The following is a 288,358-nucleotide window of genomic DNA, read 5'->3' on the forward strand; positions in this document are numbered from 1 at the left end:
TCTAGTTCTGTGAAAAATGCCATTGGTAGTTTGATAGGCATTGCATTGAATCTGTAGATTGCTTTGGGTAGTATAGTCATTTTCACAATGTTGATTCCTTCAATCCAAGAACATGGTATATCTCTCCATCTGTTTGTATCATCTTTAATTTCTTTCGTCAGTGTCTTATAGTTTTCTGCATACAGGTCTTTTGTCTCCTTAGGTAGGTTTATTCCTAGGTATTTTATTCTTTTTGTTGCAGTGGTAAATGGGAGTGTTTCCTTAATTTCTCTTTCAGATTTTTCATCATTAGTGTATAGGAATGCAAGAGATTACTGTGCATAAGTTTTGTATCCTGCTATTTTACCAAATTCATTGATTAGCTCTAGTGGTTTTCTGGTAGAGTCTTTAAGATTCTCTATGTATAGTATCATGTCATCTGCAAAGAGTGACAGCTTTACTTCTTCTTTTCTGATTTGGATTCCTTTTATTTCTTTTTCTTCTCTGATTGCTGTGGCTAAAACTTCCAAAACTATGTTGAATAATAGTGGTGAGAGTGGACAACCTTGTCTTGTTCCTGATCTTAGAGGAAATGTTTTCAGTTTTTCACCATTGAGAACCATGTTAGCTGTGGGTTTGTCATATATGGCCTTTATTATGTTGAGGTAAGTTCCCTCTATGCCTACTTTCTGGAGGGTTTTTATCATAAATGGGTGTTGAATTTTATCAAAAGCTTTCTCTGCATCTATTGAGATGATCATATGGTTTTTCTCCTTCAATTTGTTAAATATGGTTTATCACATTGCTTGATTTGTGATTACTGAAGAAACCTTGCCTTCCTGGGATAAACCCCACTTGATCATCCACCTTTTAACTTTGGTTTGATTTATCAACTCTGGAAGACTTCCGGAAACTTAAAATGAATTCTGAGTACGTATCATCTAGCCAGCTGTTTTTATTATGGGAAAGTAAGAAGCACAGTTTCTTCATCTATAACTAGATTAATGCCCAGGATTCAATGTCAGTAGAATGTGTGTGTGAAGAGATTTTCTAGTAAAGGAAATAGATTTGTTGGGCTACCATTCTTCCCTGATCCATTTGTAGTCAGTGGCATGTTTTTAAATGATGGCTGAGTGAACCAGCCAAAGGACACACACACACAAATACTTTTTTCCCCCTCTAAGTTCATTTGTCATTATGTAGGTCGTAAGCTTGACTACTCTAATAAATTAATTTTTTTTCTATAGAAATTATAAACTTCTTTAGGATGGGAAGCAATTCTTACCTTTTGAATTATTCCTAAATACCTAAGGTCTAAAACAGTGCACACAGAAGGTGCTCAGTAAATGTTTGTGGACTTGAACAAAGAAAATAGAAACGAAATTGAGAACAGTCTGTTTGTGACAAGTATTTGCTGAGTCTATAGATGTTCTTCTCTTCTTTTTTTCTTGATGAGTTATACCAAATATTTAATATTGTTTGTATCACAGGGTTAAAATGTGATCACTCATCTTTTGTGACAAGGGCCTAAAGTCCCTGACATTCATCTAGTCCTTCAATTCTTTTTACTGATAGAATAAAAATAATAACTGCTGTTACTTCTACTTCCTGTTCTGATACCTGTACTAGATTTCTCCAAACATTCTTCTCACTCTGTAGAACTTCCTTTGTTTTCTGTCGTACTTCCACCTTTGCTCACAGGAGACACTAATGATGCTATGTTGGCTCTTTTCCCCAACCATGGTGCTTTCATTAAGCTCCTTGTCCTCTGGGTCCCATTGCCCTCTAATTAAATACATGGAGCCTGGTACTCACTGAAAATACACAGCAACGGCTAAAGTTTTGCCTCTTAAGAAAACCTCTGCCTTGTTCTCTGCCCTGCCGCATAGTTTCTAAGATCTCGACCGCTTCCTTGTGCTCAGAAACAAGATTCTTCGGTTTGTCTTGGTTCAGTCAGACAGATGCTTTATAAAAATAAATTAAAAAAAAAAAAAACCTTATATTTGTCAGTCTGTGGGGAGGAAAAGAAAAGAAATTGAGAAAGTGACCAAGGAGAGGAGTAAGGTTGCTATCTTTGATTCAATTTAGTCGGACTGATTTATTTATGCCTTGATCTTTTCCTTTACAAAAACGATGGCATTTTTGATACTCTCCTCCAGGCAGCCTCCCCAGGGCAAGTGCAGATGTGCTGAGCCATTTGGCTGCAGCTTGGACCGACTCAGAGAGCCTCCCTTCTCCCTAATGAAGTCATCTCCTCTCGGCATCCCAGCCTTTCCCATCACTCCATGTTGGAACTTGGCTTTGGCTTGCATAGTTCTGTCATGATGTAGATGGTCTTCCAGTTAAGTTCTGGAGAAATCTACCCAACCATGAACAGGACATTTACAGCAAAAAAAAAAAAAAAAAAAAAAAGAAGAACTCTTTCATTGAAAGAAACATTTTACTGTAACATTTTGATTTGGAGGTTGGGGAGCAAAGGCTTGGTATCTGATTTCTGGGGAAAAAAATCACATTCTTCATGGCTTTCTAAGGATATTTGTCTGTATTTAATTTATCTGAGTAATTTATATACTTCAGGCTAAAGTGTAATGAGCTTGTCACCATCACTTTGCCTTTTGTAGGTTTTCTTTTATTTTTTTAAAGAAAGCAACAAAGACCTTATATTATTGAATAGTTCTGCATTTCCTGGAAACGAAAGAAGATTTGAAGTGTTGGGTAAAATGTCTTTCCTTAATCTGTAAATTTTTTTTTTAAAGCAATCTTAGAGGGTTGACTTCCTTCTTCTAGGGTCTTTGGAATTCATTAAAGGTGCATTTTTAATCTTTCACATTCTTTCACCATCCAGAGAGGATATTTGCTTCATTGTGCCTAGGATCAGCCAGATCAGGGACTTGAAATGTGAACTCTGTTTTCGGAGTGTGGATGGGACTGGAACCTTGTCATTCCTAGTGCAGCAACAGATAATACTATGTCTAAGAACACTTCACCTGATCAATAAAAAAGGAGAAGACTGAAATGTGATCCTAAAGGACCTCAGAAGGAGGTTTAGATAAAGATAATGAAATTCTCTGGAGACCCACCTGACATCTACACCATTCTTCTCTAAGTCTTTGGCTGGCTGCCCTCTGACCTCAGCCAAGTTCCTAAAGACAAGATCAAGGCAGTGAAGCAAGGCACGTAGCTTCTGGCTTCTGGTTTCTTGTAGACACCAGCACTGGGAATGAAGAGCTTGTTTTATCTACACCTGGGACCATGGAGTTTACAAACAGAACATCCCCAGTACAAGGACATGATTTAAAGGGGGATGCACAGAATGATATTTTAATTACTGTTTAATTCAGACAAGTGTATTGGGCAAGTATAGTTTTAGTTATAAAAGCTGCAAATATATATTTTCTCATTCAAGAACTTTTGATGATTTTTCAGACATAGGAGAATAAGAAATAACTTTCTCCCATTCTCTTTTTCTTGATTAAAGAAAGAGAGAAAGGAAGGAAAGAAGGAAGGAAAGAAGGAAGGAAGGAAAAGGAGAAGAGAGGAAAGGAAAGGAAAGAAAGGGAAGGGAAGGAAAGAAAAAACAAAGAAAGAGAGAGAAAGATGTCCTCAAGGAGAGTTACATAGAAATAATACAGCTGTAGACTCTATCCTGGATGTACCAGGTATGCTTTCCTTTTTATTCTTTCTCTATCATAAATAGCTAGAGGGCGAAATCTGCCTTAGAGAAAGAAAGCAGATATTCAGGGGTGTCATTTCATTCTGGTTATTTGACAGCTTGAAGAAGTATTTAATTTTCTAAATAATAGTGTTACAAGCCAAAGTAAAGAAAAGGCATGCAGTATAAAGCTTTTCAACTTTGTCCAAGTTCTGACTAGTTATGTCTGCCTGAGAAAGTGCCTTTGCCGCGTAGAACTACTCAATCAAGAGTTGTAATGTCTATGGACATTACAAGGAACCAAAATGTTGGAGGGCTGGAGAAACACATTTGGCAAGGTAAAGGAAAATATCTCAGTATGTAAGGAGTTGCTGACCCATAATTTTAATCATGTTCCATTATGTACAGATGGTATTATTTGTAGTGAATGTTAACCGTTAACATTTGCTTGAAGACGGATATTAATCTGCTATTAGTTTCTTGTTTCTGCTCTAGGTCTCCTTTGTAGAAAAGTTTTACTTAACTGTATTATGAAGGGAGAACAGGGTAATGGAGAGATAATAAGCTTTTCAGATTGGCAGATCTACCACTTAAAAAGTGGCCGTGGGCAGGACACTTAAACTCTTTGCAACTCAACTAGGTTCACTCACATTTAAAAATGAGAACAATAATATATACCTTGAAGTGTTTCAGAGAAAGATCTAACCTAATGCCTGGGTATAAACTTCAGTAAAGACTCTTTTATTTCATTTTTCTCCCTTTCTGAGTGAGCTCATCTTGGTCATAGAGATACTATGAGGAGCACTGAAAAGACCACTGGACCAGGAGTCAAGAGTTGTGTGCTGGTAACAGCTTTGCTATTAATCGTGTGATTTTAGGAAAGTCACTTTCTGGGCCTTAGTTTGCTTATCTGTTAAATATAAATGTTGAACTCCAATTCTGTTCTATGACTCTGTTATTCTAAATATATTTTAATGGACTAGAATCTCAATGTTGGAAATGGTTGTATAATAACTGTACTAAGAATAAATAAATCATTGTGAAAACAAATAGGTTGATTTCCAAATCCTAGAGTTAATAGTTACATCGTTCACTGTAGTGAGCTCATAGATAGATAGATAGATAGATAGACAGATAGACAGATAAATAAATAATGCACATTTTGAGGACTGAAGTTCTGCTAACAAATCTTCTACCTGTTTATTAATTAAAATCTATGATCCTGCAGAACACATACAACTTTCAAAAGAAACATTACAACAAGAGTCTAGGCTGCTACAGGTTTTAAAGTATGAGCTTAAGCCAACCTACTCAAAGAAATTCAGAGCGAAAATGGACTTTCTCCTTTAATCATCACTCTGTGAGGTGTTGTGTTTGATATAATTTTATAAGTAGGGACTTCAGAGTGAAGAATTATCTCATTTTCCATATTTGGAATACTTCCATATTTGTGTAGAAAGAAAAGTTTGCTCTCCACTCCAGTATCCCCAGTGTTAAACTGATGTGCACCTTGGATTTATTTTGTTTCCATTGTATAAACTCAATACTTGACTTCAAAGAAAAGTAAGATACAAAGTCCCTCTTTTCTAAGGGGCAGAAATCCTTTGTGTCAACTGGTTGACCCTTGCTCTGTCAGGTCCCATTGGAAGTCTTCTGTAACACAATGCAGGGGACTCTTCCATGCGTTGATGTTGTTTACATAGTCGGGTGGACCTGGCTAGATATAAAAATCACATAAACTCATGAAAGATTATGGTCCCGTTTCCTGACCACAAGGATGGTGATTGATATATCCAAGGAACCTCTGTTACTCAGAAAAATTGTTAAATGTTCTACCATGAGGGGCACTTTGAAACGCTGAGGGAAAGAAAGAAAGAAGAAAGCCGAATCTAGACTTCTGTAGGTTTGTGGCAGGGGAAGAGGATCTGTTTGAATCCGACAAGGGATTTGCTTCGGGGAATTTCCTGTCCAGCCCATTATTACCGGGGTCTTTGTAGATTGCGCAATGACGTTGGGTTCCCCATTGGGCAGCTCCCGGGGAAAGCAGTGGGGAATTCTTACACTCTCCCTCTAGGTCTCAGAAGGATCTCGTTTTCTCAGTGTCTCTTTCAGGTTGGCAGAAGCCAGGAGCCTGACACTTCCCTCAGATGGGACAGGCAGGCTCGCTGGCCGCGTGAACACGCTGTAACCAAGTTCTTTGCTGATTTTACAGAGTTTCATTTGCTCCCAAGAAGAACTGACGGTACTCAATTGTCTAGTGCTGGCCTGCCCCGCAGGAGCCTGGGGGCTCCTTTCCCCTAACCCAGAACTAGCAGCACGGGGGGCGGGGAAGCGGGGGTGGGGAGGGGTGGGAAGGCAGTGGTTTCCTTGCGCACAGCGCGATGTTACTTAGTGAGTCGCTGAATGGGGAGCGCTGCTGTCCCCAAGCCGATTGGTACTTCTTGTCAGGAAGAAACGCCGAGAGGTGGGAGTGCCTGGGGAGGGAGGCAGGCGGTCCCTACCGCAAGCGCGGGGAGCTGCCTTTCCGCTCCTTTGCCTGCTTTCCAAGCCTGGGCTGTTAGGAGGGGCTGCAGCTGCGGAGCGCTCGAGGAGCCTGTGAATGAACCCTCCTCCTCTTCCTCCTCCTCCTCCTCGCTGAGTCTCCTCCTCGGTGCTGACGGTACTGTGATATAATGATGATGGGTGTCACAACCCGCATTTGAACTTGCAGGCGAGCTGCCCCGAGCCTTTCTGGGGAGGAACTCCAGGCGGGCGGGCGCAACAGCCGCGAACATTAGGTGCTGTGGACAGGCGCTGGGACCGGGCTCTGCGGTCAGCCCCGCATCCTCCCGCATCCTCCAGCACCACCCCGCACCCTTCCCCAGGCCACCGCGCTTCCTATGTGACCCGCCCCGGCAACGCCGAGCCCATTCGCGCAGCGCTGAGGTCAATTTTTCCCCTCAACTGCAGTAAAGCCGCCTTTCAAGGTAATCACGTTTCTTTTGTTCCCCCTTAAAAAAAAGAAAAGAAAAGAAAAAGAAAAACTTATAGGAAAAAAAAAATCGAGTTTAGAAAAAAAAGAAGTACGTTGTAATTGGTAGAAGGCTTTAATTAAGGCTAAGAGAACTAGCTCTGAGAAATTAAGAAAATATGTGCACTGTAAAAAATGCAGGTAACTTTCAGAAGGATGTTTGGAGAGAAGAATACAGAGGGACCTTGGTGCTGAAAAAGATCCAGACAAAAGAAGCCCGGGGTGGGGTGGGAGTAGAAGGACAAATGGAATTGGGGGAAGGGAGGGAAGGGAATGCAGAGAACCCCTAGAAACGTCGTGGGGTCTTGAGCTGGAGAGGAGGGACCCGTGGCACCTTGATCCTTTTTTTTTTTTTTTTTTTAACGTGCTCGAGGCAAAAGTTTGAATGGGGACCACCGAGACTTGCCCACATACAAGTCCCCGAAGCCGCCCTGGTGCAGGCCACCTGGTTCCCGGCCCGTGATGTGTGGTCAGTGCCCGGCGTTCCTGGAAAGCTGCTCCCAAGCAGCTTCTGACAGGGCGATCCGGGACCTGCGCGGACGTGACCCCCTCAGCCCGCGGGCGCTCTGGGAGGAGGTCCGGTCGGGGAGGTGCGGGGTCCCCGGTCCGCGTCTCTTCGGCGACGCGGGGGCTGTCAAGGCTCTCTCCGGTGCCCCTGGGTTCTTTTGTCCTACGCGCGGTGCGCCGGAGCCGGCCGGGAGGGGGCAGGGGATGGGGGTGGGGTGCTTGGAGCGCCGCGGAGGTCTGCGAGGCGCCAGGGCGGGAAAAGCTTGCCCCGAACCAGTAGGGATGTGCAAGAATTTTATCTCGCCCTGCGGAGCGAAGTGGAGGCTTTTGCTCTCAACGAGCAAACCAGCGCTCAGATCTCTCTTCAGACAAAGGTGGCGCGGGGACCCGAATCTGGGGCCTCTAGGACCAGCCCTCTCGCCCGGACTACTGCAGTCCTCCTTTTCCTTCCATTTCCCCACCCCCTCCCAGCCCGCGGCCCTAGTTGAGCAACTTTACTGGCGGGTCGTGCGGCGGCGGAGAGCGAGTGGCGGCAGCTCCGGGGGACGCCCTCGGCTGGAGCGCCCCACCGCCCTGCGGAGGCGTGGGCGCCGCCGGTCTACATCCCTGGTGCGTGAGGGCTGGGGGGCATCAGGGTTGTCCAGGCTCACTGTCTGTGTCACTGGGCGTGGAGCAGTCAGTGGGTTAGGCAGCGGAGAGCGAGGTAGAAAACTTGTGTCATAGCTTAAACTATTTGCTCTCGGATCCAGCGGCGCCGTAGCAAGTCCTGCAAGTCCCCGGGAGATGCTACGGGAGGGAGGAGAAATCTACGCGGCGCCTGGAGAGCTGTCCCGCGGTGCGCACACCCACAGGCGGAAAGACAGTCTCGCTATCTGTGTCCCGTTTCTCATCTTTGTCTCTCCCTCTCTGTCTCCATCTTCTCTGCCTCTCTTCCCCTCTTCCAGCCTCTGCTCGGTCTCTTTCGCTCCTGCGTCCCCTCCCCCCACGGCTGACAAATGAATGGCTAGTGTGAAATCCCTGCCTCCCCTGTCCGCGGAGGCTGGCAAGGAGGGAGGAGCGAGGGAGGCGATGCGCTCCTTCGGATCTACCCCCACTTGCAGTGCTTCGAGCTTGCAGAACCCAGATGTCTAGGAATAGGGAGTTTCTTGGTGGGTGTGGGCGCCCCCTGATGGAGAAATGCAGCACACGTGGAGGACAACGAGCCCCCCGCCACCCCAAACCAAATGAGCCGCTTTCACAGCCATGTATTCAAGGATGGAGCACCCTAGCTTCCTCTTTAGCTGTTAGTTTTCTACTTCGGAATCTGCGACGTAAATCTAGGGGGTTGGAGGGCCCAGGAAGGAGACTTGTCTTTAAGGGCCGAAGCGCCTTCTCCCCAGTCAGCTGAGACATGCGCGGCACTCCGGGCCAAGCCTGCAGTTTGGTGGACTAACGCACGTGGCCAAGGGAGGATCCAGGTTTCGGGGGGCTTGGCGCTCAATCTTTCTTGGGCGTCACTTTAAGAAAGATCATGCAGAATGCCGTACTTTTGGAAATTTTATTATGGCCCACGACCACTCGAACCCAAAGCTAGGGCCCCGCCCCAGACCATTGCCTAATAAGGGACCCTAATCCAGCGTTTAAATTTTCTCAATTTCACAACACTCGCCGAACGTGGAAATTTGGGAGGAGGGCGCCGGGAGGAAAAAGGAGAGAAGGGAAGGAAAGGGACGGTGGGGAGAAAGGGAAGAAGAAAGGAACAGAGACGGGGCACATGCACGCAAACAGCCGGGAGCGGACCGGCCGGGTTCCTTTCAAGGTTTTGGACTAGCTTTCGCGTCTCCTTTTAAGCCATTGTTTAAATCCCCAAAGCGATAACAAACCCTACTGAAGCGGCGTGCTGGGAGGGATGGCGGAGGAACTAGCCCCTTAGAGAGGCTGGGGCTGGGGGCATCTCTCCACTCCCCAGCCCGCGCGAAGGGAAGAACCGCACCGGGCGCTTCCCGCAGCGCCGGGGCTAACCAGCCGCCGCCACGTGGGGTGGGGCTTCAGCTCCCGGCCCGAGACGGGTGTGACTTCTTGGGCTCGGAGACAGCTGCACTGCGGGACCGGCAGTCGCTCAGCGCAGAGGCTGGCGGGGCGCCGCCTGGGTCCCCGCCCAGAGGCCAGTGGGGGCGTGGCTTTAGTCCTTCCGCGGGACAGGGGCGGGGCGGGGAGAGCTGAGCCGCTGGGCGGGGAGAGCGCAGCGGCGGCGCACCCAGCGCTTAGGCTCCGGGAGGGTGCTGGAGCCGACCAGACTTCTATCCTGACGGCGCTAAACACTCTTATTCAATAAAAAACCATTTGAATTTTTTTTTTTTTTTTTTTTTTGCCTTGCTTCTTGGGAGTGGTAGGAGGAGTTTTCCCCTTGCGACAGAAAAGAAGGAAAGATCTACTCCAAACAAACATTTTTGGCAGAAATATGAGACGAGTTTATTCTGTGATCCATATATTGACTTTAAAGATCACTTTTAGTCAGTTACAGGATAATCACATCCCATACGTCCTAAAGAGTTCGTCGAGCATGGCAAACAACTGCCATTGACAGGACTGATAGATTCCATGAGCGCAAACCTTAGGGGCTGTGAGGGTAACCCTGGTCCCTTCGCATCAGGAGCTTTAGCTCGGGCCCGGCCCATAGTGGGAGCTCAGCTCCTAGTTAGGAAATCACTGAGCGAGTGACTAGGGGGAATGCGGCTCAGAGTTGATGCTGCCACTTAGTGCTACATTTTAGACTCTCCTACTTCTTCGCTTTATCTCGGAAGAACAGAGCTTTAATGATCTAGTCCATCTCCAATTCTGACATCTAATTGATCCCCTTTCCCTTCCTTTTTGACTCCTAAAAGCTGTGACCTAAATTCTTTTAAACACTGCTTGGCAATTGTGCCAACCCTAGAGTGAAAATATTCCTCTAAAGACCTAAAATGGGATGTTTTGAGTCTAATATAAAAATAGGAAGGCGTCGGGGCTTCCCTGGTGGCGCAGTGGTTGAGAATCTGCCTGCCAAGGCGGGGGACACGGGTTCGAGCCCTGGTCTGGGAAGATCCCACATGCCGCGGGGCAGCTGGGCCCGTGAGCCACAGCTACTGAGCCTGCGCGTCTGGAGCCTGTGCCCCGCAACGAGAGAGGCCGCGACGGTGAGAGGCCCGCGCACCGCGAGGAAGAGTGGCCCCCGCTTGCCGCAACTAGAGAAAGCCCTGGCACAGAAACGAAGACTCAACACAGTCATAAATAAATAAATAAATAAATAAATAAATAAAAGAACGTGAATTTCTTTAAAAAAAAAAAAAAAAAATAGGAAGGCGTCAGTGGAAGCAACAACTAGTTTTCTGAGATAAAATCTGTTCCAGTTTGGGGAATATGTAACTTGGGATGTGAGGGCATATCAAGCAGAAGGTCTCGGAGGCTGACTTCTGGTTCTGAGTTCTATGTAAAAAAAAGGAAGATTTTACAATTGTATGTGCCTGTCCCAACTAAACTGCAAAAGGCATGGATTCCAAAGTGGCTGAACAATTACTTGCTCCAGCAGGAAGTCCACGGTCCTTCGTCTTGTGGGTGGTGGGAAGAAGGAGGAGATTCAAGACAGTCGCTAAAGATTTGTGTAAGAATTCAAAGTTTCGCTTTGTTTTCCTTAGTAGATAAAAAAAAAAAAGAAATATAAAGTTAGCCCTAAATTGTATTTCCTGCTTTTAATTTAAAGTTTAAAAAGAATTTAAATTTAATTTTAACTTTAATTCAAATTTAAAGTTTGAAAAGAATCCCCCTAGATTTGTATATGTTTACAGACATAGGTTTCTTCTTTTTCTCTGTGCCTACAAACTGGAAGGAAATACCTGTGCTATCCTAAGATACCTATGTCTGCACCCTTGTGAATTGTTTGGAAAGGCCCTAAAAAGTTAATTTAAGGCTGAATATGATTAATGTTAAAGATATGGTCATTGTTCTTTCTTTCCTCACATTATTACTCTTAAATACTTTGTGGTTAATGATTGGTCAGTAATTGAACATCAGAGCCTTTGAGAGCACAAAGATCAACCAACACTGTCACCCAACAGCCATATAAATAAGCTCTTTTTGCCTAGTGGGATTCAAACATTTTTGTTGACTTTATTCATGGACAAACATCACTAGATACTGTATTTAAAATGAGATATTGCCCTGTGACTGAACAGAACTTCTCCAGACCCATAGTTCTTTTGAGGAAGAGAATGAATGACTGTAGTAGGCTATTATTCCACCACCCACCTAGAGAAACCAGTTAGGACTCACAAATACTCATTGTTGGGGGTTACTGGCTCTGGTATGAGAAAACATGCTGATTGTTGCATAGGTCTGTACTTTACCAGAAAACACAAGGCCCGTACTCTCTCTGATTTGGAATCAGAACAAGGAGAAGTAGAGATAAATGTCTTGGCCAAGCTCCACTTCAGTTAGTGAACTTTTGCCAGTTTCCTCTGGTAGCCTAAATGTGGTTAATTACATACATATACATTTATATGTTTATACTATGTATATGTTCTCCAGGGTATTTGACTGCCGTGTTCTTATCACTGAATGTGCCAGGGGTGGTTCTATTTCAGTGGTCAGTGCAAAGCATCCTTATGTAATGTGTTTGTTTGTTGTGTTTCCCTGAAATGCCTCTGGATAGATCTATCATCTTTAAAAGGGTGTAAATGCAGATCTACACTTAAATTTACCTTTTTCTCTGTATACATCCTTCTTTTTTCTGTGTACATCCTACTTCATTCTTCTTAAGAATTTTAAGAGGTGTTTATGTCTATAAACATGAGATTACATAGTTTATGATAAACACATATATAATATGTAGGTTATAATGTTTTTATTATTAAATTACTGAGTTGGTATTACCTGTGGTGTAGTGGAGGGAGCATTAGGCTTAGAATCAGAAAGCTTGAGCTGCATTTCCTAGTTGAGAAAACCAGGTTAGACACAACTTTTAGACATTTGGTGTCAAAAATCTATTAAATGGATATGCAGTTATAAACATCAAAAGGGTGAATACCTGTGAAAGGGCTTTGATAAATGAGAACTCCACGAATAAATGGTGTTAAGATATATCCCTGGGGCTCATATTGATCTAATTCTATGATCTTAATAATAACAGCATTGCCCAAATCATGTATTTCCTACTAAACCTACAAAATGTATTAGAGAGGTACATACTGTTTTAAGAATTGTCTAGTTTCACACTTGTATGTGGAATCTAAAAAAAACAATACAAATGAACTTATTTACAAAACAGAAATAGACTCACAGACATAGAAAACAAATTTAGGGTCACCAGAGGGGAAAAGGGGAAAGGGATAAATTAAGAGTTTGGGATTAACAGATACACACAACAGTATATAAACTAGATGAACAACAAGGACCTACTGTATAGCACAGGGAACTGTATTCAATATCTTGTAATACCTGTAATGGAAAAGAATCTGAAGGAAGAATATATATATGTGTATATCTATATCTATATATCTGAATCACTGCTGTGCACCTGAAACTAACACAACATTTTAAATCCACTATACTTCAATTTAAATAGAAAAAGAATTGTCTAGTTTCATTGAACAGAAGACAGAGTCCAGAAATAGGCTCAAACGAACACGGAAATTCAGTGGAAATGAAGAATTATTCAATAAATGGATTGGGCACAGTGGATTGGTTCACTCAAAATACAAGTCAATCTTTACCTCATTTCTTATCCCAAAATAAAGTTAAGACGGATCTAATATGAAATGTAGGGAATGACATTTAAAAAAACAACTAGAGGAAATTATAAGATTTTTAAAATAATAATCTAGGAGTAAGGAAACCCGGGCTAAGGAAAAGGTGAAACGAAAACCGTGCTGAGGAAAAGGTGAAACCCGTGCTAAGGAAAAGGTGAAACCCGTGCTAAGGAAAATGTAAAACCCAGAAGCCATACTAGAAAAGATTAATAAATCTGACTAATAACAATTAAATTAGTTACATGAAAACAAATAACACATCTGGAAAATATTAGCAAAATATGAGAGACAAAGAGCTAACAACTATTTTGATATGCCAGGACCTTTTACGAAAACTAAACCACAATCTATCCAAAAGAAAAATTGGCAAATGTTTTATGCAGGCTGCTGGCAGAAAGAGAAAAATAAATGTTTTAAAATCATCTGAAAAATTGCTCAGTTTCATTCATAGTTAAAGAAATAGTAATCAAAACAACAATGATATTCTGTACCATATTTTCATCAATCAGAGCCGTAAAGATAAAAAAGGTTCAATGAAAGTTTGTGTTGGTCAAGTTGTGGGGAAACTGGATCTCTCATATATGTAAATAGGTTCATCTTTTTTAGAAAGTGATTTGGTAATAGCTATCAAAAATTTTTTTAAATGCATATACCTTTTGACCCAGCAATTCCTCTTCTAGGTATTGTCATATAGACATTGGTATGAATGTCACCCAAAACAAATGGCCAAGGATGCCCTTTGCAGCATTATTTCATAGCAAAAATTTGGAAACACCTTAAAGGCTCATCACAGGAACTGGTAAAATAAAAGATGCTACATTTATCTAGGGGAAAACTATGCAGCTGTTAAAAATGACACAGACACACTGTATTAGCTGATTCAGAATATTCTCTGAGATAAACTGTGTTTTAAGTGAAGAAAGTAATGTACCAAATAGTGTAAAATATGCACCCAATTATGTACAAAATGGGCATATTCATTCATTCAACAAATATTTACTGCGTGTCCTAGGCATTGTGGATACAGCAGTGAACAAAACATCAAAGGCTACGTTCCTGGAGCTTATATCATGGAGGGTAGAGAAAAGCAATTCCCAAATATTCATATACGATGGGGAGATGTGCTATGATGTAAATAGAGCATGAGAATGGGAATGGAGAGTGCAGTGTGTTTTAGATCAAGGAGGAACAGGTTCACCAGGCAGAGAACAGAGCAATACTAAGGAGCAATGACATGAAAAAGCTTAGCCAAGTCCAGGTGCAGGAATCCAGTCACATGTTAGTGGTATATTCACATGGTGCCATTATTCCTGTGAAGCAGATTCATGACACTTCATGTTTAAACCATGATATCTCTCTCTGCATTACAGCGTTTCCTCCTTTGAGAAAGCACTCCGTAGCAACATGATAGACAATGCTCTTTACATCTACTTTGTGGCTGAGGTATCCTGGACAATTGGTTGTCTAGGGTAACTAATTCAAAAACTAGAACACAAACCACTGTGTCTGCATCCTTAAGTCACCCTTTGCTCAGTGGAGCTTCCCCAAGATCAAGGGAGAATACTAAATATCTGTTTACTAGAACCTTGGATCTCTCTTTCTCTGAGGCAGCCCATCACCGGCCTGACCGTTATCCCCTCTGCAGACATCTCTTACGGATAGGAATCCTGTTGACCTTGTCTCTTGTGTCTCCCAGGCAATTAAACAGCTTCAGTCAGCTGTGACTTGATTGTTCAATGACTTTTTCCTCTTCTCATTGACTTCACTGGAATAGAAGACTAAATATAGGCACTGGCTGTCATATCTCCCAGGTCTTTCTGTGCAGACAGACTCGTTATCACTAACAAATAATGCTTACAAGACCCGCACAGAAGAGCAGAAGAATAGAGATGGGGGTCGGAGTCGTGCTAAAAACAAAGAAGCTCCAGAAAGTTTCTCATTTAGTAAAATCAAAGAAGGCAAACGGTGTGCTTTAACAACCATGACCATGAACACAGTCTTATAAAAATTAGAGAAATGGAATGACATCCCTGGACTCTAAGGAAGAGACAATGGAAATATAGTTCTGAGGTCAGAACTGTGGGCATTTGAGTTGCAAACTCTGGTGACTACAGGGAACAGGCATGGAGTGGAAATGGATGAGAGGCCGAGTGGGGCCAGTGATAAGCTTGGATGCACGGAGCCAAGGCCAGAGGCTGCTGCTTGCTTAGTGCTAATGATTGGCCAGCTAGAATATGGACCTTGAGCTGCTAGGTCTGATTTTCCAAAAGAAGGCAGAGATCTGGGACTTAGTGTGAACTCTCCAATTTTTAAATGTTGGCAACTTACTTAAACATAGTTTTGCAAATGTATTTAAAACATGACTGGGCTTCCCTGGTGACGCAGTGGTTGAGAATCTGCCTGCCAATGCAGGGGACACGGGTTCGAGCCCTGGTCTGGGAAGATCCCACATGCTGTGGGAGCAACTGGGCCCGTGAGCCACAACTACTGAGCCTGTGTGTCTGGAGCCTGTGCTGCGCAACAAGAGAGGCCGCAACAGTGAGAGGCCTGCGCACCGCGATGAAGAGTGGCCCCCGCTCGCCGCAACTAGAGGAAGCCCTTGCACAGAAACGAAGACCCAACACAGCCAAAAAAATAAAAAAAAATTAAATTAAAAAAAAATAAAAGTGCAGTTCCATCACATTTAAAAAAAAAAAAAAAAAGAGTTAAAAACATGACTGATCTCTCCCTTGCACTTTTAATGCACTGGCTCCTTCCCTAGCCTTGTCTTAGTGACAGTCTTACTTGAGCAAATGATGAGTATACTTGTTATATAGATGAAGAACTGTTTCCTCCCCTCCCTCAAAAAAAAGCCACTTTTATAAGGATGAAGTATGGCACAAAGAGTTAGACTTTTGAGTATCTGCCTTGGACAGGAGATCAGGATGCAGAAGACCCATTCCTGGTCAGGATTACATCTTCCCCTCTGGTTTTGTTATAAGGTCCAACACTCTAGATATTGACAAACATCACATATTATTGAGTCACAGTAAATATTAAATGTATTTCGGGTGTTAATTGGCCCACTCACCCACGTTTAAAGAGAGTGCTGACACTTCTCTTCAAAGTGTATTTCTGAATAGGAAATAGGGGCATTGGTCACACATTTGGTCAACAAACCTACCTCAAGGGTCTACTCTGAAGCTGGCACTGTGGGTGAAATGTTGTGGGAATTAGTAAGCTGAATCTGATACTGGCTCTGCCTTCCAGAAGCCTACTGTTCTACATAGGAGATAAAACATGTTTCTAAATAATGATTCAGAACACATAGAAATAAGTTACAGGACAATTTACTGTGAGCATGAAGTTGTACACAGCTATAGTAGTAACCCAGGTTATAATTTTCAAATCTAAGAGCTTTAAATACTTTTCTTTTTACTACTAGTGATATGAAACCAGGAAGAGAACACTGGTAGAAAGCTTGAATTAGAAATTTTAATAATAAATATTGAGTACTGAATATGCTGTGTATCACTGAGCTATATTTTATATGCATTCTTTTATCAATTCTCATTGTACTGCTTTTCACTATTAAATAGCTACTGGAAATGAGAGAGTTAGTAACTTACCCAAAACCACAGAGTATAAGCAGAAGATTTGGAACTTGAATTCAGGGCTATTTGACAATGGAAATAGACTTTTAACATTAAGCTTATAAAAGTTTCCTGAAAACAAAACAAAAAAAAAAAATTAAGAAAAAGTTTTCTTGAAGGACAATAGGAGATTATTGTTTGTAAGCACAATTAAAGAAAAGTTTCTTATTTGGATTCAGTTAGTACTCATGGAATACACTGTCTTTAATAGCATTGTATGATACAATCTAAAATTTCATTTTGTTGAAAACTGTAGGGTATGTGAAATTGATATCTTAATTTTTCCCTGAAATATTGTTATAGTATTGAGATACAGGTATATACTTCCTGCTTGCTGTGGTATCTTATTAAAAAAAAAGAAATGTAGAAACCTAATTTCCCAGTTAGTGTGTAACAACATCTATTAGCATATCTCAGTAATTATATGATAAATAAACTTAATTATCAAGGTTACTTTAGGATTATCAACTGTATACTTTTCATTGTAAGTTGTCAAATGGCCTATTGATGGAAAATATGAGACATATAATGTATTAGGTAAAAAAGTGGTCTTCAGGACATATCTAGAATTTTATAATTTTTTTTAGAAAGGTTCTAACACTTATTTCAATATATATAAAATAAAGCAATCAGGTAGAGAAGAATATCAAGAGTAAAGGTATAGCTGTCATAAATTATGAAATTGAATTTGAGCCCAAATTGGACTTGGATTCATTCTTATAGCACTTACTTCTTTTTAATCTAGGTTTTCTAAATCATACACAATTTAGATATTTTCTAAGGCAGTTATGCAGGGCACCAACTCAAATATGTGTCGGTTAGGATGCCTTCAGCAACAAGCAACAAAAATCCTTGATTTTATTGGTTTAAATAATAAAGGAATTTATTATCTACTATAAAGAAAGTTCAAGGTTATGGTTGGCTATAGGTCTAATGCCTGAGCACTTCAGCCCTGCCTCTCCTGATTCTTTCTCAGCTTCATCCGAGAGGGTATCTTATATACCCATGGGTGCAAGATAGATACAACAGTTTCACGAGGTATATCCTATCCTGATAATGTCCAGTGAAGAAAAGCAACTATCGCTTCCTTTTTTCTCTTCTTAAAATGAATATACCTTTCCCAGGAGCAACCCCTCCACGCAAGATCCTCTCACATCTCATTGGCCAAAATTGCATCATATACTCATTCCAAAACCAGTCATTGGCAAAAGAAATGGGACCAATGTAATTGACATAGAATAATCAGGATCATCCCCTTGGGCTGGGGTTTGACCCAGGTTCCACTAAAGTATATGGCTGTGTGAAGGAGGGTAGATACTAGAGTGGAATTAGAGTTTTGTTAGAAAAGAGAAAGAGGAATGGCTACAGGATAGCCAACCAACAATGGCTGTTATAGAACAGTCCTAAATGTAACTGAGAAGGGAATAACTGTGGAGATCAAATAGCCTTCTGCAGTTCTTCTGAGCTTAGCTCTTTGATTTCTAGATGGTCCCCAACAATGGTACTTATCCTCCTCATAATGATAGCTTCATAGATATTTGAGCTGGAAGGGAACCATGCTGAGACCCAGATTTGTTAAATGTCTTCACACAATAAATTAATGGCAAAGCCAGGGCAGGGTTTCTTGACTCTCAGTACAGGGTGCTTTCTTTCATTCTTTACCCTTCAGACAGTTGGAACTGCTTTAAAACTCATGGCAAGCACTGGCTTTTTCTGTAATTAACAGCTTCTTATAATATATTTATTTTGTTTGTTCAGCCTCCTAGAAACTAAATTGAGTTTGTGCTTTAAAAAGCCTGCTGAGATCCTTGTTCTCTGTTCTGATACCATGTGCATGAACCACCAACGGGTTTCCTCCTATCTCACATTTGATGTGAATCCCTTTCTTTCAACATCTCTCTCAATTGCTTCCCCATCTTCTCTTGCTCCATCTATGACCAACTTCCTGTTTCTAAATAGATTTTGTGGTCGCCCCTCCCTCCTTGTGCCAGCTCCTAGCCACTAGTTACTTGGGCTGTGGTCTATATTGTCCTTCCAACAGCCTACCCTGTTGTGGTTGCCCCACACATCCACATTGTTATGTGTCCCCAGTTTGGGTTCTGGGATTATTTTGGTAACTACCACATTGGGTGAGAGTCAAACTAATAATTTAAGTGTTGGGACAACTTCTCCTATTGCAAGTCTCCTCCTGTTTTTACAATCCAAGAGAAGCTGCTTCTTGTACTCTTATTACCTATAATGCACAAATAGAATGTGATGTATGGCCCCCCACAAACCTGAATGCTTATGGTTTACTTTGTGTTTTTCTTCATTTCTAGGACAAGATGTTGATAAATATAAAGAGCATCTTATGGATGTGCTCTACCTTAATAGCAGCCCATGCACTACAGAAAGGTGAGTGTGGTAACAATTTTTTTAGGACTAATTGAAATAAAAATTGAAGTACTGGGGCATGGAATGGGATTATGGAATCATTAAAATAAAGGATGAATTTTTGATCTATTCATTGCTGAACACTTTTAGCTAAAATATTATTAGGTTGAAAACAGTGGTTTTAAATAAATCAATCATAACAAAATAATGAACCAGGTGCTAAAGAAGCAAGTGGGCTTTCAGTAACTTCCCAGGTTACTTTCAGACTGTGCAAAAAGGCTCACATGTGGGCCTGGGCATATTTTTAAGTTCTGCTTTCTTCAACACTGCTCAAAAATTTTCTATATTAAAAAAAAAGACTATTAAACATTCAGAAGGATAGAGTTTGAAAAAAGTAAAGAAGATAGAGAGAGGGCTGATAGCCAAGTTTTTCCCCCACCTCCATTTCTTTTTTCCTTCCCTCCCTTCCCCTTCCCTTCCCTTCCCTTCCCTTCCCTTCCCTTCCCTTCCCTTCTCTTCTCCCCACCCCCTTTCTAGTAACTGGATAAGTACACATCCACTGTTTTTGTTAGCTGTAAATTATATATCCATCTAATGAGGGTTCTGTGATTCCAAATTTGTGGACTCTGGTCTATGAAAAAAGATACTGTGCTGAGTTTCAGTGATCTGCTCCCATCAAGGGTCTCTCCAGACTCAGCTTCCACTTCTTTCTCATACTCATTCTATGCTTCTGAGTCTCTGCAAGAATTTACAATTCCATTCATAGACCTTCTTATTCCCTTTTTTTTACATGCAGTTCCTTCTGCTTGGCAGTCCCTTCTCTTGTTCTCTACAGTTCCACTTCAGTTCATTCTTAAGACTCAGAATTTAAGTATCATTCCATCTATTCATCCATCCATCCTTCCACCTATCCGTTCATTTTTCCATCCATTGACAGTATTGTTTGAATACATTCTATGTGCTACATGTTAGTCTGGGTCTCCAGGGATATATCAGTGGATGAGTCATACATTGTCTTGGATTTCTTTAAACCTAATCTCCTTAGTTACATGAGGTAAGCGATAAACAAGTAAACAAACAATCCAAGTACTTCCGAATAGATGAATATAAAGCAGAATGACATCATAGGAAATGGCATAGGGTGGGGGGCAGGGGGGTGATAAAGCGTCTTTGAGAAAGTCATACTTAAACTGATGTGGGAATGACGAGGAAAAGCCAGCCAGCTAAGACCTGGCCCAAGTTAGGTAGTGTTTTTGAGCAACAGAAAGTTCACTGTAGTTGGAGAGCAGTGATCAAGAAGAAAGTAGGAGATACAGACAGAGAGATAGTCAGAGGTCAGTTCATATAAGTAGTAACAATATCTAATACTTAGAAAAGAGCTTCCTATGAGCCAAGAACAGTTTTAATGCGTAACATTAACTTATTGAAACATTCATTATCTATAGAGGAAACTGAGAACCTAAGAGACTTGCTCAAAGCCACACAACCAGTAAGTAGCAGAACTGGGAGATAAACCAAGGCTGTCCCAGGAGTGTGTGAGCTCTACCTCTGTTACATTTCTCATCTATATAGGGCATTGTAGCTTTAGAAATGACTAGATTTTATTTCCAGGAAGCACTGAAGGAAGCGCTGAAGGGTTTCAGCAAGTGAAAGACATGAGTTGATGAATGTTTTCAAAGTTCCATGTTTGCTATTCTATGTAGATTTGATTGTAGGAGAGCAAGAGTGGCAGCAGGGAGATCATTTAGGAGGTTATTGTGGTCACCTGTGTGTGAAATGGGGCGTGGCAGAAGAGCTGGAGAGAAGTGAATTTGATACATGGAGATGGAGGATTCAGACCAACAAATGGATTGGATGTGGTGTGGTGAGGGCAACAGAGGAATCAAGGATGAGCTGACTTCTGAGATGGTTCCCACCTCTCATTCCCCTTTCCAGCCAATTTAAAAGCCTTTTCTCTATGTTCCCATTGTCCCCTGTGCTGTGACATCTATTATAGCCCATAATAGATGGGCTATAATAGCTATGATAAGTTATTCTTCATTTTTCTTCCCAAGGGGAGCGTAGTTTCAAGAGAGCTGTTTTTTATTTTCTAGCAGAGCTCCTGACACACTGCTAGCACTTAATCAATTTATGTGTTGAGTGAATAAGTGAATGAATAAATAAACAATGTGTGAATACCACAGTGAGTGACCTGGCTGGCCATCAGAGTCTAGGCTCCACCACTCCAAGAGCCCAGGAGCTGTCCTCTTCAGCATTTTCAGGAAGTAAACGTTGAAGGTCACAGAGAGGAAAGGACAACGGCATCCAGTGAAGAGGGAAGACAGAAAGGAGATAGAGAAAAGGAGTTGGTTTGGGTGGGAAGTAATAGGAGGGAATTATAGAGAAAGTAGTGGGAGAACCTTGAGGAACAGGGCAACTATCCCTCCCCTTAAAACAAAGAAAGAACTCATACAAACAGTAGGGAAACAAACACTTATGGTATAGCTCCTTGATGGTATTTTAAAATAGTAATAATAGCTAACAGTATTGAGTGATTTCTACGTTAGGCCTCGTTCTAAGTATTTTACTTTGTTAACCTTTTTTAATCTTAGCTCTCCGATGAGACAGATGCTTTTATTCTCCCCATTTGGCAAATGAGGAAACTGCAATACCAAAAGATTTAGAGACATAGCTAATGTAGAAGATCATACATCAATTTAGTGATTGAACCTGGAGGTGAACCCAGGCAGTCTGGCTCCACAGTCCATGCTCTCAACCACTGTATTGTACTTTACCCCAAGCATCAAGTTCTTTGCAAATCTGTAATCATTGTTAAGATATGTCATTAGTTTGGGGCTAATTTCAGAAGAATTTTTACTTTTTCATGTGAGGGGTAAAAATTGAAAATGTAAGATCCATATGAAACAGATTTGCCAAGTTCATAGTGAATCACAGAGCAGTAACTAGTTGAGTCAACACAAGTACTCTTATCTTAAGGTTTTCTCTGTTTATGTCTAGGCACGCAAAAGGTCAATAACTAATGAACACTCTGTCTATTGGTTTCTGGATTTATTTTAATGCATGAAGAGCTCTTTGCTTTAAAAATACCCTTTATATTGATTATCTAGCATTGACCCAGTTATTTGGATATTCCTCTAATATTAATAAATGGAGCCATGCACAGTTATTAGTGAATGAACAAGAGAGTGACATTAATACGTGAGAGGGTGATAAATTCCCCTATACTCACTCTGACATTTATTTGGCCAAGGTCTGTGTGTGTGTTTGATCAAATTGTGTAGATAGAATTTGCATCATCCTTGCTCTGCAGAATTTATTGGCAGAGAATGAAACATAACTGATCATTCATTGTTCAGAGATTTCTCCCTTACTGTATTCATTTAGACCACAAACTATCTGGTGGGAATAGTGAAATTTTTCTTTTAAAGCAATTATTATATTTTTTTTGAATTTTATTTTATTTATTTTTTTATACAGCAGGTTCTTATTAGTCATCAATTTTATACACATCAGTGTATACATGTCAATCCCAATCTCCCAATTAATCACACCACCACCCCCACCCACTGCTGCTTTCCCCCCTTGGTGTCCATATGTCTGTTCTCTACATCTGTGTCTCTATTTCTGCCCTGCAAACCGGTTTATCTGTACCATTTTTCTAGGTTCCACATATATGCATTAATGTACGGTATTTGTTTTTCTCTTTCTGACTTACTTCACTCTGTATGACAGTCTCTAGATTCAGCCATGTCTCTACAAATGACCCAATTTCGTTCCTTTTTATGGCTGAGTAATATTCCACTGCATATATGTAACACATTTTCTTTATCCATTCGTCCATCGATGGGCATTTAGGTGGCTTCCATGACCTGGCTATTGTAAATAGAGCAGCAATGAACATTGGGGTGCATGTGTCTTTTTGAATTATGGTTTTCTCTGGGTATATGCCCAGTAGTGGGATTGCTGGGTCATATGGTAATTCTATTTTTAGTTTTTTAAGGAACCTTCATACTGTTCTCCATAGTGGCTCTATCAATTTACATTCCCACCAACAGTGCAAGAGGGTTCCCTTTTCTCCACACCCTCTCCAGCATTTGTTGGTTGCAGATATTCTGATGATGCCCATTCTAACCAGTGTGAGGTGATACCTCAATGTAGTTTTGATTTGCATTTCTCTAATAATTAGTGATGTTGAGCAGCTTTTCATGTGCCTCTTGGCCATCTGTATGTCCTATTTGGAGAAATGTCTATTTAGGTCTTCTGCCCATTTTTTGATTGGGTTGTTTGTCTTTTTAATATTGAGCTGCATGAGCTGTTTATATATTTTGGAGATTAATCCTTTGTCTGTTGATTCATTTGCAAATATTTTCTCCCATTCTGAGGGTTGTCTTTTTGTCTTGTTTGTAGTTTCCTTTGCTTTGCAAAAGCTTTGAAGTTTCATTAGGTCCCATTTGTTTATTTTTGTTTTTATTTCCATTACTCTAGGAGGTGGATCAAAAAAGATCTTGCTGAGATTTATGTCAGAGTGTTCTTCCTATGTTTTCCTCTAAGAGTTTTAAAGTGTCCGGTCTTACATTAAGGTCCTTAATCCATTTTGTGTTTATTTTTGTGTATGGTGTTAGGGAGTGTTCTAATTTCATTCTTTTACATGTTGCTGTCCAGTTTTCCCAGCACCACTTATTGAAGAGACTGTCTATTCTCCATTGTATATCCCTACCTCCTTTTTCATAGATTAGTTGACCATAGGTGCATGGGTTTCTCTCTGGGCTTTCTATCCTGTTCCATTGATCTATATTTCTGTTGTTGTGCCAGTACCATACTGTCTTGATTACTGTAGCTTTGTAGTATAGTCGGAAGCCAGGGAGCCTGATTCCTCCAGCTCCATTTTTCTTTCTCAAGATTGCTTTGGCTATTCAGGGTCTTTTGTGTTTCCATGCAAATTGTGAAATTTTTTGTTCTAGTTCTGTGAAAAATGCCAGTGGTAGTTTGATAGGGATTGCATTGAATCTGTAGATTGCTTTGGGTAGTAGAGTCATTTTCACAATGTTGATTCTTCCAATCCAAGAACATGGTATATCTCTCCATCTGTTTGTATCATCTTTAATTTCTTTCATCAGTGTCTTATAATTTTCTTCATATAGATCTTTTGTCTCCTTAGGTAGGTTTATTCCTAGATATTTTATTCTTTTTGTTGCAATGGTAAATGGGAGTGTTTTCTTAATTTCTCTTTCAGATTTTTCATCATTCGTGTATAGGAATGCAAGAGATTTCTGTGCATTAATTTTGTATCCTGCTACTTTACCAAATTCATTGATTAGCTCTAGTAGTTTTCTGGTAGCATCTTTAGGATTCTCTATGTATAGTATCATGTCATCTGCAAACAGTGACAGCTTTACTTCTTCTTTTCCGATTTGGATTCCTTTTATTTCTATTTCTTCTCTGATTGCTGTGGCTAAAACTTCCAAAACTATGTTGAATAATAGTGGTGAGAATAGTCAACCTTGTCTTCTTCCTGATCTTAGTGGAAATGGTTTCAGTTTTTCACCATTGAGGACGATGTTGGCTGTGGGTTTGTCATATATGGCCTTTATTATGTTGAGGAAAGTTCCCTCTATGCCTACTTTCTTCAGGGCTTTTATCATAAATGGGTGTTGAATTTTGTCGAAAGCTTTCTCTGCATCTATTGAGATGATCATATGGTTTTTCTCCTTCCATTTGTTAATATGGTGTATCACGTTGATTGATTTGCATATATTGAAGAATCCTTGCATTCCTGGACTAAACCCCACTTGATCATGGTGTATGATCCTTTTAATGTGCTGTTGGATTCTGTTTGCTAGTATTTTGTTGAGGATTTTTGCATCTCTGTTCATCAGTGATATTGGCCTGTAGTTTTCTTTCTTTGTGACGTCTTTGTCTGGTTTTGGTATCAGGGTGATGGTGGCCTCATAGAATGAGTTGTGGAGTGTTCCTCCCTCTGCAATATTTTGGAAGAGTTTGAGAAGGATAGGTGTTAGCTCTTCTCTAAATGTTTGATAGAATTTGCCTGTGAAGCCATCTGGTCCTGGGCTTTTGTTTGTTGGAAGGTTTTTAATCACAGTTTCAATTTCAGTGCTTGTGATTGGTCTGTTCATATTTTCTATTTCTTCCTGGTTCAGTCTCAGCAGGTTGTGAATTTCTAAGAATTTGTCCATTTCTTCCAGGTTGTCCATTTTATTGGCATAGAGTTGCTTGTAGTAATCTCTCATGATCCTTTATATTTCTGCAGTGTCAGTTGTTACTTCTCCTTTTTCATTTCTAATTCTATTGATTTGAATCTTCTCCCTTTTTTTCTTGATGAGTCTGGCTAATGGTTTGTCAATTTTGTTTGTCTTCTCAAAGAATCAGCTTTTAGTTTTATTGATCTTTGCTATTGTTTCCTTCATTTCTTTTTCATTTATTTCTAATCTGATCTTTATGATTTCTTTCCTTCTGCTAACTTTGGGGTTTTTTTGTTCTTCTTTCTCTAAGATTTCCTCTTTTAGAGCTGTTAGCAGTTGCCATATGTATTGAGGTGCTCCTATGTTGTGTGCATGTATATTTATAATTGTTATAGCTTTTCTTGGCTTGATCCCTTGGTCATTATGTAGTGTCCTTCCTTGTCTCTTGTAACATTCTTTATTTTAAAGTCTATTTTATCTGATATGAGTATTGCTACTCCAGCTTTCTTTGGATTTCCATTTGCATGGAATATCTTTTTCCATTCCCTCACTTTCAGTCTGAATGTGTCCCTAGGTCTGTAGTGGGTCTCTTGTAGACAGCATATATATGGGTCTTGTTTTTGTATCCATTCGGCAAGCCTGTGTCTTTTGGTTGGAGCATTTAATCCATTCACGTTTAAGGTAATTATCGATATGTATGTTCTTATTACCATTTTCTTAATTGTTTTGGGTTTGTTTTTGTAGGTCCCTTTCTTCTCTTGTGTTTCCCACTTAGAGAAGTTCCTTTAGCATTTGTTGTAGAGCTGGTTTGCTGGTGCTGAATTCTCTTAGCTTTTGCTTGTCGGTAAAACTTTTGATTTCTCCATTGAATCTGAATGAGATCCTTGCTGGGTAGAGTAATCTTGGTTGTAGGTGCTTCCCTTTCATTACTTTAAGTATATCATGCCACTCCCTCCTGGCTTGTAGAGTTTCTGCTGAGAAATCGACTGTTAACCTTATGGGAGTTCCCTTGTATGTTGTCATTTTTCCCTTGCTGCTTTCAATAATTTTTCTTTGTCTTTAATTTTTGCCACTTTGATTACTATGTGTCTCGGCGTGTTTCTCCTTGGGTTTATCCTGTATGGGACTCTGCACTTCCTGGACTTGGGTGGCTATTTCCTTTTCCATGTTAGGGAAGTTTTCGACTATAATCTCTTCAGATATTTTCTCAGGTCATTTCTCTCTTCTCCTTCTGGGACCCCTATAATGAGAATGTTATTGCGTTTAATGTTGGCCCAGAGGTCTCTTAGGCTGTCTTCATTTCTTTTCATTCTTTATTCTTTAATCTGTTCCGCGGCAGTGAATTCCACCATTCTGTCTTCCAGGTCACTTATCCGTTCTTCTGCCTCAGTTATTCTGCTATTGATTCCTTGTAGTGTATTTTTCATTTCAGTTGTGTTGTTCATCTCTGTTCATTTCTTCTTTAATTCTTCAGATCTTTGTTAAACATTTCTTGCATCTTCTCGATCTTTGCCTCCATTCTTTTTCCGAGGTCCTGGATCATCCTCACTATCATTATTCTGAATTCCTTTTCTGGAAGGTCGCCTATCTCCACTTCATTTAGTTGTTTTTCTTGAGTTTTATCTTTTTCCTTCATCCGGTACATAGCCCTCTGCCTTTGCATCTTGTCTATCTTTCTGTGAATGTGGTTTTTGTTCCACAGGCTGCAGGATTGTAGTTCTTCTTGCTTCTGCTGTCTGCCCTCTGGTGGATGAAGCTATCTAAGAGGCTTGTGCAAGTTTCCTGATGGGAGGGACTGGTGGTGGGTAGAGCTGGCTGTTGCTTTGGTGGGCAGAGCTCAGTAAAACTTTAATCCACTCGTCTGCTGATGGGTAGGGCTGGGTTCCCTGCCTGTTGGTTGTTTGGCCTACGGCAACCCAACACTGTATCCTACCCAGGCTCTTTGGTGGGGCTAATGGCAGACTCTGGGAGGGCTCACGCCAAGGAGTATTTCCCAGAACTTCTGCTGCCAGTGTCCTTGTCCTCACGGTAAGACACAGCCACCCCCCGCCTCTGCAGAAGACCCTCCAACACTAGCAGGTAGGTCTGGTTCAGTCTCCTGTGGGGTCACTGCTCCTTCCCCTGGGTCCCGATGAGCACACTACTTTGTGTGTGCCCTCCAAGAGTGGAGTCTCTGTTCCCCCCAGTCCTGTCAAAGTCCTGCAATCAAATCCCACTAGGTTTCAAAGTCAGATTCTCTAGGAATTCCTCCTCCCGTTGCCGGATCCCCAGATTGGGAAGCCTGACGTGGGGCTCAGAACCTTCACTCCAGTGGGTGGACTTCTGTGGTATAAGTATTCTCCAGTTTGTGAGTCACCCACCCAGCAGTTATGGGATTTGATTTTATCGTGATTGCTCCCCTCCTACCATCTCATTGTGTCTTCTCCTTTGTCTTTGGAGTGGGGTATATTTTTTGGTGAGTTCCAGTGTCTTCCTGTTGATGATTGTTCAGCAGTTAGTTGTGATTCTGGTGTTCTTGTAAGAGGGAGTGAGAGCACGTCCTTCTACTCCGCCATCTTGAACCAATCTCTCCGGGAATAGTGAATTTTTGTTAGCATTCATTTTTATTTCTTGCATTGTCAGAGTTTCAGACAAGTTCTTGCAGGTAGCAGGTTTTTTTTTTGTTTTTGTTTTTTTTTTTTTTAGCTTGCATAGTTGGTAAACATTATCCTGTGAACTAAATTTCTAAATTTCTACTAAATTTCTCTCTTAAAATATTTAGATTTGGTAAACTTAGTTCTTGTTACCCAGTGCATTATGACCCAAGATTTCATACACAAAAGTCTTGGCCACACAGCTTTTTGTTAATCCTGTTGTTAAGATGGGATTCTACATGAACATTTATTTACATCCAACTGAAGCTTTTAATTTTCTTGTATCTGTAAACATCCAGAACAATAAATAACCCTTGGGAAATTGCCTGCTGATGTAAGTTTGTTCTAATATATTTTTTCCTTACAGCACAGTTATTGAGTAATGCTCTAAGTGTCAGAAACCTCCCAATCAGATAGATAGAGGTGGATCTCATATCTGCCCCTATACCTCTAAAATTGTGAAAAGAACTGTAATTTAGTAATAAATATTAAGGAATTGAAAGTCACTTATCTTAAACTCATTTTAAAAGAAATCATAAAGGGTCTTATAATTTATATCATAATTGATGTTGATGGTAAAGATGTTTATTCTCCATTTAAAAAGCAATCTTTTATTTGTGAAGTTAATATTCTATAATTCTTCAGGAAGGAAGATGGGATTTCCTAGAATATATGATGAATATAAATTAGGAGATTTTTAGTTCATAAAATTTTCACCCCTTCATTTCTCAGGACCCCTTTTCTTGGCAAAAAAGTACAAAATATCTTTTTGTTGTCTTCATCTCCCTAATGGGATCTAATCTTTTTGAAGTTAAATTTCATTCCTTAGCATCTGTATCATTTCTAATGCATGTCCATTTTGAGATGTGTGTTACTAATGCCTTTAAGCACTAATACACCAAGTGTTAGATACATATCATTTTGTTGATTAACATTATTTCACTCCACCTAGAGGCTACTATTACTATTCATCATATTTGCATGAACTGGGAGTTCCTTGTGCACTAATGATAATTTCTATTCTTATTACCAACACATTGTCTACCCAACTAGTAGAGACTGGAAGATGGGGGAAAAAGGGAGAGGAGAGGTATAGATTCCTATAAGAGTGAAAGAATGTGGGTTTTTTTGCATGTAATGGTATTAAATTGTAGTCAATGTGTTCTTTCTCATTAAAAGTTTAAGGGCTTAAACAGAAAGGCATTCTGTAGATGGATACTTTAGAAGGTTAGGTGAACAGACACTAACTCCCCACCCCCCCCCACCCCCCCCCCCCGCCTAGGCCAGGATATAATCTAGAGGTAATGTTTCACTGCAAAGTGATTGCAGCTGGATTTCTCATTACAATGAAAGTCTTTGGTTCAAACACTGAACCAAAGAGCGTTCTTCAAGTGCTGGACTTCCCCCTGTTTTACTGAAGTATGTTTTAAAATTTTAAAGTCTACTGAAGTATGTTTTAAAATTTTCACTTCCCCTTTGAGTTGTTTTCATTTCCTCTAAGGTAATGTGGCAGTTAACTTAATCATTTTTCTTCTTCTGACCTGTAGACTTAAATTTGTTTTTTAACTGTTCTTCCTAACATTGGTCCAGTCTTTTAAATCTGCATTGCTTAAGTCTGGTCTTCTCTTGCCCTTGATTCCTTGTCTTCCTACACTTGCCTTATTTTATCACTTATTTTGTTCATGTTAAACAATAAGTTACAAATACTTTAAAATGAATACCATATTTTTAGCACATAAAAAAATAAGCATTATTAATCCCTGTCTTTGTTATAAAACATTACTGAAATTGTGTACTATTCTCTGTATATAAAATCATTCTAATTATTTCACATATTGAGGATGTAACCAACCCCCTGTAATGGTTCTTATCCATTCACATATTTAATAGACTCAGTGTGTTAATTTAGTATTTTCTCTTTCCTCTAGTCAAAGTGGAAAAAAGCCCACCTGTTAAGGGCTCCCTCTCTGGAAAAGTCAACCTACCTTGTCATTTTTCAACCATGCCTACCTTACCACCCAGTTACAACACCACCAGCGAATTTCTCCGAATCAAATGGTCTAAGATTGAATTGGACAAGAGTGGAAAAGATTTAAAGGAGACTACTGTTCTAGTGGCCCAAAATGGGAATATCAAGATTGGTCAGGGCTACAAAGGGAGAGTGTCGGTGCCTACACATCCCGAGGATGTGGGCGATGCCTCACTCACCATGGTCAAACTGCTGGCCAGTGATGCAGGCCTCTACCGCTGCGACGTCATGTATGGGATTGAAGACACACAGGACACGGTGTCATTGGCTGTAGAGGGTAAGGCTTTGGGAATCTAGAAGAAGGTAGTATAACATGATACCTGGTTCAGAAGTGTGGTGAAACAATATTCAAAAGTAGCCATTGCTCAGGGTTTGGACAAGGGGAAAAACATCAATCAACCCAAAAGTCCATGTCTTTCACCAAAAATGAACTGTTATTTGTTCAGGAATCAAGGAAGGTGACTTTATACTAGATATAATGAATACCTCAAGACATGGTTTATAGCTCAAGAATCATTACTTCATTATTGAGACCTATCAGTGGTTATTTTTTAAGACTGTACAGACTGTTCTACATTTTGTTTTAATTTTTACTTATGTGTATATGTGCATATACATGCATACACATACACACATACAGATATATACATACACACACACAGGAAAAAACCCCTTTCCTCCTTTTTCTCACTCTCCTAGGATGATTAGTAAAATCTTTGAATTTGCTTTTAAGAAATATAAATAATATCTTAACTTACATTGAAGAAATAAGGCACCTAATAAGTACCATGGTCTATATCATAGTGCTTTGAAAAGGCTAGGACTCAATAAACAGTTGAATTGGATCAAAACAAGAACTCAGTGAATTTTTTTTAAGGTCAGTGCACTGGTTGTTATCCACTGTCTTGCAATGAGACATTTTAGTTTTAGCCCATGTTCAGTGGTGGTTTGTATGTCATTTGAATTTAAGTTAGGAGACAAAGCAAAGAAAAATTGCTTTAATTGGGTACACACATAATGCCATAGCTCTTGGAAGAAAAATATTTTGGCAAGTTATTAAGCAAAATTCTAATACCCAGACATGATGGAACAGATTTTTCTTCCAACCCTCCACTTCCCTATAAAATATTTACCTTTCAGAAATATATACAAAGGGTTTTATTAAAACTCTTTCTTGTGTAGCCAAAAGGAAATATTTTGAATTTCAGATGTGACAGATTAATTTTCTGAACATCCTTTTCCATTCAGAGTCTATCGCTCCCTTCTATAAATCTATTTTTATGTTTTCCAGGCATCCACTAAACACCCTGGGCTCTTTGCTCTTTTAACCTTTTTATCATTTACTTTGGTTTGTCTAGTATTGTTTTTTCTACTGATCTCTCTCTTCCTCTTTTTGTATAATGTAACATACACTATATATATATATATATATATATATATATATTATATATATATATATATATAATATATATATATATATATATATATATGGTGTTAGATACACATTGCATATAAATTTATATATACATATATGTTTTTAAAATCCCACAAGAAGTTTACAACTTCTTACAATTTTCATCATTAAAGAATTAGCAGTGGATTTGCCCCTTGCCCCCTTTGAAACAATGAAAATCCTCCACTTAATCTCCTTAGCCCCATGAGGTCTTCAAATTATCCCAGCAATTGCAGATAGTTATACAGCCTGGTATTCCCTGCCTTGGTCATGGAGGCCCCTTTGTGCCCCCTTACTGCCAATCTTCAGTGCACATGGAAGATTTTTAATTACCAAGAAGGCTATTTGAAGCTTTGATCAACATAAGACTAATTTAAAACCATTCAAAGTCTGGCTTAAACCTTAGAGATCATTATAAACTATCTTTCATACTTACTAGATAGTACCATATATACTTCCTGGCAATTTTAGAGTCATTCTACAAAGCTACAGATTTTATGAAAGGCATTTGATCAGTTTTTTCTTAGCAATATCAGAAATGGGAAAATGAATGTTAGTTGTCAGTGCATCTACTTGGTGCCTCTGCAGGTCTTTCTGTATTGACACTGATCAAAGGTGCTTATCTATGACATGGCTAGTCTGTTCCCCGTAGATACTTTATTGGCACATACCTGTTTTGGAAGAGAGAGACAATCTAAGGATAGGCATGTGGGAGACAGTCTTATAGCTAGAAGTCAGGCTGTAAGAGAGAGAGAAAGAGAGAGAGAGAGAGAGAGAGACTTGTTGTCTACTCCAGGAAATTACTAGGAATAAAAGGAGAGTGGAAGATACCTTGGAAACCAAAATTAATTCCGCCTAACAAAAAAGTGGTCTTAAATGATATGACTTAATAAAATCTCATCCATAAGACCCAGTTACCCCAATTTCTATTTTACAGTGACTTCCTAGGCACATTAGCTTGACTCACTTTGCTCTTTTATGAAAATGAGTCACCATATTTACTCCAGTTAAAAATGGAGATGCTCTTGCTAAAGTAGGAGAAGAGGACCAAAGCTCCACCCCTTCAGCTGCTCTTTCCTCAGGGCTTTGACAATTCTTTGAGCCCTGAAACACAGTTCAAGAACCACTAGTTTATGTAACTCCTAAAATACAACAAAGTGGAATTTGAGGCACATATCTGGATGCCTGGCTTCTGCCCATGGGAGTCTGGAGAATTTTATTTCAGGCCTCCTTTGGGATAAAAATCATACATCTTACCTGTCAAAGTGGAGACCCTAAATTATAAATATGATAAACATTTATCACAGCAGCCTATCTGACATTTTAAAATTCTTTATCTAATTTGACCTTCCTATCAATCAAATAACCTAAGCAATACTAGTTATACTTTATGAAGGGGGAAATTAAGACTTATATATGATTAAGGAGCAAATTAGGGATTGGAACAGGCCTTCTCACTCATACCTAGTCCAGCGTCTTTTCCATTTTAGTATATTGTCTCTGGAAGTAAATATTACAATGTTTCATGTTTGTAGGAAGTGGTGCTGGTGAAGGCTCCATGTGCTTCTATTGAGTTGGCCCTGAGTAAAAACATGAAGTAGGAGAAGTTGATCTTGTGGCCCCCTTAACTCTGTATCTCTTGCAGCACCTACTCCATTTAATTGTCCAAGGTTCCCATAATAGCCTGAATACTACCTGCAATTAGGACAACTAGTCACCATTTGGGATTTAGTGGCTTAAATCTTTTTTTTTTTTAGATTGTTTACATGGGAACAGAAAATTCTTGAAACTCTAATGGAGCAGAATAGGACACCTAAGGGAACAACATTTCTGGGGCTCCTCAGATCACCATAATTTTGCATAATGCTACATAAAATAAAGTAAAAATAAAGAAGTATCATGATGTTATTACCGAGTTAGCAAATAATTTGACGTATTACTCCAATGAGAAACTGCACAGTATGGTGGGAGACTTGAACTTGCCCTTAATTGTTTGCTGCTCTCTTTGCAGGGGTTGTGTTTCACTACAGGGCAGCGACCAGCAGGTACAGTCTGAATTTTGAGATGGCACGGAAGGCTTGTTTGGATGTTGGGGCTGTCATAGCAACCCCAGAGCAGCTATATGCCGCCTATGAAGATGGATTTGAGCAATGTGACGCAGGCTGGCTGTCTGATCAGAGTGTTAGGTGAGCGATCTGGGGGCCACCAGCTTTAATTCATCTATTTGGAGCGAGAATAAAGTGCTACCTACTAGTCCTTTATTTCCCCAGGTATCCCATCCGGACTCCCCGAGAAGGCTGTTATGGAGATATGATGGGGAAGGAAGGAGTCAGGACCTACGGACTCCGTGCTACTCATGAAACTTATGATGTGTATTGTTACGTGGACCATCTGGATGGTAAGATGTTCAAAGTTCTATAGCTTCATTTGACCTAAGAAAATTGAGGAAAGACTGGGAGCACTTGTGGATAGAGCAAGTCTTCATGCTTGTTTGGATTCCAAACAGCAACATTTAGTTTAAATAACCATATGATTCTGTGGTGAAATAAGCTTAAATTAAAGTGGAAAGAGGACGAGGGCTGTGTAAATGGTTATGTAGGTTTGAAATGTCTTTAGTTAATGGCAGGTTTGCTTTCAGTCATGCTGCCATTGGCCTGTTTCCAATACACTTTTAGAGCATTAAGAATAGAAACCTGTAAGGGTGGTACCTATTCTTGTAAGAACTTCAGGTAAAATCCTGTGATGACAAACCACTGTGAATCCAAGTGCTGATAAACACCCCGAAGTGCAGCTGAGTAAGGCAAACTAGCCCAGGAAGGATTTTCATGGTTTGCTTTTCCTTGTGTTCACTTTGCTACATTAATATTTAGAGCAATCATTCATTCATTCAACCAATGAACACATTAAAAGAAAACACCTACTGTGTGATAGTTACTCTGCTCGTGGTTAGGACTATGAAGCCAAGTAAGATATAAGCCTCGCTTTAGAGATGCTTAGAGTTTGATTGATTCTGGCACTACCATTTCTCACTTAGCATGAGTTAGATTCTTAGAGACAAGTTTGAGTTCTCTTGTGGCGATGTTATCTAAGGACACAGTGCAGTTTTATTATAAGAATAGAAATTTCTGTGACTTTTGAAATGGAATTTCATTTGTAGCAACAGGTATCTTAGAAGCCTAAATATATAAATAGAAGTATTGCATTGAGTTATACTTTTAATTTTGGCTGGCTCCACAAGAAGAGAATGATCTCAATTTTCTTATGTGTAAGATAAGGAAATAGGACTAGATAATTTCCATAGTCCCTTCCAACATTAAAATTCTATGATGCTATGAATTGAAAAAACAACCTCAGAGCCTGAAAGCTAGAAAATAAGCAGCTTATATTTGCCTAATGCCCTAAATTTGAATAGGATGGCCTGCTTCCAAGAAAGCTGCTAAGTGTGGTTCTCTAGCATCTTAACATTCTTATTATAACTATTATTTAAGACTGATAAATGTGTTTTCTAAACCATAACTTTGATTCTAACAATTTCCATTTTTTACAAGGACAAAGGGAAAAGATATGTAAAATCCATGCTATGAGATATAGATAGATATAGCTTAGCTCCTCCCTTTAAATTTAATTTTATTTTAAATTTAGTTAACTTTTTTCATAGAATAGGAGCTGGTCGGTAGGGGATTCTGGTTCTAGGAAATAAATTTGGTTATTGCTATCTCAGTAAGATGGAAATTTGTATTCAAATTCACTAAGATGGAATATGTTTTATCACTGTGGTTCTCCTTTGGAATAATATCTATTAGAGTGATAGTTTTAAAAAATTCTGGAACACTGGTAATGCTGGAACTAAACCAGAGATAGTTTTTGAAAAAGTATACATAGCTTCTAATTACCTAAAAGATCTTAATCAAATATAATTGAAATGCGGTTTTCAAGTATAAATCCGTGGCCAATTTGATCCCAGTATGAATAAGCATCACAAGCCAGACTCCTTGATGGAAAGACAGGCTTAAGTATTTACAATGCTACCGGAAGGAGCACCGAGGGGCCCCTCTGCATGTCTCTTCTTCAGTCTTATCCTGATGGAGCTACTGAAACCCCAGTCTCTAAGGCTGCAGAATCCCTAACTTCTTTGAAGGCCAGAGGACTTTCTGCTTCTGCGGAAGTTCCAGAAATTCCACGCCCTGTACAAATTCTGTGTGAGATAATTTTGACAGGTCTTGGTGGTAAAAGCCCTACCAAGGATTCCTAGCCACATTGTACCCATTGAGAGCTGGCTTCCCAAAATCTCTTCAGAGGATCATAACTAGTGTTCAGGGAAAATTGAACTCTGTCAGAAGAGTCATTCTGAGGATGTATGCATACACCACAATGAGAAGGATTTATTAGTCATACAGGAATTCTTCTCCACCTCCATAAACATCGCCGCTTCTAGGGCAACTGGTATTGTTCAAACCAGTCTCTCCTCCAGTGTAACCCAACTGTATTTCATACAGTTGTATATTTACTTGGGATAAATGTTCCACATATTTGATAACTGAAAACTTATAATGTGTAATATAGCATAACTTTAGTTGGATTATTTATACCAAAACAACAGAATTTGAACTTTTTTGTCTTATCACATAACAGCTGGAAGAAAAAGATAAAAGAATAAGTATAAATAGGAATTCAAGCACTGGCTGAAATTTGTGTCAGCAGAGTAACAAGACGCCCTGACATGGGCAACCTTGGTAACCTATCGCCTCTCCTTCTCTGGCCTATATTTTCCACGTTAGCCCTACCCTTTGGCTTTTCTTTCACCTGGAACAACTACCACCCTACTATTCCAATTCCCTGACCTTCACACAAGCTTCCCAGCACTTGGATGTGTCTGTACTATGGGCTCTCACACTGATCCCATATCCCCTTCCTAAGTCCTAGTTGGTCTCTCTCACCTTTACCATCTCCAATCTTTGAATGTGTGACTATAGTCACTCTCCTGCAAATGTTTGCTTATTCCTCCATCTCTCCTGCTAGACCATGGATTCTGGGAGGGAAGGAATCATGTGTATCCCCACTATGTCCTTGGCACATAGTAGGTGCTCCATAGATTGAGTTGAATAAAATGAGTGAATTAATAAATTAACCTCCAAACTAAGTGCCCACTCTACTCACATCGCTTTACACTTGCCCTTTGGATAACTTCACACATGTCCGGGCTTCATCACAATTCTACTTCCCAGTTTTTCATTGCTCCAATGTCCTTACTGGTTCATTTAATTTCACTTTTGCTCTTTTGTATGTAAATAAGTCAAATGCCTTGTGGGATGAACAGGGCACAAAGAGACACCAAGCAAACAAAAAAAATGAAAAATGATAATTTTTAGTTTTGCGTGTCTAGCCCTGAACTCTCTTCTGAATTCCATACCCACAGTTCTAGTTTGTGAATCATTTTTTTTTAATAAATTTATTTATTTATTATTACTATTATTTTTTGGCTGCACTGGGTCTTCGTTGCTGCACAAGGGCTTTTCTCTAGTTGGGGCAAGTGGGGCTACTCTTCATTGCGGTGCGCGGGCTTCTCATCGCAGTGGCCTCTCTTGTTGCAGAGCACGGGCTCTAGGCGCACGGGCTTCAGTAGTTGTGGCATGCGGGCTCAGTGGTTGTGGCTCTGGGGCTCTAGAGCACAGGCTCAGTAGTTGTGGCGCACGGGCTTAGTTGCTCCGCGGCATGTGGGATCTTCCCAGACCAGGGCTCGAACCTGTGTCCCCTGCATTGGCAGGAGGATTCTTAACCACTGCGCCACCAGGGACGTCCCTGTGAATCATTTGTGTGTCTCGTCTCTGGTTTTCTGTTTTATCTCGCAAATAATCCCCAAGCCTTTAACAGTTCTTCAGGGGACCTGTTTTATGACCATCAAAGCACGTAAACACCATGGCCATATCATTTCCCTACTCAGCGTTGTGTAGTGTGAATTTCCTGTTGCCTTCCTCCTCAGACAAACTCTGCCTGACTTGCAAAGCCCCTCCGTCCCTGGCTTGGGAGTAACCTATTCAACTGTGTTTCCCTCTCTTCAATATGATGCTACACATGCACATCAGTCATCCACAGACCCTCTGCTACCTCCTGCCAGCATTTCTGCTTTGATCCTCTCTGAAAACACAAGCCTCTCACCTTTCCAGCATTTTACTCTTCCCTCTGCCCATGAACAGACTGCCTCCAAGAGCCCATCTTTACCTCTTCCAGCTCACACTGACATTTCCTGATTCTGAACTCCCACTTTTCTTAGAGTTAGTTCCACATATCTGGTGTTTAATTCTTCTCTGGTTGCTTTATATTCATCAGACACAAACTATTACTTGTTATTTTTGTTTCGAAAAACTTCTGTAAGCTCCTGATAGAGATAAGGCCATAGTCATCTTCTGTAACTCTCCCAACCACAATGAAGAACCTATTCCAGTAATAGACACATAATAGTTACTCAAGAACTACTTGGTGGTAATTGCAGTATTTCTCCAGACTTTGTCTCTTTCAGAGGCTGTCTCCACCATGCTACCATTTCTACAGTACTTGAAAAAAATGCCAAGCTTCGTCCACCAAACTTACTAAAGATTTTTTTTTTTAATTGGATCACCATGATACTAGTTTTTTTCTCTTTGAATTTCTCCTCTCACTCTTTTCTGTGGTGTCTCTTAGAAATAATTCCTTCCTAGAGACACTCTTTTCTCCTTTCCAGCCTCTCACAGTCATTGCCTTTTCTTGCCTTCCCTGCCAATTGTCCTCTCTGGCACTGGTTCCTTTGTCCCTATTCATAAATTACAGGTTTATTTTTCTACTGCTTCCTCATGTCAAAACCCATGATAGCTCTATCACCTCTATGACTTGTCTAATGCCTCCATGTCATGCTTGTGTCTGACCTAGAACCAAAAACAACCTTTCCTTTTTCTCTTAATGAGCTCCTTTAGATATGAAAAGCTAAAAATTTAGGTAAAAGCCTGAATGCCGTTAAACATGTCCTAGAGCGAGGCTTAGTTCCAGCTTCTTTAGAGTCTTTGATAGGATCAAAATCAGATATATCAAATCTGGAAACTGTGTGATTTCCTGCCTGTGGATGCTCAGATTGACTTAATTTTAATGGACTTTACAGCATGTAATCTACAGAGTGCTTCACCAATGGGAGTTATTTAAGAATTAGTGATAACTGGGTTTATTCAGTTAAAAAGCCCCATGTCAGCTAGAATAGCTTCCTGTACACTCTGGTTCAGCACATGGGTTCAAATATTGATTTTGGATTATAGAACCTCTCCACATTGGTTGAGGGTGGTGCTAGAAGATGCTGAAACTTTTTAGTTATTCTCTGTAGAACTCACAGAATCATAGATCACAGTTATGGCTGTGGGTTCCCAAATAGACTTTAGATATTAACGCACCTTGCTAAGGATTTGAAACTGAACTTGGAGTTGTTTTTGTTTAAGTGTTTGAATGGTCTAGCTAAGAGCCACTGAGGAAGGTGACCAGGCATGGCACCCTGCAGCACCTATGGAAAATGCGTCCTCATTCAGTATGGTGACTTGAATAGATTAACTGTGAGGTAGCTTCATAGGTAGGGTAAGGAAAGAAACTATTTATTGTATGGTTGCATTGCCATTTAACTTAATTCTCACAAAAACCTTGACAGGCATTTATTTAAAACCTTTATTTTTACACATAAGGAAACTAAGGCACAGAGGTTAAGTGACTGGATATACCCTTTTTCCTGTTCTACTGTAGTAACTTTTCAGGACCACCAAAGATTCCCCAGTAGAGCAACAGGCAGTCTTACAAACCAAGAGGATGTAAAGTGCTCTTAAATCTCCCCCAAATCTCTGATTTCTCACGTAAAAATATCCTAATTCTTATTTGAGTAATGATTGCATTCCTGTTTGGATTGCAGTGATTGGAATTGCTGGGTTAAATGATAACTCTATTTTTAACTTTTTGAGGAACTGTTTTAAAATTCTTACCAGCAGTACATTAGGGTCCTGATTCTTTCATTCTTGCCAACATTTGTTTTCACCTGACTTTTTGATTATAACCATCCTAATGTGTGTACAATGCTATCTCATTCTGGTTTTGATTTGTATTTCCCTGATAGCTAATTATGTTGAGCAACTTTTCCTTTATGACTATTGGCCGTTTACATATTTTCTTGGAGAAATACCTATTCAGAACCTTTGCCCATTTTAAACTGGGTATTTGTCTTTGTGTTATTGGGTTGTAAGAGTTCTTTGTATACTCTAGATTCAAGAGAGTCTGTTCAGATACATGATTTGTAAATATTTTCTCCCATTCACCGATCTGCATTTTTACTTTTTCAATGGGATCCTTTGACACACAAAGTTTTTAATTTTGATGAAGTCCAATATCTACTTTTTCTTTGATAGTTTGTGCCTTTGGTGCCATATCTAAGAACATATTACCAAATCCCGAGTCATGAAGACTTACTTCTGTGTTTGCTTCTAAGAATTGTAGAAGTTTTAAGTTTTACTTTTATTTTTATCTATTTTGAGTTATTTTTTGTATATGGCATAAGGTAAGAGTCCAAATCCATTCTTTGGTATGTGGATATTCAGTTATTCCAGAACTATTTGCTAAAAAGACTATTCTTTCCTCATTTAAGGGCCTTGGCACCCTGTTTAAAATCAGTTGATCATAGATATATGGTTTAATTTCTGGACTCTCATTGATCTATATGTCTATACTTATGTCAGTGCCACATTGTGTTGAATACTATTGCTTTGTAGTAAATTTTGAAATTGGAAAATATGAGACCTCCAACTGTGTTCTTGTTTTTCAAAATTGTTTTACCTCTTCTGGGCCCCTTGAGTTCCCATATGATTTTTAAGATCAGCTTGTCAATTTCTACAAAGAAGCCAGGTGAGAGTGAACTGAATCTCCAGATCAATTTGAGGTGTATTGTCATCTTAACAATATTAAGTCTTCTGATCCATAAACACGTGATTTTTTTTTCCATCTTTTTTTTAGATTCTCTTTACTTTCAACAATGTTGTATAGATTTTATAGCTTTCAGAGTATAAGTTTTGCTGTACTTTTGTTAAATTTAATCCTAAATATTTTATTCTTTTTGATGCAAATGCAAATGGAATTTTCTTTATTTCTTTTTCTGATTGTTCATTGGAAGTGTATAGAAATACAATTGATTTTTGTATATTGGTCTTATATATTGTATCCTACAACCTTGCTGAAATTGCTTATTAGTTCTAATAGTTTTTTTAATGGAATCCTTAGGATTTTCTATATACAGTCCCTTTTATTTTATAATGTTACCTTAAATAAGCAGAAAGTAGAAATGTCTTGACATAAAACCCTTGAAACATGTGACAGTCATTTGCTTTAAGGTTTTGATATCAATTTCTGGAATTCTAAGTTGGAAGAGCTTCTTTGGAAATACAGTGGTCATTTAACTCTCAGCTGTGAAAAGTAAAAAAAAACTAGGCTGATTCTCCTGTGTTGACCTGCAGCCATACTGAGCCTGTCAAACCAAATAACACATTCAGTCTCATATATTTTGAAGACTCAGACGTCCAGAAATGTTTTAGAACCTCCTTCTCACTCTAATTAAAATCTTACTGCTCTGTCATTGGGAAAGAATGAGATCCGACATCCTGCAAACCATAAAAATATGTTTAAATTTTAGTGGGATTTCCTGTGTCTTTAAACCTTTCAAATGACATATATAAGATCTTGTGTAATAACACATTGACAAATATGTGGATTCCCTTTCCCATGAATATGATCTGATTTAGAGAATGTTAACTGACTATCACAGCTGACTGATGACAATTCTCTAAAATTAATTAGAGGTTAAAATTTTCAAAACCCAGTGTCTATGCTTTAAGCCACATTATGCGTCTACTTCAGCCTAAAACAAGTGAGAAATCTGAAAGGTGCTGACCTGGCTTTCCAGTCTCATTACCCCTCAAATGAGAAACATTGCCAGCCTAACACTAGAATTGGATGAAGTTACCTTGGCAGCCCCAGAAGTTTTCTTGTCACTGTTAACAGAAGGTTTGTTTCTGTACAGGTTAAAGGATCAGATCTCAGGGGGAATTGAGATGCTGTTGAATTACCTACAAATATGGGCTGTCAAGAGATTATATAGTAGTGTAGGTTAGCTGTTAACCAGTCATGTACAGCTGATGGATTTCGTGATCCAGGATAATGAGTATTAGTCTTTATTGCTTTGATCTTGTATATATAGACATGGGCAAAAAAGAGAGAGAAAGGCAGAAAGAAAAGAGAAAAAGAAGCTTCCTTTGAAAAAAAATAAAAGTCCAAAACTTTAAACCTAGTAATAATTATGTTGAATTGTCTTTATCACCATAATACTTGCCATATACTCTAAGTGGTTTTATCCTATGGGCATTTCATGGGACTGTTTCCAGTTCACACACCATATCTACTTTTGCACACGTTTATTACTCATATACCATTTTGATCCAAATAGGAACGAAATGTAGTAACAATCACAAATCTTGAACTTCCTTACAGTGAGCAAAAAATCAAGAAGTTCTGTTCTCAAATGGGCAAAGGGACTCATGATTAGTTTATAAGAATTGATTTTCAGACCAGACAGTTCAGGATAGAAAGGTTATGAGCACAAATAAACAGAATAAACATAAACATTGATCACACTACCCAGAAAATAGACGCATCTAGATAATTGTGGTGATATATCAGCTTTGACTATCACAGACAGCGGCCCATCAGCTGCAGTCCAGGAAAGAATTGAATAATTATCTGTGATCTGCTGATGCCAATTCCCCGTTTCACCTTGGTGATCTCAGGGAATTTTCAGTGGAAGAAAAATATCCTATCTTATCTTTGCTCTGGACCCAGGCTCTTTCATAATTTTTCTGAGATACTCCTGAGTGTAAAGTCTAGCTTTTGAACAGTGTAGGTCATCTTAATGTTTTGATTTGTTTTCATCATTGCTTGCCATTTTAGTATGTGTCATTTTAAAGTCTGCTAAGAAATAGCTTTTCCATTTAGCAATCAGAAGTGTGGAAAAATAACATGCATGGTCCACTTTCCAGGGAGTCTTTTAGCAGTTACTTGTCAAATTTAAGTATTTTTTTCTTAATATTTCTGATGATGTTAATTCCTATGATTAAGACGAGTTTAGTTTGTAGAATGTCACCACATATTAAAGTCTCACCAGCAATGTCTTCCAGTTTCTTCTAGGAGATCCCTGGAAAGTTGGAATAACAGGAATAATTCAAAGCCAGATCATTTAACTTGAAATTTTGGAAAATTAGAGGTTATATATGTTTTCCACATGAACGTGCAAATTATCCTGTGTGTGAAATCCTCTGTTCTGCATTATAGTTTATGTGTGTACTAATGCAAATATATATGTATACATGTCAGTAAATTCTTACTTACAACAACTTAAGTTAACTTGGCATTTTACCTTAAGTCATGCATCGTTTTGTGTATAAAGGATATTTTGTGTATTTCTTTCCTGACATTTTATTTGCTCTCCTTAATCAGAGAAAAATTGATAGATAATTTTTATTATTTAATTATATTATATCATAGATAATTATTTATTATCTATAATAATCTATGAGAGATACAATTATCTCATAGATAGATAACATTTAGAAACATGTTTCAAATCTGTATTCTTGTTACAAATTTGATAATAAATGTCCTACAGATGTACCTGCTTTGATGAGGCAACTTCTGGAACTGAATAGTAGACTCCTTGTTAACTTACAAAAGTGATGCTTGTCTTCCAGGAAGGCATATATCCAGTAAAGCTAAAATACATTCAATTGTTCCATCACAGTATTCAAGAGTAGAGCTAGAACACAGCCTTGTCCGACGCTAATAACAGGCGTTTTCTCCCTCAAGGAAGGCTTTGCTCTCTCCTCTCACTCTTAAGGTGATACTGTGATAAAATTCAGAAGGAACTTTTATTACTTACATCAGAGGCCAAAAGGTGCCTTTAAGATACCCTCAGGGTAGGAACTTATACAACCTGACCAGTGAAGTCCTGTTGGAGAGAGAGAGAAGCTAAGCAAATGCACTGAGTTGCTTTGCTTGATTTCCCATGTTTGCTTTCTCTTTCTCTGTTCCTTTGGTTCCTGGTTTGGCTTTGCCTCTGGACTTTAGATTTTATCTCTAATCTTTTGCCTCTTATCTCTTGGTATATCCTCATATGGTCATTCATTTTGGACCAAGCCTAGGTTTACATTCCTGTTACTAGCCCGAACTTAATTTCTGTCTAATGTCATTAATGCTATGAATGACTGATGTTAGAGTTTTGAACATATAATTTGACCTATAAATAATTCCTGACTATAGATTTTTAAACTGAGAGTAGATCAATAAAATCTTTGAAAATCTTAACATCTTGACTGCTTTTCTCAGTGTAAAAGTAGACAGTGTTTAGCCTAAAGCCTGCATTTTTCTATGGGATATGGGATTGAAAGACTTGCGCCTACAGTTAGTGACTAAGAAGAAAGACTGCTACTTTTGTCTGCTCTACCTTGCTTGACTTTTTGCAAAAGCTTCTTTTTAAGAAATGAGACACTTCTGTGTTCAGCTTAAATATGGTCTTGGACACTTTATCAGGGTCCCTGCTCTGCGCCAGATTCCTTTGCTCCCTTGCAGTCTCTGATACACCCCTGGGAGACAATGGACTTCATATGCCCTTTGCTTTGTTTTTTGGCTCCTGCTTTGACTCTGTCTGATTACCTGGTCTACGCAGTCTGCTTCTATCTCGAGCAGGTTAACTCATAGGCTACCAGAAACTTAATACTAAGTTATCTTTGTTATGGCTCAATTGAGATTCCTTTTCCTGATTGAAACATACATGTCTCTAGAGCAGTGTTTTCCAAACTATCCCATGAAACAGATCCATGGACTGTTAATTAGTCTTCTATGAGAAAAGGAGATTACTCTGGTCAAATGGCTTAAAAATCCTAACTTCTTTGTGGGGACTCCCAAATAAATACTATAATATTAACTACTCTGAGAAGTCTTACAGAAACGAAGACCTGTCAGATGACTTGTATTTGTTTCCTAAATGCCAATGTCCACGAAACCTCTTTTCTTCGGAATACCTACTCATGTCTCAGGGATCACCAGTTTTCTGTAGAAGACATTTTTGGAAATTATATTCTTAAGACTTGGACCATAAGTTAATAACCTTCCCAATCCACATCTTCAACAATAAGCTTTTAACAGGTTAATTCTGACTTAAACAGCAGATCTCCTTACATTTGTATTATGTTAGATAAAAAATATATAATGTCAAAGGATTATCTATTTAAAACCAGGCAACTAATGAATCAAAAAGTACTTGACAGGTGGTTATTTTAGTTTTGTCAATAAAATGTAAAAATAGATGTCTTAGAAATCAAGGACACAGTAATATGAAATAGTTCAGTTATTGCTATCTGTTTATTACCTATTAATTCACTTTTTATTTTTTCTTTCTGGTTTTGGTTTTAGTATGAAACTGATGCCAGGATATTCTGGCATATTTGAGAAAAGTAGGAGATGTCTGGCCTTAATAATTTGAGGTTGAAACATAGGAAGGGCAAAGTTTAGACATTCAACGTATTGCTTTTGGTAGAGATTGAGTGTCAATTCTAAAAGCTTTAAGACTCAGTAAGAGAATTCCATAGTATGGATGCTTCACTATATCATTAGATTTTTGAAGTGGACAAGGTAATGTTTATGTTAAACAGTTATGACTTAGGAGGGCTTAGACTTTTTTGGGGGGGGAACAGAGTTAAAGTAAATGTTTTTCTTTTCCTTTTCTCATTATTTTGAAATGAAACAGCAATTATGACATATATGATGACAGGCCACACATTCTCTTTAGAGATGAATTGGTTTGATTCTCACCTTAGGGTAAACTCAATTAATGCCAGTTAAATCTTCCTTTTTTCATCTGAGTTACATGAAACCCAATGGTGATAACTCTTTCAATAAGCTTTTAAAATTTTATTTGCAATGTTTGATAAAATTTTACATATAAGTGAAAAGGAAAATAGGTGGCCTTGGGGATGACAGAATTTAGTTAAACAAGTAAAATCATTATTTTTTGGTGATTGGATAGATGGAAATTGTATCCTCCAAACAAGTGAATTAAATCACTGTTTTGATATAAAGTCAGATTTAACAAGAGTTTTTATATGAAAAGTTCTATAAGTAGTTCTTTATTGATTTAATAATAATAAGGGTACTCTCTTTTTAACCTGCCAGCACCTACTGAAGCCTTTCTTTCCTTTAATACCCCAAACATGTTTGCTATTTAAAACAGGGAAACCAGTTACCCAGAAAATCATGCCGTCATTTTTCTTCGTTAGCCCTTTGGTATGGCTGTGTTTGGAGAAGTTGATTTCTTCCATCATATGGACTAAAATTGCTGTTCGGAGAAGCAGAGTTTTACTCAGTTAATTATATTTATTTCTCTGCCCTGCTCTGGTTGGCTGATCACTCTTGTTACTGAAAAGGAACAGTACTCTTGCCTCATTGTAGAAGTACCTCACAATGCAGAAAACGAAGGCAACAAAACTGATATTGCAGCTGTAATAACAAATCCAAGTGTTCCACCTTGGAAGGAAGCGTGCTGGTCTGCTGCCCTCTTTCACACTTACATTCCTTTCAGGCCAAATGCAAGTGTAATGTTGAGGTGAACGGGGCTGCTGAGGCTGCTTGGGGTGACGCAGTCTCTCTGTCTGCCTTTCCCCAGGTTGCTTTGAGCCAAATCCATAGGTGAGTGAATCGCCTGTCTCAGACAGCAGCTACCCAAAGCTCTGCAGCAGAGTTAGTCCTCTTTAATGTGCTGCTTGGGAAGGATGGAAGAAAAAGGGCCTCTTGTTTCTGAACAAGAACTTGAAATGCCATTCATTTAACAAATTATTAAGTACATACTATGCAACTGGTCCTGTGACCCTTAAGCTTTTAAAACTTAGCGGGAAGGGAGACATTCTAGGAATGGGGAGGGGGAATCTTTGTTCTTATAGTATATTTTTGGATTTGAGATTACTGTCCTTTGCCAGCCTAGATAATTAAGGACAAAAACCCATTCTCACCTCTACCTTGCTTTTTTCAGTCAGGTGAAAGTCATTTTTCTTTCTCTTCTTCAAATAGCTCTTATTGGGATTTGGCCTAGTTTCGTTGGTAGCATTTTTAGATTTGCAGTGAGAAGAGCTGATATGGGTGGTTTGGCCTTTTTCCCCTGACTGATTTTTCTTGTGTTACAAAGCTAGGACACACGCACAGAGAGTAATGGCTCTACTCATTTTAAACAATCCCTTGTTACATATGGATTTAGTTAGGTGAAGATACAAATCATGAGAGCTCTGCATCCCAGCTGTCTAATGTCTCATAGAATCAGACAGTGGCCTCAGTGAGATAGAAACAGGACCCACAGCTGCTGTAATAATGGGCTATCAATATTTTAGCTTCATCTCTACCTCATTTTATACTCCTCCTCCCGCCTGCTATATTTGCTTAGGTATTCTCTAATTCTGTCTCCTTTAGCCACTTATGTGCTCATGTGTAAAAAGCATCATTTAATTCACATTGCATTTATTTCAGCAAGTTGTTATGTTAGTTACCCAAGTAAAATTCCAATTTAACAAACTCTCTGGCATTTCCAGAATACTTTATTGTGACATGTTAAGTGATAATGAACATACGAATTGGGTCTAATTGAGCCTGGCGATGAACAAAGTAAATGTTCTGCCTTTCTTTGTTCATCAATAAGCAAATGTAAGAGTCTCTCCAACCTAGTTAGAGCCCCTGCTAGCACATACAGTAACTTTGTGAGAACCGCAAAGGGCGCCCCTTCTGGGCAGACAGATTGCAAAAGGTATCCACCCTGGGCAGAGCAAGCAGAAAAAGGGTGCCCCTTCCTCCAGGGAGGCTTTGGTACCTTTGGCTGGTTGAATGGGATACTGGCCCCCATACACTCTCAGCCCTGCCCAAGTGCAGGCCATGACCTGCATAACTATCAAGGCAGCCCTGTGCCTAGGACAGGAAGGCAGGAAACAGCATTCCATTCTGCCTCTTTCCCTTCCCCCCTCTTCAAACCCTGGAGGTCTTCTTGTTTTGTTGTTTGCTTTGATGGGAGTTAATCCATTTTGATGGTAGAGATAGATGAGAGAGTCAGATAATTACTATTTGATTTTAGGGTAGACGAAGAAAAATAACCTCAGTGACATTTCAACGCAACTTCCTCTTTCCAGCATGCAATGTTAATAAGTACATCACAACCTTTTTCATTCAAGAGAAAACCCGTTTCCTGGCTGGTAAACCAAAGAAACAGTTGGAAAAGTTTGTTCATTTTTAAGAATTGATTGTAACTTTATTATCAAATGACTGCTTCTACGGCCTATGGGAATATATATAAAACGAAACTTTTCTGGCGTGTGTTCTCTTTTTTTATTGTGTTATTTCTTATCATACACTAATAATAACAAAATGAGGTAACACTGAGTTTTCTGCTTTAAAGTATAGAAGCTGCTACCTTGCCATGAAAAAAAGAATTACGTGCTTTTCCCCATCTCCCATAAACAGAAAGGGACTGAATAGTAAAATTTAGACCCTTTTTCCTCTTCTTATTGCAGGTGATGTGTTCCACATCACTGCTCCCAATAAATTCACCTTTGAGGAAGCTGGAGAAGAGTGTGAAAACCGAGATGCCCGCCTGGCGACAGTGGGGGAGATCCAAGCGGCGTGGAGGAGCGGCTTTGACCAGTGTGATTACGGGTGGCTGTCGGACGCCAGCGTTCGCCACCCTGTGACTGTGGCCAGGGCGCAGTGTGGAGGTGGTTTGCTTGGGGTGAGAACCCTGTATCGTTTTGAGAACCAGACAGGCTTCCCTCTCCCTGATAGCAGATTTGATGCCTACTGCTTTAAACGTAAGTGTTTGGTACCTTTTTAAACATTACAGATTTTTAAAAAAATACTTCGAAGCCATGCAATTGATGTTCAACGAGCCATTGGAATGATTCCATGTCTTGCAGTGTGTGCACGGAATGCAAACAGTTCAGTGACTTTCAAAAACAAGGAAATGCAACAGCAGTGATACGGTTAAAACAAGAAGTTTGACAAATGGTGTTTTTAGAGAGGATGAGGAAATGTCAGGTGAAGGCCTTAACCGTGATGCATTGCACTTAGAACCATAGAACATGTTTCTGCGTACTTATTTTACATTAATTGCAGTCCTTCAATGCAATTAGATTGTTGACGCTATAATGCTGGGACCAGCTGTGGCCGAGTTGAATCCTTGAATTCTGTTTATTTCGTCTTTGTTTGCTGTCACCCTTTCTTTTAAATGGCGGAGGATTTAAATTTCAGTTATTGCAGGTGAGTACTTGGAGCTGACGTGGATAATACCTAAAAATGAACCATGCTATAAATAAAAATCATATTTTATCTCATTTTATTTCAAATAATGGAAATATGTGCCTTCAAATGCTTAATTCTCTAGTATCACGTTGAAGTACAGTATATGTTTTTTGCAAGCTCTAACATAAACAGGCTATCTTCAGTCAGGCTTACTACTTAAAATGGATTTTAAGTAAGGTTTCTCAACATTCATGATATAATTATTTTAATTCTTCAGATGTCCTTAAATTATTTTAGCACTAGTAGTCACATGCTATAGTGCTTGTAGAATGCTTAATTAAACAAGCAAGTAATCCAGAGTCTCACTGTGATATTTAGTAGGATCTATATTGTGCCAGCAAAACAAATATCTCCTAGAATTTTTGGTGACCTTGAGTATGTTCAAGATAGAGCCACGTTATATTGAAATACAGTGAGAACTTTTTACTAAGTTTCCAATATATATTGTAATAGCGATACATACAGTCATCCCTTGGTATCCATGGGAGATTGGTTCCAGGACCTTGGGAATACCAAAATCCGCAGATGCTCAAGTCCCTTATATACAGTAATAATTGCATATAACCTACACACACCCTCCTGTATACTTTAAATCATCTCTAGATTACTTATAATACCTATACTATGTAATAGTATATAATACCAACTATGTAAATAGTTGCTGGCACATAACAATTTCATGTCTTGCTTTTTGGAACTTTCTGGAGTTTTTGGAACTTTTTATTTTTTTTAATCAGAAGTTGGTTGAATCCTCGGATGTGGAACCCATGGATATGGAGGGTCAACTGTAACTGAAATGAGTAGAAAATACACTAACTTATTTTGTAATTGGTTTCTGAAGTGAAATATACAGACATTCTTCATCAACCAAAAAGACACAGAACTGGGATGTCTGAGTAGTCAGGAGAATAGATGTTTGTGCAACAGAAAGGTATGATTTCACATACTGCTATTTCCCAGCTAAGATACTTCTGTTTGGATCTCTTCCTGTAAACTCAACTTTCTGAGTGTTAAAGCCACGTGTTGTGTATCAGTGTGATACATGCTGGCCATGAAAAGCCATTGAAGATATTAGTTTTTGTTCCTAGGCCCTGAAACTACAGAAAAATTCTTAATCATTTTTAGGAAAACAAACAAACATCAACAATAATGACAAAACCTTATCCCTAGAAGTAGAAAGAAGTAGAAAGATATCATTCCTTTAAGCCATATACCCATAATGGGTTATAGGTATATTTTCAAGTAGTTCAAGCTTTAAAATCAATTTTTCACTAAGTGACTGATGTGATTAAGGAAGAAAATCAAATCTGTGTGTGTGTGTTGGAGAGGGGATGGGGACACGTGGGTTAGAGAGGTTAAATTAAGGAAGGAGTTGAATTATCCAGCATGACTACCTTGTTTGATTTTATTTTCTTGTGCTTTACAAACCTGGCACTAGAAAACTTTTAAACATTTTTGTTCTCCTTGAGAACAAATTTAAACCAAAGCCTGTCTGTAGCCGCAAAGAATTCATCCTGATGGGTTTTAAATGATTTATTTAAATAAGGAATTCACATGAATGTACAAAATAACAATGTAGTTAGATTCAAATAAAATAACCACCTACTAAAAATCTATATAAAATATGAATAAAATTTGAAAGTTTAGGTCCATTTTTTTTCTCCCTAATTCATTTGAATCTATATAACTTAGAAATACATAACTGGCAAATATAATGGATTCAAATTTTCATTTTTCTCCCCACCTAAGCTAAAGGCTAGATTCTTATTTAGTTCTTCTGTAAGACTCTACCATACTCAAAATTTATTCAGCATATAAAAGTTTAAGAAAGTTTAGTCATACATAAAAGCCTTCCTTAAACCACACACAATGCCAACAGCCTCCCCAAATTTCCAATTCATTTTTCAAAGATTCTTTTAAAATATACACTTTTTTACTTTGAAAAATATTCTCAAAATGACTTGCCTGCTGTCCAGTTGCCCACATAGCTGAGTAGTGACTAAATTTATGGAGTTTAAGTTGGTAAGAGTTATGGCCTTAAGGACAATTCCAAAAGTGATTTCAGAGATGTACCGCTGGCTGGTTAAGTAGAAGAATTTAGAAATATAACCATATTTTTCTTGTTTGCTTTTACCGAATGTAGAAAGTGTTTTTAAGGCCACTTCATGGTGAATAAACAATACCAAATCTCACTTTGCTATATAATTCCCTTTTCCTTCTAAAATCACTGAATAGAACATTAACAATGGCTGATGATAAATATAATTAGAATCTGTTCTTGTCAAATAGATTTGAAAAACAAGTAAATTAATATCCTTGTGAAATAAAGTTTTCCTGTACCTTTCCCTTTGATGATTAAATTGTGCACTTTTCATTTTTCTTTGACCTCAGGGTTAAGCAAGTTCTATGAAATAGAGTTATGCAGGGCTTTGAAGGATCATCCATACTTCCCAAATTTAAGTGAATCAAAACTATTGAAGACCCATAATAACCTCTCATTTAATATTATTAAAGATCTCCAGGAGAAGGAGATAGGGAATGTTTCCTAGAAAACCCATTCCAATATCCTATTTTTCCAATTATCTAAATCCTTCGCATTAGAATTTGAGTCCATCTTTCCTTCTTAAGTTGGAGACCAAAATCTAAATAACAGCCTTTCTACTATTGAAAACAACTGTTCGGTTGTCCCTCAGTGTCTCTCTCAGTTGAAACAATTTCCTTGTTCTGAAATTTTAATTTCGAGGCCTCTAATCACCTATGCCATCTTGCTTTGAACCCTCATTGTTTTTCACATCCCTCTGTTGGATTAAACTTGGAGCTAGAGATAGTGGTATAGAGAAGGCTAAATAAGTACCCACCACTTCCTATGCTATCTTTCTTATATATTTGTTCATTTTTACAATTGACCTGCCCTTCTAACCTATGGTCAATATGTTATATTTTTTGTGCCCTAGATCATAATCTGACCATAGGTGTCAAAACTTATCCTTCCCAAATTGGTATTTTTTAAATGTCTCTGTTTATTGAATTTGAATTGGTTAGCATTCAATCACTCGTAAAACTTTAAAAATTAATTTGAATTCTAATCTCATTGTTCCAAACTTTACTCTTTCCGCAACCATGAACCTGGAATCAACTTATTGAATATCCAGTGATTTCCCTATAATGTAGGCAGTATGGGTATAAGTTAAATCGACCATCATGCTGCTAATAGGGTTTTTATCTTTTATTAGGAAAATCTGCCTCATGTCTCACAACAGAAGCACTGGAGAAGATAGTCCATAGGATATAAAATACCATAAAGTACAGTGATGTGAAACATCTGTGTGGCAGACAGCTGCAAATGTTGGAAGGGAGCTGTTGTGGGAAAAGAATCCTGCTGCTTTCTGTTGGCTTCCTCGATAATGAAGTTGAAGGGACACTGGTAGTTTTCCAGGGCAAAAATTTCTCCATGTGAATCCTCCTTCTGGAGAGACACTTTTAGAATAATCTGGAGTTGTGCTTTCACCTTTGTAATAGTCATCATTAATACACTGGCATTTATTCTTAAGATATTTCTTTGTAGATATTTGTGTTTTTTAAAGTTAGTTCCTTTGTTTTGGAATGGTTGAAGCAAATGGCGCAGATGCTCAGATATACTGAGTTGTGATGGAAATCAGCTGTTAAGTTGATGAAAAAGCAACCCAACCCCAAAAGGAAGTCTGAGGTTTTCCATTCCAAATACTAGAATTAATCAACTTAATTATAAGCAGACTTTTAAACAGGGCTCCCAAATTATTGAAAACCCTTGTTTTTGAAAACAAAGTCACATAGATCCTAGCTTTGTAAAGGAGATTCTCTGAGACATACTACTGTCATATTACTGTGTTCCAGGCCTAGAGGAAGGCAACACCAAACAGTTCAGTAATAATTGATAATGACAGACAGTTACGTAGTTTTTGAAATCTGAGTCCTTCATCTTTAAAACGCTATAAAAGTATTTTCATAGCACTGTGGAAAGTTGCTAACGTAGAACTTGGGTTGGAGCATAGGAAGACCTGATTCACAGGCCCTCTTTTGGCCCTATCACAGTTATCACCTCCTTTTAAGTGAATTTCATCAGCTATGGAACTACTCAGAGGGAAAAAGCAAAATTAGCTTTTTTGTTGCTGCTAATAATAATATGATTAAATTTTCTCTAATGTGCAGTGTGCTAAGTGTTTATATTATGTTTCCATGGGAACTTTCTCTGTATGTACATTTTACTGTTTCCCCAAAGAATGCAGTTATAAAACAAACATGATATTTGGCAGTTAAATGAGGTAACAGTTATGGAATTTCAGAGGATAGAGAATTGAATGAAAAGAAAAATAGTCAACCTCACTTAGGTTCCTTAAGTTGTTCATGTCAATCAAAATAACAAAAGCTTCTTCCAGGAAATGAATGCAGAAAAAGCTTTCTTTAAAAAAAGGGAAAAAAAAGTTATTTAACATGTTTTTGAAGAGTCCGATTCTTTTTTGTTCTGTTGTTTAGTTTTGTTTTAATACAAAGGGATAAAAAGTGGCAGACTAAAGAATTTTTAACTACATCATAATGAAATGGCCACCAAGTTTTTGTTATAAAATTGATGAATCTGGGCTTTAAAATGGTCTGGGGAATGACCACAGCTAATAACAGCTCATACCAGACAAAAAATAGGAATCTGTTACAGCTCAAGTCTGATTTACAGCAAAATCACATCATTTTATCATTAAATTTTTAAAATAGACTTTATTTATTAGAGCAGTTTTAGGTTCACAGTAAAATTGAGGAGAAGATGCAGAGATTTCCCATATATTCCCTGCCCCCATTCACGCGCAGCCACCCCCATTATCAACATCCCGCATCAGAGTGGTATGTTTGTTACAACTGAGGAACCCACGTGGACACAACATAATCACTCGAAGTCCATAGTTTACACTAGGGTTCACTCTTCGTGTTGTACATTCTGAGTTCGGACAAATATATAATGACATGTATTTGCCATTCTAGTATCATACAGAGCAGTTTCAGTGCCCTAATATCATTAAGTTTTGATGGAGTAGCTGGAGCTCAAAAGTATCCAGTTTTGTTTTCCAACGACTCTGGTTTGGGGATTATTAAGAGTAAGCCACAAGATATTACAGATACTACAGATATTACAACTTTTATCAGGGGAACAGACATTACCCATACAACTAGTTTTAAATCATACAGGATGTAGCAAAACAATGACTACAGATTTCCTCAGATCAGTTCCTTCTAAGTCTAGTGGCAATCAGTTTTTGATTTTTGAAAATCTGAATTTAAAAAAAAAATAACAAAATCTTTATGTGCTAAGCTGCTGCATTTTCTTTATGTTGAGATGGAATCTTATCTACAACACTGTCACTTTTATACACAACTTAAATTTCTTTAAACAGGCCAGGCCATTCTCTGTAAATCTGGAGGCATTATAATGTAGCATTTTATGATGACATGTTACTTTTTATTGCCTGAGCCCATTCTTTCTGATGCTCAGGGTTGTTTCCAGTGATTTGTAATTACAGAGCTAAAATATATCATGTGGGTACTTTACTTCCTGTTCTATGTTTGCATTTCCTGCTAAAAGTAAGGCTGGAACCAAGACCCTTAAGAGTTACAAACATAATAGGTAGAACATAGAACAAGAGGTAGAACTACAACAAATGCCAAGCAGCCTCGGCCAGAGGCATTTTATTATTTATTATAAACAAGGCTACTCTGCAGACTTGAAAGGAATATGAAGACAAATGTCCAACACCTGGGATCAAGTGAATAGTGGTGTTAATATCCTGTTTTTATGAAAGCCTCCACATTATGGACAATGTAATCACTGATATGTAACTCGGGTACATTTGATGTGGCTTTTTTGTTGTTCTGCAATCTGAGGCACTCCCTCTCCCCAGAGACATCATGTAGCTAGAGACAGAAGCCTCCAGAATAGTAGCACTAAGTCCTCCTACTAGACTTCAAGTTGCTGCGGTAGTTTCTGATAAATAACATACCTACTGTTTCCAAACTCTGCATTTATTTATTTATTTATGTTTAACTTCTCCTTATCTTAAAACTACATAGTATTCACTTCCCTTAGCCAAGAACAGTCATTCATACCTATGGGTAAAAGCAGTGTTAACCCTTTCAGTATAAAACAAGTGATCAATTTGTGATGATTAAATGTTCAATTGTCTGTCTTCGGATTAATTTAAGTATAGTTTTTAGACTCCTCTCCATCAGAAAACACTTTGGGGTCACCCCAAAGTACACAACAGCACTTAACAAACACACTGGATGTACAAGTTTTTATTAGTGACTTGTCTAATCAACTCTTTGAAATTATTTTTCTAGCTAAACAGAATATATCAGAGGCTACAACCATCGAACTGAATATGCTTGCAGAAACTGCCTCACTCACTTTATCGGAAGAACTACAAACGGGACCCGACAGAACTACACCAATCGTCCCTTTAATCACCGAATTACCTGTCATTACAACAAAGTTCCCTCCTGTGGGAAATATAGCCAATTTTGAACAGAAAGCCACAGTTCAACCTCTAACTATCACACACAGAATAGCCACGGAATCACCCGCGCCTGACGGGAGTACTAAGAAGCCTTGGGATATGGACTATTACTCACCTTCTGCTTCAGGACCTCTTGGAAAGCCAGACATATCTGAAATTAAGGAGGAAATGCCCCAAAGTACAACTGTCATCTTCCATCATGCTACTGATTCATGGGATGGTGTCAAGGAAGATATACAAATACGAGAGTCAGTTACACAAGTTGAACAAATAGAAGTGGGTCCCTTGGTAACATCAATGGAAATCTCAAAGCACATTCCTTCCAAGGAATTCACTGTACCTGAAATGCCATTTGTATCTACAACAATGACCCCGGAATCCAAAACTAAAAAGAGAGCAGTAAGCACAGTCTCTGAATCAGTGACCACAAGCCACTATGGGTTCACCTTGGGAGAAAATGATGGTGAAGACAGAACATCTACAGTTAGATCTGGTCAGAGTACCTCGGTCTTTAGCCAAATACCTGAGGTCATAACAGTGTCAAAGACTTCAGAAGACACCACCCGCACTCAACTAGAGGAGGTGGAGTCAGTCTCAGCACCGACGATTTTTTCACCTGTAACTATGCCCGACAGTGATGGGTCATCCATGGACCACTGGGAAGAGAAACAAACTAATGGTAGGATAACTGAAGATTTTCTTGACCAGTATATGTCCACCACACCTTTCCCATCACAGCATCATACTGAAGTAGAATTGTTTCCTTATTCTGGTGATAAAAGATTAGTTGAGGGAACATCCACAGTTATTTATCCCTCTCCACAAACAGGAAGAGAAAGAACAGAAACACTAAGACCAGAGATGAGAACAGTTACTTATACAGATGATGAAATACAGGAAAAGATCACCGAAGATTCATTTATAGGAAAAATAGAGGAAGAAGGCTTCTCTGGAATGAAGTTCCCTACAGCTTCTTCAGAGCAAATTCATCATACAGAGTATTCAGTGGGAATGACCAAATCTTTTGATTCCCCAGCACTGACAACAACAAAGCTAAGTGTGGCACCGGCAGAGGCAACAGATGTGGAGAAAGACTTTACGACAACTCCAAATGGATTAGAAACAGATGGCTATCAAGATACCACAAAGTATGATGAGGGTATTACAAGAGTGCATTTGACCCAAAGCACTTTAAATGTGGAGGTGATTACTGTATCAAAATGGTCATTGGATGAAGATAATACAGCATCAAAGCCTTTAGGGTCCACAGAACATGCAGGCTCTCCAAAATTGCCCCCTGCCTTACTCACCACTACGGGAGTGAGTGGAAAGGGTAAAGAAATCCCAGGTTTTACTGAAGATGGAAGAGATGAATTCGCTCGTATCCCAGATAGTACTCAAAAGCCATTAGAGGAGTTTACTGAGGAAGACACAACAGACCACAAAAAATTCACAGTTAGATTTCGGCCAACTACATCAATTGGCATCACAGAAAAGTCAACTTTGAGAGATTCTACGACTGAAGAAAGAGTTTCTCCTATCACAAGCACGGAAGGCCGAGTTGTTCATGCAACCATAGAGGGAAGTGCTTTGGATGAAGGAGAAGATATGGATGTCTCTAAGCCTGTATTTACTGTGCCCCAGTTTACACACACTTCAGATGTGGAAGGATCGGCATTTTTTAATTATAGTAGCACCCAGGAACCTACTACTTATGTAGACACTTCCCATACCATTCCTCTTTCTGTAATTCCCAAGGCAGAATGGGGAGTGTTGGTACCTTCCATTCCGTCAGAAGGTGAAGTTCTAGGTGAACCCTCTCAAGACATACATGTCATTGATCAGGCTCACTTTGAGGCTACTATTTATCCTGAAACTATAAGAACAACAACAGAAATTACACAGGAAACAACTCAGGAAGAGTTTCCATGGAAAGAAGAGACTCCGGAGAAACCAGTTCCTCCTCCCAGTTCTACAGCTGACACAGCCAAGGAGACAACAACACCCTTGGATGAACAAGAGGGTGATGGGTCAGCATACACAGTCTTTGAAGACAGATTTGTGATAGGTTCTGAGAGAGTCCCAGTTTTAGAAACAACTCCAACTGGAAAAATTGAGCAGAGTATGTCTTATCCACCTGGTGCTGTCACTGAGCCCAAAGCAAAAACAGATGGAGTGGTAACACTAATACCAAGCATGGGGCCAAAAGTATCTTTAAGCCCAGGGCCTGAACAAAAATATGAAACAGAAGGTACCAGTCCAAGGGGATTTGTATCACCTTTTAGCACCGGTGTTACCCAGCTTATAGAAGAAACCACTACTGAGAAAAGAGAGAAAACATCCCTAGATTTTATTGATTTAGGCTCAGGATTATTCGAAAAGCCCAAGGCCACAGAACTCCCAGAATTTTCAACAATTAAAGCCACGGTTCCAAGTGATATCACTACTGCTTTCAGTTCAGTAGACAGACTTCACACATCTTCAGCATCTACTGAGAAGCTGCCTCTCATTGACAGAGAACCTGATGAAGAAACAACCAGTGACATGGTAATCATTGGAGAATCAACATCTCGTGTTCCTCCCACTACCCTTGAGGATATTGTAGCCAAGGAAACAGAAACAGATATTGATAGAGAATATTTCACAACTTCAAGTACTCCTTCCGCCACACAGCCAACAAGACCACCCACTGTGGAAGGCAAAGAAGCCTTCAGACCACAGGCACTTTCCACTCCAGAACCCTCAGCAGGGACAAAATTCCACCCTGACATAAATGTTTATATTATAGAGGTCAGAGAAAACAAGACAGGTAAGTCTTTGCTTTCTAGACATACCAGTCAAAGCAACCAGCATTTTATCTTGAAAATTACTTTTGGAAAAAAAATATCAACATGCCAAATGCTGCCATTAGAAGATAACTGGAATGTGAAAAAAATTCTGTTTTAGCTTCATGTATTTGTACAAGAATTGGAAGAATATGTTAAACAATTTGGAAGAATGTTAGATATTATTTTATTTAAAAAGTCATAAGAAGCCCTGCTTTGTCATCTAATATAACCAAATCATCACTGTTACATCACTTCAGAACATGCAGAACAAAATGTTTTAATTTCAGTGTCTTGCCATGTGTTACTACTCAAGTGTAGTACTAGACTGTGTTAACATTCCATTGGTCTTTAACTATTAACCTTCAGTACTTACACTGTGGACAGCTAAAACCGTATTGCATATCCCTAGGGCTGATAAAAAGACATCTAAAGGTTTGTTTTGGGTTTTCTCTTCCATGATTTGCAGGTTTATTATACAACGTTTAGGGTGGGTAATGTGGGTCTGTAGTTTAAATGTTATTTTAAAGAAAGTTCAACATACTTTCAAGCCGTTGTCCTTGGGTATTTTAATGAGGCTTTACATATTTAGAACAAATACAGTCTAGCTCAGTTCTAGGAAATGGTGTCATCTATTGTGTCAAATATAATTTCAGAAAGTGGATATGTCAGCATTACCTCTGTTCCCTAAAAACCAGGCTGTAATTTTATTTATTTTATGATTTAGTTATTTTATCCCTAGGAATATTCACAGTGCCTTCTCTTCTGTTCAAATATTTTATATATCTCTCTGGCAAAATTCTTAAAAGCTGTTTCTTTACGTTGACTAATACTTGCAATTTTTATCGTCAAACATAACTTATTCCTTCCTAAAGGTCAGTCCCCTGTATCTTCTAAATTCGGTAAGCTGAATTGCGAATACATAGTGTATGCAATTCAATAGATCTATTCAGCTTTGTTTGTCTTTTTTTAATTTAGAAGTTAAGATCATTGATTTTAGTTAAGTTGCTGTGTTTTAGTTTTAATATGTGGATTAAAGGAATAAATACTCATTTTTTCCTTGACCTGGCTCTGAGAAGTCAGGCTAGAAGAATGATCTTGAGCAGGTTTTCTCTCTTAATGTTGGGCTATACCCCTCAAGGTGTCGTTTTTCTTAAGAGGGATGCCACCCTCATTAGCCCGCTCAGGGGTGCACCTGTTGGGAACACAGGTGGCTCTAATGTCAAGTCAGCTGGCTTCCAGTGCTGTTAGATGGTAACTTGGCTTCTATCATCCAGAACTTTCTCAGTGTAAAAGTTCGTGTGGGGCAGTGAACGGTAGAGAAGAGAATACACTCCCAGAATATTGACGTTAATCTCCACTTCCCAATACCGTTGAACGAGACCAGGATTGGAGCATTATTTTCCTGCTAATAATGCTGTTTCTTGGAAACCATAACATATTTCTTCTCTCTTACATTCCTCTTCCGCCTCTTGGAGCTGGAGTTGGAGAGAGAAGGCGAGCTGCCAAGTAGTGGGAATGAGGATTCCTGTTAGTAGGGTTGGAAAAGTGACAAGAAGATATTACTGTGAAAAAGAAAGAATTGAAGAGAAGCATAGGGATTACTGTGAACGCTTAATTTGAGAATTAAAAAGAAATACTTGAATGACTAACTATACAGAAGTTTTTCCCAATTTAGATTACTCTCTTGTTAGTGTAGATACTATATTGAATCAAATGATATAGAAAACTGTAAAAAAATGTTCTGCATTTAAAAATTCTTCTAAATGGGAAACTGTGCGTTCAGGTGAGGGTGATCAAATTACAAAATGGAAAAAGTGAAAGTCAATCTCCGTGGAAGAATTGGCAGTCATCAGGGAAAAAAAAATCTAAGTTTATAAATGGTTACTTGAAATGGAGGGTCTGAGTAACCTAACTCAGAACCCATTTATACAAAGCGTGTATTTTTATCTGAATTGTCAACTTAATTCAGCTGGGTCTGGGAAACACAACTAGGTGTTTCCTCCTCTTTCTTCCACTTTGAAAACATGTGACCATGATTTCCCTTCAAACTAATTTTTGTTCAGCATTTATAACAATGGGTCAGAAAACTCTGTGGAAAGGGAATACTTGGTTATCTCCTTCGGCACCGGTTTCCAGTGAGTGGGGCGGGGTCTCGGGTGAGGATAGGACACGTCTCTATCTAGTTCCCTCCCTCCATCTCTCTCTCCTTCCCACCACCCCGGCCCCCTCATCTATCTGGCTTTTTTGTGTGCTTTATATATGCCATTCTCCTTAAGAATAAAAACACTGTTTATTGTCTTGATAAGACAATGAGGTTGACTCAGATCCAACTGCTTTACTTATACTCATTTGTTTCCTATGAGAAGCTTAATTTTTCAAGGATTTTTCATTTTGACAAGGGCAAACCCTTAAGCAGATGTTAAATTAATGAGTTTTAGGACAGGTGTACATTAATAAGGAAAAATACATATATGCCTGGAAAACCAACCTTTTTATGTATTAAGGCACATTTTTCCAAACTGGAAAATCCTTGGTGCATGTACAAATTTATATAAATCTATTCATAAACATAAAATTGAACTCTACACATACTGTATATTCAAGTAAGCAAAAATACCACACATGCTACACTAAACCAAGGCATTCATAATTTTTTTGCTGCACTCAGCAAGTCATATAAATCTTGATTTTTTAGAAAAAAGTTTTACTATTATGAAACAAAACATGCTATGCAGGACATGTTTATGTTATATTTGTTCCAATGGATCTTAATAGCAACTTAGGGTGCTATTGCTAGAGGGCAACTGTAGTTAGCAGTTAAACAAAATCTGAAGGAACTTTCCAGCTCATAAAACTTTTATGAGCTGAAAAGTGCTATAGGGTGGGTTTAACAGTGGTTCAGGGGATACTGAAAATATGACTCCTGTCTATTTCAGGAGTAATTTGCACACCTGCGTTTGAAAAATTATTGAAAGGTTTTCTTTGTGAACATGTATGAAGTCTATAGAGTTTAAAGGCATAGGAAGAGTTTTATCAATTCTGGACTTTTTTTCCTTTTTTTTAAGGAATGTTCCTCGAAATCATCTGAAATGTCACAAGTTAGTGTAACAGGATTCTGAATGTTTTTAAAAACTGATATACTGTACCTTTAACTCAGAGAATAATGTGGAAGTGTACAGATATTAAATTTAACATTATTATGCAAATGTTCAGGGTTATAACCTTAAAATAGGTGGCTAATTAGTTTTTTTAAACAAGTTCGTGTTTACTACATACTATTTGTCAGGCCTGCTTGTTATTATTTTCTTGCCAGGTGTTCCTTTTTGCTAGTTTTATAATTTATATCTATCCAAATCTAAGTGTAAGACAGGTATTAAGCCAATATTAAACTAAAATGATATATATATATTACATATTGATAAAATTATTAATGAAATGGCATTAAAGATTAATGAGGTTTTGAGAAGAATAATTTTGGCCTCTAAATTAGAGTTCATTTGGCTCTGTTTCCTTATTGAGAATTATGGTACTTTATTGCTGACATCATTCAGAAATAATTCCCATATGAGTAATCCCATCTGCATTTTTGTTTTATACATTCGAGAAATGTATATAGAGATAAAGATTTCTTTTCTGAATATGATGCCATTGAGGAGAGGGGAAAGAATAAGGGACGTTAGTTCTGAGAACAGGATGTCTGGGTAAACACCAATATTTATACCATTGATTGCACAGTCATCATTTTTTGAAAGGTAATATTAGCCCAAGATAGCCTCATATAATTTTTTAAAATCACATTTTTCATTTTTATAGAATTTATTATGTAGGAAAATTATTTTCAGAGTTTTAATTCTAGGATCAGATTCCTTTCTTCAAATAAAATGTTATTCAGGGCCTCTATATTTTGAGTAGATAAAAAGAGTGGCTGCTCTGGTTAGTGTTTGAGGGGGGTATCAGGAGGCCCGCTTTCTTGGGACCTCTCCCTCACCCCCAGTGACAGTTTCTAAAGTAACATGTGCCTCAGAACACAGCTAGAAAGAGAATGATAACATGTAGGTAATTCAAAATAAGCAGCAACATTTAATTCCTGAATGAATTGATTTTTTTAAGTAAAAACATTTTCTAAATTGGCCTAATTATCTATCTATCTATCACTATAATGATACACATTTATTAACTTTGACCTTTGAATAACTCTGTATGATCCCGAATAAAACAAATTAAGCAAATCTAGCTTCAGTCTTATTGATACCTATGTGTAATCAAAGTCATAGATAATTACATTTCAGAGTATGTGCAGAGCAAAGTCATCAAGCACACACTTAGAGTCTGATACTTTCAGACCACTTTTTACATATTTTATCATGTTTAAACCTCAGAGATAATTTGTGAGGCAAGTAGGGAAAGTATCGCAGATGGGCGAACGGAGGCACACTGGGTCTGACACTTTGGCACTGGTCTATGTCTTGGCGCTCCTTGGAGCATTTTTGCAGTGAGGCAATTCTCTCCCCTGATGAACTCAGAGGAATAATGACTCTCTATTGGCTCAGGTGCCCCCCTGTCCATCAATTTCTGAAAGAACATAGACTCTGGAAAGACTGGCTTCTCGTTGGCATTCTATTGGTTTAAAAGCAGATGGCTTATATTTAGTTTGCTGCTAATATGGGACACTGTGTATGCTATTCAGATACCTGCTATGGCAAAAGAACAGCATGCTGAAATCAGTAGCTCTGATTCTGGGCTGTTTCTCTCCTGCAGAATTTTGGAGCATTTCCCTGAAAGTGGATGGGGCGGGTGCCTGCACATTTGAGTGGTTCCCTTTGCTGGGCTCCAGCTGTGGCTCCCTTCCAGAGAAGCACATTTTTTTCTGCAGGGAATTAGGATGGCTTCCCCCATTTCTTCTTGGCTGTCTAGAAAAGGATTGAGTTCTTCTATTAGTCAAATAGTGAAAAAAGAAGAGACTGTCTATCTTCCTTTCGCTTCTATAGTAGGAAAAACAGAATTGACCTTAATGTTTCTAAATTATTAATGAGCTTAACACTGCACTACAGACCAAAAGTTACCTTTTTACAAAGTCCTCCTAAGTGAAATATTTTGTATGTATAACACATACGGTCCCATAGAGACACACATACAAACATACATAGAGTCTCAATTTTTTAAAGCTTTGTTTTTTTTCTAATTTACTTTATTTAATTTATTTTTGGCTGTGTTGGGTCTTTGTTGCTGCACCCGGGCTTTTCTCTAGTTGCCGCGAGCAGGGGCTACTCTTTGTTGCAGTGCGCAGGTGGCTTCTCTTGTTGCGGAGCACGGGCTCTAGGTGTGCAAGCTTCAGTAGTTATGGCACGTGGGCTCAGTAGTTGTGGCTCTCGAGCTCTAGAGTGCAGGCTCAGTAGTTGTGGTGCACGGGCTTAGTTGCTCCGCAGCATGTGGGATCTTCCCAGACCAGGGCTCGAACCCATGTCCCCTGCATTGGCAGGCGGATTCTTAACCACTGAACCACCAGGGAAGCCTTACTCTCAAATTTTTAAATGCTCTATAAATATTTTATTAACCCACTAATCTCAAGGAAAAATTTAAGAAATTGAAATTGTATTTCTCACAGGTTGAGTTTTACTAATAAAAGAGATGTTCCGTAGATAGCTAAAAGGAACTTGTTGTCTTCTTCCTAACATGAACCAATGCCTATTCTTTCTGAAAATGGCATTTGCAATTACAAGTTGCTATTATCAAAACTACTACTGAGGTGGTGCGTTAACCAAAGGCAGATACCACTGAGTTCTTATTGGCAGTGACATCTAGAGAAAGGCATACACTGTCTTCCAACAGAGTACAGTCAATCAAGGGTTCTCTTCAGGTAAAGCTACAACATGCCTTGTTCTTTAACAGAATTAAAAGGGGCAAAAAATAAACATAAACCATAGGCCCTGCTCCCCAGGATTTGAAATGTATTTTGGGGAGCCAATATTAACACAATCAAATATAATTGCAGTACAGAAACACATAATTACACACTTGGTATGAGGTACTAATTGTGAATGACAGATGAGGTCAGCAAAGAAGGGATCAATGAATGCAGGGGATTCAGAGAATAGTTCATGAGGAGGAAGATATATAAGTTAGTCCTTGTTGGAGGGGTAGATCAAAAAGAAATTACCAGAAACTAGTTATTAGCCAATTGCTTCCCAACAGAGGCTCACCAGTGGGGCTAAGGAGCCCCAAGTACAATCAGGCATTTTTCCAGATAGGGCTGGGATGACAGAGCGGGCATCCCTCCTTCAGAAGATGAATGCCTTCTTAGGATTCACCTAGAAACCTATACAGATTCATGGATACCAGAGATATTCAGGCAACTTCCTCAGGAGGGATTGTTCTCACATTTTTCTGTTTTTTAATTACTGATACTTTTTGATAAAGATAGTATCTTCTGTAAGTTAAATACGTTGAACTTTTCAAAATACATCCCTATGAAGTATCATGGTTCAGAGTTACACATTTGAAAAGTTAAATGACAGAAAACTACTTTTTAAAGAGTGGGCTGCATGTTCTAAATGGTGATCTATAGGTTTATGACATCTTAATTCAAGTGAAATTTGAATCACTAATATTACAGAAGCAAGTGCTGGGGAATCTAGAGTCAGTCTCTCCTTTGATTCTCGGCAATGTGGGCCCAGGAATTTCTTAAATTTTCTGTCAGAATTTTTTGCCAGTAAAATGGATGTAGTGGTGATTATTGTATAAAAAGAATAATATTTCCTAAATTCTGACCCATATTCTTTTTTCCAAACCACAGGGATTATGAAATAAAAAGATGATTATCTATATATAAACACATATATGTATCCAAACATATATATAATATACACGTATTCAACAAATAGTCAAATAATTGCCATGCACTAAGTACTACACTAGAACTGGATTTTTGAAGCACACACTGTCTGATATTCTGAACGACCATGGATAAATAGTTGGTTTGCTCCATGGGATACATGGAAGAGGCAGTTGATGTAGTGGAAAGAACCTTTGGAAACAGACCTGGGTTCATGGTCAACATTGTTATTTGTGATCTGTTTGGTCTTGAGTAAATTGCTTGATCTCCATAGACCTCAGTTGTTATACCATTAAAAATACACGCTAATACTACAAACTCACCAGATTGCTTAAAGGAGAAAGGATCTCTTCCAGGGCTTGCCAGTCATGGTGGCAGACACATCGCACATTTAACACTCCTTAAGTGACTAGAAAGCACCAAGCACAGTGCCTGGCACATGGCAATGACTTAGTACAAATTAATTCCGTCTCAGCTTTAGCACTTATTTCATTCTGAACTTCTAAATGTAGGAAGATTTAGACTGGTTTGTATTAAATAGGTTAAAAATGGAATTATCTTAAAATTCGAGATGATTTATACCAGGGAGCCAAATATAATTATACTATAGTATCTGCTTAACTGCAAGAGCTTGTTAAAATTTTAGTCTTCTATGGATCGTGTTTGTCTAGGGTGATGCCATTTTGGGTGCAAATCAGAAGCAGCTGCAGCCCTTATTTAAAATTTAAATATAGTTATAGTATTGATTCTATAGTATCTACATGTAGAATTCATTAGCTTTCTGCTCTTTTTCATGTGTGAAAATTGGGCTTGTGATTTTTGATAACTACCAATTTAATTTTGTTTCAAAGAAAAGATCTTTTTACGAATTCTTTATAAATTTTTCCAGGTGCTGGGCCAGGCCTGTTCTTGCATATTCATAGAAAACATGGGCATTCCCTGCTGTCTTTTTGTTGTTGTCAAGGAAACCCCCCAGTTCTCTACACAGGGATTACATTCTTCTTTCTTAATAGCTCTTAGATCATTCATTTGTGCAATGAATAAAAAATGTATTCACGGGCCCAGACAGTGTTCAGAACTTTTTGGGGGGGAGGGGGAGGGGCGTAGCCAAGGGGAGAGACGTGTGGTGAGAGGAGCAATAGGGATAAAAGAAATGGAAAAAGAAATGCTTTGTGAGGTTCCATTTTAATGAGGTAAAGTGAACATTTTATTTTGAAAAAGGCATTACCTATTTTTGTCAGTTTACAAAATTTATAACATTGCACCTCAGTGAAGCCAGTTTGTCACGTACAAATAGAAAAGCTGGTTAATAAGTGGCTTTATTGATAGAAGGATTCCAAGAATGGGGCCCTGGTTGAGGGCGTGGGGATGTGTTTTAGTGAAAACTGTTGTATATTTTTTTTCATTTGTATGGAAGTACTTTGATTTTTTTTTTTTAGTAACACAATTGAGGCAATAGAAAAGGTAGGCTATTCTTTCAACCTAGGGCATCATGTGGACAATTGAGAACCTATTTTATTGCATTAGAAACTGTGCTCCTTAGAGAGATATGCCAGTGTTTAGACTTTGAGTATGGATCAGGAGGGAAACATTGATCTATTGGCATGAAGGCTACAATTATTCTTAAAAAGAGTGGTTTGATTTGGGGGAGGAACATAAATTATGGTGAACCTTCTAAATACTTGCTAGAATTATTGTGATAATATATAAAGCATTTTTCCATAAATAATTTGAAGTCTAAGTAGGAGATCTGAAACTGGAAAGAAAGAATCTGTGGAGTGAGAGGAAAAGTTTAGTTGTATATCAGCATCCGTGTCTATGAAAATTTGACGTATTGTGTCACAGTACTATACCCGGACTTGCTTGCACCCAGTATATAATCAGCACACACTACCTTGACTGGCTTCTAGTGACTTTATCTTTTCATTTTAAAACCACAGTATTCCTGGCGTCTCACAGGGTGAGTTAGTTTCTTCGGCCGTATGCTGCGCATAGTAGGTTTTGGTTTTTCTAAGTTGAGAAAGGGAAAAGAAAATATACTAATGTATGCTTTTGTAGAGTACAATGGAATCTACTAAAATTATCATTTTTTATTGTGTTGCAATCTTATCTTGCTCTGCTCTGCTCTATAGGGGAACCATTTTACTCTCTGCAGATAAAACATTCTCTGCCCATCTCTTCACACTCACCTCCAGGAAATATTTTAAAGGCTTGTTGAAATAAAGTCATTCAATCAAGCTACTCTGCGGCTGGGGGAAAGAAAATAATGTCATCCATAGCTTAGTTGGGAAGGCAACTTGAAATAATTAGTAAGCAACAAGAGTATGCAATAAAGGCTAGTTGGTTGCTTTAATAAAAGGAAAAATAGAGGTAATATGAAGTAAGTTAATATAAGCGGCACCTTTTAGCAGGCAAAGTCTCAGAATTGAGCTCACAGGGAACTCTGGGCGTTTATCCCCTCACTGAGCAGCTGTCCAGTTTACTCAGGAGGACCCAGAGTAGCACCGATCACGTGTCAGCCAGCTGACCAACAATGATGCCATTCTGTACAGGGGCTTGAGGAGCACCAAGAAATCCCCCAGGGCATAAATACTGCTCACACTGCTTCTCAACCTTGGATCCATATCAGAATCACCAGGGAGCCTCCAGATAAAAATATCCACTACCCCATCCTCCACCAGATAATTTGAATCTGAATTTCTAGTGATAAGGCTCAGGCCTTTGTACTTTTTTTGTTTGTTTGTTTCTTTTCTTAAATTTGCTTTATTTAATTTTTTTTAATATTAGGTGTCTGTATTGTTAAATGCATGTGATTTTGATGCCTAGAGAATGTTGAACTCTACTGGTAAAGTAAAGGCTTTCTGACCTCAGACAGAGGCTGAACTATAGACATTCCTGGGGAAGGGGCTGCTTTAAGCCTCTGCAAGTTTAAGTTGTATTTTACCATTTTTAAAGAGGAAAAATAATATGCTTAATTTAGTCTCCCCTGAGTGAAACTGTGGTCTTTGATCATGTTTTGGGAAGTGTAGCTTTTCTCACAAATGTTAAATGAACCTTGGCATCTGTAAGTAAGGAAGAAAGTAGAATTAACTATCATTGAAATATATGTTTTTTAAAGTCTCAGAACAATTGTAATTGAATCAAAAGTGATAGTGAAGAGTGGAGAATACATCTGGAATTACCCGGAACTGCATACCTCACTTTGCTGTACCCATATTACCTTCTCTCTATCAACATGGAAATTAAAAGGAAATAAATATGCTTATAGCTTAAGGACTCTTTTGGCTATACTGCCAAAGTGAATTTGTTCATTATATATTTACATTTGAGAAAAACAGTGTGATAAGCCTATACAGCCTCTAGATTTGGAAAGAAAAAGAATGATAAAAAGAATATTGAGACTGTGCCTGCATATTTACATTATCTGATTTTTATAACCATAAAAGTCTTTAGTATTTGAGTTATCTGTATGCTCTTTTAGTTGTATCTCAGAATTTGAGCTATTATTGCAGCCAAAAAACAACAATTTTTCAGTCCAAAAAAAAAGACAAGTCTTTCAAAGGAAGTATCAAAGTAGTAAATGTAAACTTTTCCATTCTTTTTTTAAAATTAATTTATTTATTTTTGGCTGCGTTGGGTCTTCGTTGCTGCACAGGGGCTTTCTCTAGCTGCGGTGAGCAGGGGCCACTCTTTCTTGTGGTGCGCAGGCTTCTCATTGCAGAGCACGGGCTCTAGGCATGCAGGCTTCAGCAGTTGTGGCGCATGGGCTTCAGTAGTTGTGGTGCGCAGGCTTCAGTAGTTGTGGTGCGAGGGCTTCAGTAGTTGTGGCTCATGGGCTCTAGAGTGTAGGCTCAGTAGTTGTGGCGCACGGGCTTAGTTGCTCTGCAGCATGTGGGATCTTCCCGGCCCAGGGCTCGAACCTGTGTCCCCTGCATTGGCAGGCGGATTCTTAACCACTGCACCACCAGGGAAGCCCCAACTCTTCCATTCTTGATGATAAGTAAATGTGTAGGCATTCATCCAACTAAATTCCCTAAAGAAGGGCTAAGTGGCTAGTGTACATCCAACTAAATTCCCTAAAGAAGGGCTAAGTGGCTAGTGTAAGGAGAGCATTACATGTTTAAAGGATCCCTTCACTTTAATTATGGAATATAGAAGTTAGTAAGGAAGGTGAAACAAGCATATAATAACAACTAGGGAAGTTATAAATAAGAATAATATGACATAAGTCCTATGGCATACAAATTAAAGATACAGCCAGTTTGGGCTGATGAGTTTTAGTGAAGAGGTATCTAGGGGCTTCAGCTGGATCATTCATAAATACAGGGATAAAGTTCAAAGGAGGGTTTATGAAGATTCCAAGTTGGGGGCAGGAGTGTTCTTGTTGAACAGAAGTGTGAGTTGGGAATGAGGAGGACCTTGAGATGGGGGCTTGGATTCTCTGCATCCAACTTAGAGATGCAGAGAATGAGAACAGAGAATAAAAGGCAGAGGATAAATGTGGGTACAGTGATGGAGCTGTTTGAACACCCTACTGAAGAGGTCAGGTAGCAGAGATGACTTTTGAAGAAGGGGTGGTGTAATTAAAATAAAATGGTGTTTGGTAAGTTTAGTTTAGTAACTATAATTTGGAGGCTTAGAAGGAAGTATATATATATACACACACACACACACACACACATATATATATGTATATATGTATGTATGTATGTATTTATGAGAGGCATTTGTTTTACTTTAGTCAAAGCTTTTTTACTCAAATTTTAAATCCTTGATTTTGACCAAAGTACTTTTCTGGTGTTAGGACATCTGGTAATTATTTGTCTATTATCTATCTCTCTAGCATCTATTTATCTATGAAAAGCTTTGACAATCTTAGAGAACTAACATGAAAAAGATGAGAAAAGTACTGCGGTATGGTTGGTTTTTGTTTATTTGTTCTGCTTTCAAAGAAACACTTAGAAACCAAAATAACCTGGATTTTCTTTCATATAGCTCTTTATCTTATTGTTCAAAAATGCTTGAAGGGCCCAAAATTCCTTGATTAAGCTCTCCAGGAAAGCCCTTACTCTTTAAAAATTGGAAGTTAGGAAGTCCCTTGAGCCTCTTCTATAAGCAAGAAAAGCCCACACTCAGTGATAACTCCTTAAGCGCACTTAGACCAGAAGACTGTATCTAAACACATTCTTTCCACTTGAAAGAACAGCATTATTAGAGGAATTATCTGAATTTGGGAAAAGAGATGATTCCCATTTATCATCCCCATATCATGTCTGCCTCAAAAGTGAGGCCATCAGAAACACTTATCTTGTTTATTACCCTTTCTGGGTGTAAAATTCATGAATTGAAAAATATGGAGCTCCTTGCTCAGCAAGAGGGAGCTGTCAGTAAGATAGCATGCTTGGGTGGCCCACCAAATGAACCTCAGCTAGCAGAGCTAATAGGGAGATGCAGGTCACAGAATCCAATTTTCATCTCCCAGCCTCTAGCGTAATCTCTCACCTCTGGAGGAATTGGGTATTGATATAAATATCGCGTGATTTTCAATTATTAATGTAATTAAGTACGCAAAAACAACTGACAAGATTTGGGGAGGATGTTTATATCTTGATCATTAATGTCAATTCTTTTTTCAACATCCTGAGTTGGCACCATTTTTAGTGCCTCAGATTTTGAAAATGATGGGGAATTTAGGATGTCTGAGACAATCTAGTTGAAATGCACATTAGGTGGTTTTCTTTGCTTTATAAGGTGCCAGTTAGCATTTTACTTTAATTAAGAACATATCAAAGGTGAATGAAATTGAAGCATTTGCTTATGCCTGGTTATTAGATTCATAGGTATGTGTCAGAAAGCTTAAACATCTTAGAGAACTTCAAGTTTTCTCTATTTTAGTTCTATAAGTGTTTCTTAAGTACTTCGGTATGGCTGTCTATTGTACTTTTTAAATAAAGAACGAAAATCTTTTTTGATGCACATTAAGATGAAATCTATTTTAATAAAGAAATGTGATCCTAATATCTCTCTGCTGAGTAGATTTGTATATAATTACATTTAATTAAAAGTTCTTAAATTGTAAAATTCCCTATAGAGAACATGAACTTTAGCCAGCTGCCTCTGCATCTCAGCAACTATGTTTTGTGTCTGCTAACAGTTAAGACTGGAAGACTTGTGCTATGTCTACAAAACTCTGCCATGAAGTACTTAAAAATACTTGGTGAATAATTTGAGGTCAGCTAGCAGTAAAGCTTTGTGTGAAATGCCATTAAAAAAAAAATCTATTAACCGTGGTACCAGTATATTCAAGTCAAGCTGTTAAAATACATTCATGTAAACATAGAAAAGATTATACATACACCTTGTGGAGTTTTGTGGTTTGACTCTTGCAATCCAAATAAAAGTTATATCACCCTTAGAATAAAATTCTAAAATAGAGCCGTCTTTTATAAGGACTTGTTCATCTAAGAGCTGGGAATATTAATTACTCCCTGAGGTTGCACTGTTGGCACAAAGTAGAGCAGATCACAACTTTGTAATGAAATACCTGCTTTCACAATAGCACAGGTGTCCCCCTGCCACACCCTACAAAGAAACTTTTCTGGTTTGCAATAATTATAGCTCTTGCAACTCTCTCATAGCATGCGTGGTGGGTGATGGTGGTGACAAGAAAGGGGGATGAAGAAGTAATTTCAGAAAATAAATAAACAAAGAGGAGCAAATAGGAACATGGGTGAGATGTAGGTGGCAGCAGTAGGAAAGAATTCACCTATCTATACTAGGTAGGTTTCATGAAATTTTTAAAATATGGAAACAAACTAGCCACGCTGAGAATGAAATGTAGATTTATCTGTAGAGAATCTGTTGGCAGAAAAAAATTATCTTCAAAGCCCTGGGCAATGAATATTTTTGTCACCCTCAAACCAATACTAAGAAAATGGAAGAAACCATTTGGAACACAACTTATTTTAATAATAAATACTAGTAACTTAATTGTGAGAAGATTCCTTGGGAATCTTCCTTCAGAAAAAGGAAACAAAATAATTCCAACTCACATTTCATATCTTCATTTTATTTAAGAATTCTCATTTAGTGAAATATTTTTACAGTACATATCCAGTGAGCACTTTTTTTTTTTTTTTCCAATGAGCACTTTTAAAATCACTGTTTATTACGATGTGCTGATAGTTCTTTGGTCAGTGCCAGCTTCAAGGTACCATGAGAAGTATAAGATGAAACAGCTTAAAGTATTTCTGTGTTTTCTACCATTCTGAGGCAAGTCAGATCAGATGCTTATAAGGCAAGTGGAAAAAGGAATCCTAATTTAAATTTAATGATTGGTACATTCGCAATATGTACACTGAAAAAGTGTCCTTTTTTAAAAAAAATAGGGAGAAAAGAGTTATAGTAAGGTCATTTCTCTAAACTATTGGCAAGAGCATTTGTTTCAGAGAGAGAGAGATTTGGAAGATACCCTTGGAGGTCTTAGGTCTCTGTAAAGTTGGTAAGCATGTGTCTGCCATATAGTCTCATAGATAATAGGTACTCAGTAAATTTTGTGCAATCAGTTGGTCCTGGGGAGATAACATGTTTGGGTGCCATGCATGTTTGTGGTGGTACGTTTAATATTGCGTGCAAAAACCAGTATGATGCCGAGCTGTGTTGTGAAGTATATGCAAAGACCACTCTCTGCTGTGTTTGTATGGCTGTGATTGAAATATTGTGATATTTATTTAGGTTAGAAAATATATTCCATCTAATATTTGAGTCTTTTGGTGAAATTTTCTAATACAATGGTCTAAAATACTAAGAAGGCCTCATAGATTTATGAGCAATAAGAAATGTCAGAGTTCCTTACCCAAGTGGAAAATGGACTAAAAGAATATTATCCTTTGTTCATTGAACTAAAACTAGAGAATATAAGGTGAATGTCAGGGACACTAACTAATTGAATTAAGTGGACAATAAGAGTTGATAGTCAATGAAATTACTATATAAATTGTTGATTTACAATGACTTCTTTGTTTTCTTTGCTAGAAAAACATTTTATTTTAAATTATTCATTCCTTTGTGAAACATGTAAGTGAGCATCAGGGTGTCAGTTCCTTTGACATGCTGACATTTGACACACTGACATGCCTCTGTGTCTTTTCTCTTTCTGCTTTATTCCACCCCACTTATTTTTAGAGCTACCAACATGATACTTAATGAAACCTCTATCTATAATTATTCACTAAGAAGATCGTGGGATATGTTTATATCAGTTTTGTTTTCTAAAAAAGTAAGGAATTTATTTAGAAATCCATACAAATCTATAATAACATTGAGTATTTTTACCCTATTCCTAGCCTAGGAGTTTATAAATAAAGAATACCAAGCAGTTATTTCCTTATTTATCCTTGTGTTTGGCTGGAGAAGCTTGGCTGAATGGTTAGTTTAATCTCAACTACTTGTAAAAAGGTACAAAATGTGGTGGGGATTTTTTTATATGCTTGACACAGACCCATGCTTCTTATTGAAATTCTATCTGTATTTAAATATAAGATGCTGTGGGAATTTAGCAACTGTATGTGTGATAATTCTTAATAGTGAATTCTCATTTACACCCAGTGAAACCTAATGAAAAGGGTTGGATGTAAAATGACACTATAAGCAATATAAGATAGGCGTATTTTTGAAGTTCCTGTTAAACCCTACAGAGTTGAACAGAATAGTTTAACTGAGTGTGGCTTAATTCTACTATGTTCAAATAGTATTAACAATGAGAGACTACTTGATTTGGTGATTAGATAAGATTCTCAATGTGACATTTCAAGAGATTCATTTGTACAGAAGGCATTTAAAGATGTATTCTCTCATATACCTATATATGCACATGCATGTAGAGTCTCTCACATTCTTTTTTCTTAGTGAAAGGTAGCCTTCAACACAAGCCATATTAAAAGGTGTTTATCATCTGAAGATGTTTTCTTTTAAAATATATACACCATGAGGCAATATAAGATCACAGTATCAACTTCAGTGATCTAATATTGAACGAACTTATTCTTTTTGGGAAAAAAAGGTAAGGCATTTAGCCATTTCCTTAAGTTTGGCAGTTAGGAGTAGTTGTAACATCTGTGGCAGAAATCATCTGTATTAATTTTATATTTTTATAATGTACTGGAGTTATGTATTGACCTCATTTCTCTTTATGGTAGAAATATTTTTCATTCATTTGAATACCTATGCTCCTTTGTTTACATAGTTGAAAGGCTGAACGTATGGGGTGGAGATATAAGGAATGATTTGTAGTGTGTGAAAGTTAAATAGGATGGACATATATATGTATATATATATATATTTAGGGAAGAGTATCCCACTCCAACACAAATAGTGTTTTATGGAGACAATACAGTGAAAATGGGATACAGAAAAAAAAAGAGTTTTCTTTTTTGTTTTTATTAGAGTGAAAGGGATAAATGTAAATATGGTATATGTTCCAGTTACATAAAAAGTCTTATGGTCTTTGGGGGTTTTTTTAGCAAACCATAGTTAAAAACAGAAGGAGCTGCGTAAAGTTTCTGTTTTTTTTTTTTTTTTTTTTTAGTTACCTTTTTTTTTGGCTGTGTTGCGTCTTCGTTGCTGTGTGCGGGCTTTCTCTAGTTGTGGTGAGCGGGGGCTACTCTTCCTTGCGGTGCGTGGGCTTCTTATTGCAGTGGCTTCTCTTGTTGTGGAGCACGGGTTCTAGGCACGTGGGCTCAGTAGTTGTGGCACACGGGCTCTAGATCTCAGGATCAGTAGCTGTGGTGCACAGGCTTAGTTGCTCCGCGGCATGTGGGATCTTCCCGGACCAGGGATCGAACCTGTGTCCCCTGCATTGGCAGGCGAATTCTTAACCACTGCGCCACCAGGGAAGCCCCGTAAAGTTTTTATTGGTAGTTCATATACTTCTTATGTATTTATGTTGACATAAAGAATATAAACAATATTGCTACCTTCTCAATAGAGTATTTTTCTTTTTTGACATCGGTAAATGCTAGATACTGATCCTTTCATGCGTGGAAGGGTGCGGCTTTTTAATTAATTAATTAATTAATTTGTCTGCCCCCAGTCTTCGTTGCGGCGGCATGCCCCATCTTTCGTTGTGGCATGTGGGCTCTAGTTCCCTGACCAGGGATGGAACCCAGGCCCCTGCCTTGGGAGCGCCAAGTCTTGACTTCTGGCCCACCAGGAGCATCCTGGGAGCAGCTACTTACAACAGGAGCCATCTGCCTACCGATGGGGGGCAGGGGTGACTCCGTCGTATTTATTCCCCCTCTAAGTTCTCAGGTTCAGCCTAAGTGTGTGTGGCATGGATCAGGGCTAGGCTGAAAGTTAACTCTGCGACAGTGTTCCTGGGGCCAGAGGAGGAGACACGGGGCCATCCCCCGTGCTTCTCTTTGTCTTCTTCCTGGGTTAGCACACCCGCAGGTACCTTTTTGCACTGCCGTGACACTGAGACTAGGACAGCTGCAGTGACAGGACCCTCTCCTAGGATGACTGAATTCCTCTCTGATGAAAGTGAGGGTGCAGAATGGCCTCCCTCCTGGCATTTGGACAAGGAGCTTTGCTGGTGGATATCTGGAGACAGAAAAGGCAGTTGGGCTTAGTGGTTGGTACCCTGTGGCAATCTACAATCTAGGAAATGTTCTGAGGATAAGTGTTATTTAAAGTATGCTAGTTCTAATGTTTGGCTGTGACTCCTGAACTTCCTTTGGAGAAAAGGTTAATAAAAAGAAGGATAACTGACTGAATCCAGGTCACCTCTCATGAAGGATAAAGGTGTAAAGGTGTGGAGGGCTCTTCTTTCCTGGTGCTTTCAGCGAGCCATCCCTGCATGGAGACCCCCCTCTCCCTCCAGGGCTTCCTGCCCTCGTGTATGGGATGTGCCTGCAGCCTACGCAGCTAAGTCTTGTCTCACTGTTGCATTGGGGTGGGGTTGTCATCACACTGTGAAAGGGCTATAAAGACATCTCTCTTTTGCTTTTCTAGGACAAATTATGACAAAAGGCCAGAAGGACTCGCTTCTCATTTCCTTATTGAATACAGGGCGTCTAAGCGTCCTCCTACATTAAGGACAGCAGTCAGTTACTTATTCTGTATGATCTGGTGAAGTGGTCTTAACTTTTAAATTTTTTTCAGGTCACACAAAGATCAATTCCTATATTTCATGATTACAATGTGTGTATGTGATTCCTTGTTCCATTTTAAGGACGTTGCTGTGTTAAACATGTTGAAGGCTTTTCATAACCCGTTGCTACAATCTTAAATTGGATTTATTTTTCCCATTGTTAATATCAAAGAGCAAATTCGAAGACTGAGAACCATGTATAGAAGGGTGATTGCTCTTAATGTGAAAAGATTTGAATCCTTCTTTGTGTGTGAGAGTGTGATCAGCCAGCCTTGCTATCGATTTCTTCTGTCGTACACTGCCAAATCTTCTATTTAAGTATTGTGAAAACTCTTTGTTTTTTTCAGGTCGAATGAGTGATTTGAGTGTAATTGGTCATCCAATAGATTCAGAATCTAAAGAAGATGAGCCTTGTAGTGAAGAAACAGATCCAGAGCATGATCTAATTGCTGAAATATTACCTGAGCTAATTGAAATTGATCTATACCACAGTGAAGAGGATGAAGGGGAAGACGAGGAGTGTGCCAATGCCACTGACGTCACGACCACCCCATCTGTGCAGTACATAAATGGAAAGCATCTGGTTACCACTGTGCCCAAGGACCCAGAAGCGGCAGAAGCTAGGCGTGGCCAGTTCGAAAGTGTTGCACCTTCTCAAAATTTTTCAGACAGCAGTGAAAGTGATAGTCATCAGTTTGTAATCACCAAAACTGGAATGCCTACTGCCACGCAACCTAACGAGTCTAAAGAAACAACTGAATCCCTTGAAATTACATGGAGACCTGAGATTTACCCTGAAGCACCAGAGCATTTTTCAAGTGGCGAGCCTGATATTTTCCCCACAGCCCCAGGCCATGAGGGAGAAGCCACAGAGGGGCCAGAATCAGTCACAGAGAAAAGTCCTGACCTTGATAATCTGGTACATGAACATACTGAATCGGTACCTCTGTTTCCTGAAGAGTCTTCAGGAGATGCTGCCATTGACCAAGAATCTCAAAAAATGGTCTTTTCAAGGGCTACAGAAGGAACATTTGCTGCAGAGGCAGAAAAAAGTACTTCTACCACCTATACTCCAAGTATAGTTGCAAGTTCTGTATCAGCGCATGTTTCAGAGGATGTATCATTTACCTTAACAGGGACTCCACGGCCTGATGAGCCATTGTCCACAGTAGAAAGCTGGGTGGAAATAACCCCTAGACAAATTGTAGAGTTCTCAGGAAGTCCTTCAATTCCAATTCCAGAAGGCTCTGGGGAAGCAGAAGAAGATAAAGATCAGATGTTTGCCATGGTAACTGATTTATCACGGAAAAATACTACAGATTATCTCGTTACTTTAGACACTAGCAAGATAATGATCACAGAGAGCCTTTTGGATGTTCCTGCAACCACCGTATATTCGGTTTCTGAACAATCTTCTGCAGTAGTGCCTACCAAATTTGCAGGGGAGACAGACACTTCTGAGTGGCCTTTCAGTACACCTCTTGAGGGAAAGACAAGGAAAGATGAGGAGAAGGGAACTACAGGTACGGCTTCTACAGCTGAGGTACATGCGCCCACACAGAGATCAGATCAATTAACTTTACCCTCTGAATTAGAAAGCTCAAATGAAGCTACATCTAGTGATTCAGTATCTGCTACCAGGAAGAGTTTTATGTCCTGGATGACACCCACAGAGTCTGAAATGGAAACAGCAAATTCTACTCTTGCCTTTACAGAAACTAATGTTTTAGACCATCTGGGGGCACAGACTGCTGAACCCAGCCTTAGCAGTCAACCTGGGGTTCGGGAAGTGCCGCCCACTGTCCCAGGTAGCCCCGTCTCTGTCTTTGTGGAGCAGGGTTCTGGAGAAGCTGCTGCTGACCCAGAAACCACCACTGTTTCTTCATTTGCATTAAATTTAGAGCCTGAAATTCAAGCCAGAAAGGAAGCATCTGGCACTTTGTCTCCACACGTGGAAATTGTATTCCCTTTTGAGCCAACTGGACTAGTTTTGAGTACTGTAATGGACAGAGAGGTTGCTGAAATTAAAAGCCAAACATCCAAGGAAAACATGATTTCAGAGATCCCAGGAGAGCCAACTCCTGGGGCAGAAATAAAAGGCTTTTCTACAGATTTTCCTTTGGGGGAAGATTTCAGTGGTGACTTCAGAGAATACTCAACAGTATCTCATCCCATAACAAAAGAAGAAATGGTAATGACGGAAGGCTCTGGGGATGCAGCATTTAAGGATACCCAGAGGTCACCATCTGTAATACCTACTTCAGACCACAGTAATCACGCAGCTGACTCAGAAGAGCCTGGTAGCACCTTGGTCAGCACTTCAGCCTTCCCTTGGGAAGAGTTCACAGCCTCAGCTGAGGGCTCAGGTGAGCAATTGGTCTCAGTAAGCAGCTCTGTTGACCAAGTGTTTCCCAGGGCTGTGGGAAATGTCTCTGGGACAGATTCCCCATGTATTGACCAAAGATTGGGTGAAGAAGGTGCTATCAATGAAACTGATAAAAGATCCACCATCGTGCCAACAGCAGAAGCTGAAAGTACTAAAGCTTCAAAGGGAAAGGAGGAAGTGAAGGTCAATGGCACAGTTTCAATGGACTTTCCTCCAACTATGGAGCCGGACAAATTATGGCCCAGGAAAGAAGTCAACCCTGTAAGGCAAGGAATTGAAAGTGAAATAGTGTCACAGGAAAAGATTCAAGAACAAAAATCTTCTGAACCCCCTCAAAGCTCTGTTGCACCAGAACAAACAACTTTCGATTCCCAAACATTTCCTGAAACTGGACTCCGAACCACAGATTATTCTACACTAACAACAAAGAAAACTTACAGTAACAATAAGAACATGGAGGGGGAAGGCATTTCCTCAGTTGACGTGTCTACTCCAAACCTAGATTCAGAGAGCTTAGAGTCGTATACTACTCTCCCTGAAGTTACTGAAAAATCCCATATTTTCTTAGCTACTGCCTCAGTGACTGAATCAATACCAGCTGAAAGTGTGATTACAGGTTCAACAATCGAAGAGAAAGAAAGTATAAAACCCTTTCCCAAAGTTATGAGACCAACAATTGAAGAGTCAGATATGGATCTTTTATTCTCTGGACTGGGATCAGGAGAAGTTCCGCCCACTACAGGATCCGTGAACTTTACTGAAATAGAACAAGTCATTAGCACATTATATCCCCAGACTTCTCAAGTGCAAAGTTCAGCAACCAGCATCTTAAGTGACACAACTGGAGACGATGAGGGAATGGGAAATGTGGCAAATGAAATCAGACCACTCATTGCCAAAGTAGACAGCATCTTCGAAGCCAGTGAGACAGCACCCAGCACAGCCTTACTAGAAATTTTAAGTGACACCACAACAGAAGGACCCTTCACGGCAACTCTCACTTCCTCTACAGACACGGAACATCCTCAAAATCAGACACACAGTTGGGCAGAAGAAATCCAGACTAGGAGACCACAGACTATGACTGATCAAGTCTCTAACGAGAGCACTTCAACAGCAGAAACTAAAGAAACAGCAACCCCTTCCACTGATTTTCTGACTAGAACTTATGGTCCTGAAACAGCCAAAGGATTTGTTACATCAACACCAAAACCATCTGACTGGTTTTATGAACATTCTGGAGAAGGATCTGGGGAATTGGATGTGGTTGATTTAGTCCACACTTCTGGAACTACTCAGGCAACTAGGCAAGGCAGCACCACATTTGTTCCTGATAGATCCCTGGAAAAACATCCTGAGGCTCCAAGTGCTGAAGCTGTTACTCTTGATGGATTCCCAACAGTTTCAGTGGCGCTGCCTCTTGATTCAGAGCAGAATGAAAGCTCCCCTCGTCCAACTAGCACACTGTCAAGTACAGTGTCATATGAAACGTCCACAGAAGGTGCTGCAGACAGTTTCCAAGACCACTTTGGGGGATTCGAGGATTCCACGTTAAAACCTGACAGAAGAAAAGCCACTGAAAATATTATTATAGATCTGGATAAAGAGGACAAGGATTTAATATTGACAATTACAGAGAGTACCATCCTTGAAATTCTACCTGAGCTGACATCAGATAAAAATACTATCATAGATATTGATCACACTAAACCTATATATGAAGACATCCTTGGAATGCAAACGGACTTAGATACAGAGGTACCCTCAGGACCACCTGGCAGCAATGAAGACAGCACTCAAGTTCTAGAGAAGTATGAGGCAGCTGTTAACCTCTCTTCAACCGAGGAAAACTTTGAGGCCTCTGGTGATACTCTTCTGGCTAATGATACTCAGGCAACACATAACGAATCGATGCCTCCTGAAAACAGAAGTCAGTTAGATCACACGGGCTTTATCTTCACACCTGGGATACCCATCCCTAGCCCAGAAACAGAATTAGATGTTTTGCTTCCCACAGCAACATCCCTGCCCATTCCTAGTAAGTCTGCCACAGTTAATCCAGAGATTGAAGAACCAAAAATTGAAGCAAAAACCCTGGATGACATCTTTGAATCAAGCACCTTGTCTGACAGTCAAGCTATTGCAGACCAAAGTGAAATAATATCAACATTGGGCCATTTGGAAAGGACACAGAATGAGGATGAAGAAAAGAAACATGTAGGTCCCTCTCTTCAACCAGAATTCTCTTCCGGGGCTGAGGAGGCACTGATAGATCCTACCCCCTATGTAAGTATTGGTACTACCTACCTTACGGCTCAGAGTTTAACAGAGGCACCTGATGTGATGGAAGGATCCAATCCCCCAGCTTCCATGGATACATCAACAGTTTTAGCTGTTGCAAAGCTGTTCTCTCAGACACCATCACCTCCTCCACTCAGTGTCCACTTAGGCAGCGGGGCCTCTGAGCACTCAGAGGACCCCCAGCCAAGAGCTCTGCCAAGTACAGATGCCAGCACATCCCCAATACCCCCAGGAAAACTTGCAAATATTGAAGTGACTTTCAAACCCTCAAGTGAAGAGGACTTTCACATAACTGAGCCTCCATCCATATCTCCTGACACAGAGCCTTCAGAAGATGGAAGTAAACCTAAATTATTAGAACAAATGGAGGCTTCTGCCACAGAACTAATTGCTCAAGAAGAAACTGAGATTTTCCAAGACTCTCAAAACAAAACCAGTGTTCAACTTTCTGGAGACACAGTCAAGGTATTTCCCAGTATTGAAACACCTGAGGCTGGGACTGTTGTCACAGCTGCAAGTGAAATGAAGTTAGAAGGTGCTACACTGTGGCCACATTCTACTTCTGCTTCTGTGATTTATGGGGTCGAGGCAGGTGTGGTGCCTCAGGCCAGCCCACAGACTTCTGAGAGGCCCACCGTCCCTTCTCCTCTGGAAATAAACCCTGAAACACAAGCAGCTTTGATCAGAGGGGAGGATGCCACAGTAGCAGCACCAGAACAGCAAGTATCGGTGAGGATTCTTGATTCTAATAATCAGGCAACACTAAGCACCGCAGAGTTAAATACTGAGCTTGCAACACCATCATTTTCCCTTCTGGAAACTTCTAATGAAACCAGTTTCCTGATTGGCATTAATGAAGAGTCAGTGGAAGGCACAGCAATCTATTTACCAGGTAAGGGCACAACACTGATAAATCTGTTTCCAAGCTTGGAAACAGTCCTTTGGTCCTAACATAGATGTGTATATAATTTTTGTTGTGATGTTAAAATCAGTGAAGGTTTTTGTATTGTTCATATAACAGCAGGACAGGCCATAGTATTGATTCCATAATGAGATACAAAGAAAGTAAGTATAGACTATTTGGGGGCTTTAAAGATATGCTTTGTATTTTTCTGGGTGTAAGAAACAACACACAATTGCAACATGGAAAAATTGAAATTGTTAATGGTATAAAAATTCAATTTGGTTTTACCCACAACTAAAGTATTGCTTTGTCTTATGTCCCATAGTTATACATCTTAGTTTGAAAAACAGGAAAAACATCTTATTTTTAAAATATCTCTCATGAATGGGTGCAATTATGGCAATATCAAGATCTGTCAGGTCTTTAAAAATGAGAATAGTAAATAACTTTAATAAACACTTCACATAGTTCATGCAATATTGGTTATCAGTTCATACTTTTGTGTAATTCCCTTACTCCAGATAGTCTACATAATGCTTTTAACACAATGCCTAGCCATAAGGAGAATTCATCCAGTATATATTCAAGCTCTGCCTGTTGAGAGAAGATTTCTGATTTTTTACTGAATGGACAGAAAGCACGAATTTGATGCTGGTTCATATAGACTGTGTCATTTAAGCTTCACAAAAAGGCTACAATGCACACGTTATTATCCCCATTTAAAAGGGTAGGACGTGGAGGTTCAGAGAAGTTCTGTAATTTGCCCGGGGTTGTAGCCGCACACATCATGGCAAAAGTGGGATTTGAACCCAAATCAGCCCCACTCCAAAGTAGGTGGTTTTTTCTACTGGTCTTTGGTGGTTTCCTATTAATATAGTATAAAAATGAATAATTGATATTTAATGATATGTAAGTCAGAAATCTTGGACTGCTTACTGTGTAGAATTTACTTTCCTTTTAATCTAGCTTGATAATGTTGAAAAGTTCACTTTAATGGTGTTTTCCAAGAACAATGGAAATAACAATGTCAGTGGAAACCACAAGTAGCTATCACCACCTAGTTGCTACCTAGAAAAAGAAAAAGAAATCAGTACTTCTAGGACTGTGTTGGTTGAAAATATGATATTTTGATATCATATTTATATGATATCAAATATATGAAAATATTTTCATGAATATGTTTTACAGCATGGCTGTACTTAGAATTATTCTTCTGATCGTTTCAAACTTATCTTTTGCGCTACCAATGCTTCAGTTTGTTGTGCTTCAGATAGAGTGAAATAGTCATAAAGTGTAACTTTCATAAATGACTTGAAGTATTTCGTGAATAAAATTGATCAAAGGTGGCTGATGGATTTTTTTGTTGTCACTCTTTACTTAATCTGTAAATGATAACCTAGTAATCTGGCCAATATTTATTCTTTTGTAATTTAGTTGAAATATACTTCAGGTTAGAGAAAATATGATATAGAAATCACTGGTAATAACTATATATAGAGAGAGAGTTGGATTTGACAAACGAATGAGAAATGTGTACCAGTTATCCAGTCCACAATGTTTACCTAGAATCAGAGCTTGCGTCTTCATTGCAAAACACATTGTCACTTTAGGCTAATTCAGTAAACAGTAGCTCCTGTTGGATTGCCTGGTCTATCTGTTGCAGTTTCAGCTTTCAGAGATGACTACAAAGTGTTTAGGGGAGAATAAAATGCACAAAAACAAAACTATTCTAATCTAAACTACTTTAAGTTCACAGCCCCCTTCCTTGTCAAGTCCTTGTCCCATACTCTCGCATGGTTTCTCGTGTCTGTGGTGGGAATAATGCTGTACTTCACATTTGTGTGGCACGCCGCACTTTACCAAGCCCTTTCACTTAAATGTCATTTTGATTTTGCACTAAGAGCAGCATGTAGATGTGCTGTTGACCATAGCCTTGTCATCTAGGCAGTGTGCTTTCAAAAGCAGAAGGCTAAAATGGCTAGGGTGATTTTAAATATCTTTAGAACTATAGGAGAGTCTTAGCAAAATTGGGGTCGCTTTTGAAGAAATAGTTGCAACCATCTGAGTTAACCTAATTATCACGTTGAACCCACACACGCGAATGTGTATCTATCAAGTCTTTCTAGTAGTCCAGAATTTTCTTAACACTCAGAAAGTGTGAGTTTGACTTTCCTGGGTGGGAAAGGCTCAGTTATCTTCTATAGCAGTACCTGTTTATCCAAATATTCATGTTTCATAAGTAGACATCTTTTCTTCGCGTACATTATTTCAGACTTTCAGGACTTCAATTTTTGACAATATGGTTTTTATTCCATATATGACCTATTTATTTCAATTCTTTTGTAAAACATTTAACTCTCATTTGGATTCTTAAACATTTGAAACAAGCAATTCTGGAAAAGTATTCAAATAATATATATAAGCTATTAATGTAAATAAAGTTATCCATGCAATATTACAGAATAATATAATATATATATTACAGAATAACATATGTAATAATATATATATTACAGAATAATAATAATATATTACAGAATAATACATAGTGTAAAAGTACTTGCATTTAGAAAATACGTATTAAACTGTTTTCTCCTCATAAATTTGTATCTCTGGCCTTTATACTGATCCGCTAGGAGTGTCAATTTTGTGTTTTAATAAGAAAATTGTAATAAACATTTGGGGTTTCATTTAAGGTGAGGTTTTTGTATTTGGGTTTGTTTTTATACAGTAGAGTTTAATCCATGTGTTGCTTTTCTTCAAGTATAGTTTAAAGGAGTACATTTGGAACGTGTTTTTGGAAAAAGCATATTAATGTAGCAGAAGAGACTTCAGTGCACACTTTCGAAGAAAAAGTTTCTGAGCATTAAGTGGTAAAAGGCAATAATAATTCAAATGATGGTAACAAGCCAATGCTAAAAAGAATGCATGTTCTGTGTATCCAGCCATTTCACATGAACTAACCTCGTTTAAAAGAATACATTTTCCATTCACTGTGCACATACGTGTAATCATTTTGACTAAAATCAATTGCCATTATCATGCCAACTAAATCTGCAGTAGAATGTATTAGTTGCCAGATACCATACAAAATATTGTTTAAAATAATGATGATTGAATCCCAGAAATGAATAGATGCAATTTGTAATAATTAGTTATAATGCCAAGAAACACTCCAGAGAGAAAAGTTAATGTTAATTTTTAATGTGTAGTATCTCTAAATTGCTATGGTAAAGCTTATGTTATGATAGCAAGAAGTGGCATTTTATGCTAAAATATGTTGAAACTTAGTGATGAGCCTAATTGCTTTTCTTTCTTTCCTGAACATGGTAGGACCTGATCGTTGCAAAACAAACCCGTGCCTTAACGGGGGCACCTGTTATCCTACTGAAACTTCCTATGTGTGCACCTGTGTGCCAGGATACAGTGGAGACCAGTGTGAGCTTGGTAAGATGTTCTCACGTGAAAGACCGTAGTGCTTTTCCAGAAGATGTACTGGGGGGGAATTTATATTGCTTGAATCAATCAGAGGATTTTGGAGAAACCTATGTGTAGATGAATTACATGTTAAGTGAAATTAAAATCATAGAGTAAGTTAAGTAGGGTGTGGGAAAGAGGGATAGATATTTACTGAATTTTGTTGATATACCCAAGACTCAGTGAAGCTTACTGGGATCAGCTGTGTGTCTTTGTGTGTTTTTTACACAGAGGCTTTACAAATGTAAAGTTGCGTAAGTATTGACAAAAAATTTTAATCTGTCCCCACATCTGCACATCAATAAATTATCAATTTCAATACAAATTTTTTAAGAAAGCTCTTTTAAAAAATAGGGAGTTTTTATGTTTTGAGATAACTTGTTGCTCTGATGTGGAATGGGAAAGCTCCTTCTCTGGCTGTCCCTAGAGTCCAGCCTCAAGGGCTTGTGACATTGGTGTCTTCCTCCTCTCTTTTGGGTTCCAAAGAATATCACTGTCTCTTTACTAAATCAGTTCCTTTTACTCCCATTCTTATTTAAGTTTCCTTTTCCTTAAAAAAATTTTTAAAAAGGACCCCAGTTTTGATTTGGCTGAATATAGATGTTGACTCTAGGAGAGAAATGATGGGATCTACTGACTAGGTGCTCCTTTTAGCAGCACCATAATGGTTTACTCATAATGATCGAGTAAGGAAGGCCCATGGATTACACTTTAGATTACCCGGCAATATTGAGATAAAACCCCCAGCATTCATGTTAAAAGAATACTTATCTTTAAAAAAAAAAGTCAACAGAGCTAGTAAGCTCTATTTATGTGCTAATCAGTGAGGCTATAGAGATCGCAATAGATAACATTTAAGAAGTAATTATATTTTAAATATCAAATTTACATATATATGTATAAAAACATTTCTGTGGCCCCCATTCTTTTTCACATTACAATCAGTTAAAAATAATGAGTTATTATATGTGAAGCTGTTAGATCAGTGGCGGGCACTTAGCGAACACTATAAAAGTATTTGCCATCATTATTATATAATATTTTCCCTAAGGCCATTTCTTTAGGGAAGAATACAGTATATACCTCTTAGAAATTTAATTTACTTTGAATATTCATTTTTAATACTTAATATAAACATGAATTAAATTTTTAGTGGAATTACAAAATGCTATGGAATAAAGGCATTCATTTCATCACAAGAGATCATAGAGGTCTATGTTAGAAAGGTTGCATTTGATATAGATAAAAGTTGGGGAAGATTTTGATAAGTGGGAGAGGGAGACTCAACACAGCAAACAAAAGCACAGAGACCACAAACTGCAGAATGCATCCTAGGGGCTACGAGTATTCAGGATGCCTACTTAGGGGTTTGTGAGAGGGAAACATTGGGAAAGAATATTGGAAAACTGGTTGGATCTAGATAGGTCTAAGAAGGTCCTGGGTCCAACGTACTGAAGAGGTTTACTTCATACTCTAGTCGAGTGATTCTGAGACTTTAGCATGCGTGAGAATCCCTTATAGGGCTTGGTAAACTACAGTTTGTTGTTCCCATCCTCCACAATATCGGATTCAGTAGGTCTGGGGTGGGCCTGGGAACATGCATTTCTAATCTCAGGTGATGCCAATACTGCTGGTCCAGGGACCACACTTTGAGGACCACTGCCCTGGATAATTGGGGCCCTTGGAATGTTTAGAAGCCAATGAGTAAAATTATCTTGATTGTGTCTAAAGAAGATGACAATCAGCAGAGTGAAGGATATATTGGAGAGGGAAGAGCCCAGAGGCTATGCTCAGTTAAGTATTTTCAGTGTTTCACATGTGAGGTCATCAGAGTGTGAGCTGGGATAGGGGGTGGGAAGGCTAGGGGGTTTCTTTATTGGTTTTAGGACTCATGTGACTCATCTAAAAGCAATGGAGATAATGACCCTACTCTGAATATATTTGAAATTTTCTTTGGGTTGCCAGATTTAGCAAATAAAAATATTAGAAGATCAGTTAAATTTGAATTACGGATAAAAAAAGATAATTTTTTTTAGTATAAGTATGCCCTAAATATAGCATGTGACATACTCAAGTTTCTCCTTTTTTTAATCTGAAATTAAAATTTAACTGGCTATCCTGTATTTCACCTGGCAATCTTACACTAAATAAGATCCTTTGACCTGTTTTGAAAGTACTTTTGTGGCCTTTTACGATTTTATTTCAGATTTTGATGAATGTCACTCTAATCCTTGTCGCAATGGAGCCACGTGTGTCGATGGGTTTAATACCTTCAGGTGTCTCTGCCTTCCAAGCTATGTTGGTGCACTTTGCGAGCAAGGTAAGAGCTCTTGCAACATTTGTATGATGAACAGGTTGATACTTCAACTGTTAGTTCTAGACAGCCCCCTTTTTTTTTTTGAGCCAGTTTGGCCATGCTGCAAATTCTTTTTTGCAGAGGAAATTCAGAGGTTGCCTAAATACATTAGGTTTCCTGATGTGTTCGTAGCTCACAACATCTGAACAACAGTGTTGATTTGATCATTGTTGTTTTACTGATAGAATGGAATTGCAGACAGGCACACTGAGCTGAATTTAAGGACATCTGTCCACCTAAAAGAATGTTGCTGTATGTATTCTTCCTGGGGACAAACTAGGCGTTGATCTTAATCCATGTGTGTGGCTTGTACCAAGCAGTATTGAATTCAGTGTTAGTTGCCTTTATTTTCTCCCCCTAAGCACGTGAGACTCAATGGACTTATTGTTCATAGTCAATCATCTCTGGAGAATGAGTTAATACAGTTGTGCGAATACGTTCGCCTTGGCTTGGCAAATACTACAGAAAAGATATTGTGAACCAGGTTTCTTTCTCACTGAAGAAACATCTACTTTTTCTGAATGAAAGAAAGGCTTAAATTCATGATGGCTTGAATCGCGTGATCCCTGTCATTTGCATTTTATGGCCAACATGAGAGTGTATTTTGGGTGGTTAATGGTAACATTTCTGAACCCATCAATCAGAAACAGATTGCATACTCAGCACACTCAGTTTTGGACCATCGATTTCCTCTACTTAAAGTCATACGGTGGTTTGGCTTTGACAAAAGCGCTTAATGCCAAACTTCCATTCCACCAGACAAAATGAAAATGAGTGTCTGATAACTCAGGCACATTGGGTCTGGCCTCACATTCAGCTTTTCAGAATTAATCTGGATGGCACCACAATTAAAGCAAAACTAAAAGGAGCATGCATTGAATTGCCAGTGGAAGGGGATGGGTGATACTTGGGTTTTTTAGGGTTTTTTTTTTCTTTTTCTTTATTGCATAGGATGGGTCTGTTTCAGAATTTTAAAAGGTAAATATGATAACTGACCAGCCAAGATCCTCTTCTTTAAGAAAAACAGTAAGAAAGATGCTATTTGTTGAAGAAAACAAAAGGGTGAGATACGTGAGACATTCACATATCTTATTGATAAAAACGATTCTGGCTTCGCTTAGTTCCAAGTACAAGGAGTGATTCAAAAAATCATTTGTTCAACAAGTGTTTATTGAGAACCTACTGTCTTCCAGGCACTGTTCTGGACACTGGAGATAGAGCTCTGAATAAAACAATGTCTCTGATCTTCCTAACCCAGCATAATTCTTGGCAGGGAATAAAAAGAGATAGTATTTGTTGGATACTTTTTAATTTACCATATGCCTCCAGGGTACACCATTTCCTTTGGTTGACAGCAGTATTTCTGTGGGTTAAGTGGGCCAGAAATTGAGGCTCAGGAAGGAAAAGTGATGTGTTCAAGGTCACAAAGCTAGTAAATTAGACAGTGGGCAAAATGAACCTAAGTGGCCTTGGAAAGCCCAGGTTTTTCTCAGTATCTTCACTCTTCTAAAGTAACTTTTAAATATAAGCATTTTATTTCTATGTGCATCTGATAGATTCAGCAGTAACATCCTTGGAAGGGAGTTTGGGACCAATTACCTTTTTCTTCTCTTTAAAAGAATATTAAAAAGGAAAAGTTTTAATTTTTTTCCCATTTCTGGTACCACCTAACTGTCAGGTATATTCTATTTTATCTTAAAGCAAGTTTAACTTTCATCCACATTATTTGCTGAGAAACAGCTATCCCAGTCTGTTTACCAGATGCAGCTGTGCTCTTGTGATTTCCTGCCAGGACACTGAAAGGTTTTTTTTTCCTCTTTTCAGGTTGCCTAAGAACAAATGTTTTCTTCATTCACAGCACCATTGTTGTCTAAACAGTTTTCTATCCAAATTTCGGAGATGACCGTGTGGTTGTTTCTTCAGCTGACCTATTCTGTTCTCTGCTTTAGAAACTTCACAACTCCCAATACCTCTGAAATAGGGGACACATTTGGTGGAATGATAACAGATCTTAAAATCTAGAAGAAGGTCTTAGAACATTGGTGAGACAGTTCTGTACACACAGTTTGCCCCCAAAGTCAAGATACAGCTTGCCAGCCAGAAGTGCTGAAATGTTGACAGTTTCTTAAGGCTTGAGGGCTATATGTCAGAAGTGTTGAAAACATTACCTATATAGCATAAAGAGAAGAGATTTTTAGGGAGATTGTTTAAGAGTGACAGTTTCAGCTTCTGTGGTCATGAACAAGCGTTGTCGTACCCTTCCCGCCTCCCCCGAAACACACAGGCAAAACTAAATCTGGGACTTTGTAATGTAACCTATGCACTATGGGAGTTTTAAAGTATAAGAGATATTTCCCAGTGTAGGATAATGCTTAAGAAAACATCAGTCCAAAAGAGTTGCCTTTTAATAGATGATATGTATGTCACATTATTTTTAGGTAAGATTGAAAAAAACAGACTGCTTCTGAAATTCTCCTTTCAGAATAGCCTCCTAGAAGATGCTGCTTTACACATAGTCCTTAATTACATATGTGATGAATTCATGAGTAGTAAAAATTAGGTGAATCAGTGTGGATATTTGGCTTTTTAGAAAATAAAAACTCGTCTGTTAAGTGTGATTTGCACATTATTTACAATCATTGGGAAGTTATGAGAGTACAGATAAATAATCTGTCCCTATTTGGTTTTAGCAGAACCACTGCCTCTATGTTTTGGACCCATGTCCTGATAGGAATATACACACCTGCTAATTGAGGAAGGCGTTATAACAATGTCGTTGTCATGCATCTAAATTTTAGGATCCTTTGGGTTTTTTGTGTGTAAGAGGAAAAATACTTAATTTATCTTAGTGATCAAAGACAAAGAAAGAAAACCAGACTAAAACCATTTGGGTTAATAGAGGATAAGAGTGTATAGAATAATTTTTTTTCTGATATATTATTCAGTAAGTTATGGCTCCTCTAGAATTTTAAACTGCGTGTCTTCAAACAAATGATAATTTCCAAGGTTAAGGGAAGCTATGCTATTACAATATCATATCATTGACTTTGTCAGTAAGGGTAGTCTAAAAAAATTTCCAACTCTCCTCCCCTATAAACTAACCCCTTCATATGTGAAGATCTGTTTCCTCCCCACCCTTCCTACCTCACTTCTGAAATCTTCCATGTGAACTTCCCCCCCAAAAAATCACTACATCCAAGTAGCCAAAATATGCTTCACTCTTGAGTGCCAAGTGCTACTGTTATACCAAACCACCTAACTGTGTCTTGAGTCCTTTCCTGTGAAATTTGGTGGTGTCCAAACAACTCTGTAATGTAACTCAAAACTTCCGGTGCACATTGTTTAAATCAATTAGTCAGCTGGCTCTAACTAAGCAACAGGCCTGATAGACTAAACTGAAATAAAGACTGTTCTCAGAGATAAGCTGCATCTGTTGTATGATTATGGTCTAAATCACTGAAGCCAGGAAAAAATTAACTCTGTCACCATGCAAGCTTTCCCAGAATTACAGGACGAGGAGGAAATGCAGTGAGAATCAGGAGACAATCTGACTTTCAACTTGACCACCAAGTCAGACATATAAAACGAGCATTCATTTCATCTAGTAGAGTTTTATCTTCATCAATCAGTAAAATTAGGGGAGGGGAGGATGATCATTAGATAATCTGGAGTTTTCACAGTGTCTCCAATTTCATAAACTTTGCAGTTTTGTTAGTTTTTACACGTAACTAGTTCAGTATCTTTGTGAGATGTTTTGTGAAAGTTAAAATTATTTCTATTGATTGATCAATACATACAGTTTAATCTCACCTGTGAGTGGGCAAGTCTGAGGGAAGATTGCCAATGAGAATGCAGTTCTAGGGACTTCCCTGGCGGTCCAGTGGTTAAGACTCCACGCTTCAGGGAACTAAGATCCTGCGTGCCGTGTGGCACGGCAAAAAAAAAAAAAAAAAAAGAGAGAGAATGCCGTTTTATAAGCAAGACTGCTTTCCTATGAAATACTTAAAAACTGGCAATCTAGAAAGTATAGCTGAAGCTTACTGCCAGTGTAAAATTTAGACATATTTGCAAAGTGTTTTCATCTCACCAGGATACTGGTTACAGTGTGCTTGTTGCAAAAGAGAAAAAAATATATGCATATACACATACACATATGCATATGTGTATGTGGCGTGATGGAATGAGGGGTACTAAATTAAAGTCATTCTTGATAAACTTCAAATCCCGATGCTTTGGCACTGGGAGTTACCTATATTCCCTCTCATTTTGGGAAAAAGTCTCACAGTCCTTAGCTATAGCCCAGAAGCTGCCGACTGATGAAGAATTTTTTTCTCTTAGTAAATCTTACAAGAGCCTGTGGCCATCCAGCTCTCTCTTCGGGAAGTGGGAAAGGGCTATTTCCAGAGCCTTTGAAGTCCTTAAGCAAATAGAGCATTCATAATCCTTTTAACCAGAATTCTTATCTTATCACTTGAATGATGCTCTTTAGAAAAGTTGTGTTGGTAAGGAATTAGCCCCAATTGCTTCACAAGTGAGTCAGTAGACACTGCAGTCTAAGGAGGTTTTGAATGGCCCCTTTTCCAGTTTTTCTCCTGCTGAAACTGACTTTCATCAAGGAAAGAGCAGTTCGATAGTGCTTTTCCAGTCCTAAGATGTATTGCCACCCACTTGGCAGGAATCGTTAGGGCTCTGTTTATCATAATTTTTTTGTCATCATGACCAAAATTTGTGAATCCCTTGCTTCGAGGACATTGCGTTGATATTGGCTTGGGTCTTGTATGAACTTTTGGATGGGTGAACCAAGTCTGAATGACATAGATGAGTTTAATAAGCCCCTGCCTTGTTTCTTCCCAGACACGGAGACATGTGACTATGGCTGGCACAAATTTCAAGGGCAGTGCTACAAGTACTTTGCCCATCGACGTACGTGGGATGCAGCTGAACGGGAATGCCGTCTGCAGGGCGCCCATCTCACAAGCATTCTGTCTCATGAAGAACAAATGTTTGTGAATCGTATGTACCAAATATACATGGGTTTTCTGAAGCTTCATTCATTCTTACCACATTCTTAGTTTTTCCTGTATCTAACTGAAAACAAATAGCTTTCTCAGTTGTGACTCAACTTATTCAATCCGTCATCTGTGAACTAAAATCATCTCTACTACATGAGCCCCCTACTTTGAAAAACATTCAACTGTAACATAGGAAGGCATTCCATGGTTTGCCAGCAGTAATAGTTGAAACAGCATGCTATAGGTCAAATCATATGAAATTACTATTTGATCATATTTTGACTTACAGAAATGACCACCTCTTATGTTTCCAATCTAATTCTTCCCAGGCTTTTGGTCTCTATTTTGAATATGTACATATGCTGTCTAAAGTAAAAGAGAAAATTGCTTTCAGTTATTTTTATCCCACTAATTAAAATTGAATTATAAATAGCACCCTAATCTTATCCTCTGTGCATAATTGGTTCTCATCCAAGTTTCTAATTATTTTAGACCATAGAAAGTGGACGTCATATTAAGAACATGAATTGACGGAGACTGAAAGCTAATGAAACTTATTACCAGAGCTGTTTAATAACTCCTTAGACTACAGCAAAGAGGAAGACAGCTAGCTTTTATGTAGAAAATATGTAGAAATTTTTTGCTCATGAAGCATTTTTTGATGCTCTATTAAATATGTTCTCGTGATTCCTGCTATCTCTTAGAAGTTTGTTAATTTGCAATCTGAGTAGAGGTTCATTTAACTTTTTTTCATGGTGTCTTTGCCTGTGACTCATTTCATGGTGAAAGTAATTATTTTTGAGGAAGTTTTGCAGATCTGTCCAGTCTAGGTGTTCACTATTAAAAATGCTTTGAGAAGAAACATGTGGCTTCCAAAATGAGGCTAGCATGGGTGAGATCTGTCACATTTTATTGGTTCACTGAATTTTTGCCAATTGCACAGTTTAATAAAAAAGTAAGTGGAAAGTTTGTATCATGAGTAAAGATGGAAAAAAATACTTAATTGTAGTGCACTGCTAGGGAAATAATTGTCCATGTCTGATATTTTAATGTTTCACGATATTCGCAAACTAGCTTTTTGGTTTAAAACACATTGGGCAGAAGAACAAAAGATAGTTAGACCACGGAAGGTTTTTATGAGCAACTAAACAGAAATCCAGCCAGAAAAGAGGATGCATGATTCATGCCAAAAATAGTTTGCTTTGATACATTTTGTCCATATGTGGGAAAGATAATAAAATGTCTGTGTTGTTCCCCTTCCCAGGTGTGGGCCATGATTATCAGTGGATAGGCCTCAATGACAAGATGTTTGAACATGACTTCCGTTGGACCGATGGCAGCACACTGGTAAGTTACTGATGAAAATGATACTGATTCTAGAACTTGGTACTGTGGGTTGATTGCAGAGGCACATTAGACTGGAGACCAGTTAAACATCTTGCTCAGGGTCACTTGGTGAACTAGACGGGGGTTAAAAATAGAGGTAGTTCCCTGAGAAATGATCCATCTACCAGTACTCCAATCAAGGTGGTTCTTTTAAAAGAAGAGTGTATCCGATTTCCATTGAACCCGTAAACCGCAGGCTCAGCAGAATTGCCTCAGGTCTGTATTTCAGATGGTTATCTTTGTTTTTTATAGCTTCAAAGCAAAAAGGAAAATAATACACATAAGAGAAAAGGTCCTTTAAAAAATATCTTTTCTTCTTACATAATTGCACTGGAAATCTGCTATAAGGCATGGCTCATTTTTATCCAAGCAAACATGCTCATTTTTTACATCTTAAAAAAGATTGTTGAATTATGATCTTGTAAATTTCTTTCCATTCACTCTGCTGACTAATTATATGGTTTTTTAGCTTTTTCTACTTCTTGAAGAAAGGAGTGATTTGATACCCACATCCTTGAGTAAGCTGCAATAAGGTTCTTAAGTCAGGATGGGTGAAGCTGTTTTGAGTCACTACTAGTAAATACACAAGTCTAATTCTTTATAACTAGTTCAAGTGTGGTTACCTATAGTGGTGGTTCTGTGCTCTGGCTGTTCATTAGAATCACCTGGGGAGCATAATTAAAAAACTGGTGTCTAGGCCTCAGCTCAAATTCATTAAAGCAAAACCTCTGGCAGCTATATTTTCTAAGTGTTCCCTGGGTGACTCTAAAATGCAGACAGAGTTGGGATCCACTGGGCTAGACAGTTCAGTGTAAATTCAATTCTAACTTAGATAAACAAGAGGAAGACTTGAAAATTAAGCACACACAAAAAGAGTTTAAAAATTAAGTTTCATTCATTACTGCCATTCATCTGGATTTAATGAGTTTGGCAAAACGTAAAGTTCATTCTAGAACAGAGGCCAAACGAATAATTGTTTTCAGAAGTTCTGCTCTGCCTGTTCAGGAAAGCTTCTCTGTGCTCTCCTGGACGTGCCCCTCAGTTTATGTCTGTGTCACTCATTGTACTCAGTGCTTTGCACTCATTTATTCTCCACAGTAACCTATAAGAGAGGCATTAAGTGTTTTATAGGTAAGGCAAGGGACGGTCAGTTAGGCTAAGCTATTTGCCCACAGTCACAATGCTATTAAGTGGTGAAGCCATAGGCTTTCTCCTAGCTGGCACCTCCTTGACTTTAAAAAGGGTATCCCTTATCACATGTTGCCTTTAGGAACCCTAAAATAAAGCCTGGCTTGCCATCTCTCTGTCATCACTCCTTATGTTTAATCAGCACTGTTTGTCATTTGTGTGCATAAGTAGATTCTTTGGCAAGATGCAGAAAAAGTAGGGAAAGTAGATTGTTCATAAAATATGTTCCCCGTAAGGTATAGGATTACATCTTCTACATCAATAGTCTCATTTTCTTCTAATTGTCCTAGGTGGATGGTATATCTGCAATTGTTGTATCTGTATGTTTTCATTTTGCTGAAATGAATAATAATTTCAGGGAGATAATTTTGGTCAGATTAATAGTGGTTGGTATAGCATGACTTCTTATGTATTCATTTTAATTGAAGATAGACTATTTTGTTTTTACTAATTTAATTTATAAGTGAACGTAAAAGTTAGAAGGATTTTTTCCTTTATATTACAGATAGTTAAGACTTTTTATAATTTTGTTAATGTATATTATAAAGTATAGGCATTTAGTAAGTTTTCCCTTGTTGAACGTAGGCTTCATTCCTGTGGGAGAAATTAGGTCTAGGATACCCACTATTAAGTCTTCCTCCCAAAGACTTTCCCTTATAAGTGGTCCAGTAAAAGTACAGGTTCTTGTGAGCTGTAGTGCAGAAGCTAGAATGCCAAGGACTCAGGTGGCCAACTGCGGTTGCTACTTCCTTGTGCCTTGCAGACCTGGACCACGACTTATCTCAAAGTGTAACTGTTGGCTGGGTGCCTGTATGGTCCTGCCCTGAGCCTAAAATAGTTGCATTTGCCGCAGTGAAGTGAATGTAAAGTCTGTCATTTGCAACATACTGACCTGATAGGCCAAGCCCCTGACTGTTTCCAGTCTGTCGTTGGTTATATAGAATTGATTTGTATATTTTCATTCTCAGCATTTTTCTGTTTTACTAGATGTTTATTCTGGTCTCTCCATTAGCAATTCAGCTCTTTAAAGAAGTGGTTCTCTTGCCTGCTTTTTATTTCTGAAGGTGTGTAGGATAAGGCCCTATGCTCCCTGTGAGCTTGGTTAATGGGACTGAATATTGGCTTATAGCTGGCAGATGAGTGAGGTCTGTAAATTATCTTAGGGAATTTATCTTGCCTGGCAGGTGCCATCCAGGTGTGCTTGATTTAATCAGATGTCATTATTCCACTATGCTGAAGCAAGCCAACTCGACTCATTTTTTTGTCTGTGTCCATTAATTTTTAATGGACCGTGCTGTGAAACATACTGTGAAAAAAATAACTTAATTACAATTTCCATAGTCTAGACTGGTCCTAAATTTGGTAAATAAGTGGGCATTGCACTTTGTCGAAGGAGAAATATTGATCTTCCTATGAAATTTTCAGAGGAAGATAACATAACCTAAGATAGATAACTATACAACATAAACAAGAAACTTACCCTTAATTAATTCACATTTTCTAATTGGAACCTAAGGGTTATGGAGAGAGCACCAAGGAAGGGCCTCAATTTGAAGAGGGTAGCAAATGAATTACATACACAAGGCAAAGTTTATCAAAGAAAGGACACAAGTAAATCCAGGAAAAACTCTGACAGACCCTTGGTTTCTTCTTAATTCACTCTTTGTGTAAAATAAAAGTGTGCTAAGGAGTGTCCTTAACTTTGAATATTTTGGAACAGAAGAGACCATCTGCCCAACAGCCTGTCTCCCTCCCATTTGACTGATCTCTGGCCCACTTTCTGCTTTTCTAACCACCCTTGCCTCCATCCCTTCCTTTCAGAGGCAGTCTAGGTGTCTCTTAAACTTGTTTGTAGTTCTCTCTACAGCCACCATCCCCTTAACAGGTTCCATATGTGCTCAGGCCTTTGAATAAAATAGTTCTCCTTTGTTTCGCTGTTTACTCCAAGTGTCTTGCTTTTGAAAATATCCCTAATAGTAAACTCTTCATCGGGAAAAGCAGTATCTGCTTACAGTTGGGAATGGTGTTAACTTGACTGTGTGCAATTTCAAGAACTTTGTTTATGTTTTCGAGTGATTTCTCCCCTCTCCCCTCCACCCCCAGTTTTTGTTTGAAAGGTTTATTAGAGCTTATCCTTCTTGGGAGGTAGAGCAGTATTAATACAAAAAGAACCTTTGATATTTACCATATATTATCTTTTGTTATTCAGTCTTAGAGTAAAAACAAATAAGTTTATATTAGGTCTCAATTTCAATCATTTCTTTTCTTGAAATAATTAAACTTTGCTTCCAATAAACTTGTAGTGTATCGTATTTAATATGATTATCCTTTATAGCTAGACTAATTCAATTTATATGCTTTTACTAAATTAATAATTTTATTTGGCCAAGTTATCTACTTTGCCCTTATTCTTCAGATTCTGATGGATTCATCCCACATTATTGGTTTCTATAATAGGATGTTGATATCACTAATAAAATGCCGAATTCTTGATTTTATTGGATCTTTAAAATCTTTTTTATTATTTATTTGGGGTGTTTACCCAGTAAATTTCACAAAAGTGTACTCATGAACAAAATTGGTTCTAGCCTTACCCTTGTGATTTCTATTAAGGTTATTTTCTCTTAACACATTTCAGTTTTCACTTTGTCACTTGGTTTCCTACTAAGCAGTCACATTTCAGTTTGTCCTTTGGTTTTCTACTCACTTTAACTTGACTATAGATTTCTAACAGCAAAATGCCCCAAGTGCTTATTAGAAACCCTGACAAATAACTTCAATAATGAATTACTTTACTTGTCACCCAAGTAATGTCTTCAAAGACACTAAGTTAAACCATCCAAGTTAAATACACATTAAAGCTGGCGAACTTAAACAAACATTTCTTATCTAGCTTCTGTACTATTAGCTGACTTTTAAGTTCTTTCTTTAACCTATTGTTAAATGAATGACTAGTCTGAAGTGTTTTCCCCTAGATCTGTTTTCCAGTGCCTGTGACCTTCCTCTGCCCTTGCTCTGAACTCTTGTTACTCCCTTTTTAATTCTGCAAATGTCTTCCTCTTGACTTCAGTATAAAATTCCGTAATTATTATCAAGGCATACCAAGCCCACTTACTCCATCTGCTACTTCCTAAGCTGTCTCATCTCAAAATACCCACAGTTCCAGGAATAAGCCATGACATCTCACTTCTGCTGGTCCTTGCGTCCACTTGCCCTCGTGCTTAGAATGTCCTCACCTCTTGCCCTAATTTCATTTGATAAATGTTTTAATACATTGCTTAGCCAAGAGTCACCTTCTTCCAGGAAGCCTTTCTAGCTGGGTGTGACTAAGAGCTCCTCCTCTGTGTTCTAGAAGCCCTTTGTACCCTCTTCCCATCCTACCACTGGCCTCTGTGGTGTTAATTTCCTGACACTGAGCTTTCTGAGGCAGGGATTAACTGTCATCTCTATTTTTTCTGCACCTAGCAGAGTGGTTGACAAAAATAGATATTTGAATGTTAATCAATATCCATAATTGCTCAACCAATTCACTTTGTTATCTTTTCAGTCCTGAAAGGACCAATTAAGTCTTTTGGCTGAATCTCTATATGACAATTCTTGTTTATCTAAATTAAATATTTTATTTAAAGTTGTATCAGTATGAAAAACATTAAAACATAATAGGTGGTACTTCAGATATGACGAAAAGAAAACAAATGTTTCTCAGAAACAGAAGTATGTAGCTGGGCATAATGCATCTTACAAAAGTTATTAACCCAAAGGAAAACAGATGTTCCTACTGGAAATGATGATGATTTTGTCCATGGTTGTCCCAAGAATACATAAGCTTTGGGAAGAGGAGATGGAAAGCAAACTTTTCGAAGGTTTAAGTTATATCAGGGCAGGTTTTCCATGAAGTTTTAGGAAACTGACAATTACTCAAAACTTTGACTTTAAAAAACCTTATTATCCAAATCCAAAATGTAGTGAAACAAGCAAAAGGAAATCTCACTCCTAAGTGTTATCAGCTCATTTCATTTTTTATAGGTTGCTTGACCAAGGATGACTTGGTTGCCTAAGGTTGGACAGGGCTTTCTTTATTTATCCACTATCTGAGTCTGTTCTTTCAAGCACAGAGGGAGCCAGACATCAGGGAACACTATGGAATCATTTATGTTTCTCCACCTATATACATCCTGGCAAAATCATTTTTACAACTTGCTTTTCAACTACAGACTGTAGTGTGTCCATGGACAGCACAGTTAGGGAGATACTGGAAACCGGTAGATGCCTTAATCACACTACTTTTTATAACATGACTCCCTAGCCAATGGTTTAAAATCAAGCTGTGGACCTCAGAGATTTAAAGCTGTTACCGTCTTGCCCCCTCCTCTCTCCCTGAGCCCCAGGAATAAGATTCTCGCAGGGGCAATTCTCCCGAGGTCTGTATTGCTCCCTTCTGTCTTCTCTTTAGTGAGCTCCTGCAGCACCTCAAAGCTCAGCCCTCACCACTGGGGATCGGATGCTTCAGTGGATCAGATGCAGTTACTGCAAAGGAAAATGTCACCTTAGGTTGCGTTGTCCAGAGGTTGAGGATTGAGTAGAACTGACAATCCAGTTCTCTTTTAAAAATGTTGAGGAGCTTTAGGAAAGTTTGATTTGTAAGGAAAAAAAAAACCAAAAAAACCTCTGACTTTATCCTTATACATTAAGAAGAACATTTTCTACATCTCTTTTACATTTTCCATCTGTCAGCTCTATTTTGTCAGCACTCAGTGTCAACCCATGCAAGGCTGCTGGCTTGTCAGCTTCCTGGGAAGTAGTCACGGCCTCCTTCTCACTCTCCAGTATCCTGTTTGGAGAAAACAGAGACCTCCTTTCCTCTGCACTTTCTGGATCTAGTCAGAAAGTTCTCAAACAAGTTACTAGTTCACAGATCCATAAATGTCTTATTTTCTAGCTCTAACCAACTTATCTTGCCCCTTGTTAGTTATGATATAGATTCCAAAAGGCTAATTGATAGCCTTTTGTGCTTAAAAAATGTTACTTGAAAAAAATATTTCTGGAAGATAACTGAATTTGGCTTTTTTTTTTTTTTCATTTTGATAAACATGGTCCAGCATTGGCAAACTGGCACACCTAGAATTTGGGACACCCACTTGCCCTCCTGGTTATGCTGCAGAGTTAGTGAAGGAAAATAGCCAAATTGGATGTGAAATTGACTTTAAATCCAGAGACCCCTTTTCTTCTTTCATAAATAAACATGTCAGTCTGTCAAGCAAAGTATGGTGAGAAAAAAAACAGCTTTTAAAAAGGTAGAAACAATAAAGAAATAGCCCTTAACCCAGGAAGAGACACCTAAAAAGGAGTAACTCGCAGGCCATAAACCATTATTCTTTTTTCTGCAGGAATGTATTATTATTACCCTTTTATAGACACAAAGGTTCATATCCTCCTCCCTCGCCCAGATGTCTTGGACATTGAAAAGAGAACCAAGAGTATTAACTAATTCCTTGTGTTTTCTAAGCTGGTTTGTAGGTTTGAAGGATTGCGAATGATTTGGCAGAAAACAATGATGCAAAACAAAACCCCCAAACCAAAACCTTAAGTTTTACTTTTTCTACCTGAAAATCTTAGAAGACTTCCTGTAAAATGTTTGCAGATGGGTGTGTGTTGGCTGTGCTGTGGTTTTAGCTCCAAGTCAAATGCCACTTCTCTGTGAGCAAGTCACACCGCATATCAACATTAATTTAATTATGTTAAATCTCACAGGCTTCATTAATCTAAAAGGCAAGGAAAACATATGCTGTTTCTTCATCCTTTAACACATTACTCACCAGTAGAAGAATTTTCAGTTTCTTTTCTGAAAGGCCATTGAGGTCTTAGTGAAAATTTTTACTTGTGTTGCAGTTCAGTTTGATTTGAAACCAAGAACTGGTTCTTCTGATTCTTCACATAAAATATATCGAGCCACAGAGCAGTTCTAGAACACAAAACCCTCATCTCCGCCTTTCCCTTCCTTGAGTGCAGATGGCTCTTGACGGGCAAACAGCTGGAAGAACAGTATTTACCCACCACTGGAAAATCATTTCATATTTGACAAGATTCTCCTTGAAAAAAAGAAGAATTTATCAACATGGTAGTTCCTTTTCGCAGATGCTTTTCCAACAGTGTTCTGTGAAACCTTAAAAATCACACACGGTTATTTAAATTTAATTGCTAATTAGTTTAAGGCAACGCATAACCATGGAAAAGGCCAAGAAAATGTTGAATGGGTTTGGCAGTTTCAAGTTGCATTTGGATCGTGAGCACTTCCTGACTGAAGACCTGTACAAACAAACTTGGGGCGAAGGAACCCGCTGGCACCATTCACGGTGGAGATTAAATGCAAGTGGCTTAGTGGGGCTGTGCCTGGGACCCCGTCTCGAGGGGTCTCACAGTGGGAGGAACTCACATCCTTTGGAAACTGCTGTGGATAATTACTACTTTGTAGGGCAGTGAGCTCACGCTATTACACAAGATTAGTGCTGTGCTCCAGAGCTGGCAGATTGTCTCTCCCGCACAGAGATTTGCCAGCTAGGAAAATAGTGGGCATATTGCCACTTTAACGACTATCAGGAGACCCCGAGTTAGTTTTTTTCCCTTCGACATATTCATGTTTGTAGGATCCCACTCCAGGATGCCAGCCTTGGGCAGTGACACCAAAACAAACGTCTCTTTCTCCTTTAAAACAAAGCTGCTCTTTTCCTTTTGGTTGTTCAACTAAAAGACAACAGCCAAACCATAACCTCCTTTAAAACATAAATAAACAAGGACCCAGACCAGAGTAACCCACAGCAAGTACGCGGAGCAGAGGAGGGTATATTTCTACCTTGCAGTGAGGTCATTTGCCCCAACAATTTAAAGAAAAAAAATTAAATATAATCCCCCACAGACTGCAAACAAATGCCTCTTGTGACCACAGCCATCTAGGGAAAAAAGACATTTTAAAGTTAACACATGTTTTGATTTCTCTAATAAGCAGTCCTTCTAAGCTCCCGGCAGATAACTGTTTGACCTGTGTTCTGAAAGGTGAGGGCCAGGGGATAAACCCAGAGTGGTTATTCTGAGTTCTTTATTTAGTGCAAAGGTGGTTTCTTATCAGCATATGTTTCAAAAGGGTAAGCCGTCCTCTAGGGGCTGTGTTTTCTATTTGGAGTTTGCTTTTATCCTTTGGTGGTTATCTGCTTACCCCTGGCATCGACTGCATTTGGATGTTATTTGTGGCCATGTGAGTACAGCAGTGGCGCTACCAGTTCCAGGTGATAAAAGGAGTTTGAACACAGAGAAGTCAGCTTTTAGCACAGGTGTCATGTTTTTATAGCTAATCTACATAAGGTTTTACCTAAAAACAGACTAAATCACATGCAGACATTAATTGTGTGCATTGGTGTTTATTTGTGATCTGCCCTGTCCTAAGGATTTTAGGTGTCTATTACAGATTTGGCTTTGCTTCTGATGCAGCTTCACTGTTGATGTAAATCATCTGATAATTTTAAAAGGACAAATAGAAAAAAATAAATATTGTAGTTGAACGTTTTAGTCAACTAGAAAATTCAGATTATAGCTACATTGGCCTGTAGCTAAATGGAATGGGATTGGTAAATACTGTTTAGCTGAGGTCTATCTTTTAGCAAAGTGTTCTCTTCTTACTTTTCCTCACAAAACTGAGGGGACGTATCACAGATAATCCTTTAATCTTTTTTTCCATATGGAGGAAATAATCATGGTTTGGGGCGGGGCGGGGGTGGGGGGACATCTACATTGCTTTGTTAACAGTGACTTAGTTGGTAATTCAAAATCTAATGATGGATGGATATCGCCGCCTAGTGGCCATATAGTATTTTGCGTTTCAAAACTTCACATTCCCAGAACTCCACTTAGGTCTCTGCGGGAATAATGTTCTCTGTGAATGAAGTCCCTATAGCTTTGGGTTTTAAAATTCTAGTATGAATTGCCTTATATCATGAACCAGAAAGTTACATGTGAAATGAGATGATTTTTCAAATGCAGCGTAAAGCTAATACATGGAGTCACATGCTTAGTAAAATCCTAGCAACTGAGGCAAGTATTAGGACCAATCTTTCCCGTATCTTCACTTTATACACAGTAATAGCAGTGGAAAGTTTTCCTTGGCTGGTTCCCTTGGCATGTGAACCTAGAGGACATTTTTGGTTTTCTTATGAAAATTTTTTTACAGTGAATTAAATCAGCAGTGTTTGGGGGAATAGAGAGTAGGTAGAAAGCAGAGACTGGACTGTTCATGGGAAAAAACTCCAAATTATAGCTTGAAGCCTTAAATTCTCCCAACAATTACCATAATATATTATGTCAGAGCATGGCTTTACTGGACAAATGTCAAGAGCGGTTTTTATCAATGGAATGTGTGTGGCTAATTGTTTAAACATACTTGGCAAAACTCATAATAGTTCTAAAACATAAAGCCTTTAATTGGCCGTTTAAGATAATCTAAATTACAGTGAATTTTAAAGAATAAAAGGTGATTCAATCTAAGCTGAAAAACTATAGGTAAATATGTGGGTAGGTAACAAGGTCGATGATAGAGTAGGCCCTTGGCAGATGCAGATTCAAGATTTGTAGTTTCAAATATACATGAGAGACCCTGAAGATCCACAATATGAAATAATTCATACTTTTTGCTCAGGCACAAATTTGAACTGTACCCAATGGCTGGCTAGTATGTAAAAATCGTTCAATTAGCTAGCAAGTTTGTCCAATGGACAGCTCAGTTTTCCCATCTCTAAGGGTCTGTTGATGTTTATTCTACTAACTATTTAACCATTTTGGACCTTCTCTATTGTGTTTATGGTGGGGACCTCTCTGCTACACAGGTCTGTGTGAACAGGGGCATTCCCAAAGGTCTATCCTAGATATATCCTTCCCTGCTGCCAAGAAATACTGTATTTGTAGGGGTGTGTGTATGTGTGTGTGATGGTAGTAAATCTCAGATTTGTGTCCCACAAAAAGATGAACTTTAATTTTATCTAGTGTGTGAAAATTCCATTTTCTTGTTATTAGAGAGGAAAAGAAACCAAGAGATTCTAAACAGAGTGTCTAACTGTTTAGGAGAACTAGTTAGTGGCCATCAATTATCCTTTATAGCTATTTGACCAAATTAAATCGTAAAATCTCAATGAAAAGAATTTGAAATGGGTCAAATATTATGGAGAAGGGCTAGTTATCAACTAAGTTTTGATAAGCCCAGTTGCTTTGAAAACTTCTTAATTTTAAATTCTGACAAAAGGGATTTAAAAACAAAACTCTTTCATGTTCCGGGAATTCTTTCTCTACTAGAGGTTGAAGCATGACCTTATTGTCTTCAGGGTTTTGAATTTTGAATTGACATTATCTTTTAAAGGCAAAAAAAATCTTGATGTGGAAAAACAAATACTATTTTGGAATGTTGCATGAAGGGTAAGTCATTCTACGGTTCAAGAGCCTTCCCTGATCCAGCCCTTTCTTTTCACCATCCAGCTGCTTGCATATTTCCTCATAAATCGATTTGCTTATATATGTATCATATAAAGGACCAGCTGGGACGTGACTGTCACAGCGGTTAACTGACTAATACTGGATGGTCTTGTTTCCTTTCTTGAACTGAAAGCAGTGCTCAAAGCTGAACCAAGCAAACTCCTTTTGTAAAGCAAAGCAAAGTACCTGATTTATTTTTCAATCTTGTTTATTTCTGAAATAATGCTTTTTTAAAAACTGAAGTATAGTTGATTTACAATGTTGTGTTACTTTCAAGCGTACAGCAAAGTAACTCAGTTATATGTGTGTGTGTGTGTGTGTGTGTGTGTGTGTGTGTGTGTATGTGTGTGTATTCTTTTTCAGATTCTTTTCCATTATAGGTTATTACAAGATAGTGAACATAGTACCCTGTGCTATACAGTAGGTCCTTGCTGTTTATTTTATATACAGTAGTGTATATCTCTTAATCCCAAACTCCTAATTTATCCCTCCCCGCCCTTTCCCCTTTGGTAACCACAAGTTTCTTTTGTATGTCTGTGAGTCTATGAAATAACACTTTTTTAACCTTAGAAAAAGAGACAGTGGTCCATCTCTAGTTCAATTACATTACAGTTTTATCTTCCATTTATTTTGTACATGCTTGTGATACTAGTTATCTGCTGAGATTTCAGGGCCATTGATCATGGTGGTGTGTATTTTAAAGATAAAAGATCATCTGGTATCTCTGAATGACAGTTGGGACTCCTAGATACTATATAATCAGAGAGTCACCTTGAAAGGATATAAACCCTGTCTGACTTTAGTAGACTGCTGGTAACTCAAAAGCAGAGACCCTACCCCCATCCCCAAACACAACACACACCTTTTCCCTCCCCACATGTTGATTGAATTAAGTTGGAGACTTTGCAAAGAGCTGGGAAGGAGAGAATAACTCTTCAGCCATTCTGCTTGAGAAACCTAAGTCAAGTTTGTCTTAGATCTGTGGAATTGAGGTCACTCTCCGAGAGTGGAGAATATTGGCAGGCAGGGGAGTCCCGTATGCTCCAGAAGACCTACAGGATAATTCTCCACTTTTACGTTAATATAAGACAGAAGTAAATTTTTGACAATAAAATACAGATTATTTGGAATAAAATAATCTAAGCATTTGTAAAGTTTGATAGATTGTAATGAATAACTTCAGTCTGCTCTGACTTTGTCCTCTCAATATTAGGATTGGTTCAAAATGAATTCTCTGGTTTGTGGAGACAATTGTCATTCAAGAGAATGGTACTTAGCTGTTAGATTTTGGCCAGGATTTTTAGAATCATTTTATGCCTTTGGCAGCTAACTTGCTTGAATCTGATTGGGGGGAAAGGAAAGAGAAAACAATAATTGAAAAGTTAATAAATCCAGTTTAGTTGAAATGGTTGTCTTTTGGGGCACTTTTTATTTTTTTTTTTTTACACATACAGAGAGGTAATCATTTAATTGGAACACTACAAGTAACTTTTTCATATACTGTACAGCATTAAGCAGTTCATACTAGGTATAAAAAATTAGCTCTTAATAAAATGCATGTTTGTTATAGAACATGTAGAAAAGTTTACATCTGAGCTGGCTTTCCTTTACATCAACTATGTGACTTTTATGTCATAATTTTCTCTGCCATCAGAAGAGAACAAAAATGCACAGTAATTTAGGGGTTTCTTTTCAGACATGGGATTGATCTAATTCTGGTCTCTGGGGAAAACAACGAGAGTTCAAGGTTTGGAATGGAGAACATGAGTCTCTGAGACAAAAACAGGCTGAGGTCTGATCAGCATTTATTTTTGTCAACAGTGTTAAAATGAATTCTCCCCAAGCCATGCTGGCTTTTTGGAATAATTTTAGTTTGCCCATCCAGCCCTAGAAGAGGGTCGACCTGGGCTAGATCACCCAGGATGTTTGCTTATAATCCCAGCGAGGAGAAAAAAATCCAGATGGGAGCAGAGAATTTTTCTCTGCTCATTCCAAGAGTCTACATTTCTGTATGTATGAGACACCGTCTATGTGAGAGAGGCTCGATTACATTCTTATAGCTCAGAATTGATTTCCTGAGGAGAGATCTCTTCCTAACATTTGGCTTTAGTGAAAAAAATACATTATTGAACCTAAAATCAATGATTTATTTTTTCTACTCTTTTTCTCTGCAAGTAATATTAAATAAGGCTATAAGAATTCAGGAGGAAACAAAGAAAGTTGTTCAGAAAACTGGAGTTTCCTTTGCTAAGTCAGTTTGGCAGTAACATGGGGCAAAATCAAAGCATCCTAGCCAAAATAAATCTGCACAATGGAGCAATCAGATATGAGGTAATAGTGTGACATGCCTGTGGGTATCAAACATTCTTGTAAAAACCACAGACTTAAAATTTGGTCCTGCACCATTAAGCCACAGTTCTGCCAAGCAACAACACAGAACACGGGTTTTAAATCACTGCGGCGAGCCAAATGCAATTCCCACCCAAAACAATTAAATCTTTTACCAGAGGTCTGAGCCTGGGAAGCTTAAGGCCTGAGAATTACTTTGGTGGCATGGAATCAGAATCTCATTTCAGTGTGAAAATGAGATGGTTATTGTTCAGATCAGGAGGAAATGTCAGCTGCAAAATACATGGCAGTCGAGGGACTTGGATGGCTTGAAGTGATGTTTGTTGAGGTTAGATTAAAAAAGGTTAGCTGAGAAATCGGTAAGTTCTTTCTGATCACTGCATAGCTCATGTTATAATGTTCATTTTTACTGATTAGAAAAATAATTCATGCTCATTCAAGGGAAGTTGGAAAATCTGTAAGAATATATAGAATAAAATATTACCTTAGTCTCATATCACTAGATATAAACTTTATAACATTTTACTGCATTTTCTTTTGGTCTTTTGCATACACACACACACACACACACACACACACACACAGCTGCATCTTGAGAGTATGCGTAAAATTTGGATTATTGTACATTTTTAGGACTTTACTTTTTATTTAACTTAACACTTCCTTTAGTATCTTCCATCTCCTTGTATAGTGCTCAAAGACAAGATATTTGATGGTTATATACTGTCCCATTTGTCTGGCTATACCATGATTTATTGAACATATATTTGCTCTATAGATTTTTCCCACTTACTGCTAGTATAATATTTTAGATAAAATGTTGTTCACACCTCTGATTATTTTTTAGGATAGCATTTTAGAAGTAGAATTATGAGGTCCAAGGGTAGGAACTTTTTAAGGCTCTTGGTATGTATTGCCAACTGTTTTCCAGACCGGTTATTTACTTCTGCTGACTTTGCGATAGTCTTGCTTGCTGTTTGCCAGCAGCAAACAACATCTTCGATCAGGGGCAGGTATGAATAGGGAGGAACGCAGCACACTCTGTGGTTCATTATTTCTAAATATGAAATTATTTATTAAACAACACCAGTATGTGCCAGGCATAGCTCCTGGCACTGAGGATACAGGAGTAAACAAAAGAAGCCAAAATCCCTGTCCTCAATGAGCTTACACTCTACTAAGGAGAAAAAATATAATAAGTAAGTAAAATGCATAGGATATTAGAAGGTAATAAGTGTTATGAAGAAAAATAAAGCAAAGAAGGGAGATGAATAGTGCGGTAAGGACAAGGAAAGGGGAGCACTGCACAGTTTACACGTGGTATTGGGATGCTGGAAAATTTTCCACCTTTGAGGACATTCACTGGTTTCCTGAAAGAGGTTAGTTAGAAAGTAAACTAGAAACTATTGAGCTCCAAAATCCAAATTAAGTATATGAGGAACTCTGGGATCTTTCACCATAAAAAGTATTAAATGTAGATCTTTGTTAGTTTTAAGGAATTCTTATTCTTTTATTAATTTAATTTTTAATTTTATCCTGCTTTAATTCATCTGTTAAAGACAGCTTAGTTATACAGCAGCAGCAGGCTGAATGTGACGTTTATATCTGCATTGTTACTCCATTTCCTTTTCTGTTATCTATTAAAGGAGGGTAGCCGGAAAGAAAAAAAAAAAGGCAAAAAATAAGGCGTGGTGGGTGGAGGGTAAGAGATGATAAGAAAAGGGAAATAGGCAAAGAAAAGGAAAATAAAGAAATAATTAGAAACCCAGGTCAGATCAAATGTCAGTTCCTGGTCGCAGGAAGACCTGCCAGACAGAGTGCTTTGGTGAGTATGGTCCTCTCAGCATCTTTCCCAGGGCCACCTAGGGGGTAACTCAGTGGTACCATTCAGGCTACTAGAGTTGAATTTAAATCCATATAATTTCTGGATTTCCACCAGAGAAATAAAAACACCCTTAATTCTGTGTTTTGAAAAAAAAGTCTTTATTAATCTTCCCTTGGTTCTTTGAAGTCTTATCACTTTTCAGAGACTCTTCTTTACATAGCAGAGGTCTCTTGTCTCCTATCTTAATTTTGGCATGATTGAGGTGTATTTCAAAGCAAAGCTAAGCAAAGAGATTGAAGGAAAAGTAGAAGGTCTCTTAATCCTGAGGTTTTCAAACTTTAGGTCTTCTTCTCACAAATTATTTTATCAAAGATCTAGGTTTTTACCATATTTTAAAGCTTTAAAAACCACATTATTTTCTGAGAAGAAAGAAAAATTAGAGCCATTCTGTAGTATATTTATTATACCTTTTTAAAAGACATAAAGATAGCCATGGTGCTTTTGGGAGTAACTAGGAGGACCGTTTTTTGGCATGCTCTGAATTGGAAACAATTACCTTATCTCATATACAGTTCTTTCTTCTCTGACTTTGTCTGTTTCAAATAAAATCTCTTAACTCACTGTTTCAGCCACAGACTTATTTTTTTTCCCCCCTTTGTTTTTTTTTTTTTTTTTTTTAATTTTTATTGGAGTATAGTTGATTTACAATGTTGTGTTAGTTTCAGGTGTACAGCAAAGTGAATCAGTTATACATACACATATATCCACTCTTTTAGATTCTTTTCCCATATAGGTCATTACAGAGTATTGAGTAGGGTTCCCTGTGCTATACAGTAGGTCCTTATTAGTTATCTATTTTATATATAGTGTGTATATGTCCATCCCAACCTCCCAATTTATCCCTCCTCCCCCTTTCCCCCTTGGTAACCGTAAGTTTGTTTTCTACACACAGACTTATTTTAAATTTAATTCAAGGAAAGACTAATAGATCTGTAGGCCCAGAAGAAACAGTCACATTTGCCATTGTCACATAAATCTGAATACGTATTTCTTTCATATGAAGGAAATTTGTCTCCACCAGTCTGGTCAGCATTAGATGTGATTTAAATGTGACAGTAGGCAAAGCATATTGGGAAAGCGATACCCAAGTTGAGCCAGAGAGACAATGAACAAACATGTCCCATATCACATTCTAGTTAAGAGACCGGAGGCTAGAAAGCTTCTCTCTCATTTATGGTCCAATATTATTTTCATCTCACTAAAGTTTGTTAGTTTTGAATAGGCATAAGGACTGTGTTTTTCATATAATTATTGGTTGATATGGAGGTCACATTTTAAGGTAACAAAAAATTGAATGTAAACCTAAAAGTCCTGGGTGTTTAACATTGCTAAGTTTCAAGTTATTCCCAGTCTTGCTGGATTACTGTAAGAGATAATGCATACCAAGTACCAGAAGAAGGCTTCATTCATTACTGGTGCTGAATAAAAGACATGTATTACTGTGATGGAAGGCAAAAGATATTTCTGGTTATATGTCATTGCTCAAACTAGGGAATCAAAAGGTATCATCTAAAGATGTAGATATAAAGGTAACCAGTAGAAAAATGTCAGGTCGATAAAATTCCTTTTAATTATCTGAACACACATTAAAGAAAAGCAAACATATATTTATGGTAAGACATATTTTTTAAAACATTATCTTGTATATTAATATGCATAAATGTGATAAATGTTCCTATTAAAACAACTTCCAGATTAGATCATAAAGCAAAACACAACTGGATGGTGCACATAAGAATCATATCTAAAACAGAATTACTCAGAAAGGTTGAATATAAAATGACGGGCATAGGTATATCGGGTAAACAAAAAAATAAATATAGCAAATATATCAATTTATATGTATATCGACATAGCAAAGAATTTGGATGAAAACAATTACATTCAATAAGACAAAGGTACTTTATAGTGGTAAAAATATAAAAGAAGGAATGACCATTTTATTGCACTATAATCACCTCTACATAAAATTATATGTGCACATAGGGTTTGGAAGAAAACATGACAGATTAGAGTGACGAGATTATGAATTTTTTTCTCTAGTTGTTCCACTTCCATTAATGCTGTTACAATTAATAATAATGACGTGGTTAAAATTCTTAAATTGAGCATTGATTCCTTAGATGTATCTCATCGCCAAAGGAAAAAATATATGTATTTGTTGAAGAGAGACTTTGAGATATATACATTTTCCACTCAGAGTGTAAAAATCTTTTTCTTTACCACCAGAATTATTTCAGCTAGATGGTTCAACAGAAATTGTTGAGTCCATTCTAATTTAATCGTGCAGTAATGGCACTGTCGCTTTTATAATATGCTTCTCTTTGACTGTCAATAGTTATCTTCTCCCTCCATTTTTACAGCAATATGAGAACTGGAGGCCCAATCAGCCAGATAGTTTCTTTTCTGCTGGAGAAGATTGTGTTGTAATTATATGGCATGAGAATGGCCAGTGGAATGATGTTCCCTGCAATTACCATCTCACCTATACCTGCAAGAAAGGAACAGGTAATGATTACCCCATTAATAATGTATACTTAATCTGCATTTCAATTATCAAGTAAATTCAGGAAGAATAAATGTCATTCTTTAAGACATAAGCTGGATGTCACATATGGCATCTCTTATTGCTCTGGAATGTTTTACTTTTTCAATATAATTGAAAAGTTTGTTTTCAGTAATGTGTTCACCTTAGATTTCAAGTGCTTAAGATAACAATGTAGCATTTATGTAGAAAAACTACCTGGCAGTATTTTTAAGAAAAACAATTGCCAGCCCGAGGGCCTATAAACCTATTTATTTTGATGAGGAGAGCATTAAAAAAAAAAAAAAAAAAAATTAGTTGTAGAATAAATAAATAAATAAAAATGTTAAAGAAACAAAAAAATTTTTAATTAGTTGGCAACAATAAAAAACTGGTATGTATCATAAAATAATGTGAAGTTTTTACTTAAAAAAAAAAAAGAACACCTGGTGCCATCTGGCCCATGTTCAAATTTATCAGTGGTTTAAATACTGCAGCTGAAAACTACCGCCCTCCCTTGGTGGGACTGTGGTCTCCAATTCATTGCAGTCCTCATTCAGACCTTTCCTCTTTTTTGGTTAAGTTCCTGGTCTTTATAGACATTTGAGTTTTTCACTCATTCCCTTAGAAGCTCCATCTGTACACATAAACCATAGAACAAAAATGCCATCCCTATATCTATTGTTGAATACCTTCAAAATACGATACAATAAAAACATTTATAATATGTTTATAAGTTAATAATGTAATGAGAATTGCTTAGTTGATATTAAACAGATAAAATTAAGAAAGCTGATTTTTGGAAGTGTTTATCATTGACCAATATGTTTGAATTCTAAGGCACACTGTATAGACTTCTTCCTTAAAAAATAGGAATGCCATAAAAATTTATAAACCTATTTGCAATTGATAATAGTGTTAGAACATGAGTATTTAATCTCTATACCCAGATTTTACCCACCTCAATTAAACATACGAAGTACAAACGCAAAATACAGAATCCATCTGACTTATTTTTGAATATAAAAATAATAAAACTAATAATACACTCTATAGATATTTTAGGAAAGACAAACACCACTAGAGAAATTCTATCAAAAGAAAGAGAACAGTAAGATACACAAAGCTGAGATGAAACTCAGCTGTTATCCATGACTACTATACTCTGCCATTCTCTTGTCTAAAGCAGAATTCATTCTGAATATCTTTTATGTGTGAGCAGCTTTCCTGACTATGTACGTTACTTCCGCACTTATGCGACGGAACTTGTGAAAACAGCAAATCAAGTTATTTGCTCTTTTCCCTGTTTCTAGTGTAAGAAGTCTCTAAAGAACTGTTTGTCTTTATCCAAATGTCATGTTTGCCCTCTTAGATCTCCAAATGTTCCCTGGAGTCATGCTTTTCATTTTGTGATCCAAACATTCTTTCATTTCCGGTGTTATTTTTTCCTATGCCAGGGTTTATTAGCAGCAGCACTATTAACATTTTGGGCCAGACAGTTCTTACTTGTGGGAGCTGCCCTGTGCGTTGCAGAATGTTTAGCGTCATCTCTGCCCTCTATGAACTGAATGCCAGTAACATTCTCCTCCGCTCCACATCCTCCTTTGCTTTGTGACAACCATCCATGTCTCTAGCCATCGCCAACTATCCCTGGGAAAGGAGGGAGAGGAGGAAAACTGCCCCAGGTTGAGAACCACTGCCTTATCTAAAAAGGATTCACAAAAGTAACATCATGGTAGACATTTCCCAATGGGGAAAGATTTACAAAACATTAGGTCTACCTCATTAAAGGAGAAAAATAAAACAAAACAAAATGATTCATATATTTTATCTCCCTACTGTCTGATTTTTATTTGTGTAGACTTAATTCTTTGTTAATCAGTACTCTGGGGAATGTTACGAATTTTATAAATGTCTGTAAACTTTTATAAATGACACTTATTTTTCCTTTCAGATATTTTAGACATCTTTAAACATACAGACCTAGGTCGTTTTAATTAAATACTTGCAAAGAAGGATTATATTATATATAAAAGACTTTTTAAAAAAAAAAAAAACACCACCTCGTTGCATACTATCTACACATCTTTGGGGCATCCTGCAGGTTCCTTCCAATCCCATCCATTTACTTCCCAAATCCAGCCATAGATAATGACTTAATACCCTTTCTTTTCTCGTTAGAATTATCACATATGCTTGTATCTGTAAACAAATTGTTTAGTTTTGCACATTTTTGAACTTTAAGTAGAATCATACTGTTTGTATTTTGTGCATTGCTTTTTTTGTTCAGCATTATGTTTGTGAGATTTATCCATGTTGATGCATGTAGCTGTATTTCTTCATTTTGGCTGCTGTGTAGTATTACAGTATATGACTATATAACATCTTATTTATCAGTTCTCCTGCCAGTGGACATTTGGGTTACATTCAGTGTTTTCACTATTATAAACAATGTTTCTACAAATATTCTTGAACTTGTTTGTGGTAGATCTCTGCAAGTTTCCATAGGGTGTTTTTCCAGGAGTGAAGTGCAGAGTCATAGGATAAATGCACCATCAAATTCACTAGAAAATGCCAAATTATTTTCCAAAGTGGTTGTACCAATTGTCACTCCCACCAGCAATGTGTGAAAGGTCCCGTTACTCCACATCTTCTCCAACATTTGATATTAATGGACTTTGAAATTTTTGCCAATCTGGTGGGTATAAAATGTTATCTCTTGTGATTTAATTTGCGTTGTCTTGGATACTTCTCCCTGGATATCTTTTCATGTACTTTTATTTATAGCTCTTCTTTTTGTAAGGTTTCTGTTCGTGTCTATTGTGTATTTTTAAAAATTGATTGCTTCTCTTTTATATATTGATTTGTGAGAGTTTTTTAAAATGTCCTGTTTATTAATCCCTTGAAAATTATATGTTGCAAATATCTACTCCCAGTTTGTAGCTCGTCTTTCCCCATGGCATTTTTTAATGAACAGAGTTCTTCATTTTGTTGAATTTTCCTTTATGGTTTAAACCTTTTTGTGTCTTAAGAAATCTTTACCTATCCTAAAGTCAGAAAGCTATCCTATGTTGTTTTTAAATGTTTTATAGTTTGTCTTTTACATTTATATATTTAAACCATCTAGAATTGATCTGCCATGGATTCTCTGAGGTAGGGAACCAAATACATATTTTTTTCCATATGAATACCCAATTGTCCAAGTGAAAAAACTACCTTTTCCCCACTGCTCTGCCATGTTGCTTCTGTCAAATATCAAGCATATATATGTGGATCTATTTCTGGTCTGTTTGCCTGCCCTTGCCAGTACCACACTCCCTGAATTATTTTAACTTTATAATAAGTCTTCATTTATAGTTTTGGAAGAAATCTGTATATTGCTTTCCTCTCAAATTTGAAGACAACTTTTAATTTGTCAGAATCAAGTATAATGAGTTATCTGATAATTTTTAACCTTCCGTATCACTTCCGTCTCATTCTGTCTGATACTTCCTAGTATCTGGACCCTAGTATAGACTTTCCATATTACAATAAAAGAAGTGTAGATACCCAGATGGGGGTTTTCATTGAACTATATACATAGTGTAGATTATTAAGTGAAAATGACATATTATTATAGAAATCTCAGTTTATCTTCTAGGAATTTGTAAAAATCAAATACATACACAAATGTTTCTAATTTCTTAGTTATAGATAGTAGGACTTTATAATCTATTTTTAGGTTATGTCTATCTGAGTGACAATTTCTTATGTGAACGAAAATATATGCTTGGATTGTGTTTCATTAAAGACAGTTTTGTTTGCTATGGGTCAGTACATTCTAAGCTGTTTTGTCAGGCAGAAGTAAATTAAAGGAACTAAATATTTAAGTTAAACCTACATTTGTCATTGCAAAAGAATATGGTTATAAACAGCCTTTTGAATATATAAATAAATTTAATATTCGTGAACTTTTGACATCCAAACATCTTGGTACCAAGGTTTCTGGTAATCATCCTCCCATTGAAGATTTGCATTATTTCATGAGAGAATATGACATGCTTATCAGGTGGGCCTCATGATGGCATTCTTAAAGTAAACTATTGATAGGAAATGTCATTTAGGGAAATTATATTGAAGTTAAGTTATATTTTTATTAGAGATATATAGCAAAACACAATCACTTAATAAAAGTTAATTTTTAAAATATATCATTTAAAACAAGTACACTAATATTGAATAAAATTACAAATTAATACAAATTCAGTTGAACCAATTTTCCCAGCTTCTTGAATTTCAAAATTGTGAAGTTTCTTTTACTACTATTTCCTTTTTACTATTTCTACCATCACTAAGTTTGTTGATATACAGAATTTTTTATTGTGGGTTAAAAATGATGGCTATATATTCCAAGATTTACCTTTACTTACCCTGCTTAAGAGTTGAAATTTATATTTATAAGGTAATTACAAAATTGAAGCATGAATACTATGTCCTGACTTGCTCCCTGTCTCTGTACAGAAGACAGAAAAGAGCAAATAAACATAATTGAACCTGGAGATATTTTATTTATACTGAAGAGTCCGTATTTTATCCATATTTTGGACATATTTTGTCCGCATTTTGAAGCTATGATGTTATTATAGATTGTAAGTTTTTTTCAGGGAAGTGACAATAATAGTTAATTATTACAAATCTATTATTATTTGAAGTGAAGGTGGGTAATAAATAAAAACATTGGGATGGTGATGAAGATAACATCAACAGGCCACATGGTGGCATGAGACAGGAAATTCCAAATTCCTTTTAATTTGGAATTTTTTTCAGAAAAGTAGCACCTCCAAACGGACAGATGAATGTATGACCATATGCCCTATGGTTCTTTAAAAAAAAAAAAAAAAAAAAAAAAGCACAATTCAAGATGACAGAATCTGAGATTCAAACTAGGCCCAGAGCCTTACTATTTAGTTTTGTCTTGAAAATTTTCAATTTCTTAATCTAAATGACTGCTGAAGGTGCTTGATTGGGTATAATAAAGAAGGAAAGAGAGAAAAAAAAAAGAGAAACTCATGCCAATAGAAATATTTAGATTATTTGGAAATAACCCAATTTACTTTTCTTTAGTTGCTTGCGGCCAGCCCCCTGTTGTAGAAAATGCCAAGACCTTTGGAAAGATGAAACCTCGTTATGAAATCAACTCCCTGATTAGATATCACTGCAAAGATGGTTTCATTCAACGCCACCTTCCAACCATCCGTTGCCTAGGAAATGGAAGATGGGCTATGCCTAAAATTACCTGCCTGAACCGTAAGTGGTCCTTTAGAAAGAATGGACAACCATGCTATAACAACTACTAGACACCCTCATTTTACGGCTACGGTATTGGTAGTTTAGGGTATGGAGCAAGTAATATTGTTGTGTTTTCTTTTCTTTCTTTCTTTCCTTCCATGTAGCATCTGCATACCAAAGGACTTATTCTAAGAAATACTTTAAAAATTCCTCATCAGCAAAGGACAATTCAATAAATACATCAAAACATGATCACCGTTGGAGCAGGAGATGGCAAGAAACAAGACGCTGATCCCTAAAATGGCGAACATGTGTTTTCATCATTTCAGCCAAAGTCCTAACTTCTTGTGCCTTTCCTATCACCTCGAGAAGTATTATCAGTTGGTTTGGATTTTTGGACCACCATCCAGTCATTTTGGGTTGCTGTGCTCGAAAACATTTTAAATGAAAGTATTGGCATTCAAAAAGAAAGCAAACAAAAGGAAAGAAAATAAGGGCAGAATGTAACCATTTCCAGACTATCTAATTTCTTTAGTTTTCTATTTGCCTCCAGTGCAGACCATTTTATAATGTATACCAGCCTACTGTACTATTTAAAAAGCTCCATTTCAGCACCAATGGCAATGTAAATAAGATGATTTAATGTTGATTTTAATCCTGTATATAAAATAAAAAGTCACACTGAGTTCGGGCATATTTAATGATGATTATGGAGCCTTACAGGTCTTTAATCATTTGTTGGGCTGCTTTTGGTAGTTTGTTTAGGCTGGAAATGGTTTCCCTTGCCCTTTGTCAGCAAGATGGAGGATGGCTCTTCCTGGACAATTAACAAACACAAAGTTTTGTAGGTCACTGCACCATTTCCACCCTAGGTACAGCCGGCTTCCATGTGTTGCTGAAGCCTGGCTGGCTAATGGGATCCCAACGGAACTAGAGACTGCAACGTGGAACTCTTTTTTTGCTGCATTCCTTTTTCTTCACTTACAAGAAAGGCCTGAATGGAGGACTTTTCTATGACTAGGAGCATTTTTTAGGGGTCAAAGTGCTAATTATTAACTCAACTGGGTCTCCTTTTTAATGGCTTTTATAACACTAACTTGCAAGATTACAGATCAACAACATTTCAAATGGATATAGACCTAGGGTTCTGGAGGGAGGGGGGTTTGTTAAAACAACACACATTCAAAGAAAGAAATTTTGTATATATAACCATTTTAATCTTTTATAAAGTTTTAAATGTTCATGTATGAATGCTGCAGCTGCGAAGCATACATAAATAAATGAAGTAAGCCATACTGATTTAATTTATTGGATGTTATTTTACCCCAAACCTGAACATTGACATAGTATGCTAGTTATTTTTCAGTGTTAGCCTTTATACTTCCCTCACACAGTTTGGAACAATATAATCTAGGTACTCTGTCCCTGATTAAATAATGTGACGGATAGAATGCATCAAGTGTTTATTATAAAAAGAGTGGAAAAGTGTATAGCTTTCAGCAAATGATGTTTGCCCATTCTAAGCAAGGAGCATATATATAGAAATAGTGTGGGCGTTGCTTCCTATTAGGTGGAGTGTATGTGTTAAAATTTCTCCCTATCTCTTCCCACTCTGTTTTCTCCCCTTAATTTGAATAAAATGACTGCTGAAGATGACTCTGAATCATTATCCACTTAATTTAATGTTTAAAGAAAACCCTGTAATGGAAAGAAAGCATTTAGGAGTCTTTCCCTAATTTTAGTTAGAATGATCTTGAGAAGACATCAAATAAAATGCAAATAGAAGAAGAGCAAACCCAACATGGATTCTTTTCCACAGAACCTCTTTTGACTTAGAAGGAACCACAGTAGGCACAATCATACACACTGTCTTTAGGCAAGTTCTCTTGGTTGCTGCATTAAATGTGATCCACCTTTGGGTGTTCTAGAGCACAGAACAGTTCTGTGTCTACCTATTAGGTTTTAATTTTTCCTCTTTCATTACAATGCACATAATACGTTCCTGTATTTATATTATAACGTGTATAGTGTAAAATGTGAATGACTGTTTTTTTTTTTTTTTTTTGTGAATGAAAATCTAAAATCTTTGTAACTTTTTATACCTGCTCTTGTTTCACCAAAGAAACCTAAAATCCTTCTTTTACTATACTGTGACTGGTCTGGTTATTTACAACTTTAAACCCTAATGTGCACCAACATTTTTACATTCTAGATCTATCATGAAGCACAAGCTGCTGGCTTGGATGAAATGATTTTATGGCTAGCAGAGAGGTGATTATAAATGTCCCTGCAAAAACTGAGATAGTAATTCTGATAATGTTTACATATACATTCTTAGGCATTAATCTCAAATATGAAGGAAACATGCAATAGGAAAAGTGATAGGTCACACTTACAGAATTCTTCCTATTAACCAGGCCATGTGTTTTATGTGCATCATCTTTCAACAAGCCTAAGAAAGAGGCTGTTAATGTCTGATTGATGAGGGATCAAGCATAGAGAATTCAAGTCATTTGTCCCAAGTTACATAGTTTGTTTGTAGTGGATGCAGGTAATCTCCAGAACCTGCATAATACTCTCAATAAAAACATAAAATATTATGTTCTCAATTGTTATACGTTTAGGAGGTTAATTTACTGGCTAGAAGATCACATCTAGAAAAAAGATCAGAAGATGTCAAAAACACCAAGTTCCTATCCATCCAGATACTCGTCCATCCCTTTATTGTCATTCATTCACTATTACTAAGTACTTACTATGTATTAGGCACTGTACTAGGCCCTGGATAGTCAGCAGTAAATGAGCTAGACAGGTCTGTGCCAATGTAAGATTTTTATACTGGATGCATCCCGTGGGAGTTATTTTACAGCCCATTCTATTCAATATCTTTATTGATAATTTGGAAGAACAAATCCATTATATATTCTGCAGTGGTATAGAAGATATCATAAAGGACAAAGGTGAGTGGAAAATTATTCTGAGGTTTCTTTCTTGGAATGTCAAAAATATATGGGAAGTTAGGCATGAATAGATACAGAAGAGATTCTTTTCCTTGCTTAGCTTGTCCTTTTAATGTGCAATCTGTCATATCTTTATACAGAACTTTAAATAGAAATTACCCAAGGGAGTATATAAGAATTTGTATTACTTGTGCATATACACCCTTATTAGATGTTTATAAATCCATCAGATAAATTTTTATTGATCTAGGTGCAAATAATAGAGTCTATGGGATGTTCCATTACCCACAATGCTGGAACAGAGTGAGAAGTTTAAGGAGACTCAACACTAAAAGTCAGCCAGAGGTGGTTTTCTATTCATCTCTAAAAGCTAGGTTGCATATCAGGGGAAGAAGAGGTGGTCTTCTGGGGTAGCTGAAATGGAAAAGAGGTATGAGAGATTATATCGGGAGGAATACATCATTTTAATGTGATAGCAAGTAGAACTTTGCTGATCTTAAGTGAATTTTCAATTACAGTACAGGAATTAGGAACTGGATTAGCCTTGAGCTAATTGTGCAGGAGTCATATATCATGCAAAATAAAGTTGTGGAGTTTGAAAATGGACAGAAAAAATATAATAGGTTTCCAAAAAGTTCAGAGTTGATTTTGTGCATGCCTGTGCAAGACTGTCTCCCAAGAAAAGAATCTCCAAGAGAAAATATATCTTAGATAAAAGCAAAAGATGTTATTATCAAGAAGCTAAAGACTCAGTGATGACTTCAACATTTTTTAATGTGTTTCTTTTTATGTTTCCCAGTATTACAAATTCAGTGAAGTGGTTTTTGAAGGAAAAGGCCTGCAGTGATGGTTTTGTACCATTTTTGTGCATCCTTTCTTTTTTTCTTTTGACTGTGCTGCAATTGCCATTTGCTAAACAAACCAGAATTCACCCAAATGATTCTTTTCTAAAACAAGTCTATATACAAAGTTTATAAAGGTCTTTGAATGAGTCATTCAAGAGTGTATAATCTTTTCCCATTATTACTCATTTCTGAGTGTTTGGATCCCATCTGGACAAGAAAGAGAAAATGCCAAACAAGAACAAGAATGGTTTTTGTTGAGATGTTTACAGGATAGGCGAAGCCTGGGTTTTCATTGTAATTTAAATTCACGGCTCTGTCTGAGTCCATCAAATGATCCCTGCTGAAGATTAAAAGTTGATTGCCTTAAGGCAGTAAGTCGTGATTTTTTGATAGTGTGTACTCTAAAATAAAATTTTAAACTATGTATCCATCACATTTTAAGTTGTCAACCAAAATGTTTTTCATCATAAAGCAAAACAATTGTAAAGGATTTTAGTTTTGGCATATTCTAAATATTGCCGTTCTAAAATAAACATGTAACATCACTCTCTTAAATATATTCAGTGGATTCTAAATACCATAATAGTTTGATTCCCACTATCATCCATCTAAAAAATACTTGAAGAAAAATACTCTTTTAATAGTCAGACATTTTATGTTTTTATTTTTGGACTTGCTTTTTTATTTCAGTTCCCGCATGGAATTGTATCTAAATATTATACATTTATGTGCTGGAAAGTCTTCTATTGATTAAGCTATCAACATATATACATCAAAATTTGTACTTTCAAGTGGAAAATTAATTTTGTCTTATGAACATAAACATAAAGGTATAAAAGTTAAAAATCCTCTCCTGGATTAAGTTATCATTGTAATTTACAGATATACAATCGATCCAAACAATATTACACTCTTACAAAATTTGAAAGCTAATTACACAAATTGTAACATTTTATTAGAAATGTATCTCAATGAGATGATTAGGGCTGTTTTTCCCAATTCACATTTCCAGGAGTAAATATTACCTAAAACTGGAATGTGTCATGGCTTAGCATCAATTCTATTCCTATTTTATTCTTACAGATTTACACATTGAGAAAACTTTCTCACTTAAATAAGTAAATGGAAATGATAGTTTTATTATGCAGGGCTACTCAATATTTTTAAACTTCTTTCTGAATTATATGCCAAAAATCATATAGTGGTCTGTCAAAAATTACTTTCAATTACCTTTCAGTTGACATCTCAATGAAGTCCTTCTTAAATTTTTTTGGTAAACACCTGACTTAAAAAAGTTTTGATTTGTACACTGTCACCAGAGTCATTCATTTTGATTCGTCCTTTTCTCTGTTCATAATTTTTACATCCCATGTCAATGCATCCTAAGACTCAGGATGGATGAAAGGTGTGTTCGATGTGGTGGTTGTTTTTCATGAAGTCGGAGTCTAAAACCTTTGGTTTTCAAAGCTTGTTTCCTGAAACAACAACATTAACATCACCTAGGAACTTGTAAGAAATGCAAATCCTCAGGCCCTGCCATACTGAAATAGAAATTTTGGGGAATGAGGAGAGCAACCTGGGTTTTCACAAGCACTCGGGATGAGTCTGATGAATTCTAAAGTTTATGAGAACTGGTATAAAGAAGATGGTATCAAAAAAGTTGAAGTTCTGGAAATTTCTTCCTTTTGTGTGCCCATGTACCCCCCCCCCCAGAGTCTTTATTTTGCATGATACATGACTTCTGGGCAATTAGCTCAAGGCTAATCCGGTTCCTACTTCCTGTCCGTATTAAAAATTCACTTAAGATCAGCAAAGTTCTGATCAAGCAACCCTGATTTGGAGACCACTGCTTTAAGGTACACAGTCCTTAAAGTGTTTTTAGATTTTTAGTACATTTTCTATCTGTACTTGTGAGCATGTTTGGTGATTGCTTTCCAAATATTGAATGGGCCTCTGGTTATGCAAGAAAAAAGTGAGAAAAGCTTTCTCTACAGGGAAAGCTGAATAAAGAGGCATGGTTAAAAATAATCATTTCTTAAAAGACAGACCTGAAACAAAGCTTGAAATGAAAGAATTAAGACAAATTTAAAAACTGAGAAATAGAAGCAAAAAAGGTAAGACTTCCTAACAATAGCTAGCAAAGAAAAGGAACTTCAAATTCAGTGGGGAGCCCTAAAAGAGGTCTAGATGGGAGAATCCTTCAGAGTGAATTGATCTATAAATAACTCCAGTTCCTAAATCAGATGACCCTCTCCAATGCCCATTAGCCAGATTGAACTCATCATTCATTCAATAATGTATATTGAGACTTACCATGTGCCAAACACTCTGCTAGATATCGGGGATACTGTTATAAACAAGATAGGCCAAGTCCCTGTCCTCACTGGAATTTACTGTCTGATGGGAAAGATTATCAATGGCACTAAAGCAGGAAGAGATCTGAATTCTCAAAATGTTGTTGCTAAAGTCTCCATTCTTGGCCTTCTCTTTGCTCTGCTCTCCATCTTCACCTGATTCCAACCATAACCATAGGCCTTAACTCACTCCTACATTATAACTTCCATATCTCTTTCTTCTGTGGGAAAGGTATGTATCCAGCTGGTTGGGTTTCAGAGGTACATTAAGTTCTATATGTCCCAAATTGAAATATTATCCACCCATCCTACTAATTGTCTACACATTTTTTTTTAAACTAGGAGTCTAAGAGTCATCCTGGACTCCTAAGTTATGCCCATATTCAGTCAAGAACCAAATTCTATTAATTCCACCTCCAAAAGTTTCTCATATTATCATCTTCTCTCTATCCCAACTGTCCACAATATCTCATATAGTATCACTGTCTCTAGATGCATCACTTTCAAAATGATCTTTTAAACTACAGAGTATTTTTTCAAATGTGCAATCAGAGCTTGGTGTTCTACAGCTCAAAATTCTCCAGAAGCTATTGTTTACAAAATAAAATTAATTTTACATGCATAGCAAAATGCTTTGGGGGGAAAAAACTGTTCTAGGTATTATGTGCTTGAGAATGGAGGAACTGATTTAGAAATCTTAAGTAAATCAACAATTAAATTTAAATGATTTAAGTTTTAATCAATTAAATTTAAATTTTAGTTTTTTTCTTCTCTTTAGATCAGTTTGGCTTCCTGTTCAGTCTCTGATGAAAAGTCAGGTTCCCCTTGTAGCGACTGTGTACAAGGTAAAAATGGAAGACCAGAAATGTTCTCTAACTTAATGGGACAGAGGGTTTACCCCTCCAGATACACTCTCCACCCTTCTCCTCCAGCTTTGTGCCCTGGGAGATTGACACCCATCTCCACATAGCCCTCTCTACCTCTTATTCCCTACTGCTCTCTCACGTTGACCCTTCCGGACTGAGGGAGTAAGAGCTCTCCACTATTACTGGTCCATGGGTACTGCACTATAAATTGTGATTTCTTTAAGCTGCCCATCTGTATATAAAATAGTCCTTTTGTTAAACTCTCTTCATTTTACCCAGTTTGATTGTGTCGTTTCCTACTGGATTCCTGACTGACAAAGTGTTTTTAGATGCAGCGCTTCAGGGAAATTATGGAAGTAACCCAGTCCCTATCAATCACAGGATGGGCATGCTACATTACAGTCTGGAAGCGACCACGTTGGTTCTCTTGGTTTCTTTCATAGCATCTTACTGTGGGCTTTTATGAGGTTATATCTTTAGTCCTTCCTTACAGCCACTAAAAGCTAAACATGTGATTGTTGCAACTGCCAGCCATTTTTCTGCCTCAGCTATGCATAAACATAGCCACGCTGCAGACTGCTTGGTCCTAAGGCTGTGTTCTCTGGCTTGATTTCCAAAATTAAATGTGATACTTCTCAGCTTGAAATCACAGTCAAGTTCAGTAATCAATGCTTGTCTTATAATAAGGAGCAAAGAAAAGAGTAGGTGTCGAGGTTTACATGTGCATAGCTTTCTCTGAGATTAAACCCCCAATATTTTTGAAGTTTTATGGCCACACATGGGGAAAGTGGGAAGAGAAAGGAAGGGAAACTGGTATTTTAAAGCTGCCAGACCATAGTGGGAAGAGAAAGGAAGGGAAACTGGTATTTTAAAGCTGCCAGACCATTTTGCTTCTCTGGATAGAGGTCTGCTTCTGTCTTTCAGAGAAGTTTTTTCTCCATTTGTTTTTGGAGGAGCCATTCCAGGGGGGTCTGTAAGTTATACAAGTTTAAGACCAAGCTCCTACTTTGGAATGAATTGGTAAAAGGAGAAGCTGAGTTGCTCTGCATTAAAAAGTGGATGTTATCTTCTCATGCAAAGTGTTGTATTTTTAGAGTAAATTTTTACTTTGAGAAATATTCTGTTTACCTTCTCTAGGGTCTTGATTCCAAGGAGTGGAAAATTATTGGCAGAAGGGCCTTCCTGTGTCGAGGAGGGAAGCTAGTTTCAGCAACCTGGTAGTAGATGTGCTGAAATTAAGAAAAACAGGTCTCCACCTGTGGAGGGGCCTGTAAACTCTGGAAGTAGTCGATAAACTGCACAGTTCTGAGTTATTTAGCTGTGTTAGAATTCTTTACATTTCCTCACGTCCTCAGCATAGTTTTCTTAAGTTAGGGCTTAACTGAGCTTTTCAGAATTAAGGGATAGGCCATCCCCTCCTATGGGAAGAGTGGAGAGGTAAAGGGATCAACAGCAGCCTTAGAAAGCCAAGTACAGATGGCGTGATGGGATCTAGAGTCATGTGCCTGGTACCAGAAGGCTGGCTGGGGTCAGAATGACATGCCAGGTGGATTTATGGGATTGGGCAGTGTGCCGGGAACATTTGGTGGAAGGAATCTGCTAAAATGTTTAAATTTTTTGTCAAATAGCAAGTGGTCTTGGAAATATTGTTTGAGCACTAAAGGGAAGTACAATTTCTTAAAACTGAATGTGGGAACATCTGTTTACATAGGCTTTTTTATAAGTAATATCATTGTGTAATACGTGGCAATACTTATACTTTTACCATGGAGTCTCTTCTACCTTAAGGTGTGAGGTGAATTAACAGATTCTTTGATTTTGCATAACGATATGTAGGGCAAAATGAGTAATTTGGGAATTTAAAAATGAACACATAAGCAAGAAAAAAAAGTAACCCAGTAAAATGAATAGAAGAAAATTAGCTAAGTAATTCCAGAAGAATGAGAGTAATAAAACAATACTATGCTTTTGGATAAGGATTTAGGAAAGGAAGAAGACTTGCTGGGAGTTTGGAGGTTGTACTAATCTAGGCAGAGACAAAACATGTCATTAAGAAGCAGGCATTGGGATTTGGTGATGCTCTGATTATGAAAGAGGATAAAAGAAAAATATTAATTATAGCATTTTGAGTACAGCATTAGGGAAAATAGAAATGCTACAAAGCATTCACGCTAAAGAGAGAAGACAGTTTACCTGGAAAACCAAGCAATATTTGAAGCTCACTAACAATGGGCAAATATCAGTTGCTTGGGGGTTTCTGATTGTGTAAGAATGAAAAATGAAATCATTTAGAATGATTTTTAATTAACTGAGGCCTTGAACACAAAGATACCAGTCCTGTCCATCCAAAGGAGGAGGCTCAGGGTGGAGACTAGACCAAAGGATGAGAGATGCTGAAGTTACCCAGCATAAATGGACCACTGTGCAAAAGCTGGAAAATATGCATCCAGGCCGAAAACCGTGTGGGCAAGTAATGTTTGTTGAATCATCTCCTGAATCGTAATTCTCATTTTTAGATGCCATGAAAACACTTTTAGGTATTTGTTGAATTATGTCATTGCTCTTTTATTGTTCTTAATTTATTACCTAAGTAATCCCTGCTCATTGTAAATGCATTGGAAAATTCAGAAAAGCACAAATAGGAAAATAAATGTTCAAGAGAATATTTGCTTGAGGTCACTATTTGTTACCCATACCGCCCCAAAGAGTGCTCAATAACTATGTGTTGAAGGTACTATTTACTGGGTGCCAGTCACTCGCATAAGCGAATTGCCATCTGTCTTCTTTCATGAGAATGTAAGCTCCGTAAGTACAGGGACTCCTCTGTCTTGATCATCACCATGTTCCTAACACCTGCAATAGTGCCTGGCATGCAGCAGGCACTCAATAAATATTTGCTAAATGAATGACTAAATCACCTCTCTTAATATTCATGTCGATTTTACTGTCATTCCTATTTCCTGGTGGAGATACAGAGGCCCAGGGAGATTATACTGACAGCCCCAAGTCTCCTAGTGCATACTCTCGGATGTGCACCCAGAAAGCCTGCCTCAGGAACTCATTAATACATTTGGCCGATACGCCTCAGATAGAGGGGGAGCCTGTTGAAACTAAGGTCAGTGGGATGAGTTAACAACGCCATACTGAAACCAAGACAGAAATCCCTTGTCTCCTTGCCTCAGGTACCACCAAGAGCCTGTTATATTCATTGAGCAGTTCTATTAACCAGCAGCATCAGAAGCTAAGGACAGAAAAAGAAAAATGTGAAGCCGTTTCTCTCTGTCTCTCACCACTCTTTGCTCCAGAAATATGCCATCCACTGTTGTCTGTCACCTAAGTCAGTGGCTGGCTGAATGGTTTAGCAGATGAGAAACTGTTGGGATTTCTAGAAAATCACGTGAATGTTTGGAAAAATGCAGCTGCAATTTGAGTCTGTCTAAGTCTGCAGAGTCATGCAGAGTCAGAGGGAATGTCAGTGTCATTTCATGCTAGATGTCAGTCCGTTGTGACCTTCACTGTTGCCTCTTTAACCAAAGTAAATATTTGCCGTTAGAACAGAACCAGAAGTTGCTTTCCAGCAATATGTGAACAAATCTCCATGCAGCCATTTAACTTGATCCTGGAGATCAAGAAATTATTGCATGAAATTTGCAGATACAGCCATGTTACAGCATTCACAGTAGTCACTGATATGTTTTATCATGTGTCCTGAGAATGTTTATGTATGTGAATATGTGAATTTTTGAAGTGAATGTCGAGATTAAATAAAATACCCAACTTACTGCTTCAAAGAGGATGCAGCAGAAAAAATATGAAAATAATGTGCTCCAAATTTTCATAACCCTTAAAAATTTACTAAGATTTAGGGTACAGATTTAAAAGTACACATTTATTCATTTGTGCACTCACTTTTACATTCATTCAACAGATATTTTTTTGAGCAGGAACTATACTCCAGGAACTATTCTATTTAATTTCTTAGATTCATTTCAGACTTTATTATGTTGTTCTGACAATAGCACAAGGCTCTTCTGGTTTTTAGAAGTTACTCCCGACAAATGAAAATTTTCAGCTTTCCAGAAATAAATTGAGAACATCCTACACCTGTACTGACACACTGAAAATATATATGATCGGCCTCAGGATTAAAGACGTTTCAGAGCAAAGCAAGCTGTGTTGGCAGCTAGAAATAGCCTGTGAGTTCAGAGTGGAAATAAATGTTTGGGGCTAGGGAGGAAGATTTGTATCTAAGCAACAAGTGGTTTGTAATAATTCTGTGATAAATAAGGACCTGCGTCTTGAATACGTTGCTTCAAATATTTCTTTTAAACTCATGTCTTCTGCCATATTGTAAGGAGATTTACAGCGTACTGACATGGTGCCAAACAATGTTTTGGCTGAACTTTCTGTTCTTATGTCTCCCAGTTCATTGTTTGGGAGTTGGGAACTGAATACTTATGCTCCAAGTGGATGGCAGAGCCCCCTGCATATCCTGAAAGCCACTGAAAGGTCCTGAGTTGACCCTGCAGACGGTGCCTTCAGGGGGAGGAGTCATTATCAGACCACAGGCACTAGAGGCAGATTAGGTGTGGTAGAAAGTAGATCTGCCTGAAATCAGAAGGCGTAGGATCAGGCCCCAGCACCTCCATCTACCATCTACGAGGCTTCTTGAGACTTGGTCCCTATGGGACTCAGTTTGCTCACACAGTGTTGCTGGCTCCTAACTGGTGTTTAGGGTGTGGTGATGTCCGATACACCATGAAGAGATTATTCTTAGGAATCAAGTTTTATGAATACATTTCTACGGGGAATTTTGGTTTAGCTGAAAACTGAGGCAAAGGTTTTTTCTATGTTTTTTCCAGGTGAGGAGGTGAGAGGACAGGGACCTACCCCATCCATGTCTACCCCATGAGGCATAAGCTGAAGGCTCTATTTTTATTAGAGACTCTGACATCAAGGCTTATGCAGTGCTGTGCTTTAGGGACAAAACAAGCCCATAGTTAGGGGGAGAAAAGCAGAGAAAGTTGAGCGGCTGCAGGCCAGGCAGCAGTGGGAATGTTGAGACACGTCAAAAGAACCAGAGGCAACTTTGCGAGCTAGGGATGTTGTGAGGCCCTCTGAGCACAGACAGAGGCAGGAGTCAGACAATTTTAGTTATTTCAGCCAATGTGATTCCCTCTGAAGCTGTTCTAGTGAAAAGGGCAGGAGAGGAGGCCACTGGTAGCAGAAGAGCCCTTCTTACTGTGAAAGCTTATTCCAAACCATGACAGAAGAGCTCTCTGTGTTAAAAGGGGGAGAACTAGGAGCTGCCTGCTCAGCACACCAGGTATCTATGTATATTACTTTACAGCTCCTCCAAGTGGTTCCGATTTGCAGCCAAGGCTGGAACCAGTGTCTTAGAGTAGCGCTTCTCAAACTTGAATGTGCCTGCAAATCACCTGGGGACTTTGTTAAAATGCAGATTCTGCTTCGGAAGGTCCAAGATGGGTCTGGGGTTCTAACAAGCTCCTAAGTGACGTTGATCTTGCTGGAAGATAAAACACACTTTTAATAGTAAGAGCTTGGAGCACTGGTTCTCATACTTTAGCGGGCATCAAAGTCTGCCAGAGTCCTTATTAAAACACAGATAGTCGTGCCCAGCTCCCAGTTTCCAATTCAGTTGATCCAGGGTAGGGCCTGATAATTTGCATTCCTAATAAGTTCACAGGCAACGTAGCTCTGGACATGATCACGTCCGGCAGTGGTTCTCAAACCTGCCATAGCTGGGAAACTTACAAAGCATACTCAGGCGAGGCCCTCCACCCTTCCCAAGCCTCCCCACCTCCCCAAACCCTGCTCTCACAGAATCTGTTCTAAAGCCCCCTGGGTGATCCTAACGTGCCCTCAGGTTGGAGAACCATTGATAGAAGGCTTCATGGGTCACATAAAGGCTTCAGATTTTATTCTAAATATAATACCATGTACTAGTTGGCTCTGCTTTTAGAAATAATTTGTGACTGGATATAAAGGTGTTTGAAGGCAGATCACTGATGAAATCCTGACAACTGAACTACATGCCTTTATCTCGAAAGGTGAATGAGTAATCTCTATGAGGCAGACACTATCTTCACTATCTCTTTTATTACAAATAAGGGAGACTCAGAAAGGTTAATCAGGTGACTCTTTAATTCCTGTGGAGATATATATTAAAAGGTACACAAATTGGTTAATTTTGAAATCTACTCATGCCAAACTGGCTCAGTAGATTTGCTCCCACTTTCTATTTGGTCTATTCCATTACGTGTTATGTGGCAGAAGCTAATTACTGGGAGCCTGTAATTTGAAGTGACAGGTAATTGAAACTTGGGTTCTGTAGGAATATCTGTGTAATGCATAATACATTATTAAACACGAATTATTTAAAGCACAAGTGAAGCCAGTTGAAGTCATCTCCAGCAGCTGGTGGTTCATAATAAAATTGAACTACAAATAATTAGCATGGGTCCAAAAAAACTCATTTCAAGTTGGCCTGCAAAAATTATTTTTCATCATTTGATATTAATTATGACATGCTAATATGTCTAATTTTATTTGGCCCATCTACATTCACCTCATGTACTCAGAATGAAAAGCAGAACAAAGCTCTAAATCCAAGAAAGAAAGAAAATGATCTATCCCACACTTCTATTAATATTTAATCTTCTTGAGAGGGGGGGAGAAAAACACCCTCATGTAGAAATTCTATGTCTTGTCTATACGAAGGAGAGACCATTTTGTTTAACATTGGGACACCACAGAAGATTTTTAACCCTGCAGCCTTGATGGAATTGTCAAGGGCCTAAACCTTTTTTTTTTTTTAATACAGGTTGTAGTGACTCTTGACTTCTGTTTGTTAAAATGGGTTTTCCCACATCCAGCCTTATTTCACTTCTTATAGGAAAGATGATCAACATTTGACAGTGATCATTTCATATCTATTGGTGGCCAGTTCTTTCTCACTTCTTTTTTTTCTTCCTCACTGCCACTTTATCCCTTCTCTTGAATAAAATTAAATATTTAACAGTTAAAAAAAAAAAAAAAAAATTTAATCTTCTTTACTGGATTAATACTCTGAGGTTGCCAACACAAACCTCAGTGGAAATGGTGATTCTTTTGAAAGAATATGAAATCAGATTTTAGCTTCAAATGGAATATTATTATCTTATAAAATTTGATCACTTGATTTTTTCTAAATGGAGAAAAGCCTGATTAGAACAATGGGATGTGTATCACCAGTAGTTCATATATTACACAGTAAATATAATAAATATGTAACATATAAATAATATATAACATAATATGTAATAAATAGGTACATATAATATAAAATACCTAGCTCTGCATGTATCTATATAATTTCCTTCCTGGTCTTTGCTTCTGAAATTGTCCATCTGAAGCTCTGGATCCTGAAGTAGCATCACTTAAAATGATGCTTGTAAAAGAGGACAAAATGTGCAGATTTCAAAAAGTATAGTCAAAGTAATAGCTATTGATGAACGTACCACTGTGCACTGCAGAAAAGCCTCCAGAATCATGCAGTGTGCATTTCTCCAGTACAAATAATGCCATACTGCTATGAAAATAACAGCTCTGACTTCCTCTGCCACCTGTCTGCAACTTGGGGCATTGGCAGTAAAATCCACTTCTAGCCCGTTTTACCATCTTTGTGGGGGCTTTAAAACCCTAACCATCAGTATTTAGTTTTCTACAAGAGCAGCAATCTCTAAGGCTAGTTATCTTTGTAATGAAAACAAACTTACCATCGGTGTAAATATTTATAGTTATAAATATAGCTAGAAACTACAGACCTTTCTGACCCCAGGTCTTTCTTGTTGGCGAGCCATAAATAAATAAATAAATAAGTAAGTAAATAAGTAAATAAATAAATAAATAACAAAATCTCTTCCTAGTCCAATCCTTACAAAAAAAAGGCAAGATTTTCCTAAGGTCCTCTGGCCACGGAAGACACAACGGCTGTGTTTTATGCCAGGTACATTTGATCCAGTTGATCAGTCATTTAAACTCCTGTAAACACTTCATTCACTTGACTTCCAGGAATCACATTAACTTGGTTTTCTTCTACTCCTTGGGCATCTCTCTTGCTGGTCCCTCCACATCTTTTCTATTTATACTGTTTCTCTTGTTGATCTCATCCAGTCTTGTGACCGTAAAGGCCATATACGTTTATGACTCAGCCTGGATATTTCCCTTGAATTCCAGACTTATATGGCCAATTGCCTACCCTACATCTCCACTTAAATGTCAACAGATATCTCAAATTTAACATGTCCAAATACAAATCCCTGTTCTTCCCTCCTTCTTCATCCAAGGAAGAAACAGAGCACTGTAAGGAAGAGTAACAGAGGGGGGAGGGTATTTACTTTTGATGGAATGGGAAGACCACCCTAAGGAGGTGACATTTAAGCTGAGGGGAGGTCTGAAGGATGAGAAAAAAACCAGGAAAGCAAAATATAAATCTGGGGTGGGGAGGGCATTTCAGGGAAAGAAAATCTTATGTGAAGACCCTGAAGGAGTGAAGAATATGGTATATTTGAGAAACCAAAAGAAAGCCCATGTGACTGAAGTGAGAGATTGGCAGTTATTTTCTGTAGGTTCTACAGTATCTGTAATGGTTAAGATAGGAGTCCTAGAGCTGGATTCCAGAGGTCAAATCCAGGTTTTGCCTCTTAACAGCTTGTAATATTTGACAAGTTACTTTACTCTGTGCCTTAGTTTCCTCATCTCCTAAAATGGGGATATTTATAGTGCCTACCCTATATGGTAGTTGTGTTATCAATGAGCCATTGCATGAAAGTACTTAGAACAGCATCTGCAATGTAGCCTATATTTTAGTATAAATGGGACCATCTATTTTGAATTCAATTACTTCTCCCCACATCTAGAACTGCCACGCTGGTCCACCATCATTTCTGGCCCTCCTCCTAAAACTGCCTTCCATTTGGTCTCTAGGTATTTACTCTTAACCCAATACAATCCATTCTCCAACAGAAGTCGGGGTGATTTTTTTTTTAAGGGGAGTCTGTGTCTTTATTGGCCCGCAGGCTGCGTGAGGGGGATGAAGCGGGAGGAGTGGGGGGCCCTGATGCCAGGCAGCCGTGTTTCACGGGCTTGTAGGTGATGGAGAACTCGCCTAGGTAGAAGCGGATCATCTCAGGGTTGATTTCCACCTGGCTGAAGGTCTGGCCGTTGTGAACCCACCACGCTGCCCCGCATCTCGGGCGAGATAATCCCCTCGAGCAGGGGCGTCTTCTCCACCTGGGGCTTCTCCGTGGGCGGTGCCTCCTCCCCGGCCTGCGCAGGCGCTGCAGCAGCAAGTGCGGCTTCCTCTGCAGGCCAGGTCTCAGCGGCGCGCGCTGTGCAGCTGCATCCGCTGCTCCTAGGACGGATGTCCGGCAACTGGTCGAGGTCCACGCCGAGGCAGGTGAACTTGCGGAAGGTCCGCTTCTTCTTCGGTTCCACTTCGGCCATTTTGTTGGTGTTGCGATAAGCCAGGGTGAGTTATTTTTTATAGAAATGTAATCATGTCGCTTACCTGCTCAAAACTTTCCTAGATTTAAAGCAGATTCATTGAGAATAAAATACGAAGCTTTTCCATGGCCCTCAAGGCTTTCCATGCTCTGACTCTTCCCTGCCATCCTAGACTCATTTTCTTCCAGGTTCCCTTCACTCTCTCTGTTTTCTGTCTCGTTCTCATTCTCATCTCCTGGCCTTTATATGTCATGTTTTCTGTATCTAGAATGTTCTTTCTCTAGCTCTCCACGCCTTATTTTTCAGGTCTCTGCTCAAATGTCCTCTTAAAAATGACTTTCCTGATTATCACATCTACACAGGCACATGCTTTGTCCTCGGTCCCTATGAAGCATTTACTATTTTATCTTTTACTTTATACTCTTCTTCAGCTGAAATTTTATTACTTATTTCGTTGTTACTTGTTTCTTGCTTGTCTCCCTTACTTAGCCCTCAGTGTTTGTAACTGTAACATACTGGAGACTCAGTACCTATTTGTTGAATGAGGGGATGCTTTTCCATATTCTGGAAAACTAAAGAAGAATGAGGGTATTTGCTTGGAGTTTGTGAATTAGTTCCACTTGTCAGAGATTCAGATGGAAAGGCTTTTTTTTTTTTTTTTTTTTTTAGTTGCCTCACCTGTTTCTCTATCAAGGATTGTGGTCTGGTGCTGCCTGTTGTTCAGTATCTGAAAACCATTGTTTTTCTATAGCTTATCTGTTTGTTTGTTGTTGTTTAAAACAAAAAAAGTAAATCTGGTCTCCACTTCTCTATCTTGGCGGGAACTAAACAATTGCACGTATATGATTTTTATGACTCCAAATGGTTGTTTGTACTTTGTATGGACTTTTACAAATGGAGAGCATTTTACATAAAGGCAATTCATGCAGATCATTGTGTCCTTTCTCCATTTGTCTCCAGGTTCTTAATACCTAAGTCACCGTGCTGCCATCTTGGGACACCATGCATGATAATGGAAGTTCTATGAATACAAATTTAGAAGGGTCTGATAGCATTTCCTTAGTTTTTTTCCCCTAGAGCTTATCTCTGTATGTCATATCTAGTTGGTTGAAGAGCCAGGGCAGATCCCAGAGGAGATGTTTCCGGGAGACCCATAATCCGAGATGTGACTGAACCCTACATGGTGCTTTGAACAATTCTTGCTTATTTTTCACTAAACCAGATAGGTTGTTTCAAATCTGAATGCTAGAAAAGGGAACACGCTAAGCTAATATCTGCAAGAATTTAGTTGTTCTAAGAGTCAACCCAAGACTTTTATTGTAAGAAGAGGTCCCACCTCCCCATCTTGGAGATATGTTTAAATAATAAAATTGAATGTATGTGGAAATTTATTCAATAGGTCTATACTTGGAAATCTGGATTACGATTCAAAACAATAAGAAATATTTTCTATAAAAAAATCAGGCTTCTATTACATGGATTGCTAGGCAGAATATTTCAACGTAAATATCCTGGGATTGCCTTTCTACAAACTGAGAAGTGGATAATTAGATATGAATTAATCAACTCACACTTATAATTTCTATTTTCATTTCAAACAAAACAAATTTTCTCCATCAGTTAAAAGGCTGAAAATGGGTGATTTTATTACAGCATAGAAAATTCTGTGTTATTTAATCCTTTGTGTAGTGAAAGGGAAACACGAAAAAGAACTTTGAAAATGACTTTGCTGTTGGTAATTGTTCTGATGTGTGGTGCCAATTTCTGCATTCAGACCTGGTGTGAAGCCCAGAAGTTGTGTATGGTTACTCTTCATGTATTTTTATTATAATAGAAATAAGGCATGAAGAACATAATGATACCCTGGAAGGAGGGAAAAAAACTAATCTAGAATGAACAACCAGTTCTGCCACAAATGAGGGATATCAAGTAGTGAATTTTTTATAATGTAACTTGAGTTTAGATGTAAATATAGCATTGAAAGTTAGTGTTCCACACTACTAGGTTAACCCTAAGGGCTTGACATCAATGTCTAGCTTTTAGGGGCTAACTTTTAACTTGGATTAAAAGCTTTGTTGAAGTATTGATATTTTGGTTAATGAGTTGTTTGGAAGACTTTACTTATGAAAATCTCATTCACCAGAAGTCTCTGGGAGACACTTGCTATTTGTTGGGTAGGAAAGAGAGGGACGATTGTGACAAGGAAGGAAAGGAAAAATGATTTTCTCAGTCAAACTTACATGGACCAGTCCCCAAATGATAGGTCCAAATTGCCCTGAAAATATTTCCATGACACTGGAACAAAATGTGAATTACGTGCATTTATTCAAGAAATGTATAAATATATGATATGCAGGAACTATGCTTCAGTCTTTCTTCTAGATATTTTGGAAACATCAGTGAACAACAAAAAATCCCCATAATTCCTGCCCTCTTAGAGCTTAGGCCCTATTAGGGAACAGACACACAATAAAAATAAACATAACTGAATATATTGCAAAGTAGAGAAAGTGAAAACAACTTTGGGAAAAGTCATAGTAAGTGGAGTGGGGGCAGGCAAACTGAATGCGTTGTCAATGATGTCTGAGTAGGTCTCACGCAAAACGTAATATTTGATCAAAAACTTGGAGGAGATGAGGTCCTTGGCTAAAATGATATCAGAAGAAACAGTGGTTCCAAGGGAGGGGTCAGTACAAAGGCTCTAAGATGGGAGATTCCTTGAAGTCAGTAGGAAACAGCAAGAATGGTGTGCACAGAGTAGAATGAGCAGAGGGGAGGAAAAGATATTATCTCAGAGAGATAACAGGGAGCTAGACCTTTGGGTTTTACTCTGAGGAACGAGATCCACTGTGTGAGTCTACTCACCTACCCGTTCTTAAAAGATTCTAGGGCTTCCCTGGCGGTGCAGTGGTTGAGAATCTGCCTGCTAATGCAGGGGACACGGGTTCGAGCCCTGGTCTGGGAGGATCCCACGTGCCGCGGAGCAGCTGGGCGCGTGAGCCACAGCTACTGAGCCTGCGCGTCTGGAGCCTGTGCTCCACAACAAGAGAGGCCGCGATAGTGAAGAGGCCCGCGCACCGCGATGAAGAGTGGCCCCCGCTTGCCGCAACTGGAGAAAGCCCTCGCACAGAAACGAAGACCCAACACAGCCAAAAATAAATATAAAAATAAATAAATAAATAAGACCCGGTGCAACCAAATAAATAAATAAATATTAAAAAAAAAAAAAAAAAAGATTCTATCCCAGGAGACCCATTTTGTTCTGCAGGTCTAAAATTAATTATGTACATCGGTCACTATGACTGAAGCTGGACTGCTTCCGATTCCAAGCACCAACCACTGTCTTCCCTCCCAGAGCATCAGCATCGTCACTTGCTTTACATTAAGGAGCGATAAGTCAACAGTACTTAACCAGGTGATGAAGAAGTCAGTAGCAAAGAGAGCTTCATAAATTGCCACAGTCAAATTTCTTTTTGCAATGAGCTAGGATGTGGGTCAGCAAACTTTTTCCTGTAAAGGGGCAAATTGTAAATACTTTTGGCTTTGCTGGCCATATGGTGTCTGCTGCACATACTCAGCTCTGCCCCGCTGGTGCAAAAGCAGCAATAGATAACGTGTAAACAAATATGCACAGCTGGGTTCCATAAAACACTTATTTACAAAACCAAGTGGTGGGCTAGATTTGGGCTGCAGGCTCTAGTTTGTTTTCCCTTATGATAGAGCGCAGGGAATGTATTAGCTTTGGAGGGCAGGGCATTAGCTGAGGGGGGATGCAGCATGGTGCAGGAGAAAGAGCAGTCATTAAAGTCTGGACTCATATAGACCTGTCCTTCAAGCTCAACTCTTCTACTTACCCAGTGCATGTAGCAGGTGTTATGGGGTGAATGTTTGTGTCCCACCCCATGCAGGGCTCCTTTTCTGAATTTCTGTCTCAGAAATCTGTTTCTGGAGTGTCCTGCCCTTGCAAGACAGCCACTGTCTACTTAGGCCCTATTTCCCCATGCTTGAATATGGAAAACTACCTCAGAGGAAAATCCAGGGGGGACGTGGAGCTCACCTTCTACGCTTCCTTCTCTCAAGGATTCCAGCACCTATATTGCTGGTTCTTCAGTGTCAAGCAGTTGTTTGCTATATTTTATCCAGTTCTCATAATGGCCTCAGCCGTAGCATTAATCCAGTACAAGATATTCTGCCATGGCCAGAACTGGCTCCCCTTTATGCTTCAACTTACTGTAATATAATTTCCATCCCACTACCCCATTGGAACTGCTCTTGCTAGAGTCACCAATGACTTCCATGGTCCTACTCCAGTGGATTCTTTTTAGGCCTCATCCTGTTCCATCTCTTAGTAGCATTTGACACTGTTGACCACTTTCTGTCTTTGGCTTTCATACCATACACTCTTGGTATTCCTTCTACCTCTGTGGCCATTTTTTCTCAGTCTCCTTCATTGACTTAATTCTCCTTTACTTAGCCTTAATGTTGGAGTTCCCCAGGCCCTCTGATAGGACGAGTCTTAAGGGCTTTTTTCTCCTCACTGTACGCCCCCTGTGTAGGTGATCTCGTTCAAATCTGATGATTGCCATAATATGCTGGAAACCTTAAAATTCATATTTCCAGCCCAGGCCCCACTTCTAAGCTTCACAACTTAGATCTAATGGCAAACTTGAGAGCTCCACTTGGATGCCTTACAAGGTTTCCAAATTTAGTATGTCTAAAATGGAACTATTTTTGTGCTGTATGCTGACCTCCCTCTCCCGAGTTCACCATCTTAGCACAGGGCATCCTTCACCCCTCTCTACCCTGTAACTCTTGCCAGGCACTTGGGAATAACCCTTGATTCTTCCCTTTCACTTTAATCCACCAGGTTTCAGTAGCTCATCTTTTGATGAAACTTTCAACGTTATGAGAATCCATCTCTTTGCTGGCTGATGACCTTAGTTTGCTTTGTCCTGGGCCAAGTGCATTGTTCTGGAGCCGTCGGAGTCTTTTTTTATTAGGGTATGTGAGGGTATAGGGGCTGCAAACCCTGAAATCTCACTGTATGGCAGCATAGGATACATACAGATATTCATAGGCAAGACCAAAGTCATCAAATAAAGACTAATGTATGTTCTCTATGCTTTAAGACATTTAGCACATTTATGGTTAGTTTTTAAATAATCTGTAGGAAATTTTAGAAATTTGGAGGCTAATTTTCTGTAGATTCTGTAAAGCTCGCCTTATGGAAAGTAGTCTTCATCGAACAGAACTGTATTTACAATTTGTGGAACTGCTGCTAGCTAGATTGGCTTTCAATTTATATTACACAGGCTGAAGTTTTAGGGTTTTTTTTAGTTGTGGATAACTGGGGGTTTTAGATGTATGCAGGCCATGTAGTCTATTAAATGTCTTGAAAATTAAAATGCGTATTAGAAAGAACAATATGTTTTCACTAATGAGAAATGGTCTAAGTAAAATGGTACTCACATTTTATATATTTTCTTCAGAACCCCTGGTCACAGCACAGTACCCACTGACCGCGCGTGACCTTGGGTATGTCACTTACCTCACGTATAAAATGGTGATGGTAATAGTGTCTGTCTCATCGGTTGCTATGAAGCTTAAGGGACTTAGTGTTTATAAAGTGCCTAGAACAGTGCCTGGCCTAGGACAAACATGATAACCATTTGTTCAAGTAAATTAAATAAAGTATTCCTAGCTTCTCCTTTTTAGTTTCTCTGTTGTTTTGTGAAAGAACTAAGGAGTCAGGAACCCTGGATTCTTACCTCAGAGGTGTTATTGCTTAGACTTGTGGCCTATGTGCCGCTTAGTGTCCCTTAGCTTTGATTCTGCATCTGTAACATGACCAGTAACACTGGGTACTATTTTTGTGCCAAGTACTCCATGAAGCACTTGACCTACATCATCTCATTTAATTCTCACAACTACCTCAAGATAGGTGGTAAAATAATAACTTTCATTTCATCTGAGACTTGGAAAAGATAACAACTTGCCTGAAGTCGCACAGCTGGTAAATGTGGCATCGGGCAGCTTGTCCATTTCCAGAGCACAAAGCTCTGACCTCCGCTCTGAGATCTTGAGCCTCGCTCCTCATTCTCCCCCCGTGGCTGCTTGTTTCTTACAGAGCTTTTAGGCATTGAAAAGCAGCCGAGGTTTCATCCAGGCCTCTGCCTCTGCAAACTGTCTGCAGTTTTGTCCATGGGAGGAGTCCTGGAGATTGTCTCCGTGTCGGAGCCAGACTTACCCCTTGTCTCCTGGAGCAGGCTGGGGTCCAGCCCACTTCAGCAGCTCACTAATTCTCTCCGGAGATGAATAGTGGGAGCCTGGCTGGGCCTTTGTTCCCTGGCTTTTGGTTCTTCTCTGTCATTGCTTTCTTTCCAGGATGCATTTGCAGTTATAACAAAGAAATCATGCAGGCCCGAAGCCCTGTGCTGCTTCTTTGGCGTTTTTCTTCTCTGAACCAGGTCCTGGTTTCCATTGGCAACCGTGTAACTTGATCCCCCACAAAGCAGTTCTCCCTGTAGTGTTAGCATTTCAAAACTGAATCCCTTGTCAGTATAATTGTTTGTGGTCCAGAATCCAGATCGTCCTTACAGTGGCCATCAGGAGACAATATGTATGTCTGTTTGTTGTTTAATACTTTTGTGACCCTAATGGTCAGAGGAGCAGGCCAGGAAGGAAGGAGGCATCACAAGGGTAGAGTGTCCTCAGACCAGCAGAATCTTGCGATTCCTCTTAAGCCACACTGTGTGTAGGGGGATGGGGGAAGGCTTCATCTGTTCCTCCACTCAGGACCAGTAGAATCATTAAATGTCACCGCTAGAAAGGATCATAGACCGTATCCCAGCCACCGTGCAGATGAAGAAATCAAGACCATTATTAGTGGCTACTTGCCTTGCTCAAGGTCTCACGTCACCTTAACATCGGACTGGGACCAGCCTTCCTGACACCAGTGCTCTTAACCCTGTGTGGTGTCACCTCCTCCACACCAAACTCCTGTGTAGCAGGGACGGATCCCAGACCACAGATTCAGGTGTGCAGTGGGTTGAATTGTATCTCCTCAAAGAGAAGGGACCCTGGTATCTGTGAATATAAATGTATTTGGAAATAGGGTCTTTTCAGATGTAATCAAGTTAAGGTAAGGTCCTATTGATTAGTGTGGATCCTGAATCCAGTGGCTGATATCCTTAGAAGAAGAAGAGAGGACACCCAGGGAAACGCACCAAGAGTAGGCCACGGTGAAGACGGAGGCGGAGACTGGAGTGACGCAGGACTGCCAAGGCCTGCCAGCAAGCACTAGAAGCTGGGAAGAGGCAAGGGCCGGCGTCTCCCCTAGAGTCTTGGTGGGGAGGACGGGCCTGCTGCCACCTTCATTTCGTGCTTCTAGCCTCCAGAACGGAGAGATTAAATTTCTGTTTCTGCAAGCCACCCATTTTGTGGTAACTCGTTGTGGCAGTCCTAGGAAACTACTACAAGGTGACTATTAAATATAATTTTATTTTTCTGTAATTCAGCATGACGTTTATTTTGTCCTTCAGTTCTGCCAGGGGGTAAACACTTAAACCCAGGCAACTGAGGTTCCTCCCACCTCCCAGGGTTGTGCCTAAACTACAAGTTGGGCCCATCTGCCCAACCCAGTTGTCTGGGAACATGCTTTGTTTCCGTGCCCATGGCCTCTACAGCTCTGATGGCTCCAGCAGCTTCCAGAACACCGCAAGGCACAACAGTCTCAGACAGGCAGTTTGCACTCATGTAAGCCTGGTTGAGGTGGTCTGGACATTTCTGCAGGAGTGCTTCTTTGTCATTGACTCAGCCAGGGTAAAAAGCTTTAGGGCCCCTCTTTCCAAGACCCACCTGTTTCTGTTCTCTCATCTGTACCCCAGCTCTGCAGTCATGGAAAAATAATTATACCCACTTCGCTCTACCTCATTTCCTGGCACTCTTGCTATGCTCATTATCGATGCCTCGATCCTCTAACTTCCTTACCTAGACTTTTGGGGTACAAAAGCCCAGATATTTGCTGGGTCTTTCAGCTTTCTGTCTGGCCACATGCCTCCCCTGAGGCAGTGAACCCAGAATATCTACTATAGGGGAGGGGGGAGCAAGGAAAGTGGAAAATAGCAGTGGAAGAACAAAGAACGTTAGCTGGTTTATCAAAACTATTATCTGGATGAATGTGATATGGAAGAAAAATGTACTCCTGAAGCCAAAGAGACATGAAATCAGATGCCAACAATGCTACTTTCTAGCTGTAAATAGAGCAAGTTATATTTAGTCTCACTGAGCCCTTGCACTCTCACTTACCAAAATAGGGAATTAAAGACCTACCTTCTGGAGTTGTGAGGATTAAATTTAGTGAGATAATATATGCAAAGTCGTAGTACTTCCATTTAGCAAAAGCACAAAGAAGCTATCAACTAGCCAAGCCAACATTGTCACAGAAATGACTTAAGAGTGGGTCAATGTCCCAGTTCTTTCCTAAGCAACCAGCATCCATGAAGACGCCAGCTATTCAGCCTGAAGATTCATTCTGTTGTGGCCTCCCACTACTAAACAAGGTGCCGCTATGGAGGCTGGCCAGCTGCTTAATTGTCTTTCTTGTGCTAAGGAAGAGCCTGAGGATAGGAGCTAGATTTTCAGTTCTTCCCTATCATCATCACTTTCAGGCTTTGGTGCACTTTGTTTTTTGTGCTTTCCTGAATCCAGATAAATACTCTGCAGACAGACAAATGCCTTATATTTTAATCCACTTGGCTCTTAAACTGGAACACTGCTGAACTCTTGTGGGGAATGAGGAGTGCTCTGGTGTTTTTTCAGGAGTTGGAGAAATCCAGCAGAGCCCTGCTGACGTTGTCAGTTTTTCTTTTCTGGCTACGAAGTTGTCATGCAGGTGCAGAGCCACTAGATGTCACAAGTGGGGAACTGTTGTGCCCTGCCCCCTGTGGTTTCTCCTGCAAGGAGAGATGGTGATGTACTATAATCCTTCTTTTTGAAAAATTGTTCTAAAAGGCTTAATTTTTTTAGGGCAGTTTTAGGTTGATAACGAAATTGAGAGGAAGGTCAGGAGTTTCCCATATACCCACTGTCCCCAAACATACCTGGCTTCCCCTATTATCAACATCACTCACCAGAATGGTACTTTTTTTTTTTTTTTTAATCAAGGATGAACCCACACTGACACGTCATTATCGCCAAAAGTCCATAGTTTACCTTAGAGTTTACTCTTGTTGTTGTATATTGTATAGGTTTAGACAAATGTATAATAACACATATCCATCATTATACTATCGTTGCTATGGTCTGAATGTTTGTGTTATCCTCCCAAATTCATATGTTGAAATCCTAACCTTCAAAGGTGATGCTTTTAGTAGGTGGGGCCCTTGAGAGGTGGTTAGGTCATGAAGGTGGAGCCCTCATGAATGGGATGAGGGCTCTTATAAAGAGCTCCCTAGCCCCTTTTGCTATGTAAGGATATAAGGAGAAGTCAGCCACTCGGAAGGGTGCCCTCGCCCTACCATAGTGGCACCCTGATCTCAGTCTTCTAGCCCTCAGAACTGTGAGAAATAAATTTCTTTTGTTTATAAGCTACCCAGTCTGTAATATTTTGTTTTGGCAGCCTGAATGGACTAAGGCAATCATACAGACTATTTTCACTGCCCTAGAAATCCTTTGTGCTCTACCTACTTATCTCTTCTCCATTTCCCTCGCCCCTGGCAACCACTTATCTTTTTACTGTGCTATAGTTCTGCCTTTTCCAGAGTGTCAGTATAGTTGGATTTATACAGTATTGTAGCCTTTTCAGATTGGCTTCTTTTGCTTATTAATAAGGTTACTGCACGTCTTTTCATGGCTCAATAGCTCATTTCATTTTATCACTGAATAATAGTTCATTGTCTGGATGTGTCATAGTTTATCCATTGACCTACTAAAGGACATCTTGATTATTTCCAAGTTTTGGCAATTATGAATGAAGCTGCTATAAGCATCCACGTGAAGGTTTTTGTGTGGACAGGAGTATTCAACTCCTTTGGGTAAATACTAAAGTGCGTGACTGCTAGACCATTGGTAAGAGTATGTTTAGTTTTGTAAGAAGCTGCCAAACTGTCTTCCCAAGTGGCTGTACCATTTTCCAGTCCCACCAGCAATGAACGAGAGTTTCTGTTGCTCTGCATCCTTGACAGCATTTGGTGTTCGTGAGCGTCCTGGGTTTTGGCCATCCTAATAGATGTATAGTGGTAACTCGCGATTGGTTTAATTTGCATTTCCCTGATGGCATATGATGTTGAGCATTTTTTCATATGCTTATTGCTATCTGTATGTCTTCTTTGGTGAGGTGTCTGTTAAGGTCTCTGGCGCATTTTAAAAATCAGGTTGTTTTTTTTTTTTTATTATTGAGTTTTACGAGTTCTTTGTATATTTTGAATTAAAGCCTTTTATCAGATGTGTCTTTTGTAAATATTTTCTTTAGTCTGTGGCTTGTCTTCTCATTCTTTTAATATTGTCTTTCACGGAGCAGAACGTTTAAATTATAATAAGGTCCAGCTTAGCAATTGTTTCTTTCATGGATCATGTCCTTTGTGTTGCAGCTAAAAAAGCATCACCATACCCAGTGTCATCTGGGTTTTCTCCTATATGATCTATTAGGAGTTTCGTAGTTTTGCGCTTTACATTTAGGTCTGTGATCCATTTTCGAGCTAATTTTTGTGAAGTTGTGAGGTCTGTGTGTAGATTGAGTTTTTGCGCGTGGATGTCCAGTTGTTCCAGCAGCATTTGTTGAAGAGACCACCTTGCTCCATTTTATCACCTGTGCTCCTTTGTCAACGATCAGTGACCTGTATTTATGGGTGTCTACTTCTGGACTCTGTTCTGTTCCATTGGCCTATCTTCTTAGTCTTTCACCAATACCACACTGTCTTGATTACTGTAGCTTTATAGAATATCTTGAAGTTGGATAGAATCAGCCCTCCTTACATATTGTATTGGCTATTCGGGTCTTTCGCCCCTCCATGTAAATGGTAGAAGTTTGCTGATATACATAAAATAACGTGTTGGAGTTTTGTTTTGTTTTGTTTTTGTTTAATAAATTTATTTATTTAGTTTTGGCTGCATTGGGTCTTTGTCGCTGCATGCGGGCTTTCTCTAGTTGCGGCAAGTGGGGGCTACTCTTTGTTGCCGTGCACGGGCTTCTCATTGCAGTGGCTTCTCTTGTTGTGGAGCACGGGCTCTAGACGCGGGGCCTTCAGTAGTTGTGGCGCACGGGCTTAGTTGCTCCGCGGCGCGTGGGATCTTCCCGGACCAGGGCTCGAACCCGTGTCCCCTGCGTTGGCAGGCGGATTCTTAACCACTGCGCCACCAGGGAAGCCCCCGTGTTGGAGTTTTGATTGGGATTGCATTGAACCTATACATCAAGTTGGGAAGAATTGACATCCTGTGTATTATGCCAGTCTCAACCTTTAGATAACCTGTGTGGTAGCTGGACCTGCCCTTGTGGTTCTTACTGTGATTGCAGAACACCATCAGTAATAACCATCAAAGAACTTTAAAACAATGTTTATTATTTACAAGTCCTAGGAATCACATGGCACATCTGGGGGCACACAGTGAAGTCACAGGTAGAGAGAGAGAGAGAAAGCACAGACCTGGGGCTCCGCTTTTATTGGGATCAAGGGTGCAGGTCTAGGGAGGGGGCCTAGGGTTTTCAAGGCTCCCTCTGTATTGGTGAATTTAAAACACAGAAGTGGTAATTTAAGGCACAGGAAGAGAAGAAATACAAGCAGTGCAAATGGTTAGTTATTGAAATCAACCAAGACGTGTAAAACAAAGGAGTCTGGGGGAAAGATAAGGGAGGTGGCAGCCTGCCCCTTTACCTAGCCGTGTCGTTCTTACTAAGGACAAATGCTGAAGAAGTCAAGAATATGGTTAAATGGCTCTTTTCTCTAGAGTGGTGATGGGGCAGAAGGTGGGAATGGACCGAGCATTTCAGGACTGGGGCTGGCTGCGGCTCAGTGTTCCGCCTTGCCCAGGGACACACCTTCCTGGGGTGCCCGCGGCTAATGACTGACTGGAGTATATAGGCTCCGTCATTTCAGTGCAATGTGGGACAACTGTGCAGGGCCATCTTAACTCCAGACCTCCCCACAGCATCAGCTGAAGCTGTTTATGAGGCCTGCATCATAGCTTGGCTTCTCCCTCAGCTAAGCCCCCTTCCTTCTCCTCCCCCCCACGGGCACTCCCTAATAAACATTCTACTCCGAGCCAGCTTCTTGCAGAACCTCTCCCACATCTGTGTGCTTGGAGAGGCAGCTCATGCTCCACGGTCAGGGTTCCCTTCCCCGCTGGGAGCAAAACTGGGTATTCCCCAGTGTGAAAAGGCAGAGAGAGCAAAATAATTGACTAATTTTGAAGACTAGCTGTGGTACCTCTTAGCTGGTTATGGATGGAGATAATGTCGAACACAAGCATAAATGAAGAGTGGTGCCCCACACAGAACAATGGGCATTAATTCCCTAATTCCAGTAGGAATTCATATTTTATAACTTCCTAACTCAAGATAATTAGGCGAACTCCTAGCACTTTTCAAAACTCAGTTTAAATGTCACTGGTCCTGTTATTCTTTCTGTAGCTTCCTCAGAAAAGGTCTCTCTCTCCTTTCACTTTGCTTATACAGCCCTTGACATCCGTGTCATATCAAGGGGATGGGAGATAGTGGATGGGGGAGAGCAGTGTGCCCTGGAGGCAGGCACAAAGGGGGTACATTGTCTGTGGAGAATTTAAGAACAATAAGAAAACAGACTAAGGGTCAGCCTGCTTTCTATTATCACCGGGCATTGGCAATTCTAAACAGTGTCAGTAACAAAATACTCCTTCCTCCAATGAGGAGTGCTTGCCCTCCCACCCCCGTAATTCATACGCTCCTTCCTACCTCTTGGTCAACTACCACTCAGTATATACCTTAATTATGGCACTTTGTAATATACTGTTTACCCCAGACTGTGAGTTCTTTATGTCTAATTTAAGTATGGCTGATCTTTGCCCCCTCTTTGTCATCTCTGTATTATCCCTATTATAATTCCTGGCCCAAAGTAGTCACCAATAATATTTAATTGAATGAGTAAAGGGTAGTAATTCAGTTCTTCATCTACATGTGGGAGTAGCAAGTTATTACAGAGATCATAAAGTCTTCTAGCTGTAAAGCTCAATCAGTGTCCTAAATCAATGTCATTATGATCCCCTCAAACTTGATTTTCTTTTCATGTTCCACAGTTATTAAATCAAAATTCCACCTTTCCTGGTACCACCAGCGTATTGGAATCGATGAAGTTATGTAACAATAATAACTTAAATGTCACTAGCCCTTGTCCCCGTCTGCCTGCTCAGGACCAGACCCTATTTATTCATGCATTCAATTGTGCAATGGATAAGAATCCATATAGTAAATGAATATTGACTCCCATGTGCCAGGCACTGGGCTAGCACCTGTGACATCTCATCCAGTTACGTCTGAGAGTTCCAAGTAGATGTCTTAGCCATGATCACAGACAGAGTGAAACTTAAACACTCTTACATTTCTCTTGCTAATAGTGAGCTCCTCCCATAATGAAACGTCAATGCATTATTTAATAACAATGTCTCTGACTATGAATGAGTCTTTGCAAAGACTCCTTCCAAGGGTGAGGAGAAGAGGGCAAAAAAAGAAAGAAAATTCTCTCTAGCCACTCATCACCCTTCATTTCTCCAATCAATCCTTTACTTTATGGCCAGACTCTCTTCCAATGTCTATATATAAGTTTAAGTCATCTTTCCTCATCAAATTTCATCGGTGGTTTCCTATTACTACAAAATACACCCCAAACCCCATGACATTTAAGGCTAGTTGAAGGATATGTCACAGAACCAAAATGACAAACATATGGGAACTCTCAGGCTTTTTTTCTCCCTGCCAACTGAAGAGTGGTCTGGCTTTCCCCTGCTCAGTTTTTTCTCTCCTTTTTTCTTTTGGGGAGAGTTCTCCCAGTGTCCTATGCACAGCTGCTTGTTGTGAGGTATAGTTCGGGGGCAAGAGGGAGAATGGGCCTGAGCTTAGGCGTGTGCTCAGCCTACCAAGTGGTGCCAGGAGATGCCGATCCATCCGTAGGTGGCAGGTTTATCTTCTTTGAACAGAACTCCTGCAGAGCTGGCTTTTGTGAATCAAAACTGGGAGAAACGATGAGAAGGCTGAACAAGAAAAGAGGAGGAAAGGTGCCAGAGAGAGGATGGCTAGGGCCGAACGTGGAGTTTTTAGGGTGGTTACTGTGGGAAAGGACCAGAGCAGCTGTGGGTTGGGAGGGAACTGGATGGGGGAGAAATGGGATTTTAAGAAGGATTGCTCAAATAAAGAATCTGAGTTACTTTGAAATTTCTTTTGGTTGCCGGATGGTGTTTTCTTTGTCTGCCATAGTGTTAGAAAAATCATTTTACATTCCAGACTTCACGTCTCAGTCTAATTAAGGTCTGCAGCTGCCTTCCATGTGAATGAGTGTTGGGAGAAGAAATACTCTCATCTTCGCATTTATCAGCTGTTTGACCTTTTGGAAGTTAACGCTTTTCTTAATTTCCATGTTTTCATCTGCAAACTAAGGTAGTAATAGCACCTGCCTCATGGAATCGTTGTGAGGATTGAGTGAAATCGTGCACATCTACAGTGCTCTCCTCAGTGTTTCGCGGAGTGTGAGTGCTCAGTGAATGATAACATCCTGTTATTGTTTATGTTGTTAGCTGGAGAAGCTCAAGCAGAATCCTTGGAAGTCTCCACAAGGAAATTATGTGTCCTGGCAAGCTAGATGGGACCAAGAATAACCCTGGGGCTTGCTGAATTACAGTGACTGGCGTCAAAGCATTCTATGCCTTGCAGTGGTTCCTGTAGTCTGTAGACACAGCATATTTTCCTATCTAACTTCTAACACGTCAGATTTCCTCTAAGTAGTAGTTTCTTATGCTAAGCCTTTCATATAATTTTAGCATTTTTCTGCATCTCATTTGCTTAAGTTTGTTTTCCTTTTTCCTTCCATATTCCATCTTGTTTGCTTTCTCCTACTCAATCCCACTTCTAATAGAAGGATTTAAGGATTGCAAAGCTCCTCCAAATTTGAATTTGAGGTAAAAATATGCCTATCATCTCAGCTCTCTTCTCTATGTGCCATTGCCTTCTTCCCTTCCTGCTCCCTACCCCACCCCTTAGATATTTCTCCTAAGAACAACTTGCTCCTCAAGATCTCAGCGCTTTCACCTTCAGAGGTGAAAAGGATGGAGGCCTTTAATCAGCTGTATCAGCTGTTTTTGTTTCATAAGGAAGCAACAACAATAAAAAACAAAAACCACACTGCCTCAACACCTACTTGTAATTATAAGCCAGATACAAATTAAAATAAAAGTCAAACAAACACTGGGGCAAAAGCTCCTTGAGCCAGAGTGTTCCAGAGGGACGGTCTTTCCTTTGGTTTTATTTCACTTTCTCCTAAAGCTTGTTCTTTGATTATTGAATTACAGGGTTCTGTCCTCTCATACCATTTTCAAAGGCTCAGTGTTCTTAATCTATGGACTGAGAATACCAGCATGAGAGCTCTCTACTGGAATCATCCATGGAAGTGTTTCAAGGGGAAAAGACCCTTTATAACTATCTTAAAGACGTGTGTGTGTGTGTGTGTGTGTGTGTGTGTGTTTGTGTGTGTTCATATGTATAAACAGACCATTTTCTGGGAAAAGGGTCATATCTATTAGTAAAATCCCAAAGATCCCTCCAAAATTAATCACAATTGGTAGGACTTTAATCCTTCATCCAAATACTTCATTCCATTTATTTCAGTTTTGTTCCTGCTTCTCTCATTGCAGTTATATTTTCTTTTTACCCTAGTAGTTCTATACAGGCATTTTAGATCTCGAAGCAGAAATATTTCTTCCTTATTCACTATCATTTGAGAGGATTAACTCCCAGTTTAGGGCCTATGTAATAGACATTTCAATTAAAATAAACTTTTCAAAGAGCGTGGATGTGTGGTGATACAAAAGGTCATTAAGCTTGGCTCCTGCTGTCTAGGAGTCTATAAGTAAAACAGGAAGGCATATATATTTTTTAAAAAATGACCATCAACAGCAACCATCACAGCAACGCGGAGTCATATGGGGGATAATGGGAAGGATAGATGAGGAATTTCTAAACCTACCCGGGAGAGTTAGGATGGACCTGTTGAAATAGGTGATATTCAGATGTATCTTGCAAGGCCTTGAGGAATTTTTATAGGGAGAACAGGTGGGAATGAGCATTCTGGGCAGGAAGGGGGACAACAGTTAGTTTGGGTGTATCCGGGGCCTGAGGTAAATGGGTCAGTGTGGAGGGATCTGTGACTGGTAGGGGACATTGGAGTCAGGTGAATGATCCCAGGTGGATGACTTGGGATTTCAGGTGAAATCATCTATGCATATATATGGGGTGTGTGTGTGTGTCCTTACATATATGCCTATCTAGAGAAAATGTACTTTGGGAGAAGTCTGCTCAGTTGTTGAGAACTTACAGGGCGTGGGATACGGGAAAACAGAAAGTGAGCAGACAGAGACCATGTGGGAATTGAGGAGTCCAGGATCTAGAACGGCATGTCCAGGTCTGAGGTAGAGACACGGGGGCAGTTCCCTGAGACGTGAAAGAGGACCCGAAGCTGCCAGAGGGGAAAGAAGCCAACACTGCTATATACACTGATTCTATGAGCACTTTAAAACGCAACAATGAATATAGACCCTTAAACACTTCAGTTTGATTGTTTAAATTGGGAGCGTTCAGCTTATTTTATCAAGAAGTATCTTGGGTTTTGTGAAGAGTATTGTGCAGAGTGCAGTGGTTTAGGTCATGCAGTTATGTTCCAAATGAAACCCTATTATTCACTGGTAAAGGTCAAATACAAAATGACTATTTTTGAAAAGGTGACTCACACATAATTCCTTTGCATTTTAATAAATAGCATGCTCATAGATACTTTATCCTGAGCACGTCTTTGGTGCCTTGGCAAATAGGGCCACATAATATTTTCACTGATAAACACATTACCGATGGCAGAGCCTATAGACCACAAAAAGCAAGACTAAACATTGTAAAGTTGTTTGTACTTTATGGCTCTCTGCGAAAGAACCAGACGTTTGTATCCTTTGCCTAGGGCTGCTTAGAGACAGTTTAGCTGTCACATAGTTACTAAATGGCCTTTTAATTTACTGTATGTATCTGAACCTGAGGATAATGTTGTGAGTATTTGAGAATTGGCTTATGGACGAAGCTAAATTTGGCTGTTATCACTGCTAAAGGGGCCAGTTTGCAGAAGAATATTTTTAAGGTGTGCCGAGATAATATATTTGAATTAAATTTAGTGGGCAGAGTATGGAAAGAGTTTGCTCTGAAAATAGCTTTTATCTAAGCCCTTTTCCATGATAAAGATAGAAAATTTTATAAGCTGATGTTTGTTTTTCCTCCATCAAGTAATATTTACTAGTTATCTTTTTTGATGACACAGGTCTTGTTTCTTCCATTGTTACCCTTGATGATTTTGTCTAAGCATGTTGCCAGTGTATACCTTTAAATCAAGAAACCCCAGGGTCTTGCAGGCAGGAGGAAGTGTGATAATGTTTTACAGGATATAGTCACAGATTATAGGATTTGTTAGAAGTTGGGGGAGGGAAGAAACAGCCACCTGGAAGTTGCTTTCCTCCTCTCAGAGCTACAGCAGTCTGTGGAAATGGTGACCAGTACAGTCAGAGAGAAGACCCCCTTCCTGAGTCCTCCTAGGCACCCCCAGGAGGACACATTTGCAGATGGGAGGTAGCAGACAGTGAACCTCTTAGAGTCTGGCCCTGCAGGGCTCTGGACATTTCTGTATGCAGACTTTTTCCAGAAAAACTGAACTGTGTTAATAATGACTAAAAGGTGTTTCTCCATAGTTGGTTGTTAGTAATGACTGAAAGGTATTTAAAAAGCAGTTTAGTAGTCTGATTTGACATCTTGTCATTACCACTTAACTTAGATGCTGATCTGCTACATTGATTTTTAAAGCTTTACATATCCTTTGCATTTACATTGTTAGCTAAAAGCATTTTGTCGAAAAATTTCACCGTCTGGCAATTTAATTCTTTCCAAAAGTGTCTCTTGTTTAAATACGAAACCACAGCTTACACTTTTATCTAGGAACCACTTAACTTGAACACAGTTATTTAAAATTTTTAAACTGTGGATAAACCTAGTCACATAAAATTGTAAATACTGTATACTTCAAAATATTACCACCTTCTCCTAACAAAATTTAGTATCAGCAATGCTATTGCCCTGTGTGTTAAAAAAACAAACAAAAAAACCCCCAAAACCAACCCAGTATCTTGTTTAGAAAGGTTTTTCTCCTAAAGACAAAGATGCCATCAATGCTAGCTCAGAAGGATCCGTTTAACAGCTGGTGTGTGGCATGCAATGCCTAAACACTTTTTACATAAAGATGGCATGAATCTAGTAAATAAAAATTATTCAAATGGTCATAATTTTAAATGCAGTTAAATCAATGCATCTGGGTACATATCATTTAAAAAAATTCTCTCTTCATCCATAGCCTCATCTGGAGTTACTTAGCATGTTTGTTTTGAATCTCTGACTGCTAACCTTAATCCCATTTCTCCAGCATTCTGCTCAGCAGTTGTCCTTATATTATCATGAGGTTGTCCCCAATACCGAAAGTTTAGAATTTGCTTTGAAATTTCAGGATGTTTCCCTGCTCTCAGCACTATAAGAAAATGTATATATGTGAAAAAAAAGATTTTTAAGTTTCTCTTCAGTGCTTATAGGGAAACTGTTTACCTGAGCACTGGGGGGAGAGAGGAAGCCCTCAGGGTGTGTGTGAACAAATTCAGTATTTGGGAAGAAAGATGCCAGCTGATACTTCAGAATATTGCACTACATCACGAACGTCTGTATTGTTTGTTATATGTGAGGTGGCATAGCTTGAGAACTGCTGAAATACATAACATTGTATGACTCGACCAATTAAGAAACATTTCAGTCAAACCTGGAAGTTGGTCTGCTTTTAAAACTGGTAGGCTTTCACAAGTTCCACTGGGAGAAGTTACATGCATTTCCACTCCTCTATTTAGCAAGCAGAGGAGCTACCTGCAGACTTGGAAATTTGTCTCATGACCCTAATTTCTTCCCATATTTACCAAGACCAACTCATATTAAATTGCCCAACAAAACCTGAACAAGCATCAATAATATTTTCCTGTTACACAATTTGCTTTTCATTAAAGGCTACATGAAGAGGAGAAACTCAATTATTTTAAGATAAGTAGTTAGATTAGGTGGAACTCTGCAGATTTGCCAGCCATCTGGTTCTGTCACAGACTCCCTAGGGATCCTGAACATGCTTGCAACTGAAAAGAATTTGAACCTGAATGACTTTTAAATTGGGACATAAAATGTGGCAACCCAGACTATGCACAGATACTTAGCAAGGACTAATGACTACCAATTTTGAGGTTTGTGCTCCATGATGTTTTCTTCAGAGAGAACTAAAAGGGATTCAGACACTTTTTAATAACTGAATAAAAACTCTTTCCCTAAAATTAAACCATACCTGTAAGATATACATATAGATAGATAGACAGATAAAGATATATTTTAATTTTTATTGGAGTATAGTTGATTTACAATGTTGTATTAGTTTCAGGTGTACAACAAAGTGAATCAGTTATACATGTACATTTATCCACTCTTTTTTTAGATACTTTTCCCGTATCGACCATTACAGAGTATGAGTAGAGTTCCCTGTGCTATACAGTAGGTCCTTATTAGTTATCTATTTAATATATAGTAGTGTGTGTATGTCAATCCCAATCTCCCAGTTTATCCCTCCCCCTGCCCCTTATCCCCTGGTAACTGTAAGTTTGTTTTCTACATCTGTGACTCTCCTTCTGTTTTGTGAATAAGTTTATTTGTACCCTTTTTTTAGATTCCACATATAGGCAATATCATATGATATTTGTCTTTCTGTGTCTGACTTACTTCACTCAGTATGACAATCTCTAGATCCGTACATGTTGTTGCAAATGACATTATTTTGTTCTTTTTATGGCTGAGTAATATTCCATTGTATATATGTACTACATCTATATGATATATTTTAAATTATTCCAAAAAGTCTTTTGCTCTGAGTGACCTTTCTCATTTGCCAGTTTGCAGGGAAACACATTATCAGTAGTTAAATTCTTATATAAGGAAACTTCTGTAAAGAAAATCCAAAGTGTTATATAGATTAGTCTAAAGACTATAAAGTAACAAATCTCATTTTCATTGTAGAATTTTCTTTTTATTCTTTTAATTGAAATGTATTTGACATATAGCATTGTATAAATTTAAGGTGTACAACATGTTGATTTGATATATTTATATATTGTAATATGACTGTCATTGTAGTGATAATACCACTATCACATTACATAATTATCATTTCTTTTTTTGTGGTGAGAATAAAATAAGATCTAGGAAAGGATTATTTTCATTTTCACATCAGACACCTCTTCATCTTTCTCTCCCTCAGTCAAGCTGCACCGTTTTTGAGATCTGCAGTGAGCAGTATATGAGAGCACAGGCTGCTGGACCGTGTAGGAAGTGGAGAAGTGTGCAGGGTGTTTGATCTCAACAAACTTGCAGTTTTTCTTTATCAAAAATGTCACATGTCAGAACACAGGTGACCAAGTCCTATGTCAGAACACAGCTGACTTTGTATTTTGTCTGGCAAACCCCAATTTTAGATCTTTTAAAAATCATTAATAAGGACATTGCCTCCACGGCCTGCCACAATCCCCCATTAACTACCAAAATTGCATTTACCTCCACTAAGGGACTGCAGTCTGTGCCAACACGAGCCTAGACAACAGATGTTCCAGGATGATCATTTAAAGATGTCTCAGACTTTTCACGCATGTAATTGACAGTGATTTTGAGACAGTTGACTCTGATTTTGAATCCTAGAGGGATGAGCTCTGATCAATGGAAAAAAAGCTTCACTTGCTACAGGAAGATATGCCAAGCCAGGAAGAAATTTTTTTGGTTCAAATGTCACTAGAATTATATATTAAGAAAATTCAAGGAGTTCAGCCCATGCAGAAAACTTCCAAAGGAACATGTATGGCATAAATCTTACATTGTATTTGATTTTACAATTCAGTAGGTGTTTGTAAACACAAAAGACCACGAATAACCAAAGCAATCTTGAGAAAGAAAAACGGAGCTGGAGTAATAGGCTCCCTGACGTCAGACTATACTACAAAGCTACAGTCATCAAAACAGTATGGTACTGACATAAAAACAGAAATATAGATCAATGGAACAGGATAGAAAGTCCAGAGATAAACCCACACACTTATGGTTACCTAATCTATGACAAAGGAGGCAAGAATGTACAATGGAGAAAAAACAGTCTCTTCAGTAAGTGGTGCTGGGAGAACTGGACAGCCACATGTAAAAGAATGAAATTAGAACACACCCTAACACCATACACAAAAATAAACTCAAAATGGATTAAAGACCTAAATGTAAGGCCAATACAATAAAACTCTTAGAAGGAAACATAGGTAGAACACTCTCTGACATAAATTGCCGCAAGATCTTTTTTGATCCACTTCCTAGAATAATGAAAATAAAAACAAAAATAAACAAATGGGACCTAATTAAACTTAAAAGTTTTTGCACAGCAAAGGAAACCATAAAAAAAAAAAAATGAAAAGACAACCCACAGAATGGGAGAAAATATTTGCAAATGCAGCAACCAACAAGGGATTAATCTCCAAAATATACAAACAGCTCATGCAGCTCGGTATCAAAAGAAACAACCCAATCCGAAAAGGCGCAGAAGATCTAAATAGACATTTCTCCAAAGAAGACATACTGATGGTTAAAAAGCACATGAAAAGATGCTCAACATCACTAATTATTAGAGAAATGCAAATCAAAACTATAATGAGCTATCACCTCACACTGGTCAGAATGGCCATCATCAAAAAATCTACAAACAAATGCTGGAGAGGGTGTGGAAAAAAGGGAATCCTCCTACACTGTTGGTGGGAATGCAAACTGGTGCAGCCACTATGGAGAACAATGTGGAGGTTCCTTAAAAAACTAAAAATAGAGCTACTATATGATCCAGTAATCCCACTCCTGGGCATATATCCAGAGAAAACCATAGTTCAAAAAGATACATGCACCCAATGTTCATTGCAACGCCATTTACAATAGCCAAGACATGGGAGCAACCTAAATGTCCATCAACAGAGGAATGGATAAAGAAGATGTACATATATACAACGAAATATTACTCATCCATAAAAAAGAACAAAATAATGCCATTTGCAGCAACATGGTTGAGTGAAGTAAGTCAGACAGAGAAAGACAAATATCATATGATACTGCTTATATGTGGAATCTAAAAAAAAAAGCTGCAAATGAACTTATCTACAAAACAGAAATAAAGTTACAGATGTAGAAAATAAACTTATGGTTACTGGGGGTAAGAGGGGGAGGGATAAATTGGAAGACTGGGATTGACACATACATACTACTATATATAAAATAGAAAACTAATAAGAACCTACTGTATAGCACAGGGAACTCTACTCAATACTTTGTAATGGCCTACATAGGAAAAGAATCTAAAAAAGAGTGGATATATGTATATATATAACAGATTCACTTTGTTGTACACCTGAAACTAACACAACATTGTAAATCAACTATACCCCAATAAAAATTTTAAAAAATAAATAAATGTTTGTAAAAACATATGTTTGTGAAGAATTTTGGTAATTCTTTTGAAAACTACATTGTCAAGGACAGAATCATTGTGTCTATTAGAAATATGGGTACAATTTATGAGGCCCAAATTTTGACTGTGGGGCAAGAACTGTTTAGGTCTTCAATTGATCATCACCAGATTGAAGAAGGAATAACTTGCTTTGTGCAGAGCATGGTGTATAGTAGACTAGAGGGCAGTCATTATAAAGTTGCTATTTGATATACTGTGCTTGAAAAGGAAATCACAAATAATGATTATGATGATGATGGTAATGACGACTAATGATGAATATAGCATTTGCTGAGCACCTACTAGCGCCAGGCACCCTTAGAAGCACTTAACGCATTTAATCAGCAAATAACCTTAACCAATGGGATAAATGCTGAGCTGAGTTTATTTCCCTCCTTATCTCAGGCATTCATAAATGGACCACTGCCGATAAGATATTAGAGTTGGATAAAATATTCCAGGGCTTTTTGGAGAAGGTCAACCTTGACTGAACACCTGAGAGGTGGCTGGTTTTTCGGGAAAAGTACACTCATCTAGCTCGGGTGGATATTAAGGCAGGAGCTTGGTTGTGCCCACCTTATAGCAGATGTAGCAAAGCTCCACTGGGGCTTGAGTTCCACTGGTTTCTTTAGTTCTCCTTTTACTCTGATCATCCACCTTATAATAGAAAACTCAGGCTGTTCCCCAAAAAGGCAGTATTGCCTATCTTGAGTATGTATGGAAACTTGTGTGGTGTGTTTTGAGTTATTAGATTGATTGGAAGGGCGTAATCACTGGCAGTGGGTGGCTGGAAGAGTGAGGGATGTTAAGTGCCCTGAAAGGTGAGATAATCCCACACAGTAAAGAATCATTTTATCCAAAATGCGCACGGCACTTCTTGAAATGCAGTGCAGGTGATTCAGGTCCGCACCAAGAGATAGCCAGGGTGGCTTTATAGTGGCAGACCTGGAATCGAGGATGGTACAGTGGGCAGGAGTTCTTAGAATCAAATCTGGAATACTTTTTTCCAAGTTTTTTGGAAATTGTTAGACTCCAGTGAGAATATACTAATATTATGGCAGATGAGTTTGTTAAACAATTTTGCATAATGCACCTTTGCTGTGGAAACTTCAGAAGTAGAAAGAAAAAGGATAACCCCTTTATGTTATGAGTTTGTTAGTATATATCTTTTATGTTATGAGTATGTTAGTGTATATCCTTCCAGGCTTTACTATGCGTATTAATAAATTGACTGCACAAAGATGAGATCATAAAGACAACACACAACTTCTTTAATTGCCATTTTTGAGTATTTGCATGGAAGGGAATAAGTTTTATAGCCTCAGATAAATACTATATGCTTGTAAATTTTTGATGTTTTAAAAAAATTCTATATGTGAAGAGACATAAATATTTACATTTCAAGTAGCAGTAAGCTTTAGTGATATTTTCAGTGTTTTATTTATCTTTGCTTTATTCCAAACAAAATTGGAAGTGGTTCATTTACATTACATGTCAAAATTAACTTGTGAAGTAGTGCTTTGGTCAGTAAGATAAGGGCATTTCTGCAGACCACTGTCACAGGGATAACTTTCTTCCGCAGACTCTCTAAGGCATTAGGCAGCAGTCTCTAGATACTGTTACTCTGTCTATTGCGTTGAGAATTTCTTAGTTTCCAAAGTTCATCCTGAGCAGTGCTCTCCTATCAAACCCTCCAGACCCTGATGCCTGAACTTTCCTCCAATGACCCTTTAATAGGGAGCCAGTTCTCAAGGGATTTGTCATACTTCAACAATTTCTTCTATCTTTTTGGTGGCAGGTAACTGTTATATTGTTAGTGCACCTTAGTGCAGTTAATTTGTTATTAACTGTTAGTTAATTTGCTTTTTTCTTTAGAATTTAAAATTTTTCTTCTTGGTGGGGAGGATACAAAACAGAACTTTATGCTTTCTTTCTGCACAGGCAGTATTCTGATAGGAAGCCTCCATGCCTTGAGCCACTGGTCTTTCCTTTGTTAGTCTAAAGCCAGGGAAGGAAGGGCCAGGTCCCACTCCCTCTGTGAATTCTAGACCATTGGCCTCTGTGCTCTCTGGAGGGGCCAGGAAACTAAGGAAGCTGAAGAATGGCTAAAGGACATTTCAAGCTAATTTATTATTGAATCGTGTTGTTCAAGTCTTTCACTTGCCTCAAGGTGAGTTGCAACTGACTCAGATAGCTCTGTCAGCTTCATGGGCCAGTTAGGAAATCACTTATAGCTTTATTAATGACATAGTTCATACATCTTATATTTACTAGAATTGATGAATCAATTAATTAATTGATTTAGCAAGTGTTTAATTAAAATCTGTAATGATGACTTAATTTTTATCAAAAACCCATGCATGACCTTTTCACAAACATAATGGAAAATATGATATTATAAAATTTAACAGTATTTTTTCCTTGAATGTTTGAATTTTGAGTAATTTTCATTATCTTTCTTCCCTATTTTACCAGCATTGTGTTAGCTTGTTTTTTGTTCCGTTTTGTTTTGTTTTGGGTCTGAGGGCCCATGTTGTAATGTAAAGCTCACCATGAGCATAGGTCTTTTTTCCTGAGATAACTAAATCTCAGAAGCCACTGGCTTCAGTGTGGAGTTTGAATTCTTGTCCCCAAAATGTTTTACACAATTATTGTTATAGCCTTGGGATTTTGGTACTTTAGATGGGAAAGAGTTTGATATTAGGATACATGTGGTTTAAAGTAGTTTTTACAGAAGTGACAATAGTAGAGCAGGCAGGCAGATAAATAGCTTATTACAACACATTTGCTAATATAATGGGAACTATTACTAGAAGAAAAAGAGCAAATCAAATGAATTAAATGTTTACATTTGAAGAATTTCTAAGTTTGATCAAATTCAAACCAATTATACTATTTTTAAAAATTATTTTTAATTGTGAACTATAAATATCAATCCAATCATATATCAGTGGGATGGCTTTGATTTTTCCTCCTAAGTCTGTTAAGACCAGTGTTTCTCAACCCTGGCTACTTATTAGAATTAACCAGGGGTCTGTGGGGGAAGGTTTAAACAATCCTGATGTCCAGGTTGTACCATTGAGCATGATCTATGGAGAAGAGACCCAGGCCTCAAAGTTTTCCTAAAACTCCCTAGCTGATTCTAATATGCTTACAACTGCTTTGATAGGTTATTGAATTTTTATGTATATTGAACTGAAAGATTGGCTTTTAAAAAACATTTTTTTCAATTAGAAAAGCAGAATTTGCTTCTCAGCTGCTTGAAATTTGGCTCCTATCACAGGAATAAGTATCTTCCCATGGAGCAAGGATGTTCAATTTGGCAGACCTCAAGTACAGGGAGAGCCACAAAGGACTGTATTTATCTTTCCCCTGAGCTCACAGCAGTCATTACACGCAAATATGTTTATTTATCAGAATAATAAATGAGTGGTTCTGCAGTTCTGTTTCAGATTCACATGCAAGATTCTCAGTATCTTCAAAGAAGGGCCTTTCAAAGACTAAAACCTCAAACTCCCTTGCTTTTTATCTTTTTCTGCTCTCTACATATATATGAGTTTTGGCAGGCAGGATTTTCATTGACTAAAATCAAAGGGAGAAACATTAAAAAAATTTTAAAACAACAACAGAAGAATCCCAGATATTTCAAGCAGGATGAAGAGCTGGCAGTCGGGCTCCTTCCTTAGAAAGAAAAATACGGGAACACGGTATTCTTAGAATTCTATCCCCATCCAAGAATCTTACATTTGTTGATCAAACCAATAGTTTCATTGTTAGAAAATGAAGAATCTAAGCTTTCTGTCCACCTTGGGAATACTCTCCTGAATAAACGGACCTCAGGCTGTAGTCAGATACCAACTGAATGAAAGAGCCATCTTTTTATAGCTGAGGCATGTGAAACTGGACAACCCCGGTGAACAGAGATAAGCTGAGAAGGAAAATTGTTTGATTTCAGAAAAGACATGGAGTTACCCTCTGGGCTGACCCAAGTTGTCTCAGATGATGAGTGGCTATGGAGGTGACAAAACTTTATTGGCCTGAAAGAAATATAGAGAAAATAAATAAGGTTTGTTTGCTCTTAGTGAAAAAAAAAAATGTGTGTGCAGTGAATTTCCTCCTTAAGATTGGAGCGAGTAGCCTGCTGTCAGTTTCCTAAATATATCACCTATAGAGAAGCAAAGACTTCAGAGCCATCTTAAGCTCTGCCCCTAAATAATCCTAAATGAAGGGCCCAAGAAATCATACTACCCAATAATGCTTTAATGTAACGCTTGAGGTTTTTTTTTTTTTTTAAACTATCCTTGCATATCTGACCATCCTGGACAGGGTCGCTTCTACTCAAGAATAGTCTTAGCATTAAGCCTTGTCACTTGGTAGGGAACCAAGGCCATCACATCTGAACAGTGAACTTGTTTTTATTTAAGCACTATGAAAACCCATAGGACCCTTCAATATTAGTACCAAGCAGGTTTGTATATGACCTAGCCTTAATAATACAAGAGATTTGCTGGAAAAGTGAAGGTGATATCTTTCATCTGTGTGAGAACTTAAACACTAAAAGAAGATGATTTAATTTCATGTTATCCTTGGACTTTCTTCTCCAGGGTTGTTCAGTGTATTCCAAATAAGTATGGGCAACATTTTAAGGTACATTTTTCTGTTTGAATGTCAGTGACTCAGATTGTTTTAGGTGTGCTTGCATTCAAGTCATTGCATCAGCAAGAGACTCTTGCACCCAAGAAACCATTTTTAAATACCAGGAATATCCAGAAACTGTTTTCCACGTTGAAAATTCAGGAAGGAATGGAAATATTGAAAAATATGTTCCTTGTTATTGGAGTGTAAAGTGCTAGAGAGAAGGACTTTAGTAAGAAAATTAAAACCTTTCTTTTTAATTCAGTACTACTAATTAAAGTCATACAGTATCTCAAGTATGTAAATCTAATCAATGACATCACAGATTCCTGGGATTGCTGACCTGGTGAACAAAATAAATTGTACTTTGACTCATATAAAAAGCCAGTAGATTTGGGGATAGTACTATTGCTGATTTAACAACAACACAGGTATACTCCTTTTTGTTGTTGTTGTTAACTTTACAAAATATAGGAAATGGGAATTCAAGTGTGTTTACAATTTGAACTCAAATGTATCAGAACAAGGATGGGTTAAATGTCTTTTCTTGAAATAATGTATTTATAGAATTTGACACAAAGAAAAATAGCTAAGATTCTGTAACTCAGAAGAATCAAGAGATACTGCAGTAACACAAAATTGACTTTTAATGTTTGTTTACCAGTTCATTGTATCTTACAGAAAATGAAAACATTTTTTTTTTTTTGTAATACAGATTGGTTCTTCTCCTCAGATTTGTACTTGGTAGGTATTAAATGCCTTGAAATACTGACTTCCTTTTAATCAGGTGGCTTAATGACTTTTGTATTTTTCATTTCTCTCGTTGTACATCATTGCTGTGCTGGCAGTAGTGAGCTATGATACAGTTAACTTCTCAACACAACTGTGTCAGTTATCCATCGATCATTCTTGATGCATTCTATGCTGAGAATGGATGGGTAATTCCCTTTTCATCCTTCCCTCTTTAGTGATCAGCTACTCCTTGAGACCACCATATTCTTTGGAGCATTGAAATCAAGAAACCCAGTATGGCTGCCAGCAACCAAACTGGAATCTCCTTTGAGACTACTTCTAATTGCCAAAATAATAAGTGACTATATTATTGCATAAAATAAAACTTTAACAGGTACCGGCCCCCTTTCTATGAGAGAAAGTTTAAATTTACAAATACCATATTTGACTAGAAATTACTGTGATAAAATATGGCAGCAGTCATTAAAAGATGGCTTCCAGTGTTAACATGACTAACTTGTTTTTATTCTTATACTGTCTTTTATATGAATCATTTCTTTTTGTTTAGGTTTTCCAATGTAGGTGAGTCAGTGAAATGTGCAGATATACTTTGTTCCTTAAATGGGCCAAGTGTTAATTATGGACAAAATGATCAAAAGATTTCCTAACCCAGACTCCCATCTCATCCCTCTGATACTCTTGGTACCCAAGTCTGAGGAGCAATTTTCTGAATTAACCAGTGTTGTACCGACTTTCTGTTAGGAATTGTGTTAGGATAACCTTTCTTTTTCAGACATTCTCAGTGAGATATCTTGAGGAATGAAGTAGGAAAATAGACATTTGGTGGAAAATGGCAAAATAAGAACATTAAAAAGAAACTCTTATTCAAGGAGGAGTCCAAAAAGGTATGGGAACTCTGGTCCTTTGGGGGAAGTCAGAAGAAGATAAAAATTCTGCCCAGCAGTATTCATTCTTTTAAGACATATATATATATATATATATATATATATATATATATATATATATTTTTTTTTTTTTTTTACAAGCATGGAAAAATGGTGTGCAGTCAGTATAGATTTTAATCAGCTAACAGTCACTCCAGAGATTTTGATCAGCACCAATTCCTGTACTAGTAAGTATTCAAAAGTTAAGAAATGCTACTATGCTTAATATTATAAAGGTAGAGTTCTGCAGCAATAACTGAAAATTATATATCTGCTTCAATAGAAACTTGTTCCCACTTGCAATTCCAATAAGATTCTTGTAACGTGGGTAATAATCACTCAAGTATGGGTTTCCTCCAATGAGCTAACCCCCATATTTGAGGTACGAGAGTCACTATTTTGGAGATAGTCCCTCTTTGAATAATATATTCATCTTCTCCTAGACCATTCAGGTATTTTTAATTTAGAAGTTTGAGTTCTATTTGTATTAGCAGTGTTTGAGTTAAACCTCACAATCTCTTTGGATTTATATTTTTTGTACAATTTGCATATCCAACCTAATGTAAAACTGTGCATGCAGACATTCTCATCTTTTAATATGAAAGCCTCTGAAAATTTCCAGATATGCTTTTGGTGGAAGAAATGATCTACTTTTATTTATAATATTCTGCCTAGATAATGTATGCATATAGTTATGATTTCATGGAATTCCAATTGTTCTATACCTTCCACACACATAATTCTACATTAATAGAGTAAATTTATTAGAATTATTACAGAGCTTTGAATGCAACCACAATCAATTCAGGAAACAGATTTATTTACTCATGTTCATGGGAGGAAAATCTACATAAAAACATTCATGAAAGCATACGAGCTATGTCATACTTGGATTATTATACTAAATCCCATTTATTAGAACTCACTGTGAAACAATGGGAAACCATGAAATGTAATTTGAATACAAATATTGGTCCCTGTGGGGTCTCAACAGTCATAGAAATATAGGAAAACCGAGCTTTATTTAAGATTGGAGCTGCTAACAGGGAAAATTGTTTTCCTGAAGCTGTTCTTACCCTTTCATTTAAAGCCCTGAAGATTTTAGTGTAAACTCTTTGATGACAGCTTCAGCATTTCATTTAAGCCTAATGATGATCAGCAAGAAAAGTGACATCACTGACCACATTTTCTATATGGAGAGAGGTTTAAAACTACTTTGTTGACTTTCTTCCCCAAACACAGGCACCATTTGGGCTTTCTAGTATACATACAAATAGGAATAATAAGAATTTTTAAAGTTGGGTTCTTATTTCTTGGTTAGACAAGTATAGTAATTCATTCCTTTTATGATTTAAATTTTTGTCATGTCATGTAAATAAAGAAATATTAAATATTTTAAAGTTATTTTTATAGGACAATAACATTTCATAGGCTAACATAAAATCAAGCTGCTAAATTTTACAGTTTTTCTGTCCAGCAGTTTATCTATATAACTGCCCTGAGTAGATGCTAAATGCTGCTTAGCAAACGGCCCTTAGAATTTAAATATAACTCAGTAAAGCTACTCAAAAGATAAAACAATTCTTCTCAGGCATGTGTAGTTTTAATTAGAAGAAGGTAGGAGTCTCATTGGTTAAATATTACCTGCTTATTTTAGTTTCATACTTCATATAAATGGGATTATTAAGGGGTTTTAACTGTGCTTGTTATTATACATTGGAGTCCATAAGAATTTTTTTTTTTTTTTTTTTTGGTCAAAAAGGCAGGATTTTAAAGAGTAAAATAATTCTGTCTTTTGGAGCTTTGAAATATTTTAGAAAAGTGTAGATTGTTCCCTTGTGAAACTAAGTTTTGTGCAGCCTCTCAGAATCTCAGTTTATGTAAAGAAGCCTGTATTTCAAATCTGTTGCTCTAATCTGTTTATTGTAGTGCATTTCAAAATTGTACAAATGTGTAAAATTTGTGCTTGTGGCAGCTGCTACTCTGAGTAGCTTTACTATCCTTAATTTAATCCTAGCAATCCTTACGCTATTGCATGCCCCGATCTTGAAAGGATACTTCGTTGGGATGGTGTAGCCTAAAACGGTTTGGCTCTAAAGCCTCCTTATGTAGTGCTTCCCTTAAAATTATATTAATTTATAATATATATTGAATGATAGCTTTACAAAAACAAATTAATGAATTGGTCTTTATGAAAATGACTTTACAGTAAGTAAAAAAGGGTTATCACAGTTTTGGTAATTTGCATGAGTTCATATTAAAAAAAAAAACCTTTCACATGTTCTTAATGACTTTAAAACTGACGTGCTCTAGGGGCACGCTCAGTTGTATGCGCTGAAGCAGTAGACACCATACAGCTTATGCTTTTTATCTGGGAAACCCACGAAGCGCACCGCAGCCTCAGTAGGACTGCAGCGCCTTCTTGGCCTAGAGATGGGGTAGCGGACACTGCCGTCCGCCAACCAGCCTGCATCGCAACGGTCATATCCCAGAAGTTTCCAGGCAGCGAATATCTGGCCCACTTTAGCAATCTGAGCACCATCATTGAGACAAGCCTGCACCGCTTCGTCGTAGGTCAGCTTGGTGGGGTGGATCAGGTAGTAGAATCGGCCTGCGGAGAAAAGGAGAGAGGGTCAGTGGGCCTGTCTGTGGCTCAGCCCCACAGAGGTGGAAGGAGCCCCAAATGGAAGTGTTTCTCAATGAAGGGGGATATAGAGCAGTGTCTGTAAAGGTTCTGAAACACAGGATTGTCAGTTAAATGTAGTGCCCCTAGGTTGCTCTCCATTAAATTAGTTTTTTTCCTTGCCCCTTAATGTGTGTTCAGACATGGCCCTTTTAGAGCTGTAAAAAAGAAAAGGGAAATGACAGATAGGTCTCTTTTAGCTAATTAGTGGCAAAAAGGGCCCTTCTGTGGCACTAGAGAAGACAGAATTCCATGTTAAAAGCAAGAGCTATTTAAATTCTAGCTGTAGCAAGACTGAAGCCCAGCACAAGTTTCTAGAGAGGCAAAATTTGAATGTGAAAGGATCAAAAAACATTCCTGACAGAAAAGTCCATTTAAAAATAATCAAAAGCCGTCAAGTCCTTTTCATTACAGGTATCAATAAGACATTATTCTTATTCAAAGACTACAGTATGAAAATGCAAAACGTACAGGAAGTCACTTGCCATAAATAATATGGACTCAGAATGTGAACTCAGTCTGTTCACTCACTGGCAAAGAGGATGAAGTTAGTTATTTTTTTCAATTTCCCTCTGTGGGAGCTCTGACACCTAACCATTGCTTGATTTTACAAGAAAGAGCAAGTTAGTCTCAACCACTAATTCAATTGTGTTAATTACTGAGATTCCTTCAATTTGTATCAAATATGCATGAAATGTATAAAATATGACATCAACTGACTAAAGTGATACCGATCAGTGCAAGATTTTCTCAGACTTTTAGTTTCAGGCAGAGTAGAATCAGACTGTCTAACCTGATTACACATTGTAATGTGATACCCTCCTGCCTCTCTTTAAATACAGATTATTGAAGTCTAAATTAATGCTTGCCAGTTCTTTCTAGACTAAGAGGATATGATTTAGAGAAAGGGCAGCCGTCACGGGAACATGAATAAGAGGGTTAGTTCTATCATCTGTAGCTGAGGCCGGCAAACTACAGCGCACGGGTCCAGTGAGGTTTTATTAGAACACAGCCACACCCATCTGTTTAATATTGTTCATGGCGGCTTTTGTGTTATAACATACAAAGCTACATGGAGTAGTTGCAACAGAGACCATACGGCCCACAAAGCCAAAAATATTTACTGTCTGACCCTTTACAGAAAGTTTGTTGATCCCTGATCCCTTGCTGTTTTCGCCAAAGCATGTCACCAGGCACCTGAAATATAAAATAATGGGGCCAGGGCCAGCCTCGTGGGTTTGCGACCTGTACAGTTACACTGGGCCGCACGCGTGACTTAATGCTTTACTGTGTCATCTTAAAATTCTTAATAACTGTTTAACAAGGAGCCCACATTTTGATTTTGCACTGGGCCCTACATGTTACGTCACTGGTTCTGGAAGGAACAAGACAGGGTTGGGAGCTGTGTCGCAGTCAATGAGTCAGTCATCAGCACTGATACAACCTGGATCTCTCACTTCTGCTTTCACCTCCAATGTTATTTCTACTTAATTTTCTTGCAAAGGTCTCTTTATCCTGAGCCCTCTCTTTATCAGAGAGATAATGCTGTCTCTTTATCCTAAGCTTTGCTGATCATCTATGAATAAATTGACATTGTAATTTAGAGAAGAAGACCATGGCACAGACGCCATCCTTACTTCGGTGGAGAGGCCTCTGTCCCATGGAGGGCACCCGGTGGCAGCATCAGCTTTGGCAGTGAGAAAAAGACTCCATACAACGTGACAGTTAAACTATTTCATAATAACAGTTGGATGCAATAAAACCAAAGAATCATGGAAATATGTACGTTTGCTTGATGTCTGTGGATTTTAAAAAATTATGACATTTCAGAATTTCTTATATCTGGAGCAACACTTCAAAGCTTTTTTTCTTTTTTTTTAAGTAGATAAGATTAAAAGTTTAATGTCACATCACAGTATGTACTGGTCTCTGGGATAGGAAACAAGGCAGTATGGTTAGTATCTTACCATTGAAGTTGGATGTAAAACAGAAGACATCGTATCTGCTTTTATCTTTGTCCCAAAACCCGTAGTTCCTGACTCCGGGCACTGTGTTCTGGCCTCCGCAGGGTTCTCTGGGTTTTGTGATGGGATACTGTACAGACCCATCACTGAGCCAGCCAGCATTGCACCAGTCCAGCCCACCCCTCCAGGCATCGTACAGCTGGTCGAAGGAGGCGATCGCAGCATCCTGGTCCAGACAAGCCTGCTGTGCCTCGTGAAAATTGAGATTGTAGCGCCCCAGTCGTGGAAAATAAGGAAATACCACACCTGTCCAAAGGAGGAGGCAAGGAATCGTTAGTGGCACAAATAGTAAGAACTATGAGCAAATCCCACTTGAGTGGGGAAAAACATAATAGACTCTCCGTCAGATGAAGAAGCAGTTTTTGTTCCACTTGCAGTGTTTTCTCATGGTCCCATTTCCCTTCAAACAACCTCTCAGCTCTGAGCATCTCACAGTTTGCTCTTTGGTCTGGTAACTTCAGTGATTTACCTCTTTTGCTAAGAGTTCAGCTCAGTCCTCACAATTCTCCTTTCCGAAACGATTCGTCTGCAGATTATCGTTTCCAGTAGCGCTCCCTGAGAACTTACCTATTGCATATCTAACAACAACATAATTAAGCGGTCTTATTTCATATTAATAAGGTAACTTTTTACAGTGCACTTCCATAAAAAACATCGTGGCTCTCTTATCTGTTTCAACTTTTACTGTAGTTCTTAATCTTACTTTATTCTGTCCTTGAACAATGCGACTAAAATCAGAGCTTTCATTTTTAAAATGTTTCCATTACTATTTTTCAGTTTCCGTATTCATGTATTGCAAACTGAAACTAAGCTTTTAAAAACATTTTTATTGCAAATAGAAAAAAAACCAAAAGCTTCCAGAAGCTTGTCCTACAAAATAGACATCTGTCAAAGTTATTGCCAAAGGATTAAATATTTTAGAGGACAAAAACCCTTAGAATATGTAAACACTGTGACTTGGCACTTGACTTTGGGAAGATGCAACAGCTTTCCAAAAGCATTTCTTTCCGTCAGATAATCATGGGAGGTGACTGAGCTGTTTCACAACTTTCTGCACAGTTTCTTTAAAGGATAAGGATTGCATCATAAGAAAGCAACGTTGCATCATTTGTTGGACTTTATGAAGGACCACTGTATGAAAATGTCTCCCCCATGGTTGCTAAAAGACAATTAATTTCGAGTGATTATTCAAGGCTTCGCCTTGAATTTTTAAATATAATTAAAAATAATTCATATTTTAGTGTGTGGAATGTAAAAAACTGTCTGCTGACACAGTAATTTGGTGGATTATACCAAATGTGCTATTTTATGAGACTGCAGGCCCTATACAAGATGGATGCACAACCCACTAATGGTGTAACCCGTACACAGGAAACGTATGCTTTTAGAAATTGTCCTGGAAGACTCTACGAGAAGAAATTTCAGTAGCCTAAATCAAGTCACATCCACTGAAGGTCTCTCTGCTGGACACGTTTGTCCCTGTAGGGCAGTCCAGCTGGCACCATCCACTAGAGGCAGAGATCCAGGAAGGCTTCCTGATCTCATCCTGCCTTCTCAGGTTCTTGGCTGAAGGATCTGTAAGCTGAATCGGAGCCAAAAGTAAGGAGGAAAAGACTCCCTTCATTGCCTTTGCCCCCTGCAGCAATGGGCGGAATGGAGGTGGGGAAGGCCTGAAGATGACTCCTTCTAAGAAGGGCTGTGCCCAGCATCCAGCTAAGACTCAGTCAGCACTGGGAAGGAGCTGCTGTAGTGCTCCCTGCCCCCTCGTGCCTTCCATCCTCTTTCTCAGCAACCCCAGGAATGCCAATGAAAAGGAAAATATTTAATTTATCCAGTAGAGGTTTCCTTGGCAGCTAGACCTTAAGTGAGAGAAAATCTCAAAGTATCTAAACCTAAATTCAACCATTTAGGTTGAATTCCATTTCTCAAATAGCTCAAGATGGTAACAGTGGATTATGCAGACTATTTTAATTTATAATAATTTTAAAGACCTAGACAGCCTCTCAGTTTAAATTCACCAGACTGTGTTTGGTGGACTCCCATAGGCATTGTGAAAATTTTTTCTTTAGTAATTTGTCCTTGATTAACCACTGAGTTATGTCTGATTCAGTTCCAAATCCATTGTAATATATTTCTGAGTTCCTTTCAAATTTAACATAATTTCATGCAATCATTACTCAAAGTCAAAGTGAAACCCTATATTAAAATTTTACTATTTTTCAATTGTAAGAATAAATGATCAACTTATAGTAACTCAAAAGATTTACTTAGCAGATTTTAATTAATGGTTGGTGATGCTGGAAAGAACACATTCCAAGTAAATCAAGGTCAATTTCTGTGTCCCCGCCAACGTTTTAAAAGTTTCACTGTATTGTACACATTTGGTGCATACATTTCAACAATCAAATGTTTCGTGCAAGTGTGGGCATTTCTGGAACTGCATGTTTGTTAGTATTTTATTTATTTGCTCATTTTACTTTCAGCTAGTTAAGATGTCAACATCTAAGACTATAATTACAGAAAACCTTCTTGGCTCTGTGGAAAAAAGTGCAATTCCTACAGCTGAATTATGGAGCAAATGGTGATTGCTTTCATCCGGCATTACAAAAATAAGAAAAGTTAAACTTTCATGGGTGAGAAAGAAAGGTATATGATTATTTTCCAAGTATGATTATTTTATACTTATATGTCAAAATATAAGCAAAAGCTCTTTTCCATGAAGGGCTGGTATGCATCACTAAAAAGAGGATTAATAAGGAAGATACCTCACATGGAAAAGAATAATATCAAATGATGTGGGTAGTTTAGTCAACTGAAATGTTTTAAAAACGCGTCCTTTAAGACTTACAATTGCACGGGCCAGTTCATCCTAGTGGTTGGCAAATATCAATTTGTTGGATATATGAAAGGTTTTCATGCCATGGTACATATAAAAGCTTAAGGAAATTTCAGTAACTCCACAAAGTAAATATTTTTAGTAATAAAAAGGTAGAGACCATGCAGAACAATTTTACCTTCTTCAGTGCCTCTCAGAGTACCTTTCAGTGCTATGTACATATCTGAAATTAGCTTTCTATTTCTAAAAGTTCTCAGACTATATTTTTGTGTATTTGGCCCCATTTTCATCAATGGAAGACCAATACAGTGGAAGATTGGAAGCACAAATATGTTTTTCATATCATATCTATATGTTTATTGATTGCACAAGTGAATTCTGTATTGGGCTACTCATGAATGTCTAGTGACACTCTCCTTGTTATATTCATATAAGGCTTGTCTCTTGCTGGGTGTTGTTTCTAGCAGTGTGGGTAATTTGGTAGTAATCAGAGGGCTTTACCCTATCCAAGATTCTATATGAAAAAAAATTGTGTTTCCACAGCTAATTCCAACTCATATGTAGGTCAGTTTTTCAAAAGGGTTTACTTTTTTTTTAATCAGTATGATTTGAAAAACAGATCTTAAAACACAACTAAGAGCAAGGCATTGCACTCAGTACTCCAGGGTACCTTGAGTTTGGAGTGTGACCTCTTTCTGCAAAGAGTCCATGATTTGATATATATACTATGGATATATAAATTTGAATCCAAGACAGAATAAAATCTTATAAATACAAACCATGCAATTTGGGCATCTTGAAGAAGAACGACATTTTTCTAATTGGGAAAATTCTTTGAAGCACATAGCATTTAATCTGGTATTAAAGGGCCAATATGATTAAAGGCATTGTACAATTACAGTTGGAAAGGCAGCTTAATTATGATATTCAAAATGATACGCTTCCCTGGTCTTATTTATGCATATTAGAAGATTGACAAGGCGCTTGAGTGAAACTTGCTGATTGGTAGATGGTCCTCTATAAGGATGTAATTGGTAATGGAAAAAGGTCAGGACCTGGAATAAGAGCTAGTAAATGATAACCACAAGGTATCTCTTGTGCTACATGTGGTTTATCATAGCCTTCAAACTCTTACGTATATAATTGCTGCACCTTGAGCATCTACCCCAGACTAGGTGGAAATTGTCAAGTCCCTCCCAGTGTCTATCCTCAGGTAGCAATCAAGGTTCCTCAGATCTTATTCTATAATTAAAATGTTGTAATTTTATTTTAAAATGAGTTCTTATTGCATGTTGAAGTATATATAGATAAAATAATGTCTTGAGATCTTCTTGAAAGTTATTCATTGGGGGTGGGAGTAAATAAAGCAAGATAAAATAAGATTGGCTATATCATGACATTTTTTGAAGCTGGTGATATATAGAGATTCATTATACTAGTCTTTCTACTTTTCCAAATGTTTGAAATTGGCTATAATAAAAAGTTAAAAATGTTTATCCCACCCTGTTGCCATGGCGAGCCTTAAACCAGTCAAGGTGGTTGCTGACTGTCTGTGGCATCTGTTAGTCACATGTTGGCCTTTGAAGAGTTTCTCCCTCACACCTGTGATGCCCTCTTTCCCGCTTTGTCATGCTCTCTACCCCTTGAAAGAACCAGGTTCACCTTTCATGGTCCCAATCAAATGTCTCTTCCTTTCCACCGCCTTCCATTGCATGCAGGCTTTTTTGTATTTGAAAGTATAAACCCATTGTATCAAACATTCACTCACCTATAAACTATTTACTGAGCACTGACTTTGTTTTGGCACTTGACTGCCTCAAGTAGATCCTATTTAGCAGGTGAAGACGGACAATTTGCAAATATTTACAAAACAAAATGTGATTAGAATTACAATGGAAATCTGTATACAGTGCTCTGAGAACATCATAGCTGGGGGTGGAAGGGGAGGGCTCAGGGGGTAGAGTTGATCTTTGATCTTTTTTTAAAAATAAATTTATTTATTTATTTATTTTTGGCTGAGTTGGGTCCTTGTTGTTGCCTGCGGGCTTTCTCTAGTTGTGGCGAGCCAGGGCTACTCTTCGTTGCGGGGTGCGAGGGCTTCTCATTGCGGTGACTTCTCTTTTTGTGGAGTACAGGCTCTGAGCGCACAGGCTTCAGTAGTTGCAGTGTATGGGCTCAGTAGTTGTGGCTTGTGGGCTCTAGAGCGCAGGCTCAGTAGTTGTGGCGCACGGGCTTAGTTGCTCCGCGGCATGTGGGATCTTCCCGGACCAGGGCTCGAACCAGTGTCCCCTGCATTGGCAGGCGGATTCTTAACCACTGCGCCACCAGGGAAGTCCCTTTGGTCTTATTCTCGAAGGATTATATTTTCTCCAGTTCAGAAATGAATTCATGTATGTAATGTTAAATATGGAAATGTCAGTTATTTCAAGGCAGAGCCTCTGGGTAATGACTGCTTCTGCCCTTGTTATAGTACACAAGAAGGATGGAAAAACATTCTCTGCAGTGAGAATGGGCACACCAAGAAATGAAGTATGACCAAAGACAGTCCCTAGGTCATCTCCCAAATAACTTTGGGGCCTTTGAGAATCTTGAGAAAACTTCAGAAGAACTGAGGCTGTCAAACACCACTGCCTCTCTGAAACCTCCATTTTTCCCACCCACAACAGAAACTTTCTTCTTCCTGCAAACTCCCAGATCATAGTAGATAAAAGCATAGACTTCATTCAGTGCCCTTGGTGTCAAATTCTAGCCCTAGCTCTTACTCCTAGCCATGTTACCTTAGAAAAGGAGCTTTCCCTAAGTTTCAGCTGTCAAGGGACATTACTGAAGGTGAGCAAAATAAATATGCATATGATTAGAGCAATTTGTTTTACCTACTTACTTTACCAAATTCTACCTTATTTTAAAGTACTTACTTTTGAAAGTATCTTAGAATCTTTAATGGACTGTAAGATTGTTGAATGAAAGGAGCCATGATTTGGAATTTTTTTGTTTCTCATGGTACCAAAACAGCACTTGTAAAAGTATTTATCAATTAAATTGGTTTCTTGGATACATTTACTTAGCTCATATACGTATGTGCTATATGGTAGAGAAATGTTATGAAAGCATGGAAAACATGGAGATTTGGGAGAGTGCAGGGCCTATACAGGAAAAATTACTCTTCTTACAATTTCCCTTCAACACCTCTAATTGTGTCCTAAAGGAAGTCTCAGTTTGACCATAGAGGGTATTATCTTCTAACACGTGTTAAATCTGCTTTTCAAGAAAAGGGAGAGCTGGCTTCATGCTCAAAGCCATCAGCAAGCATGTATCCATTTATAATTAGAAATATCTTATGTTCACTGTACTTATTTTTATGGTTTCCTTCGATTTCTGGCAAGTTATACTGGTTTCTATTTATTTTAAATGTATTTTTAAGTAAGTGTAGGGACATAATAAATATGGCATGTGAATTACTTAAGTTTAAGAAAAAGTAACTTAACAGATAATACAGTTCAACCTATTATTCATAGATTGGAAGCCAAGGTACAATAAGGATAAGTAACTTGCTCTGGTTACAAAACATACACTGACAAAGCTGGGACTAACATAAGCATCTTGATACTACTAGCATCCAGCGCCTGATGCCTCTTTGATAAAAGAAAGTGACCCTCAATTAATATTTGATGATTGACTGTCTTCTCTAAGCCAATTACTTCTTTCATCCTGAATAATGCCAATGTTCATGGATATGAAAGTGAATCAATAAAAACTCAAAGTATAAGGTGGCATGCAATCAGGAGCCAAGAATTACAACTAAGAGAGACAAGAGAAGGTCGCAAAAATGAACTTTACAACATCAAGCAATGTATCAGATACATAAAGCTAATAAATCTGCATGCATGTGAGGCACTCTGTGGGATTCAGAAGGTCACATCTTCAATGAAGTGCTAGTGCGCCAAACATATTTTTCCAAAAGCCACAAATCTGGCCTAGAATGTGAAAGGAGCTTCTAGCAAACACACACCTATAGTTTATATAAGGAAGGAAAGTCTTCTATTAATGCAGCCAGAGTTCATCCTTCCTTGTAAAGAAACACTGAAATTCATGAGTAAAGGGTGTCTTGAGATACATGAGAAACTAAGGAGAGGCCTAAAGGGCTTTGGGCAGAGGGGAGACAGGATGGCATGGATACATTTTATTGTTTAGCTTTGTATACATTTTGATCTTTGAACCTACTGAATGTATTACATATTTAAGAAATAAAACTCCCCCCACAAAATGCCTTGACCATTTGGTATTCAGTGTCTAAGAGACTCTGGACCATTAAAACAAATTACTTCTTTACAAGAATATTTAAATAAATCCAGAGTTTACTTTTTTGTTAAATTAAGTTTTCACAGTTATTTTACGGAATACAATTAAATGTATTTTAGTTAGCAGATGTCCTTCACAAAACTTGCCATTATTTTGAAACTGAGTTAATTTTAGAAGCATTATAAAAAAGCCTCCACTCTGAATTTCTTAATAACTATGTAATGAGATTTAAATTTTGAATGGCATAAGGCAGTTTCTGAATGTTGTTAATTCAGTTCCACTGCATGTTTCTCCTACTTGCAAATAGCTTCAAATTTGCATATAACCATTGTGTGTACATTTCAAATATGAAAGCTGGAATCATAGATTGTAGATTACAAAAGAACAGAAAAACATTCTTTACATGGACTTTTGATTTCTCACATCAGCACTGTGGTAACCATTAGACATTACTTGTCATGAAAAAAGAAAGCAATGATTAATTATCATTCCTAAGTTAAACATGATTTATAGATACTTACCTTGTAAATCTAATGCTACCACAGCGGTGTCATCTTCTAATCCTTCAATCACCTCGCACTTATATCTCCCATAATCCTCCAGGGTAAGGTCTGTGATCACCAGAGAAGCATCATTATCACTGCCTCCTTTCAGAAACACTCTACCCTGGTAGCCTCCATAGGTTTTCTTGTGATATCCCATGGAAACAAAAACATCCACTTCCTTGAGGTAATCTGAAGTTAGCTTGGTCCACTTAATTCGGATTTTGTGGGTTCCTGAGCCAAGTGCTGTAGGGTCTCGGTAAAATTTACATGGCAGTGTAACATTGCCACCTCTGTGTGAGAACACCTTGGCTTGTTCTGCTTCCACAAGTAGACGGGGGCCATTTTCTGCTATAATTGAAAAGAGAGAAAAAAAGGAAAGAACCATTAATATGCTTTTAGACTTTTTTATAATATGAAATATACTACCTACATGGGGTATCTGACAAAGAGTAGCATTGGCGATAAGCTTCTCTGCATTGTTGAGCAGAGATCTCCTTTGAACCACATAGAAAGGTACCTTTAATAACTAGAGGGCATCTACAAGGTAGTCATGTCTTTTAAGCCACTGAAAAAAGGAAGGATGTGCATTATAATCAATGAGAAATATTGGCTATAATACTCTATAGTCATCTGAAGTTTGAAGATGTCATCGTAAATTCTATTTATTTTTCTTCTACAGTTAAATATCAGAAATGTAGAAACAAGACCAAGAGAAGTGACAGGGAACCATAACTATTTCATCAATATAAACCCAAAACGTTCAAGCTAGGTAAATTGACCTCTCCCCAGCTGAGCTTTCTAATACGATAAGTCTGTATTATATTTCTAGGAAAAGTATACGGCAACATGATTAACTTTCAGTGTACTGTTCTGGCCAGAGAATTAGATTGTCCTTCCATCTCTGGCTTCAATTCAAATATACACCTGCGATATGCCGTTCTGGAGCATTTCAAGCAACATGTATGTATTATTTTCACACAAAGGCCAGACATCAGAAAGGCGTTTTTAATGAGTGCTTTTTAAAAAACTCCAGATTTTGAAATATATTCCTCAAACCTTGGATGTTAAAAATGTATCCAAAGTTATATTTATTTTCTAATTAACCAGATAATTATGTTTCTTTATTCCCTCAAATCTCCTTCTACACCCCCCAACCCACCGCTGCCCCTGCTTTCTGCTGTATCTTGGTTAACAGAATCCTCTTGCTTTGCTTCTGCCTTGCCATGCCTTGCCCTTTCGCTTCCCTCCTCCCTCCTCCAAGGACTTTATTGCCTTCCTGGGAGCCCCATGATATTCCTAGCCTGCCAAGTTAGCACAGCCGTCGGCCTCTGGAGAGCCCGCTGTTATTTTCAGATCTTGGCTTTCTCTGGGGTTTCCCCTGGTTCGCTCATTGCGCTTTTGACCTTGACAAGGTCTCTTGAGGATGTGCAAGCTTTGAAAATGAGAAAGCGATATAAGAATTCCTGGACACACATACCTCATCCACACACAGCTTTCAAAGGCTGCCAAAGCTGTCTTTCAAGCAGCCCTTCCTGCTTTAGGCTGGAGGTTCTGAATAAACCTTGGTCACGAATCATTAGCGATAGTACACAGGTCATCAGGGGAGTAGCCAGTCATCTCCAGACAAACCTCAAAACTTAGTTATTTAATGGCATACGTAGGATTCAGATTTTAAAATAAAGCGACCAAGAATAGACAGTGGTTATATTTTTATCATAGAGCAATCAAAATTCATATTAAAAAATGAACATATTTGTGTCAGCCCCAGTCCTCAGAAACTGAACAGCTTAACCACTTTTAAAGCCATCAGTGCCCCTACTTTGAATAGATCATAAAATGAGAGGATAATGGCTTAATTAAAATGAATCACAAATCCAGCTCATTAAGCATTTCCTTTAGATTCTCTTCTTTATCTTCTTATTTAGGCCCATAGACTCATAAGACATAAAAGGTAAATGTATCCAACTCTACCCTATGTATAATAGTCCCCCTGCAATATCCCCAGGGACTGCATCCATGTTCTTCCTAAATATTTCTAGTATCTTCTTTCTGGGAGGAGGAAAAGGTGCTGTTTAATAAGTCTGCTCAGCAATGCCTGAGGCCCTAGGGAACATGGATCTACCCACTACCTTGGGAGGACGCCTGAAGCTGGGCCTTCCCATGCTGGGACTTGAGTTTAGACAAGACATGAGGCCTTCAAAAAGTTGCAGTTTCATGATTCTCTCAAGCTTTATACTTTAAAGTCAAAACTAAGGCCCAAATGCAGTGGGCTAAAGGGGCATTACGGTAGTTAGGAACATGGGCTTTGATGTGTTAGAGACCTTGTTCTAACCTCACCTCTTCAATTTGCTAGCTCTGAATCCTTGAGCAAGGTGTGCAAGCCCTAAGCCCCAATTTCCTTACGTGTGAATTAGGGAGAGTAATATCTACTGTGTATAGTTGACCTGATAGGCACATAAAGCACTTAAAATAATGGCTGGCCCAAACCGTTCCTACTGCATAGTTTTTCCCCTGTATTTCTCCTATATGATAGTGCCTAATATTGAGCATAATTTTGACATATATTAACCTTCCATGGTTCCACTTATAAAGTTTTTAACCATGTGGAGTAAAATAATACATACAATGCCACCTGTGTTATATAGGAAACTTGGACATTATTGTGTGGTTTAGCATAATCATAAGGTATTCCAGAATGAATACAAGGCCTGAGTGTTTTATAAATTAAAGAGTTAAAGCACAGATGAAAAGTCTTGTACAAGAGACTGAAACTTCTAATTTTTTTCTGAGGTTAACTGTAAATCATCTTGTAGTATTTTAGAAGTATAAGCTTCTGATTTTTTTTTAGGTACTATTTACTTATACTCTAGCATTCTGCGTAGATGGTGACTTATGTGGTATAATGTTGAGAACTAAGCAGACACCAAATATCCATTGGCTTCCCACAAAATAATTTTTCTAACAAGCCTGCTAGAATGTATAAATTTCCACCATTCTTATTTTTGGGGCAACTGGGGTGTTGAGGTAGTAGATGCCACGAGGCCCTGGCTGAAATTCAAAGAACCCTAAGAAAGTTGTGTAATGTGTAACACTCTGAGTGACTGAGGGCCATTAACGTTCATTAACCTAAATCCCCAACATGGCCTTTAGAACAATGTGTTTTATTAGTTTGCTTGCTTTTAGAAGCTCAACACTGCAGATTATATAGCATTGAGCATTGCTGGCGGGCGTGGCCTGTTGCAGAGCAGGTAAGATGTAGGGAAGACCACTGGCCAGTGAGTAAGGAGCCCTGGGTTCTGTTGCAGGCTCTAGCAGGGCTTAGCTGTTTGAGTGACAGGTCTACATCATGAGAACATTGAGCTTAAGATTCGTATCTGGCTCCCTATGGCAGGTCGTCATGATAGGGATCAGCCAGGAAACACACTAAGAGGGAGAGGGTAGAGGGCAGGAACAAAGGGAGCCTATAATGCTGATGGCAAACTTTGCACAGTCTTGTCTAGAGTAATCTGATCATTGGGTTAAAAATGTGGATTGGTTTGAAATTAATGTTTAAGTCAAAACTGTTCAATCAACAGGGCAGTTGTAAAGCAAATCAAATGCAAAAGATAAAAATAAACCTTGATCATCAGAATGAGTATTGCTTATCCTTTTTTTTTTTTTTTTTTTTTTAATATTAACTAGAGAAAACCAAGCAGCACACATGTGCTCATTTTAGGGGGACTGAATTTTTTAAAAGTTCAATCTGTAAGTTACAGGAATTTCATATTTTTATTAGTGAGTGTCAGTGACAGTGATGAAGGATTTGATGCACTTCAAAGACCACAGTTGTCTCCAGGGGAAACAGCAGGGCTTCATTATTATTTTACAGTCTGCTGTGAAATCTAGAGGACATCGTTCAGTTTCACCAAATTATGAAAGCAATGGCATGACGGAAAAACTGATCTTTGTATCACTCTGTAATTTAGATGAAATCTTTTAAACAATAGGACAAAAACAATTAGTTGCAGAAAAACAATTTAGAAATATGGTATTGGACTATTACCTATTGTTCTTAGTTCTATTAAAAGTTTAAACATTTGGTGGGGGGGCAGTTCATTGCCAAAGAAATAGAGGTAACAGAAAGAAAAAAAAAAAAAAAGGTGTTATGGGTCAAAGTTTGTCTTTTAAAAATAAATAACTTTTTGGATTGTATAAAATAACCAGTCTTGGTGTTGGTTACTTTCTCACTGGTGTGTAATGAAGGAGCCTCCAGACTTTTGGATTTCCTAGACCAATAAAATGTAAAAAGAACCCAAACAAACAAAACTGAGGAATATATTTAAGATGGCTAAACAAAGACAAAAAAATACTCCCCTCCCAAGAAAAAATTCTACCAACATCATTTGATGGTTCCTGATTTTTGCGGCATTTGTTATCACTTTGGTGGGTTGAGATGTGTAAGACTAGCACTTTGGAAGCTGTTACTTCCTTTAGGGTAGCCAACCTGCCCGATGATGATGAACAACCAGGATGGTTTTGTATCCTTATCGTTGTGCTTACCACAGTCTACTGAAAACAGTCACTCCGTCTCCCTAGTCCACGTCTTGTTATATTGTTCCTCCAGCATCAAAATAGTGCCTGGCCTGTGATAAGTGTCTGTGACTGAAATAGACTAATGCTTCCCGGAGGCTGTGCTCAGCTATGGCAGTAGACATAGACCCCTGCCCTTGCTTTATACCATATTGCTCTAAAATGCAAACACTTTATAAAAACAGATAAAGATACATATTAAAGACACAATATTTAAAAAGAATACATAATGTAGACATTTGTCTCTCATCTTACACATGACATTTGAGTAGGATACATAATTTAGGAAAAAGTTATCTTACTCATTAATCTTTAACTGTTTATCATTACAGTCAGCCCTCCATATCTGTGTGTGCCTCATTTGGGATTCAACCAATCAGAGACGGAAAATATTTGAAAACGAAATTCCAGAAAGCTCTGAAAAGCAAAACTTCAATTTGCTGCTTGCCTAAGTATTTACATAGCATTTACATTGTATTTACAGCTGTTTACATAGCAACATTTACATTGTTTTAGGTATTATAAGGGATGATCCTGTAGGTTAGGTGCAAATACTGCAACATTTTATACAGGGGACTTGAGCATCTGAGGATTCTGGTTTTGGAGTTGGGTCTTGGAACGAACCCCCAGTGGACATTGAGGGACGACTGTATTTTGTTTCCTTCCGGCTGGAGTGAATCCCATTGTTCCCGATGTTGCTCACTGGGAGCCAGAAGCTCCCATCAGTGAGTGGTCTTGATTCTGCTGTGTCTTGTCAGCTTTGCCTCAGAGACGTTTACAAGGGCCCTCCCCACTGCCCCTCCCTCTCTGCATCTAGTCTTTACTGTTCTTTCAGAGGGCTTTTCGTTTATCAGAGACAGAGCTTTAGTTTCTTGCCCAGCTGTTCCTCAATGTAAGGACTCTGAGTCTCTCCTCTGTGACTCAGCACTTCAGGAAGGGTGACCTGAAGAGGGCAGGAAGGAAGCTTTAAGGAGGATCCATGTCTGCCCTCTGCCCTCTACTACTTGACTTGGGTTTGAAATCCTGCTGTATTTATCCCTGGCCCATCTTTGCTTTCACCTGGAGTTCAAACGCTGACCTGAAGACATATAAGTATATGTGTGCTCCTTACCATTTGTGTAACTTGGAAAGAAATATGTATACTTACATAAACTATATCTGAAGGAATCCCTAGAAACCCATGAAACTAATAACCATGGTAGCCTGTGGAAAGAAAAGGTAGATGTCTGGGTCGAGAGCTCCTGGGATATTTTCACTGTGTACGCTCCCGTATTTAAAAATTTTTGAACCGTGTGCACGTATCACCTGCGCACGCACTAAGCAGAAATGGAATAAAAATATAAAAAATGGTTGACAAAAATTAACAGAAAACTTAATTGACAAAGATAAACAGAAAACTTTCCCTGAAGTGTCTCTAGAAATACACACAAGAAGCTGGTAGCCAGAATTGCAGTATATTGTTATAATTGCAAGATTATGTTTTTGTAGAAGACCTATGGCTCTGTTAATAATAATGTTGTATTTAAACAGGTCTTCAAAACGTGGAAATTTTACCTCGTTTTTTCAATTCCTTTAAGACACCACTGACAAAGGTACTGACTGTCTTCTAGTTTTGACTGTAAAGGAAAAGTCCAAAGCTGGAAATAAGGTGAGTGAAGATTGCTCTTTGCTGTAGAGTGATGACTGCTGTTTCTCACCCTCCGCGACCCTGTCTTTTGGCCTCACAGGCTACAGGAACATACTCCTCCCAACACCCCTCCGCCCTCTGCCGGGGCCTACCTGCTCTCTAAGCACTGTATAGTCATTGTGCCCTGCCAGTTCCTATCAATCTACAGCTGAACCACATTACCTAGAATTGTGTTTTCAGTTTCCTTAAAGGGCATGTGACCTGCATGATCTGATGTGCTGTGCTGCGGAGCATTCCCTTAGGTATTGACCACATCCGTCTTCCTTCCTGTGTGGTCAGACCACTCAGGATGGCTGTTCTCTTGCTTTCTGTACATCCCCTGCTCGACCAGTGCCTGCTTCACCTACTCCCTACTCTCATGACTGACCTTCCTACACAGTTGCCCCAGGCCCCAGCTAATGATTATTCTAGCTTTAGATCAGAACGTCTCCACCAGGATAGCTTCTCAAAGGGGAGGTGAGGGGTGGGCTCCTCTTCTGGTTTCCCTGGTAACTGATGAAGCAACCTGACATCAATTCCCCCTATAAATGGTAGCCTCCCCTCCCCCTGGGGAGCTAAGACTGCAGCCAGGTCCTGCCTGCCCTCTGCCACACACAGTGGGGTGTCGCTCCAGGACCTTGCTTCAGACGTGTAAGCTCCCCAATCCATTAAACTGTTGATGTCTCTGTTGCTGACTCCGGGCTCTTTCTTCAGTCCTGAAGCTGGGCAAGTACAGGGCTTGTAGGCCTGTGGGGTGCAGCCCAACACTCGCCTTAGAGCTAAATTGATCCTGTGATGGGAGACAGCCCAACACCGACATATAGTGTTGTTTCGGGTGATGTGGATCATGAATGTGTACCATGTTATTATATCTAAGTTTCATAGTAAAAAATGAGGATAAGTGCTATCACTATTTTAGAGCCTGAAGGTTTTTTCAGGGACAGTGGAAATTTTTCTCCCCAAAGGATACTTTAGACAGATCTTTGCCATATAAAAGGTGAGCTTCTTTGCTGGAAATGGGCATCAAGAGCCTCCAAGTAGTTCTAGGGGAACTACTATTGAACATAGTTCAAAAATCTGTGTTCTGAGATGTAAACCTGAAACTGGGTTACTATCTTGAAAAATATTGTCTCTTTTTAATTCCTTTTTCTTCATCTTTTTCAACCAGGAAGAAGTAACGTGTGAGGAGGGTGTTTAGCTCTGTTCTACTAAATTCTTTGTGGCTTTTGTCTTTCCACATTCGTTATTGTTTCATCTATTTTCTCAGCAGCTGTAGTTTATTGGTTAAGCATAGGGACTGTGCCTCTTACGTGGTGTCACCTAACCTTTATGTGCCCAGTTTTCTCATCAGGAAAATGGAGTTAAAGCCACCTTCCTTGCAGGGTTCTTGGGAGGGTTAAAGGAGGTGATACGCTGAGAGCTTAGCCTAGTGCCTGGCACCCTGAGTGCCCAGTAAATGTTGGCTGTTACTAACAAACATTTCCTGAGGGTCCAAAGTGTGCCAGGTATGCAAACCAGCTTCTTCTTCTTTCCTATGCTCTTTCAGAAGACAGTTCCTAGAAAGTACTGATTCCTGAAAACTCGCATCTCATCAACTGATCATGATTCTCCTAATCTAGTGGTTCTTAATAGAACAGGAGCTCATTTCAGGACCACCACCTTAAAGCCTTTTCAAAAAAAAAACCGCTGTATCTAATCCAGCTTCTTCCTGCTTCCTCCTCAGTTTCCTTGGGGGTTCCAGAAAGTCTTCGTTTGGGGGTAGAGGTGGAAAGTGTGTCCTGGTAGCTGTCCCCCCACCTTGTTCCTTGAACTGCTCTTCAGAATCACTATGGTGGCCTGAGGAAAAGTTTCTCCAAGGCTTGAGACCAAATCTTTTGTTCATAGTGATTTGATTTCTTCTGGAACATAATTATATCAGTTGAATGGAATAAAATGGGAGCCGTTTGTACCCACTGCTTCACTCAGAAGTTTCTCAGAGAAGGCTTAGATGGAGGCTGTATGGTTCCTGGTGGGTCAGGAGCAGCGCACTCAGCCTGCCTGAGTTTGAATCTCAGCTTTACCACTCAACAGCCATACGACCTGGGGCAAGCTACAGACCCTCTCTCAGCTTCAGTGAGGATAACCACCTTTATACAGTGCGGTGGTGAGGGCTAAAAGAGATGACCTAGGTAATGAAGTTTCTATTGTGCGTCACACATAGTAAGTGGTTTTAAATGTTAATATTAATTTATCAGTATTATTGCCATTGGTAAGTCCAATATAACTGGTCCCAAAACTTGAGACGGTCATACTAGCTTTGTCAACTCGGAGTTGTCTGCTCTTGCTAATAATTTTCAGAATTTAAATGTATGCATGTTATCCGAGATTTATGGGTAAAGAAATAGCATTTGGTTTCTATTATTTTAGTCTTAGAAAAGAAATAGAGTTATCACAGATACAGAGAAATTAAGGAATACATTATAAGAAAATAAAATTTGAATGTTTCACTAATATAGTAAATGACGATCTTTGAAGAATCATACTTTCCAGGACTGTAGTACAGACTTCTTTCAAAGGGTGTGGAGACACTGAAACATTAGCATGAGTCATTCTTCTTCATTAGGCTGTAACTAACCACACACTCCCTAATTATTGGAAATGTGTTTTTATGTGGTAAAGGGCTCAAATCTACTTGTCTCTGCTCAGACTATTTCCACTTTGTGGTAAAACGTAAGGTCAAGTTATCCATAATTTGCAGAAAGGACACTGTTGGTTTTATACATTGGTATGGTTAGTGCCTTCACTTACTGTGAAAGATATCAAGATAGTACTATCCAGAGTCAGTTCTGGAGGCAAAAGGGAACTGTTGATTCTTAATGAACAGTCATGAATTGATAGCCTATAATGTGTCAAGTATTAAAAGTTTAGTGCTGAAACAAAACAAAAGGTAAGTGGAACACAAAAGCCCAGGTGGGCAAGGCTGAGGGAGAATGAAGGGAGCACCATGGTCTTGAGAACACAAGGAGTGAAAGGCACCGCACCATTGCTGGGTGCACGCACTCCCTGCTAACGGGGAGCAGCTACTCGTTCCCACTGATGTTGTCCAATGGGAATGAAGGCTGAAAAGCAGCAGGTCTTTGGATTTTTCAACAGATGCTAGAAATACACTTTTTTTTTTTTTTTTTGGCTGCGCCTCGTGGCCTGTGGGATCCCACTTCCCCGACCAGGGATCAAACCCCCACCCTCACGCTCTTGGCAGTGAAAGCGCAGAGTCCTAACCACTGGACCACCAGGGAATTCCCTAGAAATGCACATTTTAATGTGACTATCTCCTATTTTTAAACACTTGCAATTAATTTAGATTTTTTAAAAAAGTTACCTGGGGAAAAAATTACCACGTATCAGTGATCAGGATTTAGACTCTGGGAAGTGAACATGTGACCTTTGTGTCCTCCTTTATCCCACCTGTTGATGCTGAGGGTTTCCAAATTTCAGACCAGGGCGATCTCCTTGTCTCTGCTTGCATTTCCTCCTTCTCCAGGTGATCTCATCTAGTCCCATGGCTATAAATATTTATGTGCTGGTGATTCCAAAACTTTCTAGCAGTGTACTTTTTCCTGAGCTCCGAGCTAGTAAATCCAGTGACCTGCTGGTCATATATTGGATGCCAGACAGATAACTTGAGTCCTCCTCTCCTGCCCAGACTTGTTCTTCTCCCAATCTTCCTCAGTTCCTTTTATGCCTCCGTCATCCATCCATTTGTTCAAGCCAAAATCTAGCAGGTGTGTTTGATATGCCCCTTTCCCTTAATCCCTACGTCTAGTCTATCAGCAAGTGCTGCCATCTCTACCTCACTGTTTTTTGTTTTTCCAGATTGGTTCATCTCCATCCATCTCCACTGCTACCATCGTGGTCCACACCACCATGATTTCTCACCTAAACTACCTCCAGACCCTCCTAAAGGTCTCCTCACTTTTACTCTTGACCCACCATAATCCAGTAGTCACCTGGTCTTTTGTACGTGTAAATCATATTACATCATCCCCTTGCTCAAAACCTTTTAGCCATTTTCAAGCACTTTTAGAATAAAATCTGAACTCTATACTCTGAACCAAATAAAAAGTACAATGGTCTCACTCATGCCTCCTCTTCCAGTCTCATCTTAAACCACACCCTCTTCACTGCCAGGCTGTAGCCCCTTTAGCTTCTTTCTGGTTTGAAAATACCATGTTTATTCCCATCTCAGAGAATTTGCACTTCCCATTCTTTCTACCTGGAATGCTCTGTCCCTGGCTTTTGATGTGACTGGCTTCTGCCCACTATTCAGAGCTCAGCCTACAGAGCCCTTCCTAATGCCCCTCTATGGGGTTCATCCTGCAGCCCCCTAGGGGCGCTCTCACAAGATTTTCCCCCTTAAAAACACTTTTATATTTATTGTTTATATGTTCATTTGTTTTTATTTATTCAATTACATATGCAAGCCAAATAAATAGTTATAAGGAAAGAGGCCAAAGCTTGGTTTTGGAGCACACTTTGATTTTAATATGTTATGGGTAGCCTATAAATAACTGTTATACATCTTTTAAAATAAGATATTTCATTTACATGGAAACATCTCTATGAAGTATTAACCATCCAGTCAGCTTTTCAGTATTTTAAGCTAATTAAGACCCTTCGTTAATGATTGTGTGATAAAAAAAAACAAGGCAAAGTGAGGACATAAAATAATCATATGTAGATTCTGGAGATTTAAAACCTTTCAGTATAATTTATGACACTTTTCAAGAGAAAATAAGAATTGCTCATAACCCACATTATTCTAGGGAAGAAAACTTTAGAATTTTCCTCTCTATTCTTGAAAAAAGCAAAAAACAGAAAAGGAAAAAACCCTTGTGTGAGTGTTCATTATTTTTTACTAGCAATATTATTGGTCACAGATAATCATAAATCCATTGTGAAAAAATGTAGCCATGTAACTAAGAAAATAAAAAGTATTTGTAATACATACCATAGTTTATAAGGAAACCTGTCTTTAACTTACATGCCTTTCACCTGTTTCATCTGCGCCTTCCCTACCATTCAGTAACTCTGAGCCAAATGGACAAACGTCATTTCCAATGCTTTCCAGGAACAAGGCAAAGCAAGGAAGCAAACAAACACCACTTCAAATAGAATCCTCTAGAAGTGGAAATCTCCTCACTTCAAGGATATGTTTTCAGTGGTGTTTCTATTTTAAATTTACGATCTCTCTTTAGAAACAAGAAATGACTCTCCCTTCTTTCCACCCCCTTCACCTAATCTGAACCCTTGACTGTAGTAAATGCTCCCTGTTCTAACTTGCTTTGTTAATTTTGTACTTGATGGACTATGATCTTTCTGTGTTTTTATCCTTAATGTCCTTGTCTTGTTTGAGTGGACAGTGTGTGGAAAAGGTAGGTAGAATTCTTGTTTAACTTAATATTCTTTAGTACCTTTTACAGCATAATCCTTGAGTATGTAAAAACATACTACTCAGAGCTTATACATGTGGTAATTAGTTACCAAGTAAGCACTCAAGTCAAGCAACCAACGTGTTTAATTAAAACAAGATTAAAATGGCTCCAATTTGTACTGACTACTTGATGATCATTTTTGAGAACACATGTATTTAGTGCTGCTACTACATTGTAGCCACACAAAATAACACAAAATGTTTTTGAAGTGATTTGTATAGAACTTTTAGATTTCTTATGCTTTCAGTGTCTTCATTTTGAAATAAAAATACTTCTGTAACAGAGATCCCCTCCCACCCCCTGGATATTTTCACTTTGATACCTCTTAATTAAATATTTTAACTTAGCACTTTGGTAGATTTTTGTACTCCAAAATACATTCCTAAAAGAGTAGTTTCCATTTTCCATTTAAAATAAAGAGCCAAAGCAATAAAGAAATCTAACTATTCTTTCTTGGTAGCTGGGAAAGTCAGAGAAATATAGCATGTTGAAATTACTTTAACATTAAGCCATTCAGCTATAGGTCAGTGCTTTAGCTGAGTCAACACTGGTTCCAGCAAAGCTGCAACCAAAGAAAAAGGCTTTCTCTATTTAATGGATTTTTCTGGGGGGAAAAAAAAAGCTTTGGGAAAGTTTCCAGTCATTGGCTTCCTGCATAATTTGCCAATTTCAGCACTCAGGATGGAACAGAGAAAGCAATGGCTGTTAGTGTGAATTTGTTGCTACCTGAAAATATTATTAAATATAGGTTTTTATACCTGGAAATATTCTAAAATTCATTGTTTTAATAGATGTATTATAGAATAACATAGAATTCAGCATTTTAGGCTACTCAACAACAAGTTTAGAAATATTCTTAAGGTGTATTTTATGGGTTTAAAAAGTGAGTATGAATACAAAATTCTAAATAGTAGGATATTTTTGTTCGGTAACTGTTCTTTTCTTCATATTTCTACCTCTATATAACACTTATTTTATTGTTTCTTGTCATCTTTGTCGCCCCGATAATATTGTCATTAAGCTCATTGAGGAGATGGTTTGTTCTTCCATAGAGAATAACTCAGTATTTTGCACAAAGAAGGCCAATGTTTAGCAAATGCCCGAATGAGTAGATTATTTCAAAAGGACACACAAATGCAAAGAAGACTGGGCAATGGGCTAGCAAATACAAAGTTGCATTTCATTCTTTGCTTTTTCTATTTATAACCGTTGTGTATGTGTGTATAAATGTATAAACTATATGTGTGTGTGTGTGTGTATCTAGTGTACCAACTATACAGTTGAGGAAAATTATTGCCATGCTTGACTTATACCTATAATTTAGAGAAACTGCTTTATTGAATGGCAGTTATCACAGTTAGTAGTTCTATATTCATAGTAATGTCTGCCTTTCACTAGACCATAAGCTTGATGAAGACAAAGACCGTGAGTTTTGGTCATCATTCTATTCCCAAGGCCTATTAAGGTGCTTACTGTAGATGACACATTTGTGCCCCCCCCCCCAAAATTCATATGTTGAAACCTGATTCCCAGTGTGATGATATTTGGAGGTGCGGCCTTTGGAGGTGATTAGGTTATGAGGGTGGAGCCCTCATGAATGGAATTAGTGCCCTTATATAAGGGACCCAGGAACGGTCCCTTGTCCCCTTCTGCCATGTGAGGACACAGAGAAAAGATGGCCATCTCTGAACTAGGAAGCCAGCTCTCACCAGACACCAAATGTGCCAGCACCATGATCTGGGACTTCCCAGCCTCCAGAACTGTGAGAAATCAATTTCTATTGTTGATAAGCCACCCAGTCTATGGTATTCTGTTATAGCAGGCCGAATAAGTGTATATATGTATGCGTGCAGTATTTTTACATATGTATGTATATGCCTATATACATTTTCCTTCTTCTCTTTTGGTTTTATTTATTGTATTTATATGGTGATATTCTTATTCTGATCAAATGACAAGGCTGTGTTTAAAGCAGTAGGTTCTTATTAGCATATTTGGTTTCACATCCTATAGTAAATTAAGAAGAGATTTTAGAATTAGGATGTTGCTAATTTTTATAATTTCATGATGAAATTCTCTAATATTTTATAGCTCATAATTTCTAGATAGTATTATTAACAGTGTATGCATTTAGCCAAATGCAATTTGGAAAATATAGTTGATATTCATGGAGTTTGCATTTTTGTAGCTGCAGATAGTGTACTCTGCCTCGAAAAGAAAAAAATAAATTATAATTTAACTTTTAATAACAGACTCATGGAGTCTGAGTCCAAACAAGTTTTAAGTGGAAGAGAGAATGCTTATCTAGCCCTCCTATTAAACTTTGGCTCTGTAGATGGTTTATGATCATCCATTATTAAATTCACTTCGCTCCTTTTGATCCTCTCTGCACCACCAGATCCCAACTCTGCAGATATTACATAAGGAACACGATAGCATTGCAGTGACCAAATGTAAATCAAATACTCTTCAAAGCTTCGTGCACACATTAGGAGGATTGCTGCATCCTGCCTCTGGTGGATTCTCCTGGATTGTAAGACGCTACGTGCAGTGTGGGAGCAATAAAAAATGACCAAACAAAAACTGCTATCGAAACTCAGAATCCTCTTCCTTATCTGCTGCCTCTCATCGTACAAACCGTAAAGTTTCCTGAGATTTGGAAAGACTGACTAGGACTTGATTAGGAAAAGTTCCTAGATTTTGGTCCTGAATTTATTTAACAAATGTATTGATTACCTATACTGTGTGCCCAGTATTAGTTTAGGTGACTGGGATACATCAGACAAAGATCCCTGCCCTCGTGGAGCTGATATATGTTCTTGTGGCAGAGATGGACACAAACAATTGCATAAAAATAAGTAAAGTAGATATCCAGGACTACAGAGAAAAGGAAAAGAAGATCAGAGATAGATCGGGATGCCACAGGAGGGGAAGAGCACAGTAGTCAGGGTGCATTCATTAAGAAGGTGAAAAATGATCCCAGATTTGAAGAAGGGGGTTAGCCAAGAGAAACTGGTCCTCATCAGCCATGCAACCTGGGCCAAGCAACATTTAAGTGCTGGGTCTTGATTTCCTCATTTATACAATGGCGTATTGATCTCAATGATCTATATTAAAGTCCTTTTAAGTTCTTAAATTCTGTAAACTATGATTTACTTTATGCCAACATTACAGAATGAAAGCAGTGATCTATTAATGTACATTAGGCCCACACAATGTGTCATGTGTTGCTAAATGCCATGGATGCCACAGGATTTGAGAAGTGCTCATTATGATAGTGGTAATTTAGAAGTGTCTCATTGCACTCATTCATGTATTCAGCACATATATTAAGCACCTACTATGTGCCAGGCACTACTGTATAGGTGGAGTGTTACAAAGCTGACAGTCTGATGCTAAGCTAGGATGGAAGAGTGGTTTGGGGCACAAGAAGGGGGAACCAACCACACTGAGTGGAGAGTGTCTACTTCTGTGAGGGATTCTAGATCTACATTATTTTTGCCACCCACAGAGATGAACTTCTGACAACTCTTTCTTTAAAAAAATCTAATTGCTTTATCTTTTGAGAAAAGTGACCATAAGTTTTACTTATTATAAAGAAGGGAACTGTTTTCATCTCTAAGATTTCCTCTTATTATTCTTTTAAAAAGTTTAATGTAGCTTATTTGTGTTCACCTAATAAGTATATTAAGGGGAATATTACTTAAGTTTGGAAAGCTTCATTTTCTACACAGAAAGTAAAAGTGATCAGATAGTGTTTAATACTATTGGAGAAATTTAAAACTGGAATTAAGGAGGGCAAAGAAGGCAACTTATAAAATGTTTACTTCATTATAACTAAGGTAATGATATGGTTCTGCTAGCAAATGAATTTGAAAAGCATGACCTTTTCCCACCAGTATTTGTGCTCCTTTTTCTATTTAAAAATCAGTTTTCCATGACAGTGAAGAAATAATCAACTATCATCTACTGGAGCTTATTGTGTTCTGGGTACTAAGCACTTTTCCATATATTATATAATTTAATTCTCACAAAGCTTTATAGAATAACAGTGATTATACCCAATTCTATAGATGAGATAACTGAGACTTGAAGAGATTAAGTAAACTGCCCAAGGTCTAAAGCCAGTAACTGGCATTAGGGGAAAAACTCCTGAACTTGTCATCAGAAGACCTGCACTTGGAATGCCAGAGGCAGGAAACACGGGATCGCTGACATGGATAAGATCGGGCGGTTACGTATTCAGTATAACTATAATTGTTTTGCAGCTATTTTGGTTAATAGGCAAGTGGTCATAAAATTTCTCTGCTGTCCATATAAGTGTCTTCATAAAAGTTGTATTTTAAAAAAAGTATATTCATCGTCTCTGAACTTCTACTGATAATTGAAAGTCGGCAAAGAGTTTTTTTAGACCAGATCCAAATATTTTAAAACTTGTGCTTTTGTGTGATTTAGTACTCCATATAAAATTCTTCCTAATGAACTCAAGTTTCAAAGGATTGAGAAGTTGTTTGACTAGGCACATCATGAAATGAGGAGTATAATCCATTAGTTGAGATTGTTATAGAGACAATGTCAACAGCAGTTATCTCTTCCTGTAGAAGTATTTGAGGAAATCACTATCCCCCACACTGTGAACAGTATATGATACAGAAGCTGATATCTTGATTGCAAATTTTTAGCAGACTCCATGGACAAGTGTAGTTTCCTTTCTTGTATAACCAAGTTGATTCAATAAAAAAATTAAAGGAAGTGAATTAGTACAAGTGCAATTTTATCTAAAGCTTTTCAATAGAAACACTTTGCGCAGGAATCTATACTTGCCATTTTTTCCCCTGGTATTCTGACATTTTTTTTTTTTTAAACCAGATTAAAAATTTTTTTTTGCCTGTATCTCTATAGAATCTCCCACAACTAGATAAGGAGGAAGCCTTCAGAAAAAATAATTAGGTACTTCTTATGCATAAGAGTTAAGAACATATTAACAAAGTGTTCAGCATCTTTATCAAGGCAGCCAAGGAGAATTTGAGGATTATGTGCATTATTCCGCTGGTATTATTTAAGCCTGGGAAACTTGAGGTACAAAAATAAAAAATTAATTAAAAATGAGAGATAGGAAAGGTGTTTTTGTAGTAACACGAATTTTGAATAATTTTCTGTCACTGAGAGAAGCTCATACTGCTTATCAGTACAATTTGGGAATTTGAGATTCAGATTACTAATTTAATCATTTGATTGCAAAATTCTTATAAAATTTTATGAAGGTTTCAGCTCCCTTAAATTCCTTCTGGGCCATGTTTTTGTTTTGTTTTTGGAGGGCTGTGTTTGATAAATAAAAGTTTTAAATATGAGAAAATAATCCAGTATTTCAAGTAAGTAATGCAGGTTATCTGCTTTAATGATTATCTGCTGTGCTGTGGGTTTATTTTTGTGTTATAAAAGGCGACTGAAATTATGGCAGGCCATTTGGAAGTGTTTTCTCTGAAGGGCTGAGAACATGAAAGTTCAATCTGAATGCTATAATAAGGTAAAAAGAAAACTTTTTGTTGGATAAAAACTGAGAACAGGTATTTAGAGCAATTTTAAAAAAAATTTCAACTATGGACATAGCATCATAATATTGACCCAAATCACATTTCAGTGTTAATTTCCACAAGCAAAATGTAGGCCTTGTAGTTTTTGTTTTTTTGTTTTTTGGTTTTTTTTGTAGTTTTATTACTTGAAAGCTCAGAGCAACTTTCTAAGAACATGAATTTACAATTAAAATGAAGTGGACTAGCAAGTCATTTTTTTAAAAATTGGATAGTGTAGGCAAATAATCTGGATAATTCTGATACCTTGTGTCAGCAATTCCTTTACACTAAATTTCAACAGAGTATATGGGAATGGAAAGACTGGAGCAACAGAAGTTTTCCTTGCTGAGAAAACTTGAGTCTGACTTACAGGCTTCCTTCAGGAGTAACTTTTAAAATGTTAATATAGTTTTAAAATAATATTTTTATACTCTGCATGAAATTTAGACTAAATGATTTATACATCGATAACAGGTATCTAGTCCAGTAATGGCTTGAAACCATTGCTAAAGTTTATCCTCCCTCGGATTTAAAACTGCTGTTTTTAACAATTACCAGGTATTACTGTCTGGCTGAATTGACTTCTGTGACTTGATGTTAAAAGGATGTTCTCCCTCATCAGAAATCTCTATGTGTAAATATCTTAAGTCTCTGGGAAACAGCTTTGATTCTACTATATACAGTAAAGGAAACAGCTGAGTCAGCAGCTTGCATAGTAAAACTTATGATTATGTAATTCCTTTTTATGGTCCAACAGTGAAAATCGTAAAGCTGTTAGAAACAAAGAGAACTGAAAGAGAAATGCCTAAAATAGCTAGACATTGTCGAATTCAGAATTCTATCTGGGTAGTTGTAATACATGCAGGAAAATACTTCCAGCCAGACCTACACTATCATTTGACCTTCACAAGTCATACTTTTCAACAGTGGATGCAGTTTTCTGAGACTACACTTTTGACCTTGAAGCTATAACTTGATGTTTTGTGTCTCTTAGCGAACTTATAATGCCTCTGGTCCCCAAACTGAGTTCATCTAAAATTCATACAATCATATGTTTAAACTGTTAAATCCTGTCATTCTTATTTTAATTCTTCAGCATACAAGGGCAGAGAGAGAAGCTCCAGCTCCTTTAGAATTATATTTTTCTTATTGCATTGAAATGCAACATTGAAAGCTAAGTCTTATGGAAAGCTAAGTCTCTTAGCTTTCTTAATGCAGGGTGTCCCTCATCTGAAGCTGGGGCTGAGGAAATAGCTGCATTGTACTGCAGCCTCAAATCCTGCTACGGCTCCCAGGCTTAGGATTCAGCTGAGCTGAAAAGAAATATGCAGGGCAATACATTGGTCTATGGGAACTAAAGCTTTACTGAAGGAAATTTTGATAGGGTAAGTTACTTTTTCCTGAACCTTAGCTTGTCTGACTTTCATTTTCACGTCGTTTTTCTTAATGATGATTCTAACAAAATTACCTTACATCTCAAGTTTTCCTTCCTATTTCTCCCCCCCTTTTGCCTTGCCTCTAAATAAACTTTCTACCCTCCATTCTACTTAGAAGATAGCAACTGAAAAGCCTTGAACAATTGCATCAGCTCACTGCAGTTGGACATTCTTAAGCCAATCCACTTTAATTGTCCCAGATTCTTAACTCTACTGTAATGCAATAGCATTCAGTAGCCAGGGAGCGTGTTCACCAGTTCGCTGAAAGGAAAAGTCAATGCAGCAGAACTAAAATTAAGAAACACTAGCCAAGCATCTCAACTCTAAGTAACTTGAAATGAATTCGACTTTCATAAGAGAAGCTGTGTTTTCTTACCTTGGATGTGAATAACTCTGTCATGATCTACAGTATAGTTGTCTGAATGATGATCGGCCCAGCAGGTTGAAATCAGCACCAGAAGAAGTAGACTCTTCATCTTTGTAGCCCAAAGAATCTTCTTCACTGTGAGAGCATCACATACAAAGAGGCTTGTGAGATTTGGAACCCTGTGGAGTGTTGCACTGCACAACTTATTACTGCCTTATCATCAGAGAATGGGTCTGTACAAATATTTAACCCGATGTGCTCAGAAAGTTACTGTAGCTGTCTTTGGGAGCTGAAGACTGCAGCTTTGAACAATTCCAATTTCTCTTACGTAGCCAGAGTCCAAACAGTGTTTAACTCTATCTTTGCAGAATTGTAAATCTTGAAATTTATTTAGAACGGTATAGTTTCGATGTAGAGAGTTACAGCAAGTTACAAAAAGACGTGGCAAGGATATAAACAGGCTTTTCAAAAATATTTAAACCTCTGAATTTGAAGTATAAGTTAATAAAACAGTTTGATATAGCTACATATGAATATTTATCATCAGGTTTAATTCAGAACTGAATCCATTCATTTTACATATGGCTTCCTAAGCAGGTTAGATTTGCTTGTTCTAAATAGAAAAGAGGACAAACGAAAACATGCCTGATTAAACAGAAGCAGCACATTTGTTACAGACTCACCATCTTAAACACTGCTTGGATCTATGGTGAATAGTTGAAAATTATAGACAAACTAGGTTAGAGTTGTGCATGCTACCACTGCAGTCATCCTGATTGATTTTTAATTCATTTCTACCTAAAATGCTGACGCATCAACTTGGAGTGCCAGGTAGGGTCTCTGCAGTCAGCAGAGCCACGGCTGCAGGGACCGTCCCTGCCAGCCTCGCAGGGCAATTAGGCAAATAAAGAGCTGAAATAGACCGCCAGGCGCAGCTCTAGTCCTGAGTGAAAGAGGCTGAGCCATCGCCTGGCTGTCCTTTATTGCAAGACCGATTTGACAAAAAGGGACACAATCCCCCCAAAACTTTGTCATTCTAAGGACCAAAAAGTGATTCCAAATAATACAAACCGGACGACCTTCGCAGTATTTGCCAGGCAAGATTTTCAGTGTAGCTCCTCTTTTAATGTGGAAGCTGAGGCAGACATTAACAAGAGCTTTCTTTTTCTCTCATGCACACAGCAGCCTTAACAATACTTGGCTATTTTTAAGACTGAAATTGCACAGTAATGACTTCTCACACTAGTTTGTTTTTTTCCAGGAAAGCCTGACTCCCTGGAATACTTATTAAAGAGCTCTGAGTCTGTTCCTGGAGGTCCTTGCAGGCCAACCTCTTCTCCAGAGCCTAATGCACTACTCACAGACGTCCCCCAAGTCTCTTGGGACAGCAGTACCTCTCTGCCTTCTCCCCTCTAAAAATCGGCATCGTTGTGGTGCTTATGGATTCAGTCTCTTATGTTTGCTTTAAGCCTTTTCTTTTTCTTCATTATGTCGCAGAAAGAAGATGGTGGATGAGCAAATTGAGAAACTTACTTTCCCAGGAAACTAAAACTGCCACCTGCAAAATTCTGTCCGATTTACTGATCTTGTTTTCAGGAGTTCACTTGCTTGCTCCTCTGAGGTTTCTTGGGAAATGATTATTTTTTTGAAGCAACTGACTTTTGTCCATAGGAATACTGTTAACAAATATTACCTGTTTCCAGCCCCGAACTACGCTTTGGGTGAACAGATATAATAGAGGTGACCTTTTGGAATTTGGAATATGATTGACACAGTTATAGACAGACACATAAGACAGTGGGCCAACGGGTATACGAGGTGTCCTGTGCTCTTTGCTCACCACGGGAATCAGAGGAGAGGGGGAAATGTGGAAGAGAGGGTGTGAGAAAAACATACAATTTTGACTGTTAAAGGAGACATTCTAAGAAGGGTCAAGATGAGCAGAGGCAGAGAATTTGCTAGATTATCTTTCACATTAGGGTGGACATCTACAGTATAATTTATAGGGAGTTGTGTACTCCCCCCTAAAAACACACACACACACACACACACAGTTATGCATCCTACCACAGAAGTCACCCTGATTTTTACTCATTTGTACCTAAAATATATCACACACAAATTTATCTACTTTAATTCCATATCATAGTATTAAAAATTATATCACTAAAGATTCATTCCATTGTGTCACAGTATTAAGTATCCAACGACCCAATTTTAAAATGCAAACATCCTGGGGTGGGGGCAGTGCTGGAGATAAATAATAATAATAACAGCAGTTCCTTTTAATTGAACGTCTACTCTCTGCCAAGTGCTCTGCTAAGCACCGTGCGTGTAATGGCTCATGCAGTCCTTATAATAACCCTGTGAGACAAATCTTTCCATTTTTTCTGACACAGTTACCTTGTTGGAGGTCACACATCTAAGAAAGCGACAATGTTTGTATTTGCCTTAGGCAAAAGCAACACCTACTTTGAGTTGCACTTATTTTTCTGAAAGAGAAAGTTATATGTTTTGTTGCCTTTCTTATTTAGGCTCTTTTACTTGAACGTAGGTGATATGAAAACTTTGACTTATGTTATATGTGAGTATAAACTTTTTTTCCCAAGGCTTCCATATGAGAGTCAGATGGCACTTTTCGTGGCAAGGTCGTGCCCTGCCTTGTTTACAGCACCACTCTGGTGCCATGAGCACCACCACGGTGGCTCACGTGTGGGCACACACACGTGCATTCACACGCGCACCATCTTTAATTAAAATAGCTGAGGACATTGCACATCCTCAGTGCAAATACCCCTACACGGGCATCAGTGCAGTCCAGGTAGGAGAAAGTGGAAATGGTCTTTGTTACCCTGGCGGTATAACAACTGTGTCACCAAAAGACATGAAACTAGGAAGGCAAACCTCAGGGACACAATTTTCAGGTGTTTAAGCAAACTGCAAGTACACACGAGGTACCGCACACTAGGTTGAGGTTCCTGAGGATGAGGGCTGTGCCAGCTGTCTGTGTGCTGGTCCTCAAAGGAGAAGGACACTGAACCCTGTTTATTTGCATTTGTAATGATGTATTCTCTGAATTTCCAGGTATTTTTGGTTAAAATTTTTCAGTTATTGATAAGAGCAGAATTTAGGAAATTTGGGGGCTTTTATAGAACCAGTTATTGCCAGCCTTGAATTAACAGTCTTAGTTCACCTGCAGCTCACACACTGATGGTCTCTTTCTACAGCCTACCAAACCTTGCCACCGTGATGCTGCAGCCAGCTTCAAGACGAGTTCAGATTAAGATGTCTGTGTTCACAGTCACAGGCATGATAGTACTGTGATTTTACAGTTCTGCTCTGGTGACAATTGAACCACTATTTGGAAGCAAGATATCTGCTCAACTTAAAAGTCTAATAGTTCGATAGACACAAAGATATACAATACCAACAGTCTAATACCAAAGTGGCCGACTGCTATTTCTTAAACACCTACTGTGTTAAAATTATTGTATTAGGCAATGGGGAAATAAAACAAAGTGGAAGGCATGTATGCTATTTTCTGTGTCTTGGGAGCTAATGCCACATATTTCCTGAACTACTATTACAGTAGAGCCCTCTGTATCCATGGGTTCTGCATCCTCGGAGTCAACCGATCTCAGAACAAAAATATTTGGGAAAAAAATTGCAGAAAGTACCAAAAAAGCAAAACTTTAATTTCAAATATTTTCATAGCATTTACATCGTATTAGTTATTATAAGTAATCTAGAGATGATTTAAAGTATACAAGAGGATGTGCCTAGGTTATATGCAAATATATTAGGGACTTGAGCATTTTATTTCATTTTTTTAAAAAAAATTTATTTATTTTTTGGCTGCATTGGGTCTTTGTTGCTGTGCACAGGCTTTCTCTAGTTGCAGCGAGCGGGGGCTACTCTTCGTTGAGGTGTGCGGGCTTCTCATTGCGGTGGCCTCTCTTGCTGTGGAGCACGGGCTCTAGGTGCATGGGCTTCAGTAGTTGTGGTGCATGGGCTTAGTTGCTCCGCAGCATGTAGGATCTTCCCGGACCAGGGCTCGAACCCGTGTCCCCTGCATTGGCAGGCGGATTCTTAACCGCTGCGCCACCAGGGAAGCCCTCGAGCATTTTATATAAGGGACTTGAGCATCTGTGGGTTTTGGTATCCACAGGGCATCCTGGAACCAATTCCCACAAGGACTCTGGGGACAACTGTACATGCCTGGTACTGTCCTTGAAGCTTCACCCATTTAATTGTTATTTCTCAGAACAGCTCAATTGAAGTATGTTAGTATACACATTTTACAGCTCTGGAAACACGTCAGGGTGGTGAAGTCCGCATCATGTAAAGTGAAAAGCTGGGGATCTGGGCAGTCTGATGTGACCCCAGAGCCTGCACAATCCACCGCCATCACTGGTGTCTGGTGTACCCTGAGGAATGCCATCAGCTCTCACAACTCTTTCAAGGCTTCACACAAGCTGCAGTGCTTCTCCTCATCCTTCTCTCACTGGGTTGTAGGCATAGCACTGATCACAGCACTGTTGGCACAAGACGTGTGTACATCCAAAGTTGGAATGCTTTCCTCACTGCACGCCCATCCTGTGTGCCAAGAGGAAGGGCAAATGGAAAACTGGACCTGGGAGAAACAGTTACCAGGACTAAAGGAGCCAAGACTGAGGCGACATTTACACTGTTTGAAGATCATGTGTGTAGCTATATAGAGGACAGGTGAAGAGTTGTTTTTTTTCCCTCCATTGAGGGCATAATTAAATACACCAGGTTTCAATTCAGCACTTGAAATTTAGTTTACAGGTTATGAGAATCAATACAGAGGTTGCTAGAAACTGAATGAGCAAACCATAAAATCTGATTGGACAGAATTATTTTACAATAGACTGAATCTTCTCCTCCTTGATATCTTTCAAGTCTGATCTAGTTACAGGCAGAAGACGGTCCATGATCAGTGGTGCAGTGAAATGAAAAAAAAAACAAGGGACTGCAAAAGTATACTTTTTCATTAGGTTAAATTAATTCAACTTTTAAAAATTGTTCTTTTTTTCTGAAGTAACTTTTCTGACTATTTTTCTGTTAGAATGGCCTTTATTTCATGGAATTATAACTTTTAGACTTTTTAAAATTGTAGATTATTTTATACTTACTTAGCAATATATTTTTAATGACAATCTTATGCTGACTCATCACTTGTTTTGTTTTTGTTGGTTGGCTTTGTTTTCTGTTTTGACTCTGCAGGTGTGTAAAATCCAGAAGTCAGACCACTGACCCAAATGATGGCTAAAGAACTCAGACTACTGATGCATTTGAATTGTTCAGTGTGCGGAGGGACCCCTGGGTGTTTACCTAAGCCCCAGGATTTACTGCACACAATGGGGCAGAATGCAGAACTGCTTGGAATATACCCAATGATCAAAAGAGAAGCCATGAATGAAAAAAATCTGTGTTCAATTATACACCAATAGCTACCCTCAGGGAGTGAGTCTGTATAAACTCCAAGTGAACAAAACATCTGCCCTGTCATCTTGCATTGCTCTATGAAAGTGCAAAATACTGAAGTAGAAGAGAATTTATGATGCCCTGAATTAGATGTCTAGCCACAGACATTGGGGTAACCTCCTTCTCAGGCCATGGTCAGTCTACTGCTTCCTTGGCATGATCCTTTGGCAACCTAAGAAGCTGGAAAAAGTCCTAGGTCAGGAGGAAGAAAACATGAGTTCTATACCAGGTCCCATCATCAACACATCAGGTCTCAATGTTTTCACCTACAAAATAGTAATTTTTTTCCCCAAGGTGAAAAGTGTTTTTGAAAAGTATAAAAACTATGCAGACTAAGGTATTGTTATCAAGCTGGCATGGTTCGCCTCAAACCTGATCAGTTTTCATAGATAAATGTAAGAAAATAGCAAACTAAAGATATCTCCTTCTCAGAGGCAGGTGAGTTCTAAAAAGTTCACTATCGCTTGTATGTGGAATCTAAAAATGATACAAATGAACTTATATACCAAACAGACCCACAGACAGAAAACAAACTTATGGTTACCAAAGGGGAAAGGTGCGGGGGAGGGATAAATTAGGAGTTTGGGATTAACATATTAACATAACACGCTACTATATATGAAATAGATAACCATCAAGGGCCTACTGTATAGCACAGAGAACTCTACTCAATATTTTGTAATAACCTATCGGGGAAAAGAATCTGAAAAAGAATATATATGTGTATATATATATATATATATATATATATCTGAGTCACTTTGCTGTACACCTGAAACTAACACAACATTGTAAATCAAATATACTTCAATTTTAAAAAAAAGCTCACTATTTGGAATGAGTGCAGGAATCAAAACACAGAGGAGCGCCTGAAGCAGCAGTAGTAACAGCACCAGGCAACTCATTAAAAAAGCGAATTCCCTGGGCCCTACGACAGATCTCCTGAATCAGAAACTGAGGGTAGGGCCCAGCTGGCAGTGTTTCACAAGCCCTGCCCCCTCCTCCAGGTGAGTCTGACGCAGGCTCAGATTGGAGAACCACGTGTCTAAGCCTTTAAGAATACCAGGCGTTCTTCATCTCGTGCTTGAGCTTCAGGGAGTCAAAGCTGAGTTACGAAAGGATCACGCCAAGGACAAGGAAGCAACAGACCGACCGTTTCTAGACTACGAGGTCACCAGGGTGTCCGGTAATGTTAAAGCCTTAGAATAATTGAACCTAGGGTCCTCACGACTCTCAAAATAAGCTGCATTTAAAATTTTATGACTTTTTCCCTTCCTCCTCCATACTTTGAAATCAGCCTATTTAATTTCCATTTTGCCCCTAAATTTTTCATTTCAAAGATGTTTTTTATCTTTTGTTTTGCTTTTCTGCTTCTGTTTCTCCATTTGTTACCTACAAATCTTACCCATCCACTGTAACCATTTTTTTCTCTTCTCTTTTCCCTGTATTTATTATATTTATTACATTATTTGATATTGGAGGTGATCATATGATTTATCATCCAAACCAGGGCAGAGAGTGAACAGAAGAACTATTTATAACTGTATGGGAAACCAGTACCCTGTAAATTGGGGCTATCCTAGGGAGATGGGCAATATGTTATCAGTGTGACGGAGGAAAGGCAGAATTTAGTTTCATTCTTTGCTCTGTCACTCCAGTTGTGTGACTCTTAAGTAATTCAACTGCTTCAGGGTCAGATTTTTTTTATCCATCAATTAGAATAGTTGATGACAAATGTCAAAGTCTTCCACACAGTCTTTGCTGTTATTATTATTCAACTTTTTCTTAACAGAGATATCAAGCCCTCCATTCTACTTACATTGCATTTTAGGACTGTTCACCTCAAAAAACAAATTAATGGATTTTTAAAGGGATGACATCAATAACGCTTGTTTAAGTAGCATTTTGATTCACTTCTTGCTTTGTGGCTGGTTATTCTTTGCCAGCTGTCTCTTGGAGGAATATTGATAGAGTTTGGGACAAACTCAGCAACTCTTCACTTAATCAAAGCACATTTGCTCCAGCAGCTCATTGACCCATCTGAACCTGCTTTAGATAATTCCTGAGATAGGGGTTAGACTTCTCCAAAACCAGCTTTAGGAAAGGGTTCCACAGTGGTTTTTTTTCTTGATTGCTTTTCTAAAACATAAAAAGCATATACAAATAAAAGCACATATTATATTTGGTGTTTATAGTGTTCAGTCCTGCAAGTTTTTATTGAATCCCTAGGGAGTATGGGGGAAAGCAGTGCATATAGATACTAATAAGCACAGTGACTTATTTGGACTTTTCTTGTTTCTGAGTAACTAATAGTCTGGCATTGCTGAACGAATAAATGAATGAGGCATAGACACTCCCAGGTTATAGACTATGTGAAACCCTAACCTTATAGTGATGCTTAAGAGCTGGGAACACTTCATTCAGCGTTTATTTACATGCAATACCTTTGGTTGGAATTGTATTGGAGAGTAGGCAGAATAAACTATGCCTCTCCAATCTTGTGGGATAATACCAGTGGACAGGTAGATGTCAAAGTCCACTCATATAACAAGACGGAGAAAATATAAGTTGTAACTATAGTAATGCCTGTGCATTTACACGGGCAGTCAGTAAGACTGTCTTCCCAGGTCATGCCAAGGAAATTCCAGACTTGCTCTCATTATATTCCAATGTTCTAGTTCTTTTTTTCTTTTTCTTTTTTTTTTTTTAGAGGGAAGGATTTTTTAACATATTTATTTATTTATTTTTGGCTGTGTTGGGTCTTCCTTTCTGTGCGAGGGCTTTCTCCAGTTGCGGCAAGCGGGGGCCACTCTTCATCGCGGTGCACGGGCCTCTCACTATCGCGGCCTCTCTTGTTGCGGAGCACAGGCTCCAGACGGGCAGGCTCAGTAGTTGTGGCTCACGGGCCCAGTTGCTCCGCGGCATGTGGGATCTTCCCAGACCAGGGCTCGAACCTGTGTCCCCTGCGTTGGCAGGCAGATTCTCAACCACTGCGCCACCAGGGAAGCCCCCGATATTCTAGTTCTAATGCTAGTGGATAATTCACAATCTGTTGGAGAAAAAACTAGTATAAGATATGGACAAGACTTAAGGTCTCAAAGCCCTGGAGTGTAGTGGACGTTGCTACAGCAGCTTGGGCATGTTCCCGTGAGCTGTGTGTGCGCCACCTGCAGGGTTCTCACGTCTACTCAAAAGCCTTTCAGTTACGTGAGATTTCTATGTTTTTAGGGTTGGGGCATGTCTTCCATAATTAACAGTTTGTTTCTTAACCAGAGAGTTATTAGTAAAGGAGGTCAATAAATACATGTGAAGAAATACATTTTGATGATAATGGTGAGATTAAAAGAAAATGAATCTTTTACCTTCCCTTCTGTTTACCTGTGGGGAACTTATCCTACATTTGTTGCCCTAAAAAAAAAATCATAATTTTACCATAGAACATTAAAAATTAGACTATAACTGATATGAATATGACATTGCTATGCAATTAAAAATGCATCCTTCATAGAATGCAGAAAACATTCATTTTCTATCATTACACATAAAGAAAATTTTCAAAAATCAAATCGCCTCATGAGCAATTCTTAAAAGATGATTAAACCTGTTGGTATATAAATTAGCAGTGCTGTCACTTCCCAAGCTCACTCACAATTTCTTTTATAGTTTGATTGCTAAAGGCTGCCATGCTACATGGTGTCTTGGCATTATAATCATGATCAAATTATGGGAATAATAAGTCCACATGCTAGAGGTAATTTTGACTAAAATTAAAATTTCACTAAAATTTTGTTTCTGGACTAGAATAACCTCCTCAAAAACCAAACAAGAAAAACTTGTACATATGTTAGCATTGTTCTGAAAAAAGTTGTGTTACTCTAAACCATATACTTGCTAGGCATACTTGTATAGGAAACACATCATTTTATAGATTCATTCTTCCTTGAGTCCATGATCAAAATTCTCAGTAGCATCAATAACAAAGCATTATACTGAATAATATAAAATTAAACATTAAAAATATTTTTCTTAATGTATAAAATCAAATGACTTACATTCTCAGTAATACTAAATGATTTTTGAATGCTGACAAGGAATTTGGCACTAAATTAAAAACTCTACAAAGGTAAACATATTCCCTGGTGAATTGCAATGCAAATAGAACTTAAACACAGGCATTTTAAAGAGATTGGAAGGCCCCTTTTAACCAATGATCTAAACAGTTTTTCCTGAAGCACTGTAAAAGAATGACTATATATATATATACACCTATATGAATATTAAGAGCTTAGATTGCTATCTCATTGTTTCCTAACATAACAAATCTAAAAACACAAAAGTGAATAAAATAAAACAACTTCCATTTTTATTAATCTTTTACATCATTTTAACACCATGGAAAATAACTCTCCTCTTTGTATTTTAATGTGCAAATATGAATAAGATGGTAAGTGTTAGGACTGCTTTTAAATGTAGGTTACATAAAAACAAGTTACTCTAGCTCATATTCACACAACTAAATAAATCCAAACCTCTTAGCTATAGACTTTATAATTTGAAACAATTTTTTTAAGCTATTTAGAAGTACAGTTTATACCTATAGAAAACTGATCATAACATGAATTTCAACTAACTTGCTTTTGAAAGTGTTTCTAATTAAGCTAGCAAAACAGTATTTTAAGGCTCCATTTCGTTTAAAGTGTTAGCATTTCTTATAAAGTTCAAAATTTCAACAGCTGTCAGTTAAACATTATATTAACACTAGATCTAAAAATACAACTGCAAATTATCTACAAGACAGCTTTGGTGCATCACAGATGTGACAGTAACAAGTTTTCAACATAATGCAAAATCCATCTCTAAGCTCCCCACTGAATCCTACATGGAATTCTAAACTAGCTGACAAACAACAAGAATCAGGCAACTCACATATTTTAAACGATGATCAGACTCTGAGAAGGTGTAGAAAGATTTAAAATATATGTCAATTCTGATTTTTTACTGAATACAACGAAGAGTTTTATGATCAATGTTTTCCTGAGGTATCTGATCATACTAAGTCATGATAAAAACAAAAATAAATCCATTAGTGATCTTTAGAGCATAAACTTCTCTCCTCTTTGCTTGATGCAGCCCCCCACCTCTTTTGGCTGTCACTTTTAAGATATCTTCCAAGACCCTGAAGCAGGTTTACTATTGGTCCACATCCTACGTCAAAGCATGATCTCATCAGAATTCAGTTCATTGGCTTATGAATAACAAAGCCTGTTCCAGTCTGAAAGGCTGTGTCTACACGGCACAAAAAGGGAGAATCCAGTATTCTCCGCAAATATTGACTGCTAAGCTCATTAAATCAAGTTTCCAAATTGGTTTTGTGATACAAGATACAACCCAAGAATATGTCTTAATAGATTTTTAAGTTACAGTGATCTTTCAGTGTTTTTTAAGCTTTTAAAACTAAATAATCCTCATTTACATCTTTAGCTGAGGAATTTTTTCATTCTGAAAGCATTTTATTTTTTATTTTTTATTTTTTTAAACATCTTTATTGGAGTATAATTGCTTTGAAAACAACATCATTTAATCAACCTTTATAGGCACTGAAGCTTAGACAGTCAGAGCTCTAGACTCTAAAAATATCTACATAATTTATAACTTTCATAAAGAAGAATGCCATTTAAAACTTTTATGTAATATAGGTATTAGTCTTGCCATTGACTTAGAAGTAAATAATCATCTGTGAGTATAATGCATAAAAATATGGGCAGTATTATCAGAAGTACGGAAAGTAGGTACACATAGATCTCGAAGGTTTTTCAATGTCCTAAATACCATAAAATTACCACCCCGAACCCTCCCACAGACTTTCAAACTCCCTCCATATTCCCACCACTAGAATTACCAATACAACGTTGCCCAAGGTCTTTTCCATTTCAAACTTGACCATGGCTTTGTAAGATATTATAGAGAGTCTCAAGTCCATGCTAGTGAGAGCAGTGTAAAGGTGACAGAGTTCCTGGGTGGGTGCTGTTAGAGTTGAGAGGAAAGGAGCAACCATAAAAACTAAGTTTCATAGAAAGAAATGGCTGTTCATGAACAACTACATAAAGATCAGAATTCTCATCAATGCCGGGTAAATGACAGTTGAGGATTATTTGTGTACTAATGACCTTTGAATAATCTCTTTCATCTTGCTAACTTCAGCAGTACGCAGATCTATCTGTATCTAGGTGATAAAATGTAATCCTGAGAACAAAGTACCTAGAAAGCAAGGGAAATGGTGACACTGTGCAACTCCTCAAAAAATGAACTGCTATTAAAAAGTTGTAGCAAAACCTCACAAACTCAGCTGTCAGTCATCACCCTCAGGTGTTGGTAATAACTGCAACCTGAAAATCATTTTTAGTGCACACAATACTGCAAATACTGAGGGAACCACGAAAGGTATAAATGTCATGGGAAATAAAATGTCAATGGCTGATTCAGAGTGTGCATTTGCAGACAAGCGTTTAAAAGGCAAAAGCTCCTACCACTGAGAAGCAAGCAGAAAAGAACAAGAGGAGGAGGAGGAGCAGGAAGGAAAGGAGGAATTGGGGGGAGGAGAAAGAGATGGAAAAGAAGAGGAAAAAGAGGAGGAGGAGGAGGGAGAAGAAAACAGCAGCAGCTGGGCCGTGGAGAAGGAGCAGTGTCCTTAGAGCTCATGGACTCCTGAAAAAGGCCGCCAGCAGCACAGCCACTGGCAATGGGAGGAATGACTTGAAGGACAGATATCCCAATAGAGAAAAAATGGCCAGATAGGCCAAGTGAGCAATCTGAACAGATCCAGGGAGGGAAAAACCAGCCTGACATATCTTGAGGGCTCCTAATATGTACTGTGCCATGTGAAGCCATAATTCAAGTAATCATCCATTGAGCGCCACTTCATGCCAGGCAAGTAGAAGTAAGATTCAGCTTCAGATGGCAAAGCAGCTACCCTTTGGGAGGCTGCGAAGCGGTAGACAGAGCAGGGTGCTAAGCATATAGAGGCATCTCTGTAGGATACTACTGGAGAAGGAGGAGGAGCTCTGTGGTATGCAGAGGGAATGGCACCCCCTGGAGCTGTGAAATGCAGCAGCCTTGGCAGGCACCTAATCCTGGTGCCTGGGAGCGGCTAGGAATGATTTCACAAAGAAGGTGACTGCTCAGCTGGATCTGAAAGATAAGAAGGAGATAGAGAAGAGGGAAAGGGATATCGCTGTCTGTTAGAATAGCACATGCAAAGGAAATGAGCTGTGAGAGGCTTGGGCTGCTTGTGTGACGACACGTAGCTCCCTGTGACGGGAGAGTGGGATAATCAGAGTGGGCTGGCCGGAGACGAGGCTGGGCAGGCGGGCAGGGGCAGGGGCAAGAAGGCCTTGCAGGTCACTCTTGTTTGCATTTTTCCTGATGCTCTCAGCTCTTCTAAACAAAGTGCCACAACCACCGAGAGTTATTTATCTTTACACGTCTCACAAAAATATTCTCAAAATACAACCCTGTTAGAGCATATTACTAAGAGAGATTTTCTTTTCTTTTTCTTTAAGTATAGTTGATTTACAATGTTTCAGGTGTACAGCAAAGTGATTCATTTATACATGTGTATATATATCTATTCTTCATTGTTTCTCCATTACAGGTTATTACAAGATAATGAATATAGTTCCCTGTGTTATACAGTAGGTCCTTGTAGTTTATTTTATGTATAGTAGTGTATGTCTGTTAATCCCAAATTCCTAATTTATTCCCCCCTCCCCTTTCCCCTTTGGTAACCATAAGTTTGTTTTCTAGGTCTGTGAGTTTATTTCTGTTTTGTAAGTAAGTTCATTTGTATCATTTTTTTTTAGATTCCCCGTATAAGTGATATCATATATAGATAGTATTTGTTTTTCTGTGTCTGACTCACTTCACTTAGTATGGTAATCTCTAGGTCCATCCATGTTGCTGCAAATGGCATTATTTCATTCTTTTTATGGCTAAGTAGTATTCCATTGTATATATATATATATATATATATATATATATATATATATATATATATATATATACCACATCTCCTTTATCCATTCATCTGTTGATGGGCATTTAGGTTGCTCCCATGTCTTGGCTATTGTAAATATTGCTACAATGAACATTGGGGTGCATGTATCTTTTCGAATTAGAGTTTTCCTCTTTTCTGGATATATGCCCAGGAGTGGATTGCTGAATCATACGGTAGTCCTATTTTTAGGTTTTTAAGGAACCTCCATACTGTTCTCCACAGTGGCTGCACCAATTTACATTCCCACTAACGGTGTAGGAGGATTCCCTTTTCTCCACACCCCAAGAGGGGTTTTCTTAACCATGTCATATATTCTCTGTTTACTAAGGAAGATGCAAACGTAACATGCTTTAAAAAGATTTCCAATTTTTTATGAAAGTAAAATGTAAAAATTTTTGAAAGTAACGGGTTAACTTTTAGTATTGGATTCTCACGCTTCAGGAACGCCAGATTAACATAATATTGCTATAAATTCAATGATCAGTGTAATTATGGAACACATTAGAATTTTAATACATTTTCATATTGGGTTATAGCAAAAGACTGTCAAGCCATGTACTTTAAAGTGCTTCTAGGAATATATTTTATAGGATTTGAGAGCAGAATCCAGCCCATTGCATGGATGCATAACAGCTGGAATGCAAGCTCCAAGAAGGTAGAAACTGTTCACCACAATATCCTCTGCACACAGTAGGAGATCAGGGATGCTGGTTTTGCTTTGGGCGCTGTAGGATGAATGGCAGCCTCCAGTGCTGTATAGTACACAATCTGCACAACCATATGCTATAGCTCTCTAGATATTAGATATGCCACACACACACACACACACACACACACACACACACACACACAACTTACCTATTGGACAAATCATCACATTTCATACAAACTTAGAAAACAGTCATTTAATTTTCAAATGATAAATGAAGCACCTAAAAGTGTTCGATTCCATGCTAATGTTACAAAAGTTTAAACCCCCTGAGGACAAAAAATGTATTTTATTAGTCTTTGTACTCCTGGCATGTAGTGAGTGTTCAGTGAGTGTTCAGTGAATGAATTAAAAAGATTGGCATTTCTGTGGTTCTAAATGCAGCTGATGGAGGGTGTACTAGAGTTAACTAAGTAATTACTAGAGTCACTACTAGTTACTCCATTTTTTTTGTTGATTTCTGTGACCCTTTCTGGCCTGCCTCAACCTCAACCTGTCATCTTTCAAGTTTGCTCCTCATTTGAAAAGATAATCTGCATAATCTGACTTAAAAGGACCGCTTTTGGCCAAGAGCATATGACTGCCTGTACCTTCCTGCAAGTGTTTCCACCCAGGTTCTTGAAGTTCATTTGTAGAACAACATAAGGCATAAAATCTTTAAAGGCATTTACGTGGACTCTCATTGCTGTCTACCTCCTCTACCCCCATTGCTAATCCCCAGCCCATCTTATTGATAGAATATTCTCACACTGATAGAAAATAAACACAGTACAAGCCATTGAAGGCTTCGTATGAGTAGAATTGATTTTTCATCAGCATTTCCTATTTGGTTTCTTCACCCAGTACTATGGAGATTGTTTGAAATTGTACTACCACCAACAGCAGACTCAAAGCAAAAACTATAGATGTAAAATGTAGTCAAATAGGGGCAAAAAAGGGAAAGAACAAGACCTGAGGCCAAATTATCTATGTCATTTCCTCCTAATTTAAAATTTGCTTAAGGATCATGACTTTTGATGCACTCCTTACACAATTATCTGACCTCTGTCATGAAAAGAGAAAGGCATGACATGTAAAACAAAGAAGCAGCCATTGCTAGTGGTGAAAAAGTGGAAAAGGGAGCGAGACCAGTCTGTCAAATGTAATCACCTTAGTGAGGCTCTCTGAACTCTGCTGTCCTTTTCTGCCAGGCTAATGGAAGCCTCCCTGGGCTTAGAGGAGAGACAAAGAGAGTGAATAGTAAGAGTAGCCATGAAGTAAGAAGGTTCAATGTCGTTGGACTTTAGATGGTCATTTCGAGCAATGAATGAGTTCAGGGGCAACCACGTCACCTCTTCATTCTGCTAACGCCGAAATGCGTCAGATCCAATGCCAACACGGGCATATGCCGCAGTCCCCACTCCACCCCACCATGTTAGAAACAGTCTACAAGTGAGCTTAGAAACGCTCAGTGAATCTATGATGCTGGGCCAAAGGGGTGGTGGAAGAGAGTAAAGCGGGTGGGGTGCAAAGTACCACAAAACCGAAGATCATTTAAATTTCAGGAAGTTCAAGGGCAGAATAATGTTTATTTTCTTCACATCTGGAAGGGTGTGTCGTTTTTTCATTCATTCCTGAATTTCAAGGGAAGAATTTCATTCTGTCAAAATGCCATTGCTTAAAAAAAAAAAAAAACAACCAGGTTAATAGGTTAAGTTGGCTGTTCGACAGCTAAGGTAGTTAAGGTGACAGGTATTTTGGAATAAGATTTAAGATTAAGATTTCTTCTTCCAAGAGGGGAAATGTGCTTAAAGTATTTAATAAAATGTATACAATAAAACTGGTATGAAAAAGGGCAACTTGTCATTGAAAAGCAAACAAAAAACCCCACAGGAAAAGAGGAGGAGACAAGGATCTCATTGAATCATTGACTTCTATGATCTGGTTTAGGCAAAATCAATTTTTAAGAACTGCACAGTTGGCAAATATTCTCTCAGTATGTAGTGAATGGCCAAAGGATACATCTGCAGTTTCTCCAATTGAGAAGAAGAGCATGGCCTGCAGTTAGGAACCTCTTGACTACGATTTGCATTTTTAGTGATAGTTTAGGAAGGTCTTTGCAAAATAACCCTTTCAGCAAAAGCATAAATTTCTATTTAATCATATGCAAAGGCAGAATAAATAACTACTTACTGGCATCATGTGAAAAACATTTATTCAATAATATTTTAGAGGCAAGTATATAAAATGCAGTCTATATCACCATTATGGAGACCAAACCAGGAAGGACCTCTTTAAATCCCACTGGATTGCATTTGGTGCCATACTGATGGGATTAGACACTCAACTTCTCCAACTAGGATGCAGCTGCCTTGATCAGAGCAATGCCTACATTGTAGTATCTGTCCTTGAATCTTTAGCACGCAGGCTGGAAGAATACCCTCATGACTATCTTGCAATTTATATCTGTCAATTCTAATATTTTGGAACACCCTATTCTTTAATCTACATAATGGAAAGAGAAAAAAGAGAGAAAACATCAGGAGGATTGATAAACTTTTATTTTGTGCTCTTTGGTGTTGGAATATCTAAATTCTGGAAGTGCATTTATATAGAACATTCCTAGTTAGTGCTCTTCAACTGAAACATCAAAAGAATATTTCTATCCCCTTGGTTTTCTTAAAGTACAAATATTAGCTAGACAAGAATTTCTGAGTCACAAAACAGGCCAAGTGGGACAAGGTAAATTTGCTCCTGCTTCCCTCCACGTCTTCCTTTGTTTCCATCTTCTTCTTTCTCTTTTTAGAACACGCTTGTGTCTGGGGCATTTTAGCTACTCATGGATCTATACTTCCAGGCTCCCACCTCAGACCTGCTGTCCTGACCCTCTCCTCCCTTGAAACCAACACTTCCTTTGTCTTGAGTCTTCTGATAACTCTTGCTTCTCTACTAATGCTTTTGATTCAAAGGTTTATCTTTCACAATGAGCATATTAGGCAATGGGAGAAATATTTTGTCCAAGAAGTCATCCCATTGACCACTGAATCACACCATCCACCTTGGCTGCCTGTTCTGGGGCACAGGCTCCATTTATCTCTATGCAGTAGCATAGCTCCTGCCATTCTTTATTTGGTTCTCATCACAAATTAAACTTTTCGGTGCCCGCAGTGGATCTGGCATAAGCTCACTGGCACAGTCCCACTTTAAGAAGTTCGCATTCTCAACAGCAAAATGAAGCTGCTTCAGAATACTAGCATAATTGGCAAATCAAATTCCCTCCAATAATTAAACACACATGAAAAGCAAATGGTTGTTGACCTCTTTTGTTGGCATCCATGATTTTGGATAATTTCCTGGGATGGTGTTTGCCAAATGCAGATTTGAGTCTTTTTGTGTGTGTGTGATAATGGGTACTTTAGGAAAGCTTATTTAAATGGGAGACATTAATATGGACTGGGGAGACAACAGCCCTAGAAAACGATGCATTCTGGGCAGTGGTGGACAGAAGCAGGAAACCTTCTGCTTATGGACAGTGAGAAATAGCTGCTAATAATTCCACTAATAAAACAATGAGGCAAGAAAGCTAAGCCGAAGGCCATGACAATATTCATTTGCCAACCAAAGCTCCTTTGGCCAATCACTGATAAAGGTCAGCAGCACCATGGAGAACTTAAATTCAGTGTTCTGTATTCAGAACAATTCTTAGTACAGACATTGTATTTACACAACCAAAAATGCCATTTAGAATGAATTTGCCTGGAGGAGTGGCAAAGTCTACAATAGGTAAATAGTCTACCTTATTTAAATTTGCTCAGTCCACTAGCCAACCACCCCAATTGTTAGGTCCCTGTTTGTGGAAGATTTTCTTTTTTCATGACAGAATTCATTTGACTCTCCTTCCTATTTGGGGTGGGTGGGTGGAGAGGATTTGGGGTTGCTGGATTTAGCCAGGACCAATATTGAGTGCTCTGAGTGCTAAGTGGTGACTATTTTCACTGTCAAACTGTTAGAATGACGCATCCAGTGTAGTACTGAAAATCAGAGTTACAGGCATTTGAGTAGTGAAGATGACTAATATTGTCAGCCTGTCCTGTGTTTCTCTGGAGGGAATAGCTACCTAAATGGATAATTTTCAGGGAAAAAAGGCCTCACAACTGAAATACAATTTTTTTTTCACTGACCGGCCAAGAAGAGTAACAAGGAAAAAGGAGTCTCTGGAAGAGAATGGAGTGCCCATAAAAGCAACTTCAACTACTTTAGTATTTTGCCTAGGGCAAGCTGTAATGGGGGGATAATATTGAAAGAACACACAGGGGTGATTTCAGACCCAAAAGTGGAAATGAAATGTGCAGGCTAAGTAATAGCCAATTTTCTCAGAATTGCACAGAGTTCTTTATTTACTACATGTCCCAGATATTTTAAATTTATTATACACTGACTTTAATATAGACTGCAGAATGTGTGTATGCATCTATTTACATATAAAAATAAGCAAACCAAGTAGTTTACACACACACACACACACACACACACTCTCTCTCTTAATTAATTAAACTTGGCTAATTCTAAGCCCAAATATATACACATCTTTTTAAAAAATACTTCTTCCATTGGATTTTTTTAGAATTTTTCGCTCTTAAAAGTCAGAGATAGAAAATTCTATATGAATAAACAAAAAACATTGACTTTCTCTTCATTCTTTCTTAGATTCAAAGTTAAAGGACTAAAGTTTTTTTTTATAGTATTATTAGTTCACTACTTTCTTCAAAGAACTATTTTTAAAAAGACCACCCAGAAGTTTCAACTAATGGAGGAAGCAGTCTTCAGCTTACTTAAAAAGAAAGGCTGCATGGGACACATTCTTGGCACCAGGACTCTGTCATATCTGTTTGGGCTGGATATAATGCAAAGGACAATCTTAAATTTTGAAAGGAACTTGGTATTTTCTTTTTGCCCCTAAAACACCCAAAGCAAGAAAATAGTTAGGAATTTCTGATACCTTTTTCAGAGAGATTGTTTTATAATTGAGGTTAAGTAATGCCAGGGAAAAAATGAGCCACACAAGGAGATCATAAAAGCCAAAATCGCAGATGTAGAAACAGGTTTTAGTAGTGTGATGAGTTTCTGAGTTTGGGGAAAGTATTAAGATGTTATTCAAAGTGGATCATTTAGGCCATGGAATTCTCATTAGCTGTTTGGTCATGAGAGAAACATCTGTAAATGGGAACTAAAAGGCTTTATGAAAAATATTTGATGAATACACTGGGACCTAGAATAAGAAAAATGTTGGGTAATGGTAGAATTAAGTTGGAAATCAATAACAAAAAGATATGTGGAATATATCCATGTATTTAGAAACTAAACTACCAACCTCTAAATAACCCAAGGGTCATAGAAAAAAATCAAAAGGAACATTAAAAATTATTTCCAACTGAATGAAAGTGAAGATTCAACATATCAAAATCTCTGGGATGCAGCTGAAGCATTATGTAGTGAAAAATGTATAGCTTTACACACCTACAGTAGAAAAGAGGAAAAGTCCCAAGTCAATGACTTCAGATTACACCTTAAGAAACTAGAAAAAGAAGAGCCTATGAAACCTGATATAAGCAGAAGAAAGAATAATAAAGATCACAGAAATCAATGAAGTAGAAAACAGAAACAATGAGAAAATCAATGAAAACAAAAGATGGTTCTGTGAAAAGATCAATAAAATTGATAAACCTCTATCCAGGCTAATCTGATGAAAGATAAACAGTTAATAGGACTAACCATACCAAGTGTTGGAAAGGATGTGGAGCAACTGGAACACTCTGTCACACTGCTGGAGAGAATGTAAAATGACGTGATCACTTTGGAAATTGACTGTTTATTAAATAAATAAACATAGTTGGATAGTTGAAAACTCTCTGGGTGATGAACGCTTTTATTATCTTAATTGTAGTATTGGTTTTACAGGCATAGATACATGTAAAACTTATCATTTGTGCACTTTGAACATGTCCTGTTTATTGCATGTTGATTGTACCTTAATAAATGTTATAAGTTAATACAATCATCTGTAATTCCAATGGAGATTAATTTTGTTTGCATTTTATTGCATACTTATCCAAACATTTTAGCCAAATAGAAATGCTTTTTATTTTTGCTGAGATGGAACAAAATTATATGGCCTTTTTAAAAGCGATTTTTAAAATTGAATATATAATGGGCATCTTTTCATTTCATTAAATCCTCTTTTACATAGTTTTTAATACCTGCATGTTACACTATTGTATGTGTATGTCAAAAATATTTTAAATAATTACCCATTTTTGGATATTTAAGTATATTTGTATTATTTTACTAATAAAAAACATTATTACATAGCTTTAGGTAAATATTTTCTTCAGCTAGATTCTACAACGTGAGGTTACTAAATTAAGATGTATATCCACAAAGTTGTGCAGCCATTACTGCTATCTAATTCTGGAACATTTCATTACCCCTAAAAGAAACCCTGTACTCATGAGTAGTCACTCCCCATCACCCACCCCCCCATTCTCTGGCAAGTATTAATCTACTTTCTGTCTATGTGGATTTATCTATTCCAGACATTTCATGTAAATGGAATCATACAGTATGTGGTCCTTTAACGACTGGCTACTTTCACTGAGCATAATTTCAGGGTTCACCCATTCTGTAGCATGTATAAGTACTTCATTCTTTTTATGGCTGAATAATAATCCATTGTATAGATACACCACATGTTGTTTATCCATTCAGCAGTTGATGGATATTTGGGTTAGCTTTTCACTTTCTGGCTCTAGTGAATAATGCTGCTATAAACGTCCATGTACAAGTTTTTACGTGAACATATTATACACCTAGCAATGGAATTGCAGTTCACCAGTTTATATTTCTACCAGTGATGCATGAGGGTTCCAACTTCTCCATGTCCTCGCTAGCACCTGTTATTGTCTTTTTAATTATATCCTCCCTAAGTGGGAGTGAAGTTGTATCTCATTTTGTTTTTTATTTGCCTTTCCCTAATGACTAATGATGTTGAGCATCCTTTCATGTGCTTATTGGTCATTTACATATATTCTTGGAAAAAATGTCTCTTCAAATCCTTCGCCCATTTTTAATTTTTTTAAGTGTTGTAAGAGTTATTTATATACTCTAGATACCAGATCCTTACTAGATATATGATTTGCAAAATTTCTCCCAATCTGTGTGTTGTCTTTACATTTTCTTGATATTGTCCTTTGAAGAAAAGTTTTAATTTTGATGAAGTCCAAGTTATCTATTTTTTTATCGGTTGCTTGTGCCTTTTGTGTCATGTCTAAGAAAACATTGCATATTCTAAGTTCATGAATATTAATTTCTATGTTTTCTTCTAAGAGTTCTATAATTTTAGCTTTTATGTTTAGGCCTTTGCTCTATATTGAATTAATTTTTGTGTGTGATATGAACTAGAGGTCCAACTTAATTCTTCTGTATGTGGCTACCTAGTTGTCCCAGCATCAATTTTTAAAACAAGTATACCTTCTCCATTGAATTGTTTCGGCACTCTTGTTGAAAAGATGGTACTAATTTTTAAGAACTCTTTGTATATTACGGATACTACTCCTTTGGTGTATGTTGAAGACATTTTCCCTCTATTTTGATTAATAGTGTTTTCTGTGTATAGAAATTGTGAACTTTTATGAAACTAAATGTATTAGTATTTTCCTCAATGATTTCTTCTGCCATTATTAGATAAATATTTACCTATATTGCCCCTTAGTAGTAGTTTATGAAAATAATATAAATAGCTTTATCTGGGGCTTTACGTTTATTATCATGGTAGATTCTCAGAACTACAAACACTATGAGGCAAATACTATCAATCATTCTATTTTAAAATGGATAAGGAAACTCAAGGAGCAATTTGCACAATGTACATAGGTGGTCACAGTAAAATCTGAATTGGGATTTAAGCTCAGGTCTACCTAACTCCATAGTGCAAGCTCCAAAATAACTGAAATAACTTAAATTTGAACTTCATCAGCATGGATATAAAACGTTGCCCCAATACTTTTCTAATGCGGCAACCTTATACATGATATTCAATTCTATTTAAGGATTAGCCTCTCTTGATTAAGGGAAATATAACATTTTTAGTGTAGAATATGCTATTTCAAAAAATTTTAAACATGTTTAATAAATTTTTAATCCCCATGTAATATATTAGCTATGAAAACTCAAATTCACTGTTGTGTGTAAATTATCAATGATTTAAAAAAGAGAATGCTAAGTCAGTAAAAAGTAAACTATCAGTATATAAAATAAAGTTGAGGTTTTAAAAACCATAAAGTAGCCAAACAAATGTAAAATATTTAATACAATGAATGTATCTTACCATCAATAAACTATTGAAGGTAATTTTTTAAAGTATTTATTTATTTATTTGTTTTGGCTGCGCCGGGTCTTAGTTGCGGCACACGGGATCTTCGTTGCGCATGCGGGATTTTTTTTTTTTTTTTTTTTTTTTTTAGTTGCAGCATGCGACTTCTTAGTTGTGGCATGGGGACTTCTTAGTTGGAGTATGCATGCGGGATCTAGTTCCCCGACCAGGGATCGAACCCGGGCCCCCTGCTTTGGGAGCTCGGAGTCTTACCTACTGGATCACCAGGGAAGTCCCTTGAAGGTGATTTTTTTTTTCATAGAATTGATTCCTTCTGTCTTCCATCTCCTTCCATACTCCCCCTTGAAGTAAGTTTCTAATCCCTGTTACGCTTTGTATCTCAGCCCACAGGCAAAGGTTTTACAGAACGCAAATGTAAAGATCTGGCTTTATAAATAAAGGTGCAGTTTGTCTGCATCTCCCTTCACCACTTTTCACTTGGCTGTTTAACCAGTTAGTAAACCACCAAGGGCAGATAATCTTGACGGAGATTATGTTTTATCAAGTGTGTGTGTCCAAAAACTGTTTTGGTGACTTTATGTGGTGACGACTATTATTAGGGCATCTTACATAGAGCCTGTTCATGCTGAATGACAAGCACTTTTCTGGTTGTCCTTAAGGAGCATATATACAGTTCAAATTGTAAAATTGATTGATTGATTGATTGATTGGCTGCATTGGGTCTTCATTGCTGCACGCGGGCTTTTCTCTAGTTGTGGCCAGAGGGGGGCTACTCTTTTGTTGCGGTGCGCGGGCTTCTCATTGCGGTGGCTTCTCTTGTTGTGGAGCATGGGCTCTAGGCGCGCGGGCTTCAGTAGTTGTGGCTCGTGGGCTTAGTTGCTCCGCAGCATGTGGGATCTTCCCAGACCAGGGATTGATCCTGTGTTCCCTGCATTGGCAGGTGGATTCTTAACCACTGAGCAACCAGGGAAGTCCGAATTGTAAATTATCAAGGCCCAGGATGCCTTTGTTTTACTTCAAGGAGAAATCCTATGGGCTGTGTAGAGAGTCGCTCTGCTCCTGAGCAATCTTCCTTAATCAAAGGCTCATAGGCATTACACAGAGCACGAGTGCAATTACATCAAAATCTCAACTTCACAGGAAGTCAGTACACTGTAAGGCATTTTTGTGTATGCTTAGGTAATTTTCAATTATATGTCAGGGCACAGATGAAGGGAAATGTTTTTGAATTCATTCAAAATTAAGTTTCCTATACTGTTCACGCATGCACCAAAAATTCAGATTTGTGATTCATGGGAACATTCTGTTACATAAATGAAAAGTGTAAGCAAAGAAAGAACTGATTCCCAATATATTTAATATTAAATCAATCCTGTTCCATAGTTTAGGATAATAGGTTTAATTAACAATTGATTAAAATGTTGGTAATAATAGGAGCATAATTCAGGCTACACTTCTACTTTAACATCAAGAGCAGAACACTGGAATTCTCCTGTTGGTAGGTTGAAACAAATGCTTTATTTAAAATCTACTGCTGTACTGTGTAGAAACCAAGAGGTTTTTAAAAGTGGGAGGCCTGGCATTCAAGGTATTGCAGATGTCTCATCTCTGAATGACCCTCTTGCCTTCCATCAGTCTGAGGTGACAGCTGCTGGCCTATGGCAAATCCATTACCTTTCAGAATTTACAATTATTATTATTATTATTCAGGAGTCACAGATTGTTCACTTCTCATCCTTAGCATGGATACTGCAATACTGGTACAGGCAAGGAGGATTGGGGTGGAGGGAAGCATTTTTTCAAAGAATGTACAGTAATACAAATTAATGTCACATTTTGCTTCATACCAATTACAGTAAATTGGTATTTTCTTTTAATGTTTAGATCTCATATTCTTCAAAATATATTATTTTATCTTTGGGAAATTAGTGCATTAACACTAATCATCACTATTAGACAAGCTTGGTTTCAGTTTTTGATATCCTAACAGTTTAAGGATATAGATACTCAACGACGGTACAATGCTGTTTTCATTCTGCTATCTGAAGATTAATTTGAAATAGTAACAATACTTAATGAAGTGAAGTTAATAAAAGAGTGCAGATGATCAATGCCTTCTGTTTTCAAAAGAAAGGTTTTCAAGTCTGCATGGACATTTATTTTCCGTTTCTCTGGTGCACTGGCTATTTGTTTAATAAAAAGGAGACCTTTCCAGTGACAAGGACATTATCTTACTCATTTCAATAATTCTGTGAGCACTATCAATCAAGAGGTTTACTTTCAAGTCACGTTAATATAAATGACGTTTTTCCTTTCAGAGTTTCAAGACTCAAAGCCCGCAAGGGCCATAAAGCTAATAACTAAGAGTAGTTGAAATGTGGCTTAGAAGCTACAAGAAATAAAATGATCTGCAGAGTTTGGAATGATGTGCCCCAAATAACAAAATTTTACAGAACATAACAGTGTTTTGCATTTAGAATTAAATTGCTCAGATATACACTGGGGAAGGTATTAAACTTATTCAATGTAACTTCACAGGGCAAAACGAGAACACGTGGATGGAAGTTAAGGAAGCCAGTTTTGCACAATGTCGGGAAGAACTTTTTGGTAAGTCCTCTAAAAGTGAAATGAATTGCCCTGTGAAATACTAGTGCTTTCTGCCGCTGCAGGTGTTGAAGCAGATCAACAAACATCTGTCAATTATACTACACAGGGGATTCCTAGAGTGGGTGGAACATTGGAACAGATTTGGTTCTTTGAACTCCAATTTCCAATCTAACCTTTCAGGTCAGAACTCTTTAGGACATCAGATGGATAAACAATCTACTAACAAGAAAGACATTTCAACAAATAAATACAGTATAACACATAGAAAAGTGTGCTAAGTAATTGTGATACAAATAAAATATTAAGAAAGAATTGAGAGAAAAGTGATGAATTCCAGCTAGCAGTACAATGTAAAATTTCTTGGAGGAAGTGTTATATGAAGGATCCTAGCAGGAGTCGTATTTCAGGTAGGAGGGTTAACGTGGTAAGGGATGCCCGCCTGAAAGGAGGGCATGAGCAAAGAATTAGAAGAGTGGAACTCCATGAATGTCTGGTAAGAGAAGAGAAATATTCTGGAGCTTTTAATTATCGGAATCTTTGTGATAAATTTGTATTTACTTTGGCTGCCAAGACCTGTCTTTCAATGCCTTAAACAAATAGTTATAACATTGTAAAATATCTGGCATACATAAAAAAGAATGAAATAATGCCATTTGCAGCAACATGGATGGACCTAGAGATGATCATACTAAGTGAGTCAGAAAGAGAAAGACAAATACCATATGATATCACTTATATGTGGAATCTAAAATATGACACAAATGAACTTATCTACAAACCAGACTCCCAGCCATAGAGAACAGGCTTGTTGTTGCCAAGGGGGAGGGAGGGGGGTGGGGGAGGGAAGGACTGGGAGTTTGAGATTAGCAGACGCAAACTATTATATATAGGATGGATAAACAACAAGGTCCTACAGTGTAGCACAGGGAGCTATATTCAATATCCTGGGATAAACCATAATGGAAAAGAATATGAAAAAGAATATATATATGTATAACTGAATCACTTTGCTGTAATATACAGTAAGTCCCCTACATACGAACCTTCAAGTTGTGAACTTTCAAATATGAGAACGTTCGTTTGCATGTCCAATCATGTAAGTTAGTTCACGTGTCTGGCGTACATTGTCACATATGTGCATCCTCTACAAGTGGTTGTGCTTTTGTGTACTTTACTGTACAGTACTGTATAGAGTACAGTAGTACAGTGTCTTTATTTTAAGCCCAGGATGTCCGGAAGCAAGCGTAAAAGCAGCGGTGATGTAGCTAGTACTACTGTACTTTTCAAGGTAATGTACTGTAAGATTAAAAATGTTTTCTTTATTTTTTGTGTTTGTTAAGTATTATTTGTGTGAAAAGTATTATAAACCTATTACAGTACAGTACTATATAGACGATTGTGTTAGTTAGGTACCTAGGCTAACTTTTTTGGACTTACGAACAAATTGGACTTATGAACGTGCTCTCGGAGTGGAACTTGTTTGTATGTAGGGGACTTACTGTATATATATATATATATATATACATATATAGATAGATAGATATAGGTGTATATATATATGTATATATATATATATGTGTGTATATATATATATCGCCAGCATAAATCATCAACTTCTCAATCATATTTATTTCTTCTTTGTAATCTAAAATAACCTTAGTGATAAAGATAGATAGGAGACTCCCAAATTGCTTCCAGAATTTTCCTAGATAGCAATAGGACTGTACAGCATCTGAGAACAGATTGCAGGAACTGAGTTACCACTAAGATTTATCTCAGTGCAGCTCCTTTGGGGAACCAGCCACACTGCTGTCCCTCTAGGCTTGAAGACTTTGCTCTCAGAGAAAGTAGGCTGACTCGATAAGATCCACCCAGAAGACGACCAAGCCAACCCACTGATTTTTGGCATTTTCCTAAAGTGAAAAGAAAAGCAAAATTTCCAACTAGCTAATTTTGCTACTTGTTAGTCTATCTGAAGTCTTTTGTTTCTGGAAGTTTTTAACATTCTCTCTTTGTTTTTGTCAGCAGTTTTTCTGTATCATGCCTGGCTGTGAGTTTTTCATTTTTTTATTTTCTGGTTTTTATCCTGTTGGGCTTTGTAGCGCTCCTTGAATCCCTGACATGGACAGTCACAAGCTATTATTTCTAAGAGATTGTTTCTGCCCCACTTGCTGATTCTCCTGCTGGGACACCAGTGTCTATACTCCACATACCTTTTACTTTTTTTCCCCTCCAGTATCTTTCATCCTTTTTCTATCAGGTTTCAGTCTGGTTATTTTTTCAGAACTATTTTCCAGTTTACTAATCATCTCCTCAATGTATCTAAACTTTTCATAAGCTCATGTATTGAGTTCTTAATTTTGGTTATTACATTTTCTCAGTTCTAGAGTTTCCATTTGAATCATATTTTTGTAGCTTCCAGTTCTTTGCTAAATTTCTTAGGACCCAGTTTTTTTTTGTTTTTTTTTTAATTAATTAATTTATTTATTTTTGGCTGTGTTGGGTCTTCGTTTCTGTGCGAGGGCTTTCTCCAGTTGCGGCGAGTGGGGGCCACTCTTCATCGCGGTGCGCGGGCCTCTTACTGTCGCGGCCTCTCTTGTTGCGGAGCACAGGCTCCAGACGCGCAGGCTCAGTAGTTGTGGCTCACGGGCTTAGTTGCTCCATGGCATGTGGGATCTTCCCAGACCAGGGCTCGAACCCGTGTCCCCTGCATTGGCAGGCAGATTCTTAACGACTGCGCCACCAGGGAAGCCCCCAGTTTCTTAAAATAAACATAAAATCTGCATCTGGTAACTCTAATATTTAGAGCTATTGATCTGTTTCTACTGTTTTAATTTTTCTGGTCATTTGATCCTGTCAGCTGGGATGCCGGCTCACTTTAGATGAGAGATGAGGCTGGAAAGGTAAGCTACAGCTGGTCACTGAGAACCCTGCCAATCATATTAAAGAACTTGGACTTAATTTTCACAGCAATAGAAAGGCATTGAAGAGATTTAAGCAGGCAAGTCTTTTCCGTTTACACTTCAGAAAGTGTGAGAGAATGTGGGAGAATGCATTAGAAAGTGGTAAGACTTTCTAATCTAAGCAGTAAGACACAGAGACCAGTGGGTAAGGTTTACAGGAATTTGAGAAGAGAGGGTGGCAATTAGGGGTAAGGTTTATGCTAATGGAGATTAAAAATGGTGTATATATCTAAGAGATATTTATGAGCTAGAGTCTACATGATGATTCCCATGTTTCTGGTTTTTGGAAACTGAGTGAAGAGAAAATGGTGCCATTTACTAAACTAGATAAAATTGGGGGAAGTTCAAATTCCGGAGAAAGAAAAGGAGTTGATCTGGAGTTGACCTGTGGAGTTTGAGATGTTAGGGTGACTTCCTAGTTGTGAGATGTTTGTGGTCCTGACACTCGGGAGAAAATTCTGGGCCAGATATAAAGCACTGGGAGTCATCTGCACACAGGTGAGAGTGGTGTAATGCAGAGGAGTAGACGCAAGAGCACAGGTAGGGTGAGGTGTCCTGGGTGGAAGCTGTTAGAGTACAGAGCTGCCAAGGGGCAGGAGGGCTCTTGGAAGCCTGAAACAGACCGAGATGGAGTCAGCAAAGAAGTCTGTGTCGACTAGGGGAGTGGCTGTCACAGAAGCCCAGGGTAGAGATGGTTGTGAAGGGAACGTAGTCACCAGCATGAAATACCACTCAGCAAACATACTGTAGACAACTCATCGGTGACCTTGGTGAGGAGCGTTCCACTGGAGTGCAAGGAGAAAGCGCGGTGCCAGCGGGCTGAGGAGTGGATGGGTGAAGGGGTGGAGAGTGAGCGCGGCGTGCTCCTTGCCCTCAGAGTGAAGTCTGGCTCTGAGGGGGGAGGAGAAAGATGAGTAGATAGGATGTATGTGAGGTTAGGGAATGTTTTATAATTTTAGGACAAAAAGATTTGACCATGATCAAATGCCAATAGGAGGAAATTACCAGAGTGGGACAGGGTGAAGAATACAAGAGAGAAAAAGCCTAATTAATAGCGAATATCTTTGAAAAGACTGGAGGATTCGGGATCTAGAACTCAGGGGGCAATGTCTGCCTGAGATGCTTAGAGGCAAAGGAGAGAGATCCTTTTCTGTTGTTGTTTTTCCTAACAGAAGGGAAAAGAAGGATGTGTTAGTCAGGGACTAACTAGTTTTGGTGGCAGGACAAAGAGAGGATTCTTTACAGATGATTGATTAGGGAGGCTTGGATATCTGCTGCAGGAAGTTGGAGAAGGAAAAACTTTCAAGCAATATGGTAGGATGGCCACATAGCATTGAAGATCCTGCTGAAATCAGATACCATGAAGTTGTGCACTGGCCCCGTTCTGCAGGGTGATGAGTTCTCCCAGCAGTTGCCAGCAGTTTGGAGCAGCTGTGGAGGAAAGGGACTGTTTGATGTACCCTGAAAAAGGATCTGGGCCTCCTGGGCCCCTCTGCAGACAACAGGACAAGGCTAATGAGAATGTTGACCAGTGTGATGGACAGTGGAGATGAAAGGGAGCAAGTAGGTAGAAGGAAGTCTGAGATGGAGGTTCCAGGTCTGTTCGGTGAAACAGTAGTCTGTGACTCCACATTTTCTAGTTTGGGTGATTGGGATTATGATGATTTTTAACTTATATATAAGAAGACCGGTTTGCTTGAGACAGTCTTGGTTTATACCTGTTTTGCTGGAGTAATTAGTAAGGCACCCCATTTCATTTCACTTTCGAAAGTGTCCTGGTTTGGATAATAAATGAAATGTCTTGGTAGCTATATAGAGATGACATGGACCAGGTTTGGTAGAAGGGAGATAATGAGTTTAATTTTGGACATGTTGGGTTCAAGGAGTTTATAGGAAATTCAGGTTGAAAGGTTAAGTAGACGAAACATACAGGCAGATACAACCTATACTCACCCATAAAACATAAATTAGTACAGTAATAAATGACTTATAATTTAGTGATTATCTCGAGGGATTTACTAATTTGCAGATAATACATTAAACTCCTAGAAAATATTTGCATTAAATACTTGAGGGCCCTTTCTTGGTATTAAAATATGTGGCGTTTCTGAGTGAAACGGAAAATATTAATCATGTGAGGAATCATTGTAACATTGACTGAATTGTCAATCTGGTACAACACATTAATGGACTGAGTTAAATTGGGTCATACCTCAAAACATCACAAGGTGGCAGCACAACTACAATAGGACATATAATTAAGCGAAAAGATCCTTTTCAGATATTCTGCAGTTAGAATTTTTAAGTTTATAGCCATTGTACATTATATAAATTTTTCTAAATGTATTCTCTTTCATTTAAAAGCAATTAATTTGTTTTATCATTATTGCCAACTTGAAGATGTGAAAATTAAAAAGTTTAATTTTGAAACGTACATTATTTTAAAATATTTTAAATAGACTAAAACGCATCACTGATAGACACTCATGGCATTCTTAAGATAGCTATTAGTATCCAGGGTATATCATACAGTAGTTATAAATGTTTTATAAATTTGCATCTTGATTGGTATATTGTAGTTAGATAATTTTATTTACAGTATCTTTTTAATGCATTTATCTCACTCGTGAACATTCACTCGGTAACTTCATTTGTTGGCCTTTACAAGGAGAGTGTTCAGAAGTCTCATGAAGAAATTCTTGTTTGCCATATTTTGGCTTTAGTAACACAAATGTGGGAGGTGGGTAGGGTTATCTGATTTAGCCAATGGAAAATACAGGATACCGGTTAAATTTGAACTTCAGATAAACAGCAAATCATCTCTTTAGTATAAGAATGTACCATGCAATATTTGGGACATACTTATACTAAAAATTACTCAATTCTTCAATATAGTTTACATGGTAATCCAAGTAGGGGGCAACAGGAGGGAGAAGAACTAGGGGGAAAAAAAAAAGCAAGTTTCAGAGAAATCCGGGATTCTAGGCTGCAAATCTGACCTAAGATTTAGAGGTCTTCAGGACCAAGGAACCAGAAAAAGAATTATAAATGGACTTGAACTAGGCTACATTCTGTGGCGAACTCATTTATATGTTAAGCTAAACAACATGGGCTAAGATTAATCAAGTACTGTGGTGAATTACCATCTACACCACACATTGATTACTGATTTTCAAACAACAAAATGCAACAACATATATTTAAAGCTAGCTCAGTTTTGGACAAAAGTGAATAAGTAACTGCAATTCAGACATTTTGGGGGCTTACCCATGCTCAGGGTTATCATTATGAAAATCTGTCATTAGAGCCTGAAGGCTCGGAAATGCGATTTTAATTTCATTTAACTCAACAAACATGTCTGGCACCTTCTATGTGCAGAGGACTGACTAAGACCGTGAGATATAAGAATTAATAAAACATTGATGTTATTCATCTCGGTGGACATTTATTGTTGATAAAATGAAAGTTAAAATCGTATATAAATAATGGCAAACTCATTCTTACCAATTTTTTCCTGGGTTTTAGTCCTTGGTCAACTGTTTCTCCCTTTGTTCTTCCTTGGAATGAGCTCCTTTCTCTTCCGTATGATTTGCAACTACCATTTTAATACTAAAGACTTCCAAATATCTATTCCAGCCATGACTTCTCCCCTGTACCTAAGTATGTACATTTAACTAATATGAGTTCTCGGCTGTCCCATGGGCACTTCCTATATTAGACTCACCGTTTTCTCCAGAAACTTTTATTCTTCCTTTATTCCCAGTCTTAGTCAATTGCACCCCTCTTGATGTTATCATCTGCCCTTGAAACATTCACACGATCCTCAAATTCTCTCCCCCATCCAGTGTATCCTTATTAGATCGTGCCTATACTGTTCCATGTCCTTTCTAAACTCATTTCCTTCCTCCAGTCTCAATTTCCTTAAATTTAGAGATTTATTAAAATTATCCATTAATTTTATTTACATTATTAATTTTATACCAATAATTATTTTTTAATCTGAGAAGAGTTTATGAATTTAATGACATTGAAAGATAAGAAGAAGACTGATAAGGAAACAAAGGCAGAGTCAGGGAATGGCCTGGGGTTGGGAGGTGTTCAGACATCTGAAATATAGGCACTTGGAAGAGAAGGCGGGGAGACCCCTCAAGCCTCAAGTTCGGCACGGTACTAGGCACTGATGGAAACAACAGGACGCATTTATAGGGCACTTACTGAATGTCAGGCACTCGTATCCCCCAGCTAGGTGACTGATGCAGGTCAAAGATCACTATCCTCTAAGCTGCAGGGAAGTAGGGGAAGGAAACCAAGTCTCTCAATCTAGGTCATTAGTCCTCGCAATTTAAAAAGTGATGAACACATCTTTATATTACAGGACTATCTTACAGGAGCATCAGTGGTGGCATAATCAAAGGAGTATAATCAAAGAAAACATAAATAAATCTGTAACAACTAATAACGTGATGATCTGTATGCCCTATGTCAAATATAAAATAGGAAAATATTTAAACAAATGACTCTGATCATTTGTTTAAAAAGCCAAGGCAAATTTTCACAGTTTTTTTTTTTTTTCCCTCCAGTTAGTTTTCCAGAATCTGTAGTCAGCATTGATGTTGAAATTTCTCTGAAACCAATTGGAAAGTACCTGAGCACACATTTTAAAAAGATGCTGGCTTTGACCCATATTTTCAACATGATGGCCAATTCCTGTGCTTGTCCTATGCATATCCCTGTCTTTTCCTCCTTCAAAACCTTGACTTAGAGGAGTTCTGGACTGAATATGTGGATTCTCACTGCTCCGTCCATCTATTTGGGGTGACCTAAGGGCTCAAACAATAGAACATAAGGAGCTATAGGTATTCTACCTGTCCAGGGGCGGCCACCCAAGCATGGTAACAAAGGGCTGAGAGGACCCCCAAGCAAAGAGAACAGGAGGGTTCAAAGGGATGGGCTGGGATGCCCCTTGGGGTGGGGGAGGGAGATTGTGTCTGGGCCAAGCCCTGTGGGGAGGATGGAAGGACAGGTTGTTCAGGCCGTGCGTGGGTTAGCAGGACCCAAGGTCCTGCACATTTCTAGAAACAGGCCTTGAGGGAATCTCTGTGGCCTCACATATGGAATGGGGATAACAGAGATTGAAGACCATGGAGGACTAAATCGGCTTAATTATACACTGTGGTGTAAGGATGGGAAGGCCCCCAGATGCTTGAAATTCTTTTCACAGAAAACAAAACATTTACTTTACAGAGATAAAAGGCTTGAAATGTAAATGCGTGAGTGAAACTCATTCACACTTGGGTGTAATCAGTCAGTCAAGAAATCAATAAACAGAGAAGTATCAGATTCTTGGGGTAGGGAGCAGAGAGCAGGAGTCGCAGTTTAAAAGGTGGGGCGGGGGTTGGTGGAGAGTTTGGCTAAGTGCCACGGAAAGAGACCCAGGATACTAGGAAGGCCAGCTTCACCTACTTGGCACATTTTACTAGTGATTTATGAGGTGCGTCCATCTGTCTTCTCCACTGGCTTGTGAACTCCTTGAGCCAGTGACTCTGTAACACCTAGCATGGAGCCTGGTGCAAATGTTAAGCACGAAATCATTCTGTGCTCAGGCTGAATTTTAGTTCCCAACTGGCGGACAGCAGCTGTGTGCAAATGAATTTTTGCTTTTCCTGCCCATCCGCATAGACAGATTATTGGAACCCTTGCCCTCCTGGGGTTTTGGAGTGTCAGAGCTGCGCTCTCAGGCCCATCTGTGCCCACACAACCAAGAAACAAAGCTCTTACTCACTCAGCTAGGAGATGGCAAACAAGGGAAGATGATTTTAAAGATGCATGCTCAAAATTCTCCTAATACAAAAACTATGAGGCGAGAACATTTTGGTTGTTTCTGTCACTTAAAATGTACCTCAGGATCTTGCAACATTTTCCATTCATTATCATCAATGTGGGCTTTTTGATTTTTTTAGTATCAATTTTCATGGTATAAAGTGAAGGGCCCAGCACGCAGAGCTAGCACAGTGCCTGGCAAATAGCAAATGTTCAATAAATTTTTGTTGAATGAACAGATGAACACATGAATGATTGATTGAGGTGATCCCCAAATTCCAAATAAGAGAGTCAAAGTGAGGAAAATTCACATCATATAGGTGGAGACTAAGCTGAAACACTATCCATAAAACTTTGTGAAAAGTTGAAGAAAATCCAGATTTATCATAAAAATAATTGAATGTTATTAACTTAATTGGATTTTATTTAATAAGTAAATGGAATTGGAATATAGTAATCAGAATTTTGGAACCAATCAAGTAAATTGTGTTCTCTTTGGGTTAAGCAAGGTTGGCCAAAAGGGGAAATTTCTGTTGCCCTTATAAGACTGAGGACCTGTCCCTGAACTTCCGTAATTTTTCTAGGTTATTTAGAAAACTCTGTGAGTTTGTTTGTTTTGTTTTGCAAATAGTCCCCTGGCTTTCTTGCAATACCCCCATCTCAGATATCACTCCCCTATCCCCTATTGAGCTATAAAACAATTAATAGAAGCTCAAAATAGTCCAGCAACATTTGCTATTTTAAACAAACCTGGTTTTGTCTTAACATAGCAAAGAACTTTTCAGCCCCAGCAAAGCCCCCTCCAGGTCTCCACCACTGGAGAAAGCCATTATGCGGAGCTCCTACAATACAGCCAAGAACCCAGTAGCGTCAGACCATTTCAGAAAGCTTGGCTGGTTCTCTCTTGTAGAGTTCTTCTCTAGTATCAAGTCACCTGAAACCGTCGTTAAAACTTCTTGTAACGGTTTTCCAATTCTTGACTAAATTTCTACTTTGAGGACCTCTGACTTTTAGGCAATCTCTCACTAAAATGAATCTATGATTCACGCTAAATCACAAGGATGATCAGATGAAATTGTTAACAGAACGCTGTGTTTCTGGTGGATAATAACTCATTGGAAATAAGAATTAAGATAATATGCTTTATTTTACATGATTGTTGATGTTGATTCCAGCCATTACCTCCGATCAAGTCAGGCTATAATTTTGTGGCATTAATGAAGAAAGACTTAATGAGCAGCTCTCCTTTCACAGTGTAGGTCTCGCTGTTGTACACAAAACCAAAGTCCCCTAAACAGGAAGTTTGCATTCCACACAAGCAGGCCTAACTCGATTTGTGGATTACACCTTCAGAGCTCAGCAAGCAACAAATTAATCATTTTTTTTTTTCCCTGACTGAGGCATTTTTCCTTCCAATCTGAATTTCAGAACTTGTCTTGATTAAGGCTGATCTGCTGAACACTGTTGCCATTAAGTCATATATCTTGCAAAGAGCCAATTGGAGTGATAATTCATATATCTCCCAGAGAAAAATTTTTCAAAAGTCTCTGTGCAATATTCTGATGGATTAATCTCCTGTGATATCCCGATGCTTTTTATTTATTTATTTATTTATTTTTTGGCTGTGTTGGGTCTTCATTGCTGTGCGGGGGCTTTCTCTAGTTGCGGCGAGAAGGGGCTACTCTTCGTTGTGGTGCGCGGGCTTCTCATTGTTGTGGCTTCTCTTGTTGCGGAGCATGGGCTCTAGGTGCACAGGCTTCAGTAGTTGTGACACATGGGCTCAGTAGTTGTGGTTCGTGGGCTCAGTAGTTGTGGCGCACGGGCTTAGTTGTTCCGCGGCATGTGGTATCTTCCAGGACCAGGGCTCAAGCCCGTGTCCCCTGCACTGGCAGGCGGATTCTTAACCACTGCACCACCAGGGAAACCCCTGATGCTTTTTTCCAACAGTGGCTTTCCTTTGTAATTGTTCTTGCTTAAGATTGTTTTCTATCATGTCGACTTAGAAGCAATGTTCCTGCTTCAAAACTACATATGAACAACAGGTATAGATGAAGTTGTTCTACATGCTGATCATTAGTGTCTGAGAGCAGTATTCTGTAAAACATACCTCACTACCCAAAAGCAATTTTTACTCTTATCCTTTTGCATTTAGTGAAAAAAAATCTAAAGAATATGTAATAATATGTGCTAGTATCAGTGTGCTAACCTTTTAAGCTAATCATTAGTTACCCACTTAAAATCAGTAACAGTAAACTTTACAGAAATTTATTTCCATTTGAGAAAGTGATTCAAGATTCAAACTCTCCCCACCCTTTTTTAAGCTAGGTCATGACATCTCTGCCAAAAACCAATCCTGTATTAGAAGCCAGTTACTGTTATTAAACTGTATCCTCATGAAAGCAGAAAGTTGATGGTAAATTACCTAGTAAAGAGTAAACTGATTTTAAATGCAACTACTGGGAATTTAATCAACCGTTAAGTGGTGCCTTGATTTTTAAATTATACAAAAGTCAGCTGCTGTATTTTCTACTCTGAGCACCTACCCCAACGTCTGGCCTGCAGTTAGTGTTCAATGACAACAAAATAGAAATCTCAGAATTTTTCACTAAGAGGCTGGTGAGAAAGCTTTCTTTGACTCGTCCACTAGGTGGCACATAGGGACCGTGCTTCACACGTGGAACCTTCACAGACTCTCCCATTCATAGTGTAAATAAAGAGCTGCATTATTAATTTATACCATCGCGTCCACTCTACACCTAATATTTGTTTAACCAGCTGTCTCCTCTAATCCTCCTTAAACACTATTGATTAAAATCCTAATATTCAGGTTTCCATTCCAGTTTTTCCCCAACAATATATCGTTACCTTTAAATAACAGACTAAAGACATTTAAATACCATAGGCTAAGAACTAGGGTTACTAATAAGGAATACAGGAGGTCAGAAAATTAACTAAAGGTAACAGAAGACTATAATGTTAAGGTTATTTTCAAATTTGCTCTGCATTTTGCTGGAATTTTAACTGGTGGAATACCATTATTTAAAAAATGTTAACCTGGAAAATAAAACATGCATGGGGCAAAAGGAAATGAAAAGAAAACCATTTCTGAAAAAGGGAGTTATTTTCTGAATATGCCTCTTGTTCATCTTTACAAAGATGAAGTGCTGTGCTACCTTAAGATTCAAAGACTTCTTCAACTACTCAGAAAATACCGACATTCCACATCCAAGATGCTAAAAGGCAGGACTGTTTAGTAGACCATCTATTCATAAAGCATCTTTCTGAGTTCGCCGAATGTATTTATCCTGGATGTGTTACCAGCTCCCAAAGGAAGGAAAAGGAAGTGAAACCACTAGGGATATAATGAATCAATTCTTCTCTGTGAAAGTATCTTCAGTTCTTCTAAATTACAGTGTCAGTCATTCCTCTGAGAGACAGGGCCTAGCTGACAATAAATGGCTCACTTTATAAGAACATGATGTTCTCCTCTTGCTTGTTTCTCACAGAAAGCCCAGGCCCACTGAACACTCCTCTTTGGAATACTGGCCTCTAGGTTCATTCTCTTTGGAGACCAGGGGTCTGCAGGTTGTTGGGTTTCTCTTGATCATTAAGTTACATTTAAACAAAATTAATTCTTATCTAGTTTTCCCATTTTTAAGCTGTTTTCAATTTTCTGAAGAGATTACCAAAACATGTAGTCATTCTCTTAGCTTAAAAATTAAATTATTAAGAACATATAGTCCCAAAGTGTCTAAAGGCTAAAGCTTAAATGCTCAACCAGCATTTGGCATACATTCTATTTTACTGAATGAAAGAAAAACTTCTTTATTCATAAAAATATGTGGAACTGAAGTTAAAAACTGATGTAAGGATTAAGAAATATCACACTAAAAGTTATCCAAAGAGAACTGCTATGATGTATTTTCGGTGCAACAATATTCCCATTTTATGATTCCATTAAAATAAGTCACTAAAGGGTGTATAAAATGACTGCAAATTTAGTACACTGAAATAATCAAATCGAAATGGTTACCAGAAACTACATTTGTAATGAATAAATATTACATTGCATTCAGAAATTAATTCACAGGCTTTATTTCTTAAGGACCATTAACTTCCAAGAGGTATGTTTGATTTTATGACATCACGCTGGAACGTGTACAGGAACACTTTCCACCCTAAAAACTCCCAAATGTATTGGCTACTTTGTGTATTTTTCCAGGGATAAATGAAAATAAAATAACTTATTTTCAAAATAATAAATCATCTTATTTGGAACACAACAGTCATAGTCAACGGAAGAGAACAACTTCATTTCAATCCAAAAGAGTTCAGATTTGCTTAGGATGGTAAATAAACAGCCTCAACACAAATAATTCCTTTAAGCAACTTTAAAAAGTAATCTTACCAACCATGACTTAAAACATCTTTTTTTCAGTGCATTAATATTATCTACCAACATCATTCTATATATGAAAAGCATCATAATTCTATGATCTTAATTTCAAAATTAAGTTGAGAAGAGTGGACCAAAACTGGTAACATCTCAAAGATTATCAATCTAACAGGTATTACCTATGATTACAGTAACTTTCTTTTTCACATACACTTACATATTCTCTAAAAGAAAACTCATACATGTGGAATGGACATTCCCATTCCTCAGCATTTTCTTCAGTCTATACTATCCTTTTTTTCAGGTGTTATAAAAATGTTTGTTGAAATACAGATGGAAAAGCTGCCACTTGGAAACCATGCATCTACCAGATTTACGGTATCACTAGCAAAAGCTGGGATACTGGACTTAATTCTTGCCCCAGTTGAGACTGAGCTTGTTTACTGCAGTACAGTATTTTATCTGACAATATGCATCTTAAAAAAAGTTGAGATGTCATGTTAAACTCAAAAGAAAATTAAAGAAAATAGAAGTTATTTTAATGGATACATATATCATGATATGAATTGCTCTCTGAAATCTTAAAGGTATCAAGGTTTGACAGAAAGAGTAAAAAAATTATGGAAGTTTTACCTTGTCCTAAAATCCAGAAGTTCAGATGCTCTCAAGTCCTGCTGAAGTTGGAGCCTGGAGATCAAGTGAAGCTAGGGCTCTTTCCTCTCACCTTAAGTTTGTCTCTGGGTAAGTGTGTGTGCTTGTGTGAGTGTGTGTGTGTGTGTGCCTGCGCCGCGCAGAATGTCTCTTTGTGGCGCTGGATGGCAGAGGTCCTGGTCCTGGGAAAAAGGAGGCACTTTCTCACCAAGAGCAGAAGAAAAGCAAAGCAGCGTCACCAGGAAAGTTCTCCTCCCAGATCCCCTAATTACAGCCTAACGTGCACTTCATGCAAACTTCAGGGAGGAAAGGAGGGGCAGCTCAGTGCCCAGACCTTGTGAAACAGCAGCCTGTTAGATGACTTTGCCCTCTGCTCCTATCCCCGAGTAACTCGCTCCTCTGGGGTTCAGGCAAAGCGGTAGTGAAAACCACAAGCCCCCCACTCACAGCACACCTCCTGGATCTGTCCAGAGGGGATGGGGCAAAGGGCCTGTGGAATGATCGTGGGGCAGCGGGGTGAGGCAGACAAGCGAGGACAGTGAATTTTCATTTTGTTTTTTAGCCTCTGCTTAAAAGGAAAATCCAAAGGTAGGAGAGGTCCTCGCTTTCCCGCCTCCCTCTCCCCAGAGTAGATCCAGGGTAACCAAGTAGAAAGGTAATTATGACAACAGCGGATAAAGCTTCCTAAACTTGAGGTACCCTTTCGCCCAAATTGCCAGAAGTATGCTTTCTTGTTTACTGGACTCAGTATTGATATTGAGTTAACAAACAAACAACTGCTGTCGTATCCCAAGATGACAGAGCTCAGAGAACCTAGATTTATTTATAGAGTGAAGAATGCGAGGGGCAGACAGGATGGGTGGGGTTGGCTTATGGATCCATACCCAGGATTAGAACCAGATGGGTACAGGGCGCGCGCGCGCACACACACACGCGCGCGCGCGCGCGCGCGCCCCTAAAATAACCACTGGGGAAGATGCTGGGACGCGCGGGAAAACGCCTCCTGAACAAATAGACATTTATTTATAACTTCTGGGAGAGTATATAGGTCCATTGATTCCCGCTTTGAGTAACCAAGCGTTTTGGAGAGGAAATGGCTTCATATTTCAATAACAGAGCCACCTTTGATGGAGCCTAGGAGGGGAAAAAAAGAAACACACCGCAGGAAGCAAACGGCTGTTGCAGCCGCCGGGAGGAGGGAGCAGGGCTGGCCCGGGGATGAGGACAAGCAAACAAGCCCGAGAGGCCCCTGGCCAGGGAGGAGGCGAGACGCAGGCCGGTCCGCCTGGGAGCCTATGGGTGCAGGCACCGTGGGCGCAGGGCGCTCAGGGGCGTCCAGGGAATCGGGGCTGCGCTCCCGGCTCTCGCCCGCCGGCTTGGGAGGCGCAGGCCGGGCTGCGGGCTCGTCACGTCGGCCGCCGCTCTACTAGTGCACTGGAAGGGCAGGGGAACCGGTGGGGCAGAGGTTCTGGAGAGCCAGAGGACTGATGGAGCAGAGGATTGGCGGGGCACGGAGACTCGTGGGGAGATGATCTAGTGGGGTGGGAGGCACGGGGACCAGTGAGGCAGGGACGCCGGTGGAGCAGGTCACTCGTGGGGCTGGTGAGCTAGTGCGGCAGGAGGACAGGTGAGGCAGGGGCGCGAGTAGGGCGGTGCGCGCGGTCTGAGCTGCGCTGGAGGCGGCGAGCGGCGCTATCGTCTTGGAGATAAAACCTAAGCAGTGTTGGCAGCTTCCTCTTAGAAGAGAGGCGGGAAAGAGTTCTTTTTAAAAAAAAAAAAGTCTTCTTTCCCGCTTTTCCCGGATGTATTTCACCGGTTCCTGCCCCCAGGCTCACCCTTGCCATTCGAGTCTTTGGTAAATTTACAAGTGCCTCTTGAAAAGATTTTATTCCAAAGACAAACCGAACACCCACAAAGTCTGGCTGAATGAAGACAGTTATATTCGAAATGTAATAATTAAAAACGAATCCTCCAGCAGGCAATTCTACACTTTTCTTGTAATTTCAAAACCTGGGCAAGGCGCCTCTTTTTTCATTTTTTCTGTTTGTCCTCACAGGGAACAGGCAGCTCTAGGCTTTGCAATTTTATGTCGTTAATTTCGTAGCTATTGAGACAGCTGTTATACTGTAGGCCTCACATTAACTGCCAATAAAAATAAGATACATCTCTGGCTTTCAACTGTGAAAAGAGTTTTTATGCTATTTCTTGTAAATGTTCAGGATGGTATGTATTTTAAGGAACATAAAGGAATTGGACTTAAGAACACATATCCTACATTTTTTACATTAAAGCTCCACAAAGGTGGTGAAGCTGGTGGTACCTGGCTAGGAAATGATATAAATATAGTGAGAATACTGATCTTGTTCCCTCAGTTTAAACACCTAATCTCTGGGAGTTGCCTGGGCAGTAAATCAGATTAGCTGGTCCATCCATCATGGCACGTGTTTCTTATTCTGCGGCCTTCTCCACGCATATACTTATTCCAGCAGAGTATTAAGAGAATGTACTGTGTTCTCTTCAGAAATTGTTTATTAGCCACATAAAACCATCTGTTTTGCATTTTAGATCACAGTGACTTGTACCAGAATTTTTTTTTTTTTTTTTTTTTTTTCAGGTAAAACCCTACCAATTGAGATAGGCTTCCAGAGTCATCTCGTCAATCCTTCTCCACCCCTATTTCCTATCTTCCCAGATAGGCCAGTTGCTAGCTGTGTAGTCAGGCCACCTGAGATGGCTATTCTCTTGCTCTCTGTACATCCCCTGGTGGACCAGGCCCTGCTTTACTTAAATCCTACTCACCTGAGAGATCCTCCTACAAACTTGCCTCTAGCCCCAGCTAGTGATTGTTCTAATCTTTAGATCAGAACATCTCCACCAGGATAGCTTATTAAAGGGGTGGGGAGGGGCATGCCCCTCTGCTGGTTTCCCCGGTAACTAATGAGCCAACCTGACTTCAATTCCCCCTATAATTAGTAACCTCCCCTTCCGCCGGGAGCCAAGACTGCTGCCATGTTCTGCCCGATGCCTGCTGCACTGGATGGCGTGCTGCTCCAGGACCTTGCTTCCGACATGTAAGATCCTCCCCTCTCCATTAAACCAGGGGCCCCCAAACCCTGGGCCGCGGACCGGTGGGAGCTGGGCCGTGCAGCCGGGGGTGAGCGGCAGGCGAGCGAGCAAAGCTTCATCTGCTGTTCCCCATCGCTCCGCTCCGCTCTGTGGAAAAACTGACTTCCACGAAACTGGTCCCTGGCGCCAGAAAGGTTGGGGACCGCTGCATTAAACCCCTGACGTCTCTGGCACTGCCTCCAGGCTCTCGCTTAGGTTGAGGCTCAGCATGTAGAAGGCTTGTAGGCCTGTGGGGTGCAGCCCAACACTAGCCTTTGTTAAAAGATCCCCAGTACAGTGTTCTTAATCACAAGTACTTAAACCTGTCAATAGTGTATATTTAATTTTACTGATATGGATACATGTATTGATATTATATACATTTCGATTCACTTGGGGGTTCACATGGTGTACTAATTATTTAAAATTTACACTGGAATTAGCTTTAAGTCTTTTAAAAAAGATTTTTGTGTTAATGTTCAGTTTTGTACCTATTTATAGAGGTATGCGTTACTTTGATCAGTCATTATAATTATGCATCAGGGCAAAGTCATTATAATAAGCTTTGGTTAAAAAAATCAAATCAAGTAAGTCAACTAGTACAAATCTATTTTCATGACTAAATAATTTTTCAAAGGTATAAGTTGTAGAAAAATATTAGAAGACACAAATATCTTTTCTAGGAAAAGCATATCAAAAGAGTATTCTGGGTATGAAGATTCCTTCTAATTATTAACATTAATAATTCATGTGGAAATGTTCCCGACTGCAAGTTTGTGTGCCCCATGCATGGTGAGGCCAAACAAACATTGGAGTTTGGAGCAGAGAAAGGCTTATTGCAGGGCCAAGCCAGGAGAACAGGTGGCTCGTGCTCACAACCCCAAACTCCCCCGTGGTTTTTGCGGAGAAGGTTTTATAGGCAAAATGTGGAGTAGGGGCTGCGAAGTGTATGACTTTTTTCTGATTGGTTGGTGGTGAGGTGACAGGGTGTTGCTTCCCGGAACCTGGTCCTCAGCCTGAAGTTCCCATCCTCCACCAGGGTAGGTATCTTAGTTCCTGCAGAAGAACTCAAAGATATTGTTATTTATATCCCTTCAGCGGGGCGGGGTGGGGGGGGAACTGGGACCCTGACCCATTGCTGCACCATTGCTTCTTGACTGTTCCTCCCCTGTTTCTGCATTCCCTCACATCCCTGATTAGCTATTGTTTGAATCTGCCCTTTGGAACTCAGGTAAGATCTAGGAGGCTGAATGAAACCTATTTCCTACAAACAAGAAACTGGGGACACGGAAAGGATTTGTACCTGGGAGGGCCACAAAGGGTCCTGCTGAATTTCAGAAACATGTCTTTCATGGCCTAATGAAGTATTTTGTTTTTGTTTTGGAGAAGGCAGGGAGAGCAGCTTTCTTAAATTACAAGGAAAATAAAAACCAAATATTTTCTTCAAAATTAATTTTCAAAATGACTAATGTGCTTAAAATTCATGTTTTACCTTAAATTACCTGGCTAAGTGCTAGAGATACAGAGCCTAGAAATTAAATGGCAAATCAAGGTTCTGGAAAAGCCAATACCAATTTAGAGCTAATGGATATTGAAAAGACCTTGTTTAGCATAATGCAAAAGTATTTTTTAAGAATGAAAAATAGGTCAGAATGGTGTTATAAAATGTAACATCGCCTTCTTTTGCTAATTGTAAGGCAATTTGAGTAATTGGGTTGAACCAGATAAAATGGAATATTCAACCATTTTTGACCTACCAAAAAAGGCAATTCATCTGGCTTAACCTAGCACAGACTTAAATATGTGCATACTATAAACATAGCAGGAACATTTTCAACATTTAAAAAATATCGGTATAAAATATCATGAATCTTTAATGTGTGATAAATTTGCAAGCAGAGTGGTATTCCTCCTGGCATATTACACTTCTAATGAAATATACATTTATATTCAAATGGAGATTATCTAAATTCATCTCCTTTTCAAACTCTGAAAGTGGCTGCTCTATTATCTACTGAATTTCAGAGAACTCCCTCCCAGTGAATTTGTGTTTCCTGGAATTTTTGCCTCAGACTAATATCATACCTGGTGGAACATCTGCTAGGAAAAAGGTGCAGCTATGTGCACTCTGAGATACTGGGATGGGGGTGGGGAGGAAAGCCATTTGACCTTTCCTGTCTGAGGGCTCAGAACTTCATTAAAGCATCCCTTGGGCTTATGGGCATAACCATGAGAAAGACATCATTTGTAATTAAGTCATTCCCACGGGCTATAATATTCCTGTTGAACTCCATGATTAAGATACAAATTCAATATTTTAAATGGTCACAAAGCCTTTGATAAAAGGTTATTTTGCTTTTAATGCAATGGGTGGGATGACTTTCCAAGGGCCCACTTTTTGTACTCTCACTCTCAAAAAGTGTCCTGCAGAGAAGCTCTTCAAAGGGCAAAAGAAGTAATTAGGCAATAAATTGTTCAAATATTAAAAGCAGAGATGTTCCAGAAGCTAGTGAGGCCACATGAATATCATACCAAGTGATAAATATCCTCAACTCCTGAGAAGTTAAGTGCCTGCATGTTCTCTGGCTTGTCTGTTGGATTGGTTTTGGTTTCACAGCATCTTTCTTGTAATCTATTGTTCCCTCAGTGTGTTTCTTTTGTCCAGAATGCTCAAACTCTTTCTTTAATTTTTCAGTACATTGATGTCTATTTGATTTTTAACTAGGTTATACTCATTTTGCAGTAGGGCCCAGATTTAGTCCCATCTCCTTTGTTGTGCTGTGTTGATTGTTAAGAATTCCCCCACTCACAATCCCATATTACTCTTAAGAGCACTCATTGGCCAATTTTATACTACCTTGCATTTTATTTATATTTTCATGTATTTAGTTTTTTTAAAATCAGGTGTACTGTAAACTCTCTGAGGGGCGATATAATATCTTTGTATCTTCAGTTTCTAGCACACAGCCTTGCTGGCAGAAGCTGATCAAAAAATACTTATTGCTGTTGTTGAAGATGACAATGTCATCTTTTATATTCAGGAGAGACAATAAGAACAAATGAGGAAAGCTAGTTATTGAACAAGCTAGTTCAGGGTATTTTGCATCTAATAGCCAGTGGCATAAATAGTAAATCATCAGAGGTTGATTAATAATTTGTATCATTGTTATTGGTCTCATAGAATTAAAGGAAACATTATACATATTTTTCTTCCATGCTTGGCTGATGAGTGATTGTATAAATGATAATCAACAAAGGTAAAATATTTTACTCTTAAGAAACTAGGTTGACGTTAGTCATAAAATAAGGTTATTGTCTTAGAATTACAATATCAGCCACTTGAATATTGATGTTTTTTGGCTTGTATTTATAGTTATTTTAAATTTAGGCCAATTATAATTATCAATAAATGTAGTCCTTATTGTATTTTCTTCTTGCTCCCTATAACCTTCAGAGAAAAGGATGTCAAGTCTAATTGAGCTAAAGTGATTTATATACAGTTCTTCTTAGGGTAAAACGGGTGAATTAGCTAATGCATCAAGGTTGGCATAGGGCAAGACTACTCAGGAGAGACCAAAGTGTAGGGCTTTGATTATTGGGAAGTGAAGGAAAATAGTCCAGCCTTGTCAGGAAAATGGAGAGAAAGACAGGAGTATATTGTATCAGAAACCTATGGAGAAGAATTTCAAAAGAAAGAGACTGGTTAAGTGCCAAGCTTAGAGATAGTTCTACTAGAGACGAGAAGAGAATATTAACCTAAATACTTAGAACAGCACGCCTCTTAGTAAATTTTGACTTAAGTGGTTTGGAATAAACATCTGGATGTTTTTAAAATTGTCTATATCGGTCTATGCTAAACTTTGAATAAACATCTGGATGTTTTTAAAATTGTCTATATCGGTCTATGCTAAACTTGATAGGTAAAATCTATTTTTTTTCTTAATATCACCAGAAATACAGAATTAATTCTTTCTTTACATCCAGGTTTTAGGCCGGCATTAGGCAGTATTTAAAATAGCTAATATACCTATCAATATCTTTATATTCATGTATCTATCATATATATATCCCCCTCCCATTTTTTTTTTTTTTTTTTTTGCATTAAGTTCATTAGAAAGCTCACTTGTGGTCTATTTTAAGCACTGAGGAAGTAAAAGGATTTTGGAGGGAGCCTTTGAACAGTACATGCGGAAATAGTCTTACATGCATTTATCTTAAACTTCCTTTCACAGACTAGCTCAGTCAATTGATTCTACTGTAAATAGGAAATCTGCACTTCTTCCTTAACCACAATCTAGTTGTTCCAACATATGGCTAAATTAAGGCACGAAAGGTTAAATTGGAAGGAAGACTCTTATGAATAAACAAAGAAAGGAAAAAGAGGAAGTATTTCTCCATTTTGTGTCTAATTGCTACTGGCCTTGTTGCTGAATGCACCACAATTCTTCAGTAATCCTGCCCTAATGTCAACTAGAGAATATTCGCTTGCTGGTGCAAATGCCTGGTGTTGGATCTCTTTTGAGCTTAAAGGCCGGTAATTTGGGAACATGAAAAATTTGCAAAGTTGAGGTACCTATTATCTCATCTTGTACATGGAAAGAAATGTCAGTAACTTTAGAATCTGGTGATCTCTAGGAATTTTTTCCCAATTAATGTTCTCTATTCTAAACTCTGTTGACCCCCTTCCAGTAACACTTAAATAGAAATAGGAAGTGTTTAGAATGAACAGTAAGCTGAAACGCTTTAATTCAATCCTTTACTTTCTGGATAAGTAAACTGAGTCTGCTCAGATTAAGGCATTGTCCCCAAAGTTACGCACATATCCTGATTAAGTCTGTGAATTGTCAGAGCCACCCATGTCTGCGAATCGGAGTAGTACTTAGGATGCAGTTGTGACCAACGTACTTCTTTTAGAACATAGCTAAGAATTAATTATTTCTTCCTCTCCATTTATTACCTTATATCTCTGTTATGGAACTTTGCACAGCTCAACTCATCAGTTGGGTATATATCTATCTCTCATTATACTGTGAGCACATTGCTTGTTCATGTCTAATTCATTCTTAAATCTTCCAGTGTTGTCTCCACCCCATCCCAAGCACAGTGCCTTGCCCACGTAGGGGTAGAGAAAAGCTTGATGAATTGAATCACGTCAAAACCATAGAGAAAGCATGTTAGCAGGGAGAAATCGGAAAGTGATTTCTAGTCGAACTTTTCAGGTTTCTCTTTCATAAAAAATAGCCATGTGTTTTGATTTAAAACCCAGCTTGACTGATTTTTATGCCCTTTATTTTTTCCCTCTTAGTTTCTCTCTTCAGCATCTTAATGCCTCGCCACACAAATGCTTGATCTTTCCTGCTAGTTGGAAATTACCATGTCAGTAATCTGTTGACTCTGGAGGGAAGTCTGAAATGTTTCTCACACCTGTCACCTCTTTTTCATTTTGAATATGCCTTTCTTATTTGATCCCTACTCTTTTGTAGTAGCATCCTGGTGCCTTCCCCGACTCAGTTCTCCTTTGCAGGGGTCCATTTCTACATGCCTGTAATACTATTTTCCTCTGCCATAGCTCTGAACATAGCACTTCCTTCATCAAAAACTTTTTGATAAGGCTTGCTGGATAGCTGAGTTCTAAAAACTTAAGATGTGTATTTAGTTTTGTGACCTATACATTAAAATCTACACTGCTTTACTGTAGTTGGCCTGAGAGTGGCATTCTTTACTCTTTGAATTAACTGCTTTGTTTGGAGGCTATAGAAACTACCTTTGGATCAAGTTGAGTGAATATACCAATAGTGGTTCATCAGACTCTGGCAACTCCTAAAATATATATTTTTCATTACTAAATTACTGTGCATGAATGTTTCTTAAACAAATAGGTCTCTGCTGAATGGAATTTTGTACTCCAATTTCATAGACAGTCACTATGCTCCATTTCTGTATATCTAGGCTCATAAAATAATAGACAAATATTTGCAGAGCAAAAAATATGCTTGATAATTTTGTATTATGGTTTGATCACTTTGTGGATTTTCTTGTGGATAAAAGGCTTTGTGTTATTTGAGTATTACTTATTATTTGAGTACTACTATTAGAATTGTGTGCAGAGAGTTCAGAAGCCCCCTCCCTCAACTGGAATATTTGTAAAAAACTAACAAGCAAACAAACAAACTGTGTGCATGGCCTTCTTGAGATTCTATTTCTTTTAAAAAGACAATTTTTTAGAGCAGTTTTATGTTCACAGCAAAATTGAGAGGAAGGTATAGAGATTTCCCAAATACCCACTGCCCCGACACACGCAGAGCCTCCCCCATTGTCCACACCCCCCCCATCAGAGTGGTATATTTGTTACAAATGATGAAACTATATGGACACATTCTTATCATCCAAAGTCCATAGCTTACATCAGTGTTCACGCTAGGTGTTGTATATTCTGTGGATCTGGACAAATATATAATGACACGTACCTGCCATTTCAGTATCATAGAATATTTTCAGTGCCCTAAAAATCCTCCGTGTTCCACTTATGCATCCCTCCTTCCACCTAACCCCTGGCAGCCGCTGACTGAGTTTCCATTTTTAAAGCCTCTAGATAATTTAAGAAGCTAACAGTGAGCTTCTGTGAGATCCCATACTGAATGAAAATTTATAGTCCTAGAAGCCACTTAAAAAACACAAATTAGGGAGCTTTAAATACATGTTATTTATTTCAAAATATGTCTAATATTGTCTAGTTCTATATAGAAGGGGAAAAATAAAAGTTTTGAGGTAAAATAATTCAGTATATCAGTATAATTCAGTATATATACTTAAATGAGAGTAAAGCTTCATTTCTGCCTAGTAGACTGTCATGCAGGCTGCTTTACTACTACTGATATTCACTAACTAACTTTCTTTCAATCTTTATTAATGGTATTATTTTCTATTTTGTAATTTTGCTATTAAAAATCATGAATTGTTTTAATCAACTACATAACTTAAAGTGAAATTAAGGTTCACAGCATTATTTTCATTTCAATGTAAAATATGTATGTCATTTGTGACTACCCTTTTATAAACTAACTATGAAAATGACTTCTTTCTACCACCTTTTTTTTTTTTTTAATAATTAAACTTGAAGCATATTTTGTCTCACTGATTCTTCAAAGTTCTGGCTGTCAAAAGATATCTTTTTCCTTAGAGGAAAAAAGCACTCAAATAATAAAATACTTAATTTTAATGCCTGTATTCTTTCTGTGTGCTGATATTATCAAAGAGTAAGAAAAATAACAGGCCCATGACTGTAATTTCCATTCTTTACTTGACCTTTAGGAATGAAGTAATTTGATGCAATACATGTTTGTTGTTTTGATGGGATGACTATTTTAGTTAAGGTTAATTGACCAATAAGATAATCTGTTCTTAATGCTTTAAATCGTTTAGTTTGTCTTCTTGTATCAAAATATTCATCAACAATTGTTCAGGCTATTTTCATTTGTTCAGTCATCATGAGACAATGAAATAATAATAGAGTAAAAGCATACATGTATATATATGCTTTTATTCTGTGGCGGGAACTGGAAAAGTGTGCATTACAGTAACTCTGAATAGTTTTGAGGTCACATGCTTAGTTGAACTTGTACTTTATATATTGGTAAAATGATTCTCCATAAAAGTCTTTGCGTCCTCCTGTCCAACAGAACACATGTTCTGTCAGGGAAAGGTTTATAATTATGAATCTTTGATGCTTGGAAAAATTCCAATTGCTCAGTAATTTTGGAATCCTAATTGTCTTGCTAGGTAAATTTTTGTTGGTTTTTCTCAAAGACATGATTCTCTCTTCCTAAAAAGTGTTTACCAGCACATTGATAAAAGGGGCTGTAATCATTTCTGGTTTTTATTGGTACTTGAGGAGTAGATTTTGGGAAAAGTCATCCATTTAATCTGCCAAAATACTGAGAGACTTCCGCTTATGCGGTCTTAGAATTTCAGTCTCTATAAAGTGATATTTTAAACCGGATTAAGCTGTTATCATTATAATAGATAAGATTGCTGCCTACCCGAGGCCTAACCATTTTTAGGAGTTACGAGTGCAGTTACATATGAACAAGAAACAGAAAAGGGCCAGAACTTTAAGTTTTCTTTTGCTCCCATTATTAAGGTATTCTTCATATGAGGGACGATAAACGATGGAAAATGTAATAGATTTGGAAGTGAATGTTATCTAAATTTTTTGTCTTAAAGAATTACAGCTTTAGCTTCTCTGTCATATACTCCCTTAGCATCCTGAACCCCTTAACATCATATTTTTATGACTTGTTTGATATCTGTCTTCCTTGGTAGAGTTTAGGCTACCCTAGGGCAGAAACTAAGTCCATTTTATTCACTGCTTTATCTTCAGTGCCTACCATGTGGTTAAGTTATTGACAAATATTTGACAAGTATTTTAAAAATAAAGTTTATTTTAAAAGTAATAAAAATAGAAAAGAGCAAAAACTCCTTAACTAAAATGAGGTTTCATGTCCAGGGTGTCTTTAATTGAAGCTTTGAATGACATTGACATTTGAGAGAAAAATGTTTCCCTACCCTAATTTATATATTCCTCCTCATAAGTCTTCTTCCAGATCTATTAATAAGAAATGGTATTAAATTCCTTTGAGCTGGGATGATCTTACTTATAAACAGAGTGGGAAGCAATGTTAGTGGTATAATGTTAGTGGTTAGTGGTATAATTTGAGGGACAGCAAGAAGTAGGTCTGTTCAAAAATAGCTCCCACCTGGTAGCCAGAGTATTTGGAATCCCCATCATTGGAGTTGTTTTGTTGTTGTTGTTAAAGGGTCTCTAGGAGGACCATTTTAAACTTACATCTTCTGGTCATTATGAAAACAAGATGACATACTACCTCCTTTCTGGGGCAGGACTTGTAATTAGGGGTTATTATGTGAAAGGTAACAAACTTTTGATCAGCAAAATGGTATATGATGGGCTATCATTTTGTTGGATAGGCAGAGATTTTCTACCTGAAAAAAATTTGAGAAAGAGAAAAAAACATCTCTGAAAAGTTCTCTTAAGCGTCAGGTAAGGATTAGAAGCTATTCCTTTATGGAGGGTAAGCAGAGATTAAACAATATTAGCTACAAGATTATTTGTGGAAAATGTAAGGAAAAAAAAGAAAAAAGAAATATTCCTGAAGCATGAAAGAACCTGTTGAATATGGACACTCAATGTATTATTTATGTATTTGGATTATGGAATGGGTAGGATGACAGGGCCAGAGTTTGAAGAGCAGTGATGGGTAGGACACATACAGGGGCGAGGAAGGGGCGTTGCTTAGCAACCCAAAGGCCATCAAGGCAAGGAGACCTTTTCAGAAGAGATGCCCTGGCTTATGGAATCACCATTTGCCCACTTACCTAAGCCAGGAAACAAAGGAGAGGTGGGAGATTTTACTTGTTTTACTTAAGGCTGACTGTGATATCGTGATTTATAATAAGCAATATATCTTTGATATTGGTCCTCATTTCTAAAACCCTTGGAATTCCCCAAGTGATAAGAGAGACAAAGGTGTCTTTTGTTATGTTAATGAGGTGACTTCTGGACAACAGCTAGGGATGGGGGCTGGTTGTCAGTGGAGCCAACCACGTGATTAGAGGGTTGGGACTTTCAGTCCCATCCCCTGACCTCCTGGGAAGGGAGAAGGGGCTGAAGGTTGAATCAGTTGCCAATGGCCAATGATTTAGTCAATCACGTCTTTGTAACGAAGCCTCCATAAAATCCCCAAAGGAGAGAATTTGGAGTGCTTCCAGGTTGGCCAACACATAGAGTTTGGGGAGAGTGGCACATTCTGAGAGGGTGTGGAAGCTCCCTGCCCTTCCCCACACCTTGCCCTATTTATCTCTTCAGTCTGGCTGTTCCTGAGTTATATCCTTTTAGAATAAACTGGTAATCTGGTAAGCAAAATGTTTCTCTGAGTTCTGTGACCTGCTCTAGCAAATTAATTGAACCCAAGGACAGGGGTTGTGGGAACCTCTGATTTATAGCAGTCAGAAATACAGGTAGCAACCTGGACTTCCGCTTGGAGTATGACGAACAAGGAGGGAGTCACGGGAGCCTCCAATCTGTAGCCAGTGGGTCAGAAGCACAGATCACCTGTCTGATATGGGAGGGGAGGGGCAGTCTTATAGGCCTGAACCCCTAACCTGTGGAATCTGATGCGCTCTCTGGGCAGATGGTGTCAGAATTGAGTTAAATTGCAGGATCCCCTGCTAATGTTCTGAGCTTTGCTTGGTGATGTGGGGGAAGACCGTCCCCCTCCACAAACCACAACTGAATTGGGTGCTGTTTGCTGGTGTGGGGAGAAACCTCCACACATTCGGTGACTGGAAGTAAAGTGTTCTGTGTGGCTGTGTCAGTAGCATGAGAGTAAAAGAGAAACACGGGAAAGGACTGGGTTTCCCCTACACAGGTAGATGGAACTGTGTTTTTCCCGTTTATTGACTCTCTTGTGTGACATTTACCTTTTCTATTTTTTGCTTTCTCTCTGGTAAAGATGATACTGTGTTCTGTGGTGGGTAGAAGGCAAGCTCAGGAAAGAAGGAAGGAAGTAATTCATGACTTATTCCCATAATAAATAGGCTCCTGAATCATTAGGAATATGAGTCATTTGCTACTTGTTTTCTTAACCCAGCTTTTCCTCCACTGAATAAATGAATGGTGTGCAAGTAGAGGAAAAGCAAAGGAAGAAGCCACTACCCGGTACAGGTTATTTATATTCAAATCTGGGCCCTGCCCATCCCCAGCAGAGTCCTCGGGCAGGTCATCTAACCTTTGTAAACTGAAATTTATCCGCTACAAAATGAAGATCATAATGGCTGCTGATTGCCCGGATATGTGAGGGTTAAATGACCATGAAGAGAGTGTAACCCGAGCCGTGTTCGCAAACTGCTCGGTAAATATCAGCTGTTACTCCTCAGGAGACAAGAACCCCCAAGCCTGGCCAGGCTGGAATGATCTCCAAGTTAAAGATGACCCAGAAATTCCTGATGTATTTGGAGATTCCAGTTTTGACATCTTTCTAGCCAAATATGGGGAATTATCCAAAAACAAAAACCGCTGAGGGCTCCAAATGGCATCAGGAAGTAACTGCCTCACTGTCACAAATATGGGGAAAAGGAAACCTTTGATCTCTAACAAAAGTGACATTTCATTGAGCCAGTTTTCTCCCTAGAAGATTTGAATCACGGGTGGTTTGTTTCACATGAAATTAATGCTAACTCATAACTAAGTTAACAGAGAAATGTTAATAAACTGTAATCACGGAGAATTTAAAATACTACACGCTGGATAATTAACCTGACAAACAAGTCATGCTGGGCAGACTAATTTAAATACTCAACCTTTTGAACTTCCCTCTTGCACGTTACAACAGACCTACTTTTTTTTTTCTTTTTTGGTCTAAACTCTGTCACAGTTTCAAAATTTTCCTCGAGAAGCTTCTGAAAGTATCTTCTTTCCCTCACTTTTAATGCCCAGCCAACTGTAAGTTTGGCCGCTGCCTCATCCGCTTTGCTGCTCTCCTAACAGCATCAATAGTGTCAGCTTTAAAACCAGTGGATACTATTCAGTCCTCATATGCTACTTTTATACTGTTGCCCACATTACATGGTTTTCAAATTATTTATTCCTTTCGCTTTGGTGATGATATTCTCTCCTTGTTCTCACAAATCTCTAACTACTGCTTTGTTTTGCAGGTCTTTTCTCTTCTGCCATCCCTTTAGTGTTTCCAAGGTTTAATTCTTGGTCTGTTGCTCTTTTCTTTTTACCTGTTCTTAGGTAATCTCGTTTATTTATTATCAACATGTCAATCACTCCTAAATCTGAATCTCCAGAGTTTAGACTCTAATTTTCAGATGTATGGCTGACCATCTGTCCCAAGTGAACATCTGCACCTAAACCAGCCCCCTCCTTCTCTTTATTTCTTGTCTTGGCTTATGGACTCACCGTCTACCCATTCACCTGCAGCAGAAAGCCTAGGAATCATTCTCAGCTACTCTTGCATCTTCACCCATCTCCAAGTCCAGTCAGATTTACTTCCCAGTATTTCTCATTTCCGTCTAAATGCCTCTTTACTGATGTGAGTCACTGTATCTTTATTATTTTAGTAGCCTTCTAAATGCTCTCCATTCTTACCTTTTAAATAATGATGATAACAAACCCTGAAATAGCAGTTACTACTTGCCAATCTCTGTTCTAAGTGCTTTATTTATATTAACTCATTAAATTCCCAAGATAAGCTCCCAAAGCAGGTACTCTTATTATCTGCTTTTTACAGATAAGATCACTGAGGCACATAGAGGTTAAATAACTTGATCACAGAGCTGGTGGAGGCAAGATGTAAACCCAGGCAGTCAGGCTCCAGAGTCCATCCTCCTCACTGTTATCAGAGTAATGGGTGCACAAGGACATTTAACTATGTTGTGTGCCTGGTGCCCATAGCCCGAAGAACAGAGCTTAATCTCTTCAATGGGGCATAAAAGCTCCGTCTCTACCTGTCTGTATGGCTTCAGTTGTCACCTCCCACTTCACACTGTGTTCTAGCCACACTCACCTGATGCCATACTCTGTCAATAATCCCTACAGCAATGATGTATTCTCAACCTTTGCTTGTCCACCATGCAGCTCAGCATTCATTTTCTCTGTTCTCATACTGATATATTTCTTAAACACACAGTTACGAATGCTGTAATAGTTCAGCCAGTTTGTTAAAAGGGTATTGCGCCAGACAGAATTCCAGGATGCCCCTGTATCCCCCAGTTCCTGACCCTTGGTGTACGTATAGCTTCTCCCAGTTATTCAAACAGACACTAATCTAGGTATTGCTATGAAGGGATTTTGTAGATGTAACTAGGGTACCAAATCAGTTGACTTTATAATAAGGAGATTGTCTTAGTGGGCTTGACCTAATCACATGAGCCCTTTAAAAGCAGAGTGTTGTTTTTTTTTTTTTTTTTTCCATCAGGAGGAAGTCAAGAAATTCAAAGCAGGAGAAAGATTGGATGTGCTATCACTGGCTTGGACGGAGGAGGCCCCATGGTAAGGGCTGAGGAAGGCCTCTGGGAGGTGAAACTAGCCCCTGGCTGAAAGTCAGCATGGAGACAGGAACCTCAGTCCTACAAAGGCAAGGAACTGCCTTGTGCCAACAAGAATGAGCTTGGATCTATTTTTAAATACAAGATCACACCATCTGTGAGTAAAATCTGTTTCACTTTCTGCTTTCTAATCTGAATGAATTTTATTTCTTTTTCTGCCTGATTTCCCTAAGTAGAACTTCTGGTACAATATTGAATAGAAGTGGCAAGAGTGGAATCCTTGTCTTGTTCCTGAACTTAGTGGGACAAACTTTTTTTTAAAAAATTTATTTATTTTTGGCTGCATTGGGTCTTCGTTGCTGCTTGCGGGCTTTCTCTAGCTGTGGTGAGCGGGGGCTACTCTTCGTCGCGGTGCGTGGGCTTCTCATTGCGGTGGCTTCTCTTGTTGCGGAGCATGGGCTCTAGGCGCATGGTCTTCAGTAGTTGTGGCATGTGGGCTCAGTAGTTGTGGCTCGCGGGCTCTAGAACACAGACTCAGTAGTTGTGGTGCAAGGGCTTAGTTGCTCCGTGGTATGTGGGATCTTCCCGGACCAGGGCTCGAACCTGTGTCCCCTGCATTGGCAGGCGGATTCTTAACCACTGCACCACCAGGGAAGTCTGGGGACAAACTTTATTTCGTCTTTCCCCATTAAGTATGATGTTAGCTTTGGGTTTTTTGTAGATGCCCTTTTTCAGTTGAGGAATTTCCCTTCTCTTCCTAGTTTATTGAGGTTTTTTTTTTTTTTTAAATGAAATGATGTTGGATTTAGTGAAATGATTTTTCTGCATTGATTGAGGTGATCATGTGTTTTTGTTGTTTACTCTATTGATATGTTGTATTACAGTAATTGATTCTGTGATGTTAAGGCTATTTATTTCATTCCTGGGATATATCTCACTTGGTCATAGTGTATAATCCTTTTATATGTTGTTGGATTCAGTTTGCTAATACTACATTGAGGATTTTTGTGATTCATAAAGAACGTTGGTCTGTAGTTTCCTTTTCATGTCTTTGTCTGGTTTTGGTACGATGATAGAATAAACCACAATAGAATTATATTATAAATCAATAAAAGAATGAAATTTAGAAAATTCACAAATATGTGGGAATTAAAATAGTCATAAATAACCAATGGTCAAAGTTGAAATCACAAGCAAAATTTCATTAAAGATGAGTGAAAACAAAAACACAACATGCTAAAATGTATGTGATGCAGATAAAACAGCGCTTTGAGGGAAATCAATGCTGTAAACACATAGATTAAAGAAGAAAAAAAGAAATCTCAGATCAATAACCTAACCTTTTAACCTTAAGAAGCTACAAAAGAACTAGACTAAACTCAGACTAAACAGAAGGAAGGAAATAACAGTGATTGAAAATAAATTAAATAGCGAATAGAAAACATTAAAGGGAATCAATAAAACCAGAAGTTGGTTCTTTGAAAATATCTACAGAATCTATAAACTTTCATTTATAGAATGACCAATAAAAAAAAAAAAAAGAGAAAGGGCTCAAATTAGTGAAATCAGGGTAAAAAGAGAACATCACTATCTGAGCCCTAACTTCCTCATCTGTAAAGTGAAAATTATAATATATGCCTCATCAAGTTGTTATAGATATTAAATGTGAAATTACTGGCTACTGTGCCTGGAATATAATAGGCTGTTTATGAGAGGTTGTTTCCCCCTTCCTCTTTTGTACTTCTAGTTCATTTTACACTGTTTAATTCTTTCCAAAGTCTAGCTTAAAAACCAGAAGTGATTATCCATACCTGTTAAAATCTACTTCACTGCTTATCTTCAGTGCCTTCCATATTCTAATCCCAATTTACCTTTCCATTTATAGTCCTCCCTACACTTTGGCATTGATGCTTAGCTTCAACCAAACTGTTTCATTCACTTCTCCTTGGATTGTAGATGATGTAGGGATTTGTTTTCATGTATTTATCTGTTTATTTTCTGGCTCTGGCTTTCCCTTTATCTCTGTTCTCTCACTGGTACTCTGCAGACTATTCTTTTCCCCTCCAGCCCAGACCAGAGCAGAGCAGAGCAGAATCAGTGAGTCAAGGCATTTCTTATTTGAGTGAAAGGCAGAAGCTTTTGGCTTCTGCTAGCAGATCTGTTTCTGGGTCCCCTACTCCTTATATAAACAGCCTTCAAATTTTTCTTTGTCTCCATACTATATACCATTTAGGCCCTCAAGTCCTGCATCCCCCTTTAACTTTTCTTTCATATCCCGTTTGAAGCTCATTTCTGAATGTGATTGCAATCAACTTACTCAATTATTTTATCTTTTGATTTGTTTAATTGCTTCATGACCAAAGCTTTAGTAGGGTGTGTATACCAGTGTATCGTTACAACGTTACCTTGGATTGAATTACAAATATCAAAAGAAAAAGCTCAAAATTTTAAAAGGTGTGAGTATAAAAGTAAACAATATTTCAGAGAGGGGTTAATAAAAGGAGTTTTTATGCAGTTTGTTCCTGCATAATTTTGCCCACAGCTTCTAAAATAAAAATGAGGTATCGTTTAAACAATGCCATTCAGAAAACGGTAACTTCAGACAGCATCTACTGCATACCTGCTGTAAAAGATTAGGAAATCAATCACACACATTTTCCCACTTCCTATCAAACAGCTTTGTCCTGTTTTGTCAGGCTTATTATTTTTTACATTTTGAGGTTTATAGTCTTGACCTAAAGATAAATAGACTGCCAGTTAATTCCCCAGCAAAAATGGGTGTGTTCGAGATCAAAAAATAATTGAAATTCGGGTCTGCAACCATGGCGAGCCATATGCAAATCCGCAGGCAACAAGAAGAGAACTGTTTTAAAGAGGGTAAAAGGAAGTTGGGAAATTTGTAGTAGACAAAGTGTTCATTGGCGGAATTGAGATTTCGAGACGTAGTGGTTTTTCATTGGCTGCATAGTGACAGTCTCTCATTGGCTGAGCTCTTGCCAGCCAAGAAGAGGAAGTCTTTCTTCTTCCTGTTGGCCTCTGCTATCATGATAGGGTATGAGAGCTTCTCCTTCTAGCCTCCTGATTTTATTTTAATAGAGGTTTCTGTTTAATTTTTATAAGAGTATTCGCATTCTTGAACTGGCTTTTTAAAACTAAGCAACAAAATGTCTACATCCCTTTGAGATGATAAATATATTTTTCAGCATTTGTTCTGTGGATGTATAGTATATTCTGTTGTATGGCTGTACCATAATTTATGTAACCTATGTACTATTATAAGACATGTATGGTTTTCCATTTTTCTTATATAAGCAATATTCTGATGATCATTTTTATAGGTACATTTTTGCTCATATGTTTAATTTTTTTCATTCTTTCTTTCCTAAGTTTATCAAGATAAAACAAAGGCAAGTTTAAAAATATAAGTCCGGGTAGTCATTGGCTATCATGTTGACCAAGCACACAGGAGTTTCAATTAATGTATACTAAACCTACTGTAATTCACCCGAAAATTAAAATGTAATGTCTTTCTCCCCAGGGTTTTGAAAGTTACATTTTGATAACATCTGAGAAAGGTACACTATCAAACAGTGCAGTGTGTTACTAATTTCATTGCTAAGGCAGTTTTATGAAATCACTGCCCCCACAGCACTGCTTTTACGCTTTATTACCTTTTGACGTAAATGACTACTTACAAAAACTGAAAACACAATGAAAATGTCAGAACAGTCCTGGTTTCTACACATCCCTGGCTTTATAGACTCTAGTGCATTGTGAGGTTTCAGGTGTGCTGTCATTAAGAATTCCTAACACACATCTTTTTGGAAAAATACAGGGTAATGACTTTTCCAAATATTTCCTTCATTGTTGTATTCAAAATTCTAAATCTAAAATTCTATTTTTATTTATTTAGTTTTTAATTAATTAATTATTGGCTGCGTTGGATCTTCACTGCTGCGTGCACACTTTCTCTCGTTGCGGTGAGCGGGGGCTACACTTTCTTGTGGTGCGCAGGCTTCTCATTGCAGTGGCTTCTCTTGTTGCGGAGCACGGGCTCTAGGTGCGCAGGCTCAGTAGTTGTGGCTCGCGTGCTCTAGAGCACAGGCTCAGTGGTTGTGGTGCACGGGCTTAGTTGCTCTGCGACATGTGGGATCTTCCTGGACCATGGCTCGAGCCCGTGTCCCCTGCATTGGCAGGCGGATTCTTAACCACTGTGCCACCAGGGAAGTCCCTAAATCTAAAATTTTAATATGCAGATTATTGTTCCCACAATTGCAGTATAATCCCACCCATTTTAGTGATGACATTTTGTGTGCTTAAGGAGAAACATTGTCAGAGGCTCTACATATGCACTGTAAATATAGAGACTAAAAGAATCACTGTTAGCTAGTTAGTACTTTTCATAATATTTCCAAATAACAGTGACTTCACAAAATGGGTGAAGTTTTGAGGAGTTTATTTTTAAGGATCTACCTGAATATGTGCTTAGGTTAAAGGAGAGGCAGTGTGCATTAATAATTCAAAATGCTATCTTTCGTACTTGCCTAATTAAATAAGGCTCTTCACTGAATCTGTCGAGTGGAGTGGCGTGTCTGTATGCTACTAACATCTCCACATCATTGGCTTTCCTCTTCTATTTAGAAGTGTTTAACAGAGAAGCAAATACTATTGTAAATATGCCATGGCTTTGCAAGGGATAGACAGTTAAACAAGCATTTATTGAGATCCTACTATGTAGCAGGTGCTATGCTACTTGGTAGAGGTCTTAAGATCAACGCTCTGTGGTTTCTGTCTTTGAGTTTACAGTTTAGAGGGAGAAATAGACACACAAACAGGCCATCTCAATATAATAGTTTTAGATTAGTATTCAGGCAGAAGCATTCAAAGTATTTTGGGAAACGGAGTATTGACCCTGTCTGGTAAGGTAAGGAAGGCAATGCCTGAACCAAGTCTTCAAACTTAAAAGCTAGCCACATTGAGGCCAGTCCACGCAGCTGAATGGATCGGAGCAGTTTCCACCTGGTTTTATCTAGTCCTGCCTTGGCCAGTGTGCTGAGTGCGGTTGTTCAGGCTGTGCATTGGAGTTCAGCCCATGCTGCTCTCACTTGTACTCTTTTGCCAGTATGTAATTCATCTGCCTAGAGGGGGCACCCTTCTGTAATTTCCCCATCCACAGAGGTGCCTTTTTAGATTTGTTCACTCAGAAGGGCCTGTTTTCTTGCAGTTTTACAAAGGTGTTATACTTCTAGCCTTGTACTGCTGGTCAGAGAGCAAGGCTTGCTCTTCATACCATCTTTAACTCACTAGTTTTCTAAGCATCTAACAGTCCCTCATCCTCTTTTCTGCAAGCTTCCAAGTGTCCTAAGTTTTCTACCTGTGGGTTGCCAGCAGCTAGCGAATTGAGAAGCAGATGGAGGGGCTTGTTTGCACCCCAGGCTGTCTCTCTGTGGTCTAGATCAAAGTCAATACAAACCAAAAGAAACGTGGACAACTGGCTGCCCACTCAGGGAGTGTATCTCAAAAGGGAACAACTGCACACTGAGTTAGCTTCCAGAAAAGTGAGCTCCCAGCGGCTCAAATTTTCTCCGCTATCTTCTCATTTCTACATGGTGCCTCCCTATCTTTTTATTCTTTCCTCCCAACTGGTTGCTTCTATAGACTCTGCCAGTGGAAAACTTCCTCTGCCATAAGCCTCCAAATCGCTTTCTCTTGCATTGTTCTCAGGCTTTGTTTATCTTCTTGCAGTAGGTGATCATATCTACCTGTCCCTGTGCAAGCCTGGGAAATGGAAGAGGTCCCTTGGTTGGGGGATGGAAGAATTCACTAAGTTCAGGGAAGGTGTGGATGGAAGGAAAAAGCAGGTTAAAATTTAGAAATATATTTATTACCGCATGTGTATATGCTGGAAACCACTCACAAAAGAACTTTTAGGGACTACCTAGGGTAGTGGCCAGTACGTATAGCCACTTGTTTTATGACTCCTTCATTCAGGTAAACTCAGTCTCTGAGAACTAGGTCTAGTACTGGTACTGAACAGTGTCCCAGTACAATTTCAGAACTCCAATAAGCAAAGAGATGTGCTTGGTCAGCTCCTGACTATCTTTGAAGTTGTTTGGCAAATATTAACCCTGTAGATAATAAAGGATGACGATAAATAGTTTAAATTCCTTTTCTACTCCTTGGGGGAGACATAAGGATGGCCCCTAAGTGTATTCAAAAGCCTTTGAATTTCTTATTTAGCATCTCTGAGGCATTCCAAGGAAAGGTTGCAAACTGGGAAGCATGACTTTGAACAGAAGTTGTGTGATCTTCGGGGAAGTCCCAATCTAGCAAAGTCCTGCTTTACTTAGAAGTTGGACACAAAAATCTGATCCCTAGCCAAGAAAACCAGCAGTAGTTGTTCAGCAGCAATCACTTGGCAAGTAAAATATACATTTTGGAGAGGAAAAGTACTGGCATATTATCTAGACATTATCTAGAATTATCTAGGCAAATTGGACGATGGGTTAATTTGATCACGGCTCAGGGAAGAGGTGGGTATTGAGATGTAAGCATGACCTAGAGAGATTGAACAGATACCGCTCCTTGGAGTAGGCAGGTGCAAAGTAATTTTCGGCAAGGTGACCAGAAGTCTGCACACTCTGCCATCACCCTATGCACAGCCTTATGGCAGTGCTTCATAGGTGTAGGCTGAAGACCACTGGGGGAGCACAGTGTCCTGGGATACTGTAAAATGTCTGATTCCTGGATCTTACCCTGGCTTAATGGCATCAGTCTCTCTGAGAGTGAGACTTGAGAATCTGGCTGTTTTTTTTGTGACCCTGAGTAATTCCTGGGTCTATCACTTAAGAATCATTGACTTATGGAACACCATGTGCTGTATGCAAGCCTAACAGGCAACCTTGTGGGAGTCTGTTTACACAGAGAAGCTACAGAAGTAAACTCGAAGATGCAGAAATTCCACGGTATGCGCGTATCTCTTCATGGGAGGTCTGCGGAGATCTATTGCTACTTAAAAATAAGAGTACTCCTACCGTATATATGTGTTAGCATACTGTATTTGTTTTTCTCTTTCTGACTTACTTCACTCTGTATGACAGACTCTAACTCCATCCACCTCATTACAAATACCTCCATTTCATTTCTTTTTATGGCTGAGTAATATTCCATTGTATATATGTGCCACATCTTCTTTATCCATTCATCTGTCGATGGACATTTAGGTTGCTTCCATGTCCTGGCTATTGTAAATAGAGCTGCAATGAGCATTTTGGTACATGACTCTTTTTGACCTATGGTTTTCTCAGGGTATATGCCCAGTATTGGGATTGCTGGGTCGTATGGTAGAACCTAGTGGCAAGACGGGAATAAAGACACAGACCTACTAGAGAATGGACTTGAGGATATGGGGAGGGGGTGGGGTGAGATGTGACAGGGTAAGAGAGTGTCATGGACATATATACACTACCACATGTAAAATAGATAACTAGTGGGAAGCAGCCGCATAGCACAGGGAGATGAGCTCGGTGCTTTGTGACCACCTAGAGGGGTGGGATAGGGAGGGTGGGAGGGAGGGAGATGCAAGAGGGAAGAGAAATGGGAACATATTGTATATGTATAACTGATTCACTTTGTTATAAAGCAGAAGCTAACACACCATTGTAAGGCAATTATACTTCAATAAAGATGTTTAAAAAACAAAAAACAAAAAACAAAAAAAAAGAGTACTCCTACCAAGCCAATATGTTTCTCAATTAGGTTTTTCCTCCTTTAAAAAAAAAAAAAATTAAATGGAGAGTTTTTTTTTATGGATGAACTGGGAGTGGATAGATGAGGAGGAAGGGAAGAAATGTCTGATGTTTATAACTGAAGTGATAAATGTGGGTACATAAATTGCACTGAGTGCTCTGGTGGTATGCTGGTAAATGTTGAAGCACTAGCTCTTTGGGGAAAAAGTCCTGATTTGTAGAATTCACTGATTTTTGTGGTATAAATACTTGCAGATTTATCCATTTCAAGCTACCAGTGATTTAACGACCAGCTAACAAATTTCCTAAAATTTTAATATCAGTTATTATGAACCAATAAAAGCCTACCAGCCAGCTCCACTGGTTTTATACAGATGCTAGTATATTTATATCTATTTTTCAAAGTGAACTTTGTAACTTATTTATTATATTGAACAGTACATAGTTTCCTCTCCAAGTCCCAGCCAACATTTGTGTGTCAACGTATTTTTTCCCTTTTGCTGCTCTTTTTGCATCATTATGACTTTGATATGTTAACGTGGCCAGTGCACTTTTCATTCAGTGTGATTTTCTAGAATTATATATTCTTAATGTGCTTTGAAAAGGAACAAAGAGACTTTATAACAGTAGCGGAAAACGAACTACAACTACTATATGAAGTAAAAGTTATTTTTTAGAAGTATTTATAAAACTAAATGGCACCAATATATCAGATACCAATCTGATATGTCTTAAAAATTTTTTTCTCCTTTGCAAAATCATTTGTTTATAGACTTGGAGAGTAAAGAGGTATCTGGTTCAATTGTTAGAAAACTCTGGCAGCAAGTGCATCTGTCACGGAAATATTCGTTGTATAATTTTCTGAAAGGAAAGTAAAGGCATGAGGAGAAATTTGGGAAGATCTTTTAACAGTAGCTACAGATATCCACATACAACTTTTCAGAGTTGGAGAGCTTAGTGAGAAAGAAAGGTATATTTTGAGAAAGCTTCCCATGATAATTCTGATTTAATTATCATGTAACTGTCTACAGGCTGTGCTCCCCGCCTCTGACCAACTCACTCTCTCTTCAGAAGCACTTTGGTAGGATATAAGCAAATATTGGATTAGAACTATGATTATAGTAAGTTGGTTCTGCCTGAAAATGCTATTTTTAGAGGAAATTTGGAATTAGGAATTTAATTTTTCAGAGTGCCATTAAATTGTTTTACTGCGTAATGCAGCTAAAGCAATGTGGGCTAAGTAGCAGGGAGGAATTGCGTGGGGACATTGGTTATAAATGGTAAACATCTGGATTATATGTTATGGACTGAATTGTGTTCCCCCCAAAGACTCATGGGTTGAAGCCCCAACTCCAACCTATGACTGTATGTCTTCCTGCTTGATGACACATGCAGCTGCATATGCAAAAACATTATTTTGAACATCCAGCATTACCAGGTGGTATGAGTTAATCAGAAAAAGTAATTCAAAATCTGTCTTCAGTGAGTGCCCATCATAGCTGGCGAGCAAATTCTAATATACCTTGGAGAAAAAAATTTAATATAAAGAAAATATATTTCAAGATTGGATGGAAATAATTTAAGGTAGGACTCTATTGTCCAATTATATGTATTATTTTATTTTAAATATAAATTTAGCCCTTTCCAAAATAATTTAAGGTGGATTTTAAAACACTTATGTACATAACTGATAAGTTCTTCTGTATATTGCTGTATGTGGGAGCGTTAAGGACAAAAAGGGAATCACATGGTAAAGGAAAAGTAGTTCTGCTCACCAGGGATAACATGGTCTGCAGAAGTGCAATTAAATTGGCTCTGGGAGTCTTGGTGTTTCAAGGAAGTAATAATCTAATAGCTTGCATAGATCTCCTTGTTGGTATTACTTGCTTTATCACTTTGCAGTACATTTCATTGTCCAAGCTCTGCTTAACATTCTGCTGTAGAACAAAAATAGCTGATTTCTAAGAATGAATCATGATGGATCTGTAGGGTTTCATCAGTTCACTTAGGTGCAGTTTTTCCTTGTGGCCCTTAGCTTTCCCTTGCAGCTGGGTGATTGCAGTATCCCACATATTCTGGCTTCATGAAAAGGAAGAACGTGCTTGCTACTGCCCTATTTTCTTTTTTTTTAAATATCTGTATCTAATATATGTGTATATTTCCTGGCTAAAACAAAGAGTGACAAAGATCCTTCCTGTTTTTGCTATCTTCGGTCTCTTCCTGCATTCTTCCTTCTGGCTCCTCAGCTTCTTCAGATCCCGTGTTGCCCATTTGCTTGAACTTTGACCTCCCATCCGGCACCCTCTGTATTAGTCATGCTCTTGTCTCTGACTGTGTGAGATCTTTAGTATCTTTGAGGATTCTTCTTTTCTTTTTTTTCATAGATAAACTACTCAGAGGTTAGTTTTGGGTTCTAATAACTAGAATTCAATTTATTGAACTCACACGTTCAAAAACTTGTGAGTTCAATAAGAGTAAGTTATTGTTTTTAGCTTACAAATCTTACGATTATAATCTTTAGGTCCAGCAACTTTTAACCATCATTTTTGTACCATTTCAAACTTAGTTAACTAATAAACACCTTTAAATATATTTAGCTGAATTTATAAATTAAATATATTCAATATTCTTCTTAAATATTTCAATTGTCCAAAAGACATGTTCAAAATTAAAAGATCATCTTTCTGCATAGTAAATATTTCCTGTTAATGTGACAAACAAATTCTTTCAATTCTCTTCATATTTATGTACAACAGTTTAATTGAACTCTATCCTGGGACACTTCATCTTAAGACTGAAGCTTTCTGCTTGGTTCTACCCAGCTGTCATGTGCTACTGAGAAGTTCCTTTAGAGGAAAGCCATCTAAACATGGATATCTCTCAGTGCAGTACCTTCTTCAGTTTCTGCCTGTTTTTGATCCCTCTCCATTGCTTTCCAATAGTTGTTTTTCATAATTTGTCCAAAATTTTAATTGTTTTCTGTGGGAGAGTTAGTCTGATACCAACTACTTTATCATTACCTGAACTGGACCTCTTGCATCAGAGGCTCTTGATTTGTTAACCTGTCACTGAATATAAGGTGAAGGCTGGGGAAATAAAGCTACAGCAGATAGTTACCAAACAACAAATAATGTCTTCTTTCGTAGGGAAAGCTGGAAAATTAAATGCAGAATTGATACATATCTTGTGTCATACCAATGAAGTGAAAATGTCTGAAAGTCTATTCTGCTGCCAGCAAACTGTTGGCCTACTAACTAGCAAGACTAAAGAGAAGCTGTCTTTTCATTAGTGTGACCAGCAGTGCTCTGCACCTGGCAGTGGCCCACAGCTGGTCTTTCAAAACTGTGCCCTAGAACCAAAGTTGTATTTTGTTCTTCTTCAAGTGGCTCAGATACCTGACAAATGGCAGATTATTGGCCTTTTAGCCTGCAAAAAATAATGGATATGTCTTTAGCATATTGAGACACTTATGCAGACTTCAATAACTGTAAATTTTGTGAGTCTAAACCCATAAGAGAATTTGTCATTACTCCATTTGAAACGTACATGCTATTAAAATGCCTCATTAAATGCGATGGATAAAAAGTAGCAAGGAACAAGTACAGAGAAGGATAGTGGAGGAGAAGATAATTTCCAACAGAACATTACACATAAAATGTATCTGAGAAAAAGGCACAAAGAAAAGTAGGGAGATAGGATAAACTATCTCCAACAAAAGACTAACCCCTTTTGTGAACTAATCTAAGTCAATTTAGCTGGCCAACAATGTCACCTCAGATGAATAGGAATATGTAGGGGCTACACATTCCCACCTTCACGTTACCAGGTGATGTTTTATTAGAAAAGCAAGTCTGAACCTCGAACCCAGTTCTGCCTAATGTACAAACATCTGTTAGCAAACAGGAACAAATACAGTCATATAATCCGTTCTTGTTACTTCTGGGACATACGTCTCTCTGTCCTCAGCCCCTCTGACATGCATCTTACTGAAACATTCAGCCAGAGGCCAGTGCAACCAACACTTACTGGGGTCCAATGACAGGGCTGTCCTTGAAATGGAGTGGCCCAAGGCTGTTGGAACCCTAAATCTCCAGCGATTCCCAATTTAGATTTGTTGAATTTTTATGCCTTCTTTATTTAGTCTCACATACCCTTTCTAGCCAGTCATATATTTCAGAAACCTTTTCAGCAATGAAAAAAAATTTTTTTTAAGATGATACACATTTACTACTATATTTTTCAATCATGTGGTTAGAAATTACAGAAAGTATTTTGGATAGGCCTTCTACCAGAAGCAAATTACTTTCTTCAGTTTCAAGTTTAACAGTTATTACGTTTGCTACACTTCCAGAAATAAAAACTGAAAACAGCCCCCACCCCTAAGAGATATCTCAAGCTTTTTGCAGATGATTTACTACATTAATCACATCTGTTCATTCTTTCTTTAATTAATTTTTATTGGCGTGTAGTTGATTTACAATGGTGTGTTAGTTTCTGCTGTACAGCAAAGTGAATCAGTTATACATATACATATATCCACTCTTCTTTTAGATTCTATTCCCGTATAGGTCATTACAGAGTATTGAGTAGAGTTCCTTGTCAGCAATGAAAACTTACTGCTAAGATTTCTTTGTGATTAGTAAAATTTCTCGTAAAGATTTTGATAAAATATTAGAAGGGCTTAAGTGCACTTCCAGAGTATGGATTCCTCTTTAACCTATTTCAAATGGTAACTGAATGCCCCACCTTGAGGATTGGAGTTAACCTATACCTGTATACATGACACTGCTTACAGCTGGATTTTAAAAGTAATTTATTACACAGATAATATAACGCTCTCAATGACAATCAGATTTGTCTAGAATCTCTTAGCCCAAACGAATAGATTTGAATCACCACCCATGTACTGAGGGTAGACACTACTAATGAATAATTAAGTGCTTTTCTTCTACGATTAAATGTAGATTCACATCTTCAGTGGCAAAGGCAGCCACTACCAGTCAGAATTTTCAGTCAAGATATACCTTGTCATCCTAGCCTTAGTCCTTCCTCAGTTTAATATCAAACATTTATCTTATTTAAACATCAAAGTAATAACCAACATTCCACATTTCACATATTGTATGGCGGCAGCTTCAGCAATACATATCTGACATTTGCAGTCATTAAGCTTTTTTTTTTTTCTAGTGGAGACAAATAAAGTGGAAGGCAGTTCAGTTCTGAGCATCACAGCTTTAAGAGACGTCAACATTGCAGATGATTGCTTGGAAGTTGTAGCGGCAAGAGACCACCTATGAGGAAAATAGAGATAATTACAAACAACAATCACAGCTGTTAACGGCAGCACACATAACACATCCTCAGCATGAAAAGATTGCAACTGATGCATCAGATGTTCAGCCTCATTCAGTCACTGTGATGGACCCGGAGTAGAGAAAATCTATAGACTGAGCCAACATTAACAGTAGGAGAGGTCAGAATTAAAGTCCAGGGCTTTCCTTGCATGAGAAATTTTTAATCATTTCAGAATTAAGGCCTAAAGTCTTAACGTATTTTGCATAAGAAAGTTTACTTATCAATCAACGCTGTAAAATTTCTTACCATACTTTAACATTTCCTATAGATGGCACTTGAATCATTGTGCTTATTTTTCCCAACTGCATAAAGAACCACCCTTCATGCAGATACTGTGCTCTGCATTCTTGAGTTCCAAAGCCATTTAGGAAACATTTCATCGCTCCCAGACAGGAACATATAACTTTCAGTAGCCAAGGACTAAAGTATGTTGGATTTTTCTCCAGAAAAATAATTATGATTTATTGAAGAATATTCATTTTTGGAAACACTTATTCATTTCATTTCCTGTAAAGCATATTTAATATTGGAATTGTTTAGTGTCTTTTATCCTCTAATTCCTTTTGTGTTAATGTCTTACCAAGCCCACGAAATAACCAGCCACCATGACAAGTAATACAAAAAAATAAACCATGCATAAAAATAATAATAGTATAAGTCCAATAGCCTAATTCAAATTCTGATAAAATCACATATAATTTAAACATAGTTAATACTACTTTGAAATAAGCAGCATAATCAGAATGTATTAAGATTTATAAAAATGATAGAATAAGATGATATTGCCATCACCTCTTTTCTTTGAGTCCCAAATCTGCATATCCTGTTAACATGAATTATATGCATTTGAACTGTTTATTGTCACACACAAAAAAGATGTTCTGCCTTTGGCAAAATGTTAGTATACAATGTATTTGCTTAAGGGACACTGAAATGCAGGAAAATATTGACGAATTTAGTTTTTGTTTGAAGTGAATGCGGGTTAGCTGGTCTGTAGTGAGATTTAGCTGGAGGTATCTATTTGAGAGACAAAATCCTGCAGATTAGTTGCAGCCTTGGCCAGAAAGGAGCTTCTACAGGGAACGTATAGAGGAACATCTATCCTAAGAGCAGAGGAAGGCAAATAATGATGTGTATAGAGTTAGACAACTTAAAAGAAAGAAGAGGGTTATTAAGAGAATTCCTGTGTCATATATTGTTTTCTCTTAGATGAGAGGTGAGGTCAGTTTAAAAACCCATAGTGATAATTACTTAGAAGTCTAGAAAGTAGCCCCATTTCTTTTTCAAACCTTAGTTTTCTCCCCCAAATCTGTTTTCCCTCCTGCTAATGGTGATTTTGGGGGGGACCTTAGAAAAACTTACTTCTGCCATACATCTGGACCCATATCAATGTGGAGATATAACAGTGGGAAAACTGATTTCTTACCTTCCTTAACAGATCTTCCATCTGTGTTAATAAGTCAACAAGTTAAGCAACTTTTGAGTATATCCGAATGCATTCTCCATGTAAGATATATTAAGTTTTCAAAGCATTGTCACATTGAATATTTCTTTTGATCTGAACAACAGTCCTAAAAGTAGAAAGGAAAGACGTTCTTGTTATTAATAAGACACTATCAGCATCTCATATTTATAGAGCATATGAATAATATGCAGAATGTTTTCATGTAATTTTCTCATTCCAGCTTCAAATTATCAGAGTATCAGAACAATTTGCAATAGAATAAATATGAGTAGTTAAGATTCACAAAAGTTGTTCAAGATTACTTAAGATCAAAGAAGTAAAAATTAAAATTACCGGGCTTCCCTGGTGGCGCAGTGGTTGAGAATCTGCCTGCTAATGCAGGGGACACGGGTTCGAGCCCTGGTCTGGGAAGATCCCACGTGCCGCGGAGCAGCTAGGCCCGTGAGCCACAACTGCTGAGCCTGCGCGTCTGGAGCCTGTGCTCCACAACATGAGAGGCCGCGATAGTGAGAGGCCCGCGCACCGCGATGAAGAGTGGCCCCCACTTGCCGCAGCTAGAGGAAGCCCTCGCACTGAAACGAAGACCCAACACAGCACCCCCCCCCAAAAAAAATAAAAATAAAAATAAAAAAAAGAAAAATTAAAATTACTGAAAAATATTTTCACCTATCAAATAATTGAGGGAATGATATACTCAATTTTTTCAAGGGTGTGTGTTGGCAAAACAGGTACAGTTAGGTGCTGCTGGGAAAGTTGTAATTTGTTATGCCTTTCCTGAATGACATTTTGGCACTAGGAATTTATTCTGAGGAAAAATGGGAGCTATAAACAAAGGTTTACCTGTAAATGAATTCATTACAGAGTTTTTTTATAATATAGAATATTAGAAACCACATTTATCTGGGCAAATGTAATTTGAGGCAGTCATCTTGGAACATGAGATCTTGGGAATGTAGACCCTATACTGTGAAACCAAAGTTGGAAGAAGGTTGGGATCATAGCTGCCCTAGTCATCTACACTGGCATCTCTAGAGTTTAATATGAGAAAAATAAAATACTTATGTAGGGCACTATTCTTTGGGGACTCATTTGTTACATCCCAACCTAATTTTAACTGGCCTAGGTACACTTGCTTGCTTATGTATGTATGAATGCATTTATTTAATACATAAAAATGTGTCTTAGGAAAACTCTCAATCTCTTTATTATAAGCATAGAATCTGTGTTATTAAGGAAATTGTAGGAATGAGCCTACAAGGTAATAACTTTACCCATTGCAAAGCCAATAGATTTTGAAAGCCTAAAGTTATTTTTAAAACTATCAAAATGTATGTCTCTGATTAAACTGGCTTAGGTAATATCCTTTATTCTGATTCTAGGACTTGATGATCCTGAGATTTCTTTTTGCTTTATGAGTCTATGGCTGATGTAGCAGCCACATTTATTATTTGAAGAAAGTGAGAAAGATGGTGTTAAATGTTCCTCAAAGTGGAATTGAGGTTTTAATTATTACAGGATATATGGGGAGAGAGACACTGAACAGCTCAATTCTAAGCCTGAGAATTTTTCAGTGAATATGTAAAAATACAACAATGTGGCTATTCAATTAGAAAGCTCTTGGTATTTTTTTTTTTTTTTTGCTTTCACTGGGCACAAATTTGGCCACTCAAGTCATTACAGCACTTCCAAATTAATAAGGAGAAAACTTTTTTAAAGCACTGATTAAAACTCCCTTAATTTTCACTTAAAATCAATGCTATAAAAACTGTAACACTTTTGGCTACGGATGCATATTTTGTGATGTAAATTAAAGGCCACCATAACAGTTAGCGAAATCTGCAGAGTTGAATTCAGTATAATGGGCTGTAGGAAATTCTCAGATTTCTTCTCTTCCTGAATTATTATAGTAAAAATGCAGACTTCTTAACTATTAAAACAACTTTACTTAAAGAATACAGAGTCTCTTCCACAGAGGCCCTCTCAGAAGACTTTGTTCTTTTTTTTGTGACAACCCTTATTCTGTTTAACTCTTCTATAGCACCTTACATTATTTATTATTTTATCATTTCTCCCTCTCTCCCTCCTTTCCTTCTTTCTTCTTTCTCAGTTATTGGGATCAAAATGTTGGTGCTACTATAGATAAGGACAATGGGAAATTGTAGCTTCATTTGGGCAGCCAAATGGGCCTAAAATACTCCCTCGAATGAATTTTCGCCACTGATGTAGATGAACCTGCAGGGCAGTGTACCTGTCATGTGTGACCTGAGGACATGTGGCTGCAGAGGCGAGCTCTGCCCTTTTGGAAATGCCCTCGACCCTTAGTTTCTGTCCCAGCTCACTATCCTGTTCTTCTCTGCCCTCTCTCTAGCTCTTGGATGAAGCTTCTTTCTTCCCTGCTGCCTCTTTTTCCTTTACCATATTATCCTTAGGCTCAGATAGTCCTGAGGTTCAGTCTTCTTCCATATACCCACTTCCTTTGGGGCCTCTTTTTATACTTGTGGTTTCACCTACTATGAAGGCAGACACCAAATATATTTCTCCAGTTCTGGCTTCTGGGCTCCTCGCTGGACATCAGTATTAAAACTCGTTTTTAAAACCAAACTCTTTCTCTTTCCCCTTTATAAACCATTCCTTTGATGTCACATTTTTGCTACTGTATCAGCACTTTTCCAGTCCCCCAGACGCAGAAAGTCCGATATCCTTTCCTCTAATCAGGCATTCCTTTGCCATATCTCCAGCATCCATCCTTTCCTTTCTATTTCCACTGATACCAGGCTGGCTCCATTTGCTGTGAGATCAATTGCACCGAATCTGAAAGGACCACACAAAGATTAGTTTATGCTCGCTGTGTTTTCAGTCTTTCCCTTGTCCAGCTCACCCTGCATACATCTGTCTTTTCTAAGATTAATCTCCTTTGCCTTTGGGATTAAATCCCTTTGTACTCCATTGGAGAGGTCACACAATTTACCTTTTATATACCTTTGCAGCTAATCTACTTCTCTCACAAACTTTCCATTCCAATCCAGCTTAACTAATCGCTATTTCTTTAATATTGTTTTTCCTCTGTGTCTTTGCTCACTCTGTTCTCCCTACCCAGACATATTCAGTACATTTCTCTAGCAAAATCCCACCCTTTCTTTAAGGTCCAACTTAAACTTCACCCCCTTTCATGAGCTTCTCTGAACATAAAATTACATATGCTGCCTTTTGAGTTCAGTGATGAGTTTTTATAACATTTCTTGTTATTATCAGTTTTATGATGCTTTGTTGCTTTGTATATTTTAATACGTTTTATCTCTAGTTTTAGATTATAAGCTACTTGAGGGCAAGGAGTTTATTTGTATTTTCCACTGTTAATAGGAAGGTTCAACATATCAGTTTACTTACCTAGGGATTATGTCATCTATTATAAAAACTACTTACCTCCTTTCTTTCCATGAATGATGAGTGATTCTGAAAGTTATTATTCAAAATAGCTACCTACATAATAGGAACTGAATTTTTCTTGATGACATATGTACTTAGTTTTTCTTTCCCACTTAAATACTGATGTAGGTTTTCCTCTATTATTAATTTTATTCAACTCTTGGGGGACTCTCAGGGCCTTTAGAGCTCTAAGGCTCTATTTATCCATGGTAAATAATATCATCATCCAAAAAAGGAAATCAGCAAAACAAATTTCCTCATTGTATAACCACATGCAAAACTGCCAGATTTAAACTATCTGAGAACAGGAACTGCCCCATAAGATTTCTTTGTTAAAATCCATAAAGCTTTGAAGACATTTCCAAGGCTAAAAGTAACACATAGTCAAGTCAGGGGTCCAAAAAACCTAAGGAAAAGACTTTTCCCAGAAAGACACTGTAGTTATCGCTGTCCTGGGGCATGATCTTTTTCTCCCCCCACAAAAAGGTGTGTGTTGATAATTAAGCTAAGAGTAGATTCCCTTTCAGTTTTTGAAAGCAAGGGTTGGTAGCTGGAAGTAAGAAAACTAGTATAATGACAGCAATTTCCTAATATAAAAAGGCACATTGCTTAAATTTCAGCATGAAATCAAAAATTTTAAATAAATGGAATTGATGTTCTAAAAAAGCAGTTCGCATAATTTGCAGTACTTACACTATTCTTTTGCAAAAAAAAGTGTAGGAGAGCATGACCAGAAAATGATGCAGTTGCTGACCGAGAAAGCCCTTTATTCTCAAATGTGAAGTAATTTGGACTTTTTTATATATTGAAAGCAGCATTGAGTTACAGCCATGCTGGAGTTGTAAAGATCTATAGAGTCCTCTCTTTAAAATAATTTTTACTGCTTCATCTCTAAGCAGAAATATTAGAATCCTATTTTCCATAAACTGCATTCATCAAGTATTCATTAAAATATTCCATGCATATTTCCCATAGCCTCTCTTTTGCATTCTCTTTTCCAGGCAAGCTAAACTAGTAAGTGCTCACTTGGTATAATTCCCCATCTCTGAATTTCTACTCTTACTGTCGTTGCCTCAGAAGTCCCAGGGGATTGCAGTACATCGGCAACCCAGTCTTAAGTCATTTAAGACACAACTAGCCACACCCTTTCTAACAGCAGACAAATATTGATTCAAGTTCACCCTTAAATTATATCAAAGTCATCTAGCACATACTCCATTCCAGCTACTGAATAAACATCATCTTATATCTAATGGAAGGATCTCTAAATAGTTAAAATAGTGGGTGTATAAACCACCCTTCTTGCAGTTTGAACAGTGATCTTGGAAAAATATCACGGTCTCTAATTTTTGGATCTTAAGATACTTGCTGAAAGAGCAAGAACAGAGAGTTTTTAACATCTAGATTTCATTTTCAGGACTCCATAGAGCATTTTTATAACACACCAAGTCTGTAGTCATTTCAATGGCTGTTTATGTCCTCTGTCTCAGCCAGTTCAAGTGGAGGTTAAAGTTGACTCCTTCAGTGGTGCTCCCTATTTTGAAGTGGACCAATTTTCTGTTCTTTGGCAGTGTGTGACTTTTTAGCACTTCAGCGTATTGCTTGCAATCTGTATTTTGATTGCTAAGGTTTTCAGACTTTGTTTTGGAAGTAAGGACTTTTGATTATTTCTTTGAAAGTTCTAGCTTTAACTGATCATGTTTAGCATGTGCTTAGAAATTAAAGAAACAGCATCTGATTAGACGCTTGAGAGACTGCTGAGCAAAAGACAAAAAGCTAACTTTCAAGTCAGTAGGTGAAATGTCTGGACTGAATTGGCTTATCTATGTAAGGAAGCTTCTTAAAATATAATTGCTGAGAGTCACTGTGTCAGGTAATTTGCTGAAGTTATCTCATGTATTTGTCATGGTGACTCTGTAAAATAGGGATGAGTAGACCATGTGTGGACGTCGGCTGCTTTTTGAATTGCTTTAATCTTTTTCTTTCGGAAACTACCTCTCCACGTAATTCAAGTGGTGCAGTAAGGTAATTGTGCCTTCACTTCCGTGTGACATAGATGAAATTTGCCAGTCTGTACTAATCTCAGTAGCCAAAGTTACTGTCCCAAGAGAAAGAACTCAAGAAAAGCCATCCAGAATCCACGCTGGAGATTCATGTGGTTCTTGGAGGAGAGATACCTTGCCATTTTGTCCGAAGTTTCTAATATTGAGAGTATGTATACTTGGAATGGCAAGGGACCAGCTTTGCTACTCCCTGGGAAGAATATTCCTACAAATGAAACCAACCCAGAGGAAAGCAGAGCCAAAAAACTATGTTAACCAGTACTTTTGTTTGTTTGTTTGTTTAATGCTGAAGCCAATTTTAGTAGGGTTACTGGCATTTACAATCAAAAGAATTCTAACTAATATTCCCTTCCAATTTTGTTACATGAAAAAGGTTACCTAACTTTGCCATATATACACAGCTAGTAGGTGGCAGGCCCAGGATTTGAATACAAGTCTCTACGATTCTAGAACCATTGTCACATAATGACACTTAGAGAGAGTAGCTTGGGGAATCTTGGGACCAGTCAGCTACTTAAGACATCAAGATGCCCTTGGACTCTGATTCCAAATTGTGCAAACCATTTTCTTCCCAAGAGGTTTTTGTGTGTCCCCAAATGATAAGGGGACTAGTTTCTGAAGAGTGGATGTAGCCCCACAGATTCTCGCACATCTTATCTATTTTTGTTAAGACAATCTTACAGGATGTTTGCTTATCTTAACCTTGGCAAGTGAGAATGTTTTGTAGAAATTGCCTCTTTACCTCTATCAGTTGGCTTGCACTGTTTAAAAATCCTGACGTTTACTGTTGTACAAATAGTCAATGTAATCTGGTACCGAATGATGGGAGTTGCTGAGAGAATCCCTGGATTTCGATCACCAACCTCTCCTGAGATGGACCTTCCCACTTCCATAGGTGGAGCAGGGCTGTTTCTCCTCTCTGGCCCCCAGTGTGTTTTGATGGCCCAGTTGGTAAGAGGTCTCTGCTTGGATGGCATGGATAACTGTAACGTGGGGAAGCTGCTTCTCTGATGTCTGAGACATTCTGTGAAGTCTTATACTCTGGTAAATATTCATGGACCACTAAGTATATCCCCTTAGGTTGAGATACAAACAGCTGTAGGAATTCTTTTCAAACAAGATTTCAAAACCCATTCTAAAATTTCCTTAAATTAATATGTTGGAAAAGAAGTGACGGTGTTAAGATAGATGGTAGTTAGTTGTAAGGAGAATTGCCTTCATTTCTTTCTTCATTTCATTTCTTTCTTCATTTAAAGAAATTTAAAGCTCTTAATAATTTATGGGGATAGGGTTGCAGGTATTCAATTAATTTAAGTGTCTCAGACTTAGTACATACAGTGAGAACTTATGAATGGTAGATTGTTCAGGTGTCATAGATGTTCAGGTTTTTGTTTTATTTTTTGGACTCTTTTGTTTACTCCAAAGCGTGAAGAAAACTTTCAATACATTGATTCCAAAGGCTAGGGTTCAAATATTCAATATTTATCAGAGTGCACATTTTAAACTCAGTTTACCCAAGTTCCAGGACAGAGGCTGAGTTAAATACCTTATCAAAATTACTCTAAAGTGAATTTGTATTGCCTGCTATCCATTCATATTTAGTTAAAAAAAAAAAAGAAAGCCTACAACTTTCTTGTTAGAAAATCTGGTGTTTTGGGATTACAATAAATAAGCAGACATGGCTAGCTTAGCCTCAATATTAAGGTCTATAAAAGTATACTATAAAATGCAAATTGGAAAGTTAAACACAGTGAGTTGCACAAGCATTAGCTTCTGTTCCTTCCTGAAACTGCAATAAAATGACAGTAAAGGTATTTTTTTAAGGTTGTAAATAAACAAGGACAATGAGAAGAGACGAGAAGATGTCAGTGACGCAATGTTGGAAGCTGAAGAACAGATGGAAGAGTTATAACTGACTTAGCAGATCCCAGAAAGCTGAGTCCCAGTCACACAGTGGAGAAAGCAAAGAGCAAACTGATTTATACCATGGGACCTCCAAAAGGCTCCAGAATTGCTGTTGCTGGCTAGTGCTGGAAGTGGAGATGCAAGTGCGCTGAAAACGAGGGTTTGGGTTGAAAGTTTTTTAAGAAAGTTAGTCCTCCAGTTCTTTCCTCCTCTCTGTGAGGCTCATCGCTGCTCCTCCCCAATGTGGCAGGTTTGCTCTCTATAGAAGGTCTCTCTCCTGTTTCCGTTCTAAGGCACATGGAGAACAGAATGCCCCATGTAAACAGGGAATGAAGTGAAGATTTATGTACTCTACGTTGACCCGCTAAGCTTGGCTGTTAGGCTTATATCCTCAAGCAAGAATTGAAGAAGCTGTCTCTGAGGGATCTGATTGGTCACCCAGTGGACTAATTTAGGCAGACAGCACTGAAAAGAATTCACATTCAATACCTATCAATACCTATGGAGGCAGCTCCGTGTAAACCTTCTAATCAACAGTTGATGGCTCAGTCATAAATTTGAGCAGACAGTCAAGGATCACTAAGTATTTGAGAAAGCCTCCAAGGTGAAAGACATAAACCAAAATAAAGAAACAAAACAATTAAAAAAACCCAATAACTTGGAGGAAAGAGATACATGAAACAAGGAGAAAAACAATAATGACTCAAACCGAGTTCTCTTCAAAAGACTCAGAGATAAGAAAATATGTTGTGTCCAAAAAATAAAAACAGAACGCCAGTAAAACAAAACAGAGCTCTTGGAAATTAAAAATATATGAAAGAACAGAAATGAAATACTTTGTAGAAGAGTTGGAATGGTTGAAAAATTCCCCCAGAAAATATAGCAAAAAAAAAAAAAAAAAAGAATAAAAGATAAAATTAGAGCACCAATGTAGAAAGTTCAACATCTGAGAAGTTTGGGGTGGGGGAAGTGGGAGAAGATCATAGAAGAAATAATTCAGTGAAATTCTGAGCATTGAAAGTTATGAGTTTCTAGATTTAAAAATGTATACTGTATCTGATAGAAGGAATGAAAAAAAAAGGCCTCATACCTAGACACACTATTTTGAAATTATCTTGAAATTTCACAACATTAGAGACAAAGAGAATAAACTAAAAACCACTTTAAAATTCTGATGGGAAAATGGCTTCTAATCTAGAAATCTGTGTCCTGCCAAACTATCACTCAAGGTTGGGACGAGATTAAAGACATTTTCAGAAATGTAAGACCCCCCAAATTTTAGAACCCATGTTTTTCTCCAGGGATATTAGTGAAGTGTATGCCTAAAATAAAGAAATAAACCAAGAATCAGAAGACACAGGATCCAGGAAAGACATCCAACAGAAGACAGAAGAAAAAGGAATCGCTAGGAAAAAGTTCAAAAGAATAATTGGCCTTTATTGAAGCTTAGCATCAGGCTCTAGGAAAAACTTTTTCTAGAAAATAAATTTGAGTGCCTAAAAAGTTTCAATTAATTTAGAGGATATTTAAGTAATGGGTGGGGGAATAGTATAGAAATCAATTAATAATAACTTTTAAAGAAACAAAGCGTACAAAAATAAGATGCTTATTAACAATAGAGACAGTAAAATGTTGTGTAAGAAGGCAAAGTAATCATGGTATATACTAAATAGTATACTACAGCTGAAAAATGAACATTGATCTAATAAAAATTATGTTTTGATTATCTTGAGCGAAGGGGAGATGGCAGGATGAATGCATGTGATGGGAGCCTTGTCTGCACAGTGGGAAGTCAACAGTGTCTAAAACTCAAAGATCAAGAAGAAGCAATTTAAGTAAATTAGTCAGAATAAAAATTAATTTATAAGTTTTTAAATGATTTAAAAGTGGTTGCCTCTGAAAATCAGGAAGTAGTGGTACATGGGAGGTCAGAGGCGTGCTGTTTTCTAGAACAAGCTATTAACTCTAAACTGTGTTCATGTATAACTTTTCAAAAATGAAAAACCAAATTAAAAGTAACAATAAGGAAGGTACATGCTGGAAAAATGTTTCACAGGATACATAAGCATTTGGAATACAATTTTCATGGACCTCCTCCCTGTTTTATGTCATAACATGTAGCCATGATTCTGTGTGCATATAGACATACATATTGTACACATATAAATATGTTTTCACATTTCTTTTTACTAATGAGAATAAATCTGCAGTGAATATCCTTAATCATGTAACTTTATTCATAAATATACACATACACATGTGCACACACATGCTTATACATATATCCAAATAACTATTTTGTAACTTAGAAATGAGGGTCTCCAGAAGGGAAGACAACAGAGAAAGTTCCAAAATCGCACCAGAGCACCCTCTGGTACACATAAAACATGAATTTTCATTCTTACCCATGAGTTAGGTCAAGCTGAAGTGCCACTTCTTTTTTTTTTTTTTGGTGATTAACATAATTTTATTCATTTATTTTTTTAATTTAATTTTTTATTTTATATTGGAGTATAGTTGATTTACAATGTTGTGTTAGTTTCAGGTGTATGGCAAAGTGATTCAATTATACATATCTATATATCTATTCTTTTTCAGATTCTTTTCCCAATAGGTTATTACAGAATATTCAGTAGAGTTCCCTGTGCTATACAGTAGATCCTTGTTGATTATCTGTTTTATATATAGTAGTGTGTATGTTAATCCCAACCTCCTAATTTATCCATACCTCCCACCTTTCCCCTTTGGTAACCATAAATTTGTTTTCTAAGTCTGTGAGTCTGTTTCTGTTTTGTAAATAAGTTCATGTGTATCTTTTTTTTTCCTTTAGATTCCACATATAGGCGGTATCATATGATACTTGTCTTTCTTTGTCTGACTTACTTCACTGAGTATCATAATCTCTAGGTCCATCCATGTTGCTGCAAATGGCATTATTTCATTCTTTTTTATGGCTGAGTAATATTCCATTGTGTGTATGTGCTGCATCTTTATCCATTCCTCTGTCGAGGGACATTTAGGTTGCTTCCATGTCTTGGCTATTGTAAATAGTGCTTCAGTGAACATAAGGGTGCATGTATCTTTTCAAAGTACGGTTTTCTCTGGATATATGCCCAGGAGAGGGATTGCTGGATCATATGGTAGTTCTATTTTTAGTTTTTTAAGGTGCCTCCATACTGTTTGTTCTCCATAGTGGTTGTACCAATTTACATTCCCACCAACAGTGTAGGAGGGTTCCCTTTTCTCCACACCCTCTCCAGCATTTATTGTTTGGAGACTTTTTGATGATTCAAATGCCACTTCTTTCATGAGCCTTCCCTGACCTATCCATCTGAAAGTGAAGTGTACTGTCTGCGCCCTTCTCTGTCTTACCTTTTGGTGGCACAGGTGATTTTCTTTCTGTTTCTTCCTTCTAATCTTACCACTGATAGCTCCCTAGCTTTACATTCTCACAAATTCAATCTCTTGGTGAGACTGCTTGATTATTTCTTTGGTTCCAAGTTCAAAACCAGCTTGGGTCAGGTGCCCGTCTCTATGGCCAGGGCTTAGGGAGGATTTCGTTGACCATAGCGGCTCCTCTTAAACTGTGCGTGAAGGAGAAAGGCTGTTTCCATAAGAAGGTGAAGGTACTGGACAGATGCTCCCTCAAGTGTTTTCTCCACTGGTATTTATTATTATTGCTTTGGGAAAGAGATTATTGAAAAGATCATGTTGGGTCAAAACCGTTAAGAGTACGAGATGTAGAGTATGTATGCATGTATGCATGCATGTATGTATGTATGTATGTAGAGATTTGGTAAAGAAACTGAGCCGTGTAGCCTGGTTCAATGCTGCTCTATTCGTTACATTAACCTGTTCCTTTGTTAGGTTTAATTAATATTGCATAACATTATTTTTAACAACTTCCATTTTGCCATATACAAATCTGGCAGTCAAAGCAGTAATTTGATGAACTATTAATTGTCTTTACTAATAAAATTTATCCAACACAGCATCTTCAGAGGCATGTTCTGAAGTGTTTAAATCTTTTTAATTTCTGTAGAAAGTCCAGTGAAAGGTTGGGATGAATCATTATGGAAAAATTAGATTAAACCAGAATCTGTTCAATAGCGAAAGGGACATGACTATAGGAAACAGAAGACACTGGGGGGAAATGTACTGTTTACCAGTTTAATGTAGCAATAAAATTGTCCAGCACAACCCATTGATTCAGGAATTATCATTGCACATCCTGTAACTGAGCAACAAAGTATGGCAAGAGAGCTTTTAGAAAAATCTATGTGACGTTTAGATTATAAATAGAAATATCAACTTATAAATACTCGTTGGAGGGGCACTCACCTCACTGAGAAATGATTCTCGTGAACACCATATTCAGATTCGTTGTTATTTCATGGTTCAGGTTTTCACACTGAAAATACCTTGTCCTTTCTTTGTCTAAACATGTGTCTGTTCATTTATACTTAGTCCTGAACAGAATGACTTAAACATTATAATTTTCTTTAAAGAAAGTTGTATTCTTTGAGGAAAAGTTGCATTTTTATGTTGGATTCCTTTGTCATTAATGGATTAATGTTGAGCTCTCCGTACTTCTGCATAAATGGGTATCTGATTGCTTGTGTATTCAGTGTACATATTCCTAATTTAAAATACAGAACCTAATCATCTGATTTCCCCTGCTTTGAGAGCCTTGCTCTCCCAGCTAACCATTCATCATTTAATTGCTGCAGGCATGCAGGAAAGGATTTCCTTCTTTATATTTTCTTAGTATATTTTCACAGAAAATTAATAGAAGTGTAAAAGACTCCCTGAGAACTTCTGGGCCACTGCGATTTAGAAATGTTACTGAATTGGTTAAAAAAATAAATAAATAAGTATGAAATAAAAGAAACAAAAAATGAGGCTAAGGAAACCTGCAGTTTTGATTTTTAAAGTATTTCTGTGATGAGCAAAAAAAAAAAAAAACTGAGGTTCAGGCTGCCAACCATAGTGTTTCTAAACCCACAGCTAAACTGGGACTAACGTTCTCATACATCCTCTCACTACACTAACACAACCACTAGATGATGGTGGCAAACGGAGACACACCCACTTTCATTCTTAATGAAAGACAAGTAAATTACAACTGTAATGAAACACTGTTTCCAGCTATCACACTGGCAGAGTTAAAAAGGCTTGCTTATATGCTTCGAGGGTAAAAGTGTGGGGAAGACAGCTTTCTACCTTCGCACACCACTGGTGGGAATGTAAATTGGAATGATCTCCACTGAGGATGATTTGACAGTATTTACCATAATTAAAAATTCTCATACTCTTGGCCCAGAATTCTACTTCTAAAAATTCTTCTTCAGAAAATAGATCCACGTGTCCAAGGATATTCATTGTGACTTTTCTTTTTGCAAATAAAATAATAAACCAGAGAATACCTTAAACGTCCATCAATAGACTGTTGGTAAATTTATGATAGGGAAAGTCTATGCCATAGGCAAGAGGTGTTATTAAGTGCAGAACAGTGTGTAAAGGTGAAACACTACCATTCATGGGTTTTTTTTCTTCCTTGATTTTTTTTTCTTATTTTTTTTTTTTTTTTAAATTTTATTTATTTATTTATTTATTTTTGGCTGTGTTGGGTCTTCGTTTCTGTGCGAGGGCTTTCTCTAGTTGCGGCAAGCGGGGGCCACTCTTCATCGCGGTGCGCAGGCCTCTCACTGTCGCGGCCTCTCTTGTTGCGGAGCACGGGCTCCAGACGCGCAGGCTCAGTAGTTGTGGCTCACGGGCCTAATTGCTCCGCGGCATGTGGGATCTTCCCAGACCAGGGGTCGAACCCATGTCCCCTGCATCGGCAGGCAGATTCTCAACCACTGCGCCACTAGGGAAGCCCTTTTTTTCTTATTTTTAAGGGTTTATGGAAGGCTTCAGAAAAGCTACATAAGAAACTATTTACAAAATTTGCATTGGGAAGGGGGGCTTGAGGAGGACTGGGGTGGTCTGTTTCCATATATCTTTTTGTTGTGTGAAAAAAAATGATGCCAACACAACATTTTCTGTTCAGTTAAATCTTCAAAACAAAATGGCAAACCCAGTTCCACGGGCTCAAGTTCCTACTGACAGCTGCAGCTCTCACCTGTCACAGGTACCCCTAAATGTCCACAGGGGAGCTCTGGAGGTGCAGGGAAAGTGGAAAACAGTTGGATGGAGCCTATATTGTGACATGAGTAACATTAGGAACCGTGATGTTACCTCACAGTTTTTTGAACACTTACAGCATGCCAGGTGCTGGTCATTTTTCCGTGCATTAACCTGCTTAATCCTCACATCTATCCTGGAAAGTATGTATAATCATCATTTTCATTTTACAGACGAGATAGACCTGAGAGACAGGGAGGTTGCGGAAACTGCCCCAAATCACATAATTATGAAAAGACTGCCTACAATTTCAAGGACTACAGGCAGTGCACTCAGCAGAGCAAAAGGTCCCTGCCTTCCCACCAACACTCTCCAGCCCTTTTATGACCAACTAGATCCCCAGTCCAATAAAAAAGGTATTTTTCTCTTGTCAACTCATTCTCAAAGAGGGAGACCTGTTTTGATTCATTATTTGGATTTGCAGAGACTGTGTGGGCACTATTAAGACTAGTTTCTTGGAAATTGGAAGGCTAAACAAACAAAGGAATGAGTGAAAGGTATGCCAGGCAAATGCCAAGAGAAGGACAGGGGGTTGTTGATATTACTATCAGAAAACACCATGCAAAAGTCATAATACAGGAGGAAAATTTTAAAAAATATTGACAGAATATTAAATTTCCACAGTGAAAATATCCACAGCCATGAATGTTGAATTGTTAAATAGGTACAACCAAAGATATTAAAAATTCAAGAGGAAATGGACAAAACCACAGTCAGTATGGCAGATTTTGACGCCCAGCCCCTTCTGTCTCTGTCACATCAAATAGATGAATAATGATGATGGTATCAATAATAATAGAGGAATAAAAGAAAAAAGGGAATTAATATATATTTACTGCCTTAAAATGATTTACAAATCTATCTCATAAAATTTGAATATGCATTTATTAAAATTTTTAGTGGTCTAGGGATTTTGATGCTTCCTTCCCCTATACACTTTCCTGATGATAAAATAGATTATTTTAAAAGGTAGAAAAAAACATGAGCATACTGTAGGAATTATGCTCAGATGCAGACAACAGTACCATTCTTAGTAAGATTGAGAAAAGAAAGTCTCTAATAAAGTATCTGGAGTCACACCGTAAGATACTGTCAATCTTAGGGGTTATTTGCCTTGTAGCTCTTTCACCCTGTTGCTGGACCAGGAAAAGTAGAATTTCTTTCACATCCTCCTCCTACAAGCAGGCCCTGATGTAATCATCAGTAACCAAATGACTGACAACCTAGGCCAGAGCCCATGCCAAAGAAGCAGAAAGATTCTGATGGGAGATCAGAAGGGATAAAGGACCATGGAGGGAAAGATCACATTTTTATGTTGATTGAGCACCAAGATTTCTTCTTCTGCGAATTGGCTAATCCCAATCTTATGTCTATTTTTCTTTCACTTACTGGTTTATAGAAGCTCTTTATATATTATTTATAGTAACTATTTATATTCAAATTATATCTATTATGTCCAAATATTTTAATATTTCTATTCAAATAATTTTACCTATTATATTGAATGTTAATGTTATTTTATATACAAATATATCTAGCATATTCACATATTTCCAGTGCATTTTTTGGTTTATTTTTGTGTAGACTTATTGTCTACAAATGTTTATATTTGATATAGTGAAGTGTGTTTATTATCTCCTTTATAGCTTCTGGGTCTTTGTTTTGTTAAGCAAAATTTAACAACTCCTCCAGGTAATATTTTTCTCCCAAATTGGAATTTCTGAACTATATCCTGGTAGTTCAACTTACTGCTCTTTTAGGTGTTTTAATTATTACATGGACCTCCTTTAACCTTCCGCATCTATTCCTTACAGTAACTTTGGAGTTAACCCCTCACCCAGGGCTCAGTTTGGAGAATAACCTTGGTGACTCTTCTCTTCCTTGGTCCACTTCATTTTCATTCTCTCTTAGCCGTCTGTGTTATGCAGTCTGTGCTCTGCTTGGATGTTCATTTCCTAAAACCTGTCAACAGGGAAGAAATAGCTATAACTGCCTTGATCCATAGAGAGATACAGAATATCTTTATTTCTGTGTCAGATTTTATTTTTCCCTATTGCAATTTATAATTCCAAAATGTTCATTATCTAAGCAACACATCAGTAAGCATACAAGCATATTAACGTGCCCTTGATGACTCTTTTCCTGTGGGACATCCACCCTGCCACATCTCTTCACTGGTTCACAGCCCTCCGCTGGTGTCTTTAAGTGGTATCTGTCACCCCAATGGGGCGGTTGATGCTGCCTTTGCTCTGAACCCCGTATTGAACCCCACCGCTCTTTGGAACTGCTTTGCAAGGGCTCTGTTCTCTCACTGTTCTATCAGTCTTTCTCTACTTGTCACCACCTTGAATCTTCATGGCGCTGGGAGCTTTGAGAAAGTCTGGCAGAGTGGGCAGAGGGTCTTTCCCCCGGCTTTGTATTATAGCCTTTTAATGGAATTCAAAAGCTGAGTTATTTGGACCCAATGATACATGGAGTTCAGTGAGTATCACTGTTTGGCTTCCTCAAAAGCCAACTCCAGGACAAGGATTTGGGAGCAGGTTGTTAATTTGTGAGATATTCCAGTAAGCGTGAGTAAAGGAGTGAGGAGAGAGAAAGAGAAAAGGAAGAAGCACTGATCAAGGTTATGATAAGCTGGTTATGTGGAGAAGCAGGGGCTCCATCTGACTAGGGGCTGTCTGAGATATTGGGTGGAATACACCACAGACTTGTGCGCCGAGTATCTAGGAAGCTTGGCTATTTATCCGCCGACTCCCATTTCTTATTCGTTGAGGGGTGCTCCTGAGGGTGTTAAATCTCCAGCATTTCTGAGCTATGCTGTAGCACTGGGGAAACTCCCGTGGCTTTGGAGAAAGCCCTAAGACTGAGAAATAGAGAGCTGGCCGCCTGTATGGGAATGTCCACCATGGCTGCCAGTAAATGGAGTGGGCATGGACAGCACCTGCCACTGAGAAACTGCACCTTCGTTTTATACGTAAAACTCCCTTCTGCCGTCACTGCAAATGTACGTTCCGGTGTGTTTTCTCGGAGCCAAGTTCACCGCGAATGCTGCTGTCCTCTATGGAACGCACTTGCTGTCAGCACATTCCTCACCCTCTCCTGTCCTCCCCCATTCACTCTGTCACCTCCTCCAGTTTTCCAGGCAGACCTGAGATGTCCGAACCCCACAAATGCATACAGGTTCAGTTATTTCCTAGGAGTCCCATGAGGCTTCCATGCAAATAGATTTCCCAGTAGTTCACAAGCTGCGGCCCATGACATATTTGAACTCTCAGCAGTGGACACAGCCATGGTCAAGCTGAGCATCACACCAGACAACCTTAAGATAAAATTTAATCTTTTATGTCTTTTTTCTTTCCTGAACTCTGCCAACTGGTACTTGACTTATTCTATATGATGTAACGTAGATTTACTTACAAACAGTTCTTGCCAGGTTTCCCTAGATACCCTTAGCAACCGGCTCCTTAAAACTTGCCTAATGTGCAGACTTAAAGTGACAGCATTTCTTTTAAAAGGACAGAAAATTAATCGGTTCTATCATGCGTAGAATGCCACATAATTGTTGTCTCTGGCTTGTTATATACAGCCTCTTCCATTTATTTACTTAACGATGACTTTGGAAGAAATGGCATTCAGTCAGAACCGTTCCAAGGACAGAAGAGAATGTCTGGGGCTCAGATGATTACTGAAGTCCTCCCTCTTGCATTGATTTATGCTAAAGCTCCAGGCAAGCAGGCCAGCTCCTCTATGTTGCATTTCCCTCAGTTTTAATATGGAAATGCTCATGTGCTAAAGGACTCCAGGGAAGGAAAACCAGGGGCAAGATGAGTTGCCCCTGGCAGAATTGGAAGTGGAAGGACTTGACAGAGGGACAGTGTGTCAGAGTTTGCAGACTCTTGTTAGCAATTGACATAAGGTAAAATTAACTTGTGTGTGGGGTACCTTCCCAACTAGCCGTGCATCTGAAGTAGGCCTTGTAGGGTTGAAGGATTTGTTGTTTGAGTTATTTGAGTTCTAATATTGGTTCATATGGGTTGCAGTCTGATTGGTGTCTCCTCTAGAGGACTCAGTTTAGTGCTTTATCCGTGGTGTACTTAATAAATGCCAAGTGATGTATTGCTATACATTGAGGCTGTATTAAATAGCCTCAAACCCCTATTTAATATTTTTCTCTGTATTCAGGGGAAGGGTGTGCTAAATTCACAGAGAAATAGAGGATTTCTCTTTTCCTCTAGTTCTAGAACTGAGGGAAGACAAAGCAATCAGCCTGTGTGTTCACTTCTCTCCAGTTCACATCTCTGTGTCTCTGTTTACCCTATTTCACACAGACACACCACACACAATACGTAGATTCTCTTTTCCATCCCAAGGACATTCCCCACACTTAAAGTTAGTCTTGACCTGTCTGGCCCTTTTGAGATCCATGGTAGAGGCAGTGTGGGATAGTGTAAAGAGCTGAGGTTTTTTTTTTTAAGAGCTGAGGTTTTGACAGTAAAAAACCAGTTTTGAATCCTGGCTCTGCTACTCAGCTACATGGCCTGCAAGTTACACAAACTTTCCTGAACCTTCCTTCTCTGAAGGTCCAAATAGTTGCTACCTCTTGCAGTGAGAGAATGATATATCCCTTCCCACGGTACGTGGCTCATGGTACAATCTCCCTAAGAGAGGATTAGACTTCCAGCCGTTATGTCACCCTTGTCCATGTATCTTGCTTTAGCCAATAGAATGTGAACAGAAGTCTTAGGAGCCATGTTGTGGTTCCACTATTGGTCTGTTCTCCTGTCACAAGATGAGTATGTCCCAGTTAGGGGCTGTTCCTTCAGCTTTGGTCCAGAAGAACAGATGACATGGAGCACAGACACAGTGGATCCACAATGGAGGCCTATGATGTGAGCAGAAAACAAACTCTTATTGCTGTAAACCGCTAAGACCACACAGCCCCTTAGCCTAAAGTGATTTGTACATTTCCTTATCTGTAAGGTGGGGATAATAATATCCACTCTGCAAAGCTAATGTAAGACAGAGTGGGATAACTATATAAAAGCCCAGCAACTGGTAGTCAATCAACAGCTTGGAGCTGGCAGTTTAAAAGTTTTAGGAGCTAGAAAGGAGGAATTTCTGGAGCCCCTACTGCATTATTTTTGAAGGTGCTTCTAATCAAAGGAAGGCCCTTCTTTCTGAAATAATCTCTTTCCTCCTTTCTAGGAAAATGTCAGCATATAATTCAAGTCACAGTTCTAATTTCACATCCTCAATAAAGCTTTACCCAACCCTCTGTCCCTGCGTGAAATCAATTGCCTCTGTATAGCCATAACAACATTGTATTATAAATGTTTACATGCTGAATTTCCCACGAGACTGTGCAGACCTTTAAGGTAGAAACTGATTTTCATATTCAAACATCCAAAAAGCAATGGAATAGGTAGAAATTATAGTGGAACCTCATCATAGAAACTTTTATTTATGCTGAGAAACATAACAAAATTTGATATTCCATTATCTTGCACAATGACAAACACATCTAGTAATATGCGTTCCAACGATCGGGTTTATGGCGTAACAGAATGCAGTAGGCACTGCATATAAGAAGGATGCCTTAGAAATTTTCATCCTACTCTTCTCTTCATCACTGGGATTAGAAGCAGAATGGTTTGAGTGTGTGCATATTTTCCTTTTGTCTTTTTTTAGTCTACTTTAGTGGGTCTCACAGTATGCTCTGTATAAGAATGTCTGTGTGTAATATATGTGTGTTTATTGTAGTTTAGGGGCAAGTTAATGGGTTTTTAAAGAAAAGTTTTTAATAACTTTATTGAAGTAAAATGGACATGTGATACATTGCACAGACTTAAAAAATACAGTTGAAAAGTTGTAATATATGTTTATACCAGTAAAACCATCACACAATCAAGATAAATCTATTCCAGTAGAAGTTTTCTTGTGTCCCTTTTAATCTCACCCTCCCCCCCATTCCTCCTCACTGGCCCTTCCATCCCTGGATGCCACTGACCTGCTTTCTGTAATATAAATTAGTTTGCTTTTTCTGAGCTTTACATAAATGGAATCATACAGTATGTACTCCTTGTTGGGCTTCTTTCACTCACTATAATTATTTTGAGATGAACATTTGGGTTTTCCCCAGTTTGGGGCTATAGCAAATAAAGCTTCTTTGAACATTCATGTACATGTCTTTGTATAGGCATATGTTTTTATTTATCTTAGGTAAATACCTAGGAATGGAATGGCTAGATCATATTATAAGTTTATATTTGACTTTCTAAGAACCTGCCAAAGTGTTTTCCAAAGTGGCTGACCATTATGCATTCCACTAACAGTGTATGTGAGTGCCAGTTTCTCTACATCCTTGTCAACACTTGGTATGGCCAGTCTTTTTAGGCATAGCCATTCCATGAGGTATACATCTCATTGTGGTTTTAATTTGCATTTCTCTAATAGTTCACAATGTTTAGCATCTTTCCGTATGCTTATTTGTTACCTATATATTTTCTTTGGAGAAGTGTTCAAAATATTTTTTCCATTTTTTATTTTGTTATTTGGATTTTTACAATTGCAGTTTGCGAGTTCTTTCTATCTTTTCAGTACAAGTCTCTTATCAGAAATATGCCTTGCAAATATTTTCCCCATCTGTGGCTTGTCTTTTCATACTCTTACGAACGTCATTTAGAGAGCGGAAGTTTTTACTTTTAATAAAGTCTACTTTATCAATTTTTTCTTTTATGGATATACTTCTAGTGTCTAAAGAATTGGTTCCTAACCCAAGGTCATTTAGATTTTCTCTTAAATTCTCTTCTAAAAGTTCTATAGTTTTAGGTTTAACATTTAGTTCTGTGATCTGTCTTGAGTTAATTTTTATTATAGTGTGAGTTAGGGATCAAAGTTCATGTTATTGCATATGGATTTGCATTGTCTCTGCCACTATTCGTTGAAAAGACTATCCTTTCTTCTCCACCTTTGCAACTTCGGTAAAAATCGATTGCCCATACCTTGGCAATTGTGAATAATGCTGCAATGAACGTGGGAGTGCAGATACCTCTTCAAGGTAATGATTTTGTTTCCTTTGGGCAGATACTCAGAGCTGGGATTGCTGGATCACAAGGTAGTTCTTTTCTTTTTTTTTTTTTAATTTCTTGAACAACCTGCATACTGTTTTCTATAGTGGCTGTATCAGTTTATATTTCTACCGAAAGGGTTCCTTTTCCTGGACATTCTTGCCAGGATTTGTTGTCTCTTGTCTTGTTGATAATAATCCTAGCAGGTATGGGGCAGCCTTTCACTGTGCTTTTGATTTGCATTTCCGTGATGATTAGTGATGCTGAGTACCTTTTCATGTACTGTTGGCCTTTCGTAAGTCTTCTTGGAAAACTGGCTATTCAGGTCCTTTACCTATTTCTCAATTCGGTTGTTTGTGCTTTTTGCTATTGAGTTGTATGAGTTCCTTGTATATTTTGCATATTGACCCTTTATCAGTATTGTGGTTTGCAAATATCTTCTCATATTCATTATTAGGTTGCCTTTTCATTTTGATGATGGCTTCCTTTGATGTGCAAAAGCTTTTTAGTTTGATGTAGTCCCACTTGTTTATTTTTGCTTTTGTTGCCTTTGCTTTTGGTGTCAGCTTTAAAAAAATCATTGCCAAGACCAATGTCCAAAGGGGCTTGCTGTCTATAAAGAAAATGTGGTATGTATACATAATGGAATATTATTCAACCTTACAAAAGAAGGAAATCTTGCCATTTGGAACAACATGGATGAACCTGGAGGGTTAGAATATCTAGTATAATGTTGAACAGAACTGGTGAGGCTGAACATCCTTGTCTTGGTCCTGTTCTTAAGAGGAAAACATTTTAGTCTTTCACCATTAAGTATAATTTAGCTGTAGTTATTTCATAGATATCCTTTTTCAGGTTGAGGGAATTCCCTTATATCCCTATTTTGCTAAGAGTTTTTATCAGAAATGACTGTTTGATTTTATCAAATACTTTTTCTGCATTAATTTGGATGTCACATGATTTTGACATGTATATGTATATGAACAACTAGGGTGAATTACCTTGATTGACTTTTGACTGTTTAATCAACCTTATATTCATAGGATAAACCCTACTTTGTCGTGATGTATTTTCATTTTTTTAATGTATTGCTGGATTTGATTTCCTAAGATTTTGTTTAAATGTTTGCATCTCTATTCATGAGGGATAGTCAGCTCTATTTTGCTTGTTTGTTTTTGTTTTAGTTTTTGTAATGCCTTTGGGTTTGATTAAAGAGTAATGCTAGCCTCATAGAAGGATTTAGGGAGTAGTCCATTCTCTTCAATTTTCTCAGAGTTAAAGTGAAATTGGGATGAATTCTTCCCTACGTGTTTGGTAGAATTCACCAGGGAGACATCTGGGCTTGGAGTTTTCTGTTTATGAAGGTTTTTACCTACAAATTCAATTTCCTGACTAGATATGGGGTTATTCCTGTTATCTATTTCTTTTCTTCTTGAGTGAAACTAGGTAGCTTTTTTTAAAAAAAAATATTTATTTATTTATTTATTTTTGGCTGTGTTGGGTCTTTGTTTCTGTGCGAGGGCTTTCTCCAGTTGCGGCAAGTGGGGGCCACTCTTCATCGTGGTGCGCGGGCCTCTCACTATCGTGGCCTCTCTTATTGCGGAGCATAGGCTCCAGACGCGCAAGCTCAGTAGTTGTGGCTCACGGGCCTAGTTGCTCTGCGGCATGTGGGATCTTCCCAGACCAGGGCTCGAACCCGTGTTCCCTGCATTGGCAGGCAGATTCTCAACCACTGCGCCACCAGGGAAGCCCCCGAAACTAGGTAGCTTTTATCGCTCAAGAAATTTGTTCAGTAAAGCAATTATACTCCAATAAAGATGTAAAAAAAAAAAAAAGAAATTTGTTCATTTCATCAAAGTTGTCATATTTATTTGCATGAAGTTGTTCATAATCCTGTCATTTTTTAAATATATGTAGAATCTTTGGTGACGTTATCTAATTTCTGATATTGATAATTTTGTCTTCTTTTTTTCGGGATCAGTCTGACTAGAGGTTTATTGCTTTTATTGATCCTCTCAAAGAACCAGTTATTGGGACTTCCCTGGTGGCGCAGTGGTTAAGAATCCGCCTGCCAATGCAGGGGACACGGGTTCGAGCCCTGGTCCGGGAAGATCCCACATGCCGCAGAGCAACTAAGCCCCTGCGCCACAACTACTGAGCCAGTGCTCTAGAGCCCGCAAGCCACAGCTACTGAGCCTGCATGCCTACAGCCCGTGCCCCACAACAGGAGAAGCCACCACAGTGAGAAGCCCGTGCACCGCAACGAAGAGTAGCCTCCGCTCGCCACGACTCCAGAAAGCCCACGTGCAGCAACGAAGACCCAACGCAGCCAAAAATAAATGAATAAATAAAATTAAAAAAAAATAAAAGAACCAGTTATTGTTTCATTGGTATCTAGTCTGGCTGGTGGGAACAGACGCTATTCCCTGTCATGTCTGAGTTTCAGGAACTGTTCTCTCTTAGCCTTACAGGTGGTTCTGTCTCTGTCTGTGGGCAGTTTCTTCACATGCGCCCACTGATCTAAACTCTAATGAATATTCAATAGCGACCTTCTGCAGATCTCCAGTGTTCTTTTTCTGTGTAGCTCACTTCTCTCCAGTACTCTGTCTTGAAACTACATCTTCTTGGTCTCTTTAGACTCTCAGCCTTATCTCTACACCTCAGGGAGCCCACCAAGCTCCACCTGGATTCCCCCTCCCCGTAATACCATCTGGAAACTCTCTTGAGGCAATAAGCTGGGCAATTATAAGGATCACTTCATTTATTTCCCATCCACAGGGATCACTATTTTTCTTTGCCTGATGTCCAGGGTCCTTAAATTCATTGCTTCAAATATGTTGTCTGATTTTGGGGATTGTTTTAGTCAGGAGAGTAAATCTAATCCCTCTTCTGAAAGTCTCTCTTCCAAGACGGCAGAAGTCCCTCAAAACTAATTTTGATTTTGTGATTTTTCACCTCATTAAATTAAATCTGTGAAAGTTAATTGATTTGACTAAGGTTTTACTACTAGTAAATAAAGCCTAGCTAGGAACAGTTAGGCCTAGAACTCACAGCCTGTCTGTATTTCACGCAGCAGTCAATCCTCAACAAACTTTGGTTTAAAACATTTGCATGTAGTCAGATGTATGTTTGGCACATATGCACTACTATACCAATTTTTGGTGCTTGATAACTTAATGTCAAGTAATTTACGCATATGCCAGTAAAAAATAGTGAGTGCAGTAAAATGATTTTTGCAAAGAAGATCTATTCCTGTCTGTATGCCTACAGTTACTTTGGTGTAAATGTACCATAACCTAGAGTTACAGAGCTAACAGATCTAATTTTACCGAGTTTTTCCAACACTAATCATACAACACTGTCAGCTGTCAGCTGTGAGCTATATGTTTATTTTGCATTAAGTATATCCTAGAAAGTGAAAACTTGCATCCATATACCATGGTTTTTATGCAGAAATAATACTTAAATTGACACGTAGGGAGATTTAATTTCATTTGCGTATTTTAACATTATGAGACATTATATCTGCCAGATTTGTTGGTGAAAACGATGTTGTAGATTATTCTAAAAGTAAAGTTGGCTTATTTTTGTCTGTTATTGGCAAACACGTAATATTAATTTCTTCCATCTGGGAAAAGCCCTAGTGCTGAGTGAAATGTATCATAGGAGAGTTTCTGGCAAGTGATATATATACTCAAAATATATTTATTGAGTGAATGAATGAATACTTGCATGTTTCTTCAAGTTCCTGACCCTACTTTTCTTTTCTTTTTTTTTTTCTCACACACACACTGTATTTTATTTTTACAAGAGATAAGTAAACTGACACCAAGCATTGTAAATGGATGACCACAACAAAAGCAACAATGATTGCAATTACCAAACACGAAACACACTCATACTATGTCATAATATTGACATTCAGTCCAGTAATCCTCCACTGTAACAGCTCCTTTACTTTGCAGTGAAAATTGATTTGTATATTCTTTGCCTCTGAGTCCTTGTGGGATTTTTTTTTTTATTCAAACAGAAAGTCACAAAAATTATAATCATCCTCATCAGTTCACTCAGTCCCATGTAATTAATTTTTTTTTCATCTTGATCTTTTGTTAGCACTTTGATGAATTCATCAGTTTTCCATTAGAGTTCTGAAAATGCTTATTCATTCAGTTCAGCAGTATA

At 38.3% G+C, this 288,358-nt stretch overlaps 2 protein-coding genes and 1 pseudogene across 4 annotated transcripts; 1 reads left to right on the forward strand and 2 right to left on the reverse strand.

Annotated features, from left to right (window-relative positions):
• Nucleotides 1–6,084: 6,084 nt before the first annotated feature.
• VCAN (versican) lies at nt 6,085–118,201 on the forward strand. 3 transcript variants are annotated; one of them, XM_068535608.1, is made up of 15 exons: nt 6,085–6,597; nt 18,861–18,936; nt 29,677–30,054; nt 33,242–33,416; nt 33,501–33,628; nt 47,868–48,161; nt 55,015–57,999; nt 76,347–81,578; nt 84,924–85,037; nt 87,274–87,387; nt 92,278–92,436; nt 93,700–93,782; nt 111,117–111,261; nt 116,381–116,563; nt 116,710–118,201. In XM_068535608.1, the coding sequence occupies exons 2-15, from the start codon at nt 18,867–18,869 to the stop codon at nt 116,835–116,837; spliced, it is 10,188 nt and encodes a 3,395-aa protein (XP_068391709.1). In that variant the 5' UTR covers nt 6,085–6,597; nt 18,861–18,866; the 3' UTR covers nt 116,838–118,201. The 3 variants fall into 3 exon arrangements, with proteins under 3 accessions (XP_068391709.1, XP_068391711.1, XP_068391710.1); XM_068535609.1 differs by lacking the exon at nt 6,085–6,597 and adding an exon at nt 7,668–7,757; XM_068535610.1 differs by lacking the exon at nt 55,015–57,999 and having other exon boundaries at nt 6,090–6,597.
• A 14,435-nt stretch (nt 118,202–132,636) lies between these two features.
• LOC137758863 (small ribosomal subunit protein uS19 pseudogene) lies at nt 132,637–133,077 on the reverse strand (annotated as a pseudogene).
• A 29,970-nt stretch (nt 133,078–163,047) lies between these two features.
• On the reverse strand, nt 163,048–233,079 carry HAPLN1 (hyaluronan and proteoglycan link protein 1). The gene is made up of 5 exons (XM_068533673.1): nt 232,771–233,079; nt 193,723–193,848; nt 174,608–174,979; nt 166,895–167,197; nt 163,048–164,855 (listed from the first exon to the last, which is right to left on the reverse strand). Exons 2-5 carry the CDS (start codon nt 193,820–193,822, stop codon nt 164,566–164,568), a joined length of 1,065 nt encoding a protein of 354 aa, XP_068389774.1. The 5' UTR covers nt 193,823–193,848; nt 232,771–233,079; the 3' UTR covers nt 163,048–164,565.
• Nucleotides 233,080–288,358: the final 55,279 nt, after the last annotated feature.

Source organism: Eschrichtius robustus, chromosome 2 (genome assembly GCF_028021215.1).
Source record: "Eschrichtius robustus isolate mEscRob2 chromosome 2, mEscRob2.pri, whole genome shotgun sequence".
Taxonomy (NCBI): domain Eukaryota; kingdom Metazoa; phylum Chordata; class Mammalia; order Artiodactyla; family Eschrichtiidae; genus Eschrichtius; species Eschrichtius robustus.

What these genes read in the sequence shown, in the direction of transcription:
- VCAN (XM_068535608.1), top strand. Translation starts at nt 18,867, where the DNA reads ATGTTGATAAATATAAAGAGCATCTTATGGATGTGCTCTACCTTAATA. An exon ending in AGCCCATGCACTACAGAAAG is followed by an intron (nt 18,937 to 29,676) that starts GTGAGTGTGGTA and finishes TCTTTCCTCTAG; the next exon opens with TCAAAGTGGAAAAAAGCCCA. An exon ending in AGAACAAATGTTTGTGAATC is followed by an intron (nt 92,437 to 93,699) that starts GTATGTACCAAA and finishes TCCCCTTCCCAG; the next exon opens with GTGTGGGCCATGATTATCAG.
- HAPLN1 (XM_068533673.1), bottom strand. Translation starts at nt 193,822, where the DNA reads ATGAAGAGTCTACTTCTTCTGGTGCTGATTTCAACCTGCTGGGCCGAT. An exon ending in CAGAGTTATTCACATCCAAG is followed by an intron (nt 174,980 to 193,722) that starts GTAAGAAAACAC and finishes TTTCAATTATAG; the next exon opens with CAGAAAATGGCCCCCGTCTA. An exon ending in GGTAGCATTAGATTTACAAG is followed by an intron (nt 167,198 to 174,607) that starts GTAAGTATCTAT and finishes TCCTTTGGACAG; the next exon opens with GTGTGGTATTTCCTTATTTT.